Here is a 243383-nt window from a genome sequence, read left to right on the forward strand (position 1 = left end):
CTGAAGATAATTCTGTATGGCTCAAGTAAACAACCAAAGCAAATCACCTCTTGCTATATCAAAAACAACTCAACAGATGCCTCCCTTCCCCGGTATCTTCTCAAAAAGACATCAGAAAAATTCTTAATGCTTTGGCTGCTAATGTCTCCTGGTCCAGATGGTATTTCCCAAACTGTGCTCAGAATATGCACTCCAAAATTAACACCATCTTATCACCTATACCAGTGGTGACGAACCTTTTTATGTGCAAGTGCCAAAAATTTACAAATCGAGTTGCTGATGTGCCAGGCAGTTTTTAATAGGGGAAAAATTAATAGAAAATTAATCTAACTTTATTTATTTATTTATAATATTTTATAAATAATTAATTATAATTTTATAAATAATATTTTATTTTATTTATAATATGTATCATTTATAATAAAACAAGCCTTGAAGTACAAGCCATTAGGAAAAAGAAAACCAGGATGTTCTCTTAAATGATTCAATGATGACTTCTAAGGCTGGAACAGGCCACGCTAGGCCTAAATCTTTGATATGCATGATGATGATGATTTATAATATTTATTTATATATAAATTTATAATATTATTCAATGTAAAATTGTTTATTGTATTATTAAATTAATTTTAATGATGTTGATTTGAAAAAAAAAAATGGTAATGAGAAAAATATTTATGCATTGTAACTCACCATAGAAGTCAGCTGGGGAAGCAGCAGAAGGATTCAACTTGTCGGCGAAACGCTTACGTCAAATATAACTTGTCCTCGAGTATAACTCGCATCCCTGATTTTATTTTATGAAAAAACGACATTAAAAAGTTTGCATATATCTCGCACACGAAAAATGCTTTAGCATTGGAACTTTTTTCACTTGGTTAGACTATAAATTATATATTTGGTTTAATCCTTTATCCAAGTCTAGGCAAACAAAGTTTGTGCCTGAAGTATCTTCAGGACTGTGGCAACTCGCCTGAAGCACAAAGGACTGACTTCACATCACTTGCCTTAGTATCCCATAATGCAAAACACATCTCCTTATGGAGATGTATAATGCTATGTGGTATGAGAAGGGTCGCTACCCAGACAGGTTTAGACCTTTATTGAGGTCTCTTCAGTGAGAGAGACCCAGTGATACCAAGGTTGAAGTAATGCAGAAGTCATATTTTCATACCTTATTATTAAATTACCTGGATTAGAGAAAGATGTTGGAAGTGTGACACCTTTTGGCAACTGGTATAGGAAAATATGACTTCTGCATTACTTCAACTTTGGTATCATCTCTGGGTCTGGCTCTCATTGAAGAGACTTCAATAAAGGTCGAAACTGGTCTGGGCAGTGACCCTTCCCATTATGCATAGCATTATACATGTCTGCAAGGAGATGTGCTTTGCATTATGGGATACTAAGGCAAGTGATGTGAAGTCAGTCTACCTTTGTCACAAGTTGCCCCAGTCCTGAAGATTATTGCTTACACTTGGATAAAGAATTAAACTAAATATTTTTGTCTAACCAAGTGAAAAAAACTTCCAACATCTTTCTCTAATCCAGAGTAATTTAATAATAAGGTGTGATACCTTTTGACAACTGGTATAGGAAAATATGACTTCTGCATTACTTCAACCTTGGTATCACCTCTGGGTCTGGCTCCCACTGAAGAGACCTCAATAAAGGTCGAAACCGGTCTGGGTAGTGACCCTTCCCATTATGCATTGCATTATACATGTCCACAAGGAGATGTGCTTTGCATTATGGGATACTAAGGCAAGTGATGTGAATTCAGTCTACCTTTGCCACGAGTTGCCCCAGTCCCGAAGATACTTCAGGTGCAAACTTTGCTAGCTTACACTTGGATAAAGGATTAAACTAAATATATAATTTAATGTTTGAACATGTTCACGTCGAGGCAATAACTCGTTCCCCGCGGTTAACAACACGCCCTTCCCAACAGCCATTATATTGAAGTCGCAAGAAAAACAAGTAGTTTTATTGTATCCTGAAGGTACACAGCCTTTTGCAGTCTGTGTAATATATTTCTCAACAAACAGTGTAATTACAGACAGTTGATATAAAAATGGTGCTAACTAATGAATCACATGTCCCCCTCTCACAGAAACTATGCTGTATAGACTCAAGCAAAACCATATGTTGCATCAGAAACACAGTATCTAACTAAAAACTATTGTTTGTTTTATTTCATTTGAAATATTCAATGACATTATGACAGATCACAAAGGCTAACTTCAAATAAAATTCTACCATAAATTGAAACATGCCATATAATGTGTGTGTGAGTTTGTCTTCCAGGTCAAATAAGCAGCAATAAAATTTAACCAAGGATTGAAACTTTGTGTGAGTTGAGCCCACTGGTTATGAGAAGTTCTGTCGGAACGACAAACGACACCCCTTCGTAAATGTGTTAAAACTAAGAAATATATAGTAATGTTGTTATGACAGTTTCAGATGTTATAGAATTCGGTTGAAGAGAATTAGTATTTCAACACAACAATAGTCAGTTGTCTTTGGGTCACGCGATCTTTTGTTAATACCGCACCGATAATATGCACGTTTTTATAGCTGCTGTCTCGTGCAAAACAAAATTTAACTTGTACATATTGTAACAATTAAAAAAAAAAAAAAGGATGAATAATTTATAAGCATATAAAAGGATATCACCTGTAAATTGTTAAAGTGCCAGCAAAATTCTCGAACGTGCCACAGGTTTGCCATCTATGACCTATACGAACTGTTATACTCTTTCAGCATTACCCAAAGGCATCAAAATCAAGCTTGTATATTCCTATCCATCCCAAAAAAAGGGATATAAAACAACCATCAAGCTATCATCACCCTCACCTCAATCATGCCCATCTCCTATACAGTAATAACCCTGCTCTCATCAACTTGAAATTCTATCTACAGAGCAAGCTTGTAGTAATCACATGATGCCAGCTGCAAGATCTTCCATGACCAATGTCTTAAACACTGATCTCCTTACCATTCTCCAGCAGGATGAGGATAATCTAGTGAACTTCAATGTTTTCATAACTCAGTCATGACTTATTTCTCATAAAATATGTTACTTCATTCTGCAAATGCTTTGAAAATATTCAAATCTCCAGTCAAGATTAGCTGTTGAAAGTCTCTCTTTCTGGTCTAAATTACATTACATATACAACACATATATTACATATACAAAAACACATTACATATACAGCCTCCTTAGCTTCAAAAAACACTGCATATACCCTGCAGTCTACAGAACAAGTCACACAGTTTAGCTATTCAGGTGCAATTTTTTGTGAAGATTAAATATGAAATAGAAAACAGACTAAGAAAAGGTGGTACAGCTGGATGCCAAAGCAAGAAAGCATTTAGTAAAAATGCCAGGTTCTGAATATTAGTTTCCTAATATTCATAACTAACTGAAGATGGCAAAAACACTTAAACAGAATGGGAAATGAAATTGCAAAACAAATTAGAAAAAAAAAATTCTTTTGAAAAAATTGGCAAGGTAAAAAATCCAGGGAGGTAGTTAAAGTATGTTAGAAAATCAAAATATAAATACCGATAAAATCCAGGATTGATGAGTGGTATATCAATTTCAAAGAAAGTTGCTGAGTGGAAACTAGTTATGAAATATTGTGGATATATAACCAAACATGATAATGATGATAAAATCAACATAAAATGAAACTTCCCATATCTTCAGATGCTCCTTAAAGCTTTACTTTACATAACTTAATGTATATGATATTAAATTTAGTGTGAAGTGTGAAAAACCCACATGTGAATATCAAGGAATACCAAGCAAAAGCTCATGATGAAGATAAAGACAATACTTCAATAACTCAAAAACCACTGAAAATGTTGAAAGTGTAAAAAGTTTTGTTCATTCAGAATATTTAACTAGAGAATAATAGTTAGAGAGTTATATTTCCAGAAGAAAGAAAGAACGAGGCTTTTTTCTGTGATTGTCAATGATTTCTTAAAATGAGAAATTTCTTAAAAGATTTGAAAGCAATGAGAATGTAATACCAATTTCAATACAGAAAACACAGAAACCCATTGCTTTAAATATTTTAAATTATGTGGAGATTTTTCCACAATTAAGTGATTTTGCTTTATGTCACTTGCCTGGAAAGAGACTTTGGCTCAAATTCTATCTGTAATAGGAACTTTATTAAGCCTTTTCAAGTATGACTAAGTTGACCTATCACAACAAATGCAAAGTTTTCTCTTTTATCAATAATAGTTTTCCTCTCACAAACACGGTAATCTATCCCTTAAAAGTCAATTCAGAAATGCTTCGTTATATCATTAGGCCCAACATCACCTAAGGCCTGCACAGGATATAATTTCTAAGGATGTGATAATTTGTAATCGCTGATTTTGATGCTGTGTAAATGTGGTAACTATTTCATAAACCCAAATCCTAAATATTACGTTCCTGAAAATACAATTTATTTAAGTGAAGTGTAATTAGTTAGAGGAAAAATTCACACTATTCATATTAAACAAAACAGTCATTTTAATGCATAATTTAAGTATTAAAGATACAGCAACAAATACTTGAATATATATTATTCCTTCATGGGTATGCCTATGAAAGAATGATATACACATTCAGAATATGCATAATACCTTTCTAAAATATTCCATCATTTCAGCATGACATAAAAGATGATTCTGTCTATTATACACATCATGTATCTCAATTTTAGGAATATCATCAAGTACCTAAAATAAAACTATTTTTATTTACAATATTAAAAAATACACAGAAAGTATATGAAATACTACAAAAAATTCTTATTAAAAAGGTGAATTATTGTACATATCTGATTCAGTTCTATAAAAAGAATATTTTATATTTTATTACTATTATAGAAGTATCTCTATGCAGTCAAAAGAACACATTGCAGGAGTCACACACTAACCATTATAAACACAATGCCTATCATATCTCTTTTTAAACTTACTAACTTATTGGAGCACTCACAACTACATATGACAATACATTCCACTCATTCACCACTTTCCAAGGAAAGAACCTGGTCCACACACTCCTTGTTAACCACAGTCTTATACAAGTTCCAAGGGTTATCCCTTGTATTCATGTATTGAAAAATTTATTTTGAGTCATCTTATATAATTCCTTTAGTAAGTTATAAGTTTCTATCACATCTCCTCTCTTCTGCCTGTCAACCAAACTGTAACTCACACACCCTCAATCTATCCTTATAGGGAGAATTCCACAGACCTGTCATCTGTCTGATCACTTGTCTCTGAATCCTCTCCACCACTTTCTGATCTTCAAGAAATCCTGGAGTCCAAATTTGTGCACAGCAGTCAAGATGTGGCCAAATCATAATCTTATAAAAATGGATAATAACTATCTTTACTTGTCAATGTGTTCTTCAACATCCAAGTAATCCTTTGAGCTATTTTGCCAAACCTCATAATATATCTGAACTTTAAATTGCTGTCCACCATTATCCCCCCAAATCCCTGGCCTCATCAATTTCCTGTAATCCAGTAACATCAATACAATAAAAAGTGTGCAATCTTTTCATCCCGAAGTGCATTACTTTATATTTTGCAACATTAAATTGATAACCGTTGTCCTTTACCCACACTGCCAATTTATTTAAATCACCCTGCAGGTATCTACACCACCTACATCAACTACTGCCCTCCCCAGTTTTGCATTATCAGCAGACAACTAAATATCTGCCCCCCCCCTTAACTTTTCTGCTGTATCATTAATATACAAATTAAAGAACAGTGGCCCTAGAATAGAGTCGTGGGTCATCTACTAGTTACATTCATTCACACCTTGATTCCAATTCCACCATCCCTTGTCTATCATCCATCCTCCTATTCATTCTACCAGCCTCATCAGCCTCATATCTGTTCCCATTTGCTCCAACTTGCACAAGTTTTCCATGCAGTATTCTATCAAATGCCTTTGCAAAGTCCAGAAGTATTGTAGCATAACCATTTCCTTTATCCAATTTAGCTGTCATTTTATTATAAAATGATTGAATAAATTACTAAGGCAAGACCTACCTTTTTACAAAGTCATGCTACCGCTTATAGAGTATCTTATTCCTACTCATTCCTGAATTATACCTATAACCAACTTTTGTGATACTTTAACCACCACTCCAGAGATACTAATTGGTCTGTAATTTATAATCCACTCTTTTCACTCACTTGGAATCCTGCTGGAGCTGAGACTTAGATTAAGCAACTTTGTCAGAGACACTCCCAGTTCTCATGCACATTCTCAGAGCACATGAGCTGACATAGCAACTAGTCCCACCGCTGTATTCACAATGATATTTTTTGATATGCTGAGCACTTAGTAAGTTTATTCTTGCCTAATCCTTCTTTCTCTTACTTGCTACATAGTGAAAAAACTCTTTTGGATTTACTTTGACCTGCTTAGCTCATTTTCTTTCATAATTTGATATATACTTCCTTACCACACTAGTAACCTTTCTTACCTGTGCTTTATATTGCTCATGGGCATGCTGACCACTTTTCTGTTTATATTCCTTCCATAATGCTTTTTCCTTTTGCAGTTCCTGCTTTATATTGCTACTCATCCATTTTATCTTAACTTTCTTTATAGAATATGCAAAACAGGAATTAAGAATGCAAAATCTAAGTACATATAGCATGTACTGTTTTCACAAATGAAGTACATCTCCATTAACCATGTTAGAAGTTAAATTCAGGTTCAGTGTCTATGAAAACTAAATACAATCAAATTTTACTCCAAACTAATGAGAACTCTATTAATGCACTATTATTTCACATTTTAAAGAACTTACATTCAATTATGAACTACTGAAAAAAAAAAAAAAAAAATCCAACCCACAGCAGCAGTGCTATTTTTAGCACATCAGTGTGAACAGTGGAGATTTAAAAACTTCTACAGCGAGTGCCAGTTAGGTGGCAAGAACAAAGTAAATGTCAGTAGAGTAGTCAATATCAATGGTAGAATGGAAAAATGTTAATGTCAGGAGTAATACTGATCGTGCAGTAGCTGCAACAGGAGAATAAAATAGACCTAAATAAGGAAATAGTACAATTCAATGTTATCCTTCAGCCACGCAATCAAAAAGTTGCAAAAGCAGCAAGAGAATAGCAGAGCTAAGATGAGAAAGAAACAGGTGGCCCAAGGTGAAAATAAATCAAGTTCATGTGAACAAATGAGTAAAACAAGGTAAGGAGAATATGTATGGAGAATCCATAACAAGATAAGTACTTAACTAAAGTATAACAAAATCATATTTCCCCGGTGCAAAAATCTATTATATTAGTCATGCCATCCAGATGCAAAAAAAAAAAAAGGTAAGGCAAAAAACTAACTGTCTTGTTTGGCACTAATGATCTAAGAAGTGAGAAGTATTTTATGAAAGAGGATGTGAAGAAGTTGCTGGATGAAGCAAAAATGAAGAGCAAGAAGGTAAAACTAGTCTCCTGCCATGCTATGATAGAGGCAGTATGATGAGAAAGTGGACATCGAATAGCAAATGAATCAACATGCAGGTTGTGAAGAAGGAATGATGTGGGATTTGTGGACCTATGGTCTGAGTATGATGGAAAGAAAGATCTGTATAATGATGACAGACTTCACCAAAACAGTTTCGGTGTAAGGTGTCTAGAGAACTTTGTTCATCGAGCATGCTGAAGCACAAATTAAAGAAAATTTAAGCAATTAGGGTGGATATAGGTGAAAGTGTGAAGGTACCCATGAGGTGAGAATGACAAACAAGTACAGAATTTAGTCTCTCAAGCAAAAATATTGAATGGAACAGTCATTTCAAGAAGTAAAGGTCATTGGGGAGGGGGGGGGGGGTAAAGGGATGATGCAGTTTCTATATACTAATGCCAGAATAACATAGAGCAGTTTTTGGCACTGGTTAGTGCAACTTCACCAAAATTACAGGCATCAGATGATGTATTCACAGAGACAGAATGTGAATGCTTTAGTATTTTCAGGAAAGATAGGATGGGGGGAGGGAGGTGGAGGGATAATGCTAATGATAGCAGATGAATTGCAGCCAAAAAGAATAAAGGAAGGAGGATAGTTGTTCATTTGATGCAACCTTGTATGAGATCAAGGGCAATAAGACAAAATATACAACTGGTTGCTGCTATAGGTGAGGGGATTCCAGGAATGATCTGGAAGACATGCATCAGCAAATTAGAGTAATGAGTGCATTTGAAGTTCAAATGCAGATATACATTCATGTTCAAAGAAAACATCACTTGCTGTAATCATGTTTTTTTGGTAATTAAAATTTGAATGACTATTTGAAAAGGGATGATAACACAATAATTGTCACAAATAATGAAGAAGGTAATATAACATTTTTATTTTTGATTAATATTTGATGTGATGGATTTTGCAAAGGCATTTGACAGATATCACACGAGAATCTTTTATGCAAATTAGAACAAATGGCGTATGGATATATTACTGGTTAAGTGGACAGTGGCTGCTGGACAGATATCAAGAAGTGGTATATGGAAGGACAAAATCGAGACAAAAATGGATGACTGGTGATATGATGCAAGGTTTGGTGCTGGGACCATCTGTTTAATTTGTACATAAATGATCTAGGAAATAACCTGGAAGGAAATAACCAGATGTTTGCTGACAATGGAAAATTAAGTAGAGTAATAGTTAATCAAGGCAACATAGAGAGCTGGCAGGGCAATTTAAATAGGCTATCAGTATGGGCAAATATAATGGGTATCAGTTTAATGTGGAGAAAAGTCAAGTTATGCATTTTGGAATAAATACATTACACGCTGTGTATAATGCTGACAGGAACTGTACTTCATGAATAGATGAAGCTAAAGATTTAGGAGTGGTCGTAGACAGAAAGCTACAGTTTAGAGGATATATGAGGGTAGTCTGAAACGTTCTTGGCTTAACAATGAAAAAACAAATTTATAATTTCAAAATTATTTTTATTTTTCAACATAATCTCCCTTAAGACTAACACATTTATTCCAGCGATGTTCCAGCACCATTATCCCGTCACCTCTTGATTCCAAGAAAAACGCTGACCAAAGAGATAGAAGGCAGAGGAAGCCAAATCTGGGGAATAGGGTGTATGCTCCAACAATTCATAGCGCAGATCCCTTTTCCCATTGCCAAAACACGTTTGTGGGCAGGTGCATTGTCCTGATGAAAGATGATTTTTTCTTCTGCAAAACTGGGTCTTTTCTCACAAATTTTTTCGCCTAGTCTGGTTAAAAGATCGGAATGATATTCCCCAGTTATTGTTTTATCCTTTTCAAGATAATCAATAAACAAAATGCCTTTAGCATCCCAAAACACCAATGCCATGACCTTTCCTGCTGATGGAACCGACTTTGTCTTGTTTGATGCTGAACAACCGGCTTCTGTCCACTGTTTTGACTGCTATTTGGATTCTGGTGTATAATGGTGAATCCAAGTCTCATCCATAGTAATAAATCGAAGCACAAAATCAGTTTTATTTTTGTTAAAATGCTCCAAGCATTGTTCAGAGATTTTCATGCAAGTGCGTTTTTGATCTGCTGTGAGCAAGCACGGCACCCATGTTGCGCAACATGGGTGCCGTGCTTGCTCATGTTGCACAAAGCTTTTTCATTTGCAATTCTTCATGCAAAATATATCCTACGTTCTTTTGAAATTCCTATAGTCTCAGCAATTTCATGCACTTTGATTAGCTGGTCATCCAATACCATATCGTGAACTTGATCAATGATTTCTGGTGTTGTTACTTTTTTGGAAGTCCTTCACGTGGATCATCTTCAAGGCTGGTATGGCCACGTTTAATCTTGGTAGCCTATTTCTTAATTGTCAAAAACAAAAGAAAAGAGTGCCCCTAAACTCTTATGAACTTCAAATGAACTTCTTTTACAAAGAATTTTATAACTGCATGATACTCAGCTTTTTATCTATTTCAAAGGATACAGAAAACACTTTTGCTTCAGACAGCTGTATAAAAAAAAAACTACTTAATAGATTGACTTGTAATTTCACATGGATGCTTATATGACAGATGTACGAACGGTGTTGCCATCTATGGTTGAGGCTGAGAACTTTTCAGACCACCCTCATATTGCTAAGGTAGCACATAAGATTACTTGGATAGTGAAGAACACATTAACAAATAGAGATAAGGAAGCTGGTAATCCTCTTTATAAGGTCTTCATATATCCACATTTCAATTAGTTTGCTCAAGTCTGGTCTCCTGGGTTTCTTGGGGATGAGAAAGTAATGGAGAAAATTCAGTCTTCTCCAAGATGGTGAGTGGTCTATGGAGTGTTCCCTATGAAGAGAGACTGAGGGTATGTGGATTGCAGAAGTTGGTTGATAAGAGAAAAAGAGGGGACATGATAGAAATATTTGAGTTGCTTAAAAGGTTTTATAGGATTTATGTGTAAGAAAACGTAGGAAATGTTTCCTGAAAAAACATTTCCTTGGCTGAAAGAAACAAAACAAGGGGTCATCTCTGGAAGATGAATGAAGGTGAGATTAGTAGCAGTGTGAGGATTAGATGTTTTTTGCCTGCAGAGTTGAGAATGATTAGAATGGGTTGCCAGAGTCAGTTTCAGTGGTTTATCTGTTAAAGGGTTCAAGAAGAGGTATAATACATTGTGTGGATAGTTTGGGTCTCCCGCGATGAATCTTAGGACTCCATGGAGGTTCGCAAAAAAAAAAAAAAAAAAAAATCAGCTAACGCCTTTTATTCCCTTATAGGGAGTAGGCGAGGCCTTTATACCCTATGTAGCTTTTGGAGACTGAGTGGGCAGTTCAATCTCCACTGGTAGCCAATCAGAGATAGCTAGCCCATGTCTATCACTAATTATAGCAGCCACCGATGAAGAGGCTGGCAAACAAGTGCTGCCATCTCTTAATACCTAACCATAACAAGATATGTCACTGTCTGAAATAATGTGGGTATTACAGTCGATTTTCTTGAGTTTCCAGGATAAAAAAACCCACTTGCCCATGCCAGAGATCGACTAACTTGGGAGCTGGTCGAAGAAACGCTTAGAAAAAGTTCCTCCAGTTGGCGACTAGACTTGAACTAAGTCAAACTTTGAGCGACCAAGTGCAGAGGATGCAAGCGTCACTTCCACTGAGCTACATAGGCCTAAGTGCCTACAATAATAATAATAATAAAGAATGACAATAAATTTGACAAATTTGTAAATATTTCAATATGGATTGGACAGTGATATTTTCACTGGAAAAACAAATATCAGTATCAAAATTTAGTTCAAGTACACAGTTTTACTAACATTCAAAGCTAAAAATTGCTGTTTAGTACTTTGTGGATCCTCCTTCAGCCTTATTAGAGCTTGGCATCGGTGGGACATTGACAAAATCAATTTTGTGATGGATGCAACTGTCATTTCATTGTTCCATACACTTATACGAAGGTGTGCTGAAAAGTTGTGATAATTACCATGAAGGAACTGAGGTAGAACTACACATTATTCTACATATTCTCCATGAAGTGTTATACACTTGTTATAAGCTTTTACATTGTTTGCAATCCTCTGAGAAAAAGGTCTTTCCCTTGTTGCATAAACCAGTCCTCAGCTGCAGATATGACTTCGTCATCTATGGTAAATTTTGTTCCTTTCAAGTATTTCTTTAAATTTGGGAATAGGAAATAGTCAGATGGGGCCAGGTCTGGCAATTAAGGGTGGATGAGGTAGATATTGAAAGCCCAAATTGTGTTGGGTTCTACGAGCAGTGTGAGAAGGTGCATTATCATGCAAAGGCAACAATGCCTCTGCTTAGTTTCCAATGGTATTTTTCTTTCAGTACTTCCTTCATTTCCTTCAGAGCTGTTGAATAAATTGCTGCTGTAATGCTCTCCACTTCACTGACTGTTGTTTGGTTATTGGGTCATAATGATGAAGCCATGTTTCATCAACAGTCTCAATACCAGCCAAAACATTTGCACCTGATTTCTCAAAATGACCCAAAATCCCTTGATATGGCAGCACACGTTCTCTGTTTTGGTACATTCCAACATTTGGGGGACCCACTTCGCTGAGAGCTACTGCATGTCCAGATGTTGGTGGATAATGACCCCAACTCATTCCCTGAATATCTCCAGAGTTTTTGCAATGCTGCTGTTATTCATCTATGATCAAGAATCATGGCATGCGCTACATTGATGTATTCAAGTGTGATTGCTGTGGGAAGTCTTCCTGACCTGGGGGGGAGGGGTATCTTTTGTCTCAGGATGTCCAGGTTTAAACTTGGCCACCAATCTGGCAATTGGATTATGCTGGGGCACAGTTTTTCATGCTACAAGAAAAGTCTGCAACATCTCAGTTGCAGACTTTTCTTGTAGCATGAAAAACTTGATGAGAGTCTGCACCTCTTTGTCCTCAACATTTCTTTGAACATCTGGCACATCTTCTTATGTACCCTAAAGGAAAACAAACAAATTATTACAATTTTATGATACGTGGGGGGGGGGGGTGTCAAAGGATTTTAAGATATGTTCTTTCTTGTGGTTATATCAATTGCTTTAATATCATTTTTGTTTTAGGTGTTTATCAGAAACTCTTCACCCCTCACCCCATTCTCATAATGGCTTCTTGGAACTCCTGAAGTATTTTCAGCTGCTTGTGTATTTCAATCTCTGATTTTGAATCATCTGTGTAGACAGGCACAAAATCAGAGCATTCAATTCTATGAGCTGTTGATAGAGAACTAAAGGGGGGAGTGGAACATTTTGGTGGCATGCAGAAAGAAAAGCTGCAAATATGAGTCCCAAGATCTTGGGTTTCTGGTGTAACTTTGATTAAAGTTTATTGTAATCTAAGTCAGGATGAAGTCCACATCTGTAGCAAAAAATGCCCACAAACTCTCTTCTGGGAAAATCTGAAACCCATTTGCAAGCATCCATTTTGAAAAATGGTCGATGGCTTGCTGTAGCTGTGTTTCTATGATGCTCATATTACATGAATGAAAGAAGATGATAAAGTCATTCACGTAGAGGACCTCACATTTAGAGGAGCTGTTTGGTTATTGAGTTAAGCTTGACTGCAGAAAAGGGTGCCACTTAAAAAACAAAAAAACAAATGAACCTTGTGGGACTCTCATCTCTGGATATATACAGTGTTGTGAGAAGGGCAGTTACTACTCAGACTTGGAAGATTCAGTTGGATAAAAAAATTCTTTATGAAAAAAGGAAAATTCCCAAAGACCAAAATTGTGTGGGTCTTTCAATATTCCAAATCACTAAGCAGTGTCATATTTCCTTATCAAGGAAAACCAATACTAAATGCTCAACTTTTAGGAAGGCATCTCTAATGGATGTTTCCTGGAGGAGTAGATGATCTGTTGTAGAATGATATTTGTGGAAGATAGATTATGTTCTGAAAAAAAAAAGTGGTTCCTCTCAAGAAACCATAAAAGACTAGAATTATTTTTTCCAGAATCTTGCAGCAGCTGGTCAGAGCAGAAAATTCTGTTGTAAAAGTGCAACAGTCAATCCATAGATGACGGATACAGATGTTTCATCATTTCACACGGATGTTATCTGGTCCAACAACAACTGGGTGACATTTAAGCAAAGCAGCTTTTTTCTTCGTTAGTGAATGGCCTGTTGTATTCTTCAGTAACACAGAATTAGTTGTTTTTCTGCTTTGTATTTTTGGGCAAAGGACTGGAGGAGGGGGGGAGGTAAGAAGAAGATTATGATGTTTTAGTAAAAATCTCCCCAAGTATGTCAGCAACAGTGCATCCATTATGTTCTAGGATGGAGAATTGGTGGGTGGTGTATCTGCTTTTTCCTTTCCAGATTTTGTCTCAGACTTTTTTACAGTTGGTAGCTCATTATAGAAGATGCGTTCAATATAGGATTTTGTTTGATTCTGACAATGGATGTGTCTTGCTCAGGCTAGAGCACATTTGAAAGCAATTAGGTTTGTTGTGGAGTATCTGCAGAAAATAACCCAAGCCTTCTTTTGAGCTTCTTTTGCTACTGTTCAATTGCCATTCCACTATGGTTTAGGAAAAGATGGAAACTGACTAGATGTTTTAGAAATTGCAGTTGTGGCAGCTTGTATAACACACTTTACATGATTCACTACATTGCTGATAGGAGAGGAGCTGACCATCACCTAATCAAATTCTGCTAGCAAGGAAAATGTTGCCCATTCAGCTAGCACAATTTTCTGCTGTGATATTCATGATATAGTACTTGCCCATGTAGAAAAGAGGATATCATGGAGAGAGAGTGATTTCTTTCAAATAAGTTCTCATCAGTTTCTCAATTAACAGTGGGCAAACAGGGAAGGGGGGGGGATAAGCAATGTCAATGGCACTGAATATTTGGGTGGGCATATAGAAGGCGTTGTTTCCTGTGTTTAAGAGGGAGAGATTACTGCTGTTAAGGATACTCTCAACAACTCTTCTTCTGATGCTTGTTGAGGTACTATGCCACAGAGAGTGTTGTGTCATTTTAAATTCCTCCATTAAAAGTAAGATGCTAACTGAAATATGACATTATCAAGGCCATCTTAAGAAATATCTGCAGCAGGAGGAAAGTATATGCGACATACTGTTATCAGAATTCCAACTGAGAGTCAAACAGCAATATGTTTTATTAAGTGGGACTTGCAGAAAGAGGTTATAGTTGCCCATAAAGATGGGAACTCCTCCATGTCCATCCTCTGTCCTCTCTTTATGAATAATCGTAACTCACAGGTACATTTCCTGCTGGCAGAAGCACGTTGGTTTATTCTTCTGCAAGAGAGCCTCAATGTTGCTGCTGTTTTGACAGAATTCATGGCAATTTCGCTGTAGAAATGTTTTCATCATTTCTTTTTTGGTAGTATCATCTGGCTTCCTATGTTGAATGGTTTTATTTTCATTTGCCTTGGATTTTTTCTTTTTCAAAGAATTGTAGATGGTAAGTAACCACCATGTCTTCATCAGAAAAATATCCAAGCTGTCAAGAAAAAATGAACTCCTCCAGGACACTAGATATATTTATTGTTTTATGTTATTCTGAGAGAAATGGAGATATCCATGGCACCTATAGATGGGCCATATATTAAAGAGTCTGGAGGCATGTCTTTGACTTCATGTAGTACACACTCAATTATTATTTATTATTTTTTTTAATTAGTGGATGTTGTGTAATGAGACCATTTTTGGCATCAGGAGTGAGTCCATATCAATTTTTTTTTTTATGTGCTTTAAAGAGAAAGAGAGAGAGAAGCAAATGATTCAGGGATGTTGTAGTTATCAGAAGGTGGGATTGACATACATGACAAAGTTCCTACTGACATTTTCTTTATGGTTGCCTTTTGCCTTCTCGGTGTAGGAAGGTTTGCCACTAGATGTTGCTATATTTGTGGTATACTGCCTCCTTGCATTCTGATGGATACACTTCTTGGTTTTTATCTTTTGGATTTCCTTATGCTCAGGTGTAAACAGATTGGTCTTCCATACAATGAGAGCTTTTAGGGCTTTGCTCTTACAATCTTGTTCTTATGACCAGGAAAATCAGGCACAGATGGCAGAGCCACAACAGGCAGTTTGAGGATGAACATAGTACTGGCATTTAAAGCAGTGCACAGGTTTGGGATGTAGAACCTAACTGGACAGTTTAGATATCCTGCTTTCACAGATGTTGGTTTAGGTGTATTCAAAGTAAGGACAATATACCTGGTATCATTGGTAAGAGTATTCTCCCATGGTTGTCCTCGGTCTTTCATTTCAGAGCAGTGAGGACATCAAGGAGGTTCCACTCTGATATTACACCATGGGAGTAATATCAGAGTGGGACCACTTCCCTCGGAATAGTTCAAGGTTTTGTAAGAGGTAACTGTCATTGATATTCCTCCAATAGAAGTTGCACAAAGGAGATTTTTTGACTGTGTCTGAGTTTTGATTTCTATGAGGATGTCCCCTGAAGGTAGTTTCTTGAGCGATTTTGGAGATCCTGACAAATCTTTTGGATGCAGAGGCAAAAGTGGTGTAAGACTACTAAAATTTCTCTTTCTGGATGTTGCACCACAAACATAGTGGCTGGAGAATAGAAAGTAAAAAAGACTTAGGAGAAGTAGAGAAAAAAAAATGTGGGAAGTATAGACAACAACGAAGAACAAAAAAAGGACCATAATGAACAAACTTCCCACATAGAAGAATGTATTTACAGAAGTGTAAACAAAATTCAAATAGTGAGTTTACCTGAAGACTGCTAATGATGGATGAAATTATTGAAGGGGAAAAAAACAAAAGAAAACATTAAACTTCATTTTTTATTAGCATTTAGCTAGCACACCTCAGAATAATTAACTTTATGACAATTACTTACAGTCCCTACTTAAACAGATACCTGAGCAAGTATGCATACTTACGAGGGTGGTCTCAAAAGTTCTCGGCCTAACAATGAAAAAACGAATTTATAATTTCAAAATTATTTTTATTTTTCAACATAATCTCCCTTAAGACTAATACATTTATTCCAGCGATGCTCCAGCACCATTATCACATCCCTGCATTGATTCTCAGTAAGATCTGCAAAATACCCCTCTACAGCTGCAATCACCTCTTGATTCGAAGAAAAACACTGACCAGCGAGGAAGAGTTTTAGTTTTGGGTAGAGATACAAGTCAGAGGGAGCCAAATCTGGGGAATAGGGAGGATGTTTCAACAATTCATAGTGCAGATCCCTTAATTTTCCCATTGCCAAAACACTTTTGTGGGTAGGTGCATTGTCCTGATGAAAGATGATTTTTTCTTCTGCAAATTGGATCTTTTCTAACGAATGTTTTCGTCTAGTCTAGTTAAAAGATTGGAATAATATTCCCTGGTTATTGTTTTACCCTTTTCAAGATAATTAATAAACAAAATGCATTTAGCATCCAAAACACCAATGCCATGACCTTTCCTGCTGATGGAACTGACTTTGTCTTTTTTGGCGCTGAACACCTGGCTTCTGTCCACTGTTTTGACTGCTGTTTGGATTCTGGCGTGTGTAATGGTGAATCCAAGTCTCATCCACAGTAATAAATCGGTGCATCAATCTTGTTAAAACACTCCAAGCACTGTTTAGAGATTTTCATGCAAGTGCATTTTTGATCTGCTATGAGCAAGCGTGGCACCCATCTTGCGCAAAGCTTTTTCATTTGCTATTCTTCATGCAAAATATATCCTACATGTTCTTTTGAAATGCCTATAGTCTCAGCAATTTTGCTCACTTTGACTTGTTGGTCATCCAATACCATATCATGTGCTTGATCAATGATTTCTGGTGTTGTTACACTTTTTGGATGTCCTTGATGTAGATCATCTTAAAGGCTGGTACGACCATGTTTAAACTTGGCAGCCCATTTCTTAATTGTCAAAAATTAAATACAACAGTGCCCCTAAACTCTTATGAACTTCGAATGAATTTCTTTTGGTGTTAAATCTTTTACAAAAATTTTATAACTGCAAGGTACTCAATTTTATCCATTTCAAGGGATACGGGCAACACTTTTGCTTCAGAGAGCTGTATAAAATAAACTTGATATTTTATTGACTTGATATAGAAATTGACTTGCAATTTCACATGGATGCTTATGACAGATGTACCAACTTAGAAAAAAAATCTTGTCGATAGTATTGCCATCTATGGTCAAGGCCAAGAACTTTTCAGACCACCCTCGTAACATTGGATTAAATTTCTTCAGTTTGCGTAATGTCTTGAATGAAACAGTAATGCATTATAGGAAGACTGCTGAATAATGATTAGGAGAATGAAAATTACTCTTGCATAGTGCAAGTGTATGGCAAAACAGTAAGAATAGTATAACTTTCCTCAGATGCATCCTCAAATATATCCACAGCGAGTGAGTGAACTTACAGCTAAATTCAGGAATATAAGCAAGTAATAACTGCAGGGTAATGCCACATCTGATATTAGGGTGCAGCAAAGAATGCAACCCATCTTTGCCACACCTAAATTAAGACTACTGCACTTATCACAGCTGTCTATAATAGAGTGACCAGATTTTCAAAACAAAAAAAAAAAAGGGACATTTTGAATTTTTCAACAATTAAAAATAAGGACAAAAACAGGACACTTCTGGTACACTCTACATAAAATAGGAATAACATAATTATAATTACAGTACACAGGACTGAAGTGTGCATTATAATTATGGAGTCTCAGCATTATCATTATTATTATATTCATATGAAGACATTATTTCTTCCAAAAGTGTTAATTCTTTCAAGATGCACTCATAAAAGTCAATACATGAAATGTCAAAGTGTGTTTACCTTGATGGGCCTGTGTTTCACTCAGGATTTCTCCATGAGTACAGGTCAAAAGATGCCTCCAATGATCTTGAGCCTCTCTCTTCCATGTTATACCCATAGATTTCACTAGTGGATCTTCCCATCTTGTAGGTGGTCTTCCTGGTTTTCTCTTTATTCTTGGTTGCCATTTGAGTATTCTATATGCCCATCTGTTATCTCTGAGTCTGGCTATGTAACCTGCCCATCTCATCTTGCTTTCATATACTGCAGTTATCACATCTTTTATGCCTGATCTCTTTCTTAGTTTCGTGTTTCTAACATGTTCCATTTTGCTGATGTTACAAATCCTGCGTTCTATTGCACGCTGAGTTATTCTGAGAGTTTCTTTTTCTTTTCTTGTCATGTTCCATGTTTCTGATCCATATGTGAGTGATGGAAGAATGTCACTATTAAATAGTTTTGCCTTCGCAGAGATGTCAAGATTTGGATCAGTAAGTGTTTCTTTTAGTCTGTTGAATGATAGCTATGCAGCTTTCTTTCTTTTTGCTAGTTCTTCAGATAAATTGTTATTCATTATTATTGTGTGTCCTAAGTAATTGTACGAGTCAACTAGTTCTATAGGGATGTTATCAATACATAGGTGATTGTCACTTGTGTAGATGTTTTTGATCCATTTTGTTTTTTCTAGATTCATTTCTAAGCCTATCTTACTGCTGTTGTGTATATTTTTTCACCCATTTCTTCTAGGTCTTTTGGGTTGCGGGATATCAGTACTAGATTATCGGCGAAAAGGATTTATAGTTTTTCACCATCTATGCTCATGCCTCTGTTCAGGTCTATTTTTTTCAGAATGTATTCTAAAGTGCTGGTAAATAGATTTGGGGAGATCACATCGCCTTCGCAGACTCCATAATAATTGATCACAATTATTGCTTTCACAGTCTGGTGTTGAAGCCGTTCTTTTTATCAGACCACAAAGAACTCGTGAGAAAAAAATTCTCTCTACAGCTGTGTTTGTTCCTGGGATTGCCATAAGAAATGTAACAACTGACAGTATGTTTTTGTAGTGGATATTTTTTCTTGGAGCACCTTAAACACGTCACACCACTTTTTGTCCACTTCAGTGTTTGTGTCCTTCCATTCTTCCATCTTGGAGTTCACAACATTATTTATATGGCTGACTTCATCAAATAATTCATCTTCATCAAGAATATTGAATATTTTGCTGTCAACATAACTGATTGCTTGTAGGCTGCTTGCAACTTCAGCTCAAGTTAGTGGAGTTTGCAACTTAATTCAGTGAAATGCTTTCAATGGCTGGAAATGATAAGTTCATTTGCTTAAATATTCATTAAAAAAATTTGTAGTGTCTAAAAATTCTTTTTCAAAGACACCCTCTCATCTTTGAATGCTGAAATAATTGATGACATTTTAAATGTTTGAAAGTTCTCAGCTTTCCTATTTGTAATTTTTTCTGTCTGAGCAATTTCAATTCTTCTACTACTTTAGTTGCCGAAATATTTTCGCTTTCTATTTATGTCATTGTTGCTGAGAATATTTTCAACTGGTTTTGCATGAAATGGGACCAAAGTATTGATTGTTGGTTACTGAAAATGATTTCAACAATGTAGGGCATTTATCTTGTGATAAAAAGTAAGGTCTGAGTCCATCATACATGTCAATAATCCTATTCATAGCTTGTAGTAATGATAACTATCTTGTTTGTACACTACCTAGAACACGCTCGTATTCAATTTCTGTAAATGTGCAGAAATTTTTCAATTCCTCTACTCTCAAGATGTAGATTCACAGCTGGTAGTAATGATAACCATCTTGTTTGTATACTACCTAGAACATGCTCGTATTCAATTTCTGTAAATGTGCAGAAATTCTTCAATTCCTCTACTGTCAAGGTGTAGATGTGGAAATACTGAAATATTTTATTTACAATTGTTTCGATATGAATAGGCAAAATATCAGCACTTGTCTGTACACCATTATGAACAACATGAGCAGCACAGCCAATAGCATGAATGTTCATTTTTAACCCTTTGTTGAGTCTTGAAAATACATCGTTGGAACCACTCGTTTGTATCCACTGAAGTTGATATGGCAGTAATCTGAAGAAAATGCAATAATTTTCTCAAGTCAGCTGCTGTTTCTGCAAAATATCCAATATATGATTTGCAAGCAGTTCTGCTGTTTCTCCTGTTATGTTCTGAAAATCTATCACTTTAACTTGAATACCTTTATTCGGGATGAAGTACCTAACAAGGACAGGCACCCACTTCAAATCTCTGTGGTTTGATATGTCTACCATAACTGACACATATTTGGCTTGTTTCAATTCAATTGCCATTTCTTGCATTGCATAAGGTGCCAGGACATTCACTAAAATTGATTGGCACTTTGTTTGTCCACATGTAAATTTCTTTTGAAATAAATTTCTTACTATTGCAGAGATGCAGTCCATTGACCTCAAGAAAAGTTATGTTTTGCTGCATGAAATGCAAATAAACCTTCTTGAGCTGCAAGACGTTTTACTTTCATCAGTTAATTTCCCTTTTGAATTTTTCATGAAAAAGGATTTTCATGAAACTGATCTTGACTTGACCTGCAAGCAGTGGCTGTCAATTTATGTTTTTGCTTCATCAAATGCTGTTTTATATCAGAATGGCCTCCATGTTCAATTGAAAAAAGCTGAATGACACAGCACATTGCAACTTGTTTGTTAATTCGCCGTCTTTCAAGAAGGGATATTATTTTAAATATCGAATGAAACTGTACTTCCTTTTTGGAAAGATAAAATCTGGATGAAATAATACCACTCACAATACATATATTCACTTTAACTTTCACAATTATTAACAGACTGGCATAAGAAGCACAAAACAATGGTATGGCAGAGAAAGTAACCTTGTTACCACCCAGATGCAGCAATGCTGTCACTGGTTGCAGCATTTTTGTCCTATCACAGAGAGAGTGTGTTCATAATATGAAAGCACAATCAGTTGACAATCATCATAGCATGCATGTTTTTGATCTCAAGCTATTACATGTCACCAGAAGATATTATCCTTTCCATATTCAAACATATGAGAATGAAGTCATGCCACGAATTCAAAAAAGGAACAAAATGTGACTAAAGTTAATAAAAAGGGACAATTAGTGTCCTGTTAAGGTTTTGTCGGGACAACGTGACCAGAGTCTAAAAAAAGGGAACAATCCCATTTAAAAGTGACATCATGTCTGGTTACCCTAGTCTATAAGTCTTTTTATACCCTCACATAGGTACGTAACATTGCCGCTTATCTACCCAACAAGCATGATGATGTTAAGTTCTGAATTAAACAAAAATTAAATTAATTTACGTTTCCTTCAGACTTAACATGGGCTTGCAAATTTGAACCAATTATTGATGTACCAGAATATAATAAACTCTTGTGAATTTCACTAAAATATTACTAAGCTGAGAGTCCTTCATTTAATATGTGATATTATAAAGTATTGTGAATTGCTAAACTGCTTAAGTGTAAGTACTTATAAATTGCTGGGAGAAAGAGGTAATCCGATTAAATAGAAATGGCTGGAATCGAAACACGTGCATCAAAGAGTACAGGTGCACTCTTTCAAAAGCAAATAAGCCCCCCCCCCCCACTCATACGCGCAGAAGAATAGGCTAAGAATTCTGTGTGACGTGCAGTACTGAGTGACATGAGGTGACGCTGAGAAAAATGGGAGGAATAATCGATGACGTGGAGTGAACGTAGGGCACGCAATTTAAAAAGTCGTGCATTGCCAAGGAAGCTCTCTTGTTCTTTAGGCTGAGTTTTACTCTTACTCTTGTGTGGAGTTACGCTCCGGAGTTTTTCGGGTGGTCTTGCGATGTGTATGGAGCCTCCTCGTGGCGTCCCATCCTCTCTTTCACCGCAAATTCGAGACAATGACGGAGGAACTTTGCTGTAGATTTCCCAACAATTTACCGGTCGGCGACCAGCCCAGCAGAAGATATTCACCGATGCTTACGGAGATGTTGTTATGATGTTGAACGAGTTCACCAGAGAACAACGTCTACCTATTTTCAGCGGTAGAAGTGCAGATTGAACCCTTGAAGAATGCCTCAGAAAAGGCAGAAGGAACGTGGTGTCGAAAGTAATTGTCCAGACGAGATATGTAAGGTGGCCAGATAATTCCCCCAGCAATTGGTAATGTACAATCTATGTTTTGTTATGTGTATTAGAATAATATATGTAAAATTTAGGAAGGACTCTAGAGAAAGTTTTCTTTGAATGATAAAGTAATAATGAGAATTTTGAGTATTTTGCTAAGTAAATTAATTGAGAGCACGTGGAGCCTAAGAATTGTCTTTTAAATGATAGAAAAAGTTGTGAGCATTTTGTGAGAAGAAATTGTATAAGAGCACATGAAGCTAGTTTAGTAATTCAGCTAATAATTGTCCTTAGTATTAATGAATAAGTGTGAATTTTTTTTGTGTAAATTGTAAGCCTTAATTGAAGTTCTTTGTCATGCATGCATGCTAAGATAGATATAGAGAATCTAAGTAATTAGTGCTCAGTCATTAGCAAATTGCAGATTAATTATTAAGAGTAAATTCATAGAATGTACAATGTTTCAATTCAATTAAATGTTTTGTTTCTTTTGTTTAACTGATGACTTGCCTGATTTTCTTCTCTGTTGCACTTGCTCATAAAATACGAACCACAGTGGGAGATAAATTTTTGACTGCTCTTGGTGACATAAGATTGTATGCTAAACTGTGTTCTGGTTCCTCGATTCTACACTATCTGTTAATCTAGGATTCGGGGTGGCGCAGTGAAAAATAAATTTTCCCTGAATCCGAAAAAGGAATCAGAACTAGTGTGAGACAAAGGAATAGGTATCCGCCATTAGTATTTCCTTTGTCCCACAAATCACTAGCATCGTTCTTGTAAGTATATATCGGCCAAGAGAGACATTGAAGTTGAGAGATTTAAGATTGAAGATAAAGTTTTAGTAAAGTTAAGAATAATCAAAAGGTAAAAATAAGAGAATATAAGGTATAAAATATAGAGTAAATAATAAGAATAAATTAAGAGAAGATAAAATTTTACAATGACATTGCCAATAGATAATAAAAATTAAATACAGATGATGTAACATTACGAATGGATGACAAATATTAAATACAAGTAATTCAATAGTTAAAAACATTTCCTGAACACTATCATCATAATAAAAATATTAAAATACATTAATATATCAAAAGTAATGATAACCTTATGAATAGAACTAAACATAAACAAAACAAATAAGAAAAAAGAAGGAAAGATAAGTGATATGCTAATAAGACAGTACCGCAATTCGGTGAAAGGGAAACAAAGAAGAGAAGGCATTCATGTGTAAGGGAGAAGTGGGAGTAAGAAATAGTGGGAACAAGCAAAAAAGGCTAATAAGTCAAAACAGTATAAGGAATGATAAAATCCTTTAATGCCTTTTTATTCCACAAATGGAGAATGCAAAACTCTAGTCCCAATTTTTGAAATGAGCAGACAGCTGGTCTCCTCACTTTGTCTTCACTGATAGTTCAAGTTCAGTTCTACTAATGCTTTGTAGAATTGCATGTAATGAGAGTACACAGACAACTGCTGCTATTGCATATTCCTAACCCTAACTGACATTACTGTGTGAAGTAATGTATGTGTGGAGTTAAAAAATCCAAGTTTCTGGAAGGTGGTGGGATTAAGAACCAGCCGAAAAAAATATGTTGAGAAAAGTTTGTCTAGTCAGTGATTGACTAGACAAAATATCTTTTAAAATTAATTCAATAACTTTTAAAAGAAATTCAGTATACCTAACTTTCCACTTAGAGCATACCTGATTATTGGGTCTTTATCAGTTAATTATTAGTAAGAATTGACAACAACATAAATAAATAAAAAAGTACCTTCTTTCCTAAAATAAGGACATATGGAAATCCCAATGATAATGCATCCTTTATTCTACGCCCTATTGTTAAGTCTCTGTCATCTACCACAATGTTATTAATGGCATAAGGAAGAGTACAAAGTGAAGATAAAATATTTTCAGTAAAGTAACTAGCCTTCTGTTGTTCTTTACTGCCAATCTGTAAAAAAACACAAAATTATGCAGTAACCATCTCAAATGTAAAAGAAATATAAGCTATAATAACCATAACAAAAAATCAATTTCTTCTATAATTATTTCCTTATATTAGTGTTTAAATATAATGCAAAGAATCGAGCTTATGTAACATCAATAAGTGGAATAAAGTGAGCTTGTTCTAAATTGCATTCATACTCTTAGTATGAATGCAATTTTAAATAATAAATAATAAAATATCAATTAATTTCAAAATGCATTACACAATATGCAATTACTAAGGGAGGAAAAAATTAATTAAAATCACAATTCTACTATTTAAAGAATTTCATATTTAAATGTAATGTCAATTTTCGCTATAGCAAACCACTCAAAAGTCCCAACTGAAGACCCACAGGTAGATTTCTTTTTTTTACAGAGCAAACATATTTTTGCTTTGCTAAAAAGAAAACTTGCTATAGCAAGCTAACCACAAAACAAACTATACTTATGGTCGCTATGAGTTTGCTACAGGGAGTCAAATGTAATATTAATAATTACTTTTCCCTACACTAAATTTATCCTTACTCAAACAAACTAAATTTCAGCAAATCCCTCTATGTATAATAGTTGCATGTTCATGGGTTAATACTATTGGGCTGAAATTAAATTAGAATAGATTAGTTAAAAATAAAATATAAGCATTACAAATTTACTTAATACAGTTGACGATAACAATTTCTCACTTTTGGAATAGAGTAAGGCAGTCGTTATGATTGAGGTTAGATCAGTGAAGTAGAGCTTAAGCACTTTCTTTGTATAAATGTTTATGTTTATATACAGATCTATGTAGAAGCTTGATGTTTTCCCATTAGATCCTGTGGCTAGAATTTTTTCTAGCCACAACTTGCCTATACAGCAACCCAGACAAGAAGAAGTGTATACCATATGTTCAAAGCATCTCTGAATGGGTGCCAAAAGTTATGAAAAAATATCCCAAACCAGATCTGTGAGGTTTGATAAGCCAGATATGGTCTAAATGTTCAAAGATACATTTATTGACAGATCTTCCTGTTTGTCCATAGTAAGACAAATTTCACGAACATGGTATTTTGTATGTGCCAGGTAGCATCACTGGTGAGAGTTTGTCTTTTGGAGAAGGTAGCAGGTTATGAATTTGGTTGATGGCTTATAGGTAGCGTATTAATAAATTAGTAAATTATGAAAAATAAGATTATATTTTTTCATAATTTTTGGCACCCACTCAGAGATGCCCTTAATATATGGTATAGGAGCCCAGTGAGCTTCTTCTTGTCTAGGTTGCTGTATAGGTGAGTTGTTAATTATGTTTCAAGTTAAGCTTGGATTATAGCCATTTAGTAAGGCTGCCTGTTTGATAGTTTCCAGTTCTTGTTTCAAAGAACAAATCTTTTTCTTTAAAGAGACAATAGCATTTCTAACCCAAAAAATTCCATTGGACATAATGAACATATTCAAATTTACAATTACATCTGTTACTTTATATAGAAAGAAAAAATATATAAGACCAGCAATGGGCTCACTCCTATCATCTAACCTAGTCAACATTTATCTTGAACACCTAGAACAAAAAATCTTCTCTTTTGACCCAGACAGAAAATTTGGCTGTGGTACATTGATGATGTCTTTGTAGTTTGGAGTCACACAGAATCGGAACTCCACTCATTTCTACAAAAAATTAACACTTTACATCCTCATATTAAGTTCACACTAGAAAAAGAATCATCAAAAGGTATTTCCTTTCTAGATGTGCACATCCAATGCAAGCAAGGTGGATTCATTTCCACTCATTATTATTACTATTATTACGGGCAACTCCAGGGAGTCATTAGACTCATCGAGGGAGGCCCCAAATCATATTCATCACAACTATTTGACATTCATACAGTATCTATCATACCTCGCCTTAAACTCATTCACTGTCACAGCATCCACCACAGACTCAGGGAGCGCATTCCACTCATTCACTACTCTAAAAGTAAAGAACCCAGCTCTAACACCTTTACTAACCACACTTTTGCCCAGTTTCCATGGATGTCCCCTAGTCCTCCCACAACCAGCCCTGTTCTCAAAAATATCTTCTGAATTAATTTTATAGAAACCCTTCAGTAATTTGAATGTCTCAATCATATCTCCCCTCCTCTGCCTATCAACCAATTTTTGCAACCCACAAATCCTCAACCTGTTCTCATACGGTTCATTCCACAGACCTGCTACCATCTTGGTCACTCGCCTCTGAATCCTCTCCACCTCCTCCCCATCAAGAAGAAACCTAGGTGACCAAATCTGAGCACAGTAGTTTAGATGGGGTCTTATCAAGGCTCGATACAGAGGAACAATAACCTGCTTGTCAACGTATTCTTCAGCAACCAAGTGATTTGATGAGCTGTTTTGGTCACTTTTGCAATGTGTCCCCTAAATTTCAATTCCTTATCCAACAACACTCCTAAATCTCGTGCCTCATCAATTTCCTGGAGCAGGGTTCCACCAATGCAGTAAACTACCGCCAATCTTTTCACCCCAAAATGCATAACCTTACATTTTGCCACATTAAACTGACATCCATTCTCCTTAGCCCAGACCTCCAATCTATCCAAATCATCCTGCAAAATTTTGACGTCATCTGCATTCACTATTGCCCTACCCAACTTCGCATCATCCGCAAACAAATGAACTGTTCCTCTCAGATCATTTCCTATATCATTTATGAACAAATTAAACAGCAGTGGTCCAAGAACAGATCCTTGTGGCACACCACTAGTCACAGGCCGTCTTGTGGACTCTACTCCGGAGTAAACCACTCTCAGATATCTCTCCGTCAACCACCCTCCTATCCATCTCACCAACCCTATGTCCATTCCCATATGCTGCAATTTACTGATTAGAATTCCATGTGGAATCCTGCCAAAGGCCTTGGCAAGGTCCAGTAGAATCACCGTAAACCCATTACCCTTATCCAGTTCAGCCATCACTGTGTTATAATACGTGAGCAAGTTACTGAGGCATGACCTACCCTTCACAAAACCATGCTGTCCCCGATACAGTATCCCATTTTCTTCTATCCAATCTTGTATTTTCCTCTTGACTATTTTCTCTAAGACCTTGACAATGATTCCTGATATGCTAATCGGTCGGTAATTTACAACAGCAGTCTTGGAACCACCTTTATGCAGTGGAACTATTTTCCCCTCTTTCCACCCGCTCGGGACTAACCCAGACCCGAGACTCAAATTAAACAAAATGGTCAAGGGTACTGACAATTCTTTAGCTGCTTCTCGTACAACACGAGCTGGTATACCATCCAATCCCACAGATGTTTTGACATCGAGGTTATGCAATAGACTACTCACCTCCACTTCATTAACCACAATTCCCGTATAATATACTGGTTTATTCGTTTCTGCAATGTCACCACCTGGATGATATACTTTTGCAAAGTGCTCACTCAGTAACTCAACTATCTCAACTGATTCAGTTACCTCCCTACCATCGGCATTCTTTAAAATCAATCTGCCATGTACATTTTTCCTTTTACTTGCTACATATCTAAAAAACTGTTTAGGATTCTCTTTAGCCTGCATGGCCAATGTTCTTTCGTAATCCTTTTTTGCTTTTCTTACCACACTCGTCACCCTTCTGGCCTGCGCTTTATACCATTCATGTGCCTGCCGGTCACCCTTCTCCTTAAATTCCCTCCATAGTTGTTTCTTTTTTTGCAACTCAAGCTTAATGGTGTTATTCATCCATTTAACCCCTACTTGATTTATTATTCGGACTCTAGGTATACAGTCAGCCATTGCTTCATGCAAGCACTTCTTAACTACCTCCCATGCACTATCAACTTCTAGTCCTTGCAGTTGTACATGCCATGGCACTGAACCAATCAAACTCCTAAGTTTGTCATACTTTCCAGCCCGATAATTCCACATGTACCCTGTCTTAATTGAAAATTCTACACCTTTAGCCACCTCCCAAGTTAAGACCCTATGATCACTCTCACCGGGTGGCAATGTGGTCATATTTGTTACAGCCAAATCCTCAGATGTAATTACTAGGTCAAGCACTCTCTGACCCCTAGTATTTTCCATTACATGCTGTCGCAGATAGTTATCCCTTAATAACCGCATAAAATCCAGTTCCTTCCTCCCGTGTGTCCTCTCCTCACTCCAATCAATGCTACCATAGTTGAAATCTCCCATAATAATCACTCTCCTTCCACCCATTTCTTCTATTTGCTTGTGCATACTGTCACCACCATCTTTTCCATCACCTGGTCTATAGCAGCACCCAATTGTATATTTAGTTCTGCTAGCCACAATCTCACACCAAATGGCCTCAAATGTGCTCTTTTCTCTATCCTGCAATTCAACTTCTATTCTCCTTGGCTGGAGCTCATCAGCTATCATCAATAATACTCCTCCCCCCATTTTATTCTCTCTGTCATTCCTGAACACACTATACCCATCACATTCAATCCCACTAGTTATATCATCTACAGTCAGCCATGTTTCACTAATACCTATAACCTGTGGTCTGGAAGTGCCAACCATGGCCAAAAACTCTTCCTTCTTGTTCCTAATACTCCTAGTATTAGTATACATGAATTTAAGACCCCCATTAGCCCCAACCCTACCTTGATGCCTTATATTAACTATCCCACTCTAGTTTGTTGTCCTTATTTGCTCTGGCATATTATATTCATTCTTACATTCAACTGCCTCCATAAGGACTGTATCTCTACTCCCCCCCCCCAACAAATCTGGTTTCCCTGAATTTGCACATCCACTACATTCAGCAACACTTTCTCAAGTCTTCTTACACCGTAACCATTCAAATGCAAGCCATCCATCTTATATAGATCCTTTCGCCCATCAAACTCACTCCACACATCCACAAATTCCACACCACTCGTCATACATAACCCACGCATAAAGTCATTTGCAATTATAGCCCTCCTTTTAAACATTTCACTGTCATACCGTGGCAAAAGACTAATCATTCTAACTCTCTCACTCTTTTCTTTTGCTACCTCAAACAATTCATTCAGGTCTTCTATCATTTCCATTTTATCTCCTTTCAAATCATTCGTACCTGCCACAACAATCATTTCTTTCACCCTTTCCTTTTGCTCTCTAATAGACGCAGTTACGTCCTTTATGGTCGCACCAGGTTGGTACGATTTTGTCAAATCCTCTACTAACACACCTCGTACTAACGAGTCTCCATATCACACTCACGATCCGAAATACACTTCAATTCCGCATTCTCCCTACATTTTCTACACACATTCAATCCTTTATTATCATCTAACCACACTCCGACCGCACTCCGCAAAGCGTACATTTCACAGCTAGTACACTGACTCATTTCTTTTATGCTACCGTTCTTTGATAACGATGGCGAACCTTCATTACTGGCCGCCATTTTCCTTCGCACAGGTGGCATACTTATCTGTAACGTGTTTTGTCAAATTATATGTTATAACACACCAAAATTAGACGCACTAAAATACGCAAGGCAAACAAAACAAAACTACACAATATTAAGTAATTTGTATCGATAACTGAAAATTATACTTATCTTATCTGGAGCTTGCACTAACACTACACATTACGAATTCATCTAGCGGCGACTTCCCGACATAGATTATGTTATAAAACACTTTAGTACACTAACCACACTAATAAAGCTCCAATAATATACCAAAATTAAACACTTAAGTCCATTAAATTGAATCCAAAACACCAATAAATCAACAAAAAACACAAATCTCTCAGGAGCTCTCCGATAGCACGTCCGTTCACCAGCTAGCCTCGACACCCAAAACCACTTATTTATATCTTATTTTTACAATTTGTTATATCCACAACACATCTGCCCACCATCCATCTCGAAAAATATAGCATCAAAATCCCTAGTATCCAGAACACAAGATTTGTTTTTCGAAGAATCTTTAAAACAAGAACTGGAAACTCAAACAAACAAACTGAATAACTTGAAAAATAATTAACAACTTGCCTATACAGCAACCCAGACAAGAAAAAGTGCATACCATATGTTCAAAGCATCTCTGAATGGTGAAAGTTTATTTTTCACTTGGTTAGACTATAATAAATTTAGTTTAATCCTTTATCCAAGTATGAGCAAACAAAGTTTGCGCCTGAAAATATCTTCAGGACTGGGGTAAGGTAGTACAACACAGGCGACTTGTAGCAAAGATGGACCAAGCTAACATCACAGCAATCTCAGTATCTTCCATAATGCAAAACACATTTCCTTGCGGATATGTATAATGTCATGCATTAAGGGAAGGACCACACCTTTTGGCAATTCCTATAGGTAAAGATGACCTCGCCATTGCTTCTGCCTGGTATCTCCACTTCTGGGCCTGGCTCCCACTAAAGAGATCTAAATAAAGGTCGAAACTAGTCTGGGTAGTGGCCCTTCCCTTAATGGATAACATTATACATATCCACAAGGAGATGTGTTTTGCATTATGGGAAATACTGAGATAGTAGTGATGTTAGCTTGGTCCACCTTTGCTAAGAGTTTCCCGGTGTTGTACTACCTTACCCCAGTCCTGAAGATATTCTCAGGCACAAACTTTGTTTGCTCACACTTGTTTAATCCTAAAGTGTAAGCAAACAAAGTTTGTTTGTACATCAAGTATCTTCACATTGGAAATATTGCCTATACACCAACTGTAAAATTTCGATGTTCCCAAAATATAAATGATCTAAAACATCGACCTTTTACAGTAGGAATACACCCAAATTTCCTTGAACAAATGTATCTATTTTTCTATGTAAAGTTATCTGTCTAAAGAACAAAATAAGTCCAAAGGGAATTAACTCACTCATTGTTCAAGAGATGTGGAGGTAATGAAACCAAGAGAAATGTCAAGGTTTCAGCATGCCTTTTGAAAATTGTTTACAAATCCAGTCGCAGGTGACCTTCAAGGTCAATATTGAAAGGGCACGGTGGGAGTCAAAAGGAAAGTCCCGTAGGCAGGATTAAGGAGGTAAAGAGGGAAAGTAAGATTTTGTCGGCGAAAATTCGAGAACCATTAAGTCACGTTATTATCCAGGGTTCTCATAACTACGTGCAAGACTCGCATGGGGACATTATGGGGGCCCAAAAACTTAATCCAAAGTGCAGGGGACTGGTGGTTAAAAGGTTTGGATCTGAGATGAAAAGGGGCTTCCTTTTTTTATCTGGTGTGATCCATCTACGAGAGATCGAGAGGTGCCGTTAGTTCTGGAGGGGAAGACAGAGATCCGTCCACTGAGAGTCAAGTTGCAGTCGTAGATATCCGGAGGCGATAAGTAAGCCAAGGAGAAATCTTGCAGTATTGGTCCTGAAACTCTGCCGCTCTGTGCATGCCCTGACCTATGCAATTCTTCGCCGAGCAGTTCAAGATGCCGGAAAGCCTACCCTATATCCCACTAGCTGTCACGACTACTCGTCGGTGCCCTGTGACTCCAAGAGAAAGATTCCAAAAACACAGAACGGAGGAGAAATCCCCCCCCCCTCTCAAGCACCAGAAAAGGAATAAGGAAAGGAAGATACATGCAAGATAGGAGGAGACCCATGTGAGTCCATTTTTTTATTAAATGTCTGTGAATTAAGTGAAAATTCCCTATTGAAGTGTTAAGTTATCTAACTTAAGGATGTAGTTTTAATGTGTGAGCATTACTCGTAAATGTGTGTAATTACTGATGAATGAAACATGAGCACAGTAAACTTCCCACGGAAGAAGTTGGGCTATTGAATTTCATTTGATAACTAAATGTGTGCTTGTGATAATTCTTGTTGTTGAAGAATTTACCTGCTATCGTATTACAGGAATGTTTAGAATTTGATGACATAAATTGTACCAATGTAATTACCAGAGTTTTAACTAAGTTTAGGAGAAAAATAAAATTCTGATATATATATATGCGCGCATGGTGCCTGAATGAAGCTAAGTTATGAAGCTACGCTAACTTACGATTGATATGCGCACCTAGGAAATCTATGATATATGTGAAATTTCCTAATAGTTGATATAAAATAAGCTTATTGAAGATTTAATTAAACGAGTACGAGAGAATATACTAGGAATCAAATTTAAGTGATCATTCAAGGCTAAAAAATACTTCTATGAACGAAACTTGTATTTTCATGTAATGTGTACAATTATTAGACCAGTACTTAAACTTGTCTGTTTTGATTATTTAAAGCATTGTAGATCCAATCTTTTGCAATGCACTGATCCCAAAAAACACAATTCGGACTTGCAAATGGGAACCAAAGGCTAGAAGTGATTTAAGATAGGTAGCGAATATTTTGACATGACTGCAAAAACCTTGGAGAGGATAAGATATAGATAATTCTTGATCTACTAGGGTATGAAAACTTTCTTTTGCCTATAGAGAAACTTCAGGGGTGCAGTCATCAAACAAATAAATATATGGAGATCCTAAGCATGAGAAGGAATACTTAAGGTAGATCAATAAAGATAAACAATAAAGAGATATTAACAGTATATGTGCAAATCAGAAGTAGCAAGTAAGCAACTATATTTTACAATGGTGCAGCATACATTCCACAGGACTCATATCATATGTTAAAGGCATATCTGAACGGGTGCCAAAAGTTATGAAGAAATATAATCTCATCGCTACCTATAAACCCATCAACCAAATTCATAACCTGCAACCTTCTCCACTGCATATAATGGCTAATAACATCACATCCATTGACTTAGTGAAGCATCAGCCTCTATATACAAGTAGCCTACTCGTGAAGATACTTCACGTGCAAACTTTGTTTGCTTGCACTTGGATAAAGGATTAAACAATATAATTTCTTGGTGAGCGTAATTTAATTTGTTACCAAGTGAAAAACTTTCTACATATATATTATCAATATACAAAATGTTATATTCAGGCAATGACAATCAAGGAAAAGAAAGAGTAGCCATAGTATTCAACACAAAATACGAGTCTAATCTTCTTGAATGGCAGGCAGTCTCAAGTAGAGTAATGTGGGAAAATATGAGAATGGGAAACTGGAGAATGAGGCTTATTTGTGCCTATGGTCCCACAGAAGGTTCTACTAAGGTAGAAGTGGAGGAATTTTTTGATGCTTCAGAAAAAGCAACTGACACAATGAAAAAGGAAAAGTTGATCCTTGTTGGGGATCTAAATAGCAGAGTAGGAAATGATTGTGAGACGTACAAAAATATTTTGGGAAAATTTGGAGAAAAGAGCAAAGCTAATAATAATGGTAAATATCTGTTCGATTTCTGCTCAGGACATGGACCGGTTATTACTAACACCATGTTCCAACATAAAAATGTGCACAAATTCACATGGAGAGAAGAGGCAAGGAATAAGAAAAGTTTCATTGACTATGTTATTGTTGATAGTGATGTTTTCTCCCTGGTGCAGGGCACCAGAGTGTACAGAGGGTTTGAAATTGGAAGTGATCACTATTTAGTCTTGAGCAGGATAAAATTGAATTTCATATTGAAAAGAATAACATGTAAGAAAGTTTTAAAGAGAATAAAAGTTGAGCAGCTCTCAGATGTGAACTGTAGACTAAAATACACAAAGATTATTGAAGAAAAAATGAAAGAGTTTGAGAACAGGAATCAAACCTTGGAGATTCAGTGGCAAGCTTGAAGAAAGCCCTGATTGACCTGATTCACCACATGCCTCTCTCAGCTAGAGAGGCATGTGGTGAAATTTTCTGCAAGGATAGAAAAATTAGAACTCCATGGTGGACACAGGAAGTTAAAAAGGCAGTGAAGGAAAAGAAGAAAGCATATCAAAAGTTCCTGGCAAATAAGTCAGCTTGTGTTCTTAGAGAATACAGAGACAAATGCAAGAATGCTAAACACTGTGTAAAACTAGCTAAACAAAAGTCATGGGAGGACTTTGGCAAGAATATAGAAACTAAATATCAAGAAGGTGGCAAAATATTTTGGAGGTTGTTGAAGAAGCTTAGGAATGGAGGAAAGAGTGCTGTAAAAGGAGTTAGAGATGATAAAGGTGACATGAAAACGGAAGAAAAAGATATCCTTGAAGTATGGAGTAATTACTTTGAAAAACTGCTAAATGAAACAAGCAGTGATGAGAGCACAGTGGTAAAAAACACTGACCAGGCATGCAGTCAGGAATACATATCCATACTTGAAGTAGAAAAAGCCATCAATGGCTTAAAATGTGGAAAGGCAGCAGGAGTGGATGATATTCGACCAGAAATGCTGAAGTATGGTGGTATAAAAGTCTTACAGTGGCTGCACTGCATAGTTCAGAAAGCCTGGACAGAGGGACGAATTCCCAATGATTGGAGTAGAGCTCTCATAGTACCCATATATAAAAAGGGAAATAAAACTGAATGTGAGAATTACAGAGGTATTTCCCTACTAAGTGTTCCTGGCAAGATCTATACAAGTATACTTGAGAAACGATTAAGAAGAATTGTGGAAGAAAAGCTGGATTCAGGCCAAATAGAGGCTGTCAGGAGATCAGATCTTCACTTTATGACAAATAGTGGAGAAATCATGGGAATATAACAAAGATCTGGATTTAAGTTTTGTCGATTTGGAAATGGCATATGACAAGGTGCCAAGAGAGAAGCTATTCAATACGCTACAGTTATATGGTGTCAATGGGGCATTATATGAAGCAATACTTAGTCTTTATTTGAGTTGTAAGTCAGCAGTTAGAATTGAAGGAAGTACAGGAAGATGGTTTAAGGTTAAATCTGGTGTGAGACAAGGATGTACATTATCCCCTCTGTTATTCATTATTTATATGGATCACATTATGAAGGAAAGTGGTATTAAACATGATAGCAAAATTGGAGATGTTGATGTCAGATCTTTGCTTTATGCAGATGATGTTATACTTCTAAATAAATCCGCTACAAGTCTGCAAGATTCACTGACTAAATTGAATAACTGTTGTAATAGATATCGTATGAAAATCAGCAATAAAAAGACAATGAAAATAGGCAGAATCATTGAAAATGTCAACTGTGCTGTGAATGGAGAACCTGTGGAACAAGTAAAACATTTCAGCTACTTAGGCACGATTTTTAGTGAAGATGGTAAATTTAATATAGAAATAGACAACAGAATCAGCAAAGCTGGTATCGTGGGAAGTCAATTGAATAAATTCATATGGAATAAGAGAATCAGTCCGAACACTAAATTAGCTGTATACAAGACAGTGTTCAAACTAGTTTTAACTTATGGATCTGAGAGCTGGGCCAGAAGGAAAACACTTGACCAAAGACTAGAGAACACAGATATGAGAGTCCTGAGAAAGATTAGGGGCGTGAACAGATGGCATCAATGGCAATATCATATTAAAAACGAGGATATTAGGAAAGAACTTGACATTGTCAGCATCCAGGAATGTGTTAGCAGAGCTAATCTCAGGTGGTATGGTCACTTAAATAGAATGGGAGAGAAAGATTAGCAAAACAAGTGTTCTCTGCCAGGTTGACAGGAAAACAACCCAGACAAAGACCAAGATATAGGTGGATTGATACGGTACAAAGTGCCTTAGACGATAGAAATTTAAGATCTGATAAGGTTGGAGTCTTGACAAGTAACAGACTGATTTGGAGGAAAATTGTAGATAGGAAGTTAGTAATGATGTAATATTTTCATGTAGTACTATCATATCCTGTACACCCCTTGAGGGTACATAGTGGGAATTTGATGATGATGATATGCAGCAAACACTCACTACAGTGAATCCTTAACAATCAGAGAAACAGTTTGTTAGTAATAATCTTTTTGCCTAAATTCATTATAGTGCATTCAGGAAAGATATTGTTTCATGGAATAAACATGAAATAAGGAGAGGGAAATAAAAGGAAAATGGCAAGGAATCATAAACTAACGATAGACATTAATTAACATGTTGATCATAGTTGGAAAAACTCAAAAAAAATTGTTTCTGCAACAGATATATCAGCACATTGGCTGAAAGTGGATTTGTAATATATTCTCACATAAAAAAAAATATAAAAAGAAATAAGGGAGTAAGTCGAACATTATATAATGCAAATCACTTCCAAAAGTGTGAGAATCACAACATTAGTGATCAATTCTATACTAATAGCCTAAATCAATATTAAGTGTGAAAATTTACCTACATAATTTGATACTTTGTTGTTGTTGAACTGGGTAATAAGTTAAAAATAGATGCATCAGTGTTCAGCACCACTGAAAATATAGGAAAGTAGACTAACATCATTTGTTTGGAAATTCAGCTCACTGTTATGAAGATTTTGAACTTTCAATTTTTACAACTAGTTTAATAGGATTTAGGCTGAGACTTTCCATAATTATAGCATACATATTATTTCCTTATAGCAGTGTTTATTTCCTATAATGTGCATCTACTGTGTTGAAACCTGCCTTTGCATATATCTAAACTTTTAATATAAAAGTCAGCAGAGTAAGTTAATTATATAATTAACTTACTCTAATTTTATTTTGTTTATATTGGTTGGTCAGAATGTTTCAGCTTCAAAACCATGATGGTGCAATGACTTCAAAATCCGCATACTATGCTTTTCAAAGAACGAAGCTCACATATTAAAAAATATATATTTACTGTAAATAAATATACAGGGTGTTCGGGATAAATTTGACAGTTTCGTAAGGAAAAAGAAAATCTTCTTTGTATCTATTAAATTTAATGAATTGACAAAAAAAACAGTACAGGCAGAGTTAATTACAATACTATCAACAAGATTTACTCAAAATAACCACCATTAGCATCGATCACAGCTTCAATTCTGCTTCGGAACCTCGAACAAGCTGATGCTACAGTCTCCCTGGGAAGGGCCGCAAAAACTGTTTTAATTTTATCCATTAACTGGGCTTTTGTATTACTGGAAGTGCGATTGGTGTCTTTTTCAACTGCGCCCCATACAAAATAATCCATGGGGTTAAGGTCTGGGGAGTTTGGAGGCCAAACATTTGGACTGGTGAAGTCGTAGAAATTTTCAGACAACCATTTTTGACTTTTCCCAGAGGTGTGGCAAGGGGCCGAATCCTGCTGCCATACATACGGCCTACCATTGGCTACCCTTGTTATCCAGGGCTTGACTACAGTTAGCAACTCCACGAACAAAGCCCGAATTCCAATGCCAGGGTTCTTCAACACCTGTTCCTGCAGATTTGCGAGGAATTCTGCTGTACGAACGCAATCAGATCGTCTGCTAGGGATCTTTCTTCTTGCTACATCCTCGTAGTCACCATTGCAAGTCTCTAGTTCATGCCTGATTGTTTTTACTGTATTCAGGGAGCATTGGGCAGCAGTCGTAATATCCTTATTTTGATGGCGGGCACGAATCATCATGATACAAGTTATTCTCTTCCATGATTCAGGTGGGTTCCAGCTATCCATCCTTTCTGACATCTTGTATATGAATGAAGAAGGGTCCAAACTTTTAAATGAAGAGAAGTGTGTGTTAATACATGTAACTTACGGAAAAATATAATTAATTATAAATATGTCAAATTTATCCCGAACACCCTGTATATACACACAACAGATACAATTCGAAATATTAAATCATTCTCTCTCTAAGGTATATTCTGATATATTCATATTCTCTATAGAATTTCAATTTAGTAAATAATTTCTAATATCCTAATACATCTCTAACTTTTAATTTCTTATTACATACAAAAGACAAATATTATTATTATTATTAAGAGACCCCCCCCCGGGAGTCAAAGACTCATCGAGGGAGGCCGCATACTACACACACCAGCTATCATACTTATTCTGGAATTCATTCACACTGCTGGCACTCACACAACATCCAATGGCAATCCATTCCAATCATGCACCACCCTCTGAGAGAAAAATCTAGCCTTCTTAGTGGCCTTTATTCTTAGCTTCCAAGGATGCCCTCTCATCTTTTTCCCCACACTATATAAACTGAAATCCTGTATGACCCTTTCAGAAGTTTGTAAGTCTCATTCATATCATCCCTCTTTCTCCTGTTTGCTAGTCTCTGCAGTCTACAAATTCTCAAACTGTCTTCATAATCAGTATTCCACAATCCTGATATCATTTTTAATACTCTCCTTTGTGCTCTTTCCAATATATCAGAATCACAACAGAAACCAGGAGACCAGACATGTGCACGAGTTCAAGTGAGGTCTTATCAAGGCCTTGATAAGACCTCAAGAGACAAAATAATTATCTTTACATGCAAATGCTTGTTTCAGCATTGCAATTATCTTTTGAGTTGCATTTGCAATCTTTGTCACATGGCCCCTGAACTTCAACTTCCTATCTATTAACCACGTCGCTGTCAATATGGATAAAATACATCACTCCTCTACACTTCATATCCATCACATATTTCGATGTAATATCAATGGTATTACATTTTTAATATGCACTTCGCATCCATGGTAGCCTGGACGTATATGTGTATATATATATATATATATCTTGGCTGGTTGGGTAGTTAACACTCCAAGATCCCTAGCCTCAGTTTCTTCTAGTCTAATCCCATCAATATAACACCACCATATTGAATATCTAATCAGCCAAAGTAAATGACTTTACATTTACTGACATTAAAATGACACCCATTTTCCCATGTCCACAATTCCAGCCTATTCAAATCATTCTGCAAGTACTGCATATCAGCAGCATTCCTGATATATATAACCTTTATTATATACATTATATTATATATATATATATAATTATATATTATATATGTATATTATTATATGATGAACAGTCTATTTTTCTACCCACTGCAGGGTGAAGGCTTCTCTCATTGAGGGAGATTTGGGTCTACTACTCCAATGGTGATCCAGTCCATATTGGGAGAGTGCATCTATACTTGGGTGAATGAAGGTATGAAGGTGGAAGACAATCACAAACATCCACGCCTATGTGGGATTCGAACCTGCAGCCTCTTGGCTGGAGAGCAAATATGCTAACCACTCGGCCAACCAAGCCGGCATATATTATATTATATATATATATAATCTTTCTAAGAATTACCCAATACGAGTTCAAAGAAAATCCTCTCACTCAGACTCTTACAGTTAAATTCAATTCTGAGAGATACCATCAAATACAATACTATACAAAGTTGAATATAGCATTCAGCTAAAAGTTCCATAGTTTCACTTGACTATATGAGAACTTCCTATGTAATGTTTATCTCATTCCTGTTCTCTTTATGTTATTCCTTTAATTTTCTTCCTTTATTTTTATTCATTTATTATTCCCCCCCCTACTTATTCAGTTATTCTGTCTTATCTCAAATCCTTAATCACATAAAAGAAGTTAAAAATATTGCTGGATTATTCTACTTGCATATATGTTCTTCTAGTAAGTTTCATGGAAAGCATCTTTTCTTCATTTGCTGAAGCAGGCAAAGGATAATCCCTTTGGCAATCAGAGTACAGCATTTGAGCAGTTAAGGCATTCCCAAGAAAAGAACTTTCCTGTACATTGCATCTTACTCTATGGAACATATACTACTTGTTTTCTAATTGAGCAACAAACATTCTAATATATGAAAGCTTGATACATTGTACTGTCCTTCAATATTAACTTCACAGTTCCTCACTCGAGAGCAGACAAAGATATAGACAAAAACGTTTCCAGAATTTAACTCGGTAGGTTTTTTTCCTTCTTTTCCGCTCTCCTATTTGCTTGCTGGCTGGTTGGCAGGTATTCCTGTTGCCTGGTGACAGCCATTCCAAAACTCACAATTATACACATTCCATTACTATAGCATTTGCACATTACAACAGTGAGTCATGCAGGAACACATTTAAACACCTTTAAGATAATATACTTACAACATTATTTCTATGTAATTCCTGAAGGATTATAAGTGAGCAGACTGTTTAAACGCATTTCAGTTTTTTTTTGTTATACCATCACTTAATCACATTGCAGAAATACTAAGGTATACAATTGTATTAATACATGAAAAAAAAAACGATTTTTAAAAAATATATATTTTTTATCATGTAACAAAACATTCTTTCCATATATAAAAATCTCTAAACAAAAGACAAACGAAGGATTGCCCAGTCCCTCTCTCCTTCCCAGGTGTTTACAGCATCCCCTACCAGTGTGGCACTAAATGTTTCACACAGACAGGATGAACTACATTGGTCAGGAAAAAAGAACATAAAAAGCAGCCAATTCTACAGAAATCAGTTAACTGTAATAGAATAGACGGTGTGGTTTTAAATAGATTTTGGTGCACTGCTCTATCTGCCCATCAACATTAACAACAGGAATCACCACGAAGAGCATCATTGTTGCCCTCCATGCCTGTGACCAACCTTGTTATCCAGGTCATTTTCATTTGTGTCTTCACTGAGTGTGTAGTGTTAAATTGCCTCTGATAATGCTAGCATAAGCTAGTGAAATGTCAGCTGTAAATAACTCATTTTAGCAAGTAAATTATTTATTTAAATTCCAGAGCCTACACAGTTTTCTGTTCCAGAAACTTCAACATGAATAACAAAACATTCTTATTTATGAAATTTAACTCAGTTTATATAATAACTGTAGAAAAATAACATAATAATAGTTATTATTATTATCTGAGACCTCTAGGGAGTCAAGGACTCATCAAGTGAGACTAAAAATCAACCCAAACCAGCTATCATACCTTCCCTTAAATTAATTCACACTAGATGCACTCACTACCCTCAAAGGCAAATTATTTCACTCATTCACTGCTCTCTGGAGAAAAAACCTAGCTCTTACCCCTTTCTTGACTGTGAACAAACTGTAACTTCCATGGATGCCCCCGTGTTCTCTCGCCACCTTCCATATAACAAAAAATTTCAGATGATATCCTATAACACCCATTCAAAGTTTATAGACCTCTATCATATCAACCTCTCTTTCTCCTGTTAATCAGAGTCTGCAATCTGTCCTCATAATCTAAATCCCACAACCCAGATTATAATCTTTGTAACTCTTAATAATAAGTAAAATAAGAATTTAATAATAATAATAAGAAGAAAAAGAAGATTGAGATTTTACAAATGTATACTAAAACTTGTCTTGTCTTAAACTTTTCACGAGCCATTAAGGCTCTTTAGCTGTGGACTTCACAACCGTCTCGAGCACCAACAACCGATAAGGTGCTTGGCCCTATGCCTCCCTGTGTGGCCTATGTCTGTAGATGCATGTGTTCACAGGGCCAGTTTGCCTGTTCTGGGGGAAGAAAAACCTGAGTTTCTGGGTGAAAAAACTCCTACTTCCATATGAGACTGGCTAACTCAACTTTAGTCGAAAGAGACCAGATAAAGGTTACTCACATCATGGATGGGAATTGAATCCAGGCTTTCTGACCAAAGAGCTTCGTCTATACTGACTGAGCTATGGAGGTTCCATACTAAAACATGGTCTACAAAAAAAAAAAAAAAATACAATAAAAAATTGAAGTAGTATTTTTTAAAGAAATGCTTTTCATCATCAAATTCTTGACATGTATACCCTCAGAAAGCATATGGATATCATGACAGTACTACACAAAAAAGTTACATCGTTACTAAGTTCCTATTCCTATCGACAAGCTTCCTCCAAATTAATCTGTTATCTATCAAAAGACTCCAATATTAGTAGAGAAATGTTTTTTTATAATGAAATTTATTTCAATGTTTCAAATTTTGCCCTTTCTACTTAAATGAATGTATTTCAGTTAGTTCATTAAAAGTGCTTCCCCCCCCCTTTTTTTTCCTTGAATTAAACAAATTTCTCCTGATGAACTATACATTAATATAACATTAACAAATACATTAACATAACATTTACATAAAATTACAATGTCTGTTCTTTTAAACATGCCTAAATTTTTTAACAGAAAACCGTATATCCTTCTTCCCATTTTTATTAAAAAAATTGTTAAAGTGCAGGAATGCAACATTTTTCTTTTATTTTTTTAGTTAGGTGTTTATCATCTCTGCAACAATAATTAAGCTAATTTAGTCATAATACAACTCATTCTAAATCTACACAGTAATAATGTAATAGAATTGCTCACTATATGAGATCAAAAAGAATCTTAGAACGATCATCAGAACTTTCAGAAGATATGAGAGAAGAAAATTCCAGAATCCATCAAGTATCTATGGAATAAATATGGAACAGAAAGCTCGAATAACAACTAATAAACTTTTGAAGAAATTATATTCATTTATCCAAGTGCAAGCAAACAAAGTTTGTGTGTGAGTATCTTCTCAACTAGATTACTTGTTTATAGAAGTTGATTACTTCAACCTCAGTATCCCATAATGCAAAGTAATCTTCCTTTCAGACATGCATAATGGTATGCATTCTAAGCAGGCCACTACCCAGACCAGTTTCGATGTTTACTGATGTCTCATAAGGAAGGGGGGGGGGAGTGCAAACCAGAAAAGATACCAATGATGAAAATGCAGAAGCCATATATTTCCCATATACAAGTAGTAAAAAGGTGATTCACCTCATTATTAAAATCCTAGAGATCATAGATAATTGTAGAAATTTTTTTCATTGCAGCAGTAATTAAGAAGCTAATCCAGTCATAATACTATTCATTCTAAATATATACAGTAATAATGTAATAAAATTACTCACTAATTAAGATAAAAGAAGACTCAGAATGGATAACCTAAACCTTAAGACAGTAAGAGAGAGAATTAAAATGCCCTTCTTCAAATTTTTTCCAAGATTCTGTTTAGTAGCATGAACTTCAATATTTCTTATTCTGGAACAGAAAGTCTAGTCATGAAAATATTTTATGTATAAACTATTTGCTTACACTTGGATAAAGAATTAAACAAGAATGTAATTTCTTGGCAAATTTAATTTGTCAACAAATGAAAAATATTTCTGCAACTATCTCTGATCTAGATTATTTTAATAATATGTGATACCCCCTTTTTGATTGCTTGTGTATGCAATGTATATAAGATTCAAAGATTCAAATAAGACTTCTGTATTGATTCAAATTATCTCTTCTGGGTCTGGCTCCCACTGATGAGACCTCAATAAATGCTTAAACTGGTCTGGGTAGTGGCACTACCAAAATACATAGCATTATGAATGTCTAAAAGGAAGTGTGCTTTGCATTATGGGATACAAAGGTGAAATAATCAGCCTCTATATACATGAAGCTCCTAGATGTGAAGATACTTCACATGCAAAAGTTTGTTTGGCTTACACTTCATTAAAGAATCAATCAAGCAAGAATATAATTTCTTTGCAAGTTTAATTTAATTTTTAACCAAGTGAAAAAACTTTCTATGGATCTACAACTGTTTAGTTGTCAGAACATAAAAGTGAGCAAGTTGTATTTTGCAGACCACGTTATTAGTACCATGCTTAAAAATACGTGCAGAACCAAAATATTACATCAGAGTAAATTATGATTTTAAGTGAATATGGGGTGGTGTTAAGCAATCTGGGAAAGAAATTATTATTACTAACTGTTTAGTACATTAATTTCTACAATAAACAGCATTGCTTCACTTTATTTATTTTCTTACCATAACCATACTATCATTTCCTTTTCAGTAATCGTGTTCTCCAGATGCAGTTGGGAAAACATTAGCCAAATTCACTATTAAATAGTACACTTTTCTATTATTATTAAATAAATCATCCATGTTGACTATTATGTGTTACTCTGGGCCAAATTGTGTTACTTTTCTGTAAAAATCCAGCTGTGAAACAACAATTAAAAAAAAACACATAAAAGGAAAAAGAGATACAATATTACTAGCTTAAACATAAACTGTTACAAAATGATGAGAGAAAGAGAGAAGAAGAACACAAAAAATTGCAGATGAAAGAAGTGCCATGCTGTTTTTGCTGCTTTTGGCCAAAAGCTTGACATAAATAATGCTGAACTGATGTAGAGATGCTGCTGACTACTACTAGAGCAAATTCATAGGAACTGCAGGAGTGATTTCTGGATATAGTTTAAGCTGATTTTGTTTAGAACAGTATCATGCTCATGGGGTTTGGTCATGAGACTTTCTAGCAGTTTGTTAGAATAAATTTGTTACAATGTGTATGCTATAATGAGGGCCAATTGTACCTAACCTGAAAACTACAAACCACTGGACATGAACAGTTAGAGATCATGTTCATGTGTTTGAAACACAAGAGCATGAGTATGATACTGTAGAGTGTCATTTTTGACCATGATGAACACAGAAACAAATCATTACATTTCTTATAGCAAACAAATGCAACAGTCTTGGTAAATAATAGTGAACATATAGCACACATTGTGTGTGTGTGTGTGTGTGTGCCAACTTCAGAAAAAATCTGCCTCGACATTTATTACTAATATTAACCTTCCATGCATGCGCACAAAAAAAAATTCAATTAATAAATACTCCCACTACCAATTCCACCCGTCCACAGCCTCTGCCTGGCAAAGTATATCAAAATGCATACTCTTGTAGTGGCACAATAAAAACTATATTAATAAACAAAATGTGCATTTCTAAAACTTGTTATGCAATTTACAATTTTCTTATTCAAATAAAAATCTCATCATTATCATCAAATTCCTGGTGAACAGGATATGACAATACTGCATGAAAGACTTACATCATTACTACCTTCCTATCTAGAATTTTTCCTTCAAATCAACCTGTTAATGTAGACGCCAACATTTTCAGATTTTATATTTCTATCAACAAAGACGCTTTTTACTGTATCAATCCACCAATATCTTTTTCCTGCCAACCTGGCAGAGAACACTTGTTTTGCAATTCTTTCCTTTCCCATTCTGTTTAAGTGACCATACATACCACTGGAGATTAGCTCTGCTAACACATTCTTGGATGCTAACTGTATGTCAAGTTCTTTCCTAATATCCTCATTTTTAATATGATATTGCCATTGATGCCATGTGTCCATTGTGACTAATCTTTCTTAGGACCCTCATATTTGTGGTCAAGTGTTTTATTTCTAACCAAGCTCTCAGATCCATAAATTAAAATTGGTTTGAACACTTTCTTGTATATAGCTAATTAAGAGTTTTGACTAATTTCTCTCTTATTCCATATATATTTATTCAGTTGATCTACCATGCCAGCTTTGTTGATTCTGTTGCCTAATTCCATATTTAATGTACCATCTTCACTAAAATTGTGCCTAGGTAGCTGAAATGTTTTACTTGTTCTATAGGTTCTCCATTCACAATGCTTCTGCCTATTTTCATTGTCTTTGTATTGTTATTGCTGACCTTCATACTATATCTATTACAATAGTTATTCAATTTAGTCAGGGAATCTTGCAGACTTCTAGTGGATATATTTAGAAGTATAACATCATCTGCATAAATATCTCCAATATGGATATCGGGTTTAACCTCCCTACTAGCCGAGGTGGATGAAATAGTGAGACCAAATTGCACTTTTTATCCATGTTATTCAATAGGTGTTACAGAATCATATCCACATTTAGCTGGATGTCTATAGACATCATGGCTAGTTGGGAGGGAGGGTAATACACTTTCCTTCATAGTGTGATCCATATACATAATGAATAACAGAGGGGATAATATACATCCTTGTCTTGCATCAGATTTAACATTAAACCATCTTCCTGTACTTCCTTTAATTCTAACTGCTGACTTACAATTCAAATAAAGACTTAAGTATTGCTTGATATAATGTTCCATCGATACCATACAACTGTAGTGATTTGAATAGCTTTTCTCTTGGCACCTTTCATATGCTTTTCCAGATCTACAAAATTTAAATACAGATCTTTGTTATATTCGCATGATTTCTCAATATTTGTTGTAAAGTGAAAATCTGATCCTGACAGCCTCTATTTGACCTGAATCCAGCTTGTTCTTCACCAAGATTCCCTTCACAATCCTTCTCAACCATTTTTTAAGTATACTTGCATAATTCTTACCAAGAACACAGTAGAAAAATACGTCTGTAATTCTCAGATTCAGTTTTATTTCCCTTTTTTTTTTTTATATATGGGTACTATGAGAGCTCTACTCCAATCATCTGGAATTTGTCCCTCTGTCCAGGTGTTCTGAACTATACAGAACAGACATTGTAATATCTGCATACTTGAGCATTTCTGTTTGAATATCATCTATTCCAGCTGCCTGACTTTCCACATTTCAGGCTTTTGGTGGCTTTTTTTTTTCTACTTCAAGTATGATATGTATTCCTGACTGCATGCCTGGTCAGTGTTTGTTACCACTGTGCTGTCACTGATTGTTTCATTTAGCAATTTTTTGAAGTAATTACTCCGTACATCAAGGATATCTTTTTCTCTAATTTTCATGTCACCTTTATCATCTTTAATTTCTTTTACAGCACTCTTTCTTCCATTTCTGAGCTTTTTCAACAACCTCCAGAATATCTTGCCACCTTCCTGATATTTATTTTCTATGTTCTTACCAAAGTCTTCTAATGAACTTTTGTTTAGCTAGTTTTACACATTGTTTAGCTTTTTTATATTTGTCTCTATATTCTGTTGTGTCCAAACAGTTCATTAGAGGAAAATTGATCACCAACAATTCATTGTGGAGAAAATTCATCGTAGAGATTATTCATCGCTGGAAATTTAATCGTGGGATAAATTAATCACACGAAAATTCCTCATGGATATATGTGAAAAATTTTTTTTAAAATTTACATATAAAGTTATTCATATTCTTTCTTACTACATGCTCTGTAGATGGAATATTAATTGTTAATAAAGAAAACAATTTGTAACAGATGGAGGCTGTATTTATTTTAAGATTCGGATTTTTATAAATTTATAAAATAATTGCTTGATAAAAATAATTATCTTGAATCAAGTTCTGGTAGAATAAAATATATTGCCAACTAAGATAATTAGCAAAAAATAAATAAAAAAATGATAGTGGCATTGTTTTCCAGAATGATACAATCCTAAGTGAAGAAATATGAAAGGATCTCTTATTTGCACTGACATTAAAAACTATAATTATATGATAAAACAAGTAGCAAAAATAAATGTAACTTGTAGGTAATATAATTTAGATTCCAGTTACCGAGCAAACGGCAAGCAACTGCGTCTCTGGCAATAGGTAACTGAACATAGCTATGTACACGAGGTGATCTGGTTAAGTGTTCTCATTAGCGTGCAGGATTATCACACCTTCTAATGGATATGACAATCAAATGCACTTGATATCCATGTTTTTTCAACAGGTGGTCTGACTCATATCCAGGATTTGCTGTATGTATATATACGTCCTGAGTTAACCCTGCGGAGGTCACAGTCAAAAAAATTGCAGCTTAGGTTGCGTGTATCCGAGAGATACATTCATTACTAGTATGTGCAGAAATGCAATAGAACTTGAAAAAAAAACACTACAAATATAATACATGATGGTTTATTTTCAGCTACAATATAGAAATTATTGAAAAAAAAGAAACAAATAAAAAAACTGACTAAACCAATACTATACTGACATCAGAGTTCGCAGTATCTTTCAGATACAATTTACTATCAAATATCACTTTCGCATTCGACTATCATTCTCATCATTCGCTGAATCTCTTCAACATATGATGGATTATCCTGTTGATATATCTTTCCAGCCATTTTCAATGGTAAATAAAACTAAACCAATACTATACTGACATCACAGTTCGAAGTATCTCTCAGATACAATTTACTATAAAAGATCACACACCTCTACATAACACATGTTAAACCATATCCTCTAAGAGTACAAGCTGACTTATTTGCAGGAACTTTCGATAGGCCTTCTTCTTTTCCTTCACTGCCTCTTTAACTTCCTGTGTCCAACATGGAGTTCTGATTTTTCTATCCTTACAGACAACCTCACCACATGCCTCTCTGGCTGAATCAATCAATGTTTTCTTCAGAGCTTGCCACCGAATCTCCAAGGTTTGGTTCCTGTTCTCAAACTCTTTCATTTTTTCTTGAATAATGTTTGTGTTTTTTTCAATTTCAATATAAAATTGAATTTCATAAAATTCAATTTTATCGTCCGCAAGACTTAAATGGTGATCACTTCCAATTTCAAATCCTCTGTACACTCCAGTGTCTGCACCAGGGGGAAAAACATCAATATCAACAATAACAAAGTCAATGAGACTTTTCTTATTCCTTCTCCCCATGTGAATTTGTGCACATTTTTATGTTGGAACACTGTGTTAGTAATAACCAGTCCATGTCCTGAGCAGAAATCCAACAGCTATGTCATTATTATTAGCTTTGCTCTTTTCTCCAAATTTTCCCAAAACATTTCCTACTCTATAAAAAGCCAAATGGCTATTTTTTTTTTTTTCTGGCGAAGTTGATTAAATTAAGGGGATAAAAATCCCTTATTATTTTACAGCCAGTAGGCGAAACTCTGAGATCGAAAACTATGATCTAAGAGTTTCATGCCGAAGAACTATCGGCGAATCCAAGCATAAGTGAACACCTAGTTTGTTATTTAGATCCCCAACAAGGACCGACTTTTCCTTTTTCATTGTATCAGTTGCTTTCTCTAAAGCCTCAAAAAATTCCTCTACTTGTACCTTAGTAGAACCTTCTGTGGGACCATTGGCACAAATGAGTTTCATTGTCCAGTTTCCCATTCTGATATTGGCACACATCATAAATAAAAATTTTAAAAATAATATCGGATATACAACTTTTTTTGCTTATGAGAATACTTTCTTTTAATGTTATAAAATTAAAGTAATTATTCTCACCACAGTAGTATTCATTTTGATAAAATTATGGAGACTACTACTGTGGTGAGAATAATTACTTTAATTTTCTGACATTTCTATATTCATATTAAGGTCATCATCTGGAGTACACATATATGTATCAGACAAACTACATTACAATTCAAACAGTGTACCAAAGTGATGTTAATTAATCACACTGCTATTCTAGTGGTCTGATCTTTACTGAAGTATAATAAAAATAATAATATAAAAAAAAAACTACATCAAAGCTATATATTTTACATAGCCAAAGAACAAATTTATCAACTGTCATGTTTTTTTGTTTACAAAGTGTTGCATGTGTTTTATACCAAGAGGAAAAATGACCTTCCAACTCCTTGAATGTTGATGCTAGTTTCTTAGGTAAGTGATAATTGTGGTTGTTGATACCTTCAGCTATTGGCTGAAGAACATTACATGTCCTCCTTCTAGCAGTCTTTCCTTCACTATTTACCTTAAGCCTAAACACATTTGCCAATATATGCACAAACTCTTACCACCACCAAACACAAACACTAGGTTTCATTAATACATGCAAAAAAAAAAAAGGCGGGGGACTTAAAGATCTGCTCCAATGATGAAGTGCTAAAGCATGAATCAAAAATTATATCAACAATACTTTCCTAAAAAAAATGGCTACAGCAAAACTACTATCAACAAAATTTTTCACAAGAATGTGACTAACAACAAAATTAAGCTTGATAATGATAAAATTGTAGCCATTTCATACATTAAAGGGATATCAGATAAAATAAACAGTATACTACACAAATATAATCTTAATGCCACCTTTAAACCTCTTGCAAAATTAAAGAACTTATTAATAATTAATTACCATGTGATGATACAGCGTAAGTTCTCTTTTACGGGAATGTACAGCACCATCTAAGTGCTCCCAAATTTTATCCAGGCTCCGGAACCGGCATAGCTGATGAATCAGGCCTATGGCTGGGTCAGTATTCCTGACTGTAATCTGTGTGTGTCCACGGCCAGTTTGCCTATTTGCAAAATGAAAAACCTCAGATAAACTGCGGGAAAAAAAACCCTGCTGTCCTTGCCCAAGACTGGCTAACTTGGCTATGGCTGAGGAAGATCCTTAAGCTCCTCAGGAATCGAACCTAGGACACTCCTTCCACATGCATATGGTTGTGAAGTGCAAAGCCACTAGGCTAACTGCATGGACAAAGAATTTATTCAACTCCTCCAAGGATCCCTCTTCCTTTCCTGGTCCATCCTGGAATACACGGGATTCAATGCACCTGTAACCTGTACCTTATACAAGTGTAACTGGATGCACAATTCTTATTTAGAAAACGTAACACAAGCAACACATTAAATTTAATAACCGCAGTAAATCTGGACTTTCTGATCATGCCCTGGATACTATACATAGACTAGACTGGAAAGACACTTGTTCATTATATCACACCAAAACTTGGTATGAGCAAAAATTTAAAGAGGCCTGTGAAATTCTAATTAATTGCCCTAATCTCAACAGTAATGATGGTCTAAAAATTCCAAGAATATGGATAGCACATATTCTACCCACATAACCATTGTTCTTGCTATCATAAATTATAAATAGCACTATGGCACTCCATGTTTTTAGCCTTAATACGATGATGTCTAAAATCTGAGGACGAACAACATTTTTACCTGTATATGAAAAAATTTTCATTAAAAAATTAACTACAGCAAAATGTGGACATAAATTTATAGCCGGCACACTAATAAATTATATTACACAAAAAATATGTTATAAATTTTGTACAAATTAAATTGCAATACATTTTTGGCAAAAGGTACAAATTTCCTAAGGAAGTTAAGGAATTAATGCACAGAGTTGACAGAAAAACTATGCAGAGAGACATTTAAGTATGGAATATGTCCACCCTAAACTGCAATGCAGCTCTCACAACATCATACCATGCTTAGCACCAAGTGATTCACAAGTTCTTAAGGCAAAATAGCCCACTCATCCTTCAGAGTAAGGATAAGGACTTGCTTGTTTTCGGGAGGGGAATTTCGAGCAGCAATGCATCTCCCTATTGCATCCCAAACATGTTCTATGGAGTTGAAACCTTGGGAGCATGCTGGCCATCAATTTGATTCAATTTGAACTGCAAAATGCACAGTATCAGAGAAAAAAAAAAAGGAATGAAGATATTTTAAGAGAACTAAAAATAAAATCAATAGAAGAAAAACTAAACAATTACAAACAAAATTGGATAGAACATGTAAACCAAATTTCCAACACCTGATGTCCTAAACAATTAATAAAATATAAATCAACTGGAAAGAGATGGCCTCGTACACCTCAAGAGAGGATATTAGATGGTGAGACTAGAATAGACGAATATAGTCTATATCCATAATGAGCATTACGATGATGTGTATTACAAACATTTATGTTAAATTATTAATTAGGCTACCACTATTGCTGCATTATAGGTATTAAAAAATAACATAAATTGGTCTCTCGTCACGTAAAAGCAGGATATAGCTTTAACGTAAAGTTTTTTTTTTCTCTTGACTGGAGGTCAGGCCAGTAGATGGTAGATTAAATTAGTGTCGCTCTGTCTGGCATACTAAAGGGCTGTAACTCAGTGGAAGTGACATTTGCATTCTCTGCACTAGGTTGCCCAAAGACAGATTTAAGTTCAAGTCTAGTTGCCAACTAGAACTTTCTCTAAGCCTTTCTTTGATCAATTCCAGAGTTAGTTGATCTCTGGCATGGGCAAGCAGTCCCCACCCCCCAAAGAAACTCATGTTTTTCATCCTGTAAACTCACAAAAATCAACCATAGAACCCACACTGTTTCAGACAATAACATATCCTGTTAATGACCACAAGATAGCAGCACTTGTTTGCTAGTCTCTTCATCAATTGTCACTTAAAATTAGTGAGTCTTGGGCCAGCTATTTCTAATTGGCTACCAGTTTAGACTGAGCTGCCCACACTATCTCCAAGTTAGATAGGGTTAAAATGGCCTTGCCTACTCCCTATAAGGGAATAAAAGGGAGTTCACTGATTGACTTGGCATACCGTTTGCATTGTAATGTAGCTGGTCTCTGTGTGTGTACTACAGATAATGACAATAATATGAAGGTTCAAATGGTGGGAAGTTAAAAGTAATTATTCTTAACATGGTAGTAGTCTCCATAACTTTATCAAAATCAACTTGATATTCTATATGGAATATACATTCTGCTGCCAAAACTGTACACCTATAAAGTTATATTAAATAAATAAATTTCTAAAATTCACATGATTCACAGTTTTGTTAATAAATATAATATTTTATTATGATATAGCAATATCACTGTATAACTTCCCACTGTATTCAATATGAAAATAAAACAATAATTCCCTTGTAGATAGTGAATACTGGTACTTCTCTTGTTATAATCAAACACAGCATTCTCTTAAAGCAGTTGGAATGATACACAGATACAATAATTACTATATGGTTTATACAGAAGCAATTCATGAAATATTAATATAACTTTAAATTTAGCTGGGAGATGAATTTCACTACCGGTGTGAAACTACCATCCCATTTATTTTAGGCCTGAAGTAGCTTGAAAAAGTTCCATGTTCTCTAAATTAGGGTTTTAGATTATGAAAAATATAAAATAAAATTAAAAAAATACCAAAAAAAAGTATAAAATTATTAAAAATAAAAAGATCTCTAATCAATACACACTACTAATATGCTATAGGTTTACAACTTTTTGTGGGTTGGTGTTATAAAAAAACATTTCAACAAAACAGCATTTCTTCAGGAAACATTGCTTTGTTAAATACTGGTTGATATGCAGGATTTCCAGAAGGAATGCCAATGTTTTCAATGCAACTATTTATTGAAAAATAACAACACAGCAGTAACACAGATTGCACTTCACAGTTTGGAGTGAACATTTTTCAATGTGATTTAATATAGCTTGGCATAAATCCAACCGATAACTCAGTTCTTCCCATGTATATGTGTTCACACTCCAAACTTTTCCTAAAAAGTTTGATGTAGCTTAGGGTTGCCAGATTTTTGAAAACTAAATACAGGACATGGGTTGACCAAAAGAATGATGATGCTTTATGCCATGAAGTGACATAGTTATTTTGGCACCAATAACTGTTCTTTCATTGCTGTTATTTGGTTTTACAAAATAAGTATCAATATCAACACTTTTGGAATTGGATCTCAAAATGTTCAATTTGTGTTTCTGAGAGTTAATGTGTTGGGGACAATCGAATTTGTAATATTCGATTGTCCCCAATGTGCAATACTAAACGTTCATCATGTTTTCCTTTTGCAATAAAATGGCATTCTTTCGAATAATCATCGTTAAAAACGCACTTTCGTTTCGGCATTGTTAAGGGCTTAAGGAAAGAAATAAAATTTAATTTACCTTTGCATAATTAATAAAGAAAATTAATCATAATGCATATCAAGGATTAGGCCTAATGTGGCCTGTTCCAGGCTTAGAAGTCATTGTTGAATCTTTTAAGAGGACGTGCTGGTTTTCTTTTTCCTAATGGCTTGTATTTTAAAGCTTGTTTTGGTAATCTTTCTATTTTCATTCTTTGAACGTGTTCCATTCATTTATGTTTATATTTTTAAATTTTTTCTATTATTGATTCTTGGTAGATTAACGAAGATAAAAGATCCGCGCGGTTAGCCTAGTGGCTATGCGCTTCGCAACCATATGCCTGGGGAAGGAGTGTCCTAGGTTCGATTCCCGTCGGTGCCGTGAGGAGCTGAAGGATCTTCCTCAGCCATAGCCAAGTTAGCCAGTCTTGGGCGTGGACAGCAGGGTTTTTTCCCCAGTTTATTCTGGGGTTTTTCATCCCGCAAAGCAGGCAAACTGGCCTTGAGAACTCAACACTACAGGCCATAGGATACACCAGGGCATAAGGCTGACCACCTTATCCTGTAAACGGAGTGAGGTCCGATGATCAATGGACCCTCGACACCGCAAGGTAAAAGAGGGTATAAGGAAGAAGAAGAACAAGACTAAATAAAAGGCGACCAATGAAAGGGACCATCGCAGCAAACTGTAAACACAATTCATTTCCTTGAATTGTCAGTCTTTATGGGTTACAAATCAATTTAAGTTTGATTATTCGAAAAGAATATTGAAAATTATAATTGCTTAACATAATATTTATAATTTTTTCTTTTAACTTTTAACATTTATAATTTTATTAAAAGTACAGGACAGCCTACAAATACAATACGGGATAGCAAAATTCGACGTAAAATATGGGACAATTCCATATATACAGGACATCTGGCAAACCTAATGTAGCTGCAATTACACAGCTACATCTCTAATCTCTCTCTTTCAGCTCCTACAGCCAAAGTTATTTTTGATGTGCACATTTTATGCTTGTACAGTTGGGATAAGCAAGCAGGAAATTGGTCCTTTCTACCCAACCATCCATTATTCAGAAGTTCTTAGGCACATTCTTTAGAGTTAAGTTTTCTTAACATTACTAGTTTCTTTGAAATGATTATATCATCACTTAATGAATTTAACATCATGTGGGTTCAAATGATAGATTAAATTCTTATTTTACAAGAATCACCAACACAAATTCTTCAAATCCTAAAATCACTGAACTTTCTTTATAAATCTGTCACCCTTTTGATAACAACCTAATTACAACTGGGACAATAAGGTATGCACAGTGTTGTTGTTGTTTATGCACATGTGACTGATAGTTACCTACTCTAAACGAATAACTGTTAAGAGTTATTTGCATTTAAAATACCAGCTTTCTTTTTGGTAAAATGTAATATATACTGGCATTATTAATGTCAATGTTATAAAAAAATCTTCACAAGTGAATTAGCAAATGTAATATTCAAATGGTTGAAGTGACATCACTAAAGAAAATTATATTATTATTATTTGTGACACCTCCAAGGAGTCTGAAGACTCATTGGGGAGGACAACTACTGTACAACTCTCCACCACTACAGAATTAAATTAAAAAAGAAAAATCAACAAAAATAACAGTATATAAATATAAATAACAGTCATACCTTTGGGGGAATGACACATATCAAATACGGGGCTATAGACAAAGGCCACTGTATCATATCTTCTGTTGACAATATTTCTATTGCAGCTGCTAATATCCTTGTCACACCAAGTCCATAACATCCCATCTGAAGCAACCTAAAATGATACCAAAAAAAGAACATTTTTCCTCCAAAATAGATTATTGAAGGCTATATTATTATTATTATTAATAACATTTGACTGCCATGGAGTCAAAGACTCATCTTGGGAGGTACACACTATTGCACACAATGCTCACCCAACTGTGCTTTAAACTGATTCAATGTGTCTACACCCAAAACACACTCAGGCAATGCATTCCACTCACCAACCACTCTTCATACAAAGAACCTACTCCTCACTCCTCTGCTCCCACCCTCTTTATATAGTTCCCAGCAATGGCATCTTGTTCTATCTCCATTTCCCATTCTATAAAAAATCTCTTCCATGCTGACCCAATAACAACTGCTGACTAGCTTATATGTCTCAATCATATCCCCCCCCCCACCCTTTTCCTCCTATTCACGAGGCTCTGCAACTTAGATTCTCTCAATCTGTCCTCATACTCCGCATTCCAAAGACCACTAACCACCTTTGTGAATCTTCTCTGGGCCCTTTTCAACATATCATCATCACCATGAAAACCCAGCGACCAAATCTGTGCACAATAATGCGATGTCTTCACAACTTGTGCAATGCAACCCCCAGAATTTCAGATCCCTGTCCACCATCACTCCTAGATCTCTCATCTCCTCTACTTCAGTTAAAGTTTCCCCACCAAGTGTACACTTTGCATCCCATCATTGCTTACCAAATCTCAAAACCTTACACTTGGCAACACTGAACTGACAGTTCCATTTACCTACTCATTCATGCAATCTATTCAAGTCTTTTTGTAAGGACATAACATCCGCTTGACTATGCATTGCTCTCCTCAGTTTTGCATCACCTGCAAACAGCTGCATATAACTAATTAAACCTATCCCAATATCATTAACATACAAATTGAACAACAATGGCCCCAAAACTGATTCCTGCAGCACACCCATTGGTGACCTTTCTCTTTCAGGATACCGCATCCCCATGCAAAGTATGATACAACTTTCTGATACCTATCCAACAGCCAGTCACTGATACAACTCAGAAGTCTGTTATCCAATTTCATCAGTTTCAATTTAATTAAGAGCTTGTCATGTGGCAGTCTATCAAAAGCCTTTGCAAAATCTAAGTACACCACTGTATATACATCTCCCATATCCAAGGTATTTGTCACCTTGTTATAGTACATAAGTTAGTGAAACATGATCTCCCCTTAACAAGCCCATGCTGATAACCACAGAGAATACTGCTGTTATCAACCCATTTCTGTATCCTACTTCTCACCAATCTCTCCAATACCTTCACCACAACTCCAGATATACAGACCAGCCTATAATTTGAAGCTACACCCTTATCTGTATGGTAAGATGAATGATCATCTTACCATGATCAGTCTTCCTTCTTGCCACACATCTAAAAAAAAACTCTTTAGGGTTTTTCTTTGCCTGACTGAAAATGAATTATTTGCTTACAATGTTCAATTATTACTGCAAGTGATTTGAATGTTATAAAAAAAAACTTCAGTGTGATAAATGAATGGTAACACACACGACAGGTCAAAAAACGATAAATGTATGCGTGGACATGTGATCAGGTGAATAAAGAATAGACCTGTTAACATGTTAACACAAACCTGTTACTGTTTCTTGTAGAGCTGGATACATTATTCTTTGGGAAAAGCAGTATGGAGAAGACTGTTTCAAAGACCCAAAGTAATCAAGTGTAGAAGAGAAAACCATTCTTTAATAATTTGTAATAAAAAAATACTACAATTTGGTTATACAATTATAATTAATAAATCAATAATTTGTACAATGGTTTAACTTAAAGATGCATTTTAATTCAAAATTAATAACTTTCAAAATATGAAAGTTATTAATTTATAAAAACACAATTGAAATATATTGAAACTGAAATAATGTAACACATAAATAAACAGTTCAAATTATTGTATTTCTAGTTCTAATTATTGTATAAATAAAATAATTAGAACTAGATTTATTGAAGATGACAAGATCTTCAATAAATCTAGGCAGCCCTACAAAAATTAATAAATTCCAAGCATGAAAAATGAAAATTAGATTTGATAACCAGATTTTTTGTGCGTAGTTTTTGGTATTGAGACCATATTATGATGTAACTAAAGAGTTTAATAAAAAAAAAATAATTTAAACCCAACAAGTTTCATAAGTCATAAGACTTGCATCATCAGGGATGCTGGTACAGAAAAGTTTTACACAACAAACACCTATTGACAATTAATTAAACATACGAGGGTGGTCTGAAAAGTTCTCGGCCTAACAATGAAAAAACGGATTTATAATTTCAAAATTATTTTTATTTTTTAACATAATCTCCCTTAAGACTAATACATTTATTCCAGCAATGCTCCAGCGCCATTACCTCTTTCCTGTAGTGGTTCTAAGTAAGATCTGCAAAATACTCCTCTACAGCTGAATCACCTCTCGATTCCAAGAAAAACGCTGACCAGTGAGGAAGAGTTTTAGTTTTGGGAAGAAATAGAAGGCAGCCAAATCTGGGGAATAGAGTGGATGTTCCAACAATTCAAAGTGCAGATCCCTTAATTTTCCCATTGCCAAAACACCTTTGTGGACAGGTGCATTGTCCTGATGAAAGATGATTTTTTTTCCTTCTGCAAACCAGGTCTTTTCTCACAAATTTTTTCATCTAGTCTGGTTAAAAGATCAGAATAATATTCCCTGGTTATTGTTTTACCCTTTTAAAGATAATTAATAAACAAAATGCCTTCAGCACCCCAAAACACAAATGTCATGACCTTTCCTGCTGATAGAACCCGACTTTGTCTTCTTTGATGCTGAACAACCGGCTTCTGCCCACTGTTTTGACTGCCCTTGTGGATTCTGGTGTGTAATGGAGAATCCAAGTCTCATCCATAGTAATAAATCGACAAAATCAGTTTTATTCTTGTTAAAATGCTCCAAGCAATGTTCAGAGATTTTCATGGAGTGCATTTTTAACCTGCTGTGAGAAAGCATGGCACCCATCATGCGCAAACTTTTTCATTTGCAATTCTTCATGCAAAATATATCCTACACGTTCTTTTGAAATGCCTATAGTCTCAGCAATTTCATGCAGTTTGACTCTCTGGTCATCCAATATCATATCGTGCACTTGACCAATGATTTCTGGTGTTGTTACACTTTTTGGACATCCTCATTTCATATGGATCATCTTCAACGCTGGTACAGCCACGTTTAAACTCAGCAGCCCAATTCTTAATTGTCGAAAATGAAGGAGAAGAGTGCCCCTAAACTCTTATGAACTTCGAAAATTTCTTTTGGTGTTAAATCTTCTTTTACAAATATTTTATAACTGCACAATACTCAATTTTATCCATTTCAAGGGATACAGACAACACTTTTGCTTCAGATAGTTGTATAAAACAAACTACTTGATAGAATGACTTGCAATTTCATATGGATGCTTATGATAGATGAACCAACTTAGAAAAAAAAAAAAATCTTGCCAATAGTGTTGCCATTTCTGGTCGAGGCCAAGAACTTTTCAGACCATCCTTGTATTAGATGTTTTGATAATCTCACAACTGTTACATATAATACAGTGATTTCAACAGTGACATTTTGAGGGTTTAATGCACTATAACCACTAAAGTAATATTTCTCAATAACGTTACACTAAATTAATTCACTTAAATCTGCATAGCTATAAAAATGTATCACAGTTTGTACAAGTTAAGTGACTGTACATCTAGACAGTAGACACCCTTAACAAACATGCCTCTGCAACTTAGTGATGTCAGCATCAGTTTACCCACACATCAGTAGAGTATAGTACAGCACAGGCTAAAAGTAACTAATTAGTGTCTTAAGTTGTAATAAGAGTAACATTGGAGTGGAGACACTGGAGAAATTATTAAATAAAGGCGAATACAAATATGACTTTCAGATTGTTGGAAGTTTTTTTTTTTTTCACTTGGTTAGACTATAATAAATTTAGTTTAATCCTTTATCCGAGTGTAAGCAAACAAAGTTTGTGCCTGAAGTATCTTCAGGACTGAGGCAACTTGTGGTAAAGGTAGACTAAGCTCTCACCACTTGTCTTAGTACCTCCCATAATGCAAAGCACATCTCTTTGTGGACATCTATAATGCTATGCATTAAGGGAACGGCCACTACTCAGACCGATTTTGACCTTTACTGAGGTCTCATCAGTGGGAGCCAGATCCAGAGACAAATGATGAGCGCTTTGTCCACTTTTACCACAAGTTGCCTCGGTCCTGAAGATACTTCCGGCGCAAACTTTGTTTGCTTACACTTGGATAAAGGATTAAACTAATTTATTATAGTCTAGCCAAGTGAAAAAAAAAAACTCCCAACATCTTTCTCTAAATCCAGAGTAATTTAATAATAAGGTGAGACACCTTTTGGCAACTCGTGGTCAAGGAGGACTAAGCTCTCATCACTTGTCTCTGGGTCTGGCTCCCACTGACGAGACCTCAAATGTCGAAACCGGTCTGGGTAGTGGCCCTTTCCTTAATGCATAGCATTATATATGTCTGCAAGGAGATGTGCTTTGCATTATGGGAGATACTAAGACAAGTGATGAGAGAGTGGTCCACCTTTACCATGAGTTGTCCTGAAGATACTTCAGGCGCAAACTTTGTTTGCTTATACTTGGATAAAGGATTAAACTAAATTTATGATTTTCAGATTGATACAGATATGATTTTCAAAAAGCTTTCGAGAAGTATATGCAGAGAAGATTGGAGTAAATATGTTAAATCATCACAGCAGGATATCACTGGATCACAAAGAATAGGTTTTAAAATTTTCAGGCAACTACAAACAACAGAAAATGACCAATTAAGAAATAATCTAATTTCCAAAGCGGATTGGATAGAACACTATAAAACATTGTGGAATGAAAAACAAGAAATACAAAACAATGACAAAACTCACAAAATTGAGATATCAATACAAAGGAAAGTACAGAAGAAATAGCAATAGAAGAATTAGAAAAAGAATTTAAAAATTCAAGAAATAGAAAAAGCCCAGACCTGGATGGAATATGAATTGAGCTCTTTAAATATGTAGACAATAGCTTAAAAGAAAACCTACTTAAACTCTTCAATAATATCTGGAAATATCAAAAGATCCCAAAAGAATGGGAAACTGGAACAGTAATAAATATTCACAAAAAAAGGTCCAAAGGACAAATGGAAATTACAATGCATTACTCTCTTAATAACAGCATCTAAACTACATGCAAACATTTTAAAGAACAGACTAATTAAATATACAGAAAATTATTTAGAAGAAGAACAGTGTGGTTTTAGAAGAGGGAGAGGATGCAAAGATGCCTCTTTCACAATGCAACAGATCATAGAAAAAAGAAAAGAATTTAATCTGCCCACTTTTCTTCTATGTATTGACTATGAAAAGGCATATGATAACTTGAACAGAAATCTACTCTGGAAAATATTACAAGATGATAAAATACCTCCTCAATTATTAATGCAATAAAAACTCTATACAGAGAAACAAATATTTGCATCAAATTTGCAGATGGAACATTATCAGAACCTATACTATAAAGAAAGGAGTAAGACAAGTTTGTAGCATATCCCCAATCCTATTCAACATTTATATAAATAGAATCCTAAAAGAATGGAAAACAACTGTCAAAGATGGAGTTAACTTGCCTCAGTAACTTGCTCACGTTTTATAACACAGTGACGGCTAAACTGGATAGGGGTAATGGGTTTACAGTGATACTACTGGACCTTGCCAAGGCCTTTGATAGGATACCACATGGAACCCTAATCAGTAAACTGGAGCAGATGGGTATAGATATAGGGTTGGTGAGATGGATAGGAGGGTGGTTGAAGGAGAGATATCAAAGAGTGGTTTATTCAGGAGTGGAGTCTAAAAGACGTCTTGTGACTAGTGGAGTGCCACAGGGCTCTGTTCTTGGACCACTGCTTTTCAATTTGTTCATCAATGATATTGGAAAGGATCTGAGAGGAAGTGTTCACTTGTTTGCTGATGATGCAAAGTTGGGTAGAGCAATTGTGAGTGCACAGGATGTCAAAATGTTACAGGATGATTTGGATAGTTTGGAGGACTGGGCTAAGAAAAATGGATGCCAATTTAATGTGGCAAAGTGTAAGGTTATGCACTTTGGGGTGAAAAGAATAGCAGCAGTATATCGCATTGGTGGAACCATACTCCAGGAGATTGATGAGGCCAGGGATTAGGGAGTGTTGGTGGATAGAGAGTTGAAGTTTAGGGGGCACATTGCAAAAGTAACTAAAACAGCTCACCAAATCACTTGGCTTCTGAAAAATACTTTAACATGCAGAGACAAACAAGTTGTTGTTCCTCTGTATCGAGCCTTGAAAAGACCCCATCTGGACTTCTGTGCCCAGCTATGGGCACCAGGGTTTCTTCGTGATGGGGAGGAAGTGGAGAGGGTCCAGAGACGAGTGACCAAGATGATAGCAGGTCTGTGGAATGAACCTTATGAGAATAGGTTGAGGATTTGTGGGTTGCAGAAATTGGACGATAGACGAAGGAGGAGTGATATGATTGAGACATTCAAATTACTGAAGGGTTTTTATAAGATTGATCCAGAAGATATTTTTGAAAATATGACTGATGGTGGGAGGAGTAGGGGCCACGCATGGAAGCTGGGCAAGAGCGTGGTTGACAAGGGTGTTAGAGCTAGGTTCTTTACTTGGAGAGTGGTAAATGAGTGGAATAAGCTTCCAGAGTCTGTTGTGGGTGCTACGACCGTGAATGAGTTCAAGGCAAGGTATGATAGATACTGTGTGAATGTTGAATAGTTGTTCTTGACATGATGTTAGGGCCTCCCTCGATGAGTCTGTCGACTCCTTGGAGTTTCCCGGAACAATAATAATAATAATAAAAAAAACAAATAATATACAGCTAAATACAATATTTTATGCAGATGATCAAGTACTAATTTCAAATTCAGAAGATAAACTCCAAATTGCAACTAACCATCTAAATGAAATAACAAAAATCAAAATGAAAATCTCTGAAACAAAAATAAGAGCTATGGCAATGTGTGGAAACACCATTTAAAAAGTCAAAATTATGCTTAACAATAAAATAATAAAACAAGTTACAGAATTCAAATACTTGGGAAATATAATCTTGCAATACAATACTGATTCACAATTGAAAGCAAGACTACAAATTTACAACATGAATGGCATAATTAAAAGAAATTTGGGAAAACAAATGACTAAAGAAACTCAACTAAGATTACATAATGACCTCTAAACCATCTCTCAAATTTGGAAGTGAAACTTGGATTCTAAAACAAAGAAACAAACAAAGACTGGAAGCAGCACAGATGAAGTTTCTAAGACCTCTCCTGGGACTCACTAGGTTAGATAAAAAGAAAAACACAGAAATAAGAGAACGATTAGATACAAAAAACATCATACAAGAAATAGAAGAATATCAGCAAAATTGGCTACACCACATAGAAAGGATGAATAACAATAGGATTCACAAATTAGCATATGAATATAAACTTACAGGAAAAAGAGACCACAGATGTCCAAGATTCAAGTGGAAAGATCAACTTCATCCGCAGAGCAGGAACAGGACATAAAAAGCCTATACTGAATTGCTCAGATGATGACGACAACAAATATGATTTATCACATTTCCCAAAATTACTAGACATCCTAATTTGCTGAGTTGTAACAGTAAACCACAAGAACATAAGTATTGGTCATATCAGAAGTCCTCAGCAAGTTCTTCACATTCCTTATAGACTATTTGAAAGTTTACTAACAGTTATCTAACTTTGCCCAACTCCTTAATAATTCAGTATAACTATTCATGTGATCCATGAAAGTTGGCAATAGTGACAGTTAACTGTATATCTGTGTTTAGATTTATGATACACTTCTAAAAGTGCCTTATGGTTATTTCTTCACCTATTTTTCAATACATTGATTTCTTTGACATTGCAATCCTATCCATCATCTGTAACAATGAAAACACATTTTGGTAAATTATCTGGTGCACAAAAAAAAAAAGGTAAAATGAAAAGGAAAGCTAAAACACCATAGTGAAAATCATGAATATCTGCTCTCATTTGTAAACACCTACATAACAATTTGCATGGTTACAGCATTTTTTCTCTCAATACACACACCGTCTATTCAAGTTTTATTTATATTCGTAAAAAATATCTTTAAAAATATACTCTAGTTATCTAATCATGCAGTCACTAACATAAAGACAAAAGAGATAAATACATTATCAATTACTTTTTAAGATACTTAAATAACAGTTTTCTTTTTTTTTCTTTTTTTTATACATACTGATTTTTTCCTCTATCTGATAAATAACTGGCCTCAAATGTACTGCTATATGCTGTTCCCAGCTGGAATGCATGTGCTACCTAGTAGAAAACATGTATATAAATAATAAATATACATGCAGAAACAAGGATAAAATACCAGCAAAATGTTTTAGGAAATAATAAACTTTATCATGAGAATCAAATCTTCATAAATGGAAGTGTTTGGTTGCCATGATAAACCAGATTGTTCTGATGTTGATCACGTGTTTTATTTCTAACCCAGATGAAGCAATTAGAAAGATCTGGTTTGCTGCATATCACTAAAACATGGTATAAAAGAAAATTCAAAGTAGCATACAAAGACACTATTAACTAGCTAAATTTCAACAGAAATGGTCTTAGTATTATCCAAGATAAGGCTAACATTCAATCACTTCAGGAACTTAAAATTCCTAAACTGTCAAGATAACCAGGTCCCAACAATTCTTCCTTGATAGACAGTTCTGGATACCTAATCAACATTTCCACTGACCATCTTTTAAATTAGACTACAAGTCTGATTATACAGTGTCAAAAATATTAATTTCACTAATTATTGTATAATATTCCCAGAGACAATTAAAATTTTAGGCACCATAACAAACAGCATATAAGTTACAGTAATACCATAATCTCTATGTGGAGCACTTCAGAAGAGGAGAAAAATAAATAAATAAAATATATATATCATCAAATCCGTGATATGTACCCTCATGGGATACAGGATATTATGACAGTACCACATGAACAAGTTACATCATTACTAACTCCTATTCTTCCAACTTAATCTATTACCCATCAAGACTCCAACGTTATCAGATCTTATACTTCTGTCTTCTAAGGCACTTTTTACTGTTTTAATCAACCCACATTTTGGTTTTCCTCTGTGTCTTTTTTTTTTTTTTTTTTTTACCAACCTGGAAAATAAATTTGTTTTGCAAATCTTTCCTCTTCCATGCTCTTTAAGTGACAATACCACCAGTGATTAGCTCAGGTCACACATTAATGAATGATAACAATGACAAGTTCTTTCTAATATCCTCATTTTTAATATGATGGTGCCATCTAACTCAACCTAATCTTTCTCAGTACTCTTTATCTGTGGTCTCCAGTATTTGATCAAGTGTTTTATTTCTAACACAGCTCTCAGATGTGTAAATTAATACAAGTTTGAACACTGTCTTGTATACAGTTAATTTAGTGTTTTGACTAATTTCTCTCTTATTCCATACAAATTTATTCAGTTGACCTCCTACAGCACAAGTTTTCTTAAGTCTGTTATCTATTTCCATAATTAATTTACCATTGGCACTAAAAATAGCCTAAATAGCTGAAATGTTTTACTTGTTCTATAAGTTCTGGATTCAGAACCAGTTGATGTTTTTCTGTCTATTTTCATTGTCTTAGTGTTTTTATAGCTGATTTTCAAACCAAATTTCTTACAAGAGTTATTCAATTTAGTCAAGGAATGTTGCAGATTCGTATCAGATTTCTTTAGAAGTATAACATCATCTGGTTGCATGTTTGTTTTTCAGTATAATGGCACAAGGACAGCTATGGTCAAACTGCACCAAAAAGTCTAAAAGTTTATATATAGGTCTAAAAACTATATACAAAAGTCAAAATAATAAAAAATCATAGATGAAACAATTTTTAGAAGTATACTATTTAACAAATAAGACAACATAAAAGGGGTGCTTAAGGGTCAAAGCTGTATAACTGAGAGGAGACCTCCACATAGTCTTTAAACGAATGCAGAGAACCGACTAGGGCTTCTGACCTAATGTCCAATCCTCACCTTCACGTGGTACACCATTAGCTATCTACCTGGATACTGAATGAACAAGGATGGGCAGGCAATTTAGGATTTAGCCGACCAAACTGTATCCTTATTGGTTAAACCACAATATTAAATGATGGTACAACATGACAAAATTTCATGATGGCTGTGGCATCGCCCGGCTAAACAAGGGCCCCCATTGTTTTCACCAAGGAACTAGGGCAAACAGCGAAAAGTCAGCTACTGGAACAAACCCTAAAACATACACACCAACTCAATATCATTAGAGTTCAAGATCAGCACTATCAACATAAGAAGCCTGAATTGCAAGCAAATGGAGCTAGCTGAAGAACTGGATAAGTACCAGATCGATATAATAGGGGTGACTGAAACAAAAAAGGCAAAAACTGGTGAGCTCTTTCTGAGCAATAAATACCAAATGTTATATTCAGACAATGACAATCAAAGAAAAGAAGGAGTAGCCATAGTATTCAACACTAAATGTGAGGCTAATCTTCTTGAATGGCAGGCAATTTCAAGTAGAGTGATATGAGCAAATATCAGAATGGGGAACTGGACAATGAGACTTAATTGTGCCTATGGTCCCACAGAAGGTTCTACTAAGGTAGAAGTGGAGAAATTTTTTGAGGCTTTAGAAAAAGCAACTGACACAATGAAAAAGGAAAAGTTGGTCCTTGTTGGGGATCTAAATACCAGAGTAGGGAATGATTGTCAGACATACAAAAATATTTTGGGAAAATTTGGAGAAAAGAGCAAAGCTAATAATAATGGCAAATACTTGTTGGTTTTCTGCTCAGGACATGGACCCGTTATTACTAATATCATTTTCCAACATAAAAATGTGCACAAAGTCACATGGAGAGAAGATGCAAGGAATAAGAAAAGTATCATTGATTATGTTATTGTGGATAGTGATGTTTTCTCCCTGTGCAGGACACCGAAGTGTATAGAGGATTTGAAATTGGAAGTGATCACCACTTAGTCTTGAGAAGGATAAAATTGAATTTCATATCGAAAAGAAGAATATGTAAGAAAGTTTTGAAGTTAATAAAAGTTGAGCACCTCTCAGATGTAAACTGTAGGCTGAAATATACAAACATTATTCAAGAAAAAATGAAAGAGTTTGAGAACAGGAATCAAACCTTGGAGATTCAGTGGCAAGCTCTGAAGAAAACATTGATTGATTCAGCCAGAGCGGCATGTGGTGAGGTTTTTTGCAAGGATAGAAAAAAGAGAACTCCTTGGTGGACACAAGAAATTAAAGACAGAGTAAAGAAAAAGAAGAAAGCATATCAAAAGTTCCTGGCAAATAAGTCAGCTTTTGCTCTTAGAGAATACAGAGACAAATGTAAGAAAACTAACACTGTGTAAATCTGGCTAAACAAAAAGTCATGGGAAGATTTTGGTAAGAACATAGAAAATAAATATCAGGATATTCTGGAGGTTGTGGAAGATGCTCAGAAATGGAGGAAAGAGTTCTGTAAAAGGAATTAGAGATGATAAAGGTGATATGAAAACTGGAGAAAAAGATATCCTTGAAGTATGGAGTAATTACTTTTTAAAATTGCTAAATGACACTAGCAGTGATGACAGCACAGTGATAAAAAACACTGACCAGGCATGCAATCAGGAATACATATCCATACTTGAAGTAGAAAAAGCCACCAAAAGCCCAAAATGTGGAAAGGCAGCTGGAGTAGAAATGCTCAAGTATGAAAGTATAAACGTCTTAGTGACTGCACTGCATCATTCAGAGGGACGAATTCAGGATGATTCAAGTAGAGCTCTTATAGTACGCCATATATAAAAAGGGGAATAAAACTGAATGTGAGAATTACAGAGGCATTTCATTACTGAGTGTTCCTGGTAAGATATATATATGCAAGTATACTTGAGAAACGGTTGAGAAGGATTGTGGAAGATAAGCTTGGTGAAGAGCAAGCTGGATTCAGGCCAAATAGAGGCTGTTGGGATCATATCTTCACTTTACAACAAATAGCTGAGATAGCATGTGAATATAATAAAGATCTGTATTTAAGTTTTGTCGATCTGGAGAAGGCATATGACAAGGTGCCAAGAGAGAAGCTATTCAATACGCTACAGTTATATGGTGTCAATGGGACATTATATCAAGCAATACTTAGTCTTTATTTGAGTTGTAAGTCAGCAGTTAGAATTGTGGGAAGTACAGGAAGATGGTTTAATGTTAAATCTGGTGTGAGACAAGGATGTACATTATCCCCTCTGTTATTCATTATCTATATGGATCACATTATGAAGGAAAGTGATATTACACCTGATATCAAAATTAGAGATGTTAATGTCAGCTCTTTGCTTTATGCAGATGATGTTATACTTCTAAATAAATCCGCTGCAAGTCTGCAAGATTCCCTGACTAAATTGAATAACTGTTGTAATAGATATGGAATGAAGGTCAGCAATAACAAGACAAAGATAATGAAAATAGGCAGAATCATTGAAAATATCACCTGCATTGTGAATGGAGAACCTATAGAACAAGTAAAACATTTCAGCTACTTAGGCATGACTTTTAGTGAAGATATGTAAATTAAATATGGAAAAAGACAACAGAATCAACAAAGCATGTATGGTAGGAAGTCAACTGAATAAATTTATATAGAATAAGAGAGAAATTATCAAAGCACTAAATTAGCTGTATACAAGACAGTGTTCCAACCAGTTTTAACTTATCTGATCTGAGAGATGGGTTAGAAGTAAAACACTTGACCAAAGACTAGAGACTGCAGATATGCGAGTCCTGAGAAAGATTAGGGGCGTGAACAGATGGAATAAGATTTATATGGAATAAGAGAGAGAGAGATTAGTCAAAACACTAAACTAGCCGTATACAAGACTGTGTTCAAACTTTAACTTATGGATCTGAGAGCTGGGTTAGAAATAAAACTCTTGATCAAAGGCTGGAGACCACAGATATGAGCGTCCTGAGAAAGATTAGAAGACTGAACAGATGGCATCAATGGCAGTATCATTTTAAAATGAGGACATTAGGAAAGAATTTGCAATTGTTATCATTCAGAAATGTGTTAGCAGAGCTAGTCTCAGGTGGTATGGCCACTTGAACAGAGTGAGAGAAGAAATATTAGCTAAACAAATGTTCTTTGCTAGGATAGCAGGAAAAAGTCCAAGATGTAGGTAGATTGATATAGTAAAAACTGCCTTAGAAGACAGAAATATAAGATCTGATAATATTGGAATGCTGACAGATAAGAGTCTAATCTGGAGGAAAATTATTGATAGGAAGTTAGCAATGATGAAACTGTTCATGTAATACTATCATTGATGAAACTTGACAGGGGTCAAGTTTCATGGTAAGGAATGTGAAGAGATTTGAGTGGGTATTAGTGTTTGACAAATTATGAGACAAAATCTCCTAACCCAGTGGCAGCTATTTTGGACCAGAATGAGTAATAATAAACTCTACCAAATTAAGCCTGAAATTAAATTAAATTATGGCAGTCTAGTAAGGTTCGGACAGAGGAAGTTATTCTTGTTCTGCCCTGCATAGTCAGTCATCTCATCCACTTCTTCCTTCTGTGTGGGATGATATGCCTGTGTTTGAGTTTTGTGACTCTGTACTAACCATAATTCTTATTTTAATCCATTGTCCTCCTTTCACCAATGAGTGATGTTATTATTTTAGCCACATTTATAATCTATCTGAGTCCTTTACACTCAGGCAGATTTTATCACACTTATCAACTGTCAACCTGATTTTTATGTTTTTACAGAGTATTAATCTTTACCACCTTATATAAAGTATATATTTTTTAGTTTAAGTTATTGTAGATATGTTTTTAAAAAACCTTGGATTTATGTACATTTTATGAATTGATAGGAATTGATAGTACAATGTTTTATGCTCTTCTTTTACATTTGTTTTTTTCTATGCTGTTTTTATTTGTCATCATTATCATCAAATTCCTGACATTTACCCTCCAGCGGTGTACAGGATATGATACTACTACATGAAAAATTTACATCATTGCTAACTTCCTATCTACAATTTTCCTCCAAATCAATTTATTACCTGTCAAGACTTCAATATTGTCAGATATTATATTTCTATCTTCTAAGGCACTTTTTACTGTATCAATCTACCTATATCTTGGTCTTCCTCTGGGTCTTTTTCCTGCCAACTTCACAGAGAACACTTGTTTTGCTAATCTTTCCTCTCCCATTCTGCTTAAGTGACTATACCACCTGAGATTAGCTCTACTAACACATTCCTGAATGTTAACAATGTCAAGTACTTTAGTATTATCATCATTTTTAATATGATATTGCCATTGATGGCACTAAAAATAGTGCCTAAATAGCTGAAATGTTTTAGTTGTACTATAGAATCTCCATTCAGAATGCAGTTGATGTTTTCAATGTTTCTGCCTATTTTCATTGTCTTTGTCATTTTAATGCTGATTTTCATACCAAATTTATCACAGCAGTTATTCAATTTGATTTCGTCTGGGAATCCTTCAGACTTGTCCAGGATTTATTTAGGAGTATAACATCATCTGCATAAAGTAAAGGGCTGAGATTAACATCTCCAATTCTGATATTAGGTTTAATCCCTCTTTCCTTCATAACATGATCCATATAGATGACGAATAAGAGTGGAGATAATGTACGCCCTTGTAGCACACCTGACTTAACATTAAACAATCTTCCTGTACTTCTAACTGCTAATTTACAACTGAAATATATTTTATAATATGGTTACACTGGGTTTTTTTATGGACCAATGAATTTAATGATAAATTATGCCACAAGTTTCACCAGCTGGGCTGTTTGACTTCTTCAGGGCATACAAAATGGTAAAGACAACTCAAAGTTGCTAGTTTATAGAACAAACATATAAAATATAACATAAATTAAAAAGATGCATGGCATCATACGCATGGAGTGTGTGTTTCATTGGTTATTGTTGTGTGTGCATGCTCTGTAGTTTGCAGCGAAATTAAATTCTGGCAAGCTTAGCAATCTTATTAGGGTTTTCCATGTCACGCAGGATCATTCCTTGATTTCTGTTTAGGCTGCTTTCAGAACAGAGAACAACTGTGGCTTCTTTGAAATTGCGACACTGGAAATCTTCTTTTAGATAAGGCATGGAACGTTTATCCCACTCAATGGTGTGGCTTGTGTTGAAGAAGTGAAGGGCTAATCCAGAGTTATCTATTCTGTTGTTTTTAACATCCCCTACGTGTTCCTTTTTTTTTTTTTTTTTTAAAGACTTCTTGATGTCTGACCTATGTAGTTTAAACCACAAGAGCAAGGGATGTTGTATACTCCAGCGTATTTGAAAAGGGCATTGCTATCTTTTGGTGACCTTAATATGTTTTGGATCGTATTGATTGGCTTGAAAGTTACTCTAATTTCAAAAGGTTCAAAGAGTGTTGCAATCTTTCTTGACACTTCTGCATAAGGGATGGCAATTGAGGATTTATATCGAGTCTTGGCAGATTGTTATTGTGTGGAGTTGCTATGAAGTATTTTTTTAATTAAATTTCTTGGATAGCCGTTGTTGTTTATCAGGCTCTGTGATATATGAGTTAATTCGTTCTGGAGGTCTTTTCCTTCTGATATGATGCTGGTGGCTCTATTTTTGAGCATGTGTATGATGCTACGTTTTTGAGAAATGTGGTGAGTAGACCAGAAGTGAGGATAACATCCATTATGGGTTGGTTTACGGTAGACTTTAAGGTTGATATGCCCATCTGCTTGTTTTTTTTTTATTAGGGTATCTAAAAATGGTAGTTGTCTATCCTTCTCAAGTTCCAAGGTGAATTTGATTCTCTGATGGAAGGAATTTATCTTTGTTAGGAAGTCATATATGAGTTAAGCATGGTGGAGGTATGTTGATGACGTTTTTTTATAATTTAGTGTTTCTCCAAATTATAAAAAAACGTCATCAACATACCTCCACCATACTAATGGCTTAGGGTCTGATTAGGAAAGGATGCCATTTTCTAGTTTCTCCATGCATAGATCTGCGCACAGAGGAGATGGGGGGGGGGCATAACCAAGCCAGTTAGTTGTTCGTATATAGTGTCATTCCATTTAAAGAAGTTTGATTTGAGGCAATGACTGTGGTTAGCATTATCTTGAGAATACAGATTGTGTAAAATGTTGATAACTTCTTCTATTGGAATGTTGGTAAATAAAGATAAGTCCAGGCTGGCAAGAATATATGTTTCAAAAATAGAGATGTTTTTCAATTTACCAATCAAGTGCCTTGAATTCTTTATGTAAGTATCAGAGTTATGAATATGATCCTTTAGGAGACGGGCAAGGTGTTTAGACAGTAGTTAGGCAGGTTGGAGAATTTCTTCCATCCACTATGCATAGAGGGACTCCACTTTTGTGAACTTTAGGAGAACCGTATTATCGCCGTGTCACTGGGTGCAACAACTTCAATCTCCATTGTAGATCTGTAGACCAACTGTTCATCATCATCATCAAATTCCTGCCATGTACCCTCAAGGGGTGTACACGATATGATAGTACTACATGAAAAATTTACATCATCACTAACTTCCTATCTACAATTTTCCTCCAAATCAGTCTGTTACTTATCAAGACTCCAACATTATCAGATCTTATATTTAAGATCTGATAATGTTGGATCATTATCAGATCCAACATTATCAGATCTAAGGCACTTTGTACCATATCAATTCACCTATATCTTGGTCTTCCTCTGGGTCGTTTTGCTGCCAACCTGGCAGAGAACACTTGTTTTGCTAATCATTCTTCGCCCATTCTGTTTAAGTGACCATACCACCTGAGATTAGCTCTGCTAATGCATTCCTGGATGTTGACAATGTCAAGTTTTTTCCTAATATCCTCATTTTTAATATGATATTGCCATTGATGCCATCTGTTCGTGCCCCTAATCTTTCACAGGACTCTCATATCTGATGTCTCTAGTCTTTGGTCAAGTGTTTCATTTCTGACCATGCGCTCAGATCCATAAGTTAAAAATGGTTTGAACAATATCTTGTATACAGCTAATTTCGTGTTCCGGCTAATTTCTCTCTTATTCAATATGAATTTATTCAACTGACTTCCAACCATGCCAGCTTTGCTGATTCTGTTGTCTATTTCCATATTTAATTTACCCATCTTCACTAAAAGTCGTGCCTAAGTAGCTGAAATGTTTTACTTGTTCTATAGGTTCTCCATTCACAATGCAGTTAATATTTTCAATGCTTCTGCCTATTTTCATTGTCTTTGTCTTGTTTATTGCTGACTTTCATACCATATCTATTACAACAGTTATTCAATTGAGTCAGGGAATCTTGCGAACTTGTAGTGGATTTATTTAGAAGAATAACATCATCTGCATAAAGCAAAGAGCTGACATTAACATCTCCAATTTTGATATCATGTTTAATACCACTTTCCTTCATAATGTGATCCATATAGATAATGAATAACAGAGAGAATAATGTACATCCTTGTCTCACACCAGATTTAACATTAAACCATCTTCCTGTACTTCCTTCAATTCTAACTGCTGACTTACAACTCAAATAAAGACTAAGTATTGCTTCATATAATGTCCCATTGACACCATATAACTGTAGCGTATTGAATAGCTTCTCTCTTTGCACCTTGTAATATGCCTTTTCCAGATCGACAAAACTTAAATAAAGATTCTTATATTCCCATGCTTTCTCAACTATTTGTCGTAAAGTGAAGATCTGATCCTGACAGCCTCTATTTGGCCTGAATCCAGCTTGTTCTTCACCAAGCTTTTCTTCCACAATTCTTCTCAACCGTTTCTCAAGTATACTTGCATAGATCTTGCCAGGAACACTCAGTAGGGAAATACCTCTGTAATTCTCACATTCAGTTTTATTTCCCTTTTTATATATGGGTACTATGAGAGCTCTACTCCAATCATCGGGAATTCGTCCCTCTTTCCATGCTTTCTGAACTATGCAGTGCAGCCACTGTAAGATTCTTATACCACCATACTTCAGCATTTCTGGTCGAATAGCATCTACTCCTGCTGCCTTTCCACATTTCAAGCCTTTGATGGCTTTTTCTACTTCAAATATGGATATGTGAAGTAGAAAATGCCATCAAAGGCTTGAAATGTGGAAAGGCAGCTGTTCACATTTCATAATAAATTATTTGTCGCCTTGTGGTTTTTCCATGTAGAATCTGAATCTAATATCCGATAAGATGATGTATCTGAGAGTAACTCTGTGATCTTAGCTGCGTTGTCTTTGTTGTTAAAGACAACCATTGAGTTTCCTTTGTCTGCCTTTAAAATTATGATTTGTTTGTCCTTCAAGTTGGAGAGAGCTCTCTTTTCTGAAGGTGTTATATTTTGGTTTGGTGGTCTTGACAACGAAAGGATAAAAGCACTTGTTTTTGGCCACTAACTTAATTTTAGAATATGATTACAGTGGGTTTTTTTAATAGACCAATGGATTTAATGATAAAATCCCAGTGTAATTATATTCTAAAATTAAGTTAGTGGCCAAAAAAAATATACTCACAACGAACAGACTCGATGGGATAATGAAACACAAGGTACAATGTTTTGAGAAACTCAAATGTAAGAAAAGCTAAGACTCTTAAACCATCTCAGTTCTTAAAAAGATGCAGGAACTTCAGGATCAATCCTAAATTTCTAGTTATAAAAGAAAAATTCCACTCAAGAAGGGCCAAACGAATATATTTTTTAAGAAGTTATCAACATTTTACACAATCTGTATCCTCAAGATATTGTTAACCTCTTCAGTCATTGCCTCGAATCAAATTTCTTTAAATGGAACAACACTATATACGAGCAACTAACTGGCTTGGCTACAGGCAGTCCCCTATCTCCTCCGTGCACAGATCTCTTCATGGAGAAACTAGAAAATTACATCCTTTTCCAATTAGACCCTAAGACATTAGTATGGTGGAGGTATGTCGATAATGTTTTTTTTTTATTTGGAGAAACCCTAAAACAGTGCTTTTTGACTTTCTAACAAAGATAAACCCAAAATCAAATTCACCTTGGAACTTGAGAAAGACAGACAGCTACCATTTTTAGATACCCTAATAAAAATAACTAGCAGATGGGCATATCAACCTTAACATCTACTGTAAACCAACCCATACTGAACGTATAGAGCCACCAGCTCTATAGAGAAAATAGAGCCACCAGCATTTTATAAGAAGAAAAAGACCTCCAGGACAAATTAACTCATATATCAGAAACCCTGGTAAACAATGGCTATTCAAGAAATTTAATTAAAACGATACTTCATAGTAACCCCACACAACAACAATCTGCCAAGATGATCCGAAACATATTAAGGTCACCAAAAGACAGTAATGTCTTCTTCAAATACACTGAAGTATACAACATCCGTTGAAATGTGGTTTAAATTACAAATGTCAGACATCAAGAAGTCTTAAAAATAAAAAAATTAAAAAAAAAGGGAATACGTAGGAGATGTTAAAAACAACAGAATAGACAACTCTGGATTAGCCCTTCACTTCTTCAACACAAGCCACACCATTGAATGGGACAAAAGTTCCATGCCTTATCTAGAAGAAGATTTCCAGTGTAGCAATTTCAAAGAAGCCACAGTGGTTTTCTGTTCTGAAAGCAGCCTAAACAGAAATCAAGGAATGATCCTGCCTGACATATGGAAAACCCTAATAAAATCATTAAGCTTGCCAGAATTTAATTTCCCTGCAAACTACAGAGCGTGCACACACAAATAACCAATGAAACACACACTCCATGCGTATGATGTCACAAGTCTTTTTATGTTATATGTTTATTCTATGTACTAGCGACTTTGAGTTGTCTTTACCGTTTTGTATGCCTTGAAGAAGCCAAAAAGCCCAGTTGGTGAAACTTGTTGGCATAATTTATCATTAAATTCATTGGTCCATAAAAAAACCCAGCGTAATCATATTCTAAAATTAAGTTAGTGGCCAAAAAAAATATACTCACAACTCAAATATATATAAATAAATAATAAATAAATCAAATAGATGTATTGCTTGATATAACATCCGATTTACACCATATAACTGGAGCGTTTCGAATAGCTTCCCTCTAGGCACCTTGTGATATGCCCTATCTTGATGACCAGGCTACTTGTGTTTAGAGGCTGTTGACATCAGTTGCCTTAGTATTCTATAATATGTGCAATGCATGCTGAAAAACTTGCTACAGCTATTTCAGCTGTATTAATATATGATTGGAAAAGGGGTGATATGATTGAGACATTCAAATTACTGAAGGATTTCTATAGGATTAATTCAGAGGATATTTTTCAGAACAGGTCTGGTGGTGGGAGGACTAGAGGGCCATCCATGGAAACTGGACAAGAGTGTAGTTAGCAAAGGTGTTAGAACTAGGTTTTTACTTGGAGAGTGGTGAATGTGTGGAATAAATTGCCAGGGTCTGCTGTGGGTACCATGAGTGTAAATGAGTTCAAGGCGAAGTATGATAGATACTGTGTGGAAGCTGAATAGTTGTTCTTGGCATGATGTTTAGGGCCTTCCTCGATGAGTCTAAGGACTCCTTGGAGTTGCCCGTAATAATAATAATATTTAGGGACACAAATCAACTTGTTGAAATGACTACTTTACTTATTAATAATTAAGGGGATACAAATCCCTTGTTGTTCAACTGCCAGTAAGCAAAACTCTAAGATCGAGAACTATGAATCTATGAGTTTCATATATATCGAAAAACTATCGGTGAATCCAAGTGTAAATGCCCACTTGGTAGTACAACACCAAGGTAACTCAAAGCAAAGGTGGAGCAAGCTCCCTCACTATCCTTGATATTTTCTCATAATGTAAAAACACAGCTCCTAGGGGATGTAATACTGTAATTACATTATGAGAAGAGGTCACTACCCAGACCGGTTTCAACCTTTTTTGAGGTCTCATCAGTGAGTAGAGGTATGTAAGTTTCGGTTCACTTAAAACTTTGATATTCCAGGTCTACCTACTCACTGATGAGACCTCGAAAAAGGTTGAAACCGGTCTGGGTAGTGACCTCTTCTCATAATGTAAAACAGTATTTATACATCTCTTAGGAGCGGGGTTTTACATTATGAGAGAATATTAAAGTTAGTGACGGAGCTTGCTCCACCTTTGCATGGAGTTGCCCTGGTGTTGTACTACCCAAGTGATCATTTACACTTGGTTCCGCCGATAGTTTTTTCGGCATTGAAACTCTATGGATGTCGATGGATTTTGACCCGAGTTTCGTACCCGGTTATAAAATAAAATGAGATTTACCATCCACGCTCAATAAACAAATTCACCGGTAAAATAGCCTTTCAGCTGATTTTCTTTGTAATCATAGATTCGTAGTTCACGATCTTAGAGTTTTGCTTACTGGCAGTTGAACAACAAGGGATCTCTATCCCCTTAATTATTATTAAGGATGCCAGAAAAATAACCGTATGGCTTTCAATTTATGTTATAATATATTATACTTTACTTATTATTAATAAAATAACATTTGATGTTTTGATCCTTGTATTGAGGTCAGAAAAATACATGTGTATATGAAGACAAGCTACATGCTCTTGCTCTCTACAAAGGTCAATTGAATCAACGCTGTTAATTGATCTTTTACTTAGGTAAAAAAAAAACAAACCCTGCTAAAGTCCTTATGTACTAAGCTTTTCTTCAGGATTTGTACAGTTCAGGTTGCTATACCAAGATTTTATTCTCCACTTGTACAGTTCAGGTTGCTATTGAATATTAAAAAAAAAAAAAATTCACCAAGTCAGCCTGGTTGGCCGAGTGGTTAGCGCATCCGCTCTCCAGACAAAAGGCTGCTGGTTCGAATCTCGCCGTGGACATGGATGTTTGTGATTGTCTGTGAAAGTACTAGTGGTGGTCGGCGCTAAATGGCATCAGTGTGGATGATGCAGGTAGTTGGTGGAGACAAAGAGCTGTAGAACAAATGCCCTCCCTCGATGAGTCTTGGGACTCCCTGGAGGTGTTACGTAATAATAATAATGTCTTCTTGTATTGAGATTTTTCTTTGACTTGTTCTGGTTGCTATAATGATTGTAGATGGGTCCTCCACATTCTTGGAATAGTTAGACCATCATTTTTGTTCAGATTAGAATTGTGTTTGAGCATTTCACATGCTTCTTTAAATTTCCTCTCGAACCAGGTTTTGGTGTGGTGTAGGGACTTGGTATCTTTCCAATCAATTCCGTGGCATGTCTGGAGTGCGTGGTCTGAAAGGCCAGTTTTTTCAAAATGGAGGTATTTAATGTGTCGTTTGTGTTCGCCCTTCCTAATCGGGATGGTTCGCCATGTTTTCCCTTATGTATGGTAAGTTACATGTGCATTGTATTTTGTAAACCCCTCGATGGGCTTGGTATGGAAGAGGATCTTTGGAAGAACTGAGTAGGTGTCTTAATTTTGTCAAGGGTTTAAAGGTGGTTTTGATGTTGTATTTGTGTAGTGTTCTATTTTTTCTGAAGTGCCTCTAACATAAGGAATGGCAATACCATTCTTGAAATCTCTTTTCTTTTTAGTCTCTGTGGAGGATCTTGTGAATAGTTTTTTTACTGTATCCATTTTTTATAAATGTATGGTTGATGATCTCATATTCCTGGTTCAGAGCTTGCTCATTTGAACAAATAATTTGAGCTCTGTGTAAAACCAAAATAAAAAATGATGGTAGAAAAACTTTTCTTCACTTTAAAACTTTCTTATATGTTATTCTTTTCAATATGAAATTCAATTTTATCCTGCTCAAGACACTTCGAATTTCAAATCCTCTGGTGTCCTGCACCAGGGAGAAAACATCACTATCAACAATAACATAGTCAATGAGACTTTTCTTATCCCTTGCTTCTTCTCTCTCCATGTGAATTTGTGCACATTATTATGTTGGAACATGATGTTAGTAATAAACAGTCCATGTCCTGAGCAGAAATCCAACAGATATTTGCCATTATTATTAGCTTTGCTCTTTTCTCCAAATTTTCCCAAAATAATTTTGTATGTATGACAATCATTTCCTAGTCTGCTATTTAGATTCCCAACAAGGCTTAACTTTACCTTTTTCATTGTGTCAGTTGTTTTTTCTAAAGACTCAAAAAATTCCTCCACTTCTACCTTAGTAGAACCTTCTGTGGGACCATAGGCACAAATAAGTCTCATTGTCCAATTCCCCATTCTGATATTAGCCCACATCACTCTACTTGAGACTGCCTGCCATTCAAGAAGATTAGCCTCGTATTTTGTGTTGAATACTATGGCTACTCCTTTTCCTTGATTGTCATTTCCTGAATATAACATTTTGTATTTATTGCTCTGAAAGATCTCACCAGTTTTTGTCTTTTTTGTTTCAGTAATATCAATCTGGTAATTATCCAATTCTTCAGCTAGCTCCATTTCTTTGCCATTCAGGCTTCTTATGTTGATAGCACCGATCTTTAACTCTGGTGATGTTGAGTTGGGCGAAAACAATGGGGGGGAGGCCTAGTTTAACTGGGCGACGCCACAGCGGGCATGAAATTTTGTCATGTTGTACCATCATTTTGTATATTGGTTTAAGCCAATAAGAATACAATTTGGTCGGCTAAATCCCAAATTGCCAGACCACCCTCGTTCGTTCAATATTCAGGTAGATACCCAACAGGGTGCACCACGAGAAGGTAAGGATTGGACATTAGGTCAGAACCCCTGGTCGGTTCTCCGCATTCCTTTAAAAGCTATGTGGAGGTCTCCTCTCAGTTATACAGCTTTCCAAGTGTAATAAACAAAGTTTGCACCTGAAGTATTTTCAGGACAGGGTAACTTGTATATAGAAGCTAGTGACTTCACATCACTTGCCTTAGTATCCCATAATGCAAAGTACATATCCTTACGGACATGTATAATGCTATGCATTATGGAAAGGGTCACTACCCAGACTGGTTTCGACCTTTATTGAGGTCTCATCAGTGGGAGCCAGATCCAGACATGACACCAAGATTGAAGTAATACAGAAGTCATATTTCCATATAACTACAAGCCAAAAGGCATCACATTTTATTATTAAAATACTCTGGATTAGAGGTAGTGGTTGGAGGTTTTTCCACTTGGTTATACTATAAATTAAAGATGCCAAGAAATTATATTCTTGGTTTAATCCTTTATCCAAGTGTAAGCAAACAAAACTTGCACCTGAAGTATTTTCAGGACAAGGCTAATTGCATATAGAAACTAGTGATTTCACAACACTTGCCTTATGTACATGTATAATGCATAACATTATATATGACCATAAGGATATGTGCTTTGCATTATGGTATACTAAGGCAAGTGATGTGAATTCACTAGTGTCTATATATGAGTTGCCCTATCCTGAAAATTACTTCAGCCGCAAACTTTATTTGCTTACACTTGAATAAAGGATTAAACAAAGAATTTAATTTCTTGGCATCTTTAATTTATAGTATAACCTTAATGGCAGTCAAGAGATACTGACTGGTGTATTGTTTTTGTACTTGTTCTAGCCTTCTTTATCACTCATTACAAACTGTGCTCATGCTGGGACTCAAGTTGAGTAACCAAGTAAAAGATGCTGCTATTTCTTTACACATTGCATTTGCAACTTTATCCCTTTCAGTCCCACTGTTGTGTTTGAACCTGTCTCTTGAAAGAGCTTTAACATTTTCAACTCATCCACCTTTTTATCTAGTTTCACCTCAACACCCAGATAGTTAATGGGTCTACCCAAGATGCATACTTTACCACAGTGATTTTATGACAATTTGGATACTTCCAAAGTATGTAACTCTTTCCTGTTTCAGGATATATATATACTCTGGTTGAATTTAATCCCTCTGCAATCATTAGCACAACTTCTCCTACCCTTTCTATCCTGTCCTTCTTAAATGCATTGTATCCATCATATTTCATTCCCGAAAAGATATCTTCTGTTAATCAGGTCTCACTAAGGCAAATAATTTTTGGTCACATATCATTTACCAATGCTAAAATTCATTGCCTTTATTCCTGATGCTGGCAATGATAAACATGCATATCCAAGTAACTCTTAAAACATGACTAGTTCAAGCAGCTTAGTGGATTCATTAATCAACTTTGTTACTACACTGCCAAAGTCATTGTTTTTCTTGTCTGACAAAACTATTTTCACCATCATCAGGATTATTTCCCTCATGGTATCATTCACTCACTCTCTCACTTTGGTGCATGTTTCTTTGTTTTCATACATCCACCCTTTCAATGAATAACAATTTTCTCTAAGTGCCTAGTACCAAATAATCATGCGAGTACAAATCTTTTCTACCATTAAAAATACTCCATACATCCTACGGTTTCCAAGGGCGGGGTGTGCTCCCCTTGGGAGATGTTTTCTTTTTAACCCTCCTCTTCTCAGAAGAGGAGGGTTAAAAAGAAAAGTTTTATTATAAGTTTGAAGAAAAAAAAAAAGAAAAAAAAAAACATTTCTTTTGAGCAACAGAATCTAAAAATGTGGTCAGATGAACTTAACTTGAAAAATAATATCAGTATAACAGAAGAAATTTGCTGTAATTTTCAGATATTTCAATGGTAAAAATATTTCAGATTTTTAACATTATTTATACTGCCATTTACAATTAGATTTGTTGAACAGTTTCCTTTCTATGCAGCCTGGTTTATCCAAAACAAAGCAATGCAAATTTTGTTACCCTTATAAGATCTTATTTGTTAGTAAGATCATGTTTTATCACAGATACAAAAAACACTATTCTTGACTAGTAGTTGAAAAATAACTAAAAAGTGAACTAAAATAGTGGTGATATCATTAATGATACACATATTGAAAACTGCACTGAGAAACAAGCCCATCCATCACAATAAGTAATTTTATTCTAATTATTATTTTAAAATACCTATGTATGTTTGTTTGTTTTTTTAATTTTAAATATCCGTGTTCTTTTCAGTATTTTATTTGTGTGTTACAAAACCTACATGGAATTATACAATTCAAAAATGAAATAAATTGAATAAAATATATATTAAATAAATGATTATGATGATTATCAGATCTAAGTTAGGACAATGAAGGAACGTTGCACATATTTCTTTATAAAGACATTCTATGTGGAAGCAACTTTAATGAAGAAACAATTATAATAAGGAAACAACTTTTACAACTTTAAACTATGTCTTGTTCCAACAAAATGTTCAATGCAGATGGCATGTTCAACAAGTGCAGACTATTCAGGCCCACAATATTTAATATAAGACTTGTATTCTTCTAGACAAATAAAGGCCAATCTTATTTGTCCAAAATAAGATAAGCCATAAGAGAAAGGAATGTGGTAGATGCCTGGAAACCTAGAGGTAGAAGCATGTCCTTTGAAGCAAGAAAGGTGAAGATTTTTCTGATAGGGCGAAAGGCACCAAAAATATTCAGTGGCTTCAAAACGTTTGCTATGCAATGAGAAATAGTTTGCACATAAGGGATAAGAATGAGAGTTATTTTTGTGCATTGGAAGAGGAATTGAAAGAAAAGCTATGGGCAATCCTATTTTTTTTACCATTACCAACTTCTTTGTGGAACAGTTTGAGCAATGTATCTTTGATAACATTTCGCCTAGACCTACACATTGATACAGATATGTGGATAACATTTTTGCAATTTGGAATGGCTCTTCCTCTGAGTTGCAGCAGTTTCTTTCCAAATTAAATCCCTTCATCACAGGATCCAATTCACCCAAACAGCCTTTTTTAACTCTTTAGATCTAAATTCTTTGTCAACCATATGGAAGCTTACCATCCATCACTTTCTGTGATACATGTGTAATTAGCAGAGATGGAGTTGCTGAATTACTTGATCTCTCCATCAGATAAACATAGTTTACTTTTAGATAACATCCCAATGCAAATTAATCACATATTTATTGACTGATCGCAAAGATAACAATAGACATTGGTTATTCATAATAGTGCTTTATAGTATAAATGATATACTGTGTGTAACGCACACACGCACGCACACACACACACACACCCTACCCAATTAGTTTGTTGCAGAAACAATTTAAATTGTAACTAGAAAAGAACTGACATCCTATCAAACACCCTCTAAGGGTCAAGTAAAAATGGACTTAATTCAGAGAAGTCAAGCTCAGCTGGGTATTAGAATGACTGCCTCCCAGATCTTATGTAAATTAATGTAGTCATACTTATTTTGAGATTAGGAAAGTGTTTCATAGCTGATGCTGGTTCTAAAAATAGTCTTTCAGGCCAACAGCAACTTCTATGCAGCAGTTGTCTTCTTCCATTTAATCCTGTGTGAAAGAGCATCTAGAACATCGGTGCAGGCCTGGTTGGCCAAGTGGTTTGTAAATCCAGTCTTAAACCAATAGGCTGTGGGTTCAAATTCCACCATGGGCATGCGTGTTTGTGATTTTCTTATGTGGGAGATGAATTTCATTGCCCAGTGAGAGATCTGAGCATCTTGATAGGATACTAGTTCCTTTTCAGTACAATCTGATTTCTGCAACAATCTAATTGAGTGTGCATCTTAACATGGTTATAATTCATGCTCTGAGAATGCTGCTTTGAAATTGAGGGGAAATATTAGTAACAATAAATTATTTATTTTTGTTCTCCTCATGTTACTGTAAAGCAGTATTATGAACACTTAAGGAATCTGAATATCTAAGTTGTAAAAGTCTTACATATCCTTATATTACATATCTTCAGTTTTCAGTTCACCTTTATGATATGTGGATAGTGCTTCTACTTTCCAGCCAATCAACCATAGGTTTGAATCCAACTATAAGCATGGAGCATGGATGTTGTGGATGTCTTTAGGTGGAAGAAAAAGCTCACTGCCCAGAAACAACTGCCATCCTGCTGGATGGAGGCCTGGAAAAAAGTTCCATGTTCAGCGTCCAGAGCAGTGTTTCCAGTTTATCTAACTCCTAGAATACCCATAATAGGGTTACAACCATTCATAGGTGTAGTTCACATAAAAAGTTATTCTTTTTTTGGTATACATACCACAATTATTACATTTGCTTATTGGTAACGGTAACATTTTGACACCATCATAACATTTTATCTTTCATATTCTCTCCAGAATCTTCCTATCAGTTTTGTTTTATTACTTTTGGAATGGCTCTTCCATTGCAAGAGGATAAAACCCAGTTGCAATAGGAAAATAATTGTTGCCTCCATCAAAAATTGGATTTATGGAATGTATTTTGCTACGATGATCACTGATTACCACAGCAATAAGTTGAAATAGAAATCAAACACTATTCAAATACACTATATCAAAACAACAATTTATCCGTAATGAATTTTTTAAATTATGCTTAAAATTTTACTTATTTTTGTATTTCTAGTCCTCACCTCAATCCCACTCTTTTTAATCAGATTTGACCCACATTTTGGACAGGATGTTGCATCTAATGTTTGAAACAACATAAATAAAAGAATTAAGAATTTTCTGAAAATTTGAAGCTATAATGAACTGTATACATTATATATTTCAAATTGCTACAAATCATTTTCATATTATGAAAATATGTACAGCGCCCCCTGTCCAAAAAAAAAAGAAATTTTGAACACCAGATAGCATGTATATTACATGCTCACAGCCCACAGACATAAAAGGTATGTGTAGAGGTAATTCATTAATGACCACGAACAAGAAGACAAAAAGAAAATAATATTAGTGACCTTTGGTGCAAATATTAAAAGAATTATAACTTCATAGACATACTAATATACTTAGCAGTTCCTTTAAGCTTTCAAAAATTGCATGCACACATTTATGCCTAGTTCTGAATCTTTTCTATAGCTACTTCAACCACCATTTATTTAATTTAGGCTACCAAATCCAATCAAATCTGAGCATATATTAAGCAATGGGATCACATGAATGCCTTAGAAAGAGGAACAATAACTCCATTGCCTCATGATAAGCAACTTTAATGGATGTGTCAGTAAAGACATTGATGTCTCTTCTCATGAAATGAGAGCAAAAAATCTGCAAAGCAAGAATAAATCTGGCTGGCCATGTCATCTCTGAACTTCTTTGTCAACAGTAAACTAGTGTCACTGACACCTGAATTACAGCAGACAGCACTTTCGTTGTCCTACTGCTATAGTTCAAGTGCCCAAGTCAATAAGAATGGCTGAGGAAAACAATAAGATATCTGAAATTATGGTCCTTTTTTGTCAATCTCGCATGGAAATGCTGTCAACCAATGATTGCTGTCAGAAGCACATATTTTAGTCTGCTGATCAATAAAAAGTGTATGGTCCAAAATATTGCAGCTAATCCAAAATAACCATGGTTCAGGTATGATTGCATCAGAGGTTGAATTTAAACCATTTATTAAAGAAATTTAACCACCAATAGCACCTCTAGTATGGACATACCATAAATACATTACCTTCCCTACTGAAGGTAATGTATTTATAAATCTGTCACCCTTGGTGACAACATGGCAAATGCAGGAAAACCCCACTAAGTTTTTATCTCAGAAGATGCCTTAAACATTAGATTGGTTACTGCATCCTACTCCACTGAAAGCTTGTCTACCAAGATGTAACATCACTACATTAGAAAGGAATGCTCTAAAAAGTCTTTGTGACAATCATGACATTATCACCCTTAAAGTAGACAAAGGAAACTCCGCAGTTATATTAAAAAGCATTGACTATAATGCTAAGATCTCCTGGGCATCATAGTCAAATGCCATCATGATGTCATTTACAAAAGTGTAGTGTGCTGTGAAGATGAAACCTTGATACAATTTGAAATTTAAAAATTGAACTAATGTAACTGTTTATATCAGATTTTATTTAAATACTTACCATTTAATTCTATGTTGATACCAGTTCCACACCTAAAAATATGATAATTTCATAAGAATAAATTAAGTAACAAACAAATACATGAATCACAAACAAAAATTTAATGAAACTGATTACCTTACACAGAGCAAAAGCATGTCTTCTCCCATTTCAGTCACAAAGTGATATTCTTCAGAATAAGTGCTATACATGTTTCCTTGACTACCTTGAACTATAAATATATATAAACATATATATTCTTTTTGTAAAATAGATTATAATGTTAGTACTTAATCTGTTCTCAAAATTGTTAGAAACCACAAGTTATAAATATTTACAAAAATACCAAAACAGTGTAATCTCGTGAACATGTGCATAATGTTAAAATTAATTTTTAAATTCTCAATGGGCAGCTGTTATAAGTAACAAGTTTGCTTAATCACATCTTAAAGTATTAAAATGAAAACCATTTAAAATAATGTGTGAAAAATATGCTTTAACTCTGAAGAAAGCTTGCCTACCAACATGCAACATCACTGCATTAGAAAGGAATGTTCTAAAAAAGTCTTTGTGACAATCATGACATTATCACCCTTAAAGCAGGCAAAGGAAACTCCACAGTTATATTAAACAGCATTGACTATTAATTTATTATTAATGTTATTATTACTTCTCTATCGAGTCAGACTCATTGCATAAGACCTACTCTAATGAGAATCATTCACCAACAAAGCACTCGACCACTTCTGGTGGTCGAGTGCTTTCCTTCACCACCCTACTTACATGAAAACTAAATTTTCATGTAAGTAGCATAGTGAAACACCAAATACACAGCCTTGGGGAAAGACCCTATAAACTTAAGAGAAAATATTGGACGACTTAATCAATACCAGGATTAGTCAGTACAATAAACAACATTTAATTAACACTACTCTGACCACTTTTGCAATATGTCCTCTAAACTTCAACTCCCTGTCCACAAGAATTTCTGAATCTCTGGCCTCATCAATTTCTTGTAGTCCATTTCTTCTCTTCTTCCAGCATTCATCTTCCATTGCCTTACATTTGGTCATGTTTCGCTGGTAGCCATTTACCTTTGCATATACTGACAGTCGAAGTCATCTGTAGGATCTTTACAACAAATTACTACTGCTCTTCCAAGCTTTGCAACATCAGCAAATCAGCAAACTATTGAATATTTTCCCTTAAATATTTCTTATATTATTGATGTACAAATTAAAGAGCACAGTACTTAGCCTTGTGGTACATCACTAGTCAGCTGCCTTCTCACAGACTCCCCCTCAAATGTGCACTGCTGTTTGATATCTATCAGCCACCATCTTATCCAAATCGTGCTTTGCGTTGATGCTCATTTGCTCCAATTTATGTAACAGAGTTCCATGTTGTATCCTGTTGAATGCCTTCGCAAAGTCCAGCAGTATCACTTGAGTAGCCATTCCCTTTACCCAACTCAATTGTCACTTTATTATAAAAAGAGTAAGCAAATTACTAAGGCAAGACCTACCTTTCACAAAACCATGTTACAAAAAAGTTTTTTTATATAGAGCATCATATTCCTATCTACTCAAGTCCAAAATATGTCTTTCTCCAATACCCTAAACACCACTGAGATACTGACTGGCCTATAATTTTCAATTTCTGTCTTGGAGCATCCTTTATGCAGTGGAAACTGTTTTGCACTCTTTCCACTCCCTTGGCACTTTCTCAGAACTGAGGCTCAAATCACACAGCTTGATCAGAGAAGGTGCCAATTCCCTTGCAGTCTCATGATACACGATATGCCATCTAATGATATGCCATTAGATGGCATATGCCGACTGATATGCCATCTAATTTCATGATTGTGTTTGTGAAATATAAGCACTTTCAATTTGTCTACCTCTATTCTACCATCAATCAATGTCACATCTGCACTGGAATGTATTCACACGGACGTTACTGTTGGATTCTAATTATGTAGAAAATAGAATAAATGTTGTTTGATTCAGAATCCAACATGACTTTCCGTCACAAGAACTATATTTGTAAATATTATTTGATGTAAATAACAAATTATAATTGATATCATATAACTACCTTAATTATGTCAAATATTTAATTGTTTAATCAAAGAAATGTTTTAATGGTAAATAGATTCTGTATTAAATATTATTAAGCTGTTTTATTATTTTGTCAATATTGTAAGAACTTATATTTGTAATTTAACTACGCATTTATTGGAATGCAAATATTCTATTTATTCTTTTCATGAAAGTTAACGTTATGTAATAACTGAACGTAGTTATATAACCTAATGTAACATTCGCGAGAATGTTTACGTCTATCGGTTGTCATAGAGACACGTGGAAATAAACGAGCACGTGTGAAGGGAGCGTTTGTAGAGAAAATAGATACGTAGTAGTAAGTAGGGAGTCGGAACGGAACTTTGGAACTATAAGGTAGCAAGGAAGTAAACTAAAGAAGTAGAAATAATTAAAAGATTCCTAAGGATAGGAGTTCAGTAGATATTTTTTTATATAAGTGAATCTTATAGTTGGCTGAAAGCAAAACCAGCCGTAGTAATAAAAAGAAATTATTGCCGTAATCGGATAATTAGAGAACTGGACATTCAAAGAAGAATACTGAAAAAATCCAGGAACGGAACTTTGGAACTATAAGGTAGCAAGGAAGTAAACTAAAGAAGTAGAAATAATTAAAAGATTCCTAAGGATAGGAGTTCAGTAGATATTTTTTTATATAAGTGAATCTTATAGTTGGCTGAAAGCAAAACCAGCCGTAGTAATAAAAAGAAATTATTGCCGTAATCGGATAATTAGAGAACTGGACATTCAAAGAAGAATACTGAAAAAATCCAGTCAGTCTACAATTACGACGTATTTCTGTACTACCATGAAAGGGAATTGTACGGAGTTAAACTAGTTGATGAATGATAAATAAGAATAATTAATGTACCTTATAGTTGTTATCTGGATTTTTGAAGCGCGATTAGTAATGTTTTAGTTATTTAGTGTTTCGCAAGTGTGATAAATACAATTTGAAAGTGTGCTCACAAAATATTGGAAGTACTAAAGATTATTTCTGGTAAGGACAGTCATATTAGTTTATTTCAGTGTATGCAGATTTAAGTATTAGTTCCGTTGCGCTGTTTCTAACATTAACTGTAGCTTACCATCGAGGCTGAGAGTTGAAAATATAGACATTGAAGTGATATCTACCGTGGTTAGTGCCTGTTATGAGTTAATCGTAGAGTGTAGCTGAGAGATACGCGGAAACTGAATAAATAAGAAATTCTATTGTAATAATTTGAGTAAAGAAACTTTGTGATTCTGAAACTGTGAATTTGTTTGAGAAAGTTTGAAAGATTGGATTAATATGAATGACTTGACTTGATGTGCTAACTTGACTGGTTTGTCATATTTAGAAGTGGAATTTATGTAATTGTTATATAACCATATATTAAATGTTTTGTTTGTTAATTTAAATATTGTGTTTGCCTGAATTTCTTTTTACTGCACCGTTCACAAAAATTCGGATCTAGCGGGAATCCCAGAAGGAAATAAAATAAATACCATCGGCCTGAATGAGTGAAAAGACTGCTAACTAATTTTGAATTAATCCTACTAATTCATATAGACTTATCTAAGGATAGAGTGGCGCAGTATAATAGAAATTTCTCTACCCTTAGATCAGTGATTAATTTGCAATTAGTTTTCCTTATTTGATGAAAGTGACTTTTAGCAAGATGGCGGATTCGAACGTCAAGAGAACATGTCAGGACGTTACACATTTGTAAAATGATCACTCGTTAATTCAACTATTTCCTGTGCTTCTGTTAGCTCCCTACCACCAGCACTTGTCAGAGTTATCCATCCATAGTCATTCTTTCTTTTACTTTACACAGAGAGAAGGAACTCTGAGAAGGTCTCAGTTAATTCTCTCTTAATAGCAGCAGAAATTCCATATCTTTCCTTCCCTATGAGCATCTCTTCTTCCAATCTATGTCCCCATAGTTGAAATCCCTCATAATAATTACTCAACCTGCACTTATCGTGTTAATTATCCAATACACACATCTACATTCTCCCTTATACATCAGCCTCTGAAAGCAACTAACTATATATTTCATCCTGTTGATCTCTATATCTCACACTAGATAGCCTAAAATGAACTGCCTTCTGCATCCCTGCCCAATGTACTTCTACTCTTTTTGGCTTTAAATCTTTTGCTATCATTAGCAAAACCTCTCCTCCCATTCTATTCCCTTTCCCTCTGTCCTCTGAAATTATTACATTTAAATTTATATTTAATTATATTTAAGATTATATTGCTAACATATACAATTCTAACAATTACAAATCTTTCTACAATTACAAAAATGCAAAGACAAACATCTTCTTCCTCCCACACATCATTTATTGCCATGCAAATGATCACTTTCCAATACATATAAATCATACAATAACGATATCTGCTGGAGACTTCAAATTCATTAAATAATCCAATCAGTCAATATAACATAGCATATTTATTTTATTTAGGAGTAGCCCTAAGTTTTGAACTTGCTCACTCAGACCTTTGATTTAATGATTAAAACTATTATGAAATTTGGTTACATTAAATTGGCAATAAAATTATAAACGGTAAAAGATTAAAGTATAAAGGTTAAAAGTACATGGAAAAGATGAATGATGTGGAGAAATAATTTAAAATTCCAGAAAAGGGTCAATAAATAAAATAATCTCTAATAATTGCAGTGTTTGAGCTGTTTGGATGTGGTGGTCAGAAGTTTGAAGAGCTCTCTTGAGGGAATGAAATGAGAGAGGAGATGGGGAAAAAAAAAAAAAAAAAAAAGGGTGGACTTCACTTAAATGGTTACATCGAATCATTAGTAATTTTTTATTAGCTGTAATTCGGAGAAAATTTTAATATTGTGGAGCTTCCAATTCCCCAAAATCACATAGGGGCAATGGATGTTTATAGAGTTGCTGTCACTTCTTATAGCTATAATTTCTGAAATCTATAACTTAATTTTGTTATTCTAGGATAGTGGCTTTCTCAATTTAGGGGATATAATTTTTTTTCAAATGTGTGGTTTCAATTTCTGTTTTGCCAAAAACCGATTATTTTTTTGTTGACATCGTTTACACACTGTTTTTAGATGATCCTTCTTTAAGCTCACACACTAAATGAACCCTTATTAATAATGACATTAAATGGTTCATACACCATAATTATGAGATATTTTATTCATTCATTCATTCATCCATCCATCCTTTTCTGGTGTTTTAAATTATTTCTCCATGTATTTTTAACATTTATCATTTATAATATCAGCTTGTTTATTATTAATTTCTAACTTCTTTTATGGTTATACTGCTCCCTTCTTAAGTCTAAAATAATCATCCATATACTGTCTCAGTTAAAGTATCGAATTTATGAAGACAGTAAAAGCATGAAGTGTTGCAGTTCTACCCTAAATATAATTTCAGGTAATATAATATATTACCTGAAATTTATTATCAGGTAATATAATAGAGAACAGTATAAAAATATTAGTAAGATTATTAAAAAAGAAATCAAACATGCTAGAAACTTATGGATATTGGATGAATGCAAAAATATAGAAAAGGACTTAAATAAAAATAATTCCAAAAGTGCTTTTCAAATTATCAATAAGTTAATCAAACCTTTTACCGCAATTAACTGGAGCATAGAAGATTAAGATGGAACTCCTATCACAGATAACCAGAAAATAGTTGATAGATGGAAATGTTATGCAACCAAGCTTTTTTCAAAAGGACCCTCAACTGACCGATGATATTTTGGACGGAATTTTGCCAGGAGGTTCGGAGGAAGGAGATTACCCAATATTAAAAGAAGAAGTCATTGCAGCAGTTAGTCCTCAAAAATAGGAAAATCACCGGGTAGTGATGGTGTCACAGTGGAACTGATACGCAAAGGAGGTGACATCATCATAGACACCTTGCTAAATTTATTCCAGGACATATGGAACACAGAGACTTAGCCCTCTGATTGGCAGACTTCTGTCCTTGTACTTATTCCTAAAAAAGGGAAACAGCAATAAATGAAGCAACTATAGAACAATAAGCCTTATTAGTCATCCAAGCAAAATCCTGTTAAAAATATTACTGTCAAGAATCGAAAAGAAAATAGAAAGCAGACCATCAGATGAACAAGCAGGTTTCCGGAAGTCCAGAAGTACAATTGACCATATTTTTACAATACACATACTAGGCGAAAAATACATAGAACATAACAAAATAATCTGTCGCAACTTTTTAGACCTTCAAAAAGCTTTTGACTCAATATGGCACGAGGCATTATGGAAAATTTTAGAACATTATGGTATTGACAACAAAATCATTAGGATTATTAAATCTCTTTATTCCTCATCTGATATGAGAATTGAAATTAAAAATTACAGCAGCGAACCGTTCTGGACAGAACGGGGAGGGGGGGGGGTAAGACAGGGATGCATCTTGTCCCTTCTTCTGTTTAATTGTTTTCTGGAATATGTCATAGATGAAGCTCTTTATGCATATGACACTGGAATAGTAGTTGGTGGACTAAGAATAAATAACTTACGTTTTGCTGATGATATTGATCTTCTGGCAGAAAGTGAAGAAGAATTACAAGAGATAACCAGCCGTGTTTTCAGAACATTAAAAAAATATGGATTATACATAAACCTACAAAAAACAAAAACAATGATAACCTCAAAATCAGACATTGAATTCTTAAAGATACAAATTGGCAATAAGCAAATTGAGAATGCAAAGAAGTTCACTTATCTAGGAAGCACGTTGAGTCATTGCTAAGGCAACCGTGGCCCTACAGAAGTTAAAACCATTGTGGGGAGATAACAGAATAGCAATCACAACCAGACTAAGACTAACTGACACCTTGGCGAATTCTGTCCTCTTGTATGGTTGTGAGGCCTGGACTTTACTGAAAGAAGATGAGAGGAGACTCCTGTCTTTCGAAATGAAAACTTACAGAAGACATTTGAGAATTCCCTATACCGCTCACGAAACCAATGAAAATGTCCGAAAACTGATCGATTCAATAGATGGAAGAAAAAGGGAAAATATTCTGACAGTCATCAGAAGAAGACAGATGAAATGGTTCGGACATGTGGAGAGGGCTAATGGCATTCCAAAGCAAACACTAGAAGGAATCAATCTGGGATCTAGGGTGAGTGGCCGACCTCGATTAAAATGGACTGATAACATCAAAAAATGGACAAATTCCTCCCTTTCTCAATTGACATCAAGAACAAGAGACCTGGAGGAGGCTAGCAAAGAGGATCACCAACCAGCCATGAATAACCCAATGGTTCATTTCGGACTATGGGAGAAGAAGAATACAATATAATGCAGGAAATTAAAAAACAGCAATAGTAGCCAAATCAATATCTTAACTAATTGCTGAAATTATTGCCTAGAGTCCTGGAATAGGGGAATTGCTGGTGAACTGGAAATAGAAGGGTGGACTGAATGTGTGCTACCCATATTCTAGAGATTAGGGAGGGTGATTTGAATTTTGCAAGTTTCTTTAAATTTGTATTCATATCAGTTTTCATACAATGTAAGAAAGAGGTGCCTTGCTAATCAATTTGGTGTACAGCAGTGTTTCTCAAATGTTTTTCGACTACGGAACACTTCATAAATCCTGAAATTTTCATGGAACACCTTGGTTATTTTGTAATGTATAAATTGATAATTAATTGGTAATTTAGCTGATTTTTTATTAATCAATGATTGATAATTATTAATCAGTAATTAATTAAACATCAATTAACCATCATTAAATTAATTTGTGCTGACAAATTAATTTAAAAATGACAAATTCCAGAACTTTTTGCGGAACACCTATTCACCTTCTGGGGAACACCGGTTAAGAACCACTGGTGTAGAGTCTAGATATGATCAGAAAGTCCTGATTTTCCATAATTATTATTTTGATGTGTCATTTGTATTTTTATTTATTTATTTGGATTAAAATCATGCATCCTGTTTCACCTATCCAGTTAATCCAGTGTGACATGTGCACTGGATTCAGTGCACCCAGGGTAAACAGGAAGGAGATTCCTTGGAGGAGTTAAATAAGCTATTTAATCTTGGCATTAAGGTTGTAGTAGCCACATGTTTATTTCTCTGATATGTTTTTAATGTATGAGTGGCTATGATTTACTGAAATCTATACAATTTTTATTTTTGGATGTAGTCTTATAAGGAATTTTATTGGTTATATCAAAATATAGCCATTATTTATGAAGTATTGCTATTCATTTTCAGTCATGCTTAAGAGCTTGATCACTGGAGCAAAATGTTCTTTCTCATTGTTTTCTTGGGATAGAATGTTTTGTGTCAAAAAACCTTGTGTCAATTTCAGTGAAAATCACATTCATCTGTGTTGCTTGTTCAGGTGGCTGAGGGAAATGTCTAAAGTTTGGCAGTCATGGAGCCAAATAATGAAAAGATTGTCAACATATTTGAGTCAAACTTTGGAGTTTAAAGTGCAAGAATCTAGAGCATGTTGCTGAATAGTTTCCATATAAAAGTTTGCGTTAGGCAGGGATGATGGCAAGCCCACAGCCGCACCTTTTTTGTATGTAAAAATTATTTTGCTACACAAAGTAACCAAAACTTAGTAGGCAGAGATTGGGAATTGAACAAATCAACTGGTCTCTAATAACAACACATTGCATACTGCATGTTCTTGCATTTGGGATGCACCACTCCAAATGAAAGAACATAAGATCAGGTGGGCTCTTGGAATTTATAGTGTTATGAATGAAAAAGAAAGTATGCTAAGTTGTCTGGAGGCTTAGGCGACTATGGATGTGATGTTCTTAGGCTAGGTTAAGCCAAGAGAGAGAAAGAGTTAACCCAAAAAGAGAAAGCAGAGCACAATCTTTATTTGAAGAAATACCAGGTGCATCATTCTATGAGTGCACTATCTTTGACTTCCCCTCTTCCTGAGATTGGAAGAAGTGAGGAATGCAGAGAATGTATTATTAATCAGTAATATATTGAAAATGCACTGGTTAAATTAACATAGGATTATCTTATTTTATTATAATTATATGTCAAATATATGATTTTTCTGAATTCACTGGAACTCTTGGCAGAGGACTGCCTGAAAAGTTAATATTGAAGTAGTAATGAATAACTCAGATGGTAGACAGACTGGCCATTTGCTCTCTGATGGATATGTGAGGACTATATATGGAGGGAAGAAGTACTGTTGAGAAAGAAATTTAAAGGTGAAAGGACAGTCAGTACTGAGATCATTACCTGTTCAGCAGCATTATGGTGGTGGTGTTGTTAATAGGTGTCAGCAATATATTCAGTTGTTTGTGAATGATAAAAAGATGCCTTCTCGTCCTTTTCCCACCCTACATAAATTGAAAAATTACACCAATTGAAATCCTGTATGATCTTTTCAGAAGTTTGTAAGTCTCAATCATATCACCCCTCTTTCTTCTGTTTGCTACTCTCTGCAGTCTACAAATTCTCAATCTGTCTTCATAATCAGTATTTCACAATCCTGATATTATTTTAAACACTCTCCTTTGTACTCTTTCCAATAGATCGGAATCACAACGGAAACCAGGAGACCAGACCTGCGCACAATAGTCCAAGTGAAGTCGTATCAAGGCCTTGTAAAGATGCAAAATAACATCCTTATCTTTACATGTGAACGTTCGTTATAGCATTGCAATTATCTTTTGAGTTATATTTGCAATCCTTGCCACACGGTCTCTAAACTTCAACTTCCTATCTATTAACACTCCAAGATCCCTAGCCTCATCACAGTTTCTTATAGCCCAATCCCACCAATATAATACAACATTGAATATCTAATCATGCCGAAGTGAATGATGTTACATTTACTGACATTGAACTGACACCCATTTTCCTATGCCCACAATTCCAGCCTATTCAAATCATTCTGCAAAGGCTGCACATCAGCAGCATTCCTGATTACCCTACCTATCTTTGCATCATCAGCAAATAACTGTATGTCACTTGTCAAATCCTTCTCAATATCATTAATGTACAGATTGAATAACAGTGGACCAAGCACTGATCCTTGTGGTACACCACTTGTTATTTTATTTTATTTATTTATTTATTATTATTATTATTATTTTTTTATTAATCTTTGTACTGGATATGGGCAGTACTACCCTTACATCACGCCCAGACTTGACATAGGCCTATTCCTTTACAAGTGTTTTACCCTATGCCTGTTCTATTTATCATTGTGATTACAACAATCCTACGGGACAAACTTTCCACAAGTGTAAGTTTGTCACTACAAAATTCTGTACTGAGCTATTAAGTATTGTTGCATTATAGAGTGGTATAATAATCTTCCTATCATGGATTTTAGGCTAAGTGGTCTGTGTGGGTCTCATGCCATTGCTTTCTTGGGCTTCCAATTCTTCTTTTTCCATTTATTTTATCTCTGTATAGTATTTTTTACAATCTGCTATTGTCCATTTGATTTTTCTGCTCCCCCCCCCCCGAGAATTTCATCTGTGCTGCTTAAATCCATCATTTTTCATCCTTGTTTTTTTTTTTTAATGATCCATTTCACTTCCATAAAATAAAGCAGGTTTAGAAAGGATGTTATATTGTCAGATTCTGGTGTGTTGTTGTACCAGGGGTGGCTTAAAATATATTATTTACTATGCCATTTATTTTAAAACAATTTGATATTTTAATGTCAATTTTAATTTTATTTTCATCATCATATAAGTATTATACTGTCCTGAAATTTCATTTAATGAATTTACTGATCTCTGTAGATCATCTTCTGATGTAGATAATACAATTTGATTCTGCAAATAATCTTTATTTGTGGATTTATTTGTATACCAAATGAGTTATTCTGTTTCAAGATTATTTATATATATATATATATATATATATATATACAGGGTGTTCGGGATAAATTTGACAGTTTCGTAAGGAAAAAGAAAATCTTCTTTGTATCTATTAAATTTAATGAATTGACAAAAAAAACAGTACAGGCAGAGTTAATTACAATACTATCAACAAGATTTACTCAAAATAACCACCATTAGCATCGATCACAGCTTCAATTCTGCTTCGGAACCTCGAACAAGCTGATGCTACAGTCTCCCTGGGAAGGGCCGCAAAAACTGTTTTAATTTTATCCATTAACTGGGCTTTTGTATTACTGGAAGTGCGATTGGTGTCTTTTTCAACTGCGCCCCATACAAAATAATCCATGGGGTTAAGGTCTGGGGAGTTTGGAGGCCAAACATTTGGACTGGTGAAGTCGTAGAAATTTTCAGACAACCATTTTTGACTTTTCCCAGAGGTGTGGCAAGGGGCCGAATCCTGCTGCCATACATACGGCCTACCATTGGCTACCCTTGTTATCCAGGGCTTGACTACAGTTAGCAACTCCACGAACAAAGCCCGAATTCCAATGCCAGGGTTCTTCAACACCTGTTCCTGCAGATTTGCGAGGAATTCTGCTGTACGAACGCAATCAGATCGTCTGCTAGGGATCTTTCTTCTTGCTACATCCTCGTAGTCACCATTGCAAGTCTCTAGTTCATGCCTGATTGTTTTTACTGTATTCAGGGAGCATTGGGCAGCAGTTGTAATATCCTTATTTTGATGGCGGGCACGAATCATCATGATACAAGTTATTCTCTTCCATGATTCAGGTGGGTTCCAGCTATCCATCCTTTCTGACATCTTGTATATGAATGAAGAAGGGTCCAAACTTTTAAATGAAGAGAAGTGTGTGTTAATACATGTAACTTACGGAAAAATATAATTAATTATAAATATGTCAAATTTATCCCGAACACCCTGTATATAGGAGACTATGCAAGTATATATATACCGGTTGATCCAAAAGTCACAAAAAAAGTAAAAATTCAATAATTCGAAAGGTATAGACAGTAGCACGACAGAAATGCACAGAAAGACATGGGATTTTTTTTAATAACGAAAAATTTTATTGCCAGAATAGTTACATTTGTCACCGACAGGTGGCACTGTAGCGGTCCTGGAGCTGCTGCCTGTCACTATTTAAACCTTGGGGTAGGTAAATTTCAGATGTAGTGAATACTGAAGTTAAACTTTCAGCATTTAACGTTTATCACTGAAGTTGAACGTAATGCCAAGGTGAGGCATGTTATCGTTACAAGATAAAGCACTTTTAGTTAAGCTGTATTATCAGAACTCCGAATGTGCAAATGTGGCTTTGCGCACCTATCGTTTGATGCAGGATATTAGAAGTGGAAAGGGACCGATGTCTTATTCCTCACTGATAGCATGATGAAAAGGTTTGAGGATATTGGCAGTTTGGAAGCACGTGCAAGAAGCGGGAGACCCAAAAAAACTATTGCAGTTGTGCACGAGGTCGAACATCAGACCGACACATAATCGGCAGCTTCCGCACATGGGGAATGCAGTGCGCATGAAATTTCGAGACAAACTGGCATTTCATACAAGACTGTGTGGCAATCACTCAGGATCATCCTCAAGAGGTATCTTTACAAAATCCAACATGTACAGGAACTGAAACCAACCGATTTCGAGAACCTTCATGAATTTGCAAATTGGGCTTTTCAACAGATGGAAAACAATGCGGACTGGCTGTCAAATGTCCTGTGGACTGATGCAGTGCACTTTTCGCTTAATGGTAAATGCGCACAACTGCCGCATTTGGGCGAGAGAGAACCCACACGTGATTGTGGAAACCCCTTTGCATCAGCCAAAGGTGACAGCATGGTGTAGGTTCACTGCATCATTAATTATAGGCCCCTTTTTCTTTGAGGAAGTTCACAGTGGTATATTTCGAACTGTTTCTGTCACAGCAAGCATTATGCAGCTCTTTTAAGAGACAGTATCATTCCCTCCTTGCAAGAGAGGCAAGCGCTCCATAGTGTAACAGTCATGCAGGATGAAGCACCTCCACACATCACAGGTCTTATCCAGCACCTGCTGCGATTGACATTTGGCGATGACCGTGTCCTCAGTCACTCTTTCCCACACGAATGGCCACCAAGATCTCCAGACCTTACACTTTGTGACTTTTGGTTATGGGCTACTTGAAGTCACAGGTGTACAGAGGTTGGCCGACGTCATTTTGGTCATGTTGAAAGAAGCTATTTGCCATCATATGACAGGAATTATAGCTGAAACCACCCCCCCTCTTCAATGCTGTGCGGGGTGTCGTGCCATGTCTGACATCCATGAATGACGTCATTCTCATGAATGACGGCCATCACATCGAACATTTGTAATCCTAGCTGCGTTGTGAACTGTGCTGCGCCACTGCACAAACTACTGACACACCTGCCGGTGGCAAATGTAACTATTCTGGTAATAAAATTTTTCATTATTAAAAAAAAAATCCCATGTCTTTCTGTGCATTTCTGTGCGCATCGTTCTACTGTCTATACTTTTCGAATTATTGAATTTTTACTTTTTTTATTATTTTGGATCACCCAGTACACACACACACACACACACACACACACACACACACACACACACACTAAAAATGAGAGGCGATGAGGTACATCCTTGCTGTACTCCTCTTGATATGTGTTTTCATTTTGATATTTGTTCTAATTTGACTGCCATTTTATTTTTTATTTCCTGCATATATATTTTTTCAATAGACTATAAGAGCTGGTTTGGCATATTTAGATCAGTTAATATTTTAAATAATTTTTGTCTGTTAATTTTATCAAAGGCTTTTTTCAAAATAAATTCTTTTCTCTTCCCAATTAATAATTTCAGAGTGAAAACTGAGTGTATACAAGAACAGCCTTTTCAGAGTCCATCTGTTTTAGTAAATTCTGCATTACTGTTTAGTTTCTGTTTCAATATTCGTGCATATATTTTGTACACTGCATTTAGGAGACCTCCCCCTATAGTTATTGAAGTTATGTTCATTTCTTTCTTTATAAATTGAAATAATCAATGCTTTTTTCCAAGAGTTCAGGGTTTTTCCAGAAATCTAGACCAGTTTAAAGAGTTTTAGGATTCTTTCATTAAATATTTCACTTGAATTTTTGAACAGTTCCATGTTTATATGCTGGCCTGATTGGCTGAGTGGTTAGCGTATCTGCTCTCCAACCAAAAGGCTGCAGGTTTGAATTCTGCCATGGGCCTGGATGTTTGCGACTGTCTGTGAAAGTGGTGGTAGATGGCACTGGTGTAGTTGTGGTTCATTGTAGCTGGTGGATTGGGGTGGTGGAAGTAGAGAGCTGTAGAGTAGATGCCCTCCCTTGATGAGCCTTTGGACACCCTGGAGGTGTTAAGTAATAATAATAATAATACTGTCTTCTCCTGGTGTTGTCCTATGTAAAATAGCACTCCAGGATACTTTTTTATTGAGGTATCTGGAAAATTAGACCTTTGTGCCTGAGGGTACGATGCTGATCTATGAGGCTAATCCAATGTTTATTTCAATGTAAGAAAATAAGTATGCCATAAAGGTATATATACCTGATGTTGGGGAGAAGTAAATTACAGTTGTCAACTGCAGTGTGCACAAAATTGCGAGGATTACAGATCTGTGAGCCTAATATCCCATGTATCTAAAATTATTTTAACCATTCTTAACAAAGAAATTGAAAGAGCCTTAATTGGTGTATTGAATGAATAACAGAAAGGCTTCAGAAAAGGAATGGGAACCATTAATGCTATCCTGGAACTAAAAATACTAATAGAAAGATCACTTGAAAGAAATAGGAACATATACGTATGCTTCATACTTTCAGAAGGCCTTCAACTGGGTAAAACATAAAAAAATGTTCAATATATTAGATAAATTGGACATAGAAGATCATGTACTTAAGATTATAAAAATTATTTATACCAAACAAAAATGCAGCTGTTTAACTCTGAGACTCTAAAGTGAAAATAAAAAGAGAAGTAAGATAAGGTTGTATCCTTTCACCAAATTTATTTAATATCTATAGTGAGATGAAAAAGAATGAAAAATAAAAAATAGGAATTAGTATCAATGGTATAAAATACAACAATTAAATATAAAAAAATGATAATTCTAATAGCAGAAAAAAACAGAAACAAATTAATCAAATTACTGCAGCTACTAATTGAAGAAAGTAAAGAGTTTGGATTAGATATAAATACAAAAACAACCAAATTTATGAAAATCTCAAAAGAAAACAGATCCGAGCCAGAAATATTCATAAACAATATGAAACGTGAACATACAACAGGAATACAAATATATAGGCACCTACTTTACTGCAGATGGAAAGCAAAATAAAAAAATAAAAATAAGAACAACCATAGCTAAAGTAACCTTCTGGAAAAATAAAGATCTGCTCAGAAGTTCAGTGGGTATTGAGACAAAAAAAAGATGATAAGAACATTAGTATGGCCAGTTTTCACATATGGAAATGAGACCTGGGTATTCAAGAAGAGAGTGAGACAACAGATAATGGCCTTTGAAACGTGGTGCAGAAAATCTCATGGACAGATTAAGCAACAAATACAGATGTCCAACAGAGAATGAGAAAACAGATCTTTATTACAGGAAATGATCCAGAGAAAGATGAGATTGGCAGATGTACTGAGAGGTTCAGCAGGACAAGGAAAAGGATCAAGATAAAAAATGAAAGACATGGCTTGAAGGTGTAAGATCATGGACAGGATCACATGGCTATGCAGAAACAAAAAGGAAAGCCACCAACAGAGAGAATTGAAAGAACATGGTACTGCAAACTCTCACATAGGAAGCTACATGAAGAAATTACAGTGTGATTAAACATGAAGATTTTCTTTAATATTCTGTTGTGTGGATTGTACAATTTGCCAAGGATATTTTTGTATGCTCTGCTAAGTTACAAATATCATACCGAATTCTTCCATATACCAGTGTATAATAGTCTGTAAAAATTTATGAGATACTATGTGTTTAATGTTATACATTCTCCAATGTGTAATTTAGTTTGCTTGTAAGGGCTTGGATATGGGTTTTCCATTTTAAATTATGATCTACATGTATGTACAAATACTGGTGGCTGTAGATCCATTGAGTAGCTTCGCAAATGCAGTCACTTCTCAGGGTGAAGAAAATGGTATGATATTTAATTGGCAGGACTGCTTCTCTACCCTTCAGTTCAAATAGGATAAATTTTTCTGAATGCTCATTTTCATTTTGTTTTCACTGAACAATGTATGCAAGCTTAATCAGATTCCCCATTACGCTTTAAGGTTGGCATGTGACTTGATGGGAAAACTATTGCCATATTATCAGCATAGCTGATTAGGTTCCCTTTCAATTCCATTGAATAGAGGTCGTATATACAGATAACGAAAAAAGTCCTGGGGTGCTTAATGGTCAAAGCTGTATAACTGAGAGGAGACCTCCACATAGCCTTTAAAGGAAAGCGGAGAACCGACCAGGGCTTCTGACCAAATATCCAATCCTCACCTTCTCGTGGTGCACTTTGTTGGGTATCTACCTGGATACTGAACAAACGAGGATTGGCTGGTAATTTAGGATTTAGCTGACCAAATTGTATTCCTATTGGTTAAACCAAAATACAAAATGATGGTACAGCATGACAAAATTTCATGCCGGCTGGGGTGTCGCCCGGTTAAATAAGGCCCCCGTTGTTTTTGCCAGGGAACCAGTGCGAACAGCGAAAAGTCAGCTACTGGAACAAATCTGAAAACACACCCCAACTAAACATCACAACAGATAAAGATCGGTACTATCAACATAAGAAGCCTGAATGGCAAAGAAATGGAGCTAGCTGAGGAATTAGATAAGTACCAACCAGATCGACATAATAGGGGTGACTGAAACAAAAAAGATAAAAACTGGTGAGATCTTTCTGAGCAATAAATACAAAATTCAGGCAATGACAATCAAGGAAAAGAAGGAGTAGCCATAGTATTCAACACAAAATACGAAGTTAATCTTCTTGATTGGCAGGCAATCTCAAGTAAAGTAATGTGGGCAAATATGAGAATGGGGAACTGGACAATGAGATTTCATTGTGCCTATGGTCCCACAGAAGGTTCTACACAGGTAGAAGTGGAGAAATTTTACAAGACTTTAGAAAAAGCAACTGACACAATGAAAAAGGAAAAGTTGGTCCTTGTTGGGGATCTAAATACCAGAGTAGGGAATGATTGTCAGACATACAAAAATATTTTGGGAAAATTTGGAGAAAAGAGCAAAGCTAATAATAATGGCAAATATCTGTTGGATTTCTGCTCAGGACATGGACTGGTTATTACTAACACCATGTTCCAACATAAAAATGTGCACAAATTCACACAGAGAGAAGAGGCAAGGAATAAGAAAAGTCTCATTGACTATGTTATTGTTGATAGTGATGTAGAAAGTATTTGCTTGGTATCTTTAACATGTTGATAGTGATATTTTCTCCCTGGCAGGACACCGGAGTGTATAGAGGATTTGAAATTAGAAGTGATCACTATTTAGTCTTGAACAGGATAAAATTGAATTTCATATTGAAAAGAATAACGTAAGAAACTTTTAAAGCGAATAAAAGTTGAGCAGCTCTCAGATGTGAACTGTAGACTAAAATACACAAAGATTATTGAAGAAAAAATGAAAGAGTTTGAGAACAGGAACCAAACCTTGGAGAGTCAGTGGCAAGCATGGAAGAAAACACTGATTGATTCAGCTAGAGAGGCATGTGGTGAAGTTGTCTGCAAGGATAGAAAAATTAAAACTCCATGGTGGACACAGGAAGTTAAAGAGGCAGTGAAGGAAAAGAAGAAAGCATATCAAAGGTTCCTAGCAAATAAGTCAGCTTGTGCTCTTAGAGAATACAGAGACAAATGCAAGAATGCTAAACACTGTGTAAAACTAGCTAAACAAACGTCATGGGAGGACTTTGGCAAGAACATAGAAAATAAATATCAAGAAGGTGGCAAAATATTCTGGAGGTTGTTGAAGAAGCTTAGGAATGGAGGAAAGAGTGCTGTAAAAGGAGTTAGAGTTATAAAGGTGACATGAAAACTGGAGAAAAAGATATTCTTGAAGTATGGAGTAATTACTTTGAAAAACTACTAAATGAAACAAGCAGTGATGAGAGCACAGTGGTAAAAAACACTGACCAGGAATGCAGTCAGGAATACATATCCATACTTGAAGTAGAAAAAGCCATCAAAGGCCTGAAATGTGGAAAGGCAGCAGGAGTAGATGATATTCGACCAATATGGAAATGCTGAAGTATGGTGGTATAAAAGTTTTACAGTGGCTGCACTGCATAGTTCAGAAAGCCTGGACATAGGGACGAATTCCCGATGATTGAAGTAGAGCTCTCATAGTACCCATATATAAAAAAGGAAATAAAACTGAATGTGAGAATTGCAGGGGTATTTCCCTACTGAGTGTGCCCGGTAAGATATATGCAAGTATACTTGAGAAACGGTTGAGAAGAATTCTGAAAGCTTGGTGAAGAACAAGCTGGATTCAGGTCAAATAGAGGCTGTCAGTATCAGATCTTCACTTTACGACAAATAGTGAAGAAATCATGGGAATATAACAAACATCTGTATTTAAGTTTTGTCGATTTAGAAAAGGCACATGACAAGGTGCCAAGAGAGAAGCTATTCAATACGCTACAGTTATATGGTGTCAATGGGGCATTATATCAAGCAATACTTAGTCTTTATTTGAGTTGTAAGTCAGCAGTTAGAATTGAAGGAAGTACAGGAAGATGGTTTAATGTTAAATCTGGTGTAAGACAAGGATGTACATTATCCGCTCTGTTATTCATTATCTATATGGATCAGATTATGAAGGAAAGTGGTATTAAACATGGTATCAAAATTGGAGATGTTAATGTCAGCTCTTTGCTTTATGCGGACGATGTTATACTTCTAAATAAATCCACTACAAGTCCGCAAGATTCACTGACCAAATTGATTAACTGTTGTAATAGATATGGTATGAAGGTCAGCAATAAAAAGACAAAGACAATGAAAATAGGCAGAATCATTGAAAATGCCAACTGTGTTGTGAATGGAGAACCTGTGGAACAAGTAAAACATTTCAGCTACTTAGGCACGACTTTTAGTGAAGATGGGTAAATTAAATATAGAAATAGACAACAGAATCAGCAAAGCTGGCATGGTTGGAAGTCAATTGAATAAATTCATATGGAATAAGAGAGAAATTAGTCCGAACACTAAATTAGCTGCATACAGGACAGTGTTCAAACCAGTTTTAACTTATGGATCTGAGAGCTGGGTCAGAAGTAAAACACTTGACCAAAGACTAGAGACTGCAGGTATGAGAGTCCTGAGAAAGATTAGAGGTGTGAACAGATGGCATCAATGGCAATATAATATTAAAAACGAGGATATTAGGAAAGAACTTGACATTGTCAGCATCCAGGAATGTGTTAGCAGAGCTAATCTCAGGTGGTATGGTCACTTAAACAGAATGGGGGAGGAAAGATTAGCAAAACAAGTGTTCTTTGCCAAGTTGGCAGGAAAACGACCCAGAGGAAGACCAAGATATAGGTGGATTGTTAAGGTACAAAGTGACTTAGACGATAGAAATATAAGATCTGATAATATTGGAGTCTTGACAAGTAATAGACTGTTTTGCAGGAAAATTGTAGATAGGAAGTTAGTAATGATGTAAATTTTTTGTGTAGTACTATCAAATCCTGTACACCCCTTGAAGGTACATGGCAGGAATTTGATGATGATGATGAAAATAGTCCCAATACTCCATACTTTTATCTAGAACTCAGCCTTGAGGAACACCAGTTTTGATGAGTTAGTATTCACTCATGATGCCGTTTCTTTGAACTGCTTACCATCAGTTTTCTAAATAAGATTGACACCATAAGTGTTGAAATTCTCAGAAGGAATTTTTCTTTCTAAATTAATTTGACTTAAAAGTAATCTAATCAAGAATAAAAAAAAAAAACTTGCAAGAAACAAAAACTGTGATACAGATAAACGATTCGAATGCATACATTCAGCTTACATTACTGGGAGTATTTAATAAAACAACTTTAAATTTGATAATAGCGATACATGTACCATTATGACCTTTAATAGTAAAAAGTAAACAACGTTACACTACAATATAACATTATGGCTATCAGAATGGGAATAAGCCTTTTATCCTCTGCTTGGAGAGCTATAAAATCAAAGTACAGAGCACATTGTTTATTTCCTTCAAGGAGTTGCAACTCAGAAATGAATTTGAAGTATGGGTGTTTACAAGCTATCTACATTGCTTATACGTGGTTAACTATGGCAGGAGGTGGTGATGAAGTAAATTAAATGTGTGCCAAACAAATCTCTTACACAATATATAATTAGTCTCTTGGCTTGGCTGAAAGTGTTAGAAGCACACATTTCCAAACATGGAACAAGTAAAACAATTCCAATATTAAGCTTTTTAAAATATCACTGTTCAATGGAATGGACAATGTTTTCTTGTAAAAATCTGAATTTGATATAAGTGGACTGTAATTAATATTGGCGCAGCCTGTAGGAAAAGTGCATCAATTGCCACCAATACCTTTCTAAAGACTTGTATTTCCCGCTTAATAATGTGTTTGCCAAAATTCACAGTGCTTGTGCTTGCATTTAAACAAATACAGTATTTCAAGAAGTAAATCTAGGTCAGTTTTACAAAAAGTAACGTTTTTGTGAAATTTTATGTTAGTGTTGACTGCCATATGTCAGCACCTAATTGATGTCATTCAGAAGAGGGTAAAATGTAGTTTTTGAAATCTTCTATCTGCAAACTAATGATTTTTCTTCCATTTCATATCAGGTGTTATTTTAGTTATTAGCAATGAATCTTTCACTTCCCTCATTTATATATAATACTTAAACACCGTTTAATAATTGAAATGTATGAAGTTCAACCCAAATGTTACTGTTGAAAGGAAGGTATGAAATGGAAAAAAATCCATTCAGTCAAAGCATATTTATACAGCAGATATTTATAAATGGAAGGACACTGAACTTATTGTCATATTGTCAACACACTGTCAACTCAAAAACTCAAAACAGAAAATTCAACTTCAAGAAACATAAAATAGAAAACCTGGGTGTGAATGTATTCAAAAACACTCCTCATTTCTAAACTTTAATAAATTTAGTTTAATCCTTTATCCAAGTGAAAGCAAACAAATTGTTTATTATTTTAACGGTATAATAGAACACAGAAACTAAGTAAATAATTAATTTATTAACTTGATGCTGATAATTCGCTGGTGTTATAACCAGCATCTTCAGAGCACAAAAACACTGTTTGTCACAATACGCGAGACTAAAACAACATGGTGTACTTAAACAAAATTGTAGCAGCAACACAAAGACTAGAGTCCTGATTTTGGCGCCCTCTATCTATAAAAAAAAATTAAAAAAAAAAAAAAAAAAAAGCTATCATATATTACTAGAGTCCTAGAAAAGTGCTAGTTTTTTCTTAATATGACCGTCTCCCAGATCTTCGGCAAGTTAATACAGCCATATTTGTTGAGATTTGGAGTGTGTTTTAGGGCTTCTGTCGCCTCTAAGAACAATCTCGCTGATTTATACGGGTTTCTGTGTAGTACTTTTGTGTTTTTCCAGTTGATACTGTGTGCAGGGGTATCCAGAGCATGGTCTGCTAGGCCCGACTTCCCATAATGATAATTCCGGACGTATCTTTTATGTTCGTTGATGCAGATATTCACAGTTCTTCCTGTTTGACCGTAGTAGGCTTGATTGCATGAGCAGGGTACTTGGTAGACTCCTGGATGTGATAAAGGAGGAATGCTGTCTTTGGGTGAGCAGATGAGGGTGGCTAATTTGCTACATGGTCTGAATGTAGTGTGTAGTTTATGTTTATTGAGAATTCTTGAGATCTTTTCGGACGTGCCTTTAATGTAAGGGATGGTGACTGTTTTGTTGTAGTTCTCTGTGGTGGATGGTGGGAGGAGTTTCTTAGGAGTGTTTAGTATTTTTTTTATTTTATGTGGATTGTAGCCGTTGGCCAAGAAGGTGTGGCATAAGTGAGTGAGTTCAGCAGTAAGAGCCTTGTCATTGGAACAGATTGCTCTCGCTCTATGGGTTAGCGTTTTTAATATGCCATATTGTTGAGAAGGATGATGGTGTGATTGTTTGTGTAAGTATCTGCCTGTATGTGTGGGTTTTCTAAAAACTGAAAATGATAAGGAACCATCTGGGAGATGTGTGATGAGTGTATCCAGGAAGGGCAGACAGTTGTTGGCTTCCAGTTCCATAGTAAAGTGGATTTTTGGATGTTGGCTATTTAAATGTGCTAAGAATGTTTTCAAAGTCTCAGGGCTATGTGGCCAAATAGCAAGCACATCATCAACATAGCGTAGCCAAAGTGTTGGTTTGAGAGTGGCTGTATTGATTGCTTGTTTTTCCAGGTGTTCTATGTAAAAGTTGGCTGGGGGGGAAAGGGGGGAGCCCATGGCTGTCCCATCAATATGTTTGTATATTTTCCCTTTCCATGTGAAATATCCTGCATGTATTATGAATTTGAATAGTTCAAATATATCAGGGGAGAAGTGTGATCTCAGTAGATTGAGGGTTTCTATTAGTGGTACATTTGTGAATAGTGAAGTGATGTCAAAGCTTACTATGAAGTCTGAGCTTTTTAGGGTAAGGTGTTGCAAGATGCTTTTTAGGTGTGCTGCATTTTTGACAAAGGAGGGAGAATTGCTAGTGAGAGTGGCTAGTAGCTTCGCTAAATGTCTAGCCAGTTTGTATGTGGGACTATATATACTGTCCACAATTGGGCGTAGGGGTGTGCCTGGTTTGTGAATTTTTGGTGCTCCATAGATCCTCGCTGTTTTAACATGGAAGGGTTTGAGTTTGTTAACTGTGTCTTTGGGCCAGGAAGTCCTGGTCCAAAGACACAGTTAACAAACTCAAAGCTCTACTCCAATCATCGGGAATTCGTCCCTCTGTCCAGGCTTTCTGAACTATGCAGTGCAGCCACTGTAAGATTCTTATACCACCATACTTCAGCATTTCTGGTCGAATATCATCTACTCCTGCTGCCTTTCCACATTTCAAGCCTTTGATGGCTTTTTCTACTTCAAGTATGGATATGTATTCCTGACTGCATGCCTGGTCAGTGTTTTTTATCACTGTGCTGTCATCACTACTTGTTTCATTTAGCAGTTTTTCAAAGTAATTACTCCATACTTCAAGGATATCTTTTTCTCCTGTTTTCATGTCACCTTTATCATCTCTAACTCCTTTTACAGCACTCTTTCCTCCATTCCTAAGCTTCTTCAACAACCTCCAGAATATTTTGCCACCTTCTTGATATTTATTTTCTATATTCTTGGTAAAGTCCTCCCATGACTTTTGTTTAGCTAGTTTTACACACTGTTTAGCTTTCTTACATTTGTCTCTGAATTCTGTAAGAGTAAAAGCTGACTTATTTGCCAGGAACTTTTGATATGCTTTCTTAACTTCCTGTGTCCACCAGGGAGTTCTGATTTTTTTTTATCCTTGCACACAACCTCACCACATGCCTCTCTGGCAGAATCAATCAATGTTTTCTTCAGAGTTTGCCACTGAATCTCCAAGGTTTGATTCCTGTTCTCAAAGTCTTTCATTTTCTTTTCAATAATCTTTCTGTATTTTAGTCTACAGTTCACATCTGAGAGCTGCTCAACTTTTATTCGCTTTAAAACTTTCTTACATGTTATTCTTTTCAATATGAAATTCAATTTTATCCTGCTCAAGACTAAATAGTGATCGCTTCCAATTTCAAATCCTCTGTACACTCTGGTGTCCTGCACCAGGGAGAAAGCATCACTATCAACAATAACATAGTCAATGAGACTTTTCTTATTCCTAGCCTCTTCTCTCCATGTGAATTTGTGCACATTTTTATGTTGGAACATGGTGTTAGTAATAACCAGTCCATGTCCTGAGCAGAAATCCAACAGATATTTGCCATTATTATTAGCTTTGCTCTTTTCTCCAAATTTTCCCAAAATATTTTTCTATGTCTCATAATCATTTCTTACTCTGCTATTTAGATCCCCAACAAGGACCAACTTTTCCTTTTTCAATGTGTCAGTTGCTTTTTCAAAAGCCTCAAAAAATTCCTCCAATTCTACCTTAGTAGAGCCTTCTGTGGGACCATAGGCACAAATAAGTCTCATTGTCCAGTTCCCCATTCTCATATTTTCCCACATTACTCTACTTGAGACTGACTGCCATTCAAGAAGATTAGCCTCATATTTTGTGTTGAATACTATGGCTACTCCTTCTTTTCCTTGATTGTCATTGCCTGAATATAACATTTTGTATTTATTGCTCAGAAAGATCTCATCAGTTTTGGTCTTTTTGTTTCAGTCACCCCTATTATGTCGATCTGGTACTTATCTAATTCCTCAGCTAGCTCCATTTCTTTGCCATTCAGGCTTCTTACGTTGATAGTACCGATCTTTAACTCTGGTGATGTTGAGTTGGGGTTTGTTTTCAGATTTGTTCCAGTAGCTGACGTTTCGCTGTTCGCCCTGGTTCCCTGGCGAAAACAACAGGGGCCTTGTTTAACCGGGCGACGCCCCAGCCGGCATGAAATTTTGTCATGTTGTACCATCATTTTTTATTTTGGTTTAACGAATAAGAATACAATTTGGTCGGCTAAATCCCAAATTGCCAGCCCATCCTCGTTCGTTCAGTATCAAAGTAGATACCCAACAGTGTGCACCACGAGAAGGTGAGGATTGGACATTAGGTCAGAAGCCCTGGTCGGTTCTCCGCATTCCTTTAAAGGCTATGTGGAGGTCTCCTCTCAGTTATACAGCTTTGACCCTTAAGCACCCCTATAATTAATCAAAGCGTGGAAATTCCTAAACTGTAAAAATGGGCTGATAGATAATATTTCTCTAATTTAATTGTTTAATAACTTATGTCATTGGTATTTGTTGCGTGCCTAAGAATTTGTCCTATATGATGTTTTTTGTTTGTGCTTAGCTCAGAGAGGAGGAAAGTAGCATCCTTTTAGTGCATACCTTGTATTACTGTTTTAGTATAAAACATGTTTGTTATATTTAAGAGGAGTGCCATCTGATCTTTTTTTTTTTTTTTTTTTGCAACTGCACTGTTCTCAAAAAAAAAAAACGATCCTGTGAGCGGGGTAGACTGGAATTTGGTACGAATTTTGAGTTAAGAGTTAACCACGACTGTATATAATTATAGAGCGGGGAACTTTACTGGAAGTATAAATAATTTCTTATTCCATTTGGAGAACTTTAGTGGCAGCTTGTAATAATTAAATAAATTTCTAGAGATCTCCGCATAGGGAACGAATACTGAAAGTAGAGAAAGGAAAATAAGATTAACTGAGTACACGAAAGAAAAAAGATAAGGTTAAAGTATAACGAATAAAAATATAGAAGCCAAGGATAAAGAAAGCAATATTATACAACAAACAGAGAGGCTAAATAAAGAAAACTCATAATATTACAATGGCACAGCAGATAAGATAAGATAATAGAAAATAAAACCATTAATAATATTACAAAGGCGCAGCATTGACGGGATAAATAAATAAATAATAAAGAACCCTCCCCCCCCCGTTATTACAGTGGGATAGCAATACTACTTTACTAGGGAATAATTATAAAACAATATGGTTTCTTATCATCTTTCTTGTCTGATAACTGTTTCATGTCTATAGATGTGTGTGTTCACGGGATTGATTTGCCTGTTTCCCAGAGGAAAGGCCTGCTAACACACCTACAGTTGAAGAGGACTGACAGAAATTGTGTGTCGTACATGGGATTTGAACCCAAGTCTTTCTAACTAAAAGGCTTCGTTTATACAGTCTGAACCACAAAGGCTCCATTATTATTATTATTATTAATACCTGTACACCCCCTTGAGGGTACATGGCAGGAATTTGATGATGATGATGATTATTATTATTACTAGTAGTAATATGTGACATCAGTACAGCAATTATTATGGGACGAATTTTACTCAGATTTGGTATTTGAAACTTTCACAAAAATTGTCGAACCATTCCAGTTGTCAGTTCAACTAGATTTGGGGCTACAAAGAAACAACATGTCAAAATTATGTATTACAATAACTCTCTGTCTTAGCGGAATTCACAGAAGTTGTCACTCGAAGAAGCTGTCTGCACAGTTCAGTTTTAGTTCCGAATAGATCACTTTTATTACAACATTTTTGTAAAGAAGTTTCAAAATAATATTAGCAATTTCACTCTGACTGGATGAAATTTAATGAAATTTTACAGTTAAGATATACATTAAAGTTTTGATTTTAGTCTGACTAGTGTTATTGTGACAAAATTTGGTAGAACGAAATTTTTTCTCTAGAGATAAATTACTATCATCACAATGAAGCAGTATGTACACTTACATAAAATGTTCTAAAATGCAACAAAATAACTATTACATTACAATGACCACTTACATGTTGTCTGTATCTTGAGTAATGTTAGGTATTGTTACCAAACACTGTCATTCGATGAATTCTCATTCATTAAATCATCATTCGATGAATCCTTTATTTTTCGAATTGCTTTTTCGATGAATTACATTTGATAAATTGTCTTTCAGTTAACTGTTTGATGAATTTTCATGGAACCAGAGAATCTGCAGGTGATGGTGGTAGAATTAAGTTGAGGTTGAGGAGACATTAAAAGTGGCGAAGACACAACAGAGAGGATGACCTGCAGTAGTGTGAAGAATGTTGACTGGAAGATATAAGGATGTTGTAGTTGCATTAAATAAAGATTTGATCAGACTATGTCTGAATTTGCTTTGCTCAGATCTCACTATCAGACTTTGAAAATAATAAAGAAACCTTAGACAGGATACAAAGTCATGCAAAAAAAAAAAAAAAAAACTATCAGAAAAAGACAAGATAATGCTTTCAGAACAGAAAGCCAGTCATGGGGATAGATGACAGATTGTGGAAATGAAATCTATAAAGTTTGGAGGATAGCATAATGGATGATATGACTTTGACATTTAAGGTTTTAAGAGGTATTTACGAGACAGACACGGGTGAATATTTTTAAGGCCAGAAAATGGGGAAGGGACAAGAGGCTGTTTATGGAAGTTGTATAAGGGAGAGAGAAGTTTTTTCCCCCCTGCATTAGGAGGGGGGGGAATCAGTTGATGAAATGCACTGCTCCAGAGGGTAGTGGAGGCAAAGACACAGAATATTAATGATTGGTATGCAACATGGTTTGTAGTACCTAAAACAGACCTCTTACAGGCATTCTTAGGGATTCTGCAGTATTAATAATTATTATAATTAATCGGAGGGGTGAGTAGGAAAAAGGAGAGAACACCAAATTTTTTTATAAACCATAGATAATCTGCAACCAACAAAAAAACTGTATATAAGTTAATTATTAAATAATTTTAGTTTAATATTTTTTTAAAGTCCATATATTTTATAAGAATATGAGAATCAGCAAAAATATGAGGTTCTCATATTTGTGCAGTGCATCAAGTGGCATTGAGCAAAAATCAAATACTTATTTCATACATTTTCAAGAGAATTACTGTCAGAAAAAAAGGTTATTAATTAATGCTTGAATATAGAACAGAATTGTAAGCATACGTGCAATTATTATTGAGTAATAATTATTCTAGGATAGAAAGATTACAAGCTGTGTACCACATTGAGGGAAATGTACCTCCGGGAAATTAAATGAAGCCAAGGATTTTGGGATAGTAGTAGATACAGAGTTGAAATTAGAGGGCATATTGCTAAAGTAGCCAGGGTAGCTCACTTGGTTATTGAAGAATACACTAACACACAGAGATAAGGGAGTTATCGTTCCTCATTATAAAGTCTTGATATGACCACATCTGGATTCCTATGCTTAGGTCTGGTCACCTGGGTTTCTTGGGAATGAGGAATTGGTGGAGAGGATCTGTGGAATTCTTCCTATGAGGATAGACTGTGGGTTTGTAGATTGCAAAAGTTGATTGATAGGCAAAACAAAAAAAAGTGGGGCATATGATAGAAACATTTAGATTACTTAAAGGATTTCATAGGATTGATGAAGGGGCACTTGGCTGGAGAGGCAGAACAAGAGGATTATCCCTGAAAGTTGGGTAAGAATGTGGTGAGCATAGGTGTGAGGACTAGACTTTTTGGTTGAAGAGTGGTGAATGAATGGAATGTGTTGCCTGTGTCAGTTGAGTGCTCTGTCTATTAATCATATCATGGAAAGGTATGATAAATAACGCATTGATAATTTGGGTCTTGCTGATCATAGATGATTTCTGATGGTAGATCTTAGATAGTACAAGTTAACAAGAGGTTCTTAACCAGAAGTACCTAAGCACAGTTCTATTAATAAGAATAAATGCATTCAAAAATTTAAATATCAACAGAGAAAAAGCAAATAAATAAAAATCTTCCTGTATCTGTTTTGAATATAAATATTAACTTCTTAAAACCTTCTTACTAAAACATAAAATGTAAATGCAAAGTAAACTGAAGAAAAATAAAACAGTGGCATTAAGGGGAAAAACCTCAATGAATTAATGGCAAATATTGCTTTCATCTTCATGTGCTTAGTGAAGCAAGAGAAAATAATTGTCTGTGCCATAATGAAATGGAAAGTTTCACCATTTTACACTAATAATCCAGTGTATTAGTGCAGTTAATAAAAGTTTATATAGGAAATTCATAAAGGAAGAATAAATATTTCTTAAACCAAATAAGAGCAAACAGCAACTTGTACTAAAACAAAGTTCTAATTGCAGAACATTTGTATTATTTTGTGTCAAGTGAAAAAAAAAAAAAAAAAAACTGGTAAAAATATCTTGTTGACATCCAATTTTGCACATAATCTGAAGAAAAAATGAGGGGAAAAAATTCTTTCTTCTTAAATGCTGTGATTGGAGGGGGAGAAGAAGGTGGAAGAGGCATGCTTTTTTTTTTTTTAATTTTTTAATGTGTTTACTTCCTTTCATGTTGTATTGCATTTCTGATTACTACCACTTGTAATAAAGACTGCCATCAATATAAAACACAAAAATTAATAGTATCTTTAATAAAGTTTGTGAATTTTACAGACATAATGGAGAGTATTATTATTATTATTATTATTATTATAGTAATCACTATAGTACAAATTTACTTTATCCTTACAGTCAAAATGTGCATCTGAAAACTCATGGAATGTAGAAAAGAATTTATGGACTATGAAAGAAGTGTTATCATAGGATGACAAATTAGTGCTACTTGTGACACTAGCAAAATACTACATTATCCAAAATCAGTCCGTTCAAACAGCTCATGGAAATGTGAGTGTGCCACCTTAGTCAAGAAACAATGAAACCCAGTTAGTTAACACTAAAGGAATAAAAGGTGCTTGAAAGTGTGATATGGAAATTTGTGCAGTCTGATGTGAAAATAGTTAAAAAGTTCGGTGAGCTTATACGGGTGTGCAAGTTAGTAATATAACGCTGCTTAAGAACACTAGACATGGAAGGGGCAGCTGCACATAATCCAAATATCAACCATGACTGGTCCATAGAACATTGAAAGTCTATGATGTAGAACAAATCAGACTACTTCATTTTCTGACTGGACAGGTGAGTATGAATATGGCAGACGATTGATAAATCTCTAAGTCAGCATGCATTTTCTGATTAGAGAGGTGAGTGTGAATGTAGCAGATGACTGATGAATGCTTTAGCTCAGAATGCATCATCTCAATTATGACAGATATATAATGGTCTAGAACTGTTTTTCATGGTGCAGATTTCGACCATTGGTTGCAGTCCCTTGGGGATGCCGACTAATATTGTAACACTTCTGGATAATGCAATGCTTCCTGTATGACAGTCCTACAGAACAGTTCAACGTCACTTTCAATATGACACCATGTACCATATGTTGGGAAAATTATTATTATTACATGACACCTCCAGAGAGTCCAAGTCCACAACTACACTGATGCCTACCACTAGTATTTTCACAGACAATCACAAACATCCATGTCCAAGGAGGGATTTGAACTCACAGCCTTTTTTTTTTTTTTTTTTTTTTTGCCGGAGAGTGGATATGCTAACCACTTAGCTAGCTATACATAATCTTGAGTTAAATCCAACAGAACACTTCTGGGGTGAAAATGTCACATGCAGGTCAAACCAATGCACCCAAAAGTAAAATTATTCATGAATGCAATTAAATGATGCTTGGTATTAAACCTATTATTTACTTCCAATGGTCATTAAAACTTAATCTATTTTACTAGTAGATTCAAAAGGTGCAAAAACTATAACAAATGCAGCATTTCATTAATAAATGAGTGTATATTAAAAGAGAAAAAAGTACATTTTTAATGGTATAATTAATAAATTTCACCTGCTATATTATACAGCCATACCTTTTATGACAGGTATTCCTATATATTTAAATACTGTTTCATATGCTAAACACACTTCTTCATAAGTTTTTATTGCTGTTTCTTCACTGGAATCAAAGGTATACAAATCTGAAAAAAATATTTAATTTATAAACAAAAGAAAAATTATTTAAATTTTAAAATTAATATGGAGTAACTCCTGATTATTACTTTTCATTCCAGAAAGTGGTTTTACATAATTTTAATAACACTGCTTGCTCTTCATGTCACATAATTAACTTCCCTTCTTCAAAAAAAAAAAAAAAGTAACAAATAGTGATTTTATTATTATTATCAGTAACCTCCATTATGAATCCCTCCAACAAAGTCAAAAGACTCTTTCAATGTGATAGTCAATAGACTTTGTGGGGGAGGGGCCTCACTTAACCAGCAAAGTTTATCATAATGAACTTTGAAATTATTTACTCTCTGCATTCTCAATGCATTCCATTCACCCACAACTATCCACACAAAATATCTACTCCTCACATCCTTCACCACATCTTTATACTACTTCCAAGGATGCCTCTTGTTGTTCTCATCTTAACGTCCACTCTTTTTATAATTCCTTCTGTATTAATCTTTGAACCCCTTAACTAACTTGAAGGTCTCTATCATATCTCCTGTTTTTTCCTTCAATCTACCAAACTCAGTAATCCACATTCTCGCAAATGCTTTCCATAGCCAACACTCCAGAGTTCTGATATCACTTTGGTCATTCGTCTTTGGACCCTCTCTATTGTTTCCACATCACAATGAAAATGAGGCAACCAAATCTGAACAGCCCATAACATAGTCAGACTAATGCTTTATATAGAGGCACCACCACCTGCTTATCTCTACATGTCAATGTATTTTTTTTATAATAGCAATAATATGATGTGCAGTCTTTGCAACACTTGCAATGTGCCCTCAGAACTTTAGTCCACTGTCTACCATCATATTTCTGTATCCCAGAGTGTAATACCATGCATTTTTAATATTAAATCTCTAACCCTACTCATCTGTCCAAGCTAAAAGTCTATTCAAATCTTCCTGTAGAGAATTAAAATTAGCAATACTTCTGATAATTCTACTAACTTTGCACCATATGAAGATCCCTAGTCAATCCACATGAAATATTATTAACAAATAAATTAAACAGAAAGGCCCCAAGAAACAGAACCCTGAGACATGCTAATGGTCACCTTCCTTTTCAGAAACTCTGCTCATCATAACACAACTTGCTCATAACATAACTTGCTAGTATCTTTCAGAAAGCTAATCTTCAATCAATCTAACCAATCTGTTATTTAATTCCATCTTCTGCAGCTTATACATCAATCTACCATATAGTAATCTATCAAATGCATTTGCAAAGTCCAAGAAAATCACTGTATATGAACCTCCCTTATCCAACACATTCATCACCATCAAAAAATATAAGCAGATTGCTAATACTTGTGAGAAAGGGTTATATGTGAAACTATAAGGTGGGTGATTACAGCAAACTCAGGAGGCAGCTTACAATGATATCATGGAATGAGGAATTGCATAGGAAGGAAATCAATGCTGCTTGGTCTCTACTCAGGTAGTATGTGGCAGAGGCAATGATGAGTGTATTCCAAAGGTCAGGAGAATAAATAGGGTAGGTGTAATTGGATGACTGAAGAGATAGGTGTAAATTTTCGCAAATGCTTTTCATAGCCAACACTCCAGAGTCCTAATATCACTTTGGTCATTTGTCTTTGGACCCTAATAAATTTAGTTTAATCATTTATCCAAGTGTGTGCAACCAAAGTTTGCACCTGAAAGTATCTTCAGGACTGGGGTAAAGTGGTATAACACTGGGCAACTCCTTGCAAAGGTGGAGCAAGTTACCAACACTCCTATCTCAGTATCTCTCATAATGCAAAACACATCTCCTTGCGGATATGTATAATGTTTATGCATTAAGGAAAGGGCCACTACCCATACTAGTTTCGACCTTTATTGAGGTCTCTTCAGTGGGAGCCAGGCCCAAGTGCAGATACCAGGCAGAAGCATTAGCAAGGTCATCTCTACCTATAGGAGTTGCCAAACAGTATGCCACCTTTTTATTAAATTACTCTGGATTTAGAGAAAGATGTTGAAAGTTTATTTTTCACTTGGTCAGACTATAATAAATTTAGTTTAATCCTTTATCCAAGTGTGTGCAAACAAAGTTTGCGCCTGAAAGTATCTTCAGGACTGGGGTAAAGTGGTATAACACTGGGCAACTCCTTGCAAAGGTGGAGCGAGCTACCAACACTCCTATCTCAGTAACTCCCATAATACAAAACACATCTCCTTGCGGATATGTATAATGTTATGCATTAAGGGAAGATCCACCTTTGCTCCGAGTTGCTCGGTGTTGTACTTCCTTACCTCAGTCCTGAAGATGTTTTCAGGTGCAAACTTTGTTTGCTCACACTTGGATAAAGGATTAAACTAAATTTATTATAGTCTGACCAAGTGAAAAATAAACTTTCAACATCTTTCTCAAAATCCAGAGTAATTTAATAAAAAGGTGGCACACCGTTTGGCAGCTCTTATAGGAGGAGATGACCTTGCTAATGCTTCTGCCTTGGTATCTCCACTTGGGCCTCAATAAAGGTCGAAACTAGTCTGGGTAGTGGCCCTTCCCTTAATGCATAAACATTATACATATTTGCAAGGAGATGTGTTTTGTATTATGGGAGATACTGAGATAGGAGTGTTGGTAGCTTGCTCCTCCTTTGCAAGGAGTTGCCCGGTGTTATACCACTTTACCTCAGTCCTGAAGATACTTTCAGGCGCAAACTTTGTTTGCACACACTTGGTTAAAGGATTAAACTAAATTTATTATAGTCTGACCAAGTGAAAAATAAACTTTCAACGTCTTTGGACCCTCTCTAGTGTTTCCACACCACAATGAAAGTGAGGCAACTAAATCTGAACAATAGTCCATATATATTCAGACTAATGCTTTATATGGAGACACCACCACCTGCTTATCTCTACATGTCAATGTACTTTTTATCATAGCAGCAATACAATGTGCAGTCTCTTGCAATGTGCCATTAGAACTTTAGTCCACTGTCTACCATCATCCTAAGATCCCAAATCTGATTCAATTCATTTGGGATACAGAAATATACGACTTTCTCTGTATCTCAAAGTGTAACACCTTGCATTTTTAATATTAAAACTATACAGTCTGGAAGAAAAAGGCATTATGGAGGTGGCACAAGATGAGTAGAGATAATCAGTTACATGAGGAGTACAGAGAGCAAGCAAGAAAGGTGACTTACTTAGTAAGGGTAGCAAAAGTGTGGTATGAGCAGCAGTTAGCAAATGACACTAAAAAAAACCTAGTTTTTTTTTTTATATATGTGGCCAGCATGCAAGTGAAGAATCATTATGGGAGAATGATGTTGGTCAATTCTACTATATCCTCCTTAGTTGATCACTGAGGAGGAGGGTATAGTAGAGGTGTTTAATAAGCAGTTCGTTAAAGCATTAATCGTTACAATTGTGACATAATGCAGGACTTGAGAGCAGTGGGAATGAGGGAGGAACCAATGATGGTGAGTGAGCAGGAAGAATATGAGGAATTGAATAAACTTGATGTCAACAAGGCCATGAGACTTGATTGTACATCATGTATTTTGATGGCATGCTCCAGGAAGTTAACAGCCTTAACTCATATTTTTAACAAGAGTCTTAGATTAGATTAGCCAAGGTTCCAAAGGAGTGGAAAGATGGCAAAATTGTTCTGCTTCATAAAGGGGGAGGGGCGGTGATAAGACTAAGGCTTAAAATTATAGGCCAATCTGCTTGTCTGGAGTTGTGGTCAAGTTGTTGGAAAAGCTAGTGAAGACAGATTTGGAACTGGGTTGACAGCAGCAGAATTCTCTTTAATGGACAACATGGGTTTGATAAAGGAAAATTGTGCTTTAGCAATCTGCTTACTTATTATAATAAGGTGACTTATATGTTGGATGGGGGGGGGGGTGCATATAGAGTAGTATATTTAGAGTTTGCAAAGATATATTGCCCCATGCCAAACTAGTAATTAAATTGCAACAGATGGGATTGGATAGTACATTAGTGTGTCGGATTGGAGATTGGTTGTCTGATAGCCAATCAGCTTTTAGATCCTGAATGAAGGAATCTTGGATAGAAATCATTCATTTAGGGTCTAACATATAAAAATGGCAAACATAGAGAAATACCTGCACATCAGTTGTAATTAAAAGTGAAACTTCCTCACTTTATGTAAAATTTGTATTCTTAATTTAAGCACCTTATAGTTAAGCCATTGTGATTAATTTAAGATTTCATTTTGTATGTCTTTAAGTGGGATAATGTGAATTAAATTTAAGCCTAACTTAAACTATGTAAAATCTATTGTGAGTCATCACAAAGCTGTTAAGTATTAATTACTGGAAGGTCTAAAGCTACACGTGTACAGCGTAACGCTGGCGGGTATAGCTTATCCGGAAAATCACATAACCATGTATTCCATGAATCCGAGTATATCAGCATCGTAGAAACGAAGGATAAGCCAAAGGGTGAAATTGTAAGGTTCGTGTGCAAAAAGGGGCTGAAAAAGAGGGCGCTCTATAGGAGTATAAAAGGGGGGTTGAGCCTGGAACACAGGAGGCTTTTTTCTTGATCATGTGTCGTATCGTTTTCCTATTGGGTGGTTTGGAAGTTGGCGGGCAGTTTCGCATGAAAGGGGGGTGAAGTCTGTGATGTCGGGCAGCGAGCGCTCGTAAAGAAATGAAGCTGGATTCTATGCAAAGCTGAAGGAAGAAATTCCAGTCCTAGCAGAATCAAGCTGTCACAGGAAAGGCCCATTGAGTTGTTCCTGAAACACAAAGATTTTGAGTCCGTTTCCGGCAGAAAGAATGAAGATAGTGTAACCCCTACATTGGCGTATAGACAGCCAAAATAGATGAGAAATGTCCAGACAAACATGTGGTGCAGAACGACGTGGAGAAAAAAGGTCAGTAAGGTGCTATTGTTCTAAATTTTGTGTGTGAATGTTCATTAGAAGAAAGAAGATTGTTTACAATTTATGAAATTAAGAACTTTATAATAAGGAACTCTGTGGACAGTCACTATTTAGAAAGTTAAACCTCGTTTGTGAGTTTGTGAGTAAGAAGAATTGTTTAGGAGAGTTTTTCGTAACTTGTATGTGATAGAATTAACTTGGTGTGATATAAAAGGTAGAATTTAGAGTCTCAGTAACATTAGAATGGTTGATAGTTTGTTCTCACCAGTAACACTGCCAAAAAGGAATTTAGCTTAACTTATTATCATTTGATTTGTATCCCGATGCGTAATTACAGTGTTTAGTATGCCTTATAAGTTTTAATCGGTTCAAATGTGTTAATCTCTTAGTTCGAGTTTATTTAGTATTGAACATAATTAAGTGTATGAATTTTGCATTGTGTTTTAGATATTCCAATAAACATGTCATATTTTCCTGAACCTGAGTCATGCTTGATTACAATTCCAAATTACCACTTATAAAAATAGAACCTGATTATGGTGGGAAGGATTTAGTGAGTGAATATAAATATAGATTTAGGTCACGACTACAACAATCTAGATCTATAGGGCAGTTAAGTAAGACATTGGGTAAGAAAGCTAAGAATCTAGTATTGTCTCCCTGAGTAAGGATCTTTTCTACTACTGGATACCGGCTGGCGCAGCAAAATATAAATTCACCAGTATCTGAAGAGGAAACAATCCTAGATATAAAATAAGATTAAAGTTAAGTATAAAGATATAAATAAATATAGAACATAGATATAATAATAAGAAACAACTGTTTAACACAGCAGATTGTGTATGGGAAGTGATATCTCAGAAGAGGAAATTAGACAAACATAAGATTCTAAAGTTTTTTCATATGTTGGAACACACTCATTTTTTTTATTAGCGAAATGAATCATTTTTTCATGGTGTAACTCAAGATGCTTTGTGAGATTTGTGGCAGGAAGGGTGCTTCAAAACTATACTACAGTCAACTTTGCAAGTTACTTTTGTTTCCTTATCAACCGTTAAGAGCAAAATATGAATACATTTGATTCATTTTCAGACAATCCATTTTTGAATGACTACAAAAACTATTTAAAAAAAGGCACAAAAGAAAATCATATGAAATTATAAATTTCAAAATTATAAAGTCCGTGCGGTTAGCCTAGTGGCTATGCGCTTCGCAACCATATGCCTGGGGAAGGAGTGTCCTAGGTTCGATTCCTGTCGGTGACGTGAGGAGCTGAAGGATCTTCCCTCAGCCATAGCCAAGTTAGCCAGTCTTGGGGGTGGACAGCAGGGTTTTTTCCCCAGTTTATTCTGGGGTTTTTCATCCCGCAAAGCAGGCAAACTGGCCTTGAGAACTCAACACTACAGGCCATAGGATACACCAGGGCATAAGGCTGACCACCTTATCCTGTAAACGGAGTGAGGTCCGATGATCAATGGACCCTCGACACCGCAAGGTAAAAGAGGGTATAAGGAAGATGAGATGAAATTATAAAAGTCTTTACAATGATTTAAGGATTGACTCTTTTCTATGAGATCATTTAATTCCAGTGGCATCCATTTTGGAAGGAATACATTCTTACCTGACAGAAAGCAGCATTACATTCCATTCTTTAATGGTTTGATTGTAGTGACTAATCTTCCCTAGGGAGGTGGGGGAATGACACTTATTTCTCTGTTTCAGTTTAAACTGATATTTTTAATTGAATTAAATTCAGATTTCAGTTTGTTTTTAATTTAAATGCCAGAAAATCGATTTTATTGATTTATCAATTCGGATTCAATTTCGTTTCTCATCCCTGAACAAAACATATAATTTCTTTCAACAGTAATTTATTGGTAAATCTCTCACTCTCTCTCTCTCTATTAATGCCACCAGAGTCATATTTTTAATGTAGGCTATTAATTTGAAGTCCTTTAAAAACTTCAGAAAAGAAAGTTATTTTTGAACTAACCTAAATAAAAGTCCTTTGAATACGACTTGTTATATTGGTATTGTTTTGGCTCATTCAAAAATGACTTAGATAAATAGTTAATATTTAAAATTATTAAAAGAAAGTGACAAGAACAAAATACTTTTAACAAAATTTCATGGAAACCAGTTAATTTTTGTGAAACTAACCAAAAATTAATTCTCGATCTGTGTCATTACAATTTTGACTGTTTTACATGACAAAGTTTCAGATGCCTTTACTTGGCTGAGAAATATCACTGTTTCTTCACCATTCTATAAATATTGAATTCTATTACAGTGTGCAAACAAACAGATTAAATTTATGAATTCACATGAAAGGGCTATTTTTTTGTCATTGTACATGCACAATGGAAAAGTAAGACATTTCATTTTTCAGTTTGGTAAAAAAATAAATTAAACATTTTTTTGGAAAAAATCACCTCTCCATCGAGGTCTACATATTTGGTCCAGTGAGATTCCAATTTTTTCATTCCATCTAAAAAGTAGGATTTGTCAAAATGTGCAAAATAGTCATCGACAGCCTTGATGACATCTTCATTTGAAGAAAAGTTTTTCCCACCAAGCCAAATTTTTTTTAAGTTTGGGAACAAGAAGAAGTCACACACGGCCAAGTCCAAAGAATACAGTGGATGTGGAACCAATTCAAACCTCAATTCGTGCAATTTTGCCATTGCGATGGGTGGGACGGTGCAATGTCTTGATGAAAGAGCACTTTTTTTGTGCACCAATCTTAGCCATTTTTTTTCTTCAGTTCTTCTTTTAAATGGTCCAATAATGATGTATATTAGACTTCTGTTATTGTACTACCCTTTTCCAAATAGTCTATCATGATAACTCCTTAGAAATCCCAAAAAAACAGTGGCCATCATCTTCTCAGCTGACAAAACGATCTTCACTTTTTTTTCAGTGCTCTTTCACCAGACATTGTCCACTGTTTTGACTGCTGCTTGGACTCAGGTGTGTAGTAGTGGATCCAAGTTTCATCTACAGCCACGAATCGATGCAAAAAATCCTGCAAATTGAAATTAAACATCGCCAAGCACTGCGTTGAAATGTCTTTTCCCATGCATTTTTGATTGACAGTCGACAATTCTGGCACCCATTGCACGCACAGTTTTTTCATGTGAAATTTTTCGTGCAGGATATTATATACCCATCCAGTTGAGATGCCTACAATCTAAGCAATCTCACAGACTTTTACTCAACAGTCTTCCATAACGATATCATGGATTTTGTCAATCATTTCCTTCGTAGTGACCTCAGTCGGGTGCCCGGAGCATGCTTCATCTTCGACAGACTTACGACCACGTTTAAACTCATTTATCCAAAAATAAATAGTCTTTAATGCTGGTGCGGAGTCCCTGTGAACTGCATCTAACTTGGCTTTGATCTGCGCGGCCGTCCACATCTTCAAATAGAAGTGTTTTATCACTGTACGATTCTCCATTTTTATGAAAAATGCAAACACAGTCTTTTGAAATGTTTGTGAAATGAGAACTACAAGTTGCACATGTCTAAAATTTTGCCAGGGGTCATGAAAAAGATTATACATGCCGACAGTGGTATGAATGAATGAATGGTGTCACAGTCTATTGGAAATTTACCAAACTTTTAAAACAACCCTCGTATACATCTAGGAATTTCATGCTAAATCGTTACTAGTTAGGAATTTAGCTTGGAGCATAATTTGGCTTATAATAGCAATGATATGTAGAATTTCAGGGCTTTCATGAAAACTGGCAAACAAAGACAATAATTTCTTCTATAATGAGACCTGTGGAGTATCCATGTTATACAATTGCACATGTATCACAGAAAAATTTGTTTAATTTAATTCATACAGATATTTCATCTTACATATCAACGACATCAGTGTGAGCAGAGAATAATAATAAAGAACTTGAATTTGAATAAAAAAAAACAGAGCATGTGCATCACATTGGAATCTCTCTATATATTCATTCTTCTTCTTCAACCTTTTGGTTCTGTCCACTGCTGGACAAAAGTCTCCCCCATGATTTTTCAGACCACTCAGTTTTCTGCCTCTCCCATCCATCTCACTCCTGCCATTTGTTCCAGTTCATCCCTCCACCTTCTTCTCAGTCTTCCTCTTTGTCTTGCTCCATCCATTGGTCTCCACTCTGTTGTTTTTCTAGTCCATCTCCCATCGCAGCATCTGGCAACATGGCCAGTCCATCTCCACTTAGCCTGTTTAATGTATTTTACAATATCCATGACACCTATTTGAGATCTTATCCAGGTATTTGTCTTCCTATCTCTTAATGTTATTTTTAGCATGCTTTTCTCCGTATGATGTTGTCTTGTTCTCAGCTTTTTGTTTAGGCTTCTATTAAAGTTCATGTTTCTCCTCCATATGTTAGGATAGGAAGTATGCATTGGTCGAAAGCTTTCCTTTTTAGACTCACAGGAATGTTACTTCTGAATGTTTCTCTCTCATTTTCCCATAAGCCATCCATCCAAGGTGAATTCTTCGTTCAATCTCTTTTCTTTGGCAATTCTCAAAGGATAACAATTGGCCCAAATATACATATGAAGTAACTTGTTCTATTTCATGGTTTTTAACTTTGACAGTTCTATGGTTTATGTATTTATCCATCATTATTTTTGTTTTTTCTCTATTTTTAATCCAATTATTCTGGACGCTTCATTTTGCTGATTTAGTCTTTCTTCCAGGTCTTCAAGACTATCTGCTATTAGGACAATATCATCTGCAAATTTCAGATGATGCAGCCTTTCTCCATTTATGTTTATTCCTTTTGTTTCCCAATCAAGGCTTCTAAAGACTTCCTCTAGTGCAGCTGTAAATAATTTGGGAGATATGGTGTTGCCTTGCTGGATGCCTTTCTGTATTGGGAACTTTTCACTGTTACTGTTTTTATATAATTTAATTACAGAAGTTGCATTGTAAATATATTTTAGTGTTTCAATATACAGTCAGGTCTCTTATTATGTGGTAGACACGTTCCACAGAAAACCACATATAAAAAATCGCACAAAAAAGGCCTAATGTTGAAAAATTAGGGATACGTTCCATAATTTTCTAAAACCACATAAAACCGAAGCAATGAATTAAAATAAAAAAAAATAAACCTAAAATCTCATAAAAAAGTTTATGAAAATTCAGGAAAATAAGAATGCCTAAATTTGTTTTAATGCTTTATTCATTTAATTTTATTGAAAAGTAACAATTTTTTTTTTTTTTTTTTTTTACATTTTGTAATCAGAATTATCATCGCTATTAGACAATATTCAGCAATGTTTGTGAACTAGTGCAAAATCACCTTCATCACCAGAAGAGATAGTCAGCGCATAAGATCTGTATGGTAAAGACAATGGTTCTTCACGAACAGAATTAGCTTCACCCTCGTTCTGTGTTGATTTTTTTCTTCTGACAATGTAATCAGGGATTAAACTTTGCGATGATGATGATTTCACTAATTTTTTATACAGCTCGTGATATCCAGACATATAGTTGTTCAGCTCATGTTGGAATTTAAGGGCTCGTCAAGAATTTGTGTCATTAACAAGAAAATGATTTTCCTATTTATTGCACAGTTCAAGACCTTCTCGAATTATATTTGCAGTGAGGTGGGTGGGAGGTTTTTCTACTGCTTCACTATCGTTTTCTGGATCTTTGACGATATCTAAAGTTAATCAATATCCAATAATATCATCGTCACTTAAGGCATTATCCACATGCTTTTTTCGAAATAGTAGTGCCGTGATTTTTTATCAATAGGCTTCATTTCAGCGGAGCTTATTAGCTCTTTATATTTAAGTAACTTAATGGTTGCACCTGTTTGGAAACTCGTATAGCAGAGTATAAGTTCTTTTTGCTATACACTTTGGTATTAATTTGGTCTAGCTACTCACTGATGAAGCCTCAAAAAAAGGCTGAAACCGGTCTGGGTAGTGACCCCCCACCATAATGTAATAACAGCATACATTTCCTAGGAAATGTGTTTTTACATTATGGAAAATACCTAAGAATAGCGATCAGAACTTTACCACCCTTGCTACGAGTTGTCCGGTATTGTACTACGTACTAGGGTCACTTGCATTAGCTCATGCTAGTGATCACCGATACTTTATAGTTTACTATATTCGGCAAGAAACTCTCTGATTCTAATCTCAAGGTAGGGTTGGGGCTAATGGGGGTCTTAAATTCATGTACACTAATACTAGGAGTATTAGGAACAAGAAGGAAGAGTTTTTGGCCATGGTTGGCACTTCCAGACCACAGGTTATAGGTATTAGTGAAACATGGCTGACTGTAGATGATATAACTAGTGGGATTGAATGTGATGGGTATAGTGTGTTCAGGAATGACAGAGTGAATAAAATGGGGGGAGGAGTATTATTGATGATAGCTGATGAGCTCCAGCCAAGGAGAATAGAAGTTGAATTGCAGGATAGAGAAAAGAGCACATTTGAGGCCATTTGGTGTGAGATTGTGGCTAGCAGAACTAAATATACAATTGGGTGCTGCTATAGACCAGGTGATGGAAAAGATGGTGGTGACAATATGCACAAGCAAATAGAAGAAATGGGTGGAAGGAGGGTGATTATTATGGGAGATTTCAACTATGGTCGCATTGATTGGAGTGAGGAGAGGACACACGGGAGGAAGGAAATGGATTTTATGCGGTTATTAAGGGATAACTATCTGCGACAGCATGTAATGGAAAATACTAGGGGTCAGAGAGTGCTTGACCTAGTAATTACATCTGAGGATTTGGCTGTAACAAATATGACCACATTGCCACCAATCGGTGAGAGTGATCATAGAGTCTTAACTTGGGAGGTGGCTAAAGGTGTAGAATTTTCAATTAAGACAGGGTACATGTGGAATTATCGGGCTGGAAAGTATGACAAGCTTAGGAGTTTGATTGGTTCAGTGCCATGGCATGTACAACTGCAAGGACTAGAAGTTGATAGTGCATGGGAGGTAGTTAAGAAGTGCTTGCATGAAGCAATGGCTGACTGTATACCTAGAGTCCGAATAATAAATCAAGTAGGGGTTAAATGGATGAATAACACCATTAAGCTTGAGTTGCAAAAAAAGAAACAACTATGGAGGGAATTTAAGGAGAAGGGTGACCGGCAGGCACATGAACGGTATAAAGCACAGGCCAGAAGGGTGACGAGTGTGGGAAGAAAAGCAAAAAAGGATTACGAAAGAACATTGGCCATGCAGGCTAAAGAGAATCCTAAACAGTTTTTTAGATATGTAGCAAGTAAAAGGAAAAATGTACATGGCAGATTGATTTTAAAGAATGCCGATGGTAGGGAGGTAACTGAATCAGTTGAGATAGTTGAGTTACTGAGTGAGCACTTTGCAAAAGTATATCATCCAGGTGGTGACATTGCAGAAACGAATAAACCAGTAGATTATATGGGAATTGTGGTTAATGAAGTGGAGGTGAGTAGTCTATTGCATAACCTCAATGTCAATACATCTGTGGGATTGGATGGTATACCAGCTCGTGTTGTACGAGAAGCAGCTAAAGAATTGTCAGTACCCTTGACCATTTTGTTTAATTTGAGTCTCGGGTCTGGGTTAGTCCCGAGCGGGTGGAAAGAGGGGAAAATAGTTCCACTGCATAAAGGTGGTTCCAAGACTGCTGTAGTAAATTACCGACCGATTAGCATATCAGGAATCATTGTCAAGGTCTTAGAGAAAATAGTCAAGAGGAAAATACAAGATTGGATAGAAGAAAATGGGATACTGTATCGGGGACAGCATGGATTTGTGAAGGGTAGGTCATGCCTCAGTAACTTGCTCACGTATTATAACACAGTGACGGCTGAACTGGATAAGGGTAATGGGTTTACGGTGATTCTACTGGACCTTGCCAAGGCCTTTGACAGGATTCCACATGGAATTCTAATCAGTAAATTGCAGCATATGGGAATGGACATAGGGTTGGTGAGATGGATAGGAGGGTGGTTGACGGAGAGATATCAGAGAGTGGTTTACTCGGGAGTAGAGTCCACAAGACAGCCTGTGACTAGTGGTGTGCCACAAGGATCTGTTCTTGGTCCACTGCTGTTTAATTTGTTCATAAATGATATAGGAAATGATCTGAGAGGAACAGTTCATTTGTTTGCAGATGATGCGAAGTTGGGTAGGGCAATAGTGAATGCAGATGACGTCAAAATTTTGCAGGATGATTTGGATAGATTGGAGGTCTGGGCTAAGGAGAATGGATGTCAGTTTAATGTGGCAAAATGTAAGGTTATGCATTTTGGGGTGAAAAGATTGGCGGCAGTTTACTGCATTGGTGGAACCGTGCTCCAGGAAATTGATGAGGCACGAGATTTAGGAGTGTTGGTAGATAAGGAATTGAAATTTAGGGGACACATTGCAAAAGTGACCAAAACAGCTCATCAAATCACTTGGTTGCTGAAGAATACGATGACAAGCAGAGACAAGCAGGTTATTGTTCCTCTGTATCGAGCCTGGATAAGACCCCATCTAGACTACTGTGCTCAGATTTGGTCACCTAGGTTTCTTCTTGATGGGGAGGAGGTGGAGAGGATCCAGAGGCGACTGACCAAGATGATAGCAGGTCTGTGGAATGAACCGTATGAGAACAGGTTGAGGATTTGTGGGTTGCAAAAATTGGTTGATAGGCGGAGGAGGGGAGATATGATTGAGACATTCAAATTACTGAAGGGTTTCTATAAAATTAATTCAGAAGATATTTTTGAGAACAGGGCTGGTTGTGGGAGGACTAGGGGACATCCATGGAAACTGGGCAAAAGTGTGGTTAGTAAAGGTGTTAGAGCTGGGTTCTTTACTTTTAGAGTAGTGAATGAGTGGAATGCGCTCCCTGAGTCTGTGGTGGATGCTGTGACAGTGAATGAGTTTAAGGCGAGGTATGATAGATACTGTATGAATATCAAATAGTTGTGATGAATATGATTTGGGGCCTCCCTCGATGAGTCCAATGACTCCCTGGAGTTGCCCATAATAATAGTAATAGTAATAATCTTTGAGTTTCTTATTCGGTTTTAAAACAATGTGGGATTTAATATCCCTTTAATTTAAATACTACAGATTTAAATTTTAATATGAATAAGAGACAAGGGACTTTGTTTAATTTTGATGTTTAAGAAATCTCTTATTGAAGCTGTTTGTGATTCAGTTTATAATAATAATATAAATTTTTGATGATCAGAATGGGATATGTCAATGAAAATCAGCACAAATTAATTTAATGTTTATGTTTAATTAATTATTAATTAATAATAATAAATCAGCTAAATTAACAATTAATTATTAATTAATATATTACAAAATAACCAAGGTGTTCTATGAAAATTTCAGGATTTGTGAAGTGTCCCATCATAGGAAAAGTTTGGGAAAAGCTGGATTACCATATTATCAGAATGGGAATGGATTCTCCTTCTGTTGACATGTGCAGAAGTGTCGAAAGCGTGTATTTCTGAGGGTGTACTGTACCGCATAACTTCAAATCCGCATAAAAAGAGACCCGAGTATATATGGTTTTTCAGTTCCCTGGGTTTCAAGTGCTTTTAGTGTTGCAGATGTTTTAACTGAATCAAATGCTTTTTCGTAGTCTATATAGGCCAGACATAAGGGTTTATTGTATTCAATTGATTTTTCAATGAGCTCTCTTAATGTGTGAATATGGTCCAAAGTATTGTAATTCTTTCTAAATCCAGCTTGTTCACAGGATTGCATTCCCTCTAGTTTAGATTTTATTCTATTATTTATAATTTTTGTGAAGACTTTATATATGGTGGGGAGTAGACATATTCATTCATCACATATTAATTGATTAAAAACTATTGGGTTGAAAACAAATTTAAAATTAGAAAAACTGAATTTAAAAATTAAACTTGAAAATACAAATTTATTGAATACAGATAAGGATGATAATTTCCCAAACTTTAAGAATGGTAAAACAGTCATAATCAGCCTAACTCAGTCATAATGACTGAGGTTAGGTTGATGAAGTAAACGAGAGAAAAAAAATGGTAATGAATGCTAATAGTCTGAGAGGCGTGAACAGATGGCATCAATGGCAATATCATGTTAAAAACGAGGATATTAGGAAAGAACCTGACATTGTCAAGTTCTTTCCTAATATCCTCATTTTTAATATGGAATGCGTTAGCAGAGTTAATCTCAGGTGGTATGGTCACTTAAACAGAATGGGTGTGGAAAGATTAGCAAAACAAGTGTTCTCTGCCAGGTTGGCAGGAAAACGACCCAGAGGAAGACCAAGATATAGGTGGATTGATATGATACAAAGTGACTTAGACGATAGAAATATAAGATCTGATAATGTTGGAGTCTTGACAAGTAACAGACTGATTTGGAGAAAATTGTAGATAGGAAGTTAGTAATGATGTAAATTTTTCATGTAGTACTATCATATCCTGTACATCCCTTGAGGGTACATGTCAGGAATTTGATGAGGATGATGATGAAAAAAAAAAGCCTAAAATGCAATTAATGCTTTTGGAACATGAAAAGCCTTTAGTAAGTTCAGAGTCACTGCTTTTATAATTCAAAAAGCTGCCTAAAGTTTCTCACAGTTCCTGGTCGACAGAAAACAGGCACATCTTGCAAAACATTCTCATCTTTCACTTTAGAAGACAAACATTACTGTCTCAAAGAGATATCTAAAACTTTAATATATAACATCTGAATAGTTTTTATATAGATATATAAAAACTCTGATATCATTAAAATGATTAACCTGTTTAAATTCTATAATAAACAAATCTGGATATGGAAATTTCGTATTCAGTATTAAAATTTTATATTTGTTGAAATGCGAGCACAAGCAGTGTGAATTCCAGGTGACAGATGTCAATGTTAATTAAGATCTTACAAAATAAAAATATACAAAAAGTGCATATTTGATATCACTGATATCAAATTCAGACATCTAGGAGAAACCTTATCCACTCCATCAAATAGTAATATTTCAAAAGGGAAGTAAATTTTGTTATGTTATTTATTTCCATCTTTTTCATCAAAATAAAACTGTGCATGAATGCACTGACATAGAGAATTATTCTTCATTTTTAAGACAAAATTGCAATAAAAGAATGTTTTACTCATTTGCTTGCCCTTTTTCAAATGAAACAAATAATTGCGCTAAGATAAGTCTGGCCTATACTGAATACTGGATTTTCTCCACAACTACGACTATTACTACTCCCTACCCCCAATTCTTGTACACTAAACCTACCAACACCTTGTCAACAACTATACTTCTAATTCATTTCCAACATAAAACTGTCCCAGGGTGAAATAAATAATGTGCACTGCACTTTGTTTTTATAGACTGCCAATTAGGGAAAGCTTTATTTCCATGCTGGAAGCAATGGTGCTAATTATCCTATGGTTTGCTTGTGAGGAACACAGGAAGTGAATGTGCTACTATTGCATAACTGAAATGAAAGCACAGAAACAGTCACTTATTTAAATACACCTAGTACACAGCTGAATGTATATATACAAATCAATTCCTGTATCACAGTTCTTGCATGCTTGAAAATTCTATATTGATTGATTGGATTAAAAAAGTGATTTCTGAGAATTTTTTTGCTTAACAGAAAAATTAATAATCATTCTGTAAATATAACAAATAACAATGTAGTCTAGTCACTTTCAATGCTTCCAAAAACAATTGTCTTTTTTTTTTTCCCTTGCTTTCGATAATACTCAACTTAATAACAAGATCTCTTCTCAGACCAACTCTTACTTCTAGTCTTTCCTGACACAAGCATATTACTTCTATAGCATGCTTGATTTCCAAAAAACTTGGAATCCTTTTTAATTCAAATTTGTCCTATCTTGGAATAGTCTTCCCACATTTCAGATAGTACACCAAAAACTTCTAAAAAATACTTCATGTTATCCAAAAGAGGACAGTTCAGTTAACTGATAATCCCTCTCAAACAGACTTCTCCAGCTGCTGTCTCACTTTCTTTTAGAATGAAATTCTAAATTCTAAATTCTTTTTAAAATGAAAGCTGCTGTCTCACAGATGGTCAGTTTGCATATTGCATCTTTTCTGCAGAAATTTCTATGGTTGCCAGTTCATTTCAGAAATTTTCATGATAGATGTCAGTTCAGCATAACTGGCATCTATCATGAACCCAATTTTGATAAATATAGCTAGCTACTCAATATCCTTTTACAGTTGAACTGCTAACTCATTGAATCTGCAACTCCCATGCATCTTTCATTCCATCTACCTCAGTTCTGTGGAACAGTCTTCTCTATGAAGTTTTCCCCAAAGATTACAACTGCCAGCTCTTTAAACAGATTACATCACTCTTGTCCATGTCCACATACAGCATTTATTTGCTATATGTCCTGTGACCATGTACATGTGTGAAGAGGATTATGGTCTGAGTTTCAAGAGGAGACAAACAACTATAATATATTATCTAAAGGAAGCAAAGCTGCATTAAAAGTCAAGAATACAGGGTTGGAATGGAAGTTATCATTTCTTTCAGCATATCAGTGGAATACTGAAGAAAATAAGGAAGACTGCTTCACTCCTTGAGCATCAGGACTACAGAAAATCGACTTCAATGATAAATAATGAAAAAAAAAAAATAGAGTAGCTTTCAGAATATGGAGAGAAATAAAAACATATATGAGTGCAACTAAATGGAACAAGGAAATTTTAAGCCAATACACATAATAAAGAGTGGATTCCAGGTTCCCATTGTGTAAAGTGAAATGATTACAGAGCACAGTTCATAAAATCAAGGTGGACATATAAAATCTCATATGAATATCATGTTCATTTTACAAGTTTTGTATAAAGGCATGGAAACAAGAGGGTTTTTTCTTCCAGAAACTTGGGTTTTTTTCATCCCATAAACTCAAGAAAATTGACCATAGAACCCACATTATTTCAGACAGTAACATATCATGTTAGGATTAGGTACCAAGAGATGTCTGCACTTGTTTGCCCATCTCTTCATCAGTGCCAGCTATAATTAGTAATAGACATGGGCCAGCTATCTCCAATTGGATACTGGTGGAGAATGAACTGCCCACTCAAGCTAGATAAGGTTTAAATACCTTGCATACTACCAATAAGGGAATAAAAGGCATTAGCTGATTTATTTTTAGAATAGTCATTGTCTGTAAACTTACCAAAAATCCTTTGTATGTAATAATATTGTTACGAAAATGTGTTAAACCAAATGTGTGACATATGAAGAGTGACATCATTGAATCCCAATGTTAGTGCACTTCCATATATGGTAATATTGAGTATCACATGTGCACACTATGCAGAAGCCTGGACATATATAAGCTCTCACTACTTGAAGGAAAGCATCTTAGGGTTCTCAGCCTTCTCTTAGATCATGGATCCACCACCATGTGAAGTCCACTGTCAGTCATCAAAAGAGAAGTGTCTCAGGTTTTTTGCCAGTCTCAGGACTTTGGCCTTCTCAAGGCTTTAGACATTCCTTGATCCACCGGCATGTGAAGTTCAACTGTCTGCTGCCAGAGACACAGAGGGCTTAATGGAGATAGCATGCATCGAACAGCCGATGTCACCACATCAGTAGTTAACAGACTCCGAAGGTTAAAGATTATCAATGACAGAAGACAAAGGAAAATGGCAGGAAAGAAGGAACAGACATATAGTCGGAAGAAAGAAAGATCATGTAGATAAAGGAATCAAGTAAGGACTGTAGTGAATGAAAGAAATATGTTGTGTAATTCGTTGTACATACAACGAAAGAATTGTAAGTACTTCAGGACAAATCACATTCTGTGTTTTGGTCTGCAGTGTATTGTATTAGCGTAAATATTATCGATGTAAATGAAGAGGTACCTATTCTAAGAGTAAGCTTAATTCTGTATGCAAAAGATGTAAGTTATTGTTAATCAAGCTTATGTTTGACAGGTACATTGTTTAATGGATAAGAATAACAAGTAAGAAAGGAGTTATGGTTAGATTATAAGATAGAATTATAAGAGAACTAAGACAACTATGATAAGAACTAAGAAGAACTTGTTATCTAAGACTTGAATTTTTGTTGTGTCAATGCTTATATGTAAATTGAGCAGTGTATAAATAGTTCTAGATTTAAATAAATTGATTTGTGAATGATACACTGAGACTGGTCTGTCAACGTACTGATTCGACAAAATTATGTACCTGGATGTTTCTAGTTCCTAATGGGAAAGCAAATATGATATGTTAAGTTATATGTTTAAGCCACGACTTGTATAAAGTATAAGAAAGAGTTAGTAGGGAATAATATCTGCTTTATCTTTGTTTATGCCTTACTAACTCACACTCAATAAGTCGTTTAACTGGCACAGTCATAAAATAAATAAATTTGTTAAACTAGAGTTTGAAGTAGAGTATTATTAATGGCAAAGATGACATAAAATCAGATAAAGTAGGCATATATTTTACAGACAGTAGTTGGTGTCACTATATGCAGAAATGCACTACCACTTACAGATGTCTCTAAGTGAGAATGAACACCATATTTTATATTAGAGTTGGAATGTTTTTTTTATAGTTCTTTATAGCTTTTGGCATTGCCTTCTAAATGACATTTGTTTTGATCACAGTGTTATCAAAATCAATTATAATGCCTTTCATGACTGAATGTTGGGAGGAGTTAAAGACATGTCTCCTGACTATTGTACTGTCTCAGCAATGCCCCAAGCATGCCACTGTACTTCGACTTCTTCCCAGCATTATCTGGCAGAGAAAAATAGTAGGTAGATTAGTCACTAGCACTAATTTTTTTATGTGGATCCAGTGATGAAAGGTTTTTGTAAAACTATAGTACACTTGTACTGTGGGGTGGACTAAGGACTTTTTTCTATTTTTTTATTAATTTTCTATTTTTTAATTATTTTTTACACAGTCCAGAAAAAAAACTGCACTAGAGACCAAACATGAAACTTTTTATTGCAGCCACTTCAAGCCTCCAATAAGCAGGGCAATGGTCTCACACCAGGTAATGAAATTCATCTCTCACTCAAAGACATTCACAAACCTCCAAGCCCATGATGAGATTCAAACCCACAGCCTGCTGGCTGGAGAATGGATATACTAACCACTCTGACAACCAGGCTGGTAGAGTTATTTATTTCACCATGTCATCTTATGCATCAGTTTGCCATTGTTACATCCTGAATGAAGAACTTTATTAAAGAAATAAGTCATTCAGGATTTAACAAGTCAGAAAAATCAGCTGAGAGAAAAACTTGTACTCAAGCAGAAGAATTAAAGTACTAACTGTATATGGAAATAGAATTACTTTATTTTATCAGAATTGTAAGACCATGTAAAGAACTTCATGTATAAAGTAGTAATATATGAATGCGTAAATTAGATGTAAGCAATAGTCCAAAGGTCACGGGCAGGCCTGAGGCAAATTTAAATCTCGGAAAGTGACGCACATTCGGTTCCCGGAAGACGTTGCTATGATCTCGCGATGTACCGAAGTTGCCGTTGTCGATGAAAGTAGCGGGTGGGAAAAGATCACAGGAAAAAAAGTAAGAGGGCACTATCGTGGTAAGAACAGGGTGCTGAAAGGGGGGGAGTGAAGAAAGAATAAAAAGGGTTTGCACTCTCTTCTCATGGCTTTCTTCGCCTATTTCCCTGGATGATGATTTGACTCCTCTCGTGGACCGGTGGTTCCTGAGGGTGTTCATGGTGGCAGTTCGATATCGGAGGGTGCGCCTTTCCCTTCGATGTCTGAACTTCTGCCGGTACTACAGCGTGAGATGTCGGTAGGTACAGCCTTTGCTGAAAGTACCGACGGAATATTATCGCAGGCGTACATTATAACCGGCAGCTAGAGTTGAGGATGGCCTGAAACAGATTGAGAATAGATGAGGGAAACTGATAACCATAGTGACCCACCATGGATGCAGGCTTATGGAAGATTCGAAAGGTAATCCAAACAAAGGACAGTTCGGATGGACCAGGAGACCCTGCCCCAAGAAATGGTAAAGTGCAGATTTTGTTGTATAATTACCCAGTCGGTAAAAGGGAAAAATCATTGCAGTGTATTAATCAAGTATGGACAGTATTTAAGGACTTTAAGTGATTATTTAGCAGTGGCTAATGTCCATAAGACAAATTGTTAGGAATGATTATAGATGATTGTGTCTAGTTTAATATGGTAGATTAACACAGTAGGTAGAATATTGATTAGAAGAGTATAATGTGTATATTATGTGTGCTTGTAGTGTATTAATCAAGTTGGACAGTATTCAAGGACTTGAAGTGATTATTTAGCAGTGGCTAATGTCCATAAGACAAATTGTTAGGAATCATTATAGATGACTGTGTCTAGTTTAATATGGTAGATTAAGACAGTAGGTAGAATATTGATTAGGAAAGATTAATGTGTATATTATGTGTGTTAATTCTCTAACTTGAAAGAAGGGTTTGATGTTCATGTATTTTTATTATTATTATTACCACGGGCTACTCCAGGAGTCCTTAGACTCATCGAGGGAGGCCCTAAACATCATGTTCACGCAGCTGTTCAACATTCTCACAGTATCTATCATACCTTGCCTTGAACTCACTCACTGTCATAGCACCCACAACAGACTCTGGCAGCTTATTCCACTCATTTACCACTCTAAAAGTAAAGAACCCAGCTCTAACACCCCTGCTAACCACGCTCTTGCCCAGCTTCCATGGGTGTCCCCTAGTTCTCCCACCACCAGTCCTGATCTCAAAAATATCATCTGAATTAATCCTATAGAATCCTTTTAGCAATTTGAATGTCTCAATCATGTCTCCCCTTTTCCGCCTATCAACTAGTTTCTGCAACCCACAAATCTTCAACCTGTTCTCATATGGTTCATTCCATAGACCTGCTATCATCTTAGTCACTCGCCTCTGGATCCTCTCAACCTCCTCCCCATCAAGAAGGAACCGAGGTGACCAAATCTGGGCACAGTAGTCGAGATGAGGTCTTATCAGGGCTCGGTACAGAGGTACAATAACTTGTTTTTCTCTGCTCGTCAAGATATTTTTCAACAACCAAGTGAGTTGATGAGCTGATTTAGCTACTTTCACAATGTGCACCCTAAACTTCATCTCCCTATCCACCAACACTCCCAAGTCCCTGGCCTCATCAATCTCTTGGAGTACAGTTCCACCAATGTGGTATACTGCTGCTAATCTTTTCACTCCGAAATGCATAACCTTACATTTTGTCACATTAAATTGACATCCATTCTCCTTAGTCCAGAACTCCAATCTATCTAAGTCATCTTGCAAGACTTTGACATCTTCTGCATTCACTATCGCCCTACCCAACTTTGCATCATCAGCGAACAAATGAACTGTCCCACTTAGACCCTTCCCTATATCGTTAATGAACAGATTAAACAGCAGTGGTCCAAGAACAGAACCCTGTGGCACACCACTAGTCAGGCCGTTTTTTGGACTCTACTCCTGAATAAACCACTCTTTGATATCTCTCCATCAACCACCTAGGCACTGATCCAAGCAATCTCCTAAGCTTGTCATACTTGCCAGCACGGTAATTCCACATATACCCTGTCTTAATCACAAATTTCACACCTTTAGCCACCTCCCAGGTCAAGACCTTATGATCACTCTCACCAATAGGTGGCAACATGGTCATATTCATTACAGTCAAATTCTCAGATACTATTACCAGGTCAAGCACTCTCACACCCCTAGTATTTTCAATTACATGCTGTTTCAGATAGTTATCCCTTAATAATTGAATAAAATCCATTTCCTTCCTCACATGTGTCCTCTCCTCCTTCCAATCAATGTTACCATAGTTGAAATCCCCCATAATAATTACCCTCCTTCCACTCATTTCATCAATTTGTTTATGCATACCATCTCCACCATCTATTCCATCACCTGGTCTATAGCAGCACCCAACTGTATATTTTATTCTACCAGTATCAATCTCACACCAAATAGCCTCAAACGAGCTCCTTTCACTATCCTGCAATACAACTTCAATTCTCCTTGGCTGTGCAGTTCATCAGCTATCATCAATAACACCCCTCCCCCCATTTTATTCTCTCTGTCCCTCCTAAACACACTATAACCTACACATTCTATCCCACTAACTATATCATCTTCCGTCAGCCATGTTTCACTAATGCCAATAACCTGTGGCCAGGAAGAGCCAATCAAGGCCAAAAATTCTTCCTTCTTGTTCCTAATACTCCTGGCATTAGTATACATGAATTGCAGTGTTCCCTTTGTCCCACCCCTATCTTGATGCGTTATTCTAAATATCCCATTCCCATTTTTTTGTCCTTTTTGCTGGCTCAGGTACATTATATACATTTTTACACTCAACTGTCTCACTGATGTCTGGATATCCACTTCCCCCCTCCTTGGTAGTTCCAGTTTCCCTGGTTCTGTACATCCATTTTCACTTTTTATTAGGGCATCAATCAGTTCGATACAGTTTAGTTGTGACTAGTTTAATATGCAAGACTAACATAGTGGGTAGAATATTTTAGAAGTGTACATGTGTGTGTTAATTCTCTAACTTGAAAGAAGGGTTTATTGTTCGTGCATTTGAATATTAATAAGTTTGATATAGTTTGATTTATCATGTCATTGAACTAATTGAAAGTAAGATTGATCTAAGTGTATATTATGCCTTTAGATTCCAATAAATATGCTTTTTCTTTTATACCTGAGTTTTGCCTGTGATATGAACCAAAACTACCACTCATTAACTCGAACCATAGCAGGAGGGAGAGGAATTGAAAGAAAGGTATAACATGTTGTTATAGAGGTTACGACTGCAAACCAGAATTTACTTAGCCTTAGTAGAGCATTTGATTTATTAGTATAAGCTCTAAATTTATTTCTCCTGTGTGCACCAAAGGTCTGGAAAAGTCTCCCTGAATAAGAGTCCCTTCTATTCTAAGATATTGGCTGGCGCAGCATTAAAAAATAAATTTGTCAATATCTGAAGAGGAGACGGCCCCAGACAGAAATTAGAGGACTCGTTTCTTATAGCAAGGAATAACCTTTAAGTTGGGGTATGCATGTCAGTAAATTTAGGAATCGGCCAGAGATATAGAATTTGCTTTTGTTATAGAATGAACACGTGGGAGGTGATACAGATGTTGGAGTCAAGGAGATTTTGTGGGTCACGTAGTTAAAGTGGGGAGGTTAAGGGAATGAGGAAAGTGGAATATTTTGGGAAAAGAGCAATGACATAAAAATGGCGCATGCGACGATACATGACATTGCCAGTGAGCCACACACCACGTGGCAGCAGATATAACACCATGTTATTTTAGAGCTTTACGGAAACTAATCTCTAATCAATGTAGCTATTATGGTAAACTTTCAGTTAAATGTGTTAAATGCATTAACTAGATCAACCTGAAAAGATATATAGAGAGAGACCGAAGTAATACCTACCCGTTTCAGGATAAAAGAAATTTTTCAGTCTCCAAGAGCTCATTTAATTTACGCACAGGCTAGCAGATTGTTAATTTGATAGCCTGTTATTAATCTTACAGCTTTGTGAGTGCAAAAGTGCAAAATATGCTTAACTCTGTTAAATAAAAAAATCAAGTCTCTTCACAATGGATTAGTCTGAACCGTGTCTTCTAATTGATTTATGGATGCCAACAAGGTCTTGACACTACATGGGATATACTTATATGAAAATTCGATCATCTAGTTAGTAATCTTTTTCATCTGCTGGGAGACTAATAAGACAATCATATTTTAGGTCAATCTCTGTATGGAGAAAATAAATGCTCTATCTGGATTTCACCACAGCTTCAAAAGTCATTCTTGTAGTGGATTTTTTTTTTTTTTTTTTTGGTTGTAGATAAAGTGCTATATGATGTTTCCTCAGATATGCCAACTGTCTTCATTTTCTAATTGCCTAAATACTTTTCAAGTCCAAGCCTCCACCTCTGAATTTGTCCCACCCAGAAAAGAAAGCTTTTTCTTTCTCTCTGGAGAAACACTAATTCCATTATTATCAAGGCTAATAAAAGGAAAGCATGGATAGTTCAACATCAGAATGAATATTCAAAAAACTAATGTTAATGGTACATGACTACTCTACATATCAATCTCTTCTAATGATCTGACTGCTAGCCAAATTAAAAAATTGAACACACTCATTAATAGTCTCTTGCTTGGATGAGGGATCAAAAACATATCACGAGTATCCTCTTCGAACGTATGGACTTCCTGAAACCCAAAAGCAAACATTCATTATAACTTGTTGTAGATATATTGGCTCTCCTTGCCACAAAATTACAAAGCACTTTTCTAAATTACCTTCAGCATTCAATTCACTGAAAAATCTTCATTTATTAAGAACAGTTCTCATTTCATGATTTAAAATTTTTCAGGAAATGACAATGTATACTAAAATATTAATTAAAAAACTTTAATCAATACCTTCCAATATTTCGGCAATGTTACATTGCCATCTTCTGGGAACATAAAACTATGATATGTGTACGCAGGCATTAACAATGAGCAAATGTGGCTGAAGGAGGCAACTAGCATTGGTCCTAAAGGTGCCCCCCCCCCTAGCTGGCTAAATTGGGTTGTCTTGCATGTTGGGCTGATGTTTCAAGGATTCAAGCTTCCCAAATTTGGGGCAGTCTCGTGCACCCAAATGTGTTGAGATTTGGGAAGTTTTTTAGAGCTGAGGCTGACTCCAGGAATAATCTTTCATATTTATATTTGCTATGGTGTAGTAAAGTGGCTTTCTTCCAGCATATTCTGTGGTGGGTATCTAGTGCATGGTCTGCAAGTCCTGAGTGGCTGTATTGGTGAAACTGGATGTAGTCTTTGCGTTCGGATATCCTGATACCTAGCTGTTCTGCATGTCTGGCTATAGTAGGACAGTTTACAGCTGCAAGGGACCTGGTATACTCCAGGTAGGTCTAGGGGAAGTGGCTGGTCTTTGGTGGAGCAGATAAGGGATGCCAATTTCTTATGTGGTTTGTAACTGATAGTCAGGTCATATATTTTTAGGATTATTGTGAGCTTTTCATATGTGCCTGGATATATGGAATGGGGATAGATTTAGTTAATCTCTGTTAAGAAGGTGTGTGGAGGAGATGGATTGTGGTTAACTGGTTTTAATATTTTCTGGATTTTTTCTGGGATTGTAGGGTTGTAGCCATTGGCTAAGAAAGTGTTAAGGATATGGTTAAGTTCAGTAGTTAGGGCATTGTTGTCTGACCAGATTAATTTAGCCCTGTTATATAAGGTTTTTATAATCCCATATTGTTGTGTGTGTGGGGGGGTGATTGCTGGTGAATGTGTCTACCTGTATGGGTCGGTTTTCTGTAAACAAAGAAAGCCAGGTATCCATCAGGCTGACATGAAATCAGAGTGTCCAGAAAAGGGAGACTGTTATTGTTTTCTTTTTCAAAGGTAAACTGGATTCTGGGGGGGGAGGGTTGATTGTTTAAGTGTGTTAGGAAGTTGTGGAGTGTGTCTCAGCCATGTGGCCAAATAGCGAACACATCATCCACATAGCATAGCCAGACAGTGGGTTTTTGTGGGGCAGAGTTTAAGGCTTTTTCTTCAAAGGTCTCCATAAAGAAGTTGGCCAGAGGTGGAAAGAGTGGGGAACCCATGGCTGTACCCTCTACCTGTTTGTAGAATTTTTCCTACCAAATGAAATAGCCTGAGTTCATGGTGAATGGGCTGAGATATTGGGAGGAAATTCGACTTGGATGAGATCTAAGGTATCTTTGAGTGGGACATTTGTGAATAAGGAGGAGACATCAAAACTGACCGTAACGTCAGTGTGTGTTGGAGTGAGAGGTTCTCTATGCTGGCTTTAAAGTGGGCTGAGTTTTTAATGTGTGATGGTGTGTTGCCAGTATAATATGTGAGCACTTTGGCTAAATGTTTGATAATTTGTATATGGGGGAATCAATGCCACCCACAATGGGACGTAATGGCACATTCTACATATGGATTTTTGGTAGTCCATATATTAGAAAATCTTTCAACTCTAGCCCCCCTTTCCCAAATATATGGACTACTAAAAATCCCAAATCTCAACAAATTTGAGAAGCTTGCATCCTAAGAACATCAGCCCAACATTCAAGACAATCCAATTTAGCCCGCTAGGGGGCACCTTTAGGACTCTAGGACCAATGCCAGTTGCCTTCAACTTCATTTGCTTGTTGTTAGTGTCTGCATGCACATATCATAGTTTTATGTTCCCGGAAGATGGCAACGTAACATTACCGAAATATTGGAAGGTATTGATTAAAGTTTTTCAATTAGTATTTTAGTATATGTTGTCATTTCCTGAAAAATTGAAAGTCATGTGTAACCAATGTATAAGTTTATCTACAAGAATTAATTCTCATTTCAGAGAAAGTCTTGCAAGAGAAAGTCCTTTTGTTTCATCCCTACATGAAACAAAAGGACTTTCTCTTGCAAAACTTTCCTGCGAATACTGTTTGCCTCTTTGGCTATCATCCACTCTGGCTACTTCACGTCAAAATAAGCTTTACCAGCAATTGAAGGAACAGACATGGGGTAGTTATTTTTCTCCAACACTTGCTAACTACTTCGTGGAGCAATTCAAATAGGGCCTAATGAACAATATCTCTCCTAAACTCTCCTTATGGTATAGGTACAGATGATATCCTTGCAGTTTGGCATGGTTCCCTCATAAAACATTAAGATTTCATCACAAAGATCACTGAATTGCCTTGCTAGATGACCTCCTCCTTCATCAATCAGATGGTAGTCTTCACTTCTCCGTTTTTAGAAAGAAAACCCATATTGGAGTTTACATTCATGCTCTTTCACGTCATCATCCTTTTAAAAAATCTGTGACCATTAAAAGCTAGTGCATCGAGCTAACTCTTTATACTCTACTGAAGCACTGCTGTCTCTTACTAATAGTTTCAATACGTCATATCAATAAAGCTGTTAACAGTAGTCCATGTCGTCATCCCTTACATTAAAGGCATCTCTGAAAGAACAGACAAAGTGCTTATACTGGTTGGTCTGCAGGTGTTCTTTTGTCCTGTTAACAAGATTTCTGCTTTTTTTAGGCTCTACAAAGGATAGACTTTCATGGCCCATGCCAGAATATCGAATTGATATCATGTGAGTTATCATATTTTAGCCAACCTGGTAGATCAATGGCTGTTTGTGATGAACACCTCAATTACATTAAATTCCATGAACTAGAACATTTACCACTTGCCAAACATCGAGTTCTTTGGAAGAAGATTAAGGTCTTTCACAGAAGTAGTTACCTCATGGAATGTTTATGCAAAGAGAGTTGTAAAAACACTGTTTCACCATTTGAATCCGAACAGAAATTATGGTCCAAATTTATGGGAAATAGTTCTTCTCTGCACATTCTATAATCAATATATATATATATATATATATATATATATATATATATATATATATATATATATATTAATACTTTGTCTCTTGTTTAAATTTGTTCCGTTTTAGACTTAAGACCATGCCATTCTATGTATATTTGTACAAGTAGCTTGCACAATGAGTCTTCTGGTTTTCTCTTCTAGTTGTTTAATTTGAAAGTCATATTAAAGATACTCTAGACACTACGGTGAAAATTCAATGCTAAATAAGGTCTCACATATGCAAGAAATCAATACTTAGTCATTATTTATGACAAATAAATATCACCTGTATTATCTAGCAGCAAGTCTACAAAACTGCTTTGCTACTTTATACTTGGCAGAGGTACTTAGGGTCACATCACCCTACATGTAATAGGAAGAGGTGATTGGAAAACAGAAACCCTGTTCTAGATAAACTACTACTTAACGCCTGCAAAAGATGGTGGTTATCACTGAGCAATGAAAGTTACCTACAACCTAGCATAATAGCAAAAATAGCATAACACCTAACCAAGGACTATAAGTCAATGTATACTATTTTTTGATAGTGGAACATAACAAATAATATTTTCAATAAATGAACATTCAAATAAAACTAGAAAACACAAGCACACCGTCTGTAATACACTCATATGCTTCAGTCTATGACTTCCACATAGTGAACTTTCATTCATTATCTCATTTGAGTATATAAAACGAAACTAATATTAATATTCTAATGACCTTCAGAACAGCATTATGGATGTTATGGGACATACTGATCAGATCTTTTCAGTAGTGTTATAGTGAGTTAATTTTTTTTAATGGTGTTTACCATAGCAAGAGTTCACTGTAATTTGCCCTCCACACTGCAACTGCAAAAGCTGCAAATGATTGCAGGATTATTAACTATGTTTCTGACTAATACTATGTAATTACAAATAATGAGGCAAATGAATGTAACCACAAAAAGTGGTTACATTCATTTCCACTGGTCAATTTTCCAGTTTACACGCTCTTTGTACCAAGCCAGACAAGCCACCTTGTTCATTATTGTAATGTTCAGCTTGTGTGCCACTGCTCTTCCACCCAGTACATGGAGTTCTTTTCATGAGTATTAGTGCTCACCATAGTGTTACTGGCACTCTGGACCTCATCATGGATAGTCTGTGCTGATTGTAGCTAGTTTTTGGATGTCACCCGTTTTAACACCCTTCTATCCCTATCAGTCATTTTTGGCACCTGTCCTAAAACTATTAACATATTTGCATGAAAAAAACTGCCTTATATCTTAGAAATGTACATCCTCAGACCACCAGCCCAATGGCAACAGAGACTGATCAAGCCTACTAAGGTAGTTGATTTCAGAACTATAGGCTTGCTTCATTTCAGTCTAACTTACTTATCCACTGGCTGCATGCATGTAACTTTACCTGTGTATCATTCCTTGATGAAACCATTTGGATTCTGGCAGAAGACAGGAAATAATAATTATTATTATATGGGATACCTTCTTGGAGTCAAAAGACTCATCGCAGGAGATACTAACCAATATCAATACAATACCTATCATACCTCTCAATCTGCTCACTGTTGGAACACTCACAACTGCATCTAGCAATCCATTCAACTCATTCACCACTTTCCAAGCAAAAATTCTAGTACACACACACCCTTACAAATTACACTCTTAACTTCCAGGAGTGTGATAAATTTTTCAATACATGACAAGTATGTCATGTATTGAAAAATTTCTTTTGTATCACTCTCCCCCCCTGCTTGGGGGGGAGGACAAAATACCTAAAGGGGGCATGAAGAAAGTGGAAATCAAAGGGAAAAAACTGAAAAACTACTTTATTGAAACAAAAGCATTTAATGAAACTATTTATTGACACAAAAACATAAAATACTCTGAAAATAAAATGACAAAATGCCACAGACATATTCAAATTGTATTGAATAAACTAGTTACTCTTATGGCAACATATCAATATATGAAGGTTGAGAAAAACTAACTTATACACTTCTATCATGTCCCTTCTCCAACACTTGTAAGCTAAACTCTGCAACCTACACACCTTCAGTCTGTACTCATAGGGAACATTCTAAAGACCTGTCACCAGCATTGTTACCTGTCACTGAATCCTCTCCACCCCCTCTTAATCCCCGAGTAGTAGGACTGTTGATTGCTGTGGTAGACTTGGGAATCCAGGAGAAGATTGAAAGATTATCACAATAAGTGCAGGCCAAGCAATTATCATGGGCGACTTCAATTTTCACGATATAGATTGGAAGGGCACGAGGAAAGATGGAGATAGAAATACAGTTGCTAAGGGATAATTATCTAAAACATATTATAGAGGTGACCAGGGGTTTGAGAATGCTGGATCTGGTAGTAGGCACTCTGCACCTCATGGGAGGGAGAGGGGAGAGTACTATGTAGTCTTGTTCTGGGAAATTGTTCACCATGTGGAATTCTGAGTCTAGAAAGGGTTTATGTGGAACTATAAAGCAGGGAATATGACAAACTTAAGTGACAGCTGGAGTAGTACTATGGCATAAGAAGCTACAAGGAAAGAACGTTAGTAGTGATTGGGAAATGGTCAGGGATTGTTTTGAGAGTGGCAGTATCAAAATACATACTCAAGGTCAGGAGAATAAACTGAGTAGTGATGTAAAATAGGAGATGCAAAAAAAAAAAAAGAAACATTGTGGAGGGAGTACAAACAAAAAAGGCATCAGTATGCTCATGAGCAACATAAAGCATAAGCGAGAATCACGACGGTATAGTAAGGAAGGCTAAAGCAAATTATGAGAGAAAATTAGCTAAGTAAGCCAAAGGAATCCAAAGGAGTTTCTTGCTGTGTACCAATAAGAGAAAGAATGACTATGGAAGAATACTTTACTCAGTGCCAATGGTAGGAATGTGAGAGAAGCAGAAAAAATATTAAAGGTACTATGTGATCAATTTGCAAGGGTATATATCATCCAGTAGTTACTGACGTGACAGAGAATGATGTGAGAATTAAGGTAGATGAACTGGAGGTGCTAAGCTTATTGAAAAATATCGACATGAATACAGCAGTGAGTATGTCAGCTCGTATGCTAGGAGAATGTGCAAGAGAACTGCCAGTGCAGCTGACAATGATGTTTAATTCAAGTCACTGCTCTGGCAAGGTCTGAAGGGAGTGGAAAGACGGTAAGATAGTTCTATTGCATAAAGGTAGTTCCAAAAGAGAAGTAGAAAATTACAGAGCAGTTAGTATATCAGTATTGAAAAAGTTGGTTAATGGTAAAATTCAGGAATAGTGGACAGGAATATGCTAACATATAACACGCAGCATGGCTTTGTAAAAGGTAGATCCTTCGTAGTTTAATCAATTGTATAATAAAGTGACACTGGAAGGCAATAAAGGAAATAGCTATACTATGATAATGCTTGATTTCCTCTCCCTATGATGATCTATCAATCTTCCCCTGAATTCCCAAGTTCTACAGCAGCAATCAGCAATATACTTTGTCCTATTGGCTTCTTATCTCATCTCACACCAGACAGCCTCAAATGAACCATATCCCTCAGATCTAAAATACTCAACTTCTATTTTCATTGGTTGAAGTTCTTCAGCTATCATTAATAATACTCTCCTTCTGCCCTATTCCATTTATCTTCTCTGAAAATACAATATCATCATCATCATATGTATCAAGGATTTAGGCCTAGTATGGCCTGTTCCGGCCTTAGAAGTCATCGTTGAATCGTTTAAGAGGACGTCCTGGTTTTCTTTTTCCTAATGGCTTGTACTTTAAGGCTTGTTTTGGTAATCTTTCTGTTTTCGTTCTTTGAACGTGTTCCATCGATCTATGTTTATATTTTTTAATTTTTTCAATTACTGGTTCTTGGTTTAATTCTTTCATAATATCTTCGTTTCTTTTGTGATCAAATAGGGTATACTTTGCAGTTTTTCTCATAAACTTCATTTCTGCTGTTGTTAATCTTTGTTTGTCTTTTTGTTTTATTGTCCAGATTTCACTTCCATACATTAAGACCGGTAGGGCTAATGTATTGTATACTTTTAGCCTGGTTTGTTTTTGAACTAGGTTTGGTTTAAATATAGAGTTAATTACTCCTGTTATTTTTAAATATTTTGCAATTTTTATGTTTATATCTTTTTCGTTTTCATAAGTGATCATACATCCTAGGTAGTTAAATGAATTCACCTGTTCTAAGATCTTGTTATCTAATACTATTTTAGTTCTTGCTGGATCTTGTCCTTTAAAGGCCATAGTTTTTGATTTTTCCGTTGATATTATCATACCATAATCTTTGGATATCTCATTTAGATTTAAAATAGCTTTCTGTAAGTTATCTTCAGAATTTGTAATTATTATTTGGTCGTCTGCAAAGAGGAGAGTGTTTAAGTTAACTGTAGGTGCAAGTTTAATTCCTTGATGTAAATTTTTACTCCATTTTATTATTATTTCATTTAAGTAGATATTAAAAAGAGTTGCTGAGAGGGGACATCCCTGTCGGACCCCTTGGTTCTCTCTTGTATATGATAGCTCATGATTTAATCTTATTTGCATTTGATTATTTTCATATATACTTGTGACAGCTTTTAGGATATTATTTGGTATTTGTCTTTCTTTTAATATGTTAAATAATATGTTTCTTTTAACTTTGTCAAATGCTTTTTCAAAGTCAATAAATGCAATATGTGTTTCTAAATTATATTCTCTTCTTTTCTCTATTATTAATTTTAGGCAGAAGGCTGGGTCTATACATGATCGTCCTTTTCTAAATCCATTTTGTACCTCTAGAATAAAGTTTTCGGAATATTTCATTAGTTTGTTATTTAAGATTCTGCTGTATATTTTGTAACATGAATTTAGTATACTGATACCTCTATAGTTTTTAGGGTCATCTCTATTACCTTTCTTAAAGATAGGAATCACAATTGCTTTTTTCCATTCTATTGGGGGGATACCAGTTGAGTAAATTTTATTTAAAAATAATAAGAGTCTTCCTTTGAATCTTGTTCCTGCGTATTTATATAGTTCTGAACCTAGCTTATCTTCTCCAGGTGATTTTCCGTTTGTTTCTTTCAGGCTGATTTCTAATTCTTCTTCAGTTATTTCCTTTTCATTTTTGTTAATTGTTTGCCAGTTGTCTTTTTTAAAATATTTGTCTGTCCACAGTTCTGTGTAGTAATTTAGAAATTCTTCTAATTTCAATTCAGTGTTTAATTTTATGTTTTCTTTGGTATCTGCGTTTAGGTGTTTCAAAATCTTATACACATTGGGTCTTATTTTATATAAATCATGTTCTAAATTAGAAACAAATTTATTCCATGATTCTCTATGTCTTTTTCTGACTTCTCTTTTAGCTATGGCTCTTATTCTTTTATATTCTATTTCATCTTCTAATCTTTTACTGCTTAATCATTTGTGATAGGCTTCTTTTTTCTTTTTGATTATTTCTTTGATTGTATCATCCCAGATCTTCAGTTTTTTTCTTTTATTGAATTTTTTGGTCTTTCCTAAGCTTTCATTTGCTGCTGCATTTAGTATCGTTTTTATATTAAGCCATTCTATTTCTATTTCTTCATTTTGTTTTATTTTATCTAGATACTGGTTAATTCTTTGTTCATATAGCCATTGTACATTTGTGTCATTCAATAGTCTAGTTTTATAAACAAATGTTTCAATTTTTCTTTCTGTTCTTGTTACTTGTAGCCATTTAGGTGGTAATCTTAATTTTATTTTAACAAGTGGTCACTGCTTATTTCATATCCTCTGTGAATTCTAACATCTAGTGAAAATTTTGATGTCTTTTCATTTAATATGAAGTAATCTAATATTGATTTCCATCCTCTTGCTGCCCAAGTATATTTATGTATGTCTTTATGTTTATAGAAGGAATTCATTATTTTTAGGTTATTATAAACTACAAAGTCAATCAATTTTTTACCATTTCTGTTTAGAGTGTGTTCTCCATGTATTCCTATATTATTATTAATTTTCGTGTTTCCAATTCTTGCATTTAAGTCTCCTGCTAAAATTATGTAATCATTTTTATTTATTTTATTATATATGTTTTGTAGCTGGTTATAAAAATCAATATTATCCTGTTCTCTTCCTTCTTCTGGGGCATATAAACCAATTATTGTTAAATAGTCTCTATCTATTTTTATTCTAGCTTCTATTATTCTTTCATTCCATAATTTATAATGTTTTAACTGTTTTGAAAGGGAGTTATGAATCCAAATCATGACTCCGGCTTGTGCTCCTTGGTCTCTGTCGACTCCACTGTATATCACATTAAAATTTTCAGTTCTCATAGTTCCTTTTAATTTCTTTTTTGTTTCAGTGATTACTGCTATTTTAAAATTTCTTTCATTTAATAACTGGTCTGGTACAATATCCCCTACATTATATCTCTGTAACATCATTCTCTATCAACAAGGTCTCACTGATGTCAATAATTGGTGGCCAAGTCAAGCTGACCAATGCCAAAAACTTGTCTCTTTTATTTCTAATATTTCTGGCATTCATGCACATGCATTTTAACACCCTCTTGCAGATTCAAAACCTGGGAAACTGTACCCTGCTGTTCATGGCCATTTCTGTACTCATACTCATTTGTCTAGGCATATGCTTGATTGCATCTCCCTAAATATATCTAGTTTCCCTGATTTTGCACTTTGAACATCTGAATGAACACTTCCTCCAAACATCTAATTCCAAAACCATTCATGTGCAGTCCATTAAGCAATGGCCCTTTCATTCATCAAATTCATTCTATACATTTATTGCACACAATTCCTCCTGAACAATCTTCTCACTGACTCATTTGCAATCATGGCCCTTTTCAATTCTGTCCTATCATACTAAAGCAACAGACTTACAATCTTTACTTTCTCGCTCTTAATTTTCACTCTTTCATATTTCTCATCTTTGAAATCATTTGCACCTGACAAAACAATCAAACTCTTTCACTCCTCCATTTTGCAAGCTAACAACTTCATTAACATCCTTGATCTTCACATCTGGGAAATCACTAATTATTTTAGTTATTATTTGAGATCTCCAGAGAGTCAAGGGAGGCCACATATCACCTACACTAGCTGTTCATACCTTTTTTTTATGCTCATGCACACTAGATGCATTCACCACTACAACAGGCAAAATTTCTGCCTATTTAATACTATGTAAGAGAAAAATCTAGATCTTACTCCCAACTATGTATAAACTTATTTCCACGAGTGTTTCCATGTTCTCTCTCCACCTTCCATATAACAAATTATTTCACTAGATGATATCATATAACAGCAATTCAGAAGTTTATAAACCTCTATCATATCAGCCCTCTTTCTCCTATTTACTAGTGTGAGACTACACACACTTCATCTGTTCTCATAATCTACATTCCATAATCCCAATATAATCTTTGTATTCTTTGCACACTGTGGATACAAAGAGCAACCTGATAAAGAAATCAAATACTCCCTAAATAAATAATAATAAGAAATTATATTCTTGTTTTTATCTTTTACTAAATCATGATCACATACAGTAATTTCTCAGTAAGTACTGGCATGGAGGCAGAAGACTTCTTGTATCCTATAATGCATAGAACACTTCCTTTCAGATATGTATATTGATGTACATTATGAGACGCCTCATTACCCAGATCGGTTTCAACATTTATTGAGGTCTCATCAGTAGGAGCTAGACGAAATGCTGAAATCTAAAAAACTAGTAGAAATCTTGTTTCATATAATAGGAAATGGTGTCATTATATCTTTAAAACACTCTGGATGAAAGACAACTGTACAAAAACTTATTTCGCCTAGTCATAAAGAAATTATATTTAAAAATGAAGTATGTTCCAGTTTTTATTCTTTACCCTAACATGAACGTGTGAAAACTTCACAATAGGTACTTGTATACAGATGGCTTCACATCAAGCTTCTCTAGTATCCCATAATGCAGCACACTTCCTTTTGGACATGTACAGTATATTGCCATGCAATGTGGACAAGGCTTATCACTTTCCTACTGGTCTATGGAAAGATGACTTCTACCACTATTTTAGTATTCTAATCTATGGGGTCTAGTTCCCAACATGAAACCTCAATAAAGGTTTGAGTATGCCTCAATAAAAGTAGCATACATCAGTTCGATTTAATTTTACATAAAAATTCAATAAGAGTCAAAGAATAAAAAATGTATTCAAGTGAAATATATATATATTTTAAATGAGTTTTCAAATACAACATATACTGAATGTGATATACCTTTCATCCAAAATTCTTTTGATCTCAAAAGCCCAGATTTTGGACGCATTTCATCCCGGAATTTGGGTGTTATCTAAAATTAATATATATATATATACACACACACAGCATTTGAAGTTATTGTATATCAACATTTAAAACAAATAAGCTATTAGCTTATTAATGAATTACTATTATTATTAATGTACAAACTAGTAATTCTTATGTTCCCCTTGTAAGAATTTCAGAATACCAATTTTCGTTAAATCAGATTTTCATACCAATGATATTTCAGCATAATTCATAATGAAAGTGGTAACCCTACTCTTAATCCTAACTAAAATAAAAAAAAATTAAATGCTTAGCACATAACTGCATTCTTAGGTGTTTTCTACCAGCAATGCAAATACACTATCAGAATGCCTTATTAGACATCACACTTTTTACCAGGCTTTGGTAATTATTAATAACCATCTAAGGAGAATTGCAGTGGTATAATGACCAGTAATACCTTAATTATAACTTGAGACTCCATGTAATTTCTTACTAATTGTCAATTTTAAATTTTGCCCAGATTTATCAATTAGCTGTTGGCCAGGTTGGCCAAAAGAATAGTTACATCTCTCCAACTAACAAGCTGTGTGTTAAATCACACTAACGATATGTCGTTTGTGAAAATCTTTAGTTGACAGAATGTGAGACCACTACTTTAGAGGTGGCCTATCAAGTACCACGATCTGGAATGGTCTTGACACCTGACCTCTAAAACAGGGTTTCTGGATTATCTGCCTCAGCCCACCGATGATACTAATTTACTATAGATTTGCAACATTTTATGAGCAAGATTAACATCAAAATATCCACAATTTTAAATTCATTACATAAAATAGCCCATTTAATAAATTTCCTATATCAGTTTTGTGATTGCATCTTTCTGATGGCATTATGCCCAGACTCAAATATTTGTTATGTGCTCCATTCAAATTATGGAGCATGTTAACGTGAATCCCACCCAACTGTGGTTGAAAGCATACAGCACATCAGCACCATGGATATTCTAATGGTTAGATAGTCTGTAGAAATTTTTAAGCCACTTCAGTGCTTAAAATAAGCAGAGTAGTGGTAATACACTGGGCAAAGAAATTCTGGAACCACTGCTGGGTGGAGAGTAAACTTTATCTCCACTCAGACAACTAGGCTAACATTGTACCTAGTTGATTTATTATCAACTGTTCTCAATTCACTGTTGGATGAAAGTCTTTTCCAGATTTCTCCACTTGGTTGTTATCCTGGGCTGCTTGTTGCATTGCCACTCTAACATGTTTCCTGATTTCATCCCTCTTTCAACTAAATGGTCATCCTCTAGGTCTTTTAGTCCCTGGAGATTCAGTTTAGTATTTCTGTAGTCCATCACTGGCCAAACCATCTGGCAATGTGGCAGGCCCATTTCCACAAGGATAATGATGCCTTCCACTCTTGTCATTCCTTTTATCCATGCATTCCATTTCCTGTAATTCCTATCGTGCATCTCTAAGTGGTATCCAACTTTTGGATGTCTCTCTCGGTAAGGGTCCAAGTCTAATCCATAGGTAAGAATTGGTGGGATACACTGATTAAACATATTTCGCGTTAGACATAAGAGCAGAGTGCTCCCAAAGATGCTATAATTTTTACCAAGTGCACTACATGCCAATTTCACATGTCTATTTCTCCCTGGATTCTGCCATCATTTGTAATAGACAGACATGTGAAAGTGGCATGTAGTGCATATGGTGAATAGTTGATCCAAATAGATGTCTTTATTCACATTTTAAAGCATTATATCAAACATATATATATCTGATTTATCTGCAAAGTTGTTGTACATTGCTTTAATCTTTTCCAAATTCATCTTTAGTCCCACTTCTTTATTTTTGTGTGCTAGTTCCCGAATCATGTTTTGTAACCCAGATGGAGTCTCAGCAAAACAGAAATGGGTAATGCAGTCTCTATTAATTTTAATTTCTTTTCCTTCCCAAAATCATTGCTAGAAAAATCCTCTGTAGTGCTGCATTGAAAAGCTTTCAGTGATATGGTGCCACCTTGGCATACTCCTTTTCTAATTTTCTTGTCTTCAAAAAGCCTGAGTGTTGCCGTCTCATTCTCAGAGATGTTGGCAATAATTCTAATGTAGTCATCATCTATGGAGCAAGGCTTCAGGAAGTTAATTACTGCTGATGGAATCAAATGCTTTCTTGTAGTCAATGAATGTCAGGCAGAGTGGGAGTCTGTAATCATTGGACCTCTCTATCAGTTCTCATAGTACATGAAGGTGATCGATCCATAGTGCAGAAACCACTTCTGAAACCTGCTTGTTGACATGGCTGAGCAAAGGAGTTCACTTTCTCCAGGCAGTGCAAAAGCACTCCAGTGAACACTTTATAAATTACAGATAAGAGGCTAATAGGTCTATAGCCTCTTATCTGCAATTTATAAAGTGTTCACAGGAGTGTTTTTAGATCATTTTTGTTCTTTTTTATGTAAAAGAATCACTGTAGCATTGTTCCACTCTGAGGGAATTCAGCCTTTGTAAAGGCATTTAATAATGCAAGTACTGTCTCCACCTTCAGACTAGCAACTTTTAAGATGTCTGCAGTAATACCATCTTCTCCTGGGGATTTTCTTGATAACATATGTAACTTCCTCTCACAAGACTAGTGGTGCTTTTTCCTTAGGTAGGATTTTTACTGTACTATTATCATCTTTACTATGTAGTTTCCCACAGAATTGTTCCACAATCTTCAAAATGTCCTTTATTTTTAGTAACTTCGCCATCAATTTTAAAAGCATTTATTTGCTTCGCAGTTGATGCTAGGTATTGCACAGGCTGTGGTTATTCTCAATTATTTTCTGAATAAGCTCACAGTCATACTCTTTCTTATGTCCTCTGCAATACATTTCCGTACAGACTTGCAAAACTAAGCATACTCTATTTTACTGCAAATGATAGATTTTCTTTGCTGAGGTTCATATTTCTTTGTTTCTACATGAACACTTTGGTCTTTTCTGAAAGCTTTTTTCCCATTAAGTTTCTTAGCCTCCTATCTATGTAGCTTCTTCCATCAATGTTTTGGTCATATTCCTGTTGTGATGAGAAATTATTTTTGAATTCCAGATGAAATGCTTTACAGTTGCTATATTGATTTTACTTGATTTCATTATTATTTTTCTGTGTGTTTAGGGTCATTTTACATGTTATCATTCAATGATCACTGCCTATGCAGAATATGTTAAGAACAGAGTAGTCTTGGATGAATATTTTTTTGTTAGTTAAGATGTAATCTATTTCACCTATCTTGCCACTGGGGTGGTGCCATGTTCATTTCTCGTTTGGTTTTTTTTCTTAAAAGAGTTCATGATGACAATTTTTTCTGATTCTGCCAATTCTACTACAATGTCGCCACATTTGTTTCTTTCACCACAATCAAATTTACCAAGTGATGTGTTCTTTCTGTAGATGAATTCTTGAAATGAAGTCACCCATAATTTTAAAGTGTGGTTTTCCTTTGTTACTCAGGTGTCAGATTTCTTCATAGAAAGATTCAACTTTATCATCATCATCATTTGTGGTTAGTGCATATGCCTGGAAGAGTTGTAACTGATATCGCTTGGATAGAGGGATCACTAGTTTTGCCACTCTGAGAAACTTTTGATCTCTACAATATTATTGTTCTTCTCAGTTTCTTATTAATAATAAACCTTATACCACTATGGCCCCCATTGTCTCTGCCACTGCAGTAGAAGAGGTATCCAATATGTAGTTCTATAAGGTCTTCCCCTCCACACTTTCTCTGTCACTTAGTCCAACAATGTTCCAGTAAATTTTACCAAATTTGTCCTCCAGTTCAAGAAGTCTTGAGTCAGAAAAAAAGGGATCGTCCATTACACGTAGCCAAGGTCAGCATGAAATGGTAGCTCTACTTGTACCTCCAGGGACAAACTATTTATCAACCTCAACCAGCCCTTCTATAAAGCAGCTGCTGAATTTAGGTAAACTAGCCAAAAATCTAGAACAGCACCTTAACACTATGAACAAAACTTTCTCCTCCAAAATCCGAATGCTGTAAGCTAAGCTTGAACTACTCAATGATCAGCACTGCAATGCAAGCATATGGAATACAGGAATGGATTGATGAAAATGAGATACTGTATGGGGGATAGCATGATTTTGTGAAGGGCAGATCATGCCTCAGTAACTTTCTCAGGTTTTATAACACAGTGACGGCTGAACTGGATAAGAGTAATGGGTTTACAGTGATACTGCTGGACCTGGCTAAGGCCTTTGAACTGATACCACATGGAAGTCTAATCCGTAAACTGCAATATATGGGAATGGATATAGAGTTGGTGAGATGGATAGGAGGGTGGTTGATGGAGAGATACTAGAGAGTAGTTTACTCAGGAGTAGAGTCCAAAAGATGGCCTGTGACTAGTGGTGTGCTGCAGGGTTCTGTTCTTGGACCACTGCTTAATTTGTTCATTAACAATATAGGGAAGGATCTGAGAGGAATGGTTCATTTGTTCGCTGATGATGCTAAATTGGGTATGGCAATAGTGAATGCAGAATATGTCAAAATTTTGCAGGATGATTTGGATAGAATGGAGGTCTGGGATAAGGAGAATGGATGTCAATTTAATGTGGCAAAATGCACGGTTATGCATTTTGGAGTGAAAAGATTAGCAGCAGTATATTACGTTGGTGGAACTGTACTCAAGGAGACTGATGAGGCCAGGGACTTGGGAGTGTTGGAGGATAGGGAGTTGAGTTTAGGGGGCACGGCACATTGCAAAAGTGGCTAAATCAGCTCATCAAATCACTTGGATACTAAAGAATACTTTGATGGGCAGAGATAAGCAAGTTATTGTTCCTCTGTAACAATAACTTATAACAATAACTTGCACAGTAATCAAGATGGGGTCTTGATAAGACCCCATCTTGATTACTGTGCCGAGATCTGGTCACCTAGGTTTCTTCTTGATGGGGAGGAGGTTGAGAGGATCCTGAGGCAAGTGACCAAGATGACAGCAGGTCTATGGAATGAACCTTATGAAAACAGGTTGAAGATTTGTGGGTTGCAGAAATTGGTTCATAGGTGGAAAAGGGAGATACGATTGAGACATTCAAATTGCTGAAGGGTTTCTATAGGATTAATTCAGAGGATATTTTTGAGAACAGGACTGGTGGTGGGAGGATTAGGAGACATCCATGGAAGCTGGGCAAGAGTGTGGTTAGTAAGGGTGTTGGAGCGGGGTTTTTTACTTTTAGAGTGGTGAATGAGTGGAATAAGCTGCCTGAGTCTGATGTGGGTGCTATGACAGTGAATGAGTTCAAGGCAAAGTATGATAGATACTGTGTGAATGTCGAATAGTTGTGATGGACATGATGTTTAGGGCCTCCCTCGATGAGTCTAAAGACTCCTTGGAGTCACCTGTAATAAAAATAATAATAAATTAACATTTAAATAGGAGATAAAGGTGTAATTAAAAAGTACAGTGAATATAGTCACAGCACTTGATCTATGACAAGTTTTGTGATTAGTTCGCTTGCTTAGATGTAAAAACAGTTTCTGTGCACCTGTGTTTTACATCATTGTCACAAAAACAAAAAGATGGCCAATCAAAAAAGAGATGGTGTTCAGCGATTCCATAGGAACTGCATGACTGTGAGACTTCAGATCCAACTTTTTCCAAAACATCATAAGAGGAGATGAATTGTGAATGTACAATTACAATTCCCAAATCACGATTCAGAGTTCACAATAGAAAACACTCAACTTCCCTTGGCCAAAGAAGGTGAACCAATGTCAAAGTCCTGTTGATTGCATTTTTCGATCTGGAGGAGATTGAGCATGTGAAGCTTGTACCTTGAGACTCTACAGTCAACTCTGAATATTATAAATGAGTACTGGAATGTTAGCAGAATGCTGTGCATCAAAAAAGGCTGCAGAAGTGGGCAAATGGTTTCATGTTGCATCACAACAATGCTCTATGCCACACATCTCTTCTTATTCAACAGTCTTGTCAAACAAAACAAAAAAAAAAAATTACTGTGTGTATCCACATTTGCTGTATTCACCTGATTTAGCACCATGTAACTTATGGCTTTTTCAAAAGTTAAAATTGACAATGAAGGGAAAGCATTTTGCATCAATACAAGAAACTGAAGCGGTCACAACAACATGCCTAAAAGAACTAAATTAATCTCCTTTAGACATGGCAAGCCAAGTCTAAAGGTGATTAATTTACTCGTATATTTATATTTAGGATAAACTTTCTTGAATTCTAGCATTCACAATATTTTTTGTGTTTGTGTATTAAGCTTAGTTCTTCATGCAGATAGCATTATCTTAAATTAGCTACAGTTGTAGACGTCATGAGTCACTGAGCAAATTAAACAACTGTTTTGACAAATTTAGTATGAAAATGAGAAATAGAGCATTAAAATAAGCAGCAAAGCTGAAGAGATCAACTGCATTCTCAGTATTCATTCTAGGCAAAAATTTTAGTGATGGAGAATTAAATATAATATGGAAACAGAAAACAGAATAAGCAAGATAGTGTGACTTTCCACATTACCTATCAAGACAGTAGAACTTTATATATATAATCACTTTCACATAAGAGGTTATAAAACCTACAGCAATTCAATGCCATGTACAGGCATGGGTCAAGTGAAAAGTAATCTGTTGATATTCTTTTTGAAGAGCTGGAGATTGTGACTATTGGAGGATAATTTATGGAGAAGGCTGTTTCACAGAATTAAGATAGCTGGAATGAAAGATAAATGGGAGAAGCAGGTTCTGTCAGCAGCTCAACTATAAAAGGATGTTGGGAAGCTGTTGCTTGTGTTACTGTAGGTTTGGCAAAAATGGAGGAGAATGATGGCTGCTAATTTCTTTGATGGATGATGTAAACAGAACATCTTTAGAAACAGACCCAACCAGGTAACTGGTTGGGTCTGTTTCTAAGTATCCTTCACTCACAGTAGCTGGAGAGTCTGTGAGTGAAGGATTTTTAATTAACTGAATTACTCTCTTCTGGAAAATATCAAGAATTTTTAGAGGTTTGTGGTGTACAATTCAAAATGTGAAAGCAGTATTCCAAGGGCAGGCAGATTTAGGATTTATAGCTAAACAGAAGTAAAGTACAATCATGACCAAAAAAGAATGCAAGGTTTTTTGGAAGCATGATGCTGCGGAAGTGATGTGTTTGTGAAAGGTTAGCCGTGTCAGTGGAAGAAGAGAGCTCTAGTCTTGACTGTTAAGTTAAACACTGTCAAAGGGGAGAATAATTAAGATCTTCGAGAGAAAGAAATCAAAATTGTGTTTTGGCAGCATTGCAGTTTGTTATCGCTGCAACAAAGTAGAGTATGGAGATCAGTGTTTAGAACTTAATAGAAATGACTAAGCACAGCAAGGTTTGTCATAAGAGAAGGAGGAATTGAGAGCGCTACCAATAGTAAAACTATGGTTTGAGGTCAGCAAGAGAAGATCATTTAGGTATATGAGTAAAAGTGTGGGAGAAATAACTGAATCCCCCTGAAGAACACCTGCATTAGTTGGAAAATTGGAAAGCATCATCCACCATTACATAAGTGAATGACTCGAGAGAAAACTGGCAATCCAATTACAAAGGGTGGAAGGCAGGCCATAAGATAGCAAATTACTGCAAAGCCCTCAAACCTTATCAAATATCATGCAAATGTTCAGTGTAATAGCACACGTTTCTCCACATCTCTCTCACACAATAAGATGTGGAAAAACATCCAGGTGATGTGGATGAGATCTGCTGTGGAACCAAATATTGGCAGTCACTGATTAGTTAACTAAAACTAAAATAATGATTAATTCCAGACAGAATCAGTTAACTGATATGTTAAGTATGAAAACTGGGAATTGGAAACAGAAAAAGTGAAGCAATTTAAATATGTAGGAGTAATGATCACATGCACCAAATAAGATGACAGAAGTGCAGAATCAAATAAAGAAGGGATAATCAGACTTTTTATTCTCTCTCATACACTGCTTGAAAAGAAGTCAATGGACACCACAATGTGAGGAACAAACAGCCATGGCAACCACCTTAATAAGATGTAGGACCTCCTACTTTCACTGCAGTGACTGCAGCAATCCTATGGAGCATAACTTCCACAAGCGTACGATAGCGATAAATGGGAATTTTGAACCATTCTTCCTGTAAGCATGTGATGAGGTACTGAACTGTTGTGGGAAGGATGTCCTTTGACCTCACCCAACACTCCAGTTCATCCCCAGATGTTAGATAGGATTGAGATCAGGGCTCTGTAGTGATGTTCATATCCACAAATGACAAGGTTACAGCAGCAGCCTTATAATACAGTGCAATGTCTCGCTGAAAGAGACAATGATCAGTTTCATAGAAACACCACAAAGTAGGAAGCACTGCATTGTCTAGCATGTTCAGATACTTCATGGAGTTCAATGTTCGTGGCACCACAATTAGAGGTCTGAAGCCAAACCAAGAAAAATTGGATCATACATGACACCACCTCCAAATTTCATAGCTGGGGTTATACATTCTGGTAAGAGATGTTCAACAAGCATCTGCCACACCCATCCATCTACTCAGCAGAGGGTGTGGCATAATTCATCGCTCCATAACACAGCTTCCACATCCCATTATACACGCTCTTTGCACCACTGAAGACAACGCTGCATGTTGGTTTCAGGTAATGCAAGGCTTGCACATTGTGGTCCTACCATGGAAACCCATGTTGTGGGCCTCCGTTCTGAATGTTTTTGTACAGATTTGTGTTCCAATTGATCTTCGGAACTCACATTCAATGTGTCAACCAACAAATGGCAGATTTTATATATTATCCTTTGTAGCACCCTATGGACCAAATTGGTGAGTGTGGTGGGTCATCCAATGCAGGTAGCACTTGGAGTTGATCCATCTGCACTTGTATCTCAATATGGCATCACTGATTGTTGATTTGGGATGGCCCAATTTGTCAACAATTTGCCAAAAACATAGGGCTGCAACATGGCATCCTATTTCCATGGGATCCTGCCTCTTGCGAACTACATCATTCCCTTCTCGCAGACATTTCAGGTGGACACAGTTTCACTGACTTGGGAGCATCATATTCCTCCAATTTATACCGGCTACAAGAATGTGACTTGACTCGTTACATGGTACGATGCACCCTGCCCGTGTGGGTGTCCATTTTCTTTCCAAGCAATGTATGTATTCAAGCTCAAAAGACATCCATTGGAAGACTGTTTGTGTGTGTGTGTGTGGGTGGGTGGGTGGACCTTATTAACCTATTGGTTGGTAGAGTAGCAGTATGCTATTTAACCTGGAAAGTGATTATGGAACAAGTGGTTCCTCATTGCCTTCCTTGCTCAGTAAGTACTTTATGATTGTAGACATGTGTTGCCTGTTTTGAAGGATGAAAAATTCGAGTTACCAGGCAAAAAAAAAAAAACCTCCACCACAGTATGAGACTGGTTAACTCAACCTTTAGTTGCAAAACCTGATAAAAGATTTCCTGTGTCATGGATTGGAATTGAGCCCAGGTATTTCCAACAAACTTCTATACCAACTGACCTACGGAGGCTCCATTTGGACGACTAATGTAGAAATATATAAATTGGTAATTCGTCCAATTGCTACCTATGGATGTGAAATCTCGATATTTATGGCAAGGGCAGAGAATATGATTTCAGCTTTTGAAAGGAAACCTCTTAGAAAAAATATTTGGCCCAATGAATGATAATGGCTTCTGGAAGATCAGATACAACCACTAATTATATTAGCTATATGAAGAACCTACAATAGCTAGTATAATCAAGTTCAAAAAGTTGCAGTAGACATGACATGTTTTTCTTTGTTCTTAGAAGACTATAAATAGTAAGAACAAGCTGGACAGATACCATTAGTCAAGACGGCAACATCGTATTGCAATGTCCAAACTGGAGATAGGGTTAGAAGCAACGAATTCAGGAGGAAGAGCAACAAATCAATTAGTTTAGATACCTATCACTTAAAGGGCAAATGTTCTTTCCAGTGCACAATTCCATTACCAAAATACTTCCTGGTATCCAGGTTATTCAAAATTCTTGTTTTTCTGATGACTGCATGCTTCCTATAACATGTTTCAGATAAGGTTGGAGGTGATTTCCCTTGATCATCCATGCAAGAGTTGGATGGAAAGAATGATGTTAGGAAATGAGCTTTGTCATTAGGTGATGTTGAAAATCTTGTCATCTGGGTGAGAAATAGAGAGACAGAGAGGTTGGAGTTCAGATGGACAAAAATTGCACCTAACAACTTGTGCAAGGGACTACAGGACCCAACATCTATTAGTGCAAGAAGTGAGTTTTCTACACTTATCCCTTTCAAAGTCAGACCTAGTCCTATTGATGACTGTTTTAGCAAGTGCTGTGATCTTCACTGTAGGCTGTGAATGAACCAAGAGCGCTTGTCTTAAGTCATTTACTATTTTTTTATTGCATTGACATACTTCTTGAAAAGCCATGGCTTGAATATTTATTAGGCAGAAAATATAAACAGGACTGGGAATGAAGGATTTCTGTGATGGTCTAGTTGACTGAGTGGTTAGCAGATCCACTCTCCAACCAACAGGATGTGGGTTTGAATTCTGCCACGAGCGTGGATGTTTGTAATTGTCTTTAAGTGGGAAATGATTTCATCACCCCTGGTGTGAGACCATCTGCCCACTTCTTGAAAACATGAAGTGGCTTGTTTCATGTATGATCTCTAGAGCAGGGTTTCCAGGCTATGTAAAAAAAAAAAAAAAAACCCTATCCCAGTACAACTGTGCTATAGGTTTACAAATAAACCTAAGTATCTGGATCTGGAAAGAGAGAACTTTCCAAAAACAGAAAGGAGGAGTGATTCTTGATATCTTTCTACTTGGTACTGTTTTTGGTACCAAAGGATACAAGATTGTGAATGGCTGAGGCGCGGGACATTCTAACATAGATGGAATCTGTATAAGATTATGGCACGGAGAGGTCCCAACAGAGTAACTGGAAAAAGTGGTTAAGAAAAGATCCTGAGTTGGGTGCATGGAGAGGATCGTCGTGTATTCTCAGTAGTAGATGAACAACTTGCTTTGGGTCATTGTCTACAACAAATACCTCAGCTTTGTCAGTGGAACTGGAAAAAAAGAAGCCAGCTGGAGTTGTGGAAACCAAGGAAGATGGTTTAACTGTTAAGATTAGTTGGACTACAGGAAATCAAGCTTTGAAGACAAGATATCAAAGAGGTCGAGATGATTTTCAGAATTAGGTGAGACAAAAAAACAGCAGAAGAATGATATATAATAAAGCAAAGAAATCTAAATCCACCAAAGTCAAAAAAAGGAGACTCAAAATTAGGCATCCTCTGGAAAAGAATATCAGACTACACAAAACCACATATAACTTGCTGGTATGACTTGTTGGTGGAAGGAATCGTACAGAATGCAAACTGGACTGAAATTGCTATGGTAGTGATTTGGAGGTTCAGTCAAGGACTGAAGATCAGGCTTGGATGTCTACAGGTGATGATTCACATCATTTAAGCTGGTTTAATACCACAAATGCTGGTGAAGTGAATGTGGAAGATTTTTTATGTAAAATTTTATTTTTGAGTTTTTGAAATCATTTCTGGATTTTTTTCAGGGAGGTTTCTTTTTTATTTCAACTGCACTCATACAGTCTGAGTTTGTTGTCATGTCAGCGTTTCAGATGTAATGAGAAAAAGCATGGGAACATGCAGTGGAAGGAGTAGACCATTAGATATGTTCTCTTAATAGCATGTCGTGAGTACAACTAATCAAAATCCCTTTAGGCAAGACCTTGTAACACAGAATGCAATGGAAATATGTCAGCTGATTGAGAAACCTCTTCAACATGTTACTATCAGGTTCAGTCCTATACATCTATCAACCAGTCTACAGAACTGCTTTGCTGCTGTATTCTGAAAGTTTGGGAAGGCTCTGGGATTTTCACAATACATCTGGCATACCCTTGAAAGGTATTGCTCACTCAAGTTAGACATTTAGGCATAGGGGTCAACATTTGGTCCACAGAGCTGTGGACCAAATGTGGACAATTTGGTCCACAGAGCAGGGGGAATAGAACCCTGCTCTGTGGACCAAATATAGCATTATCCAATACAGGCCCCATTAAACAAAGTGGTAGTGTTTTCAATTGAGCAAAGAAGATTATTTACCACCTTGTGGACCTAGTTAGCATTTCCTTCAACGAGTAACACATCTTTTGATATTGGAAATGCCCATTAGTGGTACAATGTGAATGATCTCCAGAATCATTCTAGTTGAATGTTTTATACAATGTAATTTGTTCTCAGCAGATGTTGATCAGAAATCCAACATAACATAAGCAATTTAACAAATGCTGGTATACCTTTTTATGCTGGAATATGAGAATGTGGTTTTAGTAATGATTACTGCATGTCGCAAAAAAAAATGAAATTCCTTGGATACTAAACATCAGTAATCCTGCCTCTTTCTCCAAATTCATAATTCAGAAAACCTGGTCAGGAGGTTAAAAATTCCAGATGAATTGAATAAAGACCTTATTGTATCCATCTACAAAATGATACATAAAACTGAATATGACAATTACAGAGAAATTTCCCTACATCTGAAAGAACATGCTAAAAACTAGCTTGTTCTTTCCAACAGTAGTCACCCATCATACAAGTACAGTAGCACTCCCAATCCATGGGGAATAAATAGGTTTCAAGATCTCCTGTGGATAGTACCAAACCCCTAAATATACTATGTTTTTTCCTATACATATACACCCATAATAAAGTTTAATTTATAAATTTAGCACAATATGAGATTAACAACAATAAACAATATACTGCAATAAAAGTTATATGAATGTGAATGAAATTTTAGCAACCTCAGCATACATTTTTTTTATTATTTATTTATTATTTTATGAAGTCGAGAACTTTCACCTTTTCACTTAAAAGGAAGGACTTTACAGCTTCTCTTTAGTATATCCGAACTGCCAGCATCACTACTCTTGCAGTTTGGGGCCATTATTAAGTAAAATAACGGTTACTTGAACACAAGTACTGCAATACTGCGACAGTCAATCTGATAACTATTCAGAATGGCATGCAATTTAAAACTTATGAAACGTCGATTTCTGGAATTTTACATTTAATATTTTCAGATGGCAACTAAGTGACTAACAGGTGGGTAGCATATATGGTACAGCTTGGATACACGGGAGAAAGGGGCGATTCATGTCCCGGGCAGGACGGTGCAAGATTTCATTGCATTACTCAGAACGCCACACAATTTAAACCTTATGAATGGTTTATTTCTGGAATTTTCCATTTAATATTTTTGGACCGGGGTTGACAGCAGAAAGTGGAACCCATGGATAAGCAGGGACTGTGGTGTTCCATTTTACGATGATGTCCTGGATGATTCAACCTGTAAATCACTCACTGGTACCAAGATTCAGAAAAGAAGTTAGAATTAAAACCAGCCACTGCATGCTAGAAATTAATATTAAAAATAAATAATAATAAATAATAAAAAATAATAAAACTATTTTTGATATTTGATAATAATGAGAACCTGAAGAGAAACTGTTATATACTAAACTAATAGTGGCAGATATAGCAGCTAATAGTGCAACACAATTTAAAACTTATGAATGGTTTATTTCTGGAATTTTCCATTTAATATTTTTGGACCGGGGTTGACAGCAGAAAGCGGAACCCATGGATAAGCAGGGTCTGTGGTATTCCATTTTACAATGATGTCCTGGATGATTCAACCTGTAGATCACTCACTTCCAGTACCAAGATTTTCAGAAAAGAAGTTAGAATTAAAACCAGCCACTGCATGCTAGAAATTAATATTAAAAATAAATAATAATAAAACTATTTTTAATATTAACATATGATGAGAACCTGAAGAGAAACTGTCATATACTAAACTAATAGTGGCAGATAATGGAATGTTAAATACCAACATATTTACCAACATTTCATTATCAACCACTATTAGATTATTATATGATTTCCCTCCTGATGTGAAGATTTTTGAATTTGTTATACAATCAGGATATTTCAGCTGTAAAAACAAGATCGAAAAACAGATTGAGGGTACAGCTATTGGTCTCAATCTGGAAATGAACTTACCACCTTAACCCACAAATTCACCACAAAAAAATAAAATGTTGGTAGGTTTGAAGGATGTCATTCCTGGACATCCTTCAAGCAGCTTTCAGTACTCTGTCAACCATTTTATCGGAAACCTACCTTTATTGGCAGATGCATTCATCAAAAGCACCCAAAAGTTTGGTGTTCTCGAGTCATTAATTAACAGTGCATAATGTGTATGCCTCTCCCTCAAGTTTACAAGAACTTCTCACTATCAAAACTTTAATGGAATTAAATGGTTACAAACTTCATCAAATCCAACAGATAACTGATTCCTATGTTCCAACACCGAAGAATTCTTCAACAGACTGCAAGGTTACAATCCCTGATATTTCTGGTAACTCTGAACCTATTTGTAGAATTTTGAAGAAGTTTCACCTTAATCCCACATATATTCCTATCAACAAATGTTCTCATTTGTTACCATTTACAAAGACAAATTGTCACCTGTATCTTTGGCTGGGGATCTAGTAAACACCAGATTTCCAGCCAAAGTTTGGGCACACTCTGGGCCATTCTGCAGAAAGTAAAAAAAAAAAAAAAAAAAAGAATTAATGAACATCAATATGATATTGAATATATGAAACCTCAAAAGTCTGGTCTAGCACAGTATAGTATTGACAATAAACATGTTATTATCCTGTGGGATGAAGCTCATCTTCTATATAGAAGCAGTTTTAAATATGAAAGAATTTGAAAAGAAAGTTGTGAACCTGTTACAGTGGTCTAATCTGAATTGGAATGATTATCTCTCTCCCCCAAAAGTTTGGTAGATTCTTATCCCATGTAAATATCAAAAAGTTTCATTATTATTTATTAATATTAATTTCTTATATACAGCAACCATTTTTAATTGGTAAACCGATTGCTGTGAGTACCTTGTATTTGTGTTCTTTGATTTACTTGTTGTTTCCAAACACTAATGAGGTACTGTTATTTTCAGTACAAAATATTTATACTTTCATTAAAGTTTTGCTATGGTTATCATAATTTTTTGTTGTTTTATAAAATAAAGAACAACTACAAGAGCATGAATAATTTATTTTCATTTATGTATTCCCTAAATACAACACATCATTCAAACAAATCTTCAATAAACCCCTTTTGAGCATAAAAGGTATTTGAGCTTGGTAGCCACACTCTTCTGGATGACTTCCTCTGAGTCAGACCAGTATGACCTTTGAATTTTGTTTTCTTCATTTCTTTCTTCCTTTTTACATATTAGGCCTAGTGGCCTGTTATAGAACTGTCCTTAGTCCTTCCAAACTGTAGCCATCATGAGGATAAGGTGGTTAGCCCTATGCCTCCCGGTGTGTCCTATGTCTGCAGATGAGTGTGTTCATGGGGCTGGTTTGCCTATTCTTCTGGGGGACAAAAAAACCCAAGTTTCCAGATGAACTCCCCCCACCCCACTCACCTCCGTATGAAACTAGCTAACTTACCTTTAGTCAAAAGAGACCAGATAAAGGTTCCACGTAACTGATGGAATTCAAATCCAGATCTTTCCAACTAAAGGGCTTCATCTATACCAACTGAGCTACAAAGGCTCTTTTGTTTTCAATTACGGAAACAAAAAAAAAAAAAATTCCAACATGCCAAATCCATTGAAGACAATGGTGTTTTAGCCCTGTAAAAAATTTGAAAGTGAGAAACAATTAACTATTTCACATTTAGCAATTCCTAACATTCAATTTCTGTGCAATCATCCAAGATGAAGATTCAATGATTGCCTCTGATGAAATCACAAACTTCTATATTTTCATTAGTCTAATCCAAGACAGGCCATCCTGGTTGTGGATCATCTATTGAATCACTACCATCTCAAAATTGTGCAAGCCACTCAAAAACTCCTCTTGTATATGATAGTAGTCATCCCTGTACACCAATTGAAAATAATTAAACATCTCCGAGGTGGATTTGTCAACTTCAAAATAAAATTTTATCACTATTCATTATTTATTCTATGCTAAAGACCAGGGGTCTCAAACTGAAACGGAGCAAAGGACCAGTCAATTAGATGTATATGAGACGTGGGCCGTATTCAATATTATTCATCATCATCATATCCTGTACACCCTCAAGGGGTGTACAGGATATGATAGTACTACATGAAAAATTTACATCATTACTAACTTCCTATCTACAATTTTCTTCCAAATCAGTCTGTTAAATGTCAAGACTCCAATATTATCAGGTCTTATATTTCTTCTAAGGCACTTTTTACTGTATCAATCTACCTATATCTTGGTCTTCCTCTGGGTTTTTTCCTGCCAACCTGGCAGAGAACACTTGTGTTGCTAATCTTTTCTCTCCCATTCTGCTTAGGTGACCATAACACCTGAGATTAGATCTGCTAATGCATTCCTGGATGCTGACAATATCAAGTTCTTTCCTAATATCCTTGTTTTTAATATGATATTGCCATTGACGCCATCTGTTCAAGCTCCTAATCTTTCTCATGACTCATATCTGCAGTCTCTAGTCTTTGGTCAAGTGTTTTACTTCTAACCCAACTCTCAGATCCATAAGTTAAAATTGGTTTAAACACTGTCTTGTATACAGCTAATTTAGTGTTTTGACTAATTTCTCTCTTATTCAATATAAATTTATTCAGTTGACTTCCTACCATACCAGCTTTGTTCATTCTGTTGTCTATTTCCATATTTAACTTACCATCTTCAGTAAAAATTGTGCCTAAGTAGCTGAAATGTTTTACTTGTTCTATAAGTTCTATATTCACAATGCAGTTGATATTTTCAATGTTTCTACCTATTTTCATTGTCTTTGTCTTTTTAATGCTGACCTTCATACTATATCTATTACAACAGTTATTCAATTTAATCAGGGAATCTTGCAAACTTGTAGCGGATTTATTTAGAAGTATAACATCATCCGCATAAAGGAAAGAGCTGACATTATCATAATTTTGATATCAGGTTTAATACCACTTTCCTTCATAATGTGATCCATATAGATAATGAATAACAGAGGGGATAATGTACATCCTTGTCTGACCAGATTTAACATTAAACCATCTTCTCGTACTTCCTTCAACTCAAATAAAGACTAAGTATTGCTTGATATAATGCCCCATTAACACCACATAACTGTAGCTTTTGGAATAGCTTCTCTCTTGGCACCTTATCATATGACTTTTCCAGATCTACAAAACTTAAATACAGATCTTTGTTATATTCCCATGATTTCTCAACTATCTGTCGTAAAGTAAAAATATGATCCTGACAGCCTCTATTTGGCCTGAATCCAGCTTGTTCTTCACCAAGCTTCTCTTCCACAATCCTTCTTAACCGTTTATCAAGTATACTTGCATATATCTTACCAGGAACACTCAGTGATGAAATGCCTCTGTAATTCTCACATTCAGTTTTATTTCCCTTTTTATATAAAGGTACTATGAGAGCTCTACTCCAATCATCTGGAATTCATCCCTCTGTCCAGGTTTTCTGAACTATGCAGTGCAGCCACTGCACGACTTTTATACCTCCATATTTGAGCATTTCTGGTCGAATATCGTCTACTCCTGCTGCCGTTCCACATTTCAGGCTTTTGATGGCTTTATCTACTTCAAGTATGGATATGTATTCCTGATTGAATGCCTGGTCAGTGTTTTTTACCACTGTGCTATCCCACTGCTTGTTTCATTTAGCAGTTTTTCAAAATAATTACTCCATATTTCAAGGATATCTTTTTCTCCTGTTTTCATGTCACCTTTATCATCTCTAATTCCTTTATAAACGCTCTTTCCTCCATTCCTAAGCTTCTTCAACAGCCTCCAGAATATCTTGCCACCTTCTTGATATTTATTTTCTATGTTCTTGCCAAAGTCCTCCCATGACTTTTGTTTAGCCAGTTTTACACAGTGTTTAGCATTCTTGCATTTGTCTCTATATTCTCTAAGAGCACAAGCTGACTTATTTGCCAGGAACTTTTGATATGCTTTCTTCTTTTCTTTCACTGCCTTTTTAACTTCCTGTGTCCACCATGGAGTCCTGATTTTTCTATCTTTGCACACAACCTCACCACATGTCTCTCTGGCTGAATCAATCAGTGTTTTCTTCATGGCTTGCCATTGAATCTCCAAGATTTGATTCATGCTTTCAAACACTTTTATTTTTTCTTCAATAATCTTTGTGTATTTTAGTCTACAGTTCACATCTGAGAGCTGCTCAACTTTTATTCTCTTTAAAACTTTCTTACGTGTTCATCTTTTCAATATGAAATTCAACTTTATCCTGCTCAAGACTAAATGGTGATCACTTCCAATTTCAGATCCTCTGTACACTCTGGTGTCCTGCACCAGTGGGAAAACATCACTATCAACAATAACATAGTTAATGAGACTTTTCTTATTCCTTGCCTCTTCTCTCCATGTGAATTTGTGCACATTTTTATATTGGAACATTGCGTTAGTAATAATCAGTCCATGTTCTGAGCAGAAATCCATCAGGTATTTACCATTATTATTAGCTCTGCTCTTTTCTCCAAATTTTCCCATAATATTTTGTATGTCTGACAATCATTCCCTACTCTAGTATTTAGATCCCCAACAAGGACCAATTTTCATTGTGTCAGTTGCTTTCTCTATAGCCTCAAAAAATTCCTCCAATTTTACCTTAGTAGAACCTTTTGTGAGACCATAAACACAAATAAGTCTCATTGTCCAGTTCCCCAGTCTCATATTTGCCCACATTACTCTACTTGAGACTGACTGCCATTCAAGAAGATTAGCCTCGTATTTAGTGTTGAATACTATGGCAACTCCTTCTTTTCCTTGATTGTCATTGCCTGAATATGACATGTTGTATTTATTGCTCAAAAAGATCTCACTAGTTTTTGTCTTTGTTGTTTCAGTCACCCCTATTATGTCGATCTGGTACTTATCTAATTCCTCAGCTAGCTCCATTTCTTTGCACATTGAGGCTTGTTATGTTGATAGGACCGATCTTTAACTCTGTTGGGATGTGTTTTCCAGTTTGTTCAATATTATTCTGTGAACCAAAACATAAACTAAAAAAAGAAAGGCTCTAACAAAGGCCCTTTTGTTGCTAAGCCTTTACGACTTACGTAAACAGTTACACCACCAAACGTGTGGACAGACTTATGTGTTCGTCGAACATGTTGTTTATTATTTTAACAGTATAATAGAACACAGAAACTAAGTAAATAATTGATTTATTAACTTGATGCTGATATTTAGCTGGTATTATAACCAGCATCTTCAGAGCACAAAAACACTGTTTGTCACAATACGCGAGACTAAAACAACATGGTGTACATTAACAAAATTGTAGCAGCAACACAAAGACTAGAGTCCTGATTTTGGCGCCCTCTATCTGAAAAAAAAAAAAAAAAAAAAAAAAAAAAAAAAAAAAAAAAAAAGCCCGCTATCATATATTGCTAGAGTCCTAGAAAAGTGCTAGTTTTTCCTTAATATGACTGTCTCCCAGATCTTCGGCAAGTTAATACAGCCATATTTGTTGAGATTTGGAGTGTGTTTTAGGGCTTCTGTCGCCTCTAAGAACAATCTCTCTGATTTATATGGGTTTCTGTGTAGTACTTTTGTGTTTTTCCAGTTGATCCTGTGTGCAGGGGTATCCAGAGCATGGTCTGCTAGGCCCGACTTCCCATAATGATATTTCCGGACGTATCGTTTATGTTCGCTGATGCGGATATTCACAGTTCTTCCTGTTTGACCGTAGTAGGCTTGATTGCATGAGCAGGGTACTTGGTAGACTCCTGGATGTGATAAAGGAGGAATGCTGTCCTTGGGTGAGCGGATGAGGGTGGCTAATTTGCTACAAGGTCTGAATGTAGTGCGTAGTTTATGTTTAATGAGAATTCTTGAGATCTTTTCGGATGTGCCTTTAATGTAAGGGATGGTGACTGTTTTGTTGTAGTTCTCTGTGGTGGATGGTGGGAGGGGTTTCTTAGGAGTGTTTAGTATTTTGTTTATTTTTTGTAGATTGTAGCCGTTGGCCAAGAAGGTGTGGCGTAAGTGAGTCAGTTCAGCAGTAAGAGCCTTGTCATTTGAACAGATTGCTCTCGCTCTATGGGTTAGCGTTTTTAATATGCCATATTGTTGAGAAGGATGATGGTGTGATTGTTTGTGTAAGTATCTGCCTGTATGTGTGGGTTTTCTGAAAACTGAAAATGATAAGGAACCATCTGGGAGATGTGTGATGAGTGTATCCAGGAAGGGCAGACAGTTGTTGGCTTCCAGTTCCATAGTAAAGTGGATTTTTGGGTGTTGGCTATTTAAATGTGCTAAGAATGTTTTCAATGTCTCAGGGCCATGTGGCCAAATGGCAAGCACATCATCAACATAGCGTAGCCAAAGTGTTGGTTTGAGAGTGGCTGTATTGATTGCTTGTTTTTCCAGGTGTTCTATGTAAAAGTTGGCTAGGGGGGGAGAAAGGGGGGAGCCCATGGCTGTCCCATCAATTTGTTTGTATATTTTCCCTTTCCATGTGAAATATCCTGCATGTATTGTGAATTTGAATAGTTCAAATATATCAGGGGGGAAGTGTGACTTCAGTAGATTGAGGTTTTCTATTAGTGGTACATTTGTGAATAGTGAAGTGATGTCAAAGCTTACTATTAAGTCTGAGCTTTTTAGGGTGAGGTGTTGTAAGATGCTTTTTAGGTGTGCTGAATTTTTGATAAAGGAGGGAGAATTGTTAGTGAGAGTGGCTAGTAGCTTTGCTAAATGTCTAGCCAGTTTGTATGTGGGACTATTTATACTGTCCACAATTGGGCGTAGGGGTGTGCCTGGTTTGTGAATTTTTGGTGATCCATAGATCCTCGGTGTTCTAACATGGAAGGGTTTGAGTTTGTTAACTGTGTCTTTGGGCCAGGAAGTGACTTTTTTTAATAATTTTCGTGCCTTATTCTTTTGTGTGTTGGTGGGATTGCGATCTATAATTTTGTATGTTGACTGATCTTGTAATAGTGTGTGCATTTTGTTTTCATATTCAGTTGTGTCCATCACCACGGTTGCATTTCCTTTGTCTGCTTTTGTTATGGTAATCTGGCTGTTGTTGTGTAGCTCTTTTATAGCAATGAATTCCTTATGTGGGATATTACTTTTTGGAGGCTTGGACTTGATTAGGATGTTGGCCACATCTAAACGTATGTTGTTAGCTATTGTTGGAGGCAGGTCGTAAATTCCTCGTTCGATGGACGCCATTATTTCGGCTTTTGGAACTTGCTTGGGAGTTATGGCAAAGTTGTGCCCTCGACTTAAAGCAGTTGTGGCTTCTTTGCTTAAGGTGAGTGACGATAGATTCACAACGACGAGGTCTTGTTGTAATTGCGGTCGTTGTATGGTGTTCCGTTGTTGTAGATTTTCGAACTTCTTTTGGTGCCGGTTTTTAACTCTGTCGAATTCTTTTTTTGCCGTTGCGTCGGTGATGTTCTCTAAGATCTGCCAAAGTTCAGTATTTAGAATATTATGCAGTGATTCTCGTAATGCGCTGATGGTTGTATTTGCTTGTGCTAATTCCCGGCGAGTGGTGTTAATTTGTTCGCATAAAAGCGCTACACTCGCTCGTTTATAGATGCGTTGGGCTTTGGCCGAGTGGAACTTGTTTTTGATTTTAAAACAGTTCGGTATTAATTTGGTGTCTCGGCACCTCTTTAAGAAGGCTAACCTGTTTAGTTGCCGCGCCAATTTCAACTTCCACTTACCATATCGTCGTGTCTTGCGTACGATATCGTCTCCGTGAAGAATCCTTAAACGTGTGGACAGACTTATGTGTTCGTCGAACATGTTGTTTATTATTTTAACGGTATAATAGAACACAGAAACTAAGTAAATAATTGATTTATTAACTTGATGCTGATATTTCGCTGGTATTATAACCAGCATGGCCCTGAGACATTGAAAACATTCTTAGCACATTTAAATAGCCAACACCCAAAAATCCACTTTACTATGGAACCGGAAGCCAACAACTGTCTGCCCTTCCTGGATACACTCATCACACGTCTCCCAGATGGTTCCTTATCATTTTCAGTTTTCAGAAAACCCACACATACAGGCAGATACTTACACAAACAATCACACCATCATCCTTCTCAACAATATGGCATATTAAAAACGCTAACCCATAGAGCGAGAGCAATCTGTTCAAATGACAAGGCTCTTACTGCTGAACTGACTCACTTACGCCACACCTTCTTGGCCAACGGCTACAATCCACAAAAAATAAACAAAATACTAAACACTCCTAAGAAACCCCTCCCACCATCCACCACAGAGAACTACAACAAAACAGTCACCATCCCTTACATTAAAGGCACATCCGAAAAGATCTCAAGAATTCTCATTAAACATAAACTACGCACTACATTCAGACCTTGTAGCAAATTAGCCACCCTCATCCGCTCACCCAAGGACAGCATTCCTCCTTTATCACATCCAGGAGTCTACCAAGTACCCTGCTCATGCAATCAAGCCTACTACGGTCAAACAGGAAGAACTGTGAATATCCGCATCAGCGAACATAAACGATACGTCCGGAAATATCATTATGGGAAGTCGGGCCTAGCAGACCATGCTCTGGATACCCCTGCACACAGGATCAACTGGAAAAACACAAAAGTACTACACAGAAACCCATATAAATCAGAGAGATTGTTCTTAGAGGCGACAGAAGCCCTAAAACACACTCCAAATCTCAACAAATATGGCTGTATTAACTTGCCGAAGATCTGGGAGACAGTCATATTAAGGAAAAACTAGCACTTTTCTAGGACTCTAGCAATATATGATAGCGTTTTTTTTTTTTTTTTTTTTTCAGATAGAGGGCGCCAAAATCAGGACTCTAGTCTTTGTGTTGCTGCTACAATTTTGTTAATGTACACTATGTTGTTTTAGTCTCGCGTATTGTGACAAACAGTGTTTTTGTGCTCTGAAGATGCTGGTTATAATACCAGCGAAATATCAGCATCAAGTTAATAAATCAATTATTTACTTAGTTTCTGTGTTCTATTATACCGTTAAAATAATAAACAACAAGTTACACCAACATTCAAATTTTACATTTATAACCATTTTTATTTTTAAATTTTAAAAATATGACAAGTTTAGAAAATATAAGTTCAATTACATTTTATTTATACTTTAAGAAAATTATTTAAATACAAAATTTTGACTTACAAAAATAAAGATTTTTATCTACAAGTTCTTTTTTTAATTTGAGTTTGATCCTGAAACCTGACACCTTTTCCTCGGTACTAACATGTCAATATCTGCTTTTTCGTTTCATGTTGCAATATGAAGTATTGCATTTAATCTTTTATCCATGAGCGGGACTTATTAAGTTTCATAATTTCAACAGTTTTACTTTTGTTTAAAGCTGTCATAAAACATTTAGAAGTTTGAATTTTTTTTTCTGTTTTAATCCCCGCAGGGGATTAAAACAGAAAAAAAAATTACAGGAAAAAAAATTACAGAAAAAAAAAAAGTACAGGATATTAGAAACATTGATTTTTAGAAAAGAAATCATCATTAAGGTCGCAGGCCAGATACGAAGCCTTCGAGGACTGTATCTGGCCAGCGGGCCTTCAGTTTGCGATCCCTGCTCTAGACACTAACAAGTGAAGCTATCGCACTAATGCTATCACAACACCAATGTGCACACTGGAAAGAGCATACTCCACTGATTAAAATTCCACATTATTTTGTACCAATTCTTTTTAAAGCATGCCTATGAAAAAATCTGTCTCATTATTTAATGGGCACACCATGTACATATTCAATAATACTTAAGAAGAAATTTCAACTAGTAATTAAAGAAGTTAAATATTTAAACCAAACATAACAAAAATGAAAGTGAGTTTAAGAAACAATTTTTACAGAAAAATGGTTCTTCCCATCTATTTTTGTTGTATGAAATCTCAATGTCAAATGTCGCTATAGCATTAACAATATTATATAATGCACAAAATTTATCTTTTTAATGAATGACTAACCTGATAGAGTTTAACAGGAAGATGTTTAAAAGATAATGACTTCATGGAAGCCAAGAGATTGGTTACAACTTCTTCATGAGTCTGAAATCATTGAAAAATAGAAAAACTGTGTCATTTAATAATTTTTGCATTCATCTCCAAATATTTATTACAAAAATTTCAAAAGAAAATCTTGATGTGTATATTCTACATTCTTAAATGGATCAATAGCTATATCAAAATAAGACAAGTTTTTTTCAATTTATTAAAATAGAGACAGTCATATTAACATATTTATTATAACAATTTCAAAAGAAAATTTTGATGTGTATATTCCACTTCAATTCACTGAAGATGAACAAATTCATCTTGAGCAGAATTCTAGAGAAAACTCTATTCATTTATAAATACATGTGCCATTGTCTTCAAGGATGGAAAAATTAAACTCCATGGTGGACTAAGAAATTAAAGAAGCAGTCCTACAAAAGAAGAAAGCATATCAAAGTTTCTAACAAGTAAGTCAGCAGATATCCCAAGAGAATACAGAGAAAAATGCAAAAAAGCTAAGCTACATATAAAAGTAATGAAACAAAGAACAAAAGCTATATGAAAACTGAATATAGAGCGTATGAATATACAGATTGGCCATAATTAAAGAGGAGGTGTTCAGAGCCCTGTAGCATAAAATGTATTGGACGAAATTCAACCAAATTTCATGTAAGTACACTCTGGAACATGGAGGGGGGAAGGAAAAATTCCTGTCATTAGGAGAGATTTGGCATTATAAGTGTGTGGTTTGGAATTAATTAAAATATTAAAATAATTAGCTAGAAAAGACACAACAAATCAATTTTTGTGTTCATATAACTTATAGATGTGGTTCAATATGTCTTTTCAGATGTTATAAAAACTACATTCTGTGAATGATATTCTCTACAGCAGAACACAACAAATCTGTATTGATTTGCCTCACATGCTACATTATTCTGTCTTTCAAGATTGTTAAATCAGGAACATGTCCTCATACACCATATATACACCATGTGTTTCAGATGGCCTCACATCTGAATCACATGGTGTATATGGTGTCAAACCTGATCTCAATCCCTGTGACTTATTTTGATAAGTCACAGGGATTGAGATCAGGTGAATGAGATGGCCATGCTGTTGGAAATCAATGACTAATCACTCTGTGTTCTGTGAAGTGTTTTCGTAACATTCGCTGTAATGGCAATCCAATGTGAAGTAGTCAAGGCATCTTCACTGCTGCAGTTGCAGAACAACAAAGTTGTGCAGCATCTCTCGATACCTAACAGAAGAGAGGGTACAAGTCACTGGTCCTATCAAGCGAAGTTCTTTGAAAAAGTATAGACCGATAATAAACAATGCAGTGAAACCACACCACACTGTGACTTGATGAATGTAAAGGGATCTGATGAAACGAGGGTTATTCACAGTCCAAATGAGGCAAATGTGTGAGTTAACACTACCATTCAGATAAAAACATGCCTTGTTACTCCACAAGATCTTCCACAGTCATGTTTCTAGTTCACCATGAAGCAAAGCTTGAGTATGGGGGATTTGTAGGAGAAAAACCTGAGCATTTGGTGCAGGATTTCCACACAGTTGAGTATGGCATGTCCTGTTGCCTTGATATTAGAAATAGATGTTATAGCCAAAAAGTTGACACCTTTTGGCTACTTTGCATACAGAAATATAACTTCTGCATTACTTCAACCTTGGTATCACTTCTGGGTGATACCTCCCACTGATGAGACCTCAATAAAGGTCGAAACCTGTCTGGGTAATGACATTTCCCATAATGCATAGCATTATACATGTCTGCAAGATGTGCTTTGCATTATGGGATACTAAGGCAAGTGATGTGAAGTCATTAGCAATTATATACAAGTTGCCTGGTCCTGAAGTTACTTCAGGTGCAAACTTTGTTTGCTTACACTTGGATAAAGGATTAAACCAAGAATATAATTTGTTGTCATCTTTAATTTATAGTATAATCAAGTGGAAAAACTTCCACCATTCCTATGCTACCTTGAAGGCACCCAACTAATAAACAACCACCAATATGGATTTTGCCACTGCAAATCAACAAGAGATCGGCTTACTAGCCATTCAACTCTAGACCAATACCATGGGAAAATATGGTAAATCTCAAGTAGTTGAATTAAGAAGGGTGACAAAGTTTCATTATCAAACTACTGCCAAATCTCCCTTACCTCAGTCCTCTCCAAAGTAATGGCCAAAACCATCAACACAAAACTCCTATGCTACCCTGAAGGTACCCAACTAATAAACAACCGCCAATATGGATTTTGCCACTGCAAATCAACAAGAGATCGGCTTACCAACCATTCGACTCTAGACCAATACCATGGTAAATCTCAAGAAGTTGAACTGGATGCACACTATATATGATGGGATGGCTCTTTATTCTCTACTTACGTAATTAATGTTGGCATTTCACAAAGTTCTGTTCTATCACCCATCCTCTTTCTTCTGTATATCTGTGTCCTACTCCTGTTGACTGCAAACCCAATACACAGTTTCAAAGATGCCAGCACACTCCACTTTTCATTTTGTAAATCTTGCACTATACACAAATCACCATAACTTGCATAGCATCCATCTTCAACTAACTTCAATTCTGATATTCAAGTCTCATTCTTCAACATGCTCAAATAACCTTGTCAATTTCATTTTCATTTAGCAAAACACAGTTACAATTTATTTTGCTAAAAAAAAAAAAAAATAACCTTTTTTCCTAGTATTTAGCTTAAATAGCACTCAAAACCCAAAGATAAGATGAGATTTCTCTTTCTGGCACCCTGACACAAAGTCTTTCTTGGCATAAAAAAACAAAACAAAACAGGATTCCTCTTCTGTTCAAGGCATTACTTTCTCTCCAAACAGCTATTAACCTTACATCAATCCAAATCCACCCAACTAATGAAAGAAGAGGCAATTACATTGATTAATGACCTATCTCTTACCAATTCACTTTACCACTTAAACAAAGTTGTTTGGTTTCTGCAGCATGCAGAAACCAAACAACTTCTAACTGAAAGTCCAAGATCTAGGTGGATCATCATGCAGATCTTGGTCTTCCAGTTAGAAATATCCTAGAGACAGAAATATAAGATGGAGTGCTGACAAGTGACAATCATTTGAAGGAAATCTGTTGACAGGATGTCACATGACTATGTAGCAACATCATAGTATTCTATGATCATAGGGTCCATATCAGGAAATTGATGATGATAATCTATTTTTACTGTTAGGCTACTTTTAATGAATCAAAACTCAGTGTTCAATCATATACTTACAGGTGCTAGACAGAATTCCACTGATTCTCGATCATATAGCTTATACAGTTCTGAGCCCATTTTATCCCAGCGACCTAGAAGTAAGGAAAACTGCTTGGTAATATTATTAGTGCAGTACTCATATTATCTTTAATAGTCAGGAAGGAAGGAATGTATTTGTTGTTTAAATTATTTTTTAAAATCAGATTTCTGATTATTTATTTACTCATTATATATTTAATGATTATTTAATATTATAACAAATACAGAGAGCATTTACATAGTAAAGTTTTCTGATCAAAAATTAATCACTAATAAAAAATCTCATTCAAAATTTGAAACAATGAATGGATTATACATTGGTATATAGTTGTTTAGAAAGATAATGGTAGCTGATGTTCAACTAGTTAACATGGCTACTGTACATATTCACACTTCATAACCTTGATGCACTAAACTACTTGACATACACTAATTAAAATGAACACTGATATCTGAGGAGGAGGGGGGGGGGAAGGTGCATTTCATTAATATTTTATTAATGAAATAGTGACCTTTATTAAAATTTGGTCAATGTCTTAACCAAATTTTAATAAAGGTCACTATTATACATACAATCAATCATGTATGTTAAAGGAAAAGTGGTATTTTATATATCTATCCCAAACATTAAAATCTGCGGAAGACATAGAATATGTGTTATGTGTAATCGAGAAAAAAAAAAGTTAAGGAGAAAAAGAATCATATTCATATTTTACTTCAAAAGCTGGAGGTTGAAGATGTTCATAGATGACTGATATATCCTTCTACTATTGGACAGCAATAAGATATTGGTCAGCTATTGCTCATGTTTTTGTAAAACAGGCTTAAGGAAAGTGGAGAAATGATGGATGCCAGTTCAGTGTACATCAAACAGAAGAAAAGACAAAGCTGAAACAGCCCATCTGCGAGAGCATATGAAGTAAATCAGTGAGGATCAAGAATTTTTAGAGGTTTTTGGTGAATCACCCTGAACATGAAAACAGTATTCTAAGATTAAGAGATTTGGGATTTTTACAGGTAACAGGATAAGTGGAAAGTGGTTTTTGCCAGAAAATAATGCAAAGTGTTTTTTTAAGAAGCTGAGGAGGGAGCTGGTGACATGTGCATATACCAGAAAAGGCTAGAGATAAATGTCAGTCCAAGAAGAGAGAGAGAGAGAGAAATCTTGATTCACCTTTAACTTTGATAATAAAAAATGCTAAAAATAATAAAAAAAAAAAGACAGGAGGAGTGTCTTTTGGTAGCACCGAAGGTGACCAGGTTATCCCTGACCCACTAAAGAATGGCATGAATGTCTGTGTTTAAGGTACCGGTTATAGAAGATCTTGAAGCTTGGGATGTTTGTGCACCTCAAGATTTCTGTCAAATGATTATGCAGAATGGAGCTTATCATCAGCAAAACTATGGAGAGGAATAATAGTTAATGAGATAATGTCATTTATGTATAAGAAAAAGATGACAGGCAATAGAAAAGAGTTCTGGATATTGGCAGAAAAGCCATTCAACACGATGTGCAGTAATTGACCAGAAAGAAGATGAGATACTGATTTACTAGTCACAAATGGGAGATCAAGGAAAAGGCACTTTAATGAGCAGGCCTTCATGCCAGACCCAATTGAATGCTCAAGAAAAGTGTAGAGCAACAGCAGAGGTTTCTCCAAATCTTTCAGTGGCATGTGTATAGAAGGATGATGCAAGCTAGGAAATTTGTCCATAGAATACTGCTCATCGATACTAGCAGACCTCCAAGCAGTAGTGAAGATGCAATGACTTTAGTGAGGACTAAGGTAGGAACAATGGTAATAGTTTGAGGGTTTGTTTATTTATTTATTTATTATTTTTATGGCTATTTTGCCTGCTTTCGTTTAGGAGTGCCCGTTTAGGAGTGACACTGCTATGTCAGAAGAATTAGTTGTTGAATACATCACAAAGCAGTATTAAAATATCACTAAGCACACATATCTTTACAAAATCTCTTTGTTCTCTAAGTTTGAACCTTTCTTCGAATTCCACCATAGGACAATGAAATTCTTCATACAAATGAGGTACTGGCAGCCAAGTCATAGCAACATAACCGTTTCACTGTATTGGAGGAAATATCAATACATGAGTCCATAGGCTATAAGATGGCATTCCCATCACTGGACTTCTTCTCAACTAACAACCAATTACCAGAACATTTAAATTTCTTGCAAGTCTGAAAAGGAAATAAAATGGTTGAATTTAATGGTAAAAGACAAGGCTATGAATAAAGACACAAAATGGAAACATAATCAACCGGTACCTGGAATGCTCAAAACTACAAAGATGAAGAATTATATAAACTCTTAAACAAAAAGAACATAAAAATTGCAGTAACAATTTTTGTTACTCTGAAACCATAAAAAAGTTGAGGCCCAAAACTAATTATTAATTATGTAAACTTTTACTGTAGTATAAATAGCATTATGAGAGCAAAAGCAGGAGTAGCAATAATAATAAAAATAGAACCCTAGAAAAGAAAATTAATTATATTTATTGGAATGAATGATTAATACAAATCAGGATTAAATTAGGAGGAGGATATCTAGCATTAAAGTACATGTATACCAGTGGAAGGCAATGCTAGAATTGGCAAGAGTAAAATTAATTCAATATTGGTAAACATGATGAACAAACATTTAACAGAAATGGGAGAATGCTAATCAATTTTGTAATTTATATTAATCTTAAAGTTACAAAGGCATTTTTCCTACACAAAGACTGTCATAATAGACTATATAATAGTAAATAATAAATTATAAAAAATTTTTATTGACACAAGCGATTTTAGAAGCATGGAAAAGTAGAGTAAATATCTTGAGATCTTCCCACTTGGCAATGTTGTGCCAAAATGCATGTGAATGGCTGCAAGAAGAGCATTCTACTAGAGATGAAACTTGGATGAAATTGTCATCTGAATTACCAAGAGAATTAGTCACCTCAACAGAAGGAGAACTGATTAAGAAAAAAATGTAGTGTTGAGTAAGTGGAGAGGACTGCGAGGAATTCTGACTGGGAGATGAAAGATTTGCTTTAGGTAATTGCTTCGGTCACTATGCAGACAAGTTTTGATCTTTATTGAATTCTCATCAGTGGGAGTTGGACCCAGAAGGCATGAAGTAATGCAGAAAACATATAATTCCTATATACAAGAAGTGAAAAGTGTATCACTTTTTAATAAATTTCTCTGGATCAGAGATATAACTGGTGATTAGTTTATGGAATTAACAACGCATATAAAGTATATTAATTAAAGGTAACTTTAATGAATAACTTCTATATTTCGGCAACGTCACATTGCCATCTTCAGGAACATAAAGATATGGTATGTGCACGCAGGCACTAACACAAAGCAAATGAGGAAGAAAGCAAGAAACTAATATTGTTCCTAAAGTCCTAATGGTGCCCTCTGGTGGGCTAATTTGGTAGTCTTGGCAGTTGGGCTGAAGTTCTCATAATGTAAGTCTCCCAAATTTGGGGTAGTTTCATGCACCCAAATTTCTTGAGGATAGGAACGTTTTTTAGAGCTGCTGAAGATTCTTTGAATAATCTTTCGTATTTAAACTTGCTGCGATGAATTATTTTTGTTTTCTTCCAACGAATTTTATGGTGGGTATCTAAGGCATGGTCTGCCAGCCCAGAGCGGCTGTACTGGTGGAACCGGATGTAGTCTTGGTGTTCTGAAATCCTGATATTTGTTGTTCTGCCTGTTTGGCCAAAGTAGGACAATTTGCAGCTGCAAGGGACCTGGTATACACCAGGTAGGTCTAGGGGAAGTGGTTGGTCTTTGGTAGAGTGGATAAGGGATGCCAACTTTTTATATGGTCTGTAACAGGAAGTAAGGTCATATTTTTTGAGGATATTGGTTATTTTCTCAGAGGTGCCCTGGATGTAGGGGATGGTGATAGACTTGGTGTAATCTTTATTGTGGAGGGGGGAGGGGGGTTGTGGTTTACTGGTTTTAGTATTTTTTGGATTTTTTTGGGGTTATAGCCATTGGCTAAGAAAGTGTTGAGGATGTGGTTTAGTTCAGTAGTTAGGGCCTTGTCATCTGAGCAGATTAATTTTGCCCTGTTATATAGTGTTTTTATAACCTCATATTGTTGTGAGGGGGGGACTGCTGGTGAATGTATCTGCCAGTATGGGTGGGTTTTCTGTGAACAGAGAAAACCAAAGATCCATCAAGCTGGTGGGTGATCAAAGTGTCTAGGAAGAGGAGGGTGTTGTTTTCCTCTTTTTCTAAGGTGAACTGGACTCTGGGGTGTTGGTTGTTTAAGTGTGTTAGGAAAGAGTGGAGTGTGTCTGAGCCATGTGGCCAAATAGCAAACACATCATCCACATAACGAAGCCAAATAGTGGGTTTTTGTGGGACAGAGTTTAAGGCTTTCTCTTCAAATGTCTCCATAAAGAAATTGGCCAAGGGTGGGGAAAGCGGTGAACCCATGGCTGTATCCTCTATCTGTTTGTAGAACTTTCCTTGCCAAACGAAATAGCCCGAGCTCATTATGAACTGAAATAGGGCTGAGATATCGGGAGGAAACTTGGCTTGGATGAGCTCTAGGGTTTCTTTGAGTGGGACATTAGTGAATAGGGAGGAGACGTCAAAACTGACCATTATGTCAGTATGTTGGAGTGTGAGGTTTTCTATACTGGCTTTAAAGTGGGCTGAGTTTTTTATGTGTGATGGTGTGTTGCCCTAGCTCCTAAAAGAATACCTGCCGAAGATATCATGATCCATATAGAACGTGGGATTCGCAACCTGCCTAACCATATCGCCAACAACGTTAGACTGGATGTAGTCGGTGTTCTCACTAAAGCCAAACCTCCAAAAACCAACTTATCCAAAAACGACTATGCTGCCCTACAAGAATTGAAAAACAACAAAAAAATAGTAATCACCAAGGCGGATAAGGGAAACGCCACTGTAGTGCTCAATCAAAAAGACTACAAAGGTAAGCTAACTGCTTTAGTACTAGACCGTACGACTTACCTCCCCATTGAATATAATCCTACCAGCTCTCAGATTAGAACTCCCCACAGACTCCTTAAGAAGGTCACTTCTTGGCCTGTGGAAGTCACCAACAAACTAAAACCTTATAACTCTAGACCCCCCCCCCCCCCAGATTATATGGACTCCCAAAAATACATAAACAAAATGTGCCATTGCGTCCCATAGTGGATGGCATTGATTCCCCAACATATAAATTAGCCAAACATTTAGCCAAAACGCTCACACACTACACTAGCAACACACCATCACACATAAAAAACTCAGCCCACTTTAAAACCAGTATAGAAAACCTCACACTCCAACACACTGACATAATGGTCAGTTTTGACGTCTCCTCCCTATTCACTAATGTCCCACTCAAAGAAACCCTAGAGCTCATCCAAGCCAAGTTTCCTCCCGATATCTCAGCCCTATTTCAGTTCACAATGAACTCGGGCTATTTCGTTTGGCAAGGAAAGTTCTACAAACAGATAGAGGGTACAGCCATGGGTTCACCGCTTTCCCCACCCTTGGCCAATTTCTTTATGGAGACATTTGAAGAGAAAGCCTTAAACTCCATCCCACAAAAACCCACTATTTGGCTTCGTTATGTGGATGATGTGTTTGCTATTTGGCCACATGGCTCAGACACACTCCACATCTTCCTAACACACTTAAACAACCAACACCGCAGAGTCCAGTTCACCTTAGAAAAAGAGGAAAACAACACCCTCCCCTTCCTAGACACTTTAATCACCCGCCAGCTTGATGGATCTTTGGTTTTCTCTGTTCACAGAAAACCCACCCATACTGGCAGATACATTCACCAGCAGTCCCACCCCCCCTCACAACAATATGGGGTTATAAAAACACTATATAACAGGGCAAAATTAATCTGCTCAGATGACAAGGCCCTAACTACTGAACTAAACCACATCCTCAACACTTTCTTAGCCAATGGCTATAACCCCAAAAAAATCCAAAAAATACTAAAACCAGTAAACCACAACCCCCCTCCCCCACTCCACAATAAAGATTATAAGAGAAAATAACCAATATCCTCAAAAAATATGACCTTACTTCCTGTTACAGACCATATAAAAAGTTGGCATCCCTTATCTGCTCTACCAAAGACCAACCACTTCCCCTAGACCTACCTGGTGTATACCCTTGCAGCTGCAAATTGTCCTACTTTGGCCAAACAGGCAGAACAACAAATATCAGGATTTCAGAACACCAAGACTACATCCGGTTCCACCAGTACAGCCGCTCTGGGCTGGCAGACCATGCCTTAGATACCCACCATAAAATTCGTTGGAAGAAAACAAAAATAATTCATCGCAGCAAGTTTAAATACGAAAGATTATTCAAAGAATCTTCAGCAGCTCTAAAAAACGTTCCTAACCTCAAGAAATTTGGGTGCATGAAACTACCCCAAATTTGGGAGACTTACATTATGAGAACTTCAGCCCAACTGCCAAGACTACCAAATTAGCCCACCAGAGGGCACCATTAGGACTTTATAGCCTTTAAAGGAATGCGGAGAACCGACCAGGGCTTCTGACCTAATGTCCAATCCTCACCTTCTCGTGGTGCACCCTGTTGGGTATCTACTTTGATACTGAACGAACGAGGATGGGCTGGCAATTTGGGATTTAGCCGACCAAATTGTATTCTTATTGGTTAAACAAAAATAAAAAATGATGGTACAACATGACAAAATTTCATGCCGGCTGGGGCGTCGCCCGGTTAAACAAGGCCCCCGTTGTTTTCGCCAGGGAACCAGGGCGAACAGCGAAAAGTCAGCTACTGGAACAAATCTGAAAACAAACCCCAACTCAACATCACCAGAGTTAAAGATCGGTACTATCAACGTAAGAAGCCTGAATGGCAAAGAAATGGAGCTAGCTGAGGAATTAGATAAGTACCAGATCGACATAATAGGGGTGACTGAAACAAAAAAGACCAAAACTGGTGAGATCTTTCCTAGCAATAAATACAAAATGTTATATTCAGGCAATAACAATCAAGGAAAAGAAGGAGTAGCCATAGTATTCAACACAAAATACGAGGCTAATCTTCTTGAATGGCAGTCAGTCTCAAGTAGAGTAATGTGGGCAAATATGAGAATGGGGAACTGGACAATGAGACTTATTTGTGCCTATGGTCCCACAGAAGGTTCTACTAAGGTAGAAGTGGAGGAATTTTTTGAGGCTTTAGAAAAAGCAACTGACACAATGAAAAAGGAAAAGTTGGTCCTTGTTGGGGATCTAAATAGTAGAGTAGGAAATGATTGTGAGACATACAAAAATATTTTGGGAAAATTTGGAGAAAAGAGCAAAGCTAATAATAATGGCAAATATCTGTTGGATTTCTGCTCAGGACATGGACTGGTTATTACTAACACCATGTTCCAACATAAAAATGTGCACAAATTCACATGGAGAGAAGAGGCTAGGAATAAGAAAAGTCTCATTGACTATGTTATTGTTGATAGTGATGTTTTCTCCCTGGTGCAGGACACCAGAGTGTACAGAGGATTTGAAATTGGAAGTGATCACTATTTAGTCTTGAGCAGGATAAAATTGAATTTCATATTGAAAAGAATAACATGTAAGAAAGTTTTAAAGCGAATAAAAGTTGAGCAGCTCTCAGATGTAAACTGTAGACTAAAATACAGAAATATTATTGAAAAGAAAATGAAAGAGTTTGAGAACAGGAATCAAACCTTGGAGATTCAGTGGCAAACTCTGAAGGAAACATTGATTGATTCTGCCAGAGAGGCATGTGGTGAGGTTGTGTGCAAAGATAAAAAAATCAGAACTCCCTGGTGGACACAGGGAGTTAAAGAGGCAGTGAAGGAAAAGAAGAAAGCATATCAAAAGTTCCTGGCAAATAAGTCAGCTTTTACTCTTACAGAATACAGAGACAAATGTAAGAAAGCTAAACAGTGTGTAAAACTAGCTAAACAAAAGTCATGGGAGGACTTTGGCAAGAATATAGAAAATAAATATCAAGAAGGTGGCAAAATATTCTGGAGGTTGTTGAAGAAGCTTAGGAATGGAGGAAAGAGTGCTGTAAAAGGAATTAGAGATGATAAAGGTGAAATGAAAACAGGAGAAAAAGATATCCTTGAAGTATGGAGTAATTACTTTGAAAAACTGCTAAATGAAACAAGCAGTGATGACAGCACAGTGATAAAACACTGACCAGGCATGCAGTCAGGAATACATATCCATACTTGAAGTAGAAAAAGCCATCAAAGGCTTGAAATGTGGAAAGGCAGCAGGAGTAGATGATATTCGACCAGAAATGCTGAAGTATGGTGGTATAAGAGTCTTACAGTGGCTGCACTGCATAGTTCAGAAAGCCTGGACAGAGGGACGAATTCCCGATGATTGGAGTAGAGCTCTCATAGTACCCATATATAAAAAGGGAAATAAAACTGAATGTGAGAATTACAGAGGTATTTCCCTACTGAGTGTTCCTGGCAAGATCTATGCAAGTATACTTGAGAAACGGTTGAGAAGAATTGTGGAAGAAAAGCTTGGTGAAGAACAAGCTGGATTCAGGCCAAATAGAGGCTGTCAGGATCAGATCTTCACTTTACGACAAATAGTCGAGAAAGCATGGGAATATAACAAAGATCTGTATTTAAGTTTTGTCGATTTGGAAAAGGCATATGACAAGGTGCCAAGAGAGAAGCTATTCAATATGCTGCAGTTATATGGTGTCAATGGGGCATTATACCAAGCAATACTTAGTCTTTATTTGAGTTGTGAGTCAGCAGTTAGAATTGAAGGAAGTACAGGAAGATGGTTTAATGTTAAATCTGGTGTGAGACAAGGATGTACATTATCCCCTCTGTTATTCATTATCTATATGGATCACATTATGAAGGAATGTGGTATTAAACCTGATATCAAAATTGGAGATGTTAATGTCAGCTCTTTGCTTTATGCGGATGATGTTATACTTCTAAATAAATCCGCTACAAGTCTGCAAGATTCTCTGACTAAATTGAATAGCTGTTGTAATAGATATGGTATGAAGGTCAGCAATAAAAAGACAAAGACAATGAAAATAGGCAGAATCATTGAAAATGTCAACTGTGTTGTGAATGGAGAACCTATGGAACAAGTAAAACATTTCAGCTACTTAGGCACAATTTTTACTGAAGATGGTAAACTAAATATAGAAATAGACAACAGAATCAGCAAAGCTGGTATCGTGGGAAGTCAATTGAATAAATTCATATGGAATAAGAGAGAAATTAGTCGGAACACTAAATTAGCTGTATACAAGAGAGTGTTCAAACCAGTTTTAACTTATGGATCTGAGAGCTGGGTCAGAAGTAAAACACTTGACCAAAGACTAGAGACCGCAGATATGAGAGTCCTGAGAAAGATTAGAGGCGTGAACAGATGGCATCAATGGCAATATCATGTTAAAAATGAGGATATTAGGAAAGAACTTGACATTGTCAGCATCCAGGAATGCGTTAGCAGAGCTAATCTCAGATGGTATGGTCACTTAAATAGAATGGGAGAGGAAAGATTAGCAAAACAAGTGTTCTCTGCCAGGTTGGCAGGAAAACGACCCAGAGAAAGACCAAGATATAGGTGGATTGATACGGTACAAAGTGCCTTAGACGATAGAAATATAAGATCTGATAATGTTGGAGTCTTGACAAGTAACAGACTGATTTGGAGGAAAATTGTAGATAGGAAGTTAGTAATGATGTAATTTTTTCATGTAGTACTGTCATATCCTGTACACCCCTTGAGGGTACATGACAGGAATTTGATGATGATGATGATGCTTTCTTCCTCATTTGCTTTGTGTTAGTGCCTGCGTGCACATACCATATCTTTATGTTCCTGAAGATGGCAATGTGACGTTGCCGAAATATAGAAGTTATTCATTAAAGTTACCTTTAATTAATATACTTTATATGCGTTGTTAATTCCGTAAACTAATCACCAGTTATGTCTGACCAACGTATAAGCCTTGCTACTGGATCAGAGATAGATGTTAAGTTTGTTTGTTTTTTTCCACTTGATTATACTATAAATTAAAAATGCCAAGAAATTATATTCTTAGTTTAATCCTTTATCCAGATGTAAGTAAACAAAGTCTGCACATAAAATATTTTCAAGACAGGGCTACTGGGCTACTGGGTTGTTGCCTTTCCCATAATCCATGGTATTATGCACACCTGAAAGGATGTCTGCTATGCATTATGGGACATTAAGGCAATTTATGTGAAATCATTAGCCTCTATATATAAGTAGCCCAGTTGTAAAGATACTTCACACACAAACTTTGTTTGCTTACACTTAGATAAAGGATTAAACCAGAATATCATTTCATTGGATCTTTAATTTATAGATCATTTTTAGATACCTGCAGGTGAGGATAAACAGTCATTTAGGCTGATGTTTATACCATGAATTTTGGTAAGGTTAATGTGGAAGAAATTATTTTTTTTTTACAAGATATGAGTTTTTAATTTTTCTTGGGACTATTTTTGGAAAAGTTTTTTTTTGTAATGCAGTGATTATGTTTCTATGTTTACTGTTATGTTAATATTTCAAAGGTGAAGAGGAAAAGAGCAGGGAAAAATACTGCAGGAGGAAATACTCTTATACATGTCACCTATACAGATGCATCTGGTCTCCATACCACACCATGGCCTCAAACAGTGCCTTTAATAAACCATTACATGACCTCCCTCTAAGCATAATTTTTATGGGGATTAATTATTAGGTAATTAAAAGATAATCCTGAACAGTTCTTTTGATATGTTGCAAATAAAAGGAAGAATGTTTATGGCAGAATGATTTTAATGAATGCTGATGGTAGGATGGTAACTGAATCAGATGAAATAGTAAATTACTAATTGAGCACTTTGCAAGTGCTCACTCATTACTGCAATATTTCCAGATGGAGATATTGCAGTAACGAGAGAGAGGCAAAGACTTATATGGGAACTGAGGTAAATGAAATGGAGGTTCATAGCATATTACAGAACCTTGATGTGAATACATCTAGGATTAGATGGTATACCAGCTCGAGTAGTTTGTAAGTGAAGGTGCTAGGAAATTGTTGGTGCCTTTGACCACATTTTTTAATTTAAGTGTCAGCTCTAGGTTGGTTAGTTACAAGAGGGTGGAAAGAGGGGAAAATAGTTCCATTCATAAAGGAGTCTCCAAGACTGATGTAGCAAATTACTGACCGATCAGCATGTCAGTTGTTTTCATCAAGAGTACTGGAGAAGATGGTCAAGAGCAAAATACAGGCATGGATAGACAGAAATGCCTCAGTAACTTGCTCATGTTTTTAATAAAGTGACAGCAGAGCTGGATATACATAATAGGTTTACACTGATACTTCTGAACTTTGCAAAAGCCTTTGACAGGATACCACATGGAATTCTACTCAATAAAATGCAGCACATAGGGATGGATATAAAATTGGTGAGGTGGATAAGAGGGTGGTTGATAGATATCAGAGAGTAGTTTATTCAGGAGTAGAGTCCAGAAGAAGGCCTGTGACTAGTGACATGTCACAAGGTCACTACTGTTAATTTATCTTTTAAAACAATTTATCTTTTTTTGTTTTTATTTTATTTTTGTACATTAATTTGTAAAAAAAAAACTTTTCTAATAATTCTTTTAGAAAATTTCCATACTTTCCATACAAATTTCCATACAAAAACAAAACTTATTTGCTCTGGTATACTGTAAGACATTTAGCACTTTATGTTAACATCTTCTATTAATATCATAATAGAAGATATTAATATTACTGAAACATCTGTAATTAATCTGAAATGTCAAAGCTATGGAAAAAGAAAAATACAAATTATCCTTCTTCGATATTCTACTCCTCCACTCATCAAGCGAACTAATTACTTCTGTTCATTGAAAGTCTACTTTCACTGGATGCTGCATCCACAATCTACTCACCATCCCTCACAGAAAACTGGAATAATAAAAATTGTAGTGCCTGTGCTCACACTATATTTTATGCCTCAACAATTACACTACATACTTCTGACAGTCTTTACTCGGATAATGAATGGACTGGGTCTGGTGAGTCTGGATCATCACTCTCTTGAAGTCCCTGGGATGACAGGCTGATGATCTTCAACTTTTTTAATGAAACAGTAGAGACTCAGCTGATGAGCAGAATTCTTCCTCTCTCTATAAAGTTCTTTGTAGAAGTCATCATCATCATCAAATTCCTGCCACGTACCCACAAGGGGTGTACAAGATATAATAGTACTACATGAAAAAATTATATCATTACTAACTTCCTATCTACAATTTTTCTCCAAATCAGTCTGTTACTTGTCAAGACTCCAACATTATCAGATCTTATATTTCTATTGTCTAAGGCACTTTGTACCGTATCAATCCACCTATTGTAGAAGTCAAAGAATTCTAAATTTCTCTCACATCTTTGGTGCTTCTAGTCTCATTTTCTTCAATTATTCTGATGGCACTGTCAATGTGTTTAAAAAATTCAGTCATTTGTTTTGTTGAAAGCTGTTTGATGGGCTCAGCAACAAATAGCTCCGACTTTCATCATTCATATTGTTTTCCATTTCCAGATCTTCATTAGTGAGCTCTGATGAGTGGGACTCGAGCAGTTCATCCACATTTGTCTCATTTAAATCCTCATATCCAACAGATTTTGCCATTTTAACTATGCAATGTTTTGAGTTGGAAAGCTCACTTTCAGGATCAAAATCATTAGAATCAGAACTTGGCCAAATTTTCTTTCAAACTCCCTTCATGCAGGACTGCTTAACTTCTGCCCATGCCTCTCTAATGTTATCAATTGCTATTTTTATATCATATTTCTTCCAAAAATTCTTTCACTAAAATTTTATCTACCGTTGGTACATGTAGCTTGAACTAGCTGCGAAAATGTTATGTGGAGATAATAACTCTTGAAACTTGCAATAACATCCTAATTCATGGGTTGAATGAGGGATGTTGTGTTTGGAAGCAAAAAAATAACTTTGATATTCTCATCAATTTAAGTGATGCTTGGAGGATGTCCTGGTGCATTGTCCAGAAGCAGAAGAATTTTGAAGGGTACATTTATCAAGTCACAATAAGCCTTCAATTCATGAAGCAGTTCATTGCAAAAGTAGGACTCAAACACAGTTCTGGTAATCCATGCACCATACAACAGGCAATCCTCCTTTGAGTAGCCCTTGAGTGGGTTTTCGGAATGATAAACAATCAGTGGTTTAGTTTTATGATCTCCAGATGCATTTCCTCCTAACAGCAAAGTGAGACAGTCCTTGGAAGCTTTAAAACCTGGGGCCCTCTTTTCTTGCACCGACAGAAATGTTCTACTAGGCATACACTTCCAGAACAACCCCGTTTTGTCGAGACTGAACACTTTCTGAGGCAAATAACCATGTTCCTGAATGCTTAGAAATTATGCTGGAAAGTTCTCAGCCGCAACAACATCAGTTCACGCAGCCTTGTCAATCAGCTTGAGATTATGGAATCCATGTGTCGCACCTTGAAACGTTCAAACCACCCAGCACTTGCAGCAAAGGACTGCTTTAGGATCAGGATCTATAGCATCCAAATCATCAAACAAACTTTTCACTTTAGCCTGGATAATCAAGGTGGATAATGGAACAACACATTGATTTTCATGTTCAATCCATTGGGCCAACATTCTTTCCAATTTCTCTATAATTGGTGTCCTTATCTGTGTTATCTTAGTTATAAACATTCTCGTCGCACTTTTACAACTTTCTTTTATTTTCTCTGCTTGATTTCTTATTGTTCTTAAAGTTGATTCTGAAATTCCTATAGCTCTGACTATGTCGACTGTGCACTCATTACATTCATACCTCTTTTTAAACTTCTAATTTTTCCTCCAGTGTTAAAGTTTTTCTCTGTTTTTAAGTCTTGGAAGTATTTTGTTCACAATTACCTATTTTTTTTCATAATGTTTGCATTGCAGAACACTCCAACAATGGAGCTTACTAGTTCTACACCTTTTGTGAGACTGAGATGCAGCACGATGCTGCCTTGTCAAAGCAGTGCATGCATGAAGTCACATGACCACCCACAGGGTGGCTGCGATTTTTTTAATTAACTTTTTAAAATTGCGTTATAGCGAAAACGAGTAAAGTGAGATCATGTATAATGAGGGATACCTGTAGATTTATTTTAGAAGGCCTCGGATCCAGTATTTTGTAGTTATATATTTTTATTTAAAGTATATATATTGATTTAGTTTTATTAAATGTGTATATTTTTTGTATTTGGTCTTGAGTCAGTGATTTTCCGGATTCTAAAAGAAACAGTTAAAGGTCATTACACCAATTGGAACTGAACCCTTATGTAAATACTAATGTTACTTCTGCTATACCATTCTTTCTGCCGGATCACATGTATTATTCTTGAAGACAAAGAGAATGCCCTGGGCGAGAGTCAAATTCTTCTATTGTTGCAGTTCTGGAGTTAGCTCCCTTTCGGAATCAAGAAAAATTTATTTGTTAATACAGCTGCACCATCTTGATTCCTATGCAAAAAGATATTCCTGTCAGAGAGTTAACACGCAGATAATCACAAGGCATTAGAATCTATTATTTAATACACTCTATTAGTTTATTTCTTAATCAGCAGTCATAACCAAAACTCTTCCCCCCCCCCGCACTTGAATTTACACAGGTTCTAATTTTAGCAAGCGGTACATTGGAGTGAGAAATCAGGCAAGTGTCTTAGGTATAGAAAGCAAAACATTTATTTTACACTAAGGTATTGTACACAGAGATCAAAACTTTGCTCTAGACATATGACTTGTTCATGAAAGAAAATCTCAAAGGTTCTCAGACAACGTATCTAATTATAACTAAATAGTCACTTAAAATATTTTCAACAGATCAATTAATCTAATTCTTGTTAACTTATCACAGTTATATAAGTGAACAACCTTTCAATTCCCCAGACTAGACTACAATATACCAAAATTCTATCATGGGCATAATTTAGTAACAATGAACTTCTAAAAATACAACATTTAGCCACAAAGTAAAACTATAGTCCAGACAGTTATAAAAAGGTCCTATCACATATAAGGTTAGCACTTTCACTCGCTCTAGTCCTGCTCTCAGTACGAAAGACAATAAAAGTTTCTACGTTACTGACCACGTGGGCTTAACATCAATCTTTGCTGATTCCCTTCGGTTAGGTTCCTAGGTCTGCTATCTGTAATTTCCTCCAACTTCCTACCACTAGTGATTACGATCATGAACCACAACTGTTCCTATAACTTTAGTGACACCGCTTCGACGGATATGCACATACGACTCTGCATAAAGCTGCGGTCTCCGCTGGCTGCATGGCTGTTCCGTTGCTATGCTTGAAACAGATCGCTATCTGACTTTGTAGCCATTGTTGACCATCCTTCTAGTCGTCGCCACGAACTGCTTCCAATGGAACCCACAGCTGAGGGAGAGAAACACCACAAAGAACAGAGGACCACTGAGAGAGAGCTATTTTCACTGCCAAATCCTTATATAACCCATTGTCCGCTCTCCCAACTACGTCACTGATTGCTCACGACACCTAACTCTTTTTTGCACACTCCCCTATGCTTCTCCCCGAAATGCTCTCCATCACGTGGGTGCCGTACCCGTGTCTCGGACTTCGCATTGCAATGCTCCAGAGTTATGTTCAAAAGCCAATTAGACTAAAGTGGACTTGGCTAAAACTTTCTCCTTCTAAAGTAACCTTCACTAAGACCTTTTAGACTCTGGTATGTTATTTATAAGACAGTTTACAATTTATCACTTACAAAATTCCGTTAATAAAATATTAGTACATTAAAGTTTTCATTTACACCTATGTACAAGCATTTCCTTTTTATAGAGTTTTTAGACCCTAGTTAAATCCTGAATGAAATGCTCAATAACAAATTGAACCTTTCATTCCAGATTTAACAGTAAACACTAGGAGTATAAAACAATCTTTATAGAGATAGTCTTTAATCGCTAAACAATACCTGTGCATTGTTTTATATACAACATCACATGGCTCTCATTGTTGCAAATTAATCCACTGTTTACATTATACTTTGTAATTAACTAATGTTGCCACAGATGATAGCCTATAATATTCAGGCTGATATATATGACTTTTAAATAAATATTATTTACTTATTTTCTTGTGTTTTCATTTTTATTGAAGAAAAGTTGTATAGACCTAAATTCAAATGTTACTCCTATTTACAAGAATGGATAAGATCCAAGACACTCATGAAAATGGCACTTTTCACTTAAATCTCTTTGTAGTTAGCTATAGTTGGATATCTAATAGCCTACAAATACTACCAATTTATTTCCAGCCTGTTGCAATTGCTACAAAACATGTTAACTATCTCTGAATTTTGTTGTAATATAATGGCATATAATTATGCAAAAACTGGATACCTACATTCCAATTAAAGCAGACTAAAAATGTGTTTGTGAATGATAGTAAATAACTTATCAGAGGAGTTCTGCAGGCTAATTTTTTATAATAAATTACAGTCTTAAAATGCCGGCCTGGTTGATCGAGTGGTTAGTGTATCCATTCTCCAGCCAAAAGGCTGAGGTTTGAATCCCCCATGGATATGGATGTTTGAGTTGTAGAGTAGGTGCCCTCCTTCGATGAGTCTTTGAACTCCTTGGAGGTGTAATGTAATAATAATAATAATAAAATGGATTCACAAACTATATAACCTTGCTGTCTCTCATATTACTTCACTAAGCTGGCATGGTGAACATTAAAGATTCAGTAGACTGGTGCAGGTGTTAATGACATTATACAGAAACATAACAGTGAAAAATAAAAAAAAAAATCTGAAATGAAGCTTCAGAATGACAAAAATTGACTGACCTGAGCATTTCCATAGAGAACTTGAACTTAGAGCAGGCATGACTATTTTCTGGCAACCAATATTTTGCATTTCTTTGTCAATTACAGCACACAACTTTTCCAATGCCCGCACACTTAATGGGAGAAGATTGAAAACTCCATTGCTTGATCGGGAAATTAAACCTTTTTGTAACATTAACTGTAAAAGTAGTGTTGGAAAAAAATTATCATAAATATTAATGAAAGCACAGAGCAATTATTTTAAAAATAAGCTATAATTTATCTCAATCACTTTGAAGTATTAGTATTATTTGAAGTACAGTAATTTACCATTTATTTGATCTGATGCTCTAGTAGAAGTCTTTTAACATGCAAAGGTCAGTTAATTGAAGGGTCAATTTTTCAAAGGTTGGATAAACAGTTATTGTAGAATAATTAAATATTTGAAGCATTTCCTGAAAGAATTTGAACTTTAAACAGGCGTAATTATTTTCTGGCAACCAACATTTTGTAGAATTTTGTCTAGTTTAAATAATGACTAATAAAGTTTCCCTATTGGTTTAGTTGTTAAAGTAGTAATTAAAAAGGTTTAATTTTCCAATCAAGTAATAGTGTTCCACCTATTGCTCCTGAAGTGCGAAAAAGTTGAAACACTCCATTACTTGATGCAGAAATTAAACTTTTTAACTGCTACTTTACAACTAAATATATAATGGTAACAAGGAAATTTTAATAGTTGTTAGAGAGAGAACAACAGAGAAAATAATTCTGACTAGTTTTGCAACACCTATATTTCATTGGCTTCTTCAGGCCTTTTTAATGGATATAAAACAAAATTAAATTACAGATATCATTTGAAACAACCAAAAACAAATTAAATGACACTACAGTAATGTATGGTATATGTCGGCTGTCTCTGAAAATTCCAACTGTTCAAGAAATTAAATTCTCATTTCTTGAACCAAGAAATGAGAATTTAACCAAGAGAAAATTAGAAAATAACTAAGAGATCTGATTGTGATTTCCAAACATTTAGAATTAAGTCTTGGTTTCAGTTAAGTAAGCCATGTGAGTAATGAATGTAGCAGCTGTCAAGAAAAAAACAAAAAAGTTTTCTTCTAAACAAGCCATGGTAACTAACTCAGTCAATAGTCTGATTTGTTGTCAATGTATGATGAACTAGAGAAGACTATTCTTCATTCGTAATCTTTTTTTTTTTAAATTCAAAACTTTCACTTGCCATACCTACATAAGCAAAAGGACATAGGTTCCTATAAACCTTGGATGTTTATACTAGAAAACATTGTCCTTCAAAGATCTAAGGAGACTAAAAATTGTTCACATCAGCTTGAACACTATGTGAATGTTATGATCCTTGAGTAAGCAGCAATCCTGATAAAATTAGCAATATATGAGATGGAAATCAAATCCCTATATTGCAGCGATTTTCAACCGGTGTGCCGCGAGAGTTCTTCATTTGTGAAAACAAATTAATTGAAAGAAAAAATGTCATAATTTGCGCATTTATTTAATAGCGTCTGGTCTTCCATCCGCACCTGAAGCTCCCTTATTTATATTTTACGAAACTTACAGTTGATGAATCAATCAAAATTATGCCCATTTTTTTGCCAGATCGTCAAAAAAATTAAAATATATTTTTAGTGTGCTGCAGAATTTTAATAATTAGTCTAGGTGTGCTATATTATGAAAAAGATTGAAAATCCTGCTATATTGGATATTATTATTTTCATTACTGTTAAAAATCCCTGAATCCCTGTAGGCCTCTAAGAGAGGATGAGCCCTGAACCCCTACAGGGATTCAGGGCTCATCAAGCGAGGCCACATAACACACGCATTAGCTACCATACTTATTCTTGAATTCATTCACACTGCTTGTACTCACAACATCCAATGGCAATCTATTCCAATCACACACCACCATATGAGAGAAAAATCTATCTCTCACCGCTTTCTTATTGGCATTCTTCTCAGATACAAAGGATGCCCTCTTCTCCTTTCCCCACCCTCCATAAATTGATGACAGTGATCATGCGATCTTGGTGACGGTGATCATATGGCACTCACTTGGGAAGTGACTAAGTTTATGAATGTTCCATTCAGAAAAGGTTACATGCTGAACTACAAAGTAGGAAATTATGGCCAACAGGAGTATACTGAGTTCAGTGGAATGGGATCGGTTGCTGGGTGGGAAGAATACTGACAGTGCATAGGAAGCATTTAAACAATACTTAAATGATGTGATATCAGAATGTGTCCCAAGAGTTCAAAGAATAAATAGGGTAGGAGTCAAATGGATGTGCAATCTTATTAAGCAAGAGATTCATAAGAAGAGAATGATGTGGAAGGAATACCACATGCATAAGGATAATGTCCATTATGAGTAGAAGGTTAGAATAGCATAACTGTTGTACAGAAAGTAAAGTCTGAGAATGAAAAGAAACTGACTCTGCATGCTAAAGAAAACATAGAATTCTTTTGATATGCTGCAAGTAAAAGAAAGAATAAATATGAAAGAATAACACTTCTAAATGCAGATTATGTTGTGATTCTATTAATGGGTTATAGTGGAGAGAGTGCAAAGGAGAAAGTTAGAAATGATATCAGGATTGTGCAATACTGATTATTATTAAGTGAGACCTCCAGGGAGTCAGAGACTCATCAAGGGAGGCCAAATACTAAACACACGCACGCACGCGCGCACACACACACACACACACACCAGCTATCATACTTATTCTTGAATTCATTCACACTGCTTGCACTCACAGTATTTAATGGCAATCCATTCCAATCATGCACCACCTTATGAGAGAAAAATCTAGCCCTCACCCACTTCTCAATGGCCTTCATTCTCAGTTTCCAAGGATGCCCTCTCATCCTTTCCCCACCCTCCATTAACTGAAAAAGTCCATCAGCTGAAATCCTGTATGATCCTTTCAGAAGTTTAAGTCTCAATCATATCACCCCTCTTTCTCCTGTTTGCTAGTGTCTGCAGTCTATAAATTCTCAATCTGTCTTCATAATCAGTATTCCACAATCCTGATATCATTTTTAACTCTCTTTTGTACTCCCTCTCTCCAATATATCAGAATCACAATGGAGACCAGACCAGACCTGCACACAATAGTCCAAGTGAGGTCTTATCAAAGCCTTGTAAAGATGCAAAATAACATCCTTATCTTTACATATGAAAACGTTCGTTGCAGCAATGCAATTATCTTTTGAGTTGTATTTGCAATCTTTGTCACATGGCCCCTAAACTTCAACTTTCCATCTATTAACACTCCAAGATCCCTAGCCTCATCAGGTTCTTCTAGCCTAATCCCACCAATATAATACGACATTGGATATCTAATCATGCCGAAGTGAATGACTTTACATTTACTGACATTGAACTGACATCCATTTTCCCATGCCCACAATTCCAGCCTATTTAAATCATTCTGCAAGTACTACATATTAGCAGCATTCCTGATTACCCTACCTATCTTTGCATCATCATCAGCAAATAACTGTATGTTGCTTTTGTCAAATCCTTCCCAATATCATTAATGTACAGATTGAATAACAGTGTACAAAGCAATGATCCTTGTGGTACACCACTTATTATTTTTTTTATTAATCTTTGTACTGGTTATGGGCAGTACTACCCTTAACATCACGTCCAGACTTCATATAGGCCTAAGCCTTTACAAATGTTTTATCCTATGCCTGTTCTAGTTATCATTGTAGTCATTCTCTGGTGGCAATGCCATGCCACCAGTGTGCCCTGTAAGCCCCTCAAGGAAAGAACTTCTATATCCTTCTGCGTATGCCCAAGCTGTTTTAAGTCCTTATTGCTATCTGTGCTCCATACACTATGTAAAGAGATGGTGGTGTTAGTAAATTGCGGAGTTGCTCCATGCTCCTCCCATATCTTACTAACTAGATCTTGGTTATTCTTATAATAGTTTACCTTTATTATGGTTATAGGCTAGTGGGCACCCTGTTCCTACCACCTGGGCATCAACTACCCAAACGTCACCATCTCTTTTAATCACTAAGTTTGGCTTATGCAAACCTGCAGAGGTCCTATAATATGGTTCCACTGTGGTCTCCCAACCTTTGTTCTTAAGTGGTTGTTCAGAATGGAGGCCACGGAATCATGCCTCCTCACGAGGACCCATGGGTGCAGAAGCAACACTGGGCTATATGAGACAATGTCTCACTGTAGTGGCAGCAAGCCCTACAGTTGGAGTCGTAACTGCCCCATCGAGCTGTGTGGGCTCAAATTGGCAGGGCATTGATCCTCGTCCTGATAAGGGCAATATACTCAAACCCAGGGAGGAGTCTGGTGCCATCCCTCATCCAATCATGCTGGGGAGGCACCAGATGACTTTTTTAAAGGAGCGCCACCTACAGAACAGTGAAGTAGAGATACCCATCTCTTGTGCTCTGCGGGTGCTGACTCAATTAAGGTACCTTGATAATGGGACCAGCCTTTAGCCCGCCTAAAGTCTTGTTGTGTTAATATGCTATAGAAAGCCTCTCTGCAGACAGGGGAAAAAAATAGTTCTAACTTCGCGATTCTGGACAGCTGCAGGCGTGGAATCACCCATCTAAGTGATGGAACCTCGAGCTCACCGTCCTTCACCCTCGCATGGAAATATGCAGTAGGGGTGTCAGGCGGCAGTCGGAGCCGTGATCTCATGACTGAACGGATAGCCTGTTCATTTGGGACAATACCGAGATATATGTCCTACCAAGCACCAACTTGTGGTAAAAGCAGTAGGAGATAGTGGAAAAGGAGAAACAGTCTTTTCTAGGGCTTGAGAGAAGCTTTCCTCAAAGAAACGATTCCAGCTTCTAGGATTTCCCTTTGGGGTGAACATGATACCGAGGTATCTTCACTCTTCCAGGATGGTCAAAGAATGCAAAGGCCTCCATGCAGGGAAAACTCTATAGTCAGGACCAGAGGGGACAAGAGCTAAAGAGCAGGACTTCTATACATTAATAGAAAGGCCTTGAATAGAGAAAAAGTCAACTTCCCGGTCAAGGAGTTCCTGCAAGCCTATGTTAGTAGAGGCTACGAGAATAAGATCGTCCGCAAAGTCCATAGCATTAAAGGAAGAAGCGCCTAGGGAGTAGCCTATATGGCTAGGAAGAGAGTGAAGAAACTCATCTATGATGCAGTTAAAGAAGTCGCACGGGACACTGTAGTGACAGTGATGGAGCTACCGAAGTATAGCTCCATAACATAGGAAAGAAAGGGTTCTGGACATCCTGCAATAGACAGCGCTCGAAGGAGAGCAGGAAGGGAGACGCTATCAAAGGCCTTTTGGAGTTCCAGCGACACCATATATAGAGGCTTAAGGTGGAGTCGGGAATCAGAGAGAAGAGAAGAAAGAAGATATATATTCTTGGCACAGCCACCTGAAAGGACAAAAGCTCTCTGTATATAATAATCATGCTGTAATGTTGCTGACGTCATTTAACTAAGATTTGAGATGGTAATAGGGCTAAAGTCTGATACATGGCTTGAAGTTTCTTTCTTCAATATGAAGATAGTTCTTGAAGTGCGTAGGTATGGTGATGTTGCTTTACTGGAAAGGTGAATCTTGCAGACTCACATCCTCCATATACAACTTTTTGATATCTGTCTGTCAGTCAGCCATCCTCTTATCCATGCTAATATTCTATAGCCTAAACCCATTTTCTCCAATTCATGTGACAGTCTACCATGCTGTATTCTGTCAAAAGCCTTAGCAAAATCCAAAAGTGTCATGGTATATCCATCCCCCTTTTCTAGTTCAATGGTAACATTCTTATAGAATGTTTTAGCAAGTTGCTAAAACATGACCTTCCCTTAGTAAACTCATGTTTTTCATTGCAAAGTAGAGATTCACGTCAATCCATTTCTGAATGCAAGCGCTAAGCTATTTTTCTGATGAATTCTTGTGGGTTCTCTTTAGTATTATGCTTTGCATTATGGGATACTGAGGCAAGCGATGAGAACTTATACCACTTTTGCCACGAATTGGCCAGTCCCAAAAAGATACTTCAGGCGCAAACTCTGTTTGCTACACTTCGATAATGGATTAAACCATGTTCATAATTTCTTGGTATCTTTAATTTACAATTTTTCCAAAATCTTCGCCGCCACTCATGAGATACTAATTCATTGATAGTTGAATACATCAGTCTTTGCACCATCCTTGTGCAATTGAATTACCATACATTCCTTCTATTCCTGTAGAATCTTTCCTGTTCTGAGACGCATATTAAACAGCCCCTGATCAAAGGAATGGCCAGTTCATCTGAATACTCTTTTAGCACACGTGCTGATATCGCATCGGTCCCTATTGCTGAATTCTTATTCAATTTGTGCAACAGCTCTAATACCTCTTCCTCATTCACATGCGTTTCTTCATCTAATGAAGAGGTAACAGTGAGTTCAATGTTGTGCATACTTAGCTTTTAACAAAATGGATACTCATAACTGAACAACCTCTTCTGCATCTGTAACCCTCATGCCATCAGGATTGAGAAGAGTTATTCTTTCTTATTCATTTTTTCTTTTACTTGCAGCATATTGATAGAATTCTTGTGGGTTCTCTTTAGAATGCAGAGCCAGTTTCTTTTCATATATAGTTATATATAGTTCAGCATGTAACTTTTCTGAATGGAACATTTGTGAACTTAGTCACTTCCCAAGTGAGTACCACATAATCACTGTCATCAATTTATGGAGGGTGGGGAAAGGACAAGAGGGCATCCTTGGAAGCTGAGAATGAATGCCGATAAAAAGGCAATGAGGGATAGATTTTTCTCTCATAGGGTGGCACGTGATTGGAATAGATTGCCAATGGATGTTGTGAGTGCAAGTAGTGTGAATGAATACAAGAATAAGTATGATAGCTAATGCATGTATTATTTTTTACTTTACTTACAACAGTTGTGACTATTGTAGCCTGCTTCTTATAATGTTCATAATGGACGTCATCCTTATGCACATGGTATTCCTTCAACATCATCCTTTTCTTAAGAATCTCTTTCTTAATAAGATTACACATCCATTTGACTCCTACCCTATTTATTCTTTGAACTCTTGGGACACATTCTGATATCACATCATTTAAGTATTGTTTAAATGCTTCCTATGCACTGTCAATATTCTTCCCACCCAGCAACCGATGCATAGTTATGTCTTTAACTGAAACACCCTCTAACACCATCATCAAATCTAACATTCTTTGATCTCGAGTTCCTGCTGTAACATGATGTTTGAGGAAGATGTCCAGCAACAGCTCAATAAATTCAGTTTCATTCTTCTCAAGATTCTACTGCTATCCAATCAATATTTGGATAATTAAAATCTCCGAGTATGATTAATCTTTTTGCACTCATCTTTTCTATATGGCTTCAAACTCACTGCCACATGAAATACTGTTAGCAGTAGTACTACTACAGTCATTAGGTCTCAACTCTAACTATATTCAAGTCAGCTGATATTATTAGCAGCATGCCCCCTCCTCTCCTATGCTCACTATCCTTCCCAAAATTACTGTACCCTCATCATCATCATCAAATTCCTGCCATGTACCCTCAAGGGGTGTACAGGATATGACAGTACTACATGAAAAAATTACATCATTACTAACTTCCTATCTACAATTTTCCTCCAAATCAGTCTGTTACTTGTCAAGACTCCAACATTATCAGATCTTATATTTCTATCGTCTAAGGCACTTTGTACCATATCAATCCACCTATATCTTGGTCTTCCTCTGGGTCGTTTTCCTGCCAACCTGGCAGAGAACACTTGTTTTGCTAATCTTTCCTCTCCCATTCTATTTAAGTGACCATACCATCTGAGATTAGCTCTGCTGGATGCTGACAATGTCAAGTTCTTTCCTAATATCCTCGTTTTTAATATGATATTGCCATTGATGCCATCTGTTCACGCCACTAATGTTTCTCAGGACTCTCATATCTGCGGTCTCTAGTCTTTGGTCAAGTGTTTTACTTCTGACCCAGCTCTCAGATCCATAAGTTAAAATTGGTTTGAACACAGTCTTGTATACAGCTAATTTAGTGTTCCGACTAATTTCTTTCTTATTCAATATGAATTTATTCAATTGACTTCCCACGATATCAGCTTTGCTGATTCTGTTGTCTATTTCTATATTTAGTTTACCATCTTCAGTAAAAATTGTGCCTAAGTAGCTGAAATGTTTTACTTGTTCCACAGGTTCTCCATTCACAACACAGTTGACATTTTCAATGATTCTGCCTATTTTCATTGTCTTTGTCTTTTTATTGCTGACCTTCATACCATATCTATTACAACAGCTATTCAATTTAGTCAGAGAATCTCGCAGACTTGTAGCGGATTTATTTAGAAGTATAACATCATCTGCATAAAGCAAAGAGCTGACATTAACATCTCCAATTTTGATATAAGGTTTAATACCACATTCCTTCATAATGTGATCCATATAGATAATGAATAACAGAGGGGATAATGTACATCCTTGTCTCACACCAGATTTAACATTAAACCATCTTCCTGTACTTCCTTCAATTCTAACTGCTGACTCAACTCAAATAAAGACTAAGTATTGCTTGATATAATGCCCCATTGACACCATATAACTGCAGCGTATTGAATAGCTTCTCTCTTGGCACCTTGTCATATGCCTTTTCCAAATCGACAAAACTTAAATACAGATCTTTGTTATATTCCCATGCTTTCTCGACTATTTGTCGTAAAGTGAAGATCTGATCCTGACAGCCTCTATTTGGCCTGAATCCAGCTTGTTCTTCACCAAGCTTTTCTTCCACAATTCTTCTCAACCGTTTCTCAAGTATACTTGCATAGATCTTGCCAGGAACACTCAGTAGGGAAATACCTCTGTAATTCTCACATTCAGTTTTATTTCCCTTTTTATATATGGGTACTATGAGAGCTCTACTCCAATCATCGGGAATTCGTCCCTCTGTCCAGGCTTTCTGAACTATGCAGTGCAGCCACTGTAAGACTCTTATACCACCATACTTCAGCATTTCTGGTCGAATATCATCTACTCCTGCTGCCTTTCCACATTTCAAGCCTTTGATGGCTTTTTCTACTTCAAGTATGGATATGTATTCCTGACTGCATGCCTTTTCAGTGTTTTTTTATCACTGTGCTGTCATCACTGCTTGTTTCATTTAGCAGTTTTTCAAAGTAATTACTCCATACTTCAAGGATATCTTTTTCTCCTGTTTTCATTTCACCTTTATCATCTCTAATTCCTTTTACAGCACTCTTTCCTGCATTCCTAAGCTTCTTCAACAACCTCCAGAATATTTTGCCACCTTCTTGATATTTATTTTCTATATTCTTGCCAAAGTCCTCCCATGACTTTTGTTTAGCTAGTTTTACACACTGTTTAGCTTTCTTACATTTGTCTCTGTATTCTGTAAGAGTAAAAGCTGACTAATTTGCCAGGAACTTTTGATATGCTTTCTTTTTTTCCTTCACTGCCTCTTTAACTTCCTGTGTCCACCAGGGAGTTCTGATTTTTTTTATCTTTGCACACAACCTCACCACATGCCTCTCTGGCAGAATCAATCAATGTTTCCTTCAGAGTTTGCCACTGAATCTCCAAGGTTTGATTCCTGTTCTCAAACTCTTTCATTTTTCCTTCAATAATCATTGTGTATTTTAGTCTACAGCTCACATCTGAGAGCTGCTCAACTTTTATTCGCTTTAAAACTTTCTTACATGTTATTCTTTTCAATATGAAATTCAATTTTATCCTGCTCAAGACTAAATAGTGATCGCTTCCAATTTCAAATCCTCTGTACACTCTGGTGTCCTGCACCAGGGAGAAAACATCACTATCAACAATAACATAGTCAATGAGACTTTTCTTATTCCTAGCCTCTTCTCTCCATGTGAATTTGTGCACATTTTTATGTTGGAACATGGTGTTAGTAATAACCAGTCCATGTCCTGAGCAGAAATCCAACAGATATTTGCCATTATTATTAGCTTTGCTCTTTTCTCCAAATTTTCCCAAAATATTTTTGTATGTCTCACAATCATTTCCTACTCTACTATTTAGATCCCCAACAAGGACCAACTTTTCCTTTTTCATTGTGTCAGTTGCTTTCTCTAAAGCATCAAAAAATTCCACCACTTCTACCTTAGTAGAACCCTCTGTGGGACCATAGGCACAAATAAGTCTGATTGTCCATTTCCCCATTTTCATATTTGCCCACATCACTCTACTTGATATTGCCTGCCATTGAAGAAGATTTGCCTTTTTTTTTGTGTTGAATACTATGGCTACTCCTTCTTTTCCTTGATTGTCATTGCCTGAATATAACATTTTGTATTTATTGCTCAGAAAGATCTCACCAGTTTTGGTCTTTTTTGTTTCAGTCACCCCTATTATGTCGATCTGGTACTTATCTAATTCCTCAGCTAGCTCCATTTCTTTGCCATTCAGGCTTCTTACGTTGATAGTACCGATCTTTAACTCTGGTGATGTTGAGTTGGGGTTTGTTTTCAGATTTGTTCCAGTAGCTGACTTTTCGCTGTTCGCCCTGGTTCCGTGGCAAAAACAACGGGGGCCTTGTTTAACCGGGTGACGCCCCAGCCGGCATGAAATTTTGTCATGTTGTACCATCATTTTTTATTTTGGTTTAACCAATAAGAATACAATTTGGTCGGCTAAATCCCAAATTGCCAGCCCATCCTCGTTCGTTCAGTATCAAAGTAGATACCCAACAGGGTGCACCACGAGAAGGTGAGGATTGGACATTAGGTCAGAAGCCCTGGTCGGTTCTCCGCATTCCTTTAAACGCTATGTGGAGGTCTCCTCTCAGTTACCCTTTATACTCTATACCAGTTAGTATTTTATTTTTATATTATATTTTTCTTTTGGTGAAGAGAATAATCCAAAAATAAAATCTATTTGACTGTTTTAAGAGTATACATTATTAAAAAAAAAGAAAAAGAAAAAAAGTAGAGGACTGAAATTCTACCTGAAGTTTGTCTTCATTATCTGAAACAGAGATTGCCTGCTTCATAAGGGTGTGAATTAGTCATTTTTGGGGGATGAAGGATAAAAAATAGCAACCAGTATAGGTAAGTTTACAGAAATATCTAATAAATGCCATTATCTTACTTTATTTACTTTCTTTCTCCAGCTTTAATGAAAAATGCATGTTAAGATGGAAAGAATGAAGGAATTGCTAAGTGAATAAGTTATTCTTTCAGACTATGAACATGTCATGAACATAATAAATTTAGTTTAATCCTTTATCCAAGTGTAAGCAAACAAAGTTTGCACCTGAAGTATCTTCAGGACTGAGGCAACTCATAGTAAAGGTGGACCAAGCTCTCATCACTCCTTGTCTGAGTATCTCTCATAATGCAAAGCACATCTCCTTGCGGACATGAATAATGCTATGCATTAAGAGAAGGGCCACTACCCAGACTGGTTTCAACCTTTATTGAAGTCTCGTCAGTGGGAGCCAGACCCAGAAGTGGTGATACTAAGGCAGAAGTAATGGAGAGGTCATATTTACCTATATGAGTTGCTAAAAGGTGTACCACCTTATTATTAAATTACTCTGGATTTAGAGAAAGATGTTGGAAGTTTATTTTCAACTTGGTTAGACTACAATAAATTTTGTTTAATCCTTTATCCAAGTGTAAGCAAACAAAGTTTGTGCCTGAAGTATCTTCAGGACTGAGGCAACTCGTAGTAAAGGTGAACCAAGCTCTCATCACTCCTTGTCTCATATAGATAACTATATGAGACAAGGTCATATTTACCTACAGACATTCACTATAGGTAAATATGACCTTACCATTGCTTCTGCCTTAGTATCACCACTTCTGGGTCTGGCTTACTGATGAGACCTCAATAAAGGTAAAAACCGGTCTGGGTAGTGACCCTTCTCTTAATGCATAACATTATACATGTCTGCAAGGAGATGTCCTTTGCATTATGGGAGATACTCAGACAAGGAGTGATAAGAGCTTGGTCCACCTTTACTATGAGTTGCCTCAGTCCTGAAGATACTTCAGACGCAAACTTTGTTTGCTTACACTTGGATAAAAGATTAAACTAAATTTATTATAATCTAACCAATTGGAAAATAAACTGCCAACAATGTCAAACCTATTATATGGTGAACATACCTTCACCATATAATAGGTTTGTGTAATAGGAGCCAAAAAAACTTTTCAAAGTTTTCAATGAAGAGCTCAGAAGAACGGATAACAGACTGCCCATTATTAATCCAAACTGCTGTCTATAAAAACCACCATTCCACTGAAAGAAATTAGAATGAAGGCAAAAAGAGAAACCACAAACAGGCTACAAGCTGTCCAATGTCAACTTTGAGAGTTTCCTAATAAAGTGGACCAAATTTTAATATAGGAGTTCCTAATGCAATTTTGCAATGGTCCACTGACAGGTTTAGATAATAAATAACTTAGTGAGCTGATAATGGAATGCAATTTTTTGGTTTCAAATCAGGTGGTCAGTTAAACATACTGGGCTTTGTGGTCTACCTAAGATCATGGTAGGTCCAGTGTAAATTAATAAAAATTTTCAATTACCATTAAACCTTTTATTAATATAAACCATAAAGGAGAAAAAAATATCAAAAATGTTATTGTTACCACACAGCAATTATAGGAGACATATACTACAGTGAACAACACTATAACAAACTACAGAAAAGTCTGAAACCTAATCCCAGAGAACCAATGCTATTTTAAACCTACTGTTACAAATAGTGAAAATTCAAAATCTACATGATAACAAACTGAATTTCCCAGCAAATGACATCACAATTCATGAGCCAAAATTTTCATCTGCTAGACACAAGAGCAATATGTGCTGTCTGCATTGGCATAACAATGCATGTGAAAAAGGGTTATAATGAGAGGGAAGAAGGCACTTCAACATAATTTACAGCGACTGCCTGATAGAAATTATCAGCTCAAAATTCAGCTGTTTGGTATAATACTGTGGTAGGAGCAAATAATTTATGTGTTTTGTACTAAAACTAGAAAACAAAAAAGGATGAAACCAGTCATCTTATACCGTAATTTCATATTTAGTATTTTAATTAAAAAAAATTCAAAATGTACCTTTGGTTTCAACTTTTGTATTGACAGGAGTTCAAGTTAATTCACAATTCATACTTTGAATTAACTTTAAGATGGGTGAAAATAAAATTTTGTTAGCTATAGCATAATAAGTTTTAATAAAGCAATGCAACAGGATACAAAATTTTGACTGCTACTTGGGAAAAAACTTTTTGTTGTGACCCCAACTCATGAAAGGATGTAAACCTATAGTACATTAGTACCATGGTTGGGCTGTTAAATATATTTAAAGGCCCATGTAACTTTTAAATTCTTTAGGCCTCCAGGTATAATCAGAGTGGGGTTCTCATTGAGCAATAAAATTTGTGTCCATGTAATGATTTGAACTGAAAACCTGTTGGCTAGAAAGGGCAATGGTTAACAAACATCGAATATCATAGCCAATGCAACATGATCTACTGAAAAGTAATAAGTTTTGGGGAGAAAACTGTAGCTTTAAGTAGACAAATGAAATAGCAGGAAGTCTTACTCTAAACAAAGGATTGGCAGAAATGTATACATAGCACACAGCAACATGAAAAACACGAATTTAAACAATAATGAGAAAAATAAAAGAAACGAGAGTGTGAAATTATAATTGTTTGATTAATCACACACTAATTCCTTTCCTAATGAAAATAAAGTAGTTTATGTATTTAACTTCTGAAATCTTAGATACATAAATCTGTCATGCAGTATTACGATAGAATACTTCAAATGAGTAAGCATCCAGTTTTCTTTTCGTTTGTTTTTTTTATGTGGCTCTCATTCACAAAAGGTTATTTATAAACCTATAATACATTTGAACTGTGGTAGGGAGAATAAGTATTTTTTTTTTTTTTTTTTTTTTTTTTTTTTTTTTTTTTTTTTTACAGTCTGGAAACCCTGCTCTAGAGAACAAACATGAAACTTTTTCAAGCCACTTCAGGCCTCCAGTAAGTGGGATGGTGGTCTCACAATGGGTAGTGAAATTCATTTCCCATCTGAAGACAAACACCCATGCCTATGGCAAGAGATGAACCCACAGCCTTTTGGTTGGAGAACTGATATACTAACCACTCAGCCAACTGGGCTGGTATCTAGTTAGATACCAGCCCAGTTGGTATCTAACTAGATACCAGCCCTTTGATATGTATACAGACCTTTGATACCAGACCTTTGATATGTATACAGTAAAAGTAAATGAAATTTCGTCCATAAACATATCTAAGAACTGTAAAATAAATAAATTGATAAAAGAGAATACATGAAAAATGAATAACTAGCAACAAAAACCTAAAACTTAAAGTAAGTAACATCCACAATAGGAGCTGTGCTGCCAGAAATGGTCACTACTGAAAAAAAAGATAAAAGAATATGCCTCTTAAGATACATAAGATGTGCTCAGATAAAATAGCTTTAAATGATTGTGATTTTCTTAATCAAGCACAAAGCATTTCAAAATAATTCAGATTCATATTTCAGGAAATGTGAAATATGAACCAAATGCCAAATTATTAAAAAATAGAACTTTAATCTGATACTTTAGAAAACAGCAGCATAAAATTAAATAAGAAGCATCATAGAGAAACAAATATAAAAATACAGTATACAATGTTAAACTCTGAAATTGCAGTATACAAAGTTAAAATCTAAAATTGCAGAATAAAGTACTGTGAATATATTACAAGTAGATTCAAAAGTCAACTAAAATGGAAATATCCTGCAGACAATAAATCAATTTAAATGGCATGCAAATCTGGATAAGTTTGGTTTGAGAATGGAAAGTCTGTCAGAAAGGAACTTGGAAGAAAATTATGAGCATTTTAATGAAGACATCTGTTTCCTGAAAATAAACTTACCCAGTAATTATACTAAAACACCCTTGGTTATTTACAGTAGAAGAGTTGGGAATAATTCTTGTCACATTGCAAATGGAGAGAGAAAGATGGGGGGGGGGGGTTTGAGAGGGTTTGCACATTGTCTCTTCTACAGATATTTCCACAAGCACAGTTCAGCATAACTAGAATCCATTATGCCCACCATTTCTGCTACAACTCTCACAGATCTATTCATTCTTACTCACCAGCACCTCCCCCCTCCTCTCTCTCTTTTTGCAATTATACTCTCAATATTCTCTCATTTTCTAGTTCTGCCATTCAACACAACTAGAATCATTATGCTGAACCACTCACAGATATATTCATTCTTACTCACCTGCATTCCTCTCTCTCTCTCTTCAATGCGTTTATTTTTTCTTCCTTGTCCTCTCACTTACCATCTCTCTATCCTTTGTGCCTATACCCTCTCGATATTCTCCGATTTCCTAGTTCTCCCATTCCCTCTTCTCTCACACCTCCTCTTGTTTGTCTCACATTAACTTTTCAAGTCTTTTAATCTCTCCCTTCACAGGAATTAACTCATTTTTATCTTCCACCTCTTCTTTCAGTACTTCTATTTCTCTCCATGCACCCTACTCTTACTTGAAATTCAGTGCCAAAGTTGACATTATATCCTTTATACTTGTCTATAATGAAAAAATCAGTCTATAAATGTGTTAAGTAACAGCTGTATATGTTAACAAATAAAGAAAATGCTACAAAAACAGCATACCATGAAATTTAGAGAGATAATTAATGAGAATAATTTCAAGTATGTTTCTCATAAAAACTAGACAAATGACATATGCAGATGTTGAAATACATATGAATATTCTTTCAGAAGACAGAAGCAATTACAACAGTGATTCTAAAGCTATATTAACAATGACAGCTAAATGCTGAATATTTTTACATCCACCTAAATTGCCAACTCCCCCTCCTTCATTATATTAAAAAACAGGGAATTTACAAAATTTGCAAACCAGATTGTATCCACTATGTAGGACAAACAAGCCACTAGACAAATTCACATGGCAGAATATGTCAAAGAAGCAAAGAAAACATAAGTCAGGTCTTACCTTCCACACGCATCAAATTGAAGTCATCAATTGCTGTGGCAGCAAACTTAGATAGCCTCTAACTGATTACAACAGTTATATCCAAAAATTAAAGGGGACTTCTGAAATATTACACACTTCTTTTCTTTCACTATTAATTAATGCTCAGTTAAAAATTCAACTAGCAAAACAGAAAGATTTGTCACTTGGACTTTGTTTATAATTTTTAAACATGTCTGGTATATTTTCATTAAAAATATGGAACACTTATCTTATATATTATCTTATATGTGTGTGTGTGTGTAAAAATATCAGAATTTACAATTATGAATGTTTTTACAATTGCTTCTCTACTTCAGATTTTTATTGGTTTTGATTTCACAACTATGTATGATCATTTGCTGTTTTAAGGATACTTGTGACATAAGACACTGAATGATATATGCACGTAAACACAAGAAAGATATTTAATTAACCAAATATTTCGGCCTGGAAATAGCAGACCATCCTCAGCGGTATTACAAGAACAGTTTTATAAAAATACAAGAATACTAGAATACTAACAATAGATTGTTAAAAAATATAGAACATGCTGTGTGATGTTATATCACTAAGTATGAAATGGAATATTTTGAAGTAGAGACATGATTAAAAAATAAAAATAAAAAAAAAAAAATTAATGAGTAATCTTGATTAGACTTTCCCAGATTTTTTGATATAGATATACAGTCATTATGATTCAGGTTGGGACGATGGAGCAAGGCCTCCACGCTTTCCTTGAATAAATGTTCGAACCTATAACGGGATCTATGTAAGAGGCGAGTATTGGACCAAAAGATGCTGTGGTCAGTTTCAATCCAGTGTTGAGCCATCCAGACTTTTCAGGTTTGTTGTGAAGAATGGAGGATTGATGTTCTTGGATTCTTTTTTCAAGAGAACGTCCAGTCTGTCCAAAATAGGAGAGATCACAGTTGCAAGGAATTTGATAAACTCCAGGAAGAGATAAAGTTGAGCATTTGTCTTTAGGAGAAGGAAAATGAGAAGACAATTTGTTAATAGTGAATATGTAATTGTTAAATCATATTTCTTTAAAATTCTTGCAATAGGTTCTGAAATACCAGAGATATAATATTTTGTCTTCTCATTTCAAAAAATATTTTGTCTTCTCATTTTCCTTTTCCTAAAGACAAACGCTCAACTTTATCTCTTCCTGGAGTTTATCAAATTCCTTGCAACTGTTATCTCTCCTATTTTGGACAGACTGGACGTTCTCTGGAAAAAAGAATCCAAGAACATCAATCCTCCATTCTTCACAACAAACCTGAAAAGTCTGGATGGCTCAACATGGGATTGAAACTGACCACAGCATCTTTTGGTCCAGGACTCGCCTCTTACACAGATCCCGTTATAGGTTTGAATGTTTGTTCAAGGAAAGCGTGGAGGCCTTGCTCCATCATCCCAACCTGAATCATAATGACTGTATATCTATATCAAAAAATCTGGGAAAGTCTAATCAAGATTACTCATTAATTTTTTTTTTTTAATCATGTCTCTACTTCAAAATATTCCATTTCATACTTAGTGATATAATATCATGCAGCATGTTCTATATTCTTTAATGATCTATTGTTAGTATTCTAGCTTGTATTTTTATAAAACTGTTCATGTAATACCACTGATGATGATCTGCTATTTCCAGACTGAAATATTTGGTTAATTAAATATCTTTCTTGTGTTTACATGCATATATCATTCAGTCTTATGTATGATCAGCACTTGTGATATGCCCAATGTTTAAGTTTAAAAAAATGTAGAGGTATTCGAGATTAATGTACTTACTGGATATCTGATAATGCAATCATTTCAGCAGTTCTTTATTCGAATTTGTAAGTATATAGTGATATCTGTTGTTCATCATAAAGATATTCTCCTTTCAGTAACGATGATGCATCAGCCATTATTGACTTCTTGCTGGCTGCATGCTCACCGAGGAGGTTGATAGGTGATTGATTGACAGCTGACAAAGTGTGTCCAGCACATGGATAATGAAGAGAAAAAGAGAGAGAAAGAATGGAAATTTGAGAATGAAGACCAGAAAATTTTGTTTTAGGAAGTTTTGAAAAACTTGACAGTCAGAATGTATTAATAGAAGATTCCAAAAAGGAATCTTAGAAAGATGAATCCCTTGATTGAAAATTGATACTGTCAAGAATAGTAATAAAAGGAGATATTAAACAGACATTCTATTTCAACATTCAAAACACTAAATTGAAAGTTTCTTCTTCTGTCTCAAGGTCACCAGTGATATGAATTATTTTCTTGGAACAAGTAACAGAATCAGAGAAATCTGAAACTGTAGTGGCATTGATGAAGAGCTCTACTTTGATACATTTTATTTACAGAGCAGTAAAAGAAACTGTTTTTCTGTGGAGGTGAAGAATATACACCTCCTTCAATTAAATTGCCTAAAATAAGATTATTTATACTCAGTGAAACAGTGAGGATGAATGGAAAAATATATGCTAAATAAGGACACTGCATAATCCCATGGAAGTTAAGGAGAAGTTCTATATTTTGAGAAGAAGCCTGATAAAGAACTGATTCTAACAAACATTTGTTTTTGTAGGAATCTGGTATGGTATGAAAAACAAGAGGCTTAGTCTGATAGACTGATTCAGTCTTATTTTTATTTTACATGCACTTCAGTCTGAAAGTACATGTAAAACAAACTAATAACAGAATGAATTTAGTTTATCCACTAAAGATAAAGGAGATCTCTAAGTATAGTTTTATTTTAGGACTTGGATCCAAATAGTTTTTATAGTCATTTTATTTAGTTAATTTTATTTACCATGTAAATAAAATTAAATTAACAACTGTGTCAATAAAAGTCATTGCACCAATTGGATTGAACTCTTGTAAATTTACTTAACTCTTGGTGAGAAACAGTAAAGTGCATCTGTAAGGATACATCAAATAAGTACACAACACACACAAATAAAACATGTCATCAACATATACACACACACACATCAAAAATCTTACCTTCAGACTTTTAGACAAAGCTCCTGAATCACTGATATCAGTGGCATGTAGCAAAAACCATGATAATTTTGGCAACTTATTATAACAGCTATGCTTAAACATCTAAGAAAGTTTCTTTGGAAGACACTGAAAGTATAATATCATTTACTTCAAATTTTTATATTTATTTGAATATGCAATGTAAGGTTGAGATATAAACTCTGCAACATAATATCAACCTATGAAACCTAACATCACATCAAATTGTAATTATTACATGTTTTAAAGCAAGCATGTATGGTACTAACATATATTATTAAACTCATCCACAGTCTGCAAGTTCACAACCTTCTCAGGCACAGCATTCCATACTCCTACCACTCTCCATGAAAAAAACTTACTTCTTACCCTTTTATTCACCACTTCCAGAGGTGGCCCTTCTCCTTGCTTTACTATGAAATCTCTCATGGTAAACGTCTAATGGAGTGAAACAGCACTAGGAAAGGATTAAAAATATGGTTGCCTAAAACTTCTCAAAATACGGGAAACACCAATTCCTCGGGATCCCAGTTTACATCCTAGTCCACCAACAGCCCTCCATAGGGGCACCCCACCTAGTTAGGACCCTAGTCTTTCATCCATGTGTTAGTTTTGTGCTGCCTTTGAGTGTGTGTGTACTCCCTGGTGATGTCTCTGTAACTGAGATGAAATATTGGAAGAATTAAATACTATTTTTAATCCTTTCCTAGTGCTGTTTCACTCCATTAAACCTTTAACATTAGTTTCTCCAAACATTTACGCACCATAACATACGAAAAATCTCCTCACTGTCAAAACAATAACCCTTTGACAGCTTAACTGTCTTGATCATATCCCTTCCCTCCTTTGTCTTCTATCCAACAAACTCTGCAGTCTGTCCTCATAATCAACATTGCAGCCCTGAAATCATTTTTGTTATCTACCTCTGTACCCACTCCAAGGTTACATCATCCCCTTTATGCAATGGGGCCACCACACTTATCTCTTGCGGCCAATGTCCTCCTCAACATTATGGTAATTCTCTGAGATGTCTTCATAACCTTTGCAATATGTTCTAGGGACTTCAAATCTCTCAAATGATCATCCTGAGATCATTTGCTTCCTCTACTTCTTCGAATAAAACTCCAAGTGAGTATGAAGAATCCCATCTGTGGGTCCCAAAATTTAAAACTTTGCATTTGATTGTATTAAACTGACATCCTCAATTCCTTTGCCCACATTTCCAGCTTATTCAAATCCTCTTGAAGAACCAAAATATCAGCACTATTACTAATAACACTCCCAAGCTTCACATCATCTGCAAACAACTAAACATCTCCAGTGTTCTTCCCAGAAATTTTTACCAGCTGGGTGGAATGAAGCATGAGCCAGGCATACAAAAATTTTGAATGAGCTAAGAAAGATCCTTTTACATAACAAATTAAAATAGTAATTTTATTAGAAATTACTTCAAACAAGGATAATATTTTATATAGTAATCATAACAAACAAGACTAGGATTTTTCTTATTTTCTCATTAAGCAATGAAAAACCTTGTAATGCTCATAGCTTAAAATTCTATACATTAATTCTTCTCTTCTTCTTAGAAGCCCAATTGTCAGCAGCTTTTTCTAATTAAAATCTGTTGGATCTGGTCCCTCCAGTGAAATCAGCATCAGATTATTTAGAGTGTTCTGACTGATGCGATTCCTCATACAGGTTTTTATTATTATTACCCAAGACCTCATGGAGTCAAAGACTCATCTGGGAGGTCCTTTTATCACACACACACATCTCATCATACCATGTCTTAAACACACTCAAACTCCTTGCAGACACCACACTCTCAGGCAAGGCATTCCAATCATTCACAACTCTGCACGAAAAAAACTAGCCTCTCACTCCCGTACTCACACCTTCTTTATACAGTTTCCAGGGATGACCTCTGATTCTCCCCTGATCTCCCACTATTCTCTGTAGAACTTCTCCACCATTGATCTTATAACAACCCCTTACCAACTTGTAGGTCTCTATCATATCTCCCCTCTTCCTTCTCTCCACCAGACTCTGCAAATTACATCTTCTCAATCTTTCCTCATACTCAACATTCCAGAGGTCAGAAACTACCTTAGTCAGTCGCCTTTGGACCCTTTCCAACATCTCTTCATCCTTCTGAAACCCCGGTGACCAAATCTGGGCACAATAGTCCATGTGTGGCCTAATCAAAGCCTTATACAATGGAACAAGAATCTCCCTACTTCTACACTTCAGTGTCCTCCGCATCATTCCCAGAAGTCTTTGTTGTCTTCACAATTTTGGTGATGTGTCCCCTAAATTTTAGATCCTTATCCACTATCACCCCCAGATCTCTTATTTCCTCTGCCTCCAACAATATATTCTCACCAAGCATAAATTCTGCATCCCATCTTTGTTTTCCAAATTTTAAAACCTTACATTTTGCAACATTGAACTCATATCCCCATTTGCTTGACCAATCACTCAATTTATTCAAGTCTTCTTGCAAGGCCACAACATCTTCACTACTCTTTATGGTTCGTCCCAACTTTGCATCATCTGCAAACAACTGAATATCTCCATCCAAATCTTTGCCAATATCATTAATATACAAGTTAAATAGTAATGGCCCTAAAACAGACCCCTGAGGCATTCCACTAGTGACTTTCCTTTTCCTGGATATCGCACCCCCATACACAACTTGTTGATACCTATCAGATAGCCAGTCTCCAATCCAATGCACTAATCTAATATCCAACCCCATTTTATCCTTTTTAATGCAAAGAAACCCCTTTGGCCAATCCAACAGCAGCTAGTTTTGCTAAATTTGGAAAAGTCTCTTTGAGCTTAGATGTTGTTGCTAATTTCAGCAGTGTTTGTCTTGGATCTAGATTTTTGTACGACTGTCCATTTATCATTTTTGATGCAACTGCCCATTCTAGTTTAGTACTTTCATAGTTTAAAACTGCAGGACTTCCATTTCTAGAATAATAATCAAAAAGAATCTCAGAAGCCTCATGTTGATCATGACTTTCTGCATTGAAAAGTCTTGAAAAGCAGGAAATGATTGGCATATCTGGAAATCTTGCTTCTAGGTGTTTAATTATTTATTAAATAGTTATTAAAAATTATGATAAATGTTTTTATCATATATTGTATCTTAAACATAACAACATTAGAATCTGAATAATCAATTTAAAGGTCTGACCACCTGAAAGATGCCGATGAAGATTTTAAAAATGACTGTCAGGAGTGTCTTTCAATTTCATGATGGATAGTTTTCTGGCTTCTAAGACTGGCTCTATTTCAATTAAGTCAACATCTTGCCTTTGCCATGATCTAGACAAGTTAGATAAATGCGGTAACACATCTGAAAGCATCATTAGTGAAAATGTATGTTCTGATATATTTACTTAAACCTTCAGCTGTGATATCATTTCGTTCAGTGGTCTCTCTTTCCAATGCAGCTATAACACTCATCATGTATTCTCTTAGAGAATGTATTGCAGAATCATGAGACAGCCATCTAGTGTCACTAGCCATTTTAAGTTTAAACTGAGGACTGTTCAGTATATTTTGGATTTGGGTTAAACCAACCATCCTAACTGAGGAATTTTGGAAGAAGAAAAACATTTGCCTTAAGATATCATTAAACATGACTAAATAAGGCACTTCAGTAGCTGCTTGGGCACTAGCAAGAGCCAGTCGGTGGTTTACACAATGATAGTTGACCATGAGTTCATCTGTTTAATCTTTGAGCAGTTTTGCAACTCCCTTTTGCTTTCCAATCATGACAGCTGCTCCATTAGATCTTAGGCCCACTAGATTACAAGTTTTTACACCTAAACTGTCAAGGGTATCAATTACTTTGTTAGTTATAGTCTTAGCTTTACCATCAATGATATTGAAAGTTGATAAAAACCTAGGCCTGATCTCTTTTCTAAGTTGACAAACTTATTTAATGTACTTTCTTTTAAGGTTACACGGTGGTCAGCATTCATATTTATAAATTTAGGAACACAAAAACACACATGTTGAACAGATTTTATTAATTACTAATAAAATAAAACTTGACATTTCGACCCCTGTATCGAGGTCATCATCAGAAGGATACAAGTGTATAAGGAACCAAACTACATGCTCTAGCCCTGTATACCGGTAAACTAAATCTAGATAGTTAATTAATCCTTTTTCCTAGCCTGACCTCTAGTGATAATAAAAAAATAAAATAAATTAAAAAAAATAAAAAATATATATATATAAATAAATAAATAAAAAATATAAATACAACTACAATAAAATGCTAAACTCCTCATGTATTAATATTCTTCTGGATTGTTATAATATGATTTCTTTCAGTCGTTGTTGAATGTCACAAACACTTCGCCAGGTTATCTTTTTGTAGTGGGATTTTTCTATGGCTAGTTTAGGTTGTTATACAGGTTGTAGATGGGTCCTCCACATTCTTGAAATGGTAAGGCCATCATTGGCCTAACCATTTCAAGAATTTCAAGAAAGAAATTCCATTATCTTTCACCACTAACCTATGGAATTTTTTAAACCACTCACTGTTAATACCCGATAAGCAGTGTTTAGACGCACGTTTTACATTTGAAAGAGATTCTGCAGAAATTGAAGATTCTGTTGTTGGTTTGGTGTCTTCACTACTATGCTTATCAGTTTCATCTTTCTTAAAATAACTTAAGAGTGTGGTTTTCTGAATTGACTTTTTACTCATTATGGGATAATTTAATAAATACAAAATATCAGTTATTAAATTAATTAGAACAAATCACTGAATTGTGCACTGACAGTAATATCGAGACACATAATGTGCATTATGTCGCAATTTTACTATTCATAAGTATTAATTACTAGGAATGGGAATTGGTATCACTTGAGATTGACGTCATAGTCCTTGAGAGTTTTGAGAATTCCCCGAGATCACAACTATATTTGATGCATAGGCCTATTTTCTTTTACAAAATAAAATATTAAATACTTGACTCGCGATCTTCGGACAAAAATCATTATTAAGAAAAATAAATGTAGATTTTTGCCTTCGATTCGAATTTGCTAAATTTTCACAATTATTTCTTTCAAACATCAAAATTATGTCTCTTTCGTAAAAGATCTTCTTTGCAACTGATACTGTTGTATTCGAGATCCCAATTTTTGTCTTCTTCCACATATGGATTGGTGTCCATCAAAGTGAATATCCGAAGCTCTCAAGATTGGCTTGCAATGCAAGAAATCGAGATGGTTCACAAGTATAAAGACTCTCCAGTTCGATTTCTCATCACTGTTAATTAAAAAATGTCTTAAATTATTTTTCCATTCTTGTTCATTATTTAGCCAGCCGGCTTGCCCATTCAAAAGGTCCTGGGGAGAACATAGCATTTCCCTGTAGTCCTGTGACAATATCACTGACATAAAGATGGAACAGCAATTGTCCCATTACTGAACAATTTATAACTCCACTCGTGACCTTCCTACCCTGATACTGCTCCCCCATATACAATTCTCTTATATCTATCAGAGAGCCAATCACCAATCCAGTCCACTAACCTGATATTCAAATCCATATGTTGCAACTTAAAAATCAACTTGTCATCTGGCACCATGTGAAATGCCTTTGAAAGAAGAAGAAAAAAAAAGAAAAAGAAAACGAGTGTATGCCTTACACTCATCCACTGTTCTTGTTACTCTATTGTAAAATGTTACCAAATTACTAAAACAAGAGCACTGTTTAACAAATCCATGCAGAATGCATAAATAACATTGCCTTCATCTGTCCAATTCTGTAAATGAGTTATCAATTTCTCCAAAATCTTAACTACAAAAGAAATACAAACAGGCCTATAGTTTGATATCTCCATTCTATGCCACTCTTTAGATCAAGTAGCCAGTCATGAAGTGACTTCATGTGCAAACTTTGTTTGCTTACACTTGGATAAAGGATGAAACCAAGAATATAATTTCTTGGCATCTTTAACTTATAGCATAACCATGTGAAAAAAACTTTCAATATCTCTAATCAAGAGTATTTTAGTAATAAGGCTGTGACACCTTTTAGCTACTTGTATATGGAAATATGATTTCTGCATTACTTCAGCTTTGGTATCACTTCTTGGTCTGACTCCCACTAATGAGACCTCAATAAAAGCTGAAATTGTTCCTGAATACTACAACACTTTGTGCTTAACTTTAAGACTGCTCAAACACTATGGCATTGACATTCTTTCCATTAAAAAAAATAAAATTTGATATAAAAGAAATCTTTAATCTTTTTCGCCACAGAATTCCATAGTTGGGTACTGACAACAATACTTTGTTTCACAATTTGTGGAAGTTCCAAAGATACCCTAACAGGAGGGATCGTGCCTGGAGAATTGCATATGGTCACCTTCCGGTCAACACCATCAAATGGAGGTATTTCAACATCGGAGATATAATTTGTGACATCTGTTACCAATTGGAAACAGTAGACATGCATTCTACAGCTGTCCTCTTGCGCTGCGTATTTGGAACAGATTATGTAATATACTGAGCATTCCATTACTTACAACAGAACAGGTTATTTTTTTACAATATCCACCACCCATAAGCAATAGGAAAAGAATTTTGATTTTTATAATTAATGAATTAAAATACCATTTATGGAATGTTAGAAAAAAACATGGATTTGAAAACCAGCAATATGAGATCCGAATGCTTTATAATATTGTATTGTGCAAATTTTATGGTTCAGTCAGACGTTTTTTGTATTTAGAAAGAAGCATTCTAGGAGATATCAAATTTATGACTAGATAGTGTAGCACCATCTCCCTGATGAATATTGCATAATGTGCAATATTCACCAGGGAGAGATAAAATTCTGTCTATTCTTGCTATGAGAGGTTTTTTAAATAGTTCCATCTTCTTTATTCAATGTGGTCTTATAGTCAATTGCAGGGATGACTGGAGAGAAATCCCAGGCAGAGAAGGCCAACTCAAGGCAGTTAACTCAGATAGAGTTAACTACCTAGGTATCAGTCATTCTTGTGCTTTAGTTTCAATTAATCTTTTAGTTGTTCATCTATGAGATTGGTGAAAAAGGAAAACTGATAGCCTTTGGCTATATGATGATATAAAAGAGCTGAGACTAATACTAGCAAGCTCTCTTGCACTCCTATACTAACTACTCTAGGACTATTTTGAGCAACCCTTTACTTTTCACCTCAATAAAGGTCAAAACCAGTCTGGCCACTACCTTCCCATCCCATACCAATCCTTCCCATAATGCATAGCATTATACATATCTGCAAGAATATGTGCATTGCATTATGGGATACTAAGGCAATTGATGTGAAGTCATTAGCCTCTATACACAAGTAGCTCAGTCGTGAAGTGACTTCACATGCAAACTTTGTTTACTTATCCAAGTATAAGTAAACAAAGTAAACTAAGTAAACTTTGTTTACTTATACTTGGATAAAGGATGAAACCAAGAATATAATTTCTTGGCATCTTTAATTAATAATTACTTTACTTAATAGTTAGTAAGATTCTCCATCCAACAGGGTGCAGATTCAAATCCTACCATGGGCTGTTTGTGACTGTCCTTTGGTGAGAAATGAATTTCATCTTATGGTGTGGGACTACCACTATTCATGCTGAAAGCCTCAAGTGGCTTGAAAGGTTCTATGATCTGTATCACAGGGTTTAGGGATTATGCAAAAAATAAATAAAAATACAAATATATATATATATATATATATATATATATATATATATATATATATATATACACTGGGGGGGGGAGCCATTAGTGCATGGAAAATACATAAGAGAAAACTGGCAGCAATAGTAGATTGTATACTTCGAGCGATTTGTAGTCAAACAGATGACAAAAAAAATCAAAGTGGAATTTCAGGTGAAAAAGAAATTATGGAAGACATAAAGAGAGAGGCAGAGTACAGTTACAGAAAAATAAGGCTCACTAGTATTGTAGGGAGAGAAAAATTAGAATATGAGAAGAGACTAGTGCTGTAATCCAAGGAGAATCATAAGGAGTTTTTTCCCAATGTGGCAAATGGGAGGAAAATTATTGTGGATGATTAACATGCTGGATGGAGATAGGGCTTGGTGTCCAATGAAGATGACATAGTTGAGCTGAGCTATGTAATTATCACTTTATTCGGAATACATCCTCTTCATTCATTTTAACACTTCACCACTGCTTATCCTTCTAGAAATAAAGCCTGCTGCAGGGATGGAATCCAAATGATGAATTAGCTAAATCTCAGGATAGTAAAGGGAGGGGGGGGAGACTAGATGGAATTTTGCCACATACTTTAAGGAATATGCTGTGTAACTGAACTTGCCATTAATTTTACTGTTAAGACATCTCGCAATAGGACAAGGTCTTAGGAAACAGAAGAGTAATAGTTCCATTGCATAAATGGCAAAATGGAGGTATCAAACTATATGCCTGTTTGTACAGTAACACCCTGCCTTATGACAATCCACTCATGTAACGTTTTTCAAATATGACCAATATTTGAAACATATTAGTCATATATTTGCTCACTGCATCTCTCTGTGTTTTGTGGGGTTTCACTCTGAATTATAAGCTGCTTATAACAGTTATGTAGTTGTTAACAAGCCAGATAAAATTCAAAGTAAGAGAAGTGTTGCTCTGTGAAAATAAGATGCATAAACCTATTGTATTACCTGCTAAGATTAAAATGATTAAATTTAGTGATGATAGTGTATCAAAACAGAGACAGGCTTCAAGCTAAACTTACCTCATACTACTGTTGTTACAGTTGTTAAAACAAAGATATAGTGAAAAGTCCTACAACAGTTGATACTACAAGTATTTATAAATGTTTACAAAAAATTTTATAAATGTTACAAAAAATTTAGAATAATTTTCACAAATGAAAAAGTTATTCTGAATATCTTAATTAATCAAGATATTCAGAATAATTTTTTCATTTGTGAAAATTATTCTAAAATTTTTGTTTGTATATCTGACATAAATGCTTTATGTACATCATTTATGCCCAACTATGGCTATTTAAAAATATTACTAATCCATTCCATGCATCTACAAGTGAAAGAAGAACAAAAAAGCAGTAATTCACTACATGACAGTAGTCTGGAACCAAACATGTCGTATAACACTGTATACCTGTATTTCTTCTATAGTTAAGATTTTGGAGAAACTTTAACAAATCCATGCTGGCAAATATGGATTAATTAAAAGGTGCTCTTGTTTTAATAATCTGATTATCATTTACAACAGAGTAATAGGAGCAGTGGATAACGGTAATACATACACTGTCGTTTTTTGGGATTTTGCAAAGGCACTTGACAGAGTGGGACATGAGTTGGTTTTACAGTTGCAACATATGGGTTTGGATATCAGGTTAGTGAATTGGTACTCTGGTAGACATAAGAGAATTGTATATGAGAAAGCAGTACCAGGGAGTAGGAAGGTCACAAGTGGAGTTATACAGGGTTCGGTATGGACCATTGCTGTTCAATCTTTATATCAGTGATACTGTCACAGGACTACAGGGAGATGCTCAGTTATTTGCAGATGATGTGAAGCTTGGAAAGGTTATCAGTAACAGTACTGATGTTTTGGCTCTTCAAGAGGATTTGAATAAACTGTAAAGGTGAACAAATAAATAGAGATGTCGGTTGGATGCAACTAAATGTAAGATTTCGAAATTTGTGAGCTGCAGATGGGATGCTTTACATTCAGTTATGTGCAGTTTTATACTGGAAGATGTGGAGGAAGCAAGGAATCTTGGGATGATTGCAGACAGAAGTATGAAGTTCAGAGGACATCTTGCAAAGGTTGTGAAGACATCTCAGAGAATTGCTACATTATCGAGGATACCGACCATGAGAGATAATAGGGTGGTGGTCCCATTGTATAAAGCTTTCATCAGACCACATTTGGATTTTCATGCTCAGACCTGGTCACCAGACTTTTGAAGGGAATGACACTTGCTTCACCTTGGACATGGTGCAGAGAGGGATAACAAAAATGATATCAGGACTGTACAATGTTGTTGATTATGAGGATAGACTGAGGGCATGCACACTGCAGTTTGGTGAATAGAAGACAAAGGGGGAGATATGACTGAGGCATTTAAACTGCTGAAAGGTTATTAATGGATTAACACTAAGATTTTTCATGTGGCAGAACAAAGGATAGGAACAAGGAAAAGGGCCATCCCCTATAAGTTTCAAAATAAAGTAGTGAGTAGAAGGGTAAGAAGTTTGTTTTTTGTATGGAGAGTGGTAAGAGCATGGAAACTTTGGCACCTCCTTCCAAGTTCCAAAGTTCAAAGACTTACATTTATTGATGTTGAATTGGCATCCCCACTTAGCCTATGGGGCCCGTTTATTCAAACTGCTCTAAAGCACTAGTACATATGTCATTCCTGATAGTTTGGTCCAACTTTGATCACCTGCAAACAGCTAAATATCCACTTGCAAATCACTTACAATATCACTGACAAACAGATTAAACAGCAGTGGTCCCAGGTAACAATTGTGTCCTACAATCATTGTTGTTTAATCATCATATTACCAAATGTTTGATATATATTAGAGAGCCAACTTCCTATCCAGTCACTACATGATTGTCCAAACCCATTTGTTGTAAAATGTCATTAGCAAATTCCAAAAATAGCAGTATATGAACATCCTTATCTACAACTGTAACCACATTATAAAAAATGCAAGTAAAATTACTAAAACAAAACCTTCCTTTAACAAACTCATGTTGATCTCTACATGGAATGTTTTCCTTATCCAGGGGCTTCAAACTTCCTCTACGCAATTAAGTCAACGTCCAGTTGCTGCAGGTTCGTATAGCGGGGGAAAAAAAACCCTGCAATATTGTATTTCAACCATAAAACAACCGTTTCTTTTTTAATTTATATTTTCTTGAATTTATGGAAGGCAAAACAGTGCATGCCTACGGAGGGGGGGGGTAACCTTAAATTACACAGTAAGTCATCCCAACGGTCTTTAACTACTCAATCCTGTATCCCAGTATTTCCCAACGTTTTTTGGATCATGCCCCACCTCAACGCCTCAAAGATTTTGATGTCCCCCCCACTTCGCCGACAATGGTGGGTGTTTTGAGTACATCAGTGATGAGGTGACAAATGCAACATCATTTTCTAATTGCCCTCCAAATTATTAAAATTGCCCCACGTTGAGAAACACTGCTGAATCTCATTCAAAACCACACCACAAATGAAATCCAGTCGTTTCAGTCAACACACGAAAGTACTCAATCACTCACCAAAACGGTTATAAATTTCAATCAGATGCAGAAAAAATTACTAGCTGAATGCAACCTATAAATAATAATCATAACAAGACGAAATACATCAACAAGAATCAAACATCTATCATGCTACGAGATAGAAATAGATACTAACGCTACCTAACACTTAAAACAAGACAGCGTTTCCGGTAGTAATGCTAGAGCCGTCTAAAAAAAAGACCGTTATTGTTATTATTTTTTATTATTATATTTTATTATGCAGACATCTCCAAGGAATCAGGGACTCAACGATGGAGAATGCCTTTATAGATCATATATTGACGAGATGCCCACTATACCACTCCTTGAATATATTCATCGAACATGTATACAATGTGTAATTGCTTGAATTAATTTTCTTTCAAAACCGCTGTGGTCTAACACCACTAGTTTAGAAAGAAACTTTTATTCAAACCCATTTCAAATGTATTAGTTATCTATTTCGAATTTGTTCACTACGGTGGAAATTAGTAAAAATTAATACCTCAGGAAATTGTGTAATTAGCAAAGTGTGAGGACTACATTTTTACATGGGAAGTGAATGTGGCGACTAAAGGTGATTAAAAATAATTCATTCAAAGAATTTATCAAAAAAAAAAAATCAACTTACGCCTTTTTATTCCCGTATACGAGAGTAGGCGAGGATATTTAGCCCTATCTAACTTTTGGAGGCTGAGTGGGCAGTTCAATCTCCACTGGTACCCAATCAGAGACAGATGGCCTAAGGCTATCACTAATTAAGCGGTACACAGTGAAGAGAGACGGCTCAAATGTGCCGCCATCTCGTGGTCCCTAACCCTAACACAATATATTTAATGTCTGAAATAATGTGGGTTCTACGGTCGATTTTCTTGAGTTTACAGGACGAAAAACCCGAGTTTCCGGGAGGAAAAACCTGCTTGCCCGTGCCAGAGATCGACTAACTCGGGAACCGGTCGAAAAAAGGCTTAGAAAAATTTCCTCTAGTCGCCGACTAGACTCGAAACCGAGTCTTCCTTCGTGCGGCCAAGCGCGGTGGTATGCAAACGCCACATTCACTGAGCTACACAGGCTCCTCAAAGAATTTATTCAAAAAAAAAAAAAAAAGGAGAAGTATGAGTGTATTGAATAATTAATAGTTAATACATGCCTCCATGAGTCTTTGACTCAAAGCCTGAGAAAACAATATATAATATTCTATATATATATAATTTTCTATAAATTCTATATATATTTTCTATATATTTCTATATATTCTATATATATATATATAATATAATAAAATAATCAAATCGTCATACGCGAAATTCACTCTCGATATTTTATCGCTAGTCACACACACGCTTGTTTTCAGCCAACCCCGCTAGCCATCTTACCGTTAATTATATTATTATTATTATTACACAAGACCCCGTGGAGTCAAAGCCTCATCTAGGAGTTAATTGCGTCTAGGAGTTAATTGACGATAATGACGTCAAATTCTTCTAGCCATCACTTCCACACACACACACACACACACTACATTCGCTCAATCTCCAACTGCTGTGTCAGTCACAACGCCATGTTTTCTACTAATATTTTAACTCATATTTAAGAGAACCTCATAGTCCATGAGAATATCGCATTTCCTACATATTTACACTCGCTCTTTTCTCTTATTCAGCCTTTCTACTAAATATTCGCGCCATATTAACTCACAAATGTAGGTGTAAAATTTGTGAACGAAGAGATTTATCATGAAATACAGACGAAAAAAAAAAAAGATATTATGGAGGCAGTATTGAGGAGCTGTAATAATCAATCCCATGAGGAATACAAAGAGCAAAGAGGGAGGGTAACTTGGTTGGTGAAAGTAGCAAAAGTTCAGTATGAGTAGCAGTTAGCCGATTAAGCCAAAAAAAAAATCCTAGGGCATTCTTTCATTTGTATGTAGCCAGCAAAAAAAGAATGATTATGATAGGATGTCATTGCTCTGCGAAAATAGTATAAGGAAAAGTGCTGTGGAAACCATAGTTGAGATTATCAATGAGCATAACTCATAAAAATCGTTCATCCTTGTAATGTGACATCATGAAGAGTTTGAGAGCAGTGGATGACGAGGAGAGATTGACTGTGAGTGAAAAAGAGGTGTAAAGAGAATTAAGCAAATTTGATGTTAATAAGGTTGTGTGACTTGAGGGTATATTAGCACGTATTCTGAAGGAATGTACCATGGAGTTGACATCAGCCTTAACATATTTGTTTAATATGAGTCCTACATTGGGCCATGTTACAAAGCAGTAGAAGGAAGGCAACACATTATTTTCACTCAAGCATTAAATTATGTGCGAATCTGTGTGCCAGGTGTTGTGGGTAAAGTGTTGGTAAGGCTGACGAGAATCAGGATCCAGAATCTGGTTGAGAACAATGGTATTATTATTGATGACCAGCGCGAGTTTGCTAAAGGGAAATAATGTTTCAGTAATCTGCTGAGTTATTACAATAACATAACAGCAGCATTGTACTTGGAAGATGTATACTGAGTAGTATGCTTATAATTGCAGTCTTTTGATAGATTACCAAATGATAAGTAGATAGTCAAACTAGAGAGTGTGAGTTGGATATCAGTCTAGAGCGAGTCTCTTAGAGGGAGAAAAAGGTAAAGTAAAGAGTGAATGTTTTGGCTGAAACGAATGATTTGAAAGGAGAAAAGTATGGTATAAGGAAAGACATGGACAATTTACTGAAAGTAGCAAAGGAATAGTGAGAGATTTAAAAGAGTGAGTCTGGCGAGGGATCAGCTGATAATAAAAATAAAGAAAAGCAAAAAAAAAAAAAATGGAAAGGCATACTTGATTAAGATAAAAGGAAAAATTAAGGAGATAATCTTGTATATGGCAATTCAAAATTTTACGATGTAAGGATAAGATGACCATAGGCACCGTTTTGAACGGGACAGTATCGTTCGTTTTTTTTTTTTTTCATATTTCCCAGCCTTCCCGTCGTTTTAACAAAAATGTCAGTTTTTCCCCCTTTTTAATAAAAACTATAAATATACTTTAATATTGGTCAATCATAAATTATTATTCAGAACCTATTCACCTAAATCAATATCAAGGATACCAGTAATTTATATAACCATGGAATCGCAGCAGCACGTCTCAGATGCGGCGCCTGTTCTACTGTAGCGTAGTTTTTGTTTTGCATGTATGCTAACTGGTGGCTTCTTTATTCAATGCTGGTGGTTTAAATTTCATATTTTTTTAGAGTTTTAATCTTATTTTTTAAAACTTTAAGTCTCTCCTTGCAATGTCAAAGAGGCGAGCCTGCAGTTTTAAAGACGATCCCCAAAAAGAATTCAAATTTATTAAACTGGACAAGCAGTGTAGTGATTGAACAAAAGCAGTATGCCAACATTGTAATGTCCATTTTTCCGTTGCTCAAGGAGGCAGAAGCAACATCAAATAACATCCACGTAGCCAGAAACATAAGGATACTGAAAAAACTCTGGCTTCAGTTAAAAACATCAGACCATTTATGGTCAGACATGATAGTTAAAGCGATAAAATTGCAGCAAGTGAAGCGCTTGTTGCTTATCATACTGTGCGTCACGGCCAAAGTTTTCGCGCAAATGATTGCTTGTCGACATTCATAAATAAAATTTATGAACCAAAATTTTCTTCAGCGCATACCAAATCAGAAGCAATAATTACCAACGTTTTATCACCATACATATTGGGCGATGTAATAGAGGAGTTGAACAAAAAAAAAAAAAAAAAAAGCATTATAGTCCGTTTAGATGCATCAAACATTTTCCAATCGTTGTGCGGTACTTTTTGGCAAATTGTGGTGTTCAAGAGAAAACCATACTTTATTTCCTTACCTGGTAAACCATTCGACCTACAGCGTTGAAGGAAGTAAGTGCCAAATTTGCCTTACAAAACAAAATTGTTGCTTTGTCTGCAGATAACAAGGACACTAAAAAAATGACTTGGCAAAAATAATGTGTGGCAAAAACTTGAAACTGAACTGAATAGGCAGATTATTGGTATTTGTTATAAGGCACACATTATACACTATTGTTTCATGTGTGCTGTCGACTGTTTACCAATACATACACAGTTAGAGTTCAAGAACTGAAAAACTTTTATGACTATACAGGAAACAATTATGCTAAATTGTTAGAGCATGTAAACACAAGATTTTTGTCCTTGGGTCCATCAATTAACTGAATTTTAAGCACGTTTGGTGGGCTTCATTTTTATTTTCTCTCTCAAAAAAAAATGTCCTGTTATTTTGCAAAAATTGTTTGAAGATCCCTGTTTGAAATTGTGGTTGTCATTTGCAAGAGATAAAGTGTCTACGTTCCAAACATACATTAGCTTAATTGAAAAATATTGTCACGAACATTGAAAATCTTGTAAACAATTTAGAGTCCGGAACATAATCCCCATCCCATATTTACCATCCCAATGTCCGGTTTTGGTCTCAAGAAAATATTGTCAGCCTATGTAAGGAGGATATTAGAGAGTAAAAGGATAAACTAAAAGAACTGATTGTTTTAGCAGGGATGTACCATGTAAACGTATGGTATGAAGAAGCGCATGAAAGAGTTTCTAAAAGTAGCAAAGAAAAGAGTTAAGATAGTGAGTCGATTCCCGCGATATGATGGATATGAGCCGAGGAGGGCCATAATAACGAAGGAATCAATGGTAGCTTATGAAGGAAGAATGATGTGGAATTTGTGGATGTCAGAAATGAATTTTACAGAAGATAAGACTTATACACGAATGACGGTTTGTATGTAAATGGTTTTGGTGTTCGTCGCATTCTGGCAAAAGTGTTGTTGAATGAAGTGAAAGTGAATATTCAGAATCAAGAAAACCAGAGACATTTTTTTTATAGAAGTTATTGAGCTGGTACACAGACACCATTGAGCAAGTTGAGCATAAAATAACTTAGTACCACTGGTGACAAACCAGAATGGGATAGTTAGTGTAAAGAACCAGGACGGCGGTGGGCCAAAGGGACTTTTGCACTAATTACACTAATGCCTGGAACATTTTGAACAAGGAAAGGGGTTTGGGGAATTAGTTACTTCATCCTGGACAAAAGTTTATTGGCATTAGTGAGACATGGCTGACAGAAGTTGATATCGTTAGTGAATTGAATGTGAAGGGTATAGTGTGTTCAGAGAGGAGTATTACTGACGATTGCTGATAAAAAAAAAAAAGGTAACCAAAGGGAGAAATTCAATTGCGGGCCAGTGAAAATAGCATATTTGAATTCATCTGGTGCGAGATGACATCAACTCGCCAGTAGAACATAATATATAGTTAGAAGCTGCTATAGATTAGCAGATATAAAAGGATAATAAAAATAGCATGCACTCAAATATAAGGTTAATGAGTGGAAGACAAGTAATTATTATGCGGGACTATAACCATGAAAACCTAGATTGGAAGGATGAGAGAATACATGGGAGGAAGGAAATGGATTTTAAACAGTTACTAAGGAATATTACCTGAGATAGCTAGATCTAGTAATTGAATCAAAAAATTGTCTATAACCAATATGACCATTTGCCACCAGCAGATGAGAAAGATCATATGCTTTCACCTGGAATGTACCTAAATATGTGTGGAATTTTCAGTTAAGAGGGGATATATGTGGAAATATATGGATGGTAATATGCCTAGGTTAGGAGATTTTGCTTGGATCAGTGTCATGGCATGTGAAACAGCAGTATATGCGAAGGAGTAAACGTGTGTTGGAGGGAAGAGATAGCATACCTCCAGCCAGGAGAATAAATCAAGTCTGTTAAATGGACGAACATCATCATTAAGGTGGAACATAATGATGGTCTTTATCCCTTTGTGCAGAGCATTCAAAGAGAAAGGTGACTAACAGGCACATGATCATTTAAAAGCATATGCCAGAAAGGTAACCAACCATTGTGGTAAGAAAGGCAAAAGCAGAATATGAAAGGAAATTAGCAGTGCAGGCCAGTGATAACTCGAAAGAGATTTTTTTTTGGAATGTTGAATATAAAAGAAAGAATCAATTTCAAGAACTCTGAAGAAATATGATTTATCAGCCACTTATATCCCTCAGCAAAATATCCACCTTTTTCCACTCTTCAATTCCTTACATCCTCATATTAAGTTTACAATGGAGATTGAAAGTTATCCTTTTTAGACATCCTCCTCATCCGCTCACCTTCAAGTATTCTGACAACAACAGTTTACAGAAAATACTCTTTTACGATTTTACATTCTCAAATAATCTGCCCATCATCCTTACCAAAAAAACAGGAATCATAAAATGCTTAATTCGACGAGCTAGAACTAATTGCTCAACTCCCCATGAATTACAGAAATAACTTTCAACTATCAAACATCACATAAAATTAAATGGCTTCTCAAAAAAAACCACACATCTGTTCGATTCCTACAATCCAATCCAGAACAACAAAGAATCAATACGTCAAGTTCCAATTCCTTATATTTCCGGGATTTCAGAACAATTTCAAGAATTCTGATGAAATATGATTTAACAGCATTAACAAAATATCTACCTATTTTCCCCTCTTCTAAAGATAAACGCTCAACTATATCTCTGCCTGGTGTATATCATGTTCCTTGTAACTGCAACAGGACGCTCTATAGAAAAAAAGAATACAAGAACATTAATCCTACATTCTTCACAACAAATTCGATAAGTCTGGATTGGAAAAATATGGGATAGAGACAAGCACAACATTCTCTGGTCCAAGACTCGCTTTCTACACAGATGTCGATATATAAATTCGAACGGCCATTCAAAGACAGTGCCGAGGCCTTACTTCAACGGGCTCACTTGAATCGAAATCCTTGTCACAAATATGGGAAACTTTAATCCGGATAACACACTATTTTTTTTTTAAATTGAGATCTTTAATACCTATAATTTATTTATCACTCTGATGAAATTTACCTCTGTTTAATGCTTAGTAATGTAACATGACGTGGCTCGTTTTACTTCTGAATGATCAATTGTTTGTATTTCACCTTGTTAAAACTGTTCCTATCAAGCCACTGAGGACAGGCTGTTAGCTTCAGACTACTATATTTGTCAAACATTAAAATATTCTTTTGTTAACGTGTTTATAAATCTTAATATAAAAGGAAGAGCCTGAGTAGCTTAGTAGAAGTGGCGTTTGCGCTCCTCTACAGCGCTTGACCGCACGACGAAAAAGGGGTTCGAATCTAGTCGCCGATTAGAGGAACTCTTTCCAAGCCTTTTCTCGACCGGTTCCAGAGTTAGTCGATCTCTCGCATGGGCTAGCAGGCTTTTCCTCCCGGAAACTCGGGTTTTTCGTCCCGTAAACTCAAGAAAATCGGCCGTGGAATCCACACTATATTTTCAGACATTAAATGTATTGTGTTAGTGAACACCAGATGGCTGCACTTACTAGCCTCCTTCTTCACTGCGTGCCGATAATTAGTGATAGCCTTGGGCCAGCTATCTCTGATTGGCTACCAGTGGAGTTTGAACTGCCCACTCAGTCTCCAAAAGTTAGACAGGGCTTAAAAACGGCCTTGCCTATTCCCTATCTTCTCTCTTCCATCATCGATGATGAGGCCGAATGAACTTTTTCCACTTCTGTATGTCCTGGAAGAGTCCGAACAATTCTGTCCAATCTGGTTTTCTGGTCCTCTTTTTTTTTTGTCTATCTATCCATCTAATTCTGGGCCGTCCTTTGGATCTTTTACCTTCAATCGTTGTATTCAGGGCTTTAGATTGGCCTATTCCCTATATGAGAACAAAAAGGAGTTAGCTGATTTTTTTTATTTTATAATCACGGCAGAATGATTTTAATGAATGTCGACGGTAGGGAGGTAATTAAATCAGGCAAAATTACAAAGTGAACACTTTTCAAGACTATATTACCCAGGTAGAGATGTTGCAGTTACAAGAGAGGCAAAGGCTTATTTTGGAACTAAGGTAAATGCACACATCAAGCTTTAATGAGTTTGGTGCGTGCATAGCATATTACATTACAGATCCTTGATGTAAATACAGCTATGGGATTAGATGGCATTTGAGATCGAGTTTGTTTTACAGGAAGATGTTGAGTTGGAAATCCCTTTGACAATGTTGTTTAATGTCTCAACTTTCGGTTAGTCCCAAAGGGTTGAAAAATAGTTCATTGCACAAAGGCTCCAAGCCTAATGTAACAAATTACCGACCAATCAGGAGTCAGTCATTGTACTGGAGGCGTTGGTCAGGAGTAAAACACAGGAATAGTCAGAAATTCGATACGCTATGGGGGTTGGGAAATATGGGTTTGTGCAGGGTAAGTCGTTCCTCACGTTTTTTAATAGTGCCAGCTGAGTTGGATAACGCTAGTGAGTTTCCTGTGGTAGTTTTCGGTTGTCTGACATTCTGGGTTGCACTGAGGCTTTGGATAGAGTGGAAATCAAGATGATGTTTTTGGGATGGATGTTGTTACTGCCTGGACAATCCACTCTGTTATATATACTTTAATGCTTCATTGATAGGCATTTTACTGGCGGTAACAGCATTAAATTTTGCAAATGAGAAAAAACGTTTCAGCCTGGTCCATTTTCCATGTAGGTATCTGTGTGGGTGAACATATCTTCCTGTGAAGACAATGCAAAGAAAAGGAAAGTGACCGCTTCCACATATGTTTTCTCAAACGTCCCACGTGAGCGGTGGAAGAATGAAAGGGAAGCAAAATCAATCGACTTATTTAAAAGGGAGAGGTTATCACTGTCCAGAATTCGACCACATCTATTCGTGTTGGCACTACCCCAACAGAGTATCGTGACCATTAAAAGTATGGGTTTAGTTCAGCCAGTTACAAGATAAGGTTATCATGGTCAATTTAATTTAACTGAGCACTTGGTGGTAAATACATTGAACATGCTGTAATAAATCCGAGCGAGAGGCGAATCGCTACTGCTTTCAGAGCAGTATTAAGTTGTACATGATAGAATAATAATAAAATCTTGATATTCTGCAAAATCCGCAACACTTCCATTGTAAAAAATTTTCCTGTTGTTTTGATTTAATAGACTTATCTGGTTTTTGGGTAAGTCGAAGGATTACCTTTGTCAGATTTATTTTTGTTTTGTGAAAGTATGGATGGCCAGTGTCCATCTCTTCCCCTGGCACAGTATTCAATACATCTGATGTGTTAGGGTCAGTTGATAAGTTTAGTTTATTTCCACTGGGTACCAAAGTATCCTTATTTTGTGGGAGTGTCTGGTTTATCTTCGAGTGATATCTTAGCAATAATTTTATTGGACAAGTGGGTTTTCATCGGGTGGGACATTTTTGGAGTTCTCTTGAGTAAGGCAATAGTTCATGTGATTGATATGCTCATAGATAAGCACTCGCAATCATAAGGTGCAAGTATGGTGATATTATGAGATAGAAAAGACATACAAGTTTGAGTTGCTGTTGGCACTTTATTCTTACCTTCTCAGCATGAGGATCTCAGAGCAGGTGTAATGGCAGTTGGCTATCTTTTTTGCATTTCTTTTTCATCTTTCCACTTCTCACATGCACAAGGGCAAGCTGAATATCTTCCTGACAGTTGACACATTTAGCTTTTTTTTTTTTTTTTTTTTTTGCACAGCAAGATTTGTTATGCTCTTTATTACAGCATCAGGCAGTAGTAGAACCTCGACATTTGGGCATGTCCATATCTCTGACATTTCAAGCATCTTAGCAGGTTAGGGATGTACATTCTAATGGGACAGCTGAAATACCCTGCTTTTAACTATGTTGGAGTCTTGGTGTATCAAAAGGATGATGTATGTCCTTGATTGAAACCAGGTGACCATTTCTATCTACATATCTGGATGCACCTTACACCCATCACTCCTTGATCTTAAGTTCTTAACATATCTCATCATCTCATCAGGAACATCAAGATCTCATTGATATCACTGCTCTACAGGAATTGTTTTGAGGTGTTACTGTGATTTGTTACAAGACCGTCAATGGTGAAACACCTCAATAGCTGCATGGACAGCAAATTATTTCAAGCATCTGCTGCATAATACATTTGCTAGTATTTCTTTTGCAACCTTATGAGTTATGCTTTTTCTTTGACCTTTTATCTGTAATGTAGGTTGTTCGCATTTGTGCATCTGGGAAATAGCCTCCAAAAAAATAATTTATTTGGACAATTTCATTAATTCACTGTCCAGTCAAAAACATTACTACCAGTCTATTACTCTTCCAACTATCAGAATAGTCATTTTGCAATGTAGCAAACCCTATAAGGTTAAAAATTAAAGATGCCAAGAAATTATATACTTGGTTTAATCCTTTATTCCAGTATATGTCAAGTTTGCACCTGAAATAACTTTAGGACTGGGTAACTCTCTCTTTCTCTCTCTCTCTCTCTCTCTCTATATATATATATAGGAGAGGCTGACTTCACATTTCTTGCCTTAGTATCCCAATAATGCTTATGGGCATGTGAGATACTAAGGAGCAAGCTGTTGTTTCATTGCACTTGGATAAAGGATTAAATCAAGAATATAATTTCTTGGCATCTTTAATTTATAGTATAGCCAAGTGGAAAAACTTCCAACACCTATAAGGCTGTTGAACTTTGTTATACTCCATTGTCAAGATTGCTTGCCATAGAGATGCAAGAATTAAGGATAGAGGATATATCTCATCCATGTAATCCTACAATGTTCTATGGGAGTGAATTCAGAGAAAAATGACAGCCACAATAGCATCTCAGAAATTACCTATTCAAATGGCAGCAGCATCATAGCATAACATATCCTGCTAGAAGGCATGTGCCTTCTGGGAAGGAAGCCATAATGGATAGGTACTTGTGACATTCATAGTTTGTGGGTTTCAGGGCTCCCAGGAAAGTAACTTCAATACCATAACGTCACATCCTGTTTCTGCTGGACTATGACATCAGGCTGGTTTACACTCCTAGTTTTGCTTAATCCACCCAGTACCATCCACATTGCATAACCAAAACTTTTCTCACAGCCTCAGATGCAAATTGTACACATTAATAATTAGGTGTAAGCATGGGTGCTGCATATTTGCTGTGAAAGCTAATAAAAAAAAAAAAGGTACATTGGATTGTACTCTGAGATTAGCAGTTGTTACCTGCTTAAATTATCAGCAATCATTCTACACTTGTCCTGGTGACTATTTTGCTTCCTATCCTTTCACACTTCGAATACCTCAACCACAGTATCTTCAGCCAACAGCCAGCAATATTGATAGATTCTTCCATTCAAATGAACTTTATACTGATGCTTATTTAAGATCAGATCATATTCTGCACCCATGTCATCAGCATATTTACACTAATGTTTGCATGCAGAGTTCAAACATGATTTCTCTCAGCCAGCTGCTTTAGGCATACATTATTAGCAAGGTGATATTTTCTCACTTGGTAATGAAGTTTGTTTACTACCTCGAAACACTGTTATCACAATGGAATTCAGTCACAGCCTGTTTGCTGCAATATAGATATTCACTTGGCTTACAGGCTAGCACATAGTAAGATTTCAAATCAGACAAAATTAATAATGGTTAATTGGACTACTTTTGGTATTTAAAATAAGTGAATTAAAAGCATATCAAAAAGCTTGTATTCTAATACTATATTGTGTAGTTACAGAAATGAATGATCTAAGTTCTTATTAACTGGGAATTTTATTGTACACAGATTTAATAAGTAAGGCATTAGAGATAAGGTCATGTAACAGTGATGAGTGATTAAGAAAGAAGGCTGTAGTTGTTTTCAGAATTACAAACTAAGGTTATGCAATCGTTTCTAGCCTGTTTTTGTAGGATGAAAAAACCTTAAGTTTTCCAGGGGGAAATCCTGTTATCATATGAGATCATTTAAAAGAAAGAAGGCAAAGCAGTACTGAACTTTATCTTGAAGAAGTGGGCTGATGCAATTCCACCAGCTATATGAACCTCTTCAAAGGCTGAAGTGTTACACAATCCTTGACATGGATATGTAATGGAATTACATTCTTGCTGTTACACCCTACTTAACAAGGAATTATACATATTTTGTTTTCAGGCCTTTTACATTAGTATGTAGTTACTTCGAATAATTTACTTTATCTTAGTTAAGTGAACATTCTTTGTATGTAATTTGAAGACTTGCTTTCTATACGGGCAATGAATTTTGAATTTCTCTGTGCGCCTTCCTAGAAAACCTTTAATAAGGATTCATTGTAAAAACTAGGAATACAAGATATATCAAATAATATAATACTAGCACCTGTGGTTTTGTCAATTGTTTTATTTTTAACCAGAAGAGATCAGGTTTTAATCTTAAAATTAAATGCAGAATTTTGGTAGTTTTTATAAAAATGGTCACAAGATCTTGTTTATTGCTAATGTTTCCCCACTTTTTTTTTTGTAATCTGTTAAATGTAGGAGCGTGTATACCATAGAAATTTATATATAATGCTGTGTAATTTGGATATGTTAATTGCTAAAGTAATGCTGAAGAACATGTACCAAGGTTTAATCCAGTTAACCCTGGCTAAATCATGGCAGTCAGAATTTTATAGTCCAAGTCATTTGCAAAGTAGCATACTCTCTTCATTTCGACGACATGCTTGAGCTAATAAAATAATTAACATGAGATGTTCTACAGTATTATTTAATTTAGCAGGATATATAATCTATGTTTAGGTTTCAGTGATGAGTGAAATACAGTCAATTCTCACTGTAAGAAACTACCAGACTCATTATTAGTGTTATTCTAAAGGAATATATCACAGCAAACCTCACTTATAACAACGTAAGAGATGACTAATATGTTTTTCTTTAGAATGCCAACACTAATCTGGATTTCCATTATATCATTCAACCTGGGTGAGATAATGGAATGGAGTAAATATAGAGCTGACTCATTAAAGTGAACAAAGCAGTTTACTGGAATAGCTGGTTTGTTATAGAGCATTTTTGCATAACCTATGAGGATTTGGTTAGAACGGTCTGGGTAACTTGTCACAGCAACTAAATCTGCCAGTAGATATGTGCTATAATGAGAGATAACTAGTTCTCATTACAGATTTGCATCTATATTCCATAGTAATGCATATTTATGCTTTTCCCTGCCTGCAATAAGTTTTAAATCTTTACTTTAACAAAACTATTCATGAAATAATCACAGATTGATACATACAGATGTACTGCTGCTATTCAGCGAAAGGAACATCAAATATTTTTCAGAGATCACCAGTCAGTGGTGCTCTGCACATTTTTCTAGGAGTTAGTTGCAATATAAGTGTGTTTTCAGTAGAGTTTGGTTGCCAATAGTCCAGTGCATTTAACTAGTTAAGTTTTATTCGTTTTCTAGCTGAACACTATTCTTATTCATCTAATGTTATTTTGTAATGATTACATCACATTTGTTTCAATGAGTGCTCAGCTGCAAGTTCTGTCAACTAATTTTGTTGCAGCATTTAACTTGGGAATCTTCACTGTTGTAACCTTATTTCAAATACCATTCCTCCCCCCTCTCTTGAGTATGCATTTAAGTAGCGTCTTATATACTGTGCTTAATATGTTATGAGTAAAAAAGGTATCAAATTTCACAGAATCCTCATGAATCTTTTGTGAATTCAGTTTAACTCCTGATCCAACTCATGTTATTAATAACAATGCAGTGTTATGATATTACATAACTTTCTTAAAGGCAAGTTAAATACATTTTATAACCGTAAGGAAAACAAAAAATAATAAATAAAGCAATGTTCTATTTTGTCATGTGCTTATTGCACATGACAGGAATATTCACGATCATAATAACTTAGTTGACAAATCATATTATTAGACAACCTACCACAACAAGAAATAACTAAAAGTAAACTTAGTTCTTAAGCTACCAGAAAAATAAAGGTATTAATACTAATAATACTGTGAAAACATTGGTAGTTCAAGGAAGAACTATCATAATACTGGAGGTGATTAGATTTTTTTTTAACTACATTGATGAGCCGTCTTTTAATTACAACCTAATTTCTGCACAAAAAAAGCAGGATCAATAATGGAAAAGTATATATTTTTCCCTATGCCTAAGTATACAAGGAAAAATTTTCCCAGACCTACTCTACACATAATGGGACAGTGAACCCTCTATGCATCAAAACCAAATTAACCTTATCTGCTTTAAAAAAAAAAAAAGGGAAAAAAAAGCATGAATTAAAGCTGATCACAGCCTGCTGTAAATCGGGATCATGTGGATTAGAGACAATGAGAGATTGTTTTTATTTTTAGCTGTTACTTCTGAAAATAAGTAATTTACTGAAGTGTGAAGAAAAGACCTGGCTGATAAAGAACAAAGAATGTAAAAGAAGCAAACCTACAATGAGCCATTTAAAATGCAATAAAATGAGGACTATCAAATTTTATTTTTTGCCAAAAAAAAAAAAAAAAACAGTCAGTATATATACAAAATGTGGAGGACTGAAGTAGTAATTCTACTCTGGTTCCTTCAAGAGATGCTGATGCATATCTTAGTAAGTGAGAAGACTTTTTTTTTTTCAGATTAAAATAACTAAGTTAAAAATTGTTTTCATTTAGAATTCAGTAATCTGAATGCCTCATAATTCAAAATCACCCTTGCTTTAATTAGTTCTGATTACCAATGCTACACTACTATATATTGAAAGCTAATCCACAATAACTACACATATTTCAGAGCTTAAACTGTATTCTAGTTAGCAGATAATGTTGATGCAGAAGCACCTTACCAGTCATATGTACAAAATGTCAAGTTCCCAACTGTTAAAAACTGGTTTAACACCACATAAATCTTTTTGTTTGGTAATTATACAATGACCAAATAAATTGGAATTTTTTTTTTTAAAGTTAATATTTTGACAAATAGTATGAATTCAGCATTGATAGTATTTATATCCGTCAATGTACTTTAAAAGCACAAGTGACATTGAGTTAGTTGTTATCTAGCAAGCTTCAATACTTGCCAGGTAAACAGTTTGGTAAAACAGTAAAAAAGAGACAAGAAAATTGCTACTCCAGTTAGTTATTTATGCATGTTTACTTTATAAGTATAAACTGGATGCTATGCACACAACCATCAAGATATGCATAGCAGAAAACTCTGCATCAGGTGAAGTCTCTTGATGCAAATCCTAATGAAGGATCATCAAGACATTAGATGCTTGGCTAGGTGTTTTTCCCAATTAATGCACATGAATGAAATCATTTATTTGTAATGACTAAGAAAGGCATGCAAAACTTAGTAAATAGGTTCTACAAACTCACGCCCAATAATAAACTTCAGAAACTATCAATTTGCCTCTGCTGCTGATATGCAATGAAATATGACATGTACAACAACACAGGATCACATTACTGATTATCATCCAGCGATCTTATGTTACACCAAAGCCAATAGAAAATTTTGGCGTGTATCTAATTAAAAAAAACAACAACCTGATATTGTCCATTACCAGCTACTACCTTTTTTGGCCAAACAATCAGAAAAGATGTATACAGGTCACAAATGTAACAGGTCCATAATGCAATACTCCAAATTTTGGTTCCAATGGTTTCCTTCATAACCTTATAGCCAACAATTGCTGGTTGATTTGGATTATTGCATTATGAACCTGTGACATAAGACGGGCTTCACAGCTTTGGCTAGGATTTATTTTCCCCACCATATCATCTTGCCATATATATTACTTATTCTTATTGATGCTGACAATTGTAAGGAGGGAAAAAAAAAAAAAAAAAAAAAAAAAAAAAAAAAAAATCCATTTAATGCCCCCTCCCCCC

General features: G+C 35.7%; 1 protein-coding gene across 3 annotated transcripts; it reads right to left on the reverse strand.

Annotated features, from left to right (window-relative positions):
• Positions 1-4513: 4513 nt before the first annotated feature.
• On the reverse strand, positions 4514-228288 carry ProRS-m (prolyl-tRNA synthetase 2-like protein, mitochondrial). Of its 3 annotated transcripts, none has more exons than XM_090396837.1 (14): positions 228205-228288; positions 216242-216367; positions 197142-197319; positions 180189-180262; positions 176866-176946; positions 152644-152716; positions 115902-116009; positions 85569-85662; positions 85452-85483; positions 83979-84034; positions 63756-63835; positions 55270-55405; positions 24252-24431; positions 4514-4740 (listed from the first exon to the last, which is right to left on the reverse strand). In XM_090396837.1, the coding sequence occupies exons 2-14, from the start codon at positions 216341-216343 to the stop codon at positions 4627-4629; spliced, it is 1308 nt and encodes a 435-aa protein (XP_090252963.1). In that variant the 5' UTR covers positions 216344-216367; positions 228205-228288; the 3' UTR covers positions 4514-4626. The 3 variants fall into 3 exon arrangements, with proteins under 3 accessions (XP_090252963.1, XP_090252962.1, XP_090252964.1); XM_090396836.1 differs by lacking the exon at positions 228205-228288 and adding an exon at positions 227571-227674; XM_090396838.1 differs by lacking the exons at positions 216242-216367; positions 228205-228288 and adding an exon at positions 194632-194784 and having other exon boundaries at positions 197142-197275.
• Between the last annotated feature and the right edge of the window lie 15095 nt (positions 228289-243383).

Source organism: Typopeltis vanoorti, chromosome 8, assembly GCF_054136105.1.
Source record: "Typopeltis vanoorti isolate ZY-2024b chromosome 8, IOZ_Tvanoo_1.0, whole genome shotgun sequence".
Classification (NCBI taxonomy): domain Eukaryota; kingdom Metazoa; phylum Arthropoda; class Arachnida; order Uropygi; family Thelyphonidae; genus Typopeltis; species Typopeltis vanoorti.

Bases quoted from the DNA above. Each gene is read 5' to 3' on its own strand.
- ProRS-m (XM_090396837.1), bottom strand. From the start codon at position 216,343: ATGTTTAAGCATAGCTGTTATAATAAGTTGCCAAAATTATCATGGTTT. The intron at 180,263-197,141 runs GTCAGTCAATTT...CCTTACTTCTAG, and splicing joins TTCTCTATGGAAATGCTCAG to GTCGCTGGGATAAAATGGGC. The intron at 116,010-152,643 runs GTATATCACATT...TATTTTTTTCAG, and splicing joins AAAAGAATTTTGGATGAAAG to ATTTGTATACCTTTGATTCC.